The 288358-nt window shown below is 40.3% G+C and overlaps 6 protein-coding genes across 27 annotated transcripts in view; 4 read left to right on the forward strand and 2 right to left on the reverse strand.

Annotated features, from left to right (window-relative positions):
- Window positions 1-7779: 7779 nt before the first annotated feature.
- RP2 (RP2 activator of ARL3 GTPase) lies at window positions 7780-20315 on the forward strand. Of its 2 annotated transcripts, XM_039319648.1 has the most exons (6): window positions 7950-8084; window positions 10514-10613; window positions 11325-11990; window positions 14956-15070; window positions 17444-17529; window positions 18202-20315. In XM_039319648.1, exons 3-6 carry the CDS (start codon window positions 11343-11345, stop codon window positions 18283-18285), a joined length of 933 nt encoding a protein of 310 aa, XP_039175582.1. In that variant the 5' UTR covers window positions 7950-8084; window positions 10514-10613; window positions 11325-11342; the 3' UTR covers window positions 18286-20315. The 2 variants fall into 2 exon arrangements, with proteins under 2 accessions (XP_039175581.1, XP_039175582.1); XM_039319647.1 differs by lacking the exon at window positions 10514-10613 and having other exon boundaries at window positions 7780-8084.
- A 3326-nt stretch (window positions 20316-23641) lies between these two features.
- On the forward strand, window positions 23642-190588 carry JADE3 (jade family PHD finger 3). Of its 13 annotated transcripts, none has more exons than XR_005553740.1 (18): window positions 23655-24051; window positions 60717-60776; window positions 64468-64550; window positions 71414-71571; window positions 79363-79553; window positions 83539-83750; window positions 87822-87989; window positions 92103-92219; window positions 92762-93232; window positions 93962-94079; window positions 140494-140661; window positions 140928-141110; window positions 155046-155270; window positions 157202-157333; window positions 158620-158771; window positions 186755-186854; window positions 188005-188109; window positions 190574-190588. XR_005553740.1 is itself a non-coding variant. In XM_039319632.1 (16 exons), exons 2-16 carry the CDS (start codon window positions 60728-60730, stop codon window positions 173880-173882), a joined length of 2433 nt encoding a protein of 810 aa, XP_039175566.1. In that variant the 5' UTR covers window positions 23658-24051; window positions 60717-60727; the 3' UTR covers window positions 173883-174189. The 13 variants fall into 13 exon arrangements, 10 of the variants coding, with proteins under 10 accessions (XP_039175570.1, XP_039175564.1, XP_039175571.1 ...); XR_005553741.1 differs by lacking the exon at window positions 190574-190588 and adding an exon at window positions 187804-187908 and having other exon boundaries at window positions 188005-188220; XR_005553739.1 differs by lacking the exon at window positions 190574-190588 and having other exon boundaries at window positions 188005-188220.
- A 14081-nt stretch (window positions 190589-204669) lies between these two features.
- PLCXD1 (phosphatidylinositol specific phospholipase C X domain containing 1) lies at window positions 204670-230929 on the forward strand. 4 transcript variants are annotated; one of them, XM_039319657.1, is made up of 8 exons: window positions 204670-204792; window positions 216066-216131; window positions 217045-217181; window positions 224800-224936; window positions 225242-225370; window positions 229047-229202; window positions 229704-229887; window positions 230609-230929. In XM_039319657.1, the coding sequence occupies exons 3-8, from the start codon at window positions 217058-217060 to the stop codon at window positions 230845-230847; spliced, it is 969 nt and encodes a 322-aa protein (XP_039175591.1). In that variant the 5' UTR covers window positions 204670-204792; window positions 216066-216131; window positions 217045-217057; the 3' UTR covers window positions 230848-230929. The 4 variants fall into 4 exon arrangements, with proteins under 4 accessions (XP_039175591.1, XP_039175593.1, XP_039175590.1 ...); XM_039319656.1 differs by having other exon boundaries at window positions 204687-204962; XM_039319659.1 differs by lacking the exon at window positions 216066-216131.
- A 150-nt stretch (window positions 230930-231079) lies between these two features.
- On the reverse strand, window positions 231080-235329 carry LOC120297242 (SCAN domain-containing protein 3-like). The gene has a single exon (XM_039319655.1). The coding sequence runs from the start codon at window positions 234774-234776 to the stop codon at window positions 233019-233021; it is 1758 nt and encodes a 585-aa protein (XP_039175589.1). The 5' UTR covers window positions 234777-235329; the 3' UTR covers window positions 231080-233018.
- Window positions 235330-244572: 9243 nt separating this feature from the next.
- On the reverse strand, window positions 244573-269280 carry GTPBP6 (GTP binding protein 6 (putative)). The gene is made up of 10 exons (XM_039319616.1): window positions 268800-269280; window positions 265953-266090; window positions 265474-265544; window positions 263998-264128; window positions 249863-249933; window positions 248765-248923; window positions 248194-248402; window positions 246863-247011; window positions 245653-245805; window positions 244573-244864 (listed from the first exon to the last, which is right to left on the reverse strand). The coding sequence occupies exons 1-10, from the start codon at window positions 269176-269178 to the stop codon at window positions 244726-244728; spliced, it is 1599 nt and encodes a 532-aa protein (XP_039175550.1). The 5' UTR covers window positions 269179-269280; the 3' UTR covers window positions 244573-244725.
- A 167-nt stretch (window positions 269281-269447) lies between these two features.
- Window positions 269448-288358, forward strand: part of LOC120297226 (cohesin subunit SA-2-like) — a 125024-nt gene continuing 106113 nt past the window's right edge. For 3 of the 6 annotated variants that reach the window (XM_039319604.1, XM_039319607.1, XM_039319608.1), the window contains exons 1-6: window positions 269461-269616; window positions 271636-271711; window positions 275283-275345; window positions 276748-276840; window positions 277084-277227; window positions 287861-287945. In XM_039319604.1, coding sequence (XP_039175538.1) covers window positions 277178-277227; window positions 287861-287945 — 135 coding nt within the window. In that variant the 5' untranslated portion in view covers window positions 269461-269616; window positions 271636-271711; window positions 275283-275345; window positions 276748-276840; window positions 277084-277177. Of the gene's footprint in view, window positions 269617-271635; window positions 271712-275282; window positions 275346-276747; window positions 276841-277083; window positions 277228-287860; window positions 287946-288358 lie in introns of all 6 variants that reach the window. The other 3 variants (XR_005553736.1, XM_039319605.1, XM_039319606.1) reach the window with 3 other exon arrangements.

A 288358-nucleotide genomic window follows, 5' to 3' on the forward strand; every position in this document is an offset into this window, starting at 1 on the left:
AAAATATATAGGACCTTTTCCAATTAAAAGAATCATAAATCCAGTAACAGTAGAATTACCCAAAAATCTCAGACAAATACACCCAATTTTTCATTGCAGCTTGCTGAAAAGAGAACATCAGTCACCTCTACGGCCAAAAATCCCCCACCACCACCTCCAATCATGGTGGAGGGCGAACAACACTTTGAAATAAAGGAAGTCCTTGACTCTAGGAGATATCATGGAGCAACTCAGTACCTAGTTGCCTGGAAACACCTCCCTCCCTCACAAAACGAGTGGGTCCATAAACGTCATGTCAGAGCCCCGAAGCTATTGAAGAAGTTTCACACAGAGTATCCTAACAAGCCTGACTAACTTTTATACCTGTTTTGTTTCTTCCAGGTGGATCTCTCTTATTTTTGAGGGGGCCGGATGTCAGAATCCAATTATATTTCATCTTTAGTTATCAAATATAGAAAACCCCAATTCTGCCTTCTCTGGATTCTGCCATAAGAGGGAGAGAAGGGGGAGAACAAAGGGGCTTTATGGTCCTCACTTCCTTCAGTATACTTCTAAGGAACTGAATGTGTGTATTGCAACTTCAAAGAGTTTGAATGTGGTTAGCACCAAAAGGCCTCATCATAACGAAGGAGGCTATTTACCTTTCATGTAGTTTATCTGAAGTCTCCATCCAGACGGAAGAAAGGAAAAAAGGGGTGGGATTGTGATGCCTGAAACTGTCACTGGAAGAGGGGGTGATTGGGTGGGACTACTGGGGAACCCCTTAAAACCTCGAATGGGAGAGCTTGAACCCCAAGTCCTGTCTAGAATGCCTGCAACCATTTTCTCTTAATAAAGGATCCCTGTTGGAAGAATTATTCCAAGAGTTCTGTCTTCTTAAGATGCAAAGTGGGGTGGGTCCTTACAACACCCTCAATTCTTTCTTCTGCCAAAAAGTTGCTTTCCCATTTTTTTATAATTCCCAGAGTAAGATCTTACAAAATTGGGAAGCTACATAAAAATGTATTTGCTTCTACATCTTAAAAATGGAGGAAAGAAAAGAAAGAAAAAAAATCATTTGTCCTGTATCAGATAGACTACACTTGTCCATGGAAGCTCTATCAAAAATTGTCACATTTTTCTTTCTCCTCCTCCTTTCACCCTGATTAGATACCATGTTACAAAAATATAACTCAATAAACTTATTGTAAGTAACACATTCAGGATTTTAAAAGATAAAGCTCATAGGCTCACCAATTAGCATTGGGCCAACATTTCTGGAATGCCTTTTGTCTCAGGCAAATAACATTCAAATCACTCTTGTGGCAGCACATCAAAGAACACCAGCATAGCTAAGAAGACAAAAGATTGTCTCCCCCTTCCCCCACTCACTAAACCAGACAGAGTAAAAATTTATACAAAACTTTTGCTTGAAACAGCCCTCAGTCAGGAGGAAAATTGCCTTAACATTGACAAAAGTGGCTTGCCAATACCTCCTTCCTAGGGTTAAAAATAAACCAGCCCCAAAACACTCAGCCAACTCTCATGGCTAAAGCAGGATTTGAAGTCAAATCCAGCCTTGCAACCTGTGGCTATAACCCTGAAACCAAATTGGTTTTCTATAAAGATTTCCCTCCCCCTCCTTGGCTCCAAGGAAAAGGAAAACAAATTGTACACACACAGTATGCAGCAATTAATCATCTTTTCTGCAGTAGCAAGGAGTCCCAAAGGCACATATTTATCAGATGTTAAATAAAACATCATAAGATTGTTCCTTTGACAAGAATACCCTCAAATGCATTATTAAGGATAAATCCAAACTAAAATGCAAAGGAAAATCACTGAAGCATGCCACACATACAAAAACAGAATATCAGAGTTGGATGGGACATTAGAGGTCCTCTAGTCCAACCCCTTACTGAAACAGGAAACTCTATCCATTTCAGACCCTATCAATTTCTAACCTCCTCCCAAAAACCTCCAATAATTAAGCATCCACAATTTCTGGAGAAAATTATCCCACTGATTAATTATCCTTACAGTCAGCAAATTTTACCCAATTTCTGTTCTTTAAAAACACACATACACACAAACAAACATGCAGACAGAAACTGCCTCCCCCCTTTTCTTCTTCTTTTTTTTCTGCATTTCTTACTTCTTCAAGGCAGAAATTCTTGAGTTAAAAAAGTAACAAACTAAACATGTTTAAAAGGATTGCTCAAAAATTTCACCCCCTTCAATAGCCCTTCCACCATGGGCTTTAAACCCATTCTTCCTTCCAATGTAATGTTATACTGTATCTGATGAATTACTTCACCAGGGTTCTTTAAAGTCACCTTTAAAGGATCCATGAGTACCCTTCTTCTATTGCCCTCTTGGGCCCATATAAGAGGGTCCACTTTTCCTTGAGCTTCCTCACTCCAGGTCATAATATTTACAATTATTTCTCTTTCATTCCCCATAATAACAACCCCCAATTTACCAATTAAGTACCTCCTGGCCAAATTACAGCTCCATTTAACCAATACGAAGTTCAGGTCCTTTTACTACTGTCTGGACCATAGCAGATTTAAATATTGTTGTTTCTACTACATGTCCATAATTCCCTGATCCTTAATCTTCCCTTTCCCAATTTGCATTCCTGGAGGTAAAAGTTCAGGGTAAATCTGGTGGTCCAGAATCCACCAAGTACACCCTTTCCTCCTCCAGGGATCCAATCTTTAAGGTTTATCAGGGGTTCCTAAAAAGCTGAACCAGAAAACAGATTAGTCCCCTGACACCCCTAATCCTCAAAATTCACCAAATGTGCTAGTTCTTCCCCCTCCTTCCTCTTTACAAAAGGCACATTTATTTATTTATTTAAGGACTGGGGAAAATTTTTCTCCTAGAGATTTATATCCCCTGGTGCCAACTGGCTGTCCTCACCCCCAGCCTGCCTTTCCTAATTACTCTTCCTCTTTGCTGGCCTGTTTGCAATAATGAGCCATTATTTTTATCTTATCTTATGTTTATCTCTCTCCTCTTCTCACTTCGCATATACTTTCTGAGCCTCTTTTACTGCTAATAAATCTTCTATTGTTTTAGTTTTCCATCTGTCTAATTTCTGCATTTGTACCCTAATACCTTCCCATGCTTTCCATTGGTCCTAAAAACATTTCTAACTTGTTTTCCTACTTCAATAGGATCTTCTATTAGTTTGGGCAATTCTTTCCTAGATTGCCTGATTTCAAAAGCTGTTAGGGGGGACAATTCCCCCCCCATTTGGAGAGAGGTTTTCTCCTCTCTTGTCACCTTCCAAACTATAGAAACCTCAAGAAATACATAGCTTTCTACTTAACCTTTTCACACAAAATAGCAGATCAGAGTTCTCGCCTTTCATCCTGGCCAGGCATAAAACTTCACACAGCTCCTTTCTTTCTCTCACTCTCTCGTTCCCTCTCTTCCATCTGATTATTTCCATTCTTTTAACACCTTCCATTGTCCTTCTAATTACTAAGAAACTACCCTTCTTCACCCTTTCTTGCTTTTACACCAGACACAAAAAATTCCAAATGCTTCACCCCAGGCAAAACAATCATTCTTATTTTCAAGGAACTTTTTCAAAGCCAATGAGTTCCATCTCCCAAATTTTCCTTTTGGAATAAGACCTTATTGTTTTGTATATTACTGTTAGAGGGTCTCTCCCTCCCCTCCCCCAGGTCTTTAGAAATGAGTCAACACAAACCCCAAACACACAGACCCTTAAACATAATTTCCAGACCTTTGGAGGTGTATGTCCCTTTAAATGTCCGCTTTTACTCTTTTAGGGCACTTGTAGCTTGTTCTCCAGGCAGTGGGGAAATGCAAGGAGTATTTCTGATAGACTTTAACCACTGCCTATCCATTCCCCATCGCTCTAAGCTAAGCTGAGAAGCCCAATTTAATTTATTGGCTGGCCAAACATGTACTTAGGCCAAATATATACTGTAATGTATCATCCTTCCTTTGTTCAAATGCCTTGTTTAAAGCATTGACTTAAAACACTTCAACATTCTCCCTAAGGGATTCCCATCTCCCTAAGGGGGTTCATTCCAGAATGTAAATACCTTTCCTCTTTTTCCTTATTGGCCAGCACACTGGCCGGGGAGGCGTCCCTCCTCTTCAAACTCTTATTGCCCATTAACACCTCTCTGATATACAGATACCCCTCTGGTATCTTACCTGTCAGGCTGAGTTCAAGTCCTTCCTTAGGTTGGCCGACTTTCCCTTAGGTTTTCACTGGGTCCTGGCTTTCCGTCTCGGGATCTCCAATTCCTCCTTGTTTGAGCAGGGGCAATCCGACCTTTAGGGCTGGGAAAAACTTACCCAGGTGCGCACTCCCCTTTCGAATATCCCCGGCTGCCAAAGATGGAACGGATGCAAATCCCGGAGGAGCCCCCAAGGCTGTTATGTGCTCCTGGCTACTTTCCTTCGTGACCAGAGGCAAGCTCGCCTGACCAATAACCAGCCAAGACACAGTGAAGGCCTTTTGTTTCGTTTATTGCAATAAGCGGGGAGAGAAGCTATCAAAGCTTGGTTCTCTCCAAAGTTTTAACCCAAAATATCTCCTTCTTTTATTCGTCCCTATCACCGGCCGCTACAGCTCTCCTCTTTCCCCATTGGCTGAGGTAGTATGAGGTTACACTCTTTCCGTCCGCCTATACACATTTCCTGATAACATACTAAATCATATTCACATAGACATGTAAATGGTTATTTTAAACTTAGTATATATTTATATCTCCATTTTAAACAATAAGTTCTTTCCCTGCTTTTCAATTCAATGTGCCTCTCTTCTTATCTTATTCAGCTTATTTTCCTATTTTCCATTCAACCTTCCTGGCTAGCCATTTCCTTTAAAAAAACTATTTATCTATTTTATGACTTCCCTCTTCCTTTCTCAGACCCAACTATTTTTGCCTTATCTTACTTCCTTAATCTCTTCCTGACTCTCACCATCTGTATTTTTCTTATTCAATTAGTTTCCATTGTCTCTGAAGATTTATCATATTGATGTATATTTATCACTAGGTTCCTCCAACTGTGTTATTCTGATTCTAATATAAACTGCAGCAAGTCCTATGCAAATTTATTGAATTTATGTTCAATTAAATCCAGTAGCATTTACTTATTAAACATGTAGAAATTAGGTTTACATGTCCTTCGGAATAATTGTTTTTTATTTGCCTAACTACACAAGGATTTATGCAGTTTTTTCTCAGAAGCTAAAATACTTGATCACATGTTTGGCAACATAATATATATAATACAAAAGCGGACCATAAAGTATTTATTACTAACACTACATTTTCAATACAATCTGACTCAGAGTTCACCAGCTGCATTGGAATTCTAATTTCAAGAACTGAAAGGTCACAAATGATTAAGAGATAATTTTCTTCTATTAACTGAAAATCAACTAGCCATTTTTGGATTATCTTGAAATTAATTCACAGAAAAAGATAATAATCAGCAAATGTTTAGTTATATCTTTGAACATGTTGATTAGACGAGGGGTTCCCAACCCCCAGCCCACAGCCTGCCAGGAATCAGTCAGCGCAAGCAAGCAAAGCCCCATCCATGCACATGCAGAACCATGAAACCACCCCCCCCCACCTGGTCCGCAGAAAAATTGTTCTCCATGGAACCTGTCCACAGCTCCAAAAGGTTGGGGGGCACTGAATTAGACTGGGATCTGGGATTGTAATACTGTGAGATTTCTGTTTTCTTCCTTGGCTTTGGAAGTCAAACAATCTCCTTTGTATTTATTTAAAGTGCTGCTTTACAAAAGATATTATATCATAGAAAAGGGGTGTCTTGACGTAAACCAGTTTTCTAATATTGCACTTAAGAGCTGTTACAATTTTATTCTCCTTGATTTTAATCAGACTAAATTATAAATTGTATGCTATTCATATAGTATGAGTAATTTATTCTGTAGCAAAAGCATTAGAAACAATATTTTTAAAGTTGATGCATTAATATGATTCAAATGTTTTTCATGTCAGTCTTCTCGACATGCAAAAAATAGGTAGCAAATTACCTCAGCAGATATGAATTATATTTCAATTATTTCTTTTAATACATAAACACACATATACATCTTGAATTCAGATGTACTTATCGTGGTTAGTAACTTTTTTGGATCTGAAAGCGAGCCATCTCTGCTTGGTACTTGAATGGTAGACCACCAGGAAATGCTAGAGACATATATTAGAGAGGGAACAAAATCATCTCTGGGAGAAGAAACAGCAAGACAACTGTGTGGATATATTTAGATTGTGATAAGCAGCTGAGATTTAGCTTAAGCCCTTTACTTTTGTTTACTTCTGGTTAAGTATACACAGGACTATTTTTTTTAACTCTTCACACATTTTTAATAGGGACTTCATATTTCAAAATCATTGGGAGCTAGCCAGAATACAAATTTAATAAATAAAATACTATCTAAACATTTCATCTGCCTAGCAAAATGCTGACAGATGCTATTGACTGAAGTGTGCACAAGGGATTTTAGTTCTGTAGATTTACTAGAGTAGCAGGAAACAGTGAGTTCTAGTCCAGCCTTCAGCACAAAGCCAATTGTGAAATTTTGTACCAGTCACTCTGTGAATCATGGGAAGAAGACAAGGGCAAATCACTTCTGAAAATCTTGCCAAGAAACCTTGAGGGACTTGTTCAGCCAGTTGCCAGCATCAAGACTGACTTGAAGGTACAAAACAAATGAAAACCTATGCTGGTATTGAGTGATTATGTGCCATGAAGACACTGTCAGCTCTTAGTAACCATAAATTTTTCTCCATGATCTGTCCCTAACTTGATCTTTCCAATCTTCCAATCTTCCATACATCACCACTATAACAAAGTCCATCAAGTTTACTACTGGTCATCCTCTTCTCCTTGCTTCCATTTTTTTCTAGCACAGAGCCTTGTTCAGAGAGCTGGGTCTTCACATAATGTGTCCATTATGATAATTTGATCCTTGTCATTTGTGCCTCAAGTGAGAACTCTGGGTGGAATACTAATGTTTATCTTAATAATCTATATAGAGCAACCTTTTATATTTCCTTAGAAATCCCATCATATTTGGCAGAAGCTTCTTCCCAAGTAAGAAGACATAAAGAAAGCTTTTTGCTGACAGTATTTGACTTTTTAATGTGCAATTAAAAAAAGTTCGTCTTAAAGAGTAAAATATTATACCTTAAGAGCCAGAATAGAACATCCGTCTTGGTAACAGACAACTTGCTGGTACTTTCTAGACAAGAGATTAAATCTTTACTGGTTACGCTATATACATATAATAAAATAGCCGACCATTCCAGTTAATAGCATAATCCACGATACTTTACTACTCCCAGGAAAGCAGGATTCGTAGGTTCCCGTGCAGATGATCTTTAAGGTTGGTACCACTATTCTTTGTGCCTTTGTGCATCAGTAGAATGCTTTTTTTCCGCACCGAGCAATCTGTGTGCACACCCTAGTCGAAGCTTCAGCAACGACATATAGTTCAATTCACACATTGTAGCCTATTACTAAAAACATCCTTCCCTTCCCCCTCCCATCCCTGCCAGAAAAAGCAATACGTCTCGAAGCGCGCGCAGCACGGCGACAACGCCTTGCTCTTTTTACGGACAATTCCCGGCTTTCAGACACGGGACTCACGGCGAGCAGCGGGACCGACGTCGAGCTTCGTTATTAGTCAGCGAGCCAGATTGACGGAAAGCTTTCATACGATGCTGATTGGGAGAAATGCCGGGAAGGGAGGAGCCGCAGTCGCCATGGGAGACGGGTGAGGGAGAAGCCGGAAGCAGGAGCTTTAAGTAGAGAGTGGGGCGTATTCAGTTATATTTCCTTCGCGGGAGGCGTTGGGGCTATTTGGATTGGAGGGAGGCGCAGTGAAGAGAAGGTATTTGTGGTGCGCGTGTGTGTGTTCTAAGGTGAAGGAACAGATTATGGGCTGTTTCTTCTCCAAGAGGCGGAAGCAGGCTAAAGAGGCGAAAGCGGGCGCGGAGACCGGAGACCGGAATGGCTCACTGTCCGCGGAGGCCGACAAACAGCCACAGTATAGTTGGGACCAGCGAGCCAAGGTAACCGCTATTTCCTCCTTTGAAAGCGGCTGTCCTGGGGGGGGGGCATAGGGCTGAGCGCACAGGGCTACTTCCTCTTCTTTGCTGGCTGTGTTTGCACAACATATTGGGATAAATGGGGCTTGGCTTGTGTGTCGCGCGAGCCGCGCCAGTTTGACTAGTTCACGGATCAGTGTATCGTGCGAACCCAATCAATTCAGTTAATTCCGTTTACTGCGAAATAGTAAACTGGAGAAACACGAACAGTTCCTCTCTCGTTCCCAGGAAAACTTTCTAACTTCGGTTTTCCTCAAACGGATATCATTCTAGTTTTGTTGGCAGCAGAACTCTCAAAATATCCGCTGTGGATTATGATGAATGAGAATTCTGGGTGTTGTGCCGGGTTGGGGAACTTGCTTTAGCCCATCTAACACCCCACCGCCACCTTTCCCAATGTTTTTGCTTGCTTGTTTGGGCTTGTCAAATTACTTCTGTAAAGATGCTGCTTGTGTGGCAAATAGATATCTGCAGCTTCTTCAGCATTTGAAAGGTTATTCCTGTCATCCCAAAAGATGTGTGATTAGATACTCTTTACCAGCCTTTAGCCATCCTAATGAATCTGAAGAAATGTGGTGAGAGCTTCCTTACTCCTCTCTATGATATGAAATTTTTCAGCCTTCCGAAGCAGTGATTTGGGTTTGGGCAGATAAATGGAATTTAAATTAGATTATTACCATGTATTGGTGCATGGATGTCATAGATCAATATAGCTGCAAAGTTATTGATATTATACTTTAAGATACTGAAATACATTTTAAAAAATTCAGGGAGCCTTTGAAGGAAACAGGTGTTAGTTAGCTCATATTTTTGAAGTGTACCATAGACAAGTTGATGAAACGATCACAAACTAGTTTAACACTGCCACAACCTTTCTTGTTGACTTCTGTTTTATTAGTTATAATTTAGTCTGTGTTGCACTTGTTAAATACCTAAACCTGATAGTGATAGTTAGGAACACATTAATGTATTCTTGTGTACATAATCTAAGATATAATGATCTTCCCTTGTTTTCTGTCTAGATACCTCTTGTGTATAAAGAATGAGACTGCAGGTAGTGACACAAGCTTTTAATATTCCCAGAGGGTTTTTTTTTTTAAATAAGTGAAGCTGTATGGAAGCCTCCCTTTTAAGATACATAACACTAACCAAGGAGTTTATTCTCCTTTATTTAAGAACATTTAGATGGCCACCTTCAACTGTCCTTTACATTTGGTGCCTAAGGAAATTTTGAAATATTTGACTCATTTCCCTGAGTGATGAAAATAAGTGAAATATGATGCGATTTCTCCCCCTGAAAAATACAGTATTTCCTGATTTTCTAACAAATATCCTTTTAAATTAGCTGCCCCCTATATTCCTATTCTATACTGTACATGTTACCGGTAACTTTTAAATGCTTAGTCCTGATTATAAATGTAATATGAATATTTAGATTTATAAATGAATTTTGAATTAAAAACAAATTGCAGAAATTTATTGTATCCTACTTTTAAATACTTTATAACTTTCAATTTTTATATTTCAAATACCATTTTGTATCAGCTGGTGCTTTAGAGTGGATTATGCCAAATAATTGTCCTAATATTAGGAAGAATTGAAATTAAGCTAGATAAGGCTATATAATAAAACATTTTAATGGGGACTATAAATATTAATGGATAATATAACTGATTGTTGATATCCATTTAAAGGAGGCTTAGCTTTTTTTCTCTTTAAATGCTGGGGAACATTTTGATATTTGAGGAAGCTAAGCTAAATTGAAATGTTGCTTTAAAAGATGATAGCATGTGGAATTATACTGTTCTGTCATTATTGGCACAATCCTGCCAATTTTAGCAGAACAACTTTGTGTGTTGTGTGTTCAGATTAGTTGTGACACAGCTTCTCAAATCCATTTGGCTTAATTTTAATTGGCATCTGCTGTTTTCCTGTTTTATATCTTAGATGTGTAATGAAGTGTAAAACTATATAAATTTTATTTATCTGGCTAAATATTCCATTTTTCAGTATTCTCTGTGAATGGAATATGCGATATGATCCCTCAAAATGTGATACTTGAATTATATGAACAGGGGTTCCCAACCGGGGCTGCAGGAAAATATTCCAAGGGGTGCGAAAACTTGGCTTTTCAAAATTATAGTGTATATGCATAATTTGTTGCCATTATTTTGAACTTTTGTAAGGGGTGCAAGAATATATGAGAAGCGTTCTAGGGTGCAGGGTATAGAAAAGGTTGGGAGCTATTGGTCTAGAACCAATATAATATGTAACTATGGCTTACTAATTAAATCAAATAACTTTTACATTTTAAGATAAATTGTTATGCTTTTGTGAAAAAATCCATATTTTTAAATGGAAATGTTTAATGCTACCCTTCAATATTATTATAGAAGTGCAATTCTATTACCATCTTGCAAGAAATCCTTGATATATCAGTAAACTTAAACCACTAAAAATGACAAGTGCAAAAGACCAAATCCACACATAAAGGTACAGTTAAGATGATTTATTTCTAAAAACCTATGCACATGAATATTCTCAATTAACAGTCAGCATCAGGTTGGACTTAGTTTGCTTGTGGCTACATAGGGATTCTAAGCTGATCGCCCTTTTCACTATGCTCCAAATTCTGCCATTCCTTCTCCTAAAACAGTGGTTCTCAACCTGTGGGTCCGGACCCCATTTGGGGTCGAACGACCATTTCACGGGGGTCCCCAAGCAAGGCTGTCCGCCATTTTTTCCCCCTTTTCTTTGGCCACGCCCCTGGCACCCGGTGATGTATAAGTGGTTGGGGGTCACCACAACATGGGGAACTGTATTATGGGGTCGCGGCATTAGAAAGGTTGAGAACCACTGTCCTAAAAGATACTTGATTTTCTTTTTATGTTGTGCTGTGATTTTTTTAATTGAATAATATTTTACCAATCAATAGCATATTTGAACTATCGTACAGAATACTCTTCTGTATTGATTAATAGTTTGTAAGCCCTTAATAGAAATTCTCTGACTAAAAAAACCCTTCCTTCAGTCTCTTCAACAATGGAATAGAAATGGTGACTATCTTAAGAGAGGAAATAAAATAATGTTGATACTAAATATTTTGCATATTATAGTAAATATTGATTCTATTTTTTTCCAGACTTAAAGTGTTCATGCCTTTTAAGAATATATTTTGATTATAAAATATTGATTTTGTTCTAGATTGATCCTAAAGATTACATGTTTTCTGGACTCAAGAATGAAACAGTTGGACGTTTACCTGGGAAAGTTGCAGGGCAACAGTTTGTCATTCAGGACTGTGAGAATTGCAATATTTATATATTTGATCATTCTGCTACAATCACTGTTGATGACTGTACAAACTGCAAAATTTTTCTAGGACCTGTAAAAGGCAGTGTATTTTTACGTGACTGCAAAGACTGTAAATGTGTTGTGGCATGCCAACAGTTTCGTACTCGCGATTGCAGAAAGATAGAAGTATTTCTGTGCTGTACCACCCAGCCCATTATTGAATCTTCCACAGGTATGAAATTTGGATGTTTCCAATACTATTATCCAGAGCTGGCTTTGCAGTTGAAAGATGCTGGGCTAAGCATCTTTAACAATACATGGAGCAATATCCATGACTTCACACCAGTTTCAGGAGAAAATAATTGGGGTCTTCTAGCTGAGGATGCTTTAGTTCAAGACTATGTACCATTGCCAACTACTGAAGAATTAAAAGCCGTGAGGATTTCAACTGATGTCAATAAGAGCATAATTCCAGTAACCCTGGGAGGACGGCAAAAAAAAAGTGAGGAATCTTGCTTAGTAGTGTTCTTTGCTGGAGACTATACAACTGCCAATGCAAGGAAGTTAATTGATGAGGTAAGAAGCAATTTGCTATACTTTATACTTTGGGTTTAAAATTAAAGCTATTTTGCCTTTTTAGAAATTAAAGTACTACAGATCTGTAGCTTTTATATGGATTTTAGAAGGCATAACCAAATCCTGACATGATGCAGATTTGAAATGTGTTCCTTTATATGACTGACAACCTATGCCAGGGGTAGGCAACCTTGGCTCTTTTATAACTCGTGGACTTCAGAATTCCTGACCTATGCTTTGCAGTTTGAAAATATAACCTGTAGGATGCAACAGGAGAATAATCCAGAGTAAAATTTGAGGATACATATGAAGGTTGAAGAGGGAGAAGAATCCCACTTCATAATTTGAAGTCTGCTGGTACAACATTAAAGAGAATCTTGTAAAAAGGTGTTTGTAATATCCTCATAGTAAATGTTTTTCTGTATCTCATTTTTAATTCAGAAAAGATCAGTGCCTCTGCAAAAAATGTCAAACCAAATTCTTTGATCTACGGTTAGGATAGGAATCTTGTTTTACTCTAAGTGTGTTTCCCTAGGGCAGAAGTGTAAAAAAAAAAAGAGTCCAGGAGCCACATGCAATTTTTTTTAGCAACCAGAGTGGGGGAGGCCATATGTTGGATTTTCACTGCCTAATAAAGAGTCTTAAAGTACAAAATAGATACCTTAAGCCTTTGCAAATGCTTAAATCTCTTTCCCAAAAGAGCTTTGATGCTGCTTGTTACATTACATTATATTTTACACAAAGCTGATATGGACCTCAGACCAGCAGGAGTTGTGCATCCTTGTTTCAAGGTGTAGAAGGAATTGGAAATTTCCAGAATTTAGGAGAGCTCCTTTTTGCTTCTGAAATAATAATAAATTATCAGGAAACAGCTAATGGTAAGAAATTTGTACTTGTAAAAGTCAAGATCTGACTAACAGTTCTTTAGAATCAGAATTAGAAGGAGTCATATACATCATTGAGTTCATCCTCCTGCTTATAATTCAAATTAAATCATCTGGGCATTTAAATTTGAATTATTAAACATTACCATAAATACACAATTCTCCATTGGACTTAATCTTTCTCAATGACTGATGGTTCATTTTCTTGACTTAGGTCCCATTCAAGCTATTTCTGAATCATATGATGATACAGAGCTCTTCATATGATTCAATCTTATATGTTTCCCCACCCCCCCCCCAATTTATTGTGATTTAGAGCAGAGCTTTTCAACCTTTTCACCAATTGTACCACTTTTAGGATAAGGCAATATCCGAGTACCACCAGTCGCCTAGCAAGATGTTAAAAACTTGATGACCAAAAAAAAAAAAGGAAAAAAATGATAGGTAGTCCTCAACTTACAACAATTTGCTTAGTGACTGTTCGAAGTTAAACGGCCTTGCAAAAAAGTGACTTATGACCATTTTTCACACTTATGACTGTTGCAGCATCCCCAGAATCATATGATTTACATTCGGATGCTTGGCAACTGATTCATACTTATGACAATCACAGTGTCCCAAGGTCATGTGATCACCTTTTGCAACTTTTTGACAAGCGAAGTCAATGGCCAGGGGGGCGTGGCCATCTCATCACTCAGATTGCAGGGTGCCTGTGGGGGGTGTGGGTGGGGATGTGGAGGGGATCCGTGGGTCTCTGGTGGAGGAGGGGGACAGATGTGGGCGCCTTCCTTTCCTCCCTCTCATTGTCCCTTCATTCCTTCCTTGCTTCCTTCCCTCCCTCCCTCTTTGTCCTTTCCTCCTTCCCTCCCTCCCTTCCATTGTTCCTCCCTCCCTCTCATTGTCCTTCCTTCCTTCCTTCCCTTCCCCCCTCCGTGCCCAGGAAGGGACAAGGGGAGGGGGACAGGTTGCCAGCATGGCTGGTGGACAAGAGCCGCACAGCGTTAAGAGCAGAATGGCGGGAAGATATTCGTAAGGGAGGGAGAAAAACAGGCATCTGCTCACGCACAGGCAGGTTTGGCATGTTGCGGTTCGTCTTGCCCAGCTGCTCTGCACAGTGAGGAAAATGCACTGCTGCCTGCCGAAACCAGGCTGGGGTGCGGACGGTATAGCGCAGGTAACGTGCTGCTTGCAGCGTCCCCTCCCCCGGAGTCTACGGGTGTGTGAAGAGGGTTGGGACCATTTGCTGGTCTCCTTCAGAGGATGCCTGTTTTTCTCTCTCCCTCATTACAAATATCTTCCTGCCACTCTGCTCTTAAAGCTGTGCAGCTCTTGTCCAGCAATTTACAGTGGCCTTGCAAGCCATGGCCACCGGAAGCACAGCCACCAGCCGCGCTGACAGCCTGTCCCCCTCCCCTTGTCCCTTCCTGGGCACGGAGGGGGGGGAGGGAAGGAAGGGACAAAGAGGGAAGGAAGGAAGGAAGGAAAGGAAGGAAGGAAGGGACAATAAGAGGGAGGGGGGAAGGAAGGAGTCTCATGCCATGACCCTTCCCCAACTGCGTTTCTTACCTGTTTGTCTCTGCCACCTGTGTGTACACCCGGCCTGTTTTTTGTTCTCTCTCACCCCTCCTCCTCCTCCTTCTCCTTTTACATTCGGTGCAGCTCCAGCTGACTCTTCCTCCTTCTACCAAGGCTGTATCTTTTTTTTCTCTCCCTCTCCCGCCCAAACTGCCTTCTTTTATAGCCTCTCCTGTCTCTGCCCCCCTCCTCCTTTCTCTTCTGGGTGTGCCAGAAGTGCTGATCCTGGGGCCTTTGCCTCGCCCAAACACCCCTGCAGCTCCCAAGGACTCCGCTACCCTGGGCTGCGTACCACCTGCCACGTGCCAATGTATCACAGATGGTACGTGTACCACCGGTTGAAAAGCCCTGATTTAGAGGATATAGATCACTTTAAATAATGGGGAATTTACTGTGTGGGAAGAAACGTGTGAATAAAAGTAAATATTTTGGGGGTTTTAAGGATTATTTCTATATGTTATGTTACATATTTCATATATATTTCAATTCTTACTGAAATCCAATAGATGACTGGCAAAGGCTTTTGGCTGCTACAGACAAAAGAAGTTTCAATGAAAGCTGATGATGCTCAACGAGTGTTCCAGCAAAGAGCATCTGAATTCATTCCTTTACTTGACAAAGGTAAAATTAAAACTAAAACCTTGAAAAATTAAAATTTTTACTTAAATTTGAGTGTAATTCTTAAGGCAGAGGGCAATGGAAATTATACATAAAAACACCTTGTCACCAAGTGGCATATTTCACTTATTGGTGAAGCTCATACCAATTTTTTTTATTACAGGTAAAGATTATTTGTAAAAGCTGTACTATCAACATTCTTGAAGGGAATACAGGAATATGCTGGTCTCTTTGCAAAACTGAATTTTGATAAAGTTTCTGGAATTTTTGGACTTGATTTTGATCAGCAGCAATAATACATTTTTAGCTATATAATTTATCAGAGCTATAGCAACTCTGCATCATATGTAATTCAAAATATAAAAGAATAAGCAGGAGCAAATTTTGGTTCCCAATAAGAAACATGCATTGTTCCAATATCACAGAACCGTATTTAGTCCTAGATACAGTAGGTGCTGTTGTATCAAAGTAACAATTCCAGTAGCCTTGTATTTTACAAATTTAAAAGAGTAATGAATTCTCCCATGCTATAAGGTTTAGACTTGGCTTTGAAGATATCTTATTTATCCAAAACAAAATTTGGTTCTGAGTTTTAAGAAAATCCCTTGCCAACTCAAAAAAGTAGGCAGGGAGTAAGTATAAACTGACAATATCCAGTATAATGTTCACTTTCTGTACCTTGTCAAACTAGACTAGTCAACTGTAGCTAAAATCATTTCTGGAGACTTCTCCCAACAAATGTGTGCACAGGCATATGTATACATGTGTTTCCAGCTACATACTTGCTAGAAGTTGCATTCCAAGAAAATCCAAGAAAATAATGTATCACTATATTTGTCTGTAGAATAAGGTTCATTATGGAATAGATTCATCCAACTATACAATCATATTGTCAAATGGAATATTCTCATATGCAGACACGTTCTCTTTCCAGCATAAAACAGGAAAAAAAGCTGCATGGAGATAGAAAGAGAGAGTGGATGGAAACAAAACTGGATAGAGATGATATGGAAAAGGATAGCAAAGGGAAAAAAGGTGCCATGTTTCAGCATTACAAGAAAAATTAAATCCACTAGACAAGCAGCCCCTTCCAAGTGGTGGCTGATCTTAAAAGACTGATCTTGATGTCTACAGCCACTTGACCCTCTACCCATTTGCTCAATTTCAGCTATAGCTTATTCTCAGTGACTGTAAAATCAACTTATAGGTAATATTTGAGGGAAGGGAAATATTTTCTACTAGTAAATATACTTTTTATATTTAGTCCCTTTTTTCTATCATAAACATGAGGGATGTACAATGTTTTTAATTTATTCTTATCCTGTTCTATATACAGGATCTTTGAGCAATTTAAAGGATATAAACTATTCAATAACAACTATACAATAAAATAGATTATATATGTAAAAGTGACAGGGGAGTTGAAAACATAAGTGGAAACAACCCTACCCCCACACACACTTATCCCAACAAATAGCAAAGGTCTTTGTGAAGAGAGATGTCTTCAACAAATGCCTTAATACTGTAAAACAAGCGTCTCTTAAACTTCCCGGGATGACCATTCTATAGTGGAGGCGTAACCACATAGAAAGCCCATCTGAGAGAATGCAAAATGACATTGTGTGCATTTGGCAGACATAGCAGAACCTCCCCCACAAACTCAGCATTTGATCAGATGTTACACTAAAGGTGGCCCATCAGGATTCTGGTCCAAACATACATTTTAAGCAAGACTCTAAACTTGGTTCAGATTCTAACTGAAAGCTGGTACAGTTTCTTCAGCAGACATTACAGGATGATATATCTTACTGAGTAATCTGATTACTGCAATCTACAACACTGCCACTTCTAGATCAAATGGAAGGAAAACTTCACATAGAGTACATTGTAAGCATAAATTTGCATATGGAAGTTGTCCCTAAGTAATAACTTGCAAGTCTGGCAGTCATATAAATCATTTAAAATAAAGTAATATTAATGAGGTGTGGTTCCAAAGCTCCTGAAGATTATTCTCATATAAATGTTAAATAGTATTAGGGATCAAGTTAGTGCTCTATGACATTCTACAACAGATGTGTCAGAAATACAGCCATTTAGTATTGTTTATGCAAGTAGGAATCAAATATAGTTAATACAGTATCTTCAATTTACACAATTCAAAAAGGTACCATAGTTGACAATATCAAAAATTAATGGGAGATGCATCAGAAAAATACAGAGTTGTACCTGGTATCTTTTCCCAATATTCCAGAGCAGATTTGGGAGAGGTCTGCAATGTAGAAAGGATTGTTTTGTACAGTTTCTAGTGCTCTTAGGCATATAGAGATGAATACAACTTAATGTCAACATATTAATTCTTAATTATTCCTTTTCTAGGTCCTGTGGTTGCTTTAGAGTTGAATGGAGATGGTTCTTTAGCAGCCTGTCAAGACATTGTCGTTAATGTCTTTAGTGGAGCTAAGGTGAGCAGTGGTGCAGATTTTTCCTGAAAGTGTTTTCTGGAAATGATAGCATGTTTTTCCAGGGTACTACTTTCTCCATAGAATTTTATTTTTAAAAATTGAAATTAATTCTGTCCTTTCTCTTAGAAAATTAGTTTTCCTAACTATATTGTCAAAGATATATCCATTCTGCTTCTATAAGGTCAGATCTGCTTTCCTAACTATATTGTCAGTATTGTCATTGCCTAGTGACTGGAGCGATGAAAAATGTTGTTTTAAATTTTTACAGTATTAATATGTTTCGTATTTTTTTATGAATTTAGAATTTAGATATAAATACTTTTAATAAATACATGGTGATTCTTCTAGCGTTATTCAATTAACTTTGGGCCCATAATTATTGGGCCAATGTTAATTGAATAATTACTATGTGTAATTAGATCTTGAGGTGAATTATCCATTAAAAGATACCAAGTCTGTATCATTTAAGGGGTCAGATAATATAATTTCAAAAATATTTTGAAAATGAGAATATATTTCTATTATGTTTGTGTCATTTAATTTGCAGTTTTAGATTAGCATTCTAATCTAAACCAGTTGACTGGCTTATTTAAAGAAACAAATTAAAAGTCTGGAGTAAAACACTTGTGTTCTAAATCATAACTGTTCTTTATTTTTTATCCTAAAATACAGGTTTTTGTATCTGAAGACAAGTTATCTGCTTCAAGAGAAATAGACAGTTTCTATAATTTTGCCGATATGCAGATGGGAATGTGAAAGAAACAAAAGCACCTTACTGAAAAATGTCTACCTTGATAATTGAGTTGAACATTAGGTTTGTACAGCACTCTGAATTAAGTGAAATGTTTTACCTTTTTTGCCTTTTCCTTATAATACTCTAATCCCTCTTAACAGTAATGTGATTTTTTTTGCATATTATATTTTAATATTATAAGATTTTCAGCTATGATGGTACACTAGATGGAAGTATAGATGTTAGAAAACTGGTGCATATTGAAGATTTTTTTTTATGTATATATCTTTGAGCATAAACTCAATTTTGACAACGGTATGGGTTATAACATTGAACAATCATTACTATTAGTATGTCCTGAAATTTCCAAACACTTCACATGAAATCAATATTATTCAAAAGATTTTAATTCTGGCTGGTTTGTCTCATTAGTGTAAAATTAGCAACAATGAGCAAAAACAGTTATTTTAAATTTTGCTGTCAGTCCAACAGTGACTTTCAATGTTTGATTAATCTTGAAGGACATAACAGTCCAAGAAATGGCATTTGTGGAAACCAAGGTTTTGCTATGGCTTCTGACGAGAATCTCCAATTAGGGGATTTTATTGCTCTTGTTGCTGAATTTCTGTGAGAGTCCTGGTTCAGATTTTTGTATATATTTTTCCCAAATATATTTAATTTGTAAATGCAGATCTTAGAGAAATGAATGTGACCTGTAGATCTGATTCCCATTTTACTTAATATTCAATATTAAAGGTTGCAAACCTGCTTCATTTCTGTTTATGTATAATCTATAAATCTCAATTTTCAATCTTACTAGTTTGATTTTACATGTTAAGCCAGGATTTTTTAAATCTAATTGCCTAAATCCTTACACACAAAAGAGATTTATTTCTCCAGCAAGCTCTGTTTTAGTTTTCTAATTCTGTGCTGTTAAATTATGATTCTTCCTATCTTACTTTGCATCCTATCGAAGTCTTTTTCTGATCCACAGAGATGCAAGAACAGCTTCTTTTCCCAGGCTGAACTTTTATCTTATTTTCTCAAATAATTTCTTCCTTTTTTACAAGCTGAGTGAGTTCCTCTCCAAATAACAGCGGAGCAGTGTGGAGGTCATAACTGCTTTTGACTGCAAGAAACTCAGAATAACATTAAGCAAATTGTGAATCTCAGAAGATATGTAAGGCAGAACAGAGGTCACAGAGGAACTCTAATATCAACATTCATTTATTAACAAAAAGAAACCCAAATGTAGGCATATCCAACAAATCTGTTCCGCCCCAAACCCATACACATAATTAAATAACATGATCCTTTCAACTCATGGGCCACTACAACATTTCCTCAAAAATTTACTATGTTTAATAATAAAAAAATGGTTAAAATGAAGCATCTACTCAAATCCATTCTCAGTATTTGAGATATATTACTGTACCATTGAAGTGATTTAGATGGTAAAATACAGAATATGAGAATTAAAGAATAATAATACAACCAGTTTATCAATTCACAGTATAGCAAAACGGCTTTTAGCCATGTTGTAGCTGCCCTGGAGCTTCCTTTAAACAGAGTAAATGTTACAGCTTAAGGATTATACTGCAAATTTACTGGTGTCTGAAAGTTTGATATTTTACACAACTGCAAAATTATTATTTTTTGTATAGTTAATGTTTTATATGTAAATACTGGTTTCTTTCCTATATTAGCACTTTATGTTGGATAAAGACTGTATAGAATTTTTAACTGTACATTTTAACAGAAAACATTGTAAGAGGGAAAAAGAAAATTTCTGCATTAGCAGTTTAATCAATGGAAGCATAACAGACATTTACTTGTTTTTATATTATCAAAATGGAAGGACTCATGACTTAATTTCTGAATTGTTATGTATTTGATATTGTTTATTAATTGAATTTATTGGTACTATATTATAGAATTTAAGAAAAAATTATATGGTATGTTACAGATTTTATATACAACTTGTCTAGCATTTGTGAAATGTGTTTTATAATAAATACTTAAATGAAAGCTTCCCTTTATTTACAATGTAAAATGATATATTGCATTATTTTTTTTTAAAAAAAGACCCTGGTCAGTATTGCATATATAATAAATACTTAAATTTTTAAGCTTATATAGGCTCAGTTTATGACTGCAACAAAGTCCAGAATTTCAGTTTTAAGTCACTCAAGTTGTAAATCAAGGAACCATATGACTGGGCTCAATTTTATGATTGTTTTTACAATGATGGTAAAGTTAGTAATCATGTTGTTACTGTAAGTGCACTATATGAGCTATTAAGTGAATCCAGCATATCAAGGGGCATTTTTTTGCTATTTTCTGCTAGAAAATAGCAAAAATAGCAAATTATAGTCATGTGATTGTGAGACACTGCATCTGGTCATAAATGAGTTGGTTGCCAACTGCTCAAAATGTGAGACGTGATGGGGGGAAGGTGTTATAATTTCAAAGATGGCTCATAAGTAGCTTTTTTGAAGTCTTACCTGGTTGTTAAACAAAGACTATCTGTAATTTTATTGTCTTTAAGATTTTGTTGGATCTGATGCTGATAATCACACTGTACAAAAATCTAATGGGAAGATGAATAGGTGGCAGAGGTTTAAAGCTTCTTAGTGGGAAAATGGCTACAGGTAGTCCTTGACTTACAATTGAGGCCAAAGCTTCCATTGCTAAGCAAGACAGTAAAGTGAGTTTTGCACCGGTTTACAACCTTTCTTGTTACAGTTGGTAAATGAATCACTGCAGTTAAGTTATCCCCGTTGACTTTGCTTGTCAGGTCACAAATGGTGAACACATAATCCTGGGACATTGTGACCATTATAAATACATGCCAATCGGCAAGCGTGGACATGGAGATTCTGCAAAGGTCTAAGTATGAAACATGGTCATAAGCCACTTTTTTTTGTGCTGTTGTAACTTTGAACAGTCACTACATGAATATAAGTCAAGGCCTATCTGTAGTTCAATAATCTAGTCATAAAGTCCTCAGACCATAGGAGCCAGCAAAGAATTCTAGCCTGTGATTTAATTTTCCTAATCTAAACATGAAAAAGCAATAAATTTATTAGGTAGGCAACAAGGTTTTTAAGCTCAGGTCACTGTTTATTTTGAGTATCTCTGTTCAACCAGGGAAAAGCAACAGAGTGGTACTACAGCTTTAGTTAATAAAATAACAATATGAACATAGTACACAGAATCCTTTAATGATTTTGTCTCAGCTTGGTACAAAACCAATGAGTTTTATGCAGGGGAGAGAATAAAACCTTTTATTGTGGATCTGGATGTGCTGAGTATTCTAAACTTCAAACAAAACAAGACAATCAGCTTGTTATGTTTTACATATGCCTAACTGGAGACCAAATTATATTTTTTAATAGATTGGTTAGATTTATGAAGTCACACTGGTGATGTATCATCCTATAAGTAATTCACTACCAGCAAATATGATTGGGAGATTACTGTCACATTATGTCCTGTTTGAGGATATATTACTGGTTCCTAGATTAGTGTAGCCAAAGCTGTAGCAGGTAGACTTTTGCTTTGATCCAGCAGTTTGCTTTTGGTATTTAAACTTTCATTCACATTTAGTTTAATAAAATGTTTGATCACAGAGCCATCTTAAACATGGTATATTTGCTCTAAATAGCACTGTGTTATGATGAATAGAGCTGTGTTTATCAGGAACACTAGTTATATGCTATAGGCTACAAATACTATTATATGAAGGTATAAAAATTACCATATGGGAAGTACTTAAAACAGCTTCAGCTATTCCTTATCAATCATCACTCAGGATGGCTGAGAATCATGAGAATTTTGCTAGGTTGAAAATGGTTTTTCCATATTAAGTCCTACAACTTTTGTATATTGAATACAAAAACAATATTGCAATAAGCTTCCATATGGCTTTGAGAATGTGTCTTCAAGTTAATCTTTCTCCTGGTAAAGTATTCTTGATGTTTTTGAAAGTGATTTGCCAATGTCTTCTGGCTTCATGTATCTAGCCAAAGCAGCACATACTGGATAAAATATTTTCTGCATCGCTTAAAAAGTCTTCCATCACTAACAGAGTTTCATTTCATTTCAGAATTCTATAGTGTTACTCCAGTTTAATTGCCCACATATCAAACAGGATTAATGTTATCTACAGTTTCCAAATTAGGTTGATAAGTTTGTTGTAGTTTTATAATTCAGCTACTGTATGATTTGCGTGTGCATAAATTAAGTGACTTCATATATAGGAGTCTCCTTTTCTACAAATAATTGAACATGAATCAGCAGCTTTTCCATGTAGCAATTTTTGGTCAAAATGGGGATTATGAAATTGGCACCATGCTGCAAGTTGTTCTAGCATGACACATAGGTTATGGGACAAAATTGGGATGTAATAGTGCTTCCCTAAATGTGCTAAGCTTTTTATTAACAGAAAAAGTTCAAGTATTAATCATCATACACTGTTTAATGTATTTCTTATCAGTATCAGGATAATGCATCCCAGCTACAGTATTAAATGGTTTGTTTACTCAATCATATAGACCACGGGTGTCAAACTTGCCACATCACGTGATGCGACATATGGCGACTTTTTGCATTGCCAGCAATGGGGTGGGCGCAGCTTTGGTATGAAACTGGTCCATGGGCCGGCAGTTTGACATCCGTGATATAGACTATGGATTTGTTGATATAAGATATATTTTTACACAAACATCATTAAACATATGCTAGATCTGAACTGGTAATGGAGTTAAAATTATGTGGGCTTATAATTGAAAGCATCTAAACATTTTTATATAAAAATGATGGCATGTACATCTTGTAATTGTAGAAATGTGATTGTCATAGGGAAAATTGTATTGTTTTTGTGCTGAAATAACACTTCCCTTATTTTCATTGCAGATGACCAAGGGTAGTTGACACATGTAAATTTTTGTTCTATCCCAACTTATGATTGCATTTATGCAAAACATAAATGCAATTATTCAGCTTAGCTGCTTCCATGTGTACCCAACACATTAAGTAGTTTGTTTTGCACTATATTAGTTGTAACACGTACATGGGTATGATAAAATTTATCTAGTGGGACAAAGCATTTTATTTTCAACCTACACAGTGAAGGAAGGAACGTGCTAAGAAAAAAAAATGCTACCTAAACAGAGTGTACTGAAGACAGTGGTCATATACCGATTTTTCCAATAATTTGAGGTTTCAAAAACTAATGGAGTTTAATAACAAAGATTAACCAAGCTTTGGAAAGCTGCAGCAGATAATGGACCTCCGAAAGGTTTCTTTGCGCTGCTGGGGATCGCTAAGAAATCCGGGGGCAGAGGAGCGGTTTTTTTTTTTTTTTGCCATGCAGGTGCCAGGCAGCCCGACGGAGTTCGACCGCGAGACAAGAGCTGAACCGCCGTCGCTGCCGGCAGGGTGGGAGAGAAGGGAAAGGGAAGAGGCGGAGCCTGAGAGGCGGTGGTGGTGGCGGTAGCAGTAGTGTCAATAATACAATAGGGCTCTTGTACGGCCGCCTGGCCTGCCAAGAGGAAGAGTACAAGGACAAGGGCCCGCTTCCCCCAGAGCACGAGAGGAAAGAGAGGGGAAGCAGGCGGCATGTTGCAGGGCCCTAGTTCGGACAGGTAGGCCCGGGGGCAGCGCCGCTGACACTAAAGAACGGAGGCACCGATGAGCAACGCGAGATAGCAGCAGCCTGAGCAAGACCCGAGCTCCAGGCCTGGTTGAGCGCAAACCGTGGTCACCACCAGCTTCAGAGCCACAAGGTGAGCGCCGCGGAAAAGAGGGGCCCTCGGCGGCGCCGAGGTTGCCTGGCGCCGAGGGCAGGGCTGGGGGGTGGCAAAAGTCCGCCGGAAACAGCTTCAGGCGCTCGGAGAGACGGGACTAGAGGTAGCTCCCGGTCCTCGCCGGCTCGGCCGGTATGCGGGACCGCGATTAAGGGGCCGAGTCGGTTCTAGGCCAAACTCGGGGTGGCGCTTTACCCACATTGCCGATCCCACCGCTGCGCCGAGTTGCGCCGCGAACCCCCTCCCACGCACAGGCGGTGCTTGGCGCCAAGGCCTGGCCGCTGGAGTCACGCTGGCGGGGCTAGAAGGGGCCGAGCCTCCATGAGGTGAGCGGGGAAGGGGAGGAGCCGCCGTGCTAAGCGCCGCCTCAGGGATCGGTGCCTGTGTTTGTGAGGGAGCACGTGTTTGGGTGGGTGGTCGTTTGTTGTTCCCGGCCCGAACGGGGGGAGGGATAGTTTTCTCATCTTGCTTCATCGCCCCCTCCTCGGCGGGGCTGGAGAGGGGGCGATGTTACAGCAGCGTCTCAAGTCTTCAATTTATTTGAGTTTCTGAATCGGTATGCACAGAAGCGAGGTAGAACATCCTTCCTTTAGTTACTTTTTTTTTATTGCAGTGCTTTATTTCCTGCCATTAGGTCTAACTCTGGTTTGGGCATTTACACATCTGTCGTGGTTTACTAAGTTGATACCGTTCATCTAGATTCATGAATGTGTGCAATAAATGAGTTAAATCGATTCGTTAGGTTGTGGTTCTGTTGGGCAATCTCTTCCGTAGCCTACATGACTTTGTAGCACCCACTTCACGGTTGCTTTTTTGAGATTTCTAATAAGCATTTTCGGCTTTTCTGAATCTGCTACGGTCCAGGAGCATGGGATTTTCATTCCGATAGTAGTTTGAATCAAGAGAGTTGAAATCCGCTGTTATTATACAGTTGTTCAGTCGTTTCCAACTCTTTGTGAGCCTATCGACATAATTTCATTACTATTCAGTAACTCTTGTCTTGGGTTAAAACAAGCCAACGTGTTTTCAGTTACAATATCTTCTTTCACAAAAGAAGAAAAACAATCCTTATTTTAGAAAAGAAAAAAATAAAATGTAAACATTAATTTAAGCTTTAAATGTTTACATGCAAATATTATGTGTTGGGTAAAGATACATTTCAGAACTGCCTAGATCACATACTGATTAAAAAGAAACTTTCAAAAAAAAATACAGTACTCTGAGTAGATCACAAGAAGTATTGGTCTGCTAAAAATAAAGTTCTCAGTATATTACAAATAATAAGGCAACTTCAAAGAAAAAAAATGAAATTAAAAAAAATTATGAATGCCTGTGAAGTAAGAATCAAAACAATTCTGTAAGTCTGGTACAGAAAAATGACAAATAAATACATGAGACAATGAGACTGAAGTACCACAGAGAAAACATTCATTAAAGTTCTAATATAAATTTTTGGATATTTGTATTATCTACGTCTATAAAATAGAAGTATTCTAAAACAGGCACTCAACCTTTTGGGTACTAGGGACTGGTTCCATGGAGAGAGGTTTTTCTGCGGACTGGAGGAGGCGTGGTTTCGTGTGCTAACTGCATCCTGGGGATGGGGCTTCACTTATTTGTGCAGCCCAGTTTCTAGCATGCCACAGACCGGGGTTGGGGACCCATGTTCAAAAAGAGTGGCTCTGCTTTGTTCATTTGGACTTCACCACTACTTGGAAAGTTCTCGCCATTTATCAGTAGCTACTTGGAGTAATGAAGTTCCATCTCTTCCCTGTCTTGGTACATGTTTCAGTGGAGTTGCTCTCCAAATTTGCTCCTTGTTTTAAAAAAACCAAATCTCTTTTGCTCTAGCAGAAGAAGGAACTGGAATATATCACTTTCTAATTCACCAGCATAATCTCTGCTTCAGAATACAGTATAGAACATCTGACATTAGGGCTGATCTTCCTTGTCGGGATGTGAATTGATAGTTTGGATGAGGACAGGCTATGACATGTGCTACAGTCATAGCATAAATCTTTTTTAAAAAATAGTAATAGTAATAATTTTTTAAAAGTTGATATTCTGTCAGTAAAATATGCACTTTACCATGCAAAACTGCTTTACTGTTACAGACAAAAATGCTCTTGTTGTTGTTAGTTGCGAAGTCGTGTCTGACCCATCACAACTCCATGGACAATGTTCCTCCAGGCCTTCCTGTCCTCTGCCATCTTCTGGAGTCCATTTAAGCTCACGCCTACTGCTTCAGTGACTCCATCCAGCCACCTCATTCTCTGTTGTCTCCTTCTTCTATTGCCCTCAATCTTTCCCAGCATTAGGCTCTTCTCCAATGAGTCCTTCCTTCTCCAAAGATAATTTTTATTAAATTTTTGAGATTTTACAAAAACAAAACAATCTTACCTCCAACCTCCCCAACCCTCCCATTCCCTCTCCCGACCTTCCCAGAGCTGAATATAGGCTTAATTAAAATTTCATCTAAAAATCTTAAAAAAAGATATAAACCATAAATGAATCTAACATTAGTTAGAAATCTAAATACATTAATTAGAAAAATTATAAAATAATTAACAATAGTATATATATATAAAAAAACATAAATACAAAAAATAAATGTTTAGAAAGGAAAAGAATAAAAAAAAGGAAAAAAGAAGAACAAAAAAAGAAAAAAAAACAAAATATTCCATTTTAAATATAAATTGTTAAAAAACTAAGTAATATTTTTTTATATCCAACTTATGTTGTATAAAATCTATCCATTTTTTCCATACCGCAACATACTTCTCTTGCGATTGATCCTTCAAGAAAGCCGAAATCTTTGCCATTTCCGCCAAATAAGAAACTTTAAGAAACCACTCTTGCAAAGTAGGCAAAGATTCCTTCTTCCAACATTGCCCTACTAACAACCTTGCGGCTGTAATTAAATTTAACATCAATGTAATCTCCTTAGTATCACAATCAATAACGATACCTAACAAAAACAATTGTGGGGTAAATTTTACCCTCCTTCTAAAAATTCTTTGAATATTCCACCATATCTTAATCCAAAAGGCTTTTATATTTTTACACGACCACCAGATATGATAATAAGTAGCATCCAAACATCCACATCTCCAACATTTAGGCTGTAAGTCAGGATACATACGAGACATTTTTTGTGGATCAAGGTGCCATCTGTAAAACATTTTATAAAAATTCTCCCTTAAATTCTGGGCTTGTGTAAATTTAACATTTCTCACCCAAATAGTTTCCCAAGTATCTAATAAAACTGGTTCACCAAAATTTTGTGCCCATTTAATCATACATTCTTTAACTAATTCTGCTTCTGAATCCAATTCTACTAACACCCCATAAATTCTCTTAATGTGAGTTCGTCTTTGATCTTTTACTTGTTTAAAAAAATTCTCATCTTCTCTAAGCAAACCCACATTACAATCTACCTTCCATCTATCCACAATTTGTCTGTACTGAAACCATGAATATATAATATTTTCTTGTGCTAAATCTTCCAAAGATTTTAACTGCCAATTTTTACCATCCCATCTAAGTAATTGTGCATAAGAAACACTATCCATCTTAACTCCTCTCCTTATCCCCTCTATCGCATGCCATGGTATGGCCCATAATGGAGTTTTAGAATCAGTTCTATAATATTTCCTCCAGACCCGAAGTAAAGAAATCCTTATAATATGAGATTTAAAAACCCTGTCAACCTTTTTATTAAAAATTAAATAGGCATGCCATCCAAAAAGTAAATCCCAACCCTCCAAGAGGAGTATTTCTACATTTGTTAAGTTAACCCAATCACTAATTAATGTTAAAACCACAGCATCATAATACAATTTCAAGTTCGGTACCTTGAGTCCACCTCTCTCACGAGTATCTTGTATAATTTTAAGTTTTACTCTTGGTTTTTTCCCTGCCCAGATAAATTTGTTGATACCTTTCTGCCATTCATTTAAATTAACCTCATTCTTTAAAATAGGTATCATTTGAAATAAAAAAAAAAGAAACTTTGGCAGAACATTCATTTTAATCGCCGCAATTCTTCCCAGAAGAGATAATTGCAACTTCTCCCAATTTTTCAAATCTCTTTGTATCTTGACCCACAGCTTTTCATAATTATTTTTATACAGTTTTGCATTAGAGACAGATAAAGTAACCCCCAAATATTTTACCTTATCAACAACCTCAAAATCTGTCAAATTAACCAAAGTCTGCTTATCAAGATTGGTCATATTTTTGGGTAATATTTTAGTCTTATTATTGTTAATTAAATCTTATAATCTACATTTAAAAGAGATATAGGTCTATAATTCTTCGGTAAAGTAAGGTCTTGATCTTCTTTTGGAATTAAAGATATAAAGGCTCTACCCCATGACGGGGGAATCTCTGAGCCCTGTAATATATTATTAAAAAGTTCTCTTAAAGGTTGAACCATCTCTTGTACCAAAGTTTTATAATAAATAGATGTCAAGCCATCCGTACCCGGTGCTTTACCTAATTTTAATTCTTTGATCACCATCTCAATTTCCTCATTAGTAATCAAACCATTAATTTCTTGTTTCTGGTCTTCTGTTAATTTAGGGAAGTTGGCTTCATTTAAATAATTATCTATATCTAAAACCTGTACTTTAGTACTCTTATATAATTTTTGGTAATAATCTAAAAAAGATTTCTTAATCAACTCCTTCTGATATACCAATTTACCATTATAATTTATTTTATCTATAATTCTCTGTCTCTGTTTCTTTCTCAATTGATATGCCAACCATCTCCCTGGTTTGTTAGCATTACAAAATGTATTTTGTTTCATATACAATAAATTAGTTGCGGTTTGATCAGCCATCAACATATTAAATTGTGATTTAAGCAATTTTATAGATTCTTTAACCTTCTCATCTGTAGGATTTAAAATCAAAGTTTTTTCTTTTAATTTAATCTCATTTTCCAATTCCTTACGTTTCTGAATCTGCTTCTGTCTATAAGCATTATTCATTTGTATCAAAATCCCTCACATGAAGGCTTTACCTGCATCCCATACCATAGACATTGAAGTTCCCTTATGCATATTTAAAACAAAATAATCCTTTAAATGCTCCTTTAATTTTTGGACATTCTTTTCTTGTCTAAATAAGTTTTCATTCATCCTCCATGATCTCCTCTCCTCTTTTTCATCAACCAACTCCATCCAAACTGGACTATGATCCGTCAATGTCCTAGGAAAAATTTTAACATTCTTTACCCTAAAATATAAGTCAGTTGTGATCAAGAAAAAGTCAATTCTTGAAAAAGATTGGTGTCTATCTGAAAAGAAAGTGAAGTCTCTCTCCTCCTGATTGCGTTCACGCCAATAATCTCTCAGCTCCCAGTCCTCTTTCAATTCAAAAAAGGCTTTAGGTAATTTAGCCTGTTTGAAAGAAGTAGAAGATCCTTTTTTGTCTCTTTGAGTATCTAACACACCATTCCAGTCTCCCATTAATATAACAGATCTATAATCCAGCAAAGTTAATTTCTGGTGTAGCAATCTATAAAATTGTTCCTGTTGTTGATTTGGTGCATACAATCCCACTATAAGTACTTTCTTACCATATAAGGCAACTTCAATCATGGCATATCTCCCTTGAAGATCAGATTCTACCAAACAGGCTGATAAGTTTTGCTTAACATAAATAACTACTCCCCGTTTTTTCCCAGGAGCAGAAGATACAAAATGAGATCCCAAACGAGCATTAACTAAGTATTTTTGATCTTTAGGTGTAATATGTGTTTCCTGCAAACAAATAATATCATTATTGTGTTGCTTTAAGTAATGAAAGATTTTCTTTCTCTTTTGGGGGGAATTAAGGCCATTAGCATTCCAGGTCAGGAGCTTTACCATCTCCCTTAACCAGAAGCCTGGAGAAGACTGCTTGAAGATCTGCCATTGAAGAATATGCTGCAGAACTCTTGGGTCTTGCTCCTCCCACCGGCAGTGAAGCAATTTCTTGAAGAGATTCTTTAACTTCTTTCTTCTGTTGTTCCTTTTCCTTACGTCTATGTGCTGCACGGGTCATTCTTTGCTCTTTGATCTCTGTTTGTCGCGACCACTCCGCCTGTAACTTTCCAGCGACCATCACACCTAATCCTTCAGACTGCTGTTCCACCTCTTTACCATCCAGACCTTTCTGCATCATAGATGATGGTGAGCCTGCTCCCAGGACCGAACTATAAAACTCCTTTGCTTTAGTAACTGTGTTAAGTCTATAACGCGTCCCTGCATGGCTCACAACAGTACCCATCGGAATCTCCCATCTAAATGGCATCATTCTTTTTTTAAGCTCATTAGCTAAAAAGGCAAAGTCTTTTCTCTTTCTTAAAATTTTAGATGGGATCTCCTTTAAAATAATGACATCTTGAGCAGCAATCTGGAACCTCTTATTATAGAAAGCTTGTATGATTTCATTACGCAGAGATCTCTTTGCAAAATAAATCACCACATCTCTTGGTAATTTTTTTTGTTTTGCAACCCAGGAGTTGACTCTGTAAGTTTTTTCAACTTCTCTAAATATCTCTTCTTTCTCTCTATTCAAAATAACAGCAAAGTCATTTACCACAATCTCTGTCAGTTCCTGCTGCATATCCTCTTTCAGCCCCCTGATTCTTAAAGCATGTTCCATTTCCCTGTACTGAGACGTAACAATATCATCTTGTGAAATTTCCATCTTTTTTTCCATGCCTTCAAACTTATCTTCCAGAGTGTCAACCTTGTCTGCAACCTCTTCCACTCTAGAGTCTAGCTTCTCAACCACAGAAGCAAGTCCTGTTAATGCCATAACTATGTCTTGCCTCAAAATAGTATTGTTCTGCTCCAAAAGCTCCTTCATTTCCCCTCTGATTTGAATTTTATTCTGCTCTAAGAGCTCCTTCATTTCCCCTCTGATTTGAGATACAGCATTTCCCATTATATCTTTCATATCTTGTACCGTTATTGTTGGCAAAGGAGAGGGTGGTGGTGTAGCTTTAGGTTGTTGTGCCGGTAGAATCGCAGGAGAAGAAGCCACCTTAGGAACTGTAGAAGCTGCTTGCCTCTTTGAAGCCATTTTAAAAAAAGAACAAAAGATCTTGTTTCTTCCTTTTTCCTTCTTAAAAAAAAGAAAGGCAATAAAAATATCCTCAAAAAAAAATAAAAAAACAAAGGAGAGTTTAAAAAATCTGAAATCCACCTTTTAAAAAAGGAAAAAAGTTTAAAAGAAAACTATGTAGTCCATAACGTTCTGTTTAACTCACTTTTTTCCGGAAAAAAAAAAAAACTTTCAAATCGCCATTTTACTTTCACTCTCCACACAAACAAAGAAAAAAAGAAAAAAAGATCAACCTAAACTAAAAATCAAATAAAAACCAATGAATTCAATCCTTTACCCAGCTCTGTCCGCTTTAAAAATAACTCACCAAGTTTCTTTAAGCACGGAGGTGGTAGCAGCGTTTTGCTTTGTTCCCAAAGGATCAAAGACAGCTGGGAGGCGGAGGCAACCCGAACTCCGAGGGAGCTCTCTTTTCACCCCCAAAGAAAAAGATTCCTGGGGGGTTTAAGAGGCTCTACCTCTATTCGGGTGATTCTCTTCTCCCCCCCTTCACCTGGGAGGGAGATTTCGAGCCGTAGGACAGCTGATATCTGCTGCCCTCCGCGGTTCTCACGCTCTCCCAGGAGGACGTCTACAAAGTAGCCGCCATCATCGACGCTATCCACCGGAAGTTCCTCAATGAGTCCTTCCTTCTCATTAGGTGGCCAAAGTACTGAGTTTCAACTTCAGGATCTGGCTTGTAAAGAGCAGTCAGGGTTGATGTCTAGGACTGACTGGTTTGATCGCTTTGCAGTCCAAGGGACTCGCAGGAGTCTTCTCCAGCACCATAGTTCAAAGGCCTCAATTCTTTTGCGCTCAGCCTTTATTATGGTCCAACTTTCACAGCCGTACATTGCAACTGGGAAAACCATGGCCTTGACTATACGTACTTTTGTTGGCAGGGTGATGTCTCTGCTTTTTAGTATGCTGTCTAGATTTGCCATACTTTCCTCCCCAGGAGTAAGCGTCTTTTAATTTCTTGGCTGCAGTCCCCATCTGTGGTGATCTTGGATAAAAGATAAAATCTGTCACTACTTCCATTTCTTCCCCATCTATTTGCCAGAAATTGAGAGGGCTGAATGCCATGATCTTGGTTTTCTTAATGTTGAGTTTCAAGCCAATTTTTGCACTCTCCTTCTTCACCCGCATCAAGAGGCTCTTTAGTTCCTCTTCACTTTCTGCCATTAGAGTGGTATCATCTGCATATCTTAGGTTGTTGATATTTCTCCCGGCAATCTTAATTCCAATTTTTGATTAATCTAGCCCTGCCTTTCTCATGATGTGCTCTGCATATAAGTCAAACAGGCAGGGCGACAGAATACAGCCTTGCCAGACTCCTTTTCCAATTTTGAACCAATCAGTGGTTCCGTGTCCAGTTCTCACTGTTGCTTCTTGACCTGCGTATAGGTTTCTCAAGAGACAAATAAGATGGTCTGGTACTCCCATCTCTTTAAGAACTTGCCACAATTTGTTGTGATCCACACAATCAAAGGCTTTAGCATAGTCAATGAAGCAGAAGTAGATGTTTTTCTGAAACTCCCTAGCTTTCCTTCACAAAAGTTCTTTAATGGAAATGTTTCACTTTTGTTGATAACAAATCTGCTTAATATTCCGAGTAATGTAAACAACTTAATCTTCATATTTTGCACAGCATCAAATTGATTTCTGTATCTCCTTGTTGAGACAAAATAAAAAAAAATCTGGATTCATATTATATGAAACAAAAAGTACCATTCAGATGTTTCACCACATTTGAATACTCTTGAATTAAACTGTTTGAAAAATAATTCAGTGGAAGTTTATTAAATTTTTATTCTAGTTGAGGTTAGACCTAAGCAAACAGTACTTTCTATATCTAATCTACATTGAGAAAAGAAAGTACTTTCTCATCTCACAGCAAATAAATGGAAGTTCTCAGCCTGTTAAAGCAAGAAAACACTTTGGAGGTTAAAAGCATATAATACCCATCTTCTTTAGTCAGTCATCCACTCAGAATTTTCAGTTGCCAGGAAACCAGGCAATCAATTATTTCCCTATAGAAACATTCCTGGAGAACACTAGTTTCCCAAAACTAGTTTGGGAAATGCTGAACTAAAACATAGTTCAAATATATGCCCTGAAAGTTACTGTTAAAATATACCCTGCAGAAAAAAGAAAAAAATTCTAGACTAGTTAAGAACATTCCTGAAGTTTTATAAGGCAATATATTTACATAGCAAGTTGTTTTTCTTTTTAAAGAGAAATTGAGTGGTCTTATTTATGACAAGAAACTTTTATGTAAAAAAGTGAAAAGCTTTTGGTGTGTCCTCTTTATTTTCATTACTTTTTCTTTTTAAAGTCTATGAAGATCTTATTAAATATAGCAGGTAAAATATTAATGATTTGATTAAGAAATTGGAATAAATATTTGTGGGAGGAATAAATATTTATAATAAATATATTGTTAGAGCACACAAAAAAGAATTAAAGGGCAGGCTAGGAGATGGTTATATGACAGTTATTGCATTTCTTCAGAAACTTTCAAAGAACAAAATGCAACTAAAGATAAAGGAATGTAGTTAGCTGATTTTTATTTAGTTTTCAGAAAACATCTCTATGGCAGAAAACAGATAAGACAGTAATAAGGATAGTGGATTTTATGCATTTGAGGCATTTCTAAAACAGTTTTTTTCTTACTTTCCTTTAAAAATTCAACTTTAGCTAAAGTTCATATTGCAAAACAATTTTAATTAAATTTTGATAACGCTAAAACTTTAGATGTTTATTTTAAGCACTCTGTCTGAACTTCTCATATTTATCCCATAAATATAACCTATATTACAGATTAAATGTTATATCTGAATGTGGGGAAATAATTTCTGTCCATGGTGCTCATAAATTGCAATTTGTGGTCAGTGGGATTTGTATAATGGATGCAATGCACTTTTTAAGTGAAAGGTGTCTGTTTCTGTTTCCAAAATCTATATCCCAATTTTTCCTTTTTGTCATAGGTATATATGCCTTTATATTTTAGAATTATTTTCTCAAGTCCTCATGGGAATTCTCTATTTGGCTTCATAGTGCTCTCAGAATGTTTCTGGACTGAATAAAATTTTCTCATAAATTCTTGAAATAAGTATGTCTGGGATTATAGAATACTTTATATAGTTATTGACAGAAAAGGAATTCATGGACAGAGTGAAAACTGTGCCTGACCTTGCAGACTGCAGTAAAAACAGAGAAGGATCAGGAATAATCAGTTTGCTTCTGTTAGCTATTCCCCACAGCTTTCCCACTAGCTAGACACAGGGTACCTATTCATTGAAAGGATGTCTGCTCAAATGCAGCATAGGAGTAAAAAAAGAACAGTGTTACTTGCTTTGGTCCGGAAGGATATGAATATAGAAGTCCTTCTTTCTAGCATGTAACTGAATAGAAGGGGCAATGAAAAGAGAGTTCTTCCAAAGAGAAATGTAAATATTGTCAAGTATTTAAACAATAGAGTCGAAACAATGTGTGGCTATCTAAACAAAATGTAAATATGAACTACTAATTTGATTTCTTTTAGCTGCAGCTGTCTTCCAAATGCAAATGGTATTGGGAATATTTTACAAATTTAAATTTATTTGGTAAATTCTTGTATCGGACACTTCGGTTCTAAAATATAGCAAAGTGTCAGAACAAAATTATAATCTAGATTTGCACAAAACAACAGCAATAATAAACAAAATATGTTGTTTCATCCAAATCACAGCTTATTAAGATAGAGTAATACATGTATTTCACATTTAACAGTTATTTAACAAAACAGCTATTTAATAACTATTTAATAAAAAAGTAAAAATACAATAGTATGTTTCAATTTTTTTCTTTCAAAGCATAATTGTGGGTGTTCTGAAGTTATTTATAAAAAGCAACTGGAATTGCTTTCTTTATAAAATTGAAAACTTCAATGGGATAGTTAAATTATGCAGTAGTTTAAGCTTTTTTGTGGAATATATTGCTGTACTGCCATTTCTGTGATTCTCATACTACCTTGTACTTTACCAGACAATGTATTTTAAAAGAAATGAATTTCTTTCATTTAAATGTTTTTGGCTATTACCTGTTTCTTTTATTTACTTTCTAAATGTGACTTAGAAATAAAATGGGCCCAAATCAAGTGTGTAGAAATCTCTACAATTTATTTCTGCAAAAAGCATCATAGAATTTCTGTCAAATCTTAAAATAAACCAATGTTGTAACCATAATTTATTCATCACATCCCTATTCAGATGAACTCAAAATAGAATTTGTAAGGATATGCCACTTTATTTCTTCAACAAGCTGGATTTTGGAATTGTATATTTTAAAATGATTTTAAGTTTTATGTGTATTCTCGTAGTTCTTTTCTTAGTCATTTTGAGCTTTCTACAAATACAGGTAGTCCACAACATATGACCACAATTGAGCCCAAAATTTATGTTGTTAAGTGAGAAATTTGTTAAAGTGAGTGTCAGAATCCAATTATATTTCATCTGTAGTTATCGACTATAGAAAACCCCATTTCTGCCTTCTCTGGATTCTGTCATACGATGAAGGGAAGGGGGTGAACAAAGGGGCTTTATGGCTCTCACTTCCTTCAGTACACTTCAAAGGGACTGGATGTGGATATCACCAAAAGGACTAACCATAACAATGGGGCTATTACCTTCCATGTACTCCTGATGTCTCCCTCCCGCTGGCAGTGAGGAAAAGGGGGTGGGAATGTAATGCCTGAGACTGTCACTGGAAGAAGGGGGTGATTGAGTGGGGCTACTGGGGAATCCCTTAAAACCTTGAATGGGAGAGCTTGGACCCCAAGTCCTGTCTATAACGCCTGCAACCATTTTCTCTTAATAAAGATGCTTGTTGGAAGAAATATTTCAAGAGTTCTGTCTTAAGATGCAAAGTGGGGTGGGTCCTTACAGTGAGTTTTGACTTTTCTTGCCACAGTTGTTAAGTGAATCTGGCTTTATTATCGTTGCTTGTCAGAAGGTTGCAAAAGGTGATCATGTGACCCTGGGACACTGCACTAGTTATACATATGAATCAGCTGTCAAGCATCCAAATGTAAATCACGTGACCATGGGGATGGTGCAATGGTCATAAGTGTGAAAAATGGTCATAAGTCACTTTTCAGTGTCATCGTAACTTTGAACAGTCACTAAATGAACTGTTGTAAGTCAAGGACTACCTGTAGAAAAATGGAAGATAACTTGAGAAATGAGTAGTTAATTTTTGTTTTATAAATCTGTATGACTTACAACTAAGGAAGCTGCTAGGCAAGATTACCTGGTGGCATAGGGTTAGATATTTTCAGTAATATGCTGATGATAGTCAATTATTTATATCAAATTCTGCCAAAGTGATGCCATCAAAATTCTGTCTCCGTGTCTGGAGACTGTAGGAATATGAATAGGGAGAAACAATTTTGACTCAATCCTAGCAACACTGAATGACTGTTGATAGTTGGGCCACTGGTACTGAAAATCTTTCACGTTAATATTGGATGGGAATGTATTTTCTCACAACGTAACTGGTATGCAATTTGGGAATCATCTTAAACTCTCAAAGAGTTAATAGCTAGGATGGGTAGGAGTGGTTTTACACTTTTCTCCAGCACAAGAGATGGAGAATCCACCAGTGGGTTAGCTCTGTCTTCCTGCCCATTCAGACCAGGTCAGCCAAATTTGCCATGCCTGTCCTGGCCTAGGACACACCCAGTTTTGACTGGTCTCCAGCACTACAGGACGTGACAGATTTGGCTTCCAGCAGGTAGTACATACCTAATTTTTGGTGGATTCTCTTTACAATCCATGATCATTTTTGTCAGCGCTTGGACCAGTACTGTCCTAAATGACCGTTGGAAAGTAGAAAAACTTTCCTCTGGGCTCCTGATAGGAAAGAATTTTTCTCCTGCCCCCATCTAGCCTCCCTTGGATTCTGCAGCGCTGGGATCAGCGCTGCAGTTTAAAAACACTCCAAACCCCCGGGGGGGCTACATTCCGGCACGGAGGCTTCAATCAGCCCCTTTTAACACTTTTGGGCAAGACGTTTTCGGCAGCAGACGCTGCGGAGCCATACTGGCCTCCCGGGGGTGGGTGGGGTGGGGTATTTCAACTGCGGAGGCTCCGAGCGAGCGGCGGAGGCCTCAATAGAGCCTCATCTCACAGATCTGAGCAGCCGGCCCCGTATTCTTGCAGGACACAGCAGCCGGCCCCGTATTCTCACAGGACACAGTGGTCGCCATCTTGGGGATCGCGTGGGTCCCAATCGCCATTTTTTTGTCTTTGTTTGGGACAGTGGTCGCCATTCTCCAGGATGATGAGTGTAGAATCCAACGGATGGGTAATTTCAGCCTTCCTGCTCAGAAGAGACTAGGTCAGAACTTTGGCCATGCCTCCCTCTGGGTGTGTCTTCCCAGTTTTGACTTAGTCTCAGGCTCAGTAGGGCACAGTTTTTTTGGCTCCTTAGCTAGGCTAGGTTAATTGATTCTAATTGGATTTAATTGACTTTAATCTTATCTGGCTGTATTTAAATTGCGTTTTTCATTTGAGAATCAATTAGCAAAATTGAACTCTGAAATTTGACTTAGGCCTTCTGGCCTCTAGCCTAGCAGGCTTCTGTGGAGAAGGCTGCAGGCCGTTTTCAGGTGGGGGCTCTCAGCTCCTGATTAGCAGATCAGCGGGGGAGCAGACCAGCCGACCAGCTGGCTTTCGGTGATCGGAGTCTTCAGAGACTCAGGCAATTCAGAGGCTTCCCTCTCGGCTTCGACGATACAAGGCTTCTCTCGGCTTCAAATTACATCGCAGCGGAGGCTGCGCGACTAACTGCAAGTGCCTTTCAGGGGGAAAGTGCTTTGTTTAAATTGGCGGTTTCTTTAAAGTCAGTTTCTGGCGGGAGGTTTCGATTCCCTCCGACTCCCCTCTTTGGCGTGATCGTTTTTTTGGGGAGGCACTAAACGGGCGCAGTCGCCATTTTAACCACGTGCTTTGGGGGTGGCTGCCATATTGAATGGGTCATCAATGGCTGCCATTTTGAGAGTGCCTTTAGGCGGTCGCCATTTTTAGTGTGTCACTGAGCACAGAAGCCATTTTGAAGGACCTCGTGTTCTTCTCTAACGTACTGAGGCCTGCCTTTTCTCACTACTGGTTTGCCTTGTCAGTCCTTTCACCGGGGGGAAGTTTCAGTGTGGCATCAGGAGAATCACGGCTGATTCCTGATCTGTATTATGTGTTATTATTCTAACTACTCATTGTGTTTTATCACATATCCTCATTTTCTGGGGTGAGTTGAGTGAAGGGGAAATTATTTAACTCCACCTGTTACAATTAGTGTGTGGCATTTGTCACAGGCCTAGACAGGCAGTTCTAGGGAGCTGTCTGGCTGTCCTTGCCATTGCTGTTATGCAGAGCGAGGATCGTTTTCCATCTCTGTCAACTAGATCTGCGTGTTTGGGTTCCCCCCACTTCTGGATATCTCCTACCTGGATTATCTAGACTGCAATGGCAGACAGTTCCTCGCCCCAGACATCACAGGGCTCTGGTATTTCCCCGCACAAACAAAGCGCAGATCTACTGATTTGGATGCGGGGGGGAAGAAAAAGGCCAAGACAAAACACATTTCTACCAAAGAGCCGTCAAAGTCAGTCGAGTGAGAAGCTTCGAGAAGACATTTGGCGCTGGAAAAGGAATTCTCCAAAGCCCAAAGGCTCAGGTCCAGTGAAGCTGAAGTGGTTTCCCCCGCTCCATTGGACACTTCTCCATTTGAGCCTCCATTTGTACCTTCTCATGATGTCCCAAGGGCTTGGTCTCCTCGGGGAAACTGAGCAGGTTGGTCCCCCTTGCTCCTCATCATCTACTCATTAAGGCCCTGAGGCCACGTTTATTCCAGCTGAGGCTGGCGCTAGTTCTATGGAACAAAGGGACATGTGGTCAGATCAGTTTCAGTCCTTCATGCACAATGCGTTTATGCAATTCATGTCTTCTAGGGGACAACCTTTTCAACCACCACCACCTCCTTCTATACCTCCTTCTCAAATGGGACGTACCACAGTCCCCGGTTCAGGCGTTTCTGAGACTTCTTCCCAGCTAGGGGAGGAGGGGTCTGTTGACCTGGAGATAGCTGACACGCCCATGTCAGAGGATGAGGAGGCAGCGCCTGAACAGGTGTCAACTTTGGGACTTTTTGATCCTTCTCTTTTCAGGTCTCTACTGCTAAAGGACGTTACCACTGTCAACCTCACTTCGGTACAGGAGGAGAAACCTTCTACCTCCGACAGTCAGGAGTCTAACCCTTTGTTCGCTGAACAGGTTGTGGAGGACAAGCAGATTCCTTGTCCACAGATTTTCCGTACTACAGTGGAGAAACAGTGGTCATCTCTGGCCACTCTGCCTTCTCCTAATAGTACAGAGAAGAAACTGTTCAATGTTTCTCCTTCATTTGCCTCCCTCTTGGTGGTGCCTTCTGTTGATACTCCCCTGACTTCTCTGTTTCCCACTTCTGCTATTCCAGGGGATATGGCTGAGACCCTGAAGGCGGAGGACAAGAAGTTTGAATTTTCCCTCCGCCAAGCGCACAAGGCTTCGGCATGGGCGATCAAAGCTGCGACTTCATCCTCTTTCTTCGCCAGGGCATCAATCATGTGGCTTCGCGAACTGCAGGCAATTGTTCCACTGGATCAGGTTCGAACACATCAGACACTAGGGAAGCTAGTGGCCGCTTCAGAGTACGTGGCAGATGCTTTTCTTCATTTGACCAGGTACTCTGCCAGATCCATTGCAGCCATGGTTGCCTCTCGTAGGTTACTATGGCTGAAACAGTGGAGAACGGATTTGAAGTCAAAGTGGCGTCTGTCCACATCCAAATATAGCGGTACACAGTTATTCGGACCAATCCTTGAACTGCACATTATTGAGGGCAAGGATAAACACAAGATTCTGGCTCACCCCACCAAACGGTCGGATAGGCGGCCCCAGCAGGAGTTCCATAGGCAGGCCTTCCGTCCCAGTGGTTCCTGGGAGTGGAGGCAGCCCTTGCGGGCAGGGCAGTCCTGGGATTGGTCAAGAGGTTTGCGATCCTTCCCCCCCCCAGGCAGGATCGTCCACAGGACCACCAGAGCATGGGAGCCAAGGTCCAATTCCAATCCAAACGCCCTTTCTGGGGATCGGGTGGCCGCCAATACAGGCGGTCTAAGTGATGCCAAGGAAGCCTTTCCCATCGGGGGTCGCCTGGTGCTGTTCAGCGACATTTGGGAGGCAACCACCACGACTCTTAGGTCAGAGAAACCGTCAAGTACAGTCTCATCCTAGAGTTCTACTCTCTTCCCCCAGACCGTTTCATACAGTGTCCGGTGTCACGAAACACAACCAAAGCAAAATTGGTAGCCACGGCCATCTCCCCTCTGTCAGAAATCAAAGCCATAGAACCAGTACCACGGGATCAAGAAGGAAAGGGGTTTTACTCCATTCTGTTTGTGGTCCCCAAAGCCTTAGGAGGATGGAGGGCAGTACTGGACTTAAAGGGTCTGAACTACTTCTTGACCTACAGGAGGTTCAAGATGCAGACCCTAAAGTCCATCCTCGCCAGTATCAGGAAAGGAGATTTCCTCTCCTCCATAGATCTGACAGAGGCGTACTTACACATCCCGATACTTCCAGAACACCGCAGATTCCTCCGGTTTTGTTACGCACACCGGCATTACCAATACAGAGCCCTTCCCTTTGGTCTATCTTCAGCCCCGACGGTTTTCACAAAAATCTTGGCAGTCTTGGCGGCTCACCTCAGGATGATGCCGGTGTGCGTGCAATGTTATCTAGACGACATCCTAGTTCAGTCTAGTTCCTTCCAGTCAGACCTGGCAGTCACGATACACACCCTTCAGGTTCACGGGTTCTCAATGAACTTCAAAAAGAGCCACACGATCCCCACAAAGCGCTTCCTCCATCTTGGGGCAATCATAGATTCAAACCTTTGCAAGGTCTATCTTTCACAGGAACGTCGGGTCAGCATCTGAAAGCTGGTACATCAGGTTCAGAGGGACAAAGCAGTGCCCCTGGTACAGCTGTCTCAACTCTTGGGAAAGATGGTTTCTTGCATGGGGATCGTTCCGTGGGCCAGGTTTCACTCAAGAAGCCTTCAGTGGTTCCTCCTTCCCTTTCAGAAACAGAACCTCAGTTCCTCCAACAGAAAGGTCAGGGTCCCCCACTACACTTTATTATCCCTCCTATGGTGGGCGTCATCCTCAATGACCAAGGGGACCATCTTCAAGGAGCCCCTCAGACTCACCTTGACTACAGACACCAGTCTGTTTGGTTGGTGTGCCCATCTTCAGACTCATCTGGCCCAAGGATAGTGGTCCCGGTAAGACCTAGTTCACAATATAAATTGGCTCGAACTCAGGGCCATAAACTTAGCACTTGACAGTTTTCCTCCTTAGTGACGGGATAGCATGTCCTGATTCTGACGGACAACATGGCGGCCAAGGCCCACGTCAACCAGCAGGGAGGGACCCGGTCCTGGTCGCTCATGCAGGAGGCCTTGGATCTAGGTCTATGGGCAGAGTCCAACCTGGGGTCCATCAGGGCGGAACACATTTCGGGGGAGGCGAATCGACAAGCAGATTCCCTGAGCCAGGGTCACAGTGGACCACTCGGAGTGGCGACTGGACCCGGCACTGTTCAAGGACATCTTGATGAGGTTCAGTCGTCCACATCTGGACCTCTTTGCCTCCCCGTCGAACACTCAACTTCCCAGGTTCTTCTCCAAGTTTCCGACACGGGGAGCGGAGGGAACGGATGCCCTCTAGTGCCAGTGGCCGGGGGGCCTGCTTTATGCCTTTCCTCCCCTTCCGTTGTTACAGGCAACCATCCACAAGCTGATTCAGGAAAGGGCGGAGATCATCTTGATTGCTCCACATTGGCCAAGGCATCCGTGGTTTGCCGACCTTGTGGATCTATCACTCTCGCCACTGTGGAGGATTCTCCCGGACCAAGTGGCTCTCAGCCAAGAGAATCTTCAACATCCAGATCCACAGTGGCTCCAGTTGGCCGCCTGGCACTTGAGCGAGAAAGTTTAGTTAAGCAATCCTATTCGTCCGGGGTGATCTCGATGATTCTAGCCTTAAGGTGCCCCTCGACTAATAGGATTTATGACGCCACGTGGAGGAACTTCTGCACGTGGTGCACTAAACAAAATCTCAGGCCGCTCACAATTCCCAGTATTTTGGACTATCTGCTGGAAGGTATAAACAAGGTTTATCACCTAGTACCATCCGCAGGCAGGTCGCGGCCCTGTCAATGGTCCTTACCTGTGACAACTTGGTTCCTTTGTCGCAACATTCGGCAGTTAGTGCTTTCCTAAAAGGGGCGGGGGATATGACAGAGGTGCTAAAGGCTGAGGACAGGAGATGGGAAATGGCCTTCCGTAGGACCCATAGGTGTCGGCGTGGGCGGTAAGAGCTGCCACCTGTGCATCTTTCTTTGCCAGGACCTCACTACTCTGGCTCCGTCAATTACAAGCCAGGATTCCCCCGGAGGAGGTACATACCCAACAGGAGCTAAGCAAGCTTGTTGCAGCATCAGAGTACGTCTCAGATGCAACACTACGGCAAGGTTCTCTTCCAGGTCCATAGCATCCAACGTCTCAGCATGAAGGATGCTATGGCTCAGTCATTGGGAGGCCGACCCAAAGTCGAAGTGGCGCCTAGCCACGGCTCCTTATCAGGTTAGCCAGCTGTTTGGAGAGGCCTTGACTCCTTATTTGGTCAAAAATAAGGATAAGCGGAAGGTGTTGGTCCACCTCTCCAGACGGGCTGACAGGCGGGCTAGACCATACTCTTGCAGACAGTCCTTTTGGCCAGGACAGGCTTGGGCTCCACTCAGCCTCCCCACCCCTCTACGGCTAGACAGGATCGTCAGCCCGACAGAACCGGCCCCAGACCCAGGCAACAATTCCAGAGCGAGCGCCCTTTTGAGGGGGGGCATCCTTCTAGAAGATTCAAATGACTCCCGAACTGCCCTTCCCATAGGGGCAGACAGGTGCTCTTTGCCCACCAGTGGGAAGCCACCACCACAGATTCCTGGGTCCGTCAGACCGTTCAATACGGTCTGGCCCTGGAATTTGTGTCAGTGCCCCCAGAGCGCTTCATCTCTTGTCCCTTATCAAGGAACCCCATCAAAAGCGGTCTCATGCGGGAGGCCATTCGACATCTCTTGGAGATAAGGGCCATAGAACCTGTGCCGGCTGGTCAACAGGGGTGGGGATTCTACTCCATCCTCTTCATGGTTCTCAAAACCTCAGGAGGATGGAGGGCGATTCTAGACTTCAAAGGCCTGAATTATCATATTGCATACTGAAAATTCAAGATGCAAATGCTCTAGTCCATCTTGGGCAGCATAAGAACCGGAGACTTCCTGACATCCGTAGACCTTACAGAAGCATATCTCCACATCCCTATCCTCCCCGACCATCAGCAGTTCCTCAGGTTCTGCTACGCGGGCCATCACTACCAATACAGGGGCCTCCCTTTCGGCCTTTCATCAGCTCCAAGGGTGTTTACCAAAGTCCTGGCGGTGCTGGTGGCACAGCTTTGATTTTTACCGGTACGCATCCAGTGCTATCTGGATGACATCCTCATCCAGTCGTCCTCCCTTCAAGCCGCCAGGTTGGACCTGACATTGTCAATCAGGATCCTTCAGGGGCACGAGTTCTCGGTGAACCTTCGGAAAAGCCAAACCGTCCCCTCCACCCGACTATTACACCTGGGTGCCATCATAGACACAGTCAATTGTCAGGTATTCCTATCCCAGAAGCGCTGGGACAGCATCCGGGCCCTGGTCTTCAAGGTAAGCAGGGAACACGCAGTGACACTGGCCCTTCTCTCCCAACTCTTGGGAAAGATGGTCTCGTGCATCGTGATAGTTCCGTGGGCCAGGCTGCACTCCAGGAACCTCCAATGGTTCCTTCTACCCTTCCAAAGGTTGGGCAGCAGCTCCTCCAACCAACGAGTAAGGGTCCCCTCTCAGATCTGGCGGTCCCTTTGGTGGTGGTCCTCATTGGCATTAGCCAAAGGGTCCTCCTTCAAGGAACCCAACCGGCTCACGCTCATGACAGATGCCAGTCTGTTCGGCTGGGGAGCACACCTTCAGTCTTAGTGGGCCCAGGGACAATGGTCCTGAGCGGACCTGAAACACAACATCAGTTGGTTAGACCTCAGAGCCATAGGTTTGGCTCTCTGCCATTTCTGCAACAGAGTTGCGAGACAACACTTACTAGTCCTCACGGACAATGTGGCGGCAAAGGCCCATGTGAACTGGCAAGGGGGTACCCAGTCCAGGTCCATTATGGCCGAAGCCCAGCTACTGGGATCCTGAGCAGAGACCAATCTAGTTTCTCTCAGAGCTGAGCACATCTCAGGGGAGGCAAACAGGCAAGTGGACTTTCTAAGCAGAGCGACCGTGGATCACTTAGAGTGGCGACTGGACCCGAGCCTCTTTGCGGAAATATCGCGGAGGTTCGGAACCCCAGTCGTAGACTTGTTCACTTCGCCGACAAATTCCCAACTCGAATACTTACTCGAAGGGCTCGATAAGGGCTCGATAACGGTTTGGCGCCTAACACCATCCGTAGGCAGGGAGTGGCCCTGTCCACCTTACTCATCTGCGCCAACTCGGTTCCCTTGGCCCAGCATCCCAGAATACGTTACTTTCTCAAGGGAGCCACAAACACAAAACCTCCCATAGTACACAGGTACCCCTCCTGGGAATTACTGCGAGTCCTACGGGCCCTCACCATACCGCCGTTTGAGCCTATCGGAACCTGTGCCCTGAGGTCCTTGTCCCTCAAGGTAGCCTTCCTGGTCGCCATCATGTCAGCCAGGCGCATCTCTGAGCTCATGGCACTGTCAATCAGAGAGGACCTCTGTGCCTTTCAGCAAAATCAGGTGGTCCTTTGTTTGGACCCCACCTTCATCCCGAAGGTCAACACCCCCTTTCACTGGGCATAGGAGATAGTCTTACCAGATTTTTGCCCTAATCTGACTCATGACTTGGAACGGCAGTGGCACACACTGGACGTTCGCAGGGCATTACGACACTATATCAGGAGAACAGCGTCATTCCGCAAGTCTGAAGCCCTCTTCGTTTCTTTTCACCAAGCTTCCATTGGGCAGAGGGTGTCCACCTCGACCATAGGCAGGTGGATCAGGACTTGCATTTCAGAGACGTATCAATCACATTCCCTGCCAGCGCCATAGCATATCTTAGCATATTCTACTTGCAGCACGGCGACCTCTGCGGCATGGGCCACACAGGCCTCCATCGAGGAGATTTGCAGGGCTACGACATGGTCCTCGCCCTCTCCATTTGTGAGGCATTATAGGATAGACAGGTTTGCATCTGCGGATGCCTCCTTTGGAAGGAGGGTCCTTCAACAGGTGGTTTTGGGGATGGGGCTCCGGCCTTTCCTGGTTTCCACCCATTGGGACAGTGAGGCTTTGGTATGTCCCATTGGTGGATTCTCCATCTCCTGTGCTGGAGAAGGGGCGTTGTCTTACCTGAACGCCTTTTCTCAGCACGGAGATGGAGAATCCACTCCCTCCCAGTAAGGTCACCAGGCCAGTGTTAGGGATCTGGGAGCCAACACGTCGGACTGTCATCAGCTGCTTTTGCCCTTGTTAAGACTGGGCGTGTCCTAACCCAGGACAGGCATGGCAAATTTGGCTGACCTGGTCTGAATGGGCAGGAAGACAGAGCTAACCCATTGGTGGATTCTCCATCTCTGTGCTGAGAAAAGACGTTCAGGTAAGACAACGCCCCATCTATCTTATATGCCAGTTATGTCCATACCTAGATTAGGAAGCACTATTCCTAGTTACTCATTGCTTGGTTGCTTTTCATCTGGATTGCTGCAGAGGGTGTCACATGGAGTGTGCTTCTTGAAGATCAGAAGCTACAATTGATCCAGAGCACATTAGTATGAGTAATTACAGGAACATCCATATAACCCCATTACTGCATGAGCCATAGTAGTTACCAGTGAGCTCGTGGGTGCAATTCAAAGTGCTGATCACCCATAAAACCATATATTGCACAGGGTCAAGAATATTTGCCTACCCAACAAGATTGGACATGCTGCAAGACTCATCTATCAAACAGTGCCATTTTATGTAACTGCCTTCTCAGTTATTCTATTACAGTTTCTGCCATATGAAGATGTTCCGCAAAATATGGATGGGTCCAGGAGTAGTGAATAGAATAGAAAAACTTTATTGTCACTTTAAATGTGCACTAATCAGCATACGTTAAAATGAAATTGAAATTGCTAACCTTTAGAAAGGTTTGGACCTGGTTCTTTTTGGCACTGGGCCAAGATGTTGTACCAACTGTTAATATGTGTTATCTGACTTATTCCTGTTGCTATACGGGACTTCACTGATTTTCATGCATTACGTTTTTTAAACTCTTCTTAGCACCCAGAATGATTTGGGAAGCATGCAGCCTCATCATTTGAACATAGAAAAACTTGTGTTCTTGAATTGTTGCTTTCTTTGTGCATTGCAATATTTTTTCTCTTTTTGTAATCTTCAAGTTTAATTGCAGATATAAGATAACCTTTATTGTCATTTTTTGTACCGTGGGCACAATGGCACACATCAAAAATGAAATTTAGTTGCCCACTCTCAAAGTGAAACATATACATGACACACACCTAAACATACTATGAACAACATAAATATAGACCCACACCCCTACATATACATAGCAAATATTAAATATTAAATATTGCACATCTTGAATATATAACGGAAGGAGGAAGCTTGAGAGTTCACAAGGTTAATGCTGTATGGAATGAAACTATGGCTGAATCTGGATGTTCTGCAATGGATACCACGAAGCCTCCTCCAGAAAGTAACAAGGAAAACAGGTCGTGAAGAGGATGTGTAATGTCCCAGACAATCTTGCGGATCCTGCTCAAGCAATGCTTCTGTGCTATGTCCTGGATGAGAGGGAAGGAACTGCCAATGATCTTTTCGGCCATTCTCACCACTCTTTGCACTGCCTTCCTGTCTGAAGCGGTGATGTTTCCAAACCAGACTGTGATGCTGTATGACAGGATGCTCTTGATCGTTCCCCTGTAGAAAGTGGTCAGGACAGGGGAAGGAAGATGTGCTTTTCTCAAGCGACGCACAAAATGCAGGCGCTGCTGTGTCCGCTTCGCCAGTTTCTCACTGTTGAGCAACCAAGTCAGCCTACTTGTTAGCTGCACACCCAGGAATTTGATGCTGGTAACCATCTCCACAGGTGAATCATTAATGCACAGAGAAGTGTGGTTGTGCCTGCCTTTTCTGAAATCAACAATGATCTCTTTGGTTTTACCGGTATTTAAAACTAGGCTGTTTTCCTTACACCAGTTCACCAGCCCCTCAACTTCCTTGCGGTAAGCTTCCAGCTTGTCATCCTGAATAAGGCCCACTACTGTGGTATCATCTGCAAACTTCACAGTATGGTTGGTGGCAAACCTAGCACAACAGTCATGGGTCAACAGGGTGAACACAGCGGACTTAAGACGCAGCCCTGAGGAGAACCTGTGCTCAAGAAAATGGTATTAGAGGTATGTGTTCCAACTCGCACATATTGGGGCCTGTTGGTATGAAAATCAAGAATCCAGTTGCACAAAGGAGTGTTTAATCCTAAAAGGCCCAGTTTGTCTACTAGATGCTGGGGAATGATTGTGTTAAACGCTGAACTGAAGTCGACAAACAACAAACGCACATGAGTATTTCTTTCCTCTAAGTGTTTCAAGCTCAGATGAAGAACGGAGGAAATAGCATCCTCTGTAGAGCGATTTGGTCGGTAGGCAAACTGAAGCGGGTCAAATGCTGGCGGGAGGCTAGATACAATAATGTCCTTTATCAGCTTCTCAAAGCATTTCATGATGGTGAATGTCAGTGCAACCGGACGGTAATCATTGAGGCCTGTAATTGTGGACTTTGTTGGCACTGGCAAGATGATGGCCGTCTTAAAACACGATGGGACCACTGCCTGCTGCATGAGAGGTTGAAAATATCTGTGAGAACACAAGCCAGCTCCTCTACCAGCTCTGGTTTACCAGAAATTTTTAAAAATAGAGAAAGACTTACTGGAAAAGGGAAGGAATTAGTAGTGTTCCAAACTTGTTGAGATAGCACCAAATTACATATTGGCACTGGATACAAATCTGAAATAATTCACTTGTACAATTAGAAATTTTTGAGTTATTTTTTGTTTTAAAGCAACTTAGAACATTCTAAAAATGTTATTGATGGTAACTTTTAAATTGTTGTTCTGTGAGAACTCTTTTTTGTAGAAAAGTGAAATGGAAAATGATCAAAAAGGAAAGTCTGGGAGTTTCTTTATGGCAATCATTGGAAATGTTCACTTCATGTTTTTATTGCATTCTTTTGGAAGTGAAACCAGTTGCTGAATTTTGTTGCAAAAATGGTGTATCTTTTTTTAAAATCACTGTTAGAAATGTTGCTGTTTTTATATTTAGTTTATCTCTGATTCTGAAATATATTAAGCATAGGTTATTGGGACACTAATATAGAGAGCCAATTCCAGTATAATATTTTGGTTCCATAGATAATTGTTAATAAATGTAGATTGTATTCATTTAGATGTCGTGTTCATTATATTATATGTTTTATGTAAAGATTGAAGAGAGGTTTAAAAGTAATACTAATGGATCAGTTTCAATACATCTATACTTATGTTGATGAAAGTTGCAGTCCAATATATTTAGAAGGCTCATAGCTAGAAAAGACTGTCCAATAACTTTTTTTTCTGCTATAGACATTCCTCAATCTATAGAAATCATTCTGTGTCAAACTGATCTTAATTTTATGAACTGCATGGCTGCAATTAATATGATTAGCATTTCATTTCATTTTAGTTGTTTATATTCCTTTTTCCATTTCTTGGTAGACTTTGGTTTTATGCATATTATTTATGGTTTTTTGCATATTTAAAACATTTCAATCATGAAAACTATATTTAAAGTTCAAAATGAGCGTGGTTTACTTATTAAGGTGTATCCCAATGTTGATCCAATTTTAATAGGAATATTCTGAGCTTGGAACAACCTAAATATTGTGACAGTAAAGTTGAAATGGCATCGAACAAGTCATCATGTTGTAACTAATACTTGCTGTTGTATTGGAATTTGGAGTTTGCCAGAAAATATTATAGAGGGAGACCTTTAACCAGGCACAAAATGGACAGAGGTTCTTGTGAGGATAGTGCTTCAGTATAATAGTATCTTTGTTACTATCATTTGATCATATATTTTTCAATACTAGTGTAAACAGCTGGAATATTTTGATTAAACTTTACGTTTAATTAAATTATAAGCAATACTCCAAGATTTTCTTGTATCAATATCTTGCAGATAATAGGAGTAATGGAATCTTTATGTAAATTAGAATCTCTTCTTTTACTTGTGGATTGTTAACCCACAAGTTCAAGCAGTATAATAAACTGGATCTTAGTGTGGGTTAATAATGTGTGAGTGAATGGAGCAAGAGAGAAGCTTTTGCGAGCAACATGTGTGTGAATGAGCAAGAGAAGCTTTTGTGAGGACTTCCTGTGGCTGCGCCGTGCCGATGGCTGCTGTTTAACAGCTGCCCATCCCGGGAAATTGTAAAAGCCGGCAAAAACAGCGACGATCAGCTGTTTTGCGGCTTGAAACTTTCCTCCCGGGCGAAGGGAGGGAGGTGAGCTTTTGTCTGGATAGAGGTAGAGCCTCACAACTTTCCCAGTTTTTTTTTCTGGGAGATGAAGTGAGAGCTCCCTCGGAGTCTGGGTGTTGCTCTGTTTCCTTGGATGCCTTTGTTCTCCGAAGAGAACGAAGCTAGACGCTGCCTCCACTGCTGCTATCTGATGGGAACAGTAAGTTAACTCAAAAGCAGACAGAGCGGTCAGAAAGAGAAGAATTGACGATTTTACTTTAAACCTAACTCAGTTTGAATTAACATCTACTCCTGTTACTACTCTAATTGGAGTGAAGAAATATGGCGGAGGAATCCTCCTTCTTTGTCACTTTCTTTGTTTGAGAACTTTCACTTTCTATTTTTTACTTAGTATCTTTAAACTGGCAACAAAGTTTTAACAATGTTAACTTGGTTCATTTTAAAGGGGAAAAATTCTTATTCCCTTTTTTTTAAGGGGGAATTGCTTTTTCTTCTCCTTTGTTCTTATATTACTATTTTTTGAAAAAGGGAAGGGGAGGAAAAACCCCTCCCTTTTTTTTAAAATGGCTTCAAAACATCCTGGACTTTCTTCTCTTTCTAAAACTTCAGCTGTCTCTCCAGTAACTCAGACTGTACAACAACCCACACCTAAACCTTCTCCACCTTCGCCCCCACCTCAGGCACTTACACTTCAGGATTTACAAGATGCTTTAGATAAGACTTTGGAAAAATCACTAGAAAAAACAGCAGAGCTTCTGGCTCAAGAAAGTAATGAGCTCAGGAAAGATATTGTTTTGGCACTCCAAGGGCTTGCTGGCCTTGTGGAAAAGATTGACGACAGGGTGGATGAAGTGGTCGGTAATGTTGAAATATTACAAGATAGAGTTGAAAAAATAGAAGAAAATGTGGATGTCACACAGAATGAAATTATAATGTCACAATACAGAGAAATGGAGTATGCTTTGAGAATAAGGGGCCTGAAGGAAAATATTAAGGAGAATTTGAGAGAAGAAATTGCAGTAGAACTGGCCTCTATTTTGGAAATTGATCCCGAAGAAATGTTGAAAGATATAGAAAAGATTTTTAGAGTTAATTCGTGGGTTGCAAAATAGAGGAAATTACCAAGAGATGTGGTGGTCTATTTTGCGAGAAAATCACTTCGTAATGAAATTATACAGGCCTTCTGTAAACAAAGATTTCAGATTGCAACTCAGGATGTGATAGTTTTAAAGGAAATACCTTCTAAAATTCTTAGAAAAAGAAAAGACTTTGCTTTTTTGGCTGAAGAACTTAAGAAGCGACAAATTCAATTTAGATGGGACATACTTGTGGGGATAGTGGTGACTTACGCTGGTACACGATACCGTCTTAATACAGTTTCGAAAGCAAGAGATTTTTATGTTACTATTTTAAAAGCAAGTCCACCACCATCTCCAAGATCAAAGAAAGATGAGAGCAAGACAGAAGCACAGTTGTCTGTAGGTTCAATGCCATCTTTGGGAGAAGAATTGTTGGTTGAAGTTATGCAACAGAATTTGCAAATAACAGAAGACCCAAGGGAACAGAAAATTATACGCGCTGCTTATAAACGTAGAGAAAGACAACAACAATAGCAACAACAACAAAAGGCAGATGATGGAAGTTTACCACAGTTTATTTCGGAGCCGGTGGGAGGAGCAAGGCCAAAGAGATCATCGACTGTAAATCTAGAGGCTTTGTTCCAAAGGCTTCATCCTGCCAAGGATGGCAAAGCTTCTAACCTGGAATGTTAATGGGCTTAACTCACCACAGAAGAGAAAGAAAAACTTTCATTATTTGAAACAACACAGAAATGATATTATTTGTTTACAAGAGACTCATATTATTTCTAAAGATCAAAAATATTTGTTTAATCCCCGGCTGGGGATACATTTTATAGCTCCTGCTTTGCAGAAAAAAGGAGTAGTTATCTATGTGAGAAAGGAGCTTTCACCGAAGTTAATTGATTTTGACTTACAAGGAAGATATGTTATTATTGATTTACTAATAAATGATAAGAGAACTCTTGTTGGTTTATATGCTCCCAATCAACAACAAAAATATTTTTATAAGTTGATTCACCAGAAATTAACTTCTTTGGATTATAAGTCAGTTATTATGATGGGAGATTGGAATGGTGTTTTAGACTCAAGTAAAGATAAGAAGGGTCCCTTTAAAGTTTCTAACCATGCAAGACTTCCTAAAGTTTTTTTTGACTTAAAGGATGATTTGGAACTTAGAGATATTTGGAGAGAACGGAATACTGAGGAAAAAGACTTTACTTTTTTTTCGGATAGACACCAATCTTATTCTAGAATTGATTTTTTCTTGGTTACTAGTGATTTCCTTTCTAGGGTGAAGAATATCAAGATATTTCCTAGAATAATTTCAGACAACAGTCCGGTATGGTTGGAAATTTCATCGGAAGAAAGAACTAGAAGGTCTTGGAGGTTGAATGAGAATTTATTTAGATATGAAGAGAATATACAGTGATGTAAAGGTTATTTAAAGAAATTTTTTGCTTGGAATATGAATAAGGGTACTTCGATGCCAATGGTATGGGATTCTTGTAAAGCATATATGAGAGGGGTTTTGATTTCTATGAACCATGCTCACAGATGTAAACAGACCCAGATCTTGAAGATGAGATTAAATGTAAGGAAAATATTTTAATATCAAATCCAATGGACAATAAGTTAAAAGTTTCTATTACTTTGCTGAAGGAGAAATTTAATATGTTATTAGCAGATCAAATGGCAACTAATTTGAGGTACGTGAGACATAATACATTTTGCAATGCAAATAAACCTGGTAGATGGTTGGCTTATCAATTATGTAAGAAACAGAAATCAAGGATTATAGATAAAATAATTTATAAAGGTAAAAAAGTCTACCAACAAAATTTGATTAAAAAGTCTTTTTTAGATTTTTATTCTAAATTATATGCTAGTGAAAGTATACAAACTTCAGATATAGAAAAATATTTACAGGGAGCACATTTTCCTAGACTTACGAGTGATCAATGTGATGGGATTAATGGTTTAATTACTTCTGAAGAGATTATTTTTGCAATTAAACAATTGAAGGTTGGTAAGACTCCAGGTACTGATGGGTTAACAGCGATTTATTACAAGATGTTATCTAAAGAAATGATAGAACCATTAAAGGTACTTTTTAATGATATTTTATCTGGAGCAGAATTACCTCCATCTTGGAGAACGGCCTTCATATCATTAATTCCAAAGGATGACCAGGATCTGTCCCAACCTAGAAATTATAGGCCTGTATCTCTTTTAAATACAGATTGTAAGATTTTTGCAAAGATACTGGCAAATAGATTAATGCAGGTTTTGAAACAATTGATTCATATTGACCAATCTGGATTTATAATGGGGAGATATATGAAAAACAATGTAAGACAAATTGTTAATTTAATAGAGTATTTGGATAAGAACAACCAAATCCCTGCTGCTTTAATATTTATAGACACTGAGAAAGCTTTTGATCAATTAGATTGGAATTTTCTATTGAAAGTTGTAGAGGAAATGAATTTTGGAGATAAATTCTTGTCTGCTCTCAAGGCCATTTATCAACAACAATCAGCACAAATTATAGTTAATGGGGGATTAACAGACGTATTTAAAATAGGAAAAGGTACAAGACAGGGTTGTCCTTTATCCCCCTTGCTATTTGTATTAACAATGGAGATTTTACTTATTAAAATTCGAGACTCATCTAGATTAAAAGGAATAAAAATAAGTAAGATTGATTATAGGCTGAGAGCTTTTGCTGATGATTTGGTTGTGACATTATCCCATCCAACAGATTCGGTCAAAGATTTGGTTGAAATTTTAGCACAGTATGGACAGGTCTCTGGTTTTAAGGTAAATAAGAATAAAACTAAAATATTATTGAAAAATATGTCTAGGAAGGGAAAAGATTTTAAGCTGAAACAACCGGTTATGAAATAGTTAATAAGGTTAAGTATTTAGGAGTTTATATTACAACATCTAATGGAAAATTGTATAAGAATAATTATGAACACTTATGGGTTAAAGTTCAAAAAGATTTAAATGATTGGCAAAAGCTACAACTATCGTTATTGAGGAGAATTTCAGTAGTGAAAATGAATGTTCTACCAAAGTTTCTTTTTTTGTTTCAGATGATACCCATTTTAAAGAAGGATGTTAATTTGGATGAGTGGCAGAAGGGTATTAATAAATTTATTTGGGGCGGGAAGAAATCAAGGGTAAAGTTTAAGATTTTACAAGATGCTGGAGAAAGAGGTGGACTTAAAGCACCAAATTTGAAATTATATTATGATGCGGCCACTTTAACTTTAGTAAGTGACTGGCTTAATTTAACAAATAGAGATATTCTTGTTCTTGAAGGGTGGGATTTATTATATGGTTGGCATGCATATTTAATTTTTGATAAGAAAGTAGATTGGGTCTTTAAGTCACATATTTTAAGATATGCTTTACTTCGAGTTTGGAAAAAATATTATAAGTTAAATTATAAAATACCTATTTGGGAGATCCCTGGACAAGCAATCCAGGGGGTTTCTAAGGGGGTGAATTTTGACAACATTTCGTATAAAGAGTTACTTATTTGGTCGGGCACTGATTGGCAATTAAAGTCTTCTGATGTGTTAAGGCAAGAAAACATTTTACAATCGTGGTTTCAATATTTGCAAATCGTGCAGAGATGGACTTTGGATAAGAAAGTGGGAATTACTTTAGTAGATGAAAATTTGGTAATTCAGATCAAGGATCAGAAATGTGCCCATATTAAAAGAATTTATAATGAGTTAATAAAATTGGATTCAGAAACAGAGTTAGTTAAAGATTGTATGATTAAATGGGCCCAGAATATTCAAGAACTGATCTCGTTGGACTTATGGGAGGTAATTTGGACTAGAAATGTTAAATTTACGCAGGCCCAGAATTTGAGGGAAAATTTTTATAAAATGTTTTATAGATGGCATCTGGATCCTAAAAAGCTGTCCTGTATGTACCCGAACCTGCAACCTAAATGTTGGAGATGTGGTTGCTTGGATGCAACCTATTTTCATGTTTGGTGGACTTGTAAAGTTATTAAAGCCTTCTGGATTATGATTTGGTGAAACATTCAAAAGGTTTTTAAAAAGAAGATTAAGTTTACTCCCTAACTGTTTCTTTTGGGAATTTTTGTGGATTTTAATGTTAAAGAAACTATTTTAATGTTGAATTTAATAACAGCAGCAAGATTACTGGTGGGTCAATATTGGAAGAAGGATACTCTGCCTTCTTTAGAAGAATGGGTATTTAAGGTTTCTAATTTTGCAGAAATGGCTAAAATTTCTGCTTATTTAAAGGACTATTCACAAGAGAGATATTTTAACGTATGGAGAAGATGGATGGAATATGTTCAGAAGAAATATGGAACTACAAAGTTTCACTTATTCTATGAGTAATGATTTTGTTTATAAACTTACGATGTTAAAGTTTGAAGAGAGTTAAGGGTTTTTATGATTTTGTTCATTGTATAATTAGTAAACTTAAATAGATTATGTTTAATATGTTTGCATAATCCTGTATTTTGCTCTGGGAAGTCGGGGTGGGGGGAGGGGGGTGGGGGGTGAATGGGTTGAAGTTTAAGTAGTTCAGATAAAGTAGAAATAGTCTTATTGTATATAATATTAATGTTTTAATTTTGAGAGAGGAACTGCTCAAGCATTTCCCCTGGACCGCATCAAAAGGGAGAAGAAGAAGGTGAGAAGTAAGTAGGTAGCTGGAGGTGAAGGAGGAGAGGGGGTGAGTGAAGAAAAAGAGGGAAAGAAGTAAGTTGGTTTGAGGTGGGATGCGGTTTGGGGGGAAATGGGTGGGCAAGACCGAATGTGGTGTGTATCAATTTGTTTTATTTTTTATCTGAAGTATTTGTAAGATTGTTATGTATTGTAAAATTGAAAATAAAAATTTTTACAAAAAAAAAGAAGCTTTTGTGAGCAAAGTGTGTGAATGAGAGCAAGAGAGAAGCTTTTGCAAGCAACATGTGTGAAGGGAAAAAGAAAAGGAAAAGGCATTGACTTCTGAGTTCCACTGTTGCAGTAGGAAGGAAGCATTAACATTGAACCTCAACTTTTTACTTTTCCATAATATTATAAATTAGCCATTTCTATAACAACAAATGAATCTAACCAGTAAAGCCCAAAATCCACCCCCTTTTTTTTAGTCATCAAGTTTTTGATATCTTGCTAAGCACTGGTGGTACTCGAATATTGTCATGTCCTAAAAGTGGTACAATCTGTGAAAGGTTGAAAAGCCCAGCCTTAGATAACCTGGATTCATGTCATGAAGTGTTTTGAAGGTGATAACCAACACCTTGAATTGGATTCGGAAGCAAATTGGCAACCCGTATAGCTTGTGAAACAATGGAGTAACACAGGCCACCCTAGGGGCTCCAAGAACTGTCTGCACTATTGCATTCTACGCCAGCTTTAGCTTCTGAATACTCTTCAAGGGTATCCCCATCTAGAACATATTGCAGTAGTCTAAGTGTGTGATGACCAGGGCTTGAGCACAAGGACTCCTGATCCAGGAAGGGCCACAACTGGTGCACAACACAAAGTTTCACAAAGGCTGTTCTGGCCATGACTTCCACCTGCTTGTTGACAGGAGTCATAAGTCCAGGAGAACCCCCAAGTTGCATACCAGGTCTATCTAGGGCAGTGCAATTCCATGCAGAACTAAAGATGTTAAAGTCCTGTGCATCCAAAGCCACTTGGAACCAGGTTCAACCGAACATCTGTACTCATCCAGATCCCCACAGCCTCCAAGCACTGTGAGAGGGCACTTGGGTCACCAAGATGGAGATGTAAAGTTGAGTATCATCAGCATACTGTATGCTAGACATGTCAAACACAAGGCTTGCAAGCCGGATCTGGCCTGGCCTGGGGACCTGCTCTGGAAACAGCGAAGGACCAGCCCATGGTGCCTCGGCCCGGCCCAGGCCGACCGGGTACTGATCTACAACCTGGTGCCAGTCATCAAAGCCAGAATCTACTCAGCCTTAGTTCCATGGGGCAGCCCTGGAACCAGTGACAGGCACCCCCATCCCATCCCCTGGCATATGCGCAAGAGGCGGTGAGCAGGCGGAGTCCGGCATCCCTGCTGGCTGTCTTGCCCCGCAGGCTGACTTCACCCAGGATGCCGGGACTGGTCGTCTCCTGTGCACACACCCAGGGAGGCGGGGCAGAAGCCTCAGGGCAGCCCCTCAGTGGTTGAAGGCTGAGTGCGTTCTGGCTTTGATGGACGCAACCATGTTGTAGATCAGCGTCATTCCCCCTCCCACCAGCAACTCCATGGCCCACTTGTTGACCTAGCCTTGCAGCCACAAGGCTTCCCTTTCACCAGGACTGGCCTCGCCCACCTGCGTGGGATAGCAACAGCCGGTGGCAGCATGGACACTGGCAGCATTGGCAATCTTTCTTCCTCCCATCACCCTTTCCTGAGCGTCAAGGAAGGAAAGAGATGAGAAGGAAAAGGAAGGAACAGAGGAAGGAAGGAAGGAAGAAACGGAGGGAGGGAGGAAGGGAGGTTGAGAGGGAAAAGAGGGAGGGAGGAAGGAACAGAGGGAGGGAGAGAGGGGGAGGGAGGGAGGGAGGAAGGAAGGGCAACTTGGTTGGAGATGCCCCAGTTCACGCAGTTCTGCTTCAATCCTGGATGCATTGAGACTTGGACTCAAAGGTGAAAGCAATTTTGTGTTTTCTTTTGTTACAGACAGGACTTTATTGGAAATCCAAGTTAATATTGGAAGGAAGGAAGGGAGGGAGGGAGGGAGGGAGGGAGGGAGGGAGGTTGAGAGAAAAGAGGGAGGGAGGGAGGAACAGAGGGAGGGAGGGAGGGAGGGAGGAAGGAAGGGCAACTTGGTTGGAGATGCCCCAGTTCACGCAGTTCTGCTTCAATCCTGAATCCATTGAGACTTGGACTCAAAGGCGAAAGCAATTTTGTGTTTTCTTTTGTTATTTCTTTTATTGGAAATCCAAGTTAACATTGGTATTCTTGAATTGTGAACTCTTAGGACAGTATCCCCTCCTTGTGTGTTGCAAACAGCCATTTACAGTGGGGAAAACAGGATAAAGCAGAGTGGGAGGGAAATATTTTCCTTTGCTATATTTCCAGTCTGAATTAGACCAAGGCAGGGCCCCTACAAGAGAGCCCTTTTAAAGATTATGTATTAATAGAAGCAACTAAGCTACCTCTGTTCTAAATCTGTTGCACATAAAAAATGGAAGAGCTCTGATCAACTGTGACAGCCACCATTTTGACAGTTTTGCTGTACTGTTGTCTGTGGATGCCCCCACTAAATGCAAGCATTGGATAAATTAAGCTTGGTTTGCTCTCAATCTTAAGTGGCCACAGACTACTAGCAAAATTGGTATTTGATCACAAGAAAAGGAGGCATCAAGAAATGTTTCCCCTTTTGCATTTGAACATCTAAGAAGGGACAGGAAAGGAGAAAGGGAAAGAGGAAAGACAAAAGGAAGAAAAGAGGGGATGGAAGAAGAAGGAAAGGAGAATGAAGAGGGAAGGAAAAAGAAGAAAAAGGAAAGGAAGAAAAGAAAGAAGAAGGAAGATTATAATGAGAGGGAGGAAGGGTCTGAGGGAAGTCCTGCCTTAGCACTTGGCCACGAGCAGCCCTGCTGCCCTTTTGCCATTCTCTTGTCCCCTCCTCCTGACCTCTCCTGGTGGTCTCCCATCCTATCGCTGAGGATGCTTTGGTTACAAAGCCGGGTCTCGTCTCAGGGAGAGGGAGTGGGCCCCCCTCTGATACAGACTTTTTGCCCTCACACACACACCATGAGCAACTTGGCCAAGGAGAGCGAGCCAATCAGCAGCAGCCTTGAGGAGGAGGAAAGGCTGGACTGGGTGCTAGCCCTCCACTGCCCAGAGCTCTGGGCAGCCTGCATCTCTGGGGGTCTTCTGCACGGCCTAAGAGGGACAGCAAGGCTCCCCAGCCCCACCCAGGCCACCATAGGCGGCCCCTGACACGGGTGATGTTGAGCTGGCCACACCCACCTTGGCCATGTCCACCTTGGCCCCCCAAAGTCAACCACAACCCTGATGCGGCCCTCAATGAAATCGAGTTTGCCACCCCTGCTGTATGCAGATAAGAACAGATCTAAATTTAATTTTTAAAACACAAAGACTGAACAATTAAAATACATCACAAACATGTAGCTGTCTAGAAAACTTGCTCAGCTGTTGGATGATACAGGAATTTATGGTCTGTAAAGGATAATTAGAAAAATAAAGAGAAGGAAGTAAATACTAATTTCTGAACATTTTCTAGAAGCAAATCCAAGGAATTAAGAGTGGCAATGGTGATAAGAACTTAAAAATGCTAGACCACATGGTATCATGTGAGAATTCTTAAATTCTTAAAATAAAAGTACCACTGATCTTTTAACAGAAAGTATATAATAACCCTAAGATCTGTCTATGTATAAGACAGCTATAATGTTTCCATTGAAATACTAATTAAAAAAAAACAAAAACAATTACTGATACTTATAGACTTGAATCTCACTTTAAAGTAAATTATAAAACTATTATTTCCTATAAAATTAATGGGCATATAGCAAAAAAATACCAATATTGAAGAATTAACATGGCTTCTGCTAAGAAATAATGCTAATTTCTTGGAATTTTTTGAAATATGAAGCACACTGATGAAGTCTGTTTGCTTGGGCTTTTAAAAAGCTTTTGGAAAACACTCTGATAAAAAAATAGCATCATGGAATAAGAGGAGAGATCCTCCTATATGCAGGTAGTTAAATAAGAGAAAGCAGTAAATAACTACTGAATTATTGAAATGTGGATTAAATGGTGAATATTTCCAAAGATAGAACAAAGAGATAGATAATTTATTCCTAGTGATTTTATAGTCTGAATTCCTGCTTTTCTACCTAATTAAAAATTGTTAGTCATTAACAGGGATCTGGGCGAATTTAGTTTATCTTAATGTGTATTTTAACTCAGAGGTCTCCAACCTTTTTGGTTTGGCGGCCCGGAAAGGGATGCAGGCACTGCTATGTGCATGTGCACAAAAGGGCCATGCGCAACTGCATGTGCGTATGCAAATGGCTGCATGTGAGTGCATACGCATGTGCATACAGGGCTGCATGGGCATGAGTGCTGCAAATGGGGTGGCTCTAGTGCTGGCGGGATGCTATGGGTGGCACTAGTACTGGTGGGATGCTCGGGGCGGCACTAGTGCTGGTGGGACGCTCGGGGCGGTGCTAGTGCGACTGTGGGAGGGTGAGTGTGTGCGCTCATGCACTGACCATCCCTTCACATGGCCCGTTGGCCAAGTGGCAGCAGCCCGATAGTGGGCCGTGGCCCACAGGTTGGGGATCCCTGTTTTAACTGATGCAGTTTGTTTAAGTGGATGCTTTAATACAGTTTGCCTGGACAGTGTTCTGTAAACAATGTTACCTCTTGTGATCTAGAAAGCAAACTTATCTGTTGTTGCACCTGGACTCTAGAACAAGCAGCTCTGCCCCCCTCCCCCCGGCCTGAGATCTGCATTACCACTATCCTGGTTTCATTCAAATGGAACCTTAAAACCTGGGGTTTCCTGAAGACATTGAGTAATTACTTTGTAATTAAGCAGTTTTATACATGTGATAAACAAATAAGATATCCTTGTATTTTATTGCCCAGCAAAACTAATTCTGGGTGCAGAATTAAGGCATATAGCTACTTATTTCCCTTGCAGGAAGAATTTTGCTAACTGTTTGTTTTCACTCTTTATAGGATGCGTCAGGATGAAACGCTACAGGCATCTAAGCAGCAGTGACAGTTCAGACAATGAAAGTAAATAAAGTGATCTAATCTTCCTTTGATCTGTAACTTTTCCTGTGGTTTCTTTCTCTGGTTTGAGGGCAAACTGTTATATTTTTTCTTCAGCTATAAAAAGAATTGCATTTCTTGTTTGATTTCATTTCCTCTTGTATACTGTGGTATTTAGTAATATCAAAGAAGATCAAAACAAAATTAGAAACATTACAAAGAGAAGGTAAATGTAACTGTTAAATACAGTTTCTTCAAAGCCTTTGTTTAGAATGTAAAATACTGCATAATTCTAACAGGTTGCATGTATTCTAGTATGTAATCCTGAAGCTTCTATTTTCCAAATGAGATTTGCTGGTTTACTCACTTCTATATGTGGAAATGCTTGGTTATATATAATTTGTAGAATTTTTTTTTCAAAATTTAAAATGACTATAAATAAAAGTTAAATACCAGTTTAGATTCCAATTGGCACTTTATAGTGCTACTAGTTCTTTAAGTGTGTAAGCAATTGATCAGCTTCTCTTTTAAAGCAGAGAGAGTAGATCTTTTGTTCCACTTTTTGTCATTTTGCTATTATGGCTGCAGTGGCACAGCTGTTGGAAAAGATGCTGAACATTCCCAAACATCAGCTGCTAAAATTCATACAACATGCGGGACTTGTTGTTTTAGAAATCATCTGGCATTCTTGCATTCCTTCTTTTTTAAATGATACTTTTATTGAAGTTTAAATATATATATAGCATTACCCCCTCAGAGGCCACCAAAGCCCAGGCCCTCCCAGCCCTGCTCTCCTCTGTCGCGCTCTGCGGTGCGCTCTCAAGGTGTTAGTGAAGTGTCTTTTCTAGCAGAAGCTCACGCGAAGTGAGGAGGTGACAGACTCTCATCATCAAAGGGGGGGCTTTCAGGAACAAAGATGACCAGCCCCTAGCCCAGTGGTTCTCAACTTTCCTAATGCCGTGACCCTTTAATACAGTTCCTCATGTTGTTGTGACCCCCAACCCTAGGGGCTCTCCAAGCGCGCACCGATGCCGCCCACTCACCCGCCGCATTCGGGGCTCAGCACGCCTCGCCTGTCCTTGCCTCACTTCCGAAGGTCGCCGGCCTGCCTGGCTCCAGCTGGCCAGGGAGGGGGGGCAGGAAGGCTGTGCCGCTGACTCTGCCCAGCCTGGTTGGAGAAGCGCCGAGGCGGGGAAAGAGAGAGAGAGAGAGCACCAGCAGAGCTTAGTTCAGCCTCCTCTGCGAAAAGGGCTGCGAAGCAGCGCAGCCTCCCTTAGGAGATGCTTGACAGAAACGAATCCGGCGCTGCAACGGCCCTCAGCTCGAAGCCATGCGGAGACGGATAGAGGAGCGGTGTCTCGGTTCCTAAGACCATCAGAAATATGTGTTTTCCGATGGTCTTAGGTGACCCCTGTGAAAGGGTCGTTCGACCCCCAAAGGGGTCATGACCCACAGGTTGAGAACTGCTGCCCTAGCCCCAATAGTCAATGCATGACGGTGTTTAACAGCCCCAGGAAGTCATAGCAGCAATAGTGAATGATTTCACAGCGACCGTTTGGAAACAAGTGGGGTGGGGAAAACCCCACCTACAGGCAGCGATAGGAACACGAACAAAGGTAGTCAGGGTTCTGCAGCTCGCCCTGCCAGGGCAACTCCCCATAATGTCTATAACTTGCACAGGTAACAATAATCAAAGTTTGGATGGCCGCTAGTCTCCAAAGTAGTAACGACCAGCCTCTCCTTCTCTTCTGTTGTTGCTCGCAGTCTCAGGTCTCATCGGTGTCAAACCCTCTCCCCCCTTTCCTTTATTGTTAAAATCTGAATTTAGCAACCCCAGCAACTTTCTCTCTTCTCACTCTCTCTTGCCTCTGCTTTGGATATTCCCCCCTGCGAAAGAAAGCAGTAAAATTCCACCTTCTCACTCTCTCTCACTCTCTCCTTCCCTCTCCTTCACAGAAAGGGATCAGCTAAAACTCAAATTCCTCTTCGACTTCACCTGGTCTCCCTCCGACAACAGCCACAGCAACCACCCCTACCCCCTTTCTTTCCTCCTTTTTCTTTCCTTCTGCCCGATCCACGCCCGCTGCACCCAAAACCAGCAGCAGCTGTCCGAGCTTCCCTCTCACCGGGCAGGTTCACGCAAAGCCTTTCAGCCAGCCTCGCTATGTATAGATAAAAAACTAGTGCAAATTAAGAAAAATACTAATTCCCTTTATCTATATAGGGATCAGGATAGAATCAAAGTGGGTAACTACTTTTGAAATACACAGACTACATGTTCTTGGCCTGTCCTCTTGGTACCCTTATATTTCCTGCTGAAACTCAAAAATTAAAGATGGTTATCTCAGAATTGAAAACCATTCTGCTTGTCTGGATTAACCTACCACGCTTGCTAGTAATTTGCTAGGCATCATATTACCTGATGGAATTTGAAAATACACCCAGAACAGTACATTGCAGATATTCTTGTTTATAGTTAATGGATCAATTTCTTCTGTTATGAGATGTAGGGAAGTCAAGAAGTGCTAGTTTTGGAACTATAGAATATTTCTATTTACCTCTTGAATCTATAACAAACTAATGATTTTAGGGCAACTTTTTCCTAATTGTTTATCTGCTTCCTAACAATGGAAATGTTTACAATTGTAATGGACAACATTGTTAGAAATAGTGGGTATTTCCTATAATTTTAGGAAATTGAAGTATATGTTAGTCTAATTTACATTTAATGATAAACCAGGTTTTTTGTAGTTTTAATTTATTTGAATATTTGAACTCACTTCGGACAACAAACTGTAGTGTAGTTCTGGCAAAATATCACTGTCTGAAACTGAGGTTTGATGCACCAATCAAGTCTTCTTTTATTATAAGTTGTTTTCTGAAGCTGGTTCATGACTCGTTTCTGATTTGTGGGATGCTCAAGCCTCTTGGCAATCAATTGAGATATAAGCCAAAACATCTAAAAAGGCTGAACTGTGCTTTCTGGCTCTTCCTCTAAGAATTTTTCCCCCCTTGCTCTGCTCCTCTTTGAGTACAATGAAGAGGCAGGCCCCTAGTTTACAAATCTGAAGGCATATATGTATGTCTTGCCAAAGCTGAATAGAATGTCCGGTTTACAGAATGAAAAGTATAAATGCTAAAAAAAAAAAAATGAATATGGGATCCTCACCCCTCACACACATGGTTACAACAAATAAACTACAAAATTATCCCTCACAAACATACTTTTAGCAAAAAAATAAATAAATCACAAATTCATGGAAGAATAAACCTTTAAAATGCAGACAAATTCACATTCCGTTAAAAGTACTCAGAAACACAAATATCACATTTCCCCCACTTCATAAATAAAAATTGTGCACATATTGTCCTCATCTAAAATATACATGTGTGCAAAAATTACATTTTAGAAAACTTCCTACATATTTCTGTTTCTGGGGAAACAAAGGGACGTATGTTGCATTTTTCAGCAAATATAACTTGATATTTTGATATGTTTGGGTTATTTAGAAATTCTTGCTTTTGTACGTCTACAAAAACTAGATGAAAAATCAGAAATTGAGCTAAGAAGGCAGTAATTTTTTTCTTATCTGCAAACTTTACTATGACTTATTAAAAATATTTAATAAACTTTTCCTTAATAGTTTCTGTTCTAGGCAAATTTCAATTTTCTTTTTCTTTTTAATTGTCTTCCTTTTTCGTGCTGTTCATATAGGTCCTTCCACTTCTTTCTCCTTTTGTTGTAAATACAGAAGCAAATCAAAAACACCAGCAAATGAACAAAAAAAGCCTGCCGAGGTAAGGCTTTATATTTTGATTCATAGTGTTTTACTTTAATAATTTATTTACTTACATACCTGAATGTTTGCTGCTTCATATCCCAATCTTTTTTGTTTACTACTGAATCTATATTAATAAGAATGAACAACTAATTTATTATATTAGACTTATAATTTATATAATTTATTTCAGGATACTAACAATTATGTCAAACTAAATTAAAGACATTGGTTTATAGTTGCTGCAAAAAAATTATAAAATCAAGTCAGTCGGGGGGCGGGGCCAGCTGCCAGGAAGAACGGGTGTGTTGGATGATTCTCTGAAGCATCTAACCCCGTTCCCGACTGTTTGACAGATCCTTTGTGATCCCTAGTTCCCTGGAGGGGGACTGGGAACAACAAGGCGCCCTGGGGAGTGGATTCAGGCGGCAGCCAGGAGCCACGAACCCAGGAGAAGCTTTGACAAGTCAAGCGGAGAAGGGGAAACGGCCGACAATGGCGGCAGTGAAGAAATGACAGCAGTCAGCTGGCCGAAGCTTAGCGGTGGAAAAGCTGGACGGTGACATGACAGTTCCAGTCAAATTCATCTGAGCAGAGATTCTGGCTAGAAGGGATCCGGTGTGAGATCGTACTGGAGGATTTCACTTGAAACTTACCGACTTTAGTAGCCTACAAGAGGGGAGGAGGGATTTCCCTCACTCCTGGAAAAGCGGCGAAAAGGAAGGTTTGGCTAAAAAGGCTTGCCTGCTTACTTGCTACGTTGGCTGGATTTGTAGAGAAGAGAAAGGGGGCGTCCTCCTTCTTCCCTTACTCCAGAGACTGAAATTTAGCCCTGGAAGGCTAGCTACTCTAAGGCACAAGAGAGATCGTCTGGAAGGAAAAAAACGGAGGTAGACATTTTGGAATGAATAGACAAGTTTAATACCAGAGACAATATTAGAGTGACACCTGCTGGTTAAATCGAGAATTGCTGTAAGAGTGGGAAGGGAAAAACTACTAGGGAAAGAGACTGTGTAGCAAATTTGCCCTTTCCTTGTAATGTTAAGAACTTCTTGATTCTTAGTAACAACTTTGATACTCTGGAAAACATTTTAACAATTGTAAATAAGTGGGGAGGTTGGTTTGGAAAATTGAAAAAAATGTCTAGCACTCCAAATCTTACAAGGGCTGGAATAGGGAGAAAGCAGACACTTCAAACTACATTGCTGGAACCAGGTTCTGTTAGGCAAAGATCACTAGAAGAAATGGCTCAAAAAGATAGGGCAAACCCACTTAAAGACTTGCAACAAATGCTGCAATCAATGCAAGAGTTAATGTGTAAAAACCATGAAGATCTGAAAAAAGAAATAGGTGAAATAAGGAATGATACAGGTGAACTTAAAGATAAAATTAAATCTATGGATGGGAAATTTGAATCCTTCCACCACCAACTTATGAAAAATGAACAAAAACTAGTAGAAATGGAGGAAAGGATTGATAAAGAAGAGCAGAGAGTGGATGAAATGAATGAAAGGCTAGTTCAAGCCAATAAAGAATTAGAAACCACAGTTATTTCTTTGGAACTTGAGAAGGCTGCACATTATCTACGGTTTCAAAATGTAGGAGAGATGAAAGGTGAAGATCTCCCAGTAATAATGTCAGATATTCTAGCAGGAGCGTTGGGGTCTACAAGAGAGGAGATGGCCAATGAGATAGATGAAACCTATAGAATACACACAAATTACGCAAGACGACACAATCTTCCCAGAGAAGTGCACATTAGGTTTATTAAGAAATCAGTTAGGGATGAAATTCTTTTCAGATTCAGAGATGATACACTGGAATATCGAGGTAAACAGCTGATTGTACTTAAACAAGTGCCCAAAAGAGTGAGAGACCTGCGAAGGCCTTACCAATACATAACTTCCAAACTGATAAGGAAAAATATCAATTTTAGATGGCTAACTCCGGAAGGAATTCTGGTAACATGGCAGGAGAAAAAGTTTCGCCTAGACTCAATAGAAAAAGCAGAGGAATTCTACAGGGAAAACTTTGGTAGTAAGGAAGATTTAGTTGAAAGAGAAGCAAGAGAGGAAGGAGAGACACTGGTGCAAGCCATTGAAGCTAGAGGTAAAAGAGTTGAGCTTCGAGAGGACACTGATGAAGGGAAAAATGAAGAAAAGCAGGAGGAGAGTAGGTTTAAGGAAATTAAAGAGGCTAGACCGATAAGATCAACAGTGGAAAGAGGGAAGGATTTACAAACTCAAGAGTCTAGACCAGCAATAGTAACTAGATCTAAACATAGATAAGGAGGGGAAGAAATGTGTTGAATCTATATCTATCAACGTTAATGGCCTCAACTCTCCAACAAAAAGGAAGAAGTTTTTCAATAGGCTCAATAAGATGAATTTAGATATAATAATGTTACAAGAAGTCCACATTAAAAAACAACATCAATACTTATTAAATTGTCCCAAATTGGGGAATATGTTCGCAGCACTTTCGCAATATAAGAAAGGAGGTGTGGTAGTATATATTAAACAAGAAATTGTGGCTAAGCAAATTTATAAGGACGAAGATGGCAGAATTCTAATTGTGGAAGTAATTTTGAATAAAACCAAAATTCTTTTGGTTGGAATTTATGCCCCGAATGAGGGGCAAAAACATTTCTATAAAAAACTCTACAACATTATTAGCCAATTGGAACATGATAGCATTTGTATAATGGGTGACTATAATGCAATTGTGGATAATAATCTAGATTATAAATGTGGAAAGAATAGAAAAAGAATTAGAGGAACAATATCTGATATTTTCTTTAAAATGGTAGATGAGTTTAATATACAGGATATTTGGAGAGAAAGGAATCCTGGGAAAAAACAGTTTACTTTTTATTCTGGACGTCATCAATCTTGGTCCAGAATTGATATGGTGTGGATGTCAGCTGACTTAAATTTAGAAGTAGAGGAGATTATGATTGATACAAATACCTGGGCTGATCACAATCCGATTAGAATTAAATGGAAGGGGCAAAAAAACACGAGGAGATGGACTCTAAAAAGGGCAATCTTAAATCATAAAGAATTCAAATCAAAATTAGAAGAACAATTGGATCTGTTTTTTAAGTCAAACAAAAAGGAGGATACAAACTGCCAAAATTTATGGGATACAACCAAAGCCTACATGAGAGGCGTTGTAATTTCTTATATGGCTAGGCAACACAAAATCAAAACACAACGCCAAAGACAACTGGAAGAAGAACTACGTAAAGTTGAGGATAACCTGCAAAATGAACCACAAAGATGTGATTTGAAACAACAGATTGATTTAATTAAACATAAGATGGATATTATTACGAAGGAAGATCTAGGACAGCAGATAAAACGTACTAAACAAAATTTCTTTGAAAATGCTAATAAACCAGGGAGATGGTTGGCTTATAAAATCAAAAAACACAATAATAAGCAGAGAGTTACCAACCTTTATAACGCCAAAGGTGATATGGTGTGCCAGAACGAAGGAAAAAAGCTAGTGGCATATGAGTTTTACAAGAATTTATATAAGGACGACGAAAAGAGAAATAACCATGACATAGTACAGTATTTACAACTAGTCGATTTACCCAAGGTGCCAGAAGAATTTAAAACTCTCCTAAATAAAGAGATAACACATTTAGAGCTCTCGGTTGCAATTAAGAAACAGAAAAATAATAAAACACCTGGACCAGATGGTATACCTGCAGAAATGTATAAAATTGCACAAGAATCTTTAAGCCCAATGCTGTTGGACTTATTTAACGAGGTTTTAACCCAAGCTAAAATACCAGCTTCATGGGAAGAAGCCTTCCTCACGTTGATTCCTAAAGAAAACACCAACCTGACACAAATTAAGAACTATAGACCCATTTCTCTTTTGAATTCAGATTACAAAATCTTCATGGCAATAATGGCACAAAGATTGGAAAGGTTCTTAGTGGATTTTATACATATTGATCAAAACGGCTTTCTATCTAAAAGATATATAAGAAACAATATTAGGACTGTTTTGGACATATTGGAATATTATGAAGTACATAATGAAAAGCAAATGTGTTTAATTTTTCTTGATGCCCAAAAAGCATTCGACAATGTAAAATGGGATTTTATGTTTAATCAATTATTGTATATGGACTTTGGGGAAAATTTCTTAAATATGTTTAAATCAGTTTACTCTAAGCAGGTGGCCAAAGTAATAATCAATGGAGAACTGACTGAGAGTTTCCAAATGCAAAAAGGCACAAGGCAAGGCTGCCCACTATCACCATTGTTATTTATATTATCTCTCGAGGTATTAACTAGAGCAATCCGGCAAGATGAACAGATCCAAGGTCTAGAAATCAAGAAAGAGACATTTAAAATACAAGCCTTTGCAGATGATTTAGTTTTTATTATTGAAGAACCACTACAATCAGGGATTAGGCTGATGGAAACATTGAATAGATACGGGGAAATAGCAGGTTTAAAAATAAATAAAGAAAAAACTAAAATGCTTGTCAAAAATATGACTAAAATACAGAAAAGTGAATTGGTTGATAGAATTGGTGTTCAAATTACAAATAAAATTAGACATTTAGGGATACAACTGACTGCCAAATGCGCTACGCTTAAAAGGGATAACTATGATAAGTTAATAGAACAGATTCAAAAAGACTTTGATATTTGGACTAACCTACAGCTCTCTCTTACGGGCAGAATCGCGGTGATTAAAATGAATGTGTTGCCAAAAATTTTATTTTTGTTCCAATGTATACCTATAAAATTAGACAAGAAATTTTTTCAAAATTTGAACAAAATGATGTGTAAATTCATCTGGCAAGGAAAAAGAGCAAGGATTAAATTAAAATTACTACAGGACTCAAAGGAAAGGGGGGGATTTGGTCTTCCAGACTTGGAGAAATATTACCAGGCCGCAGCATTAGTATGGGTAAGAGATTGGATATTACTAAAAAATAGGAGACTATTGTGTCTGGAGGGCCATGACCTACAAATAGGATGGCATGCCATATTATGGGATCATAAATATAAAGTACATAAATATTTTCGAAGTCACTATATTAGGCAAGCTCTTATTGATGTATGGACAAAAATTTGGCAACCAAATTATACCCAAGTACCTAGTTGGATCTCACCGTTAGAAATATATGTACACCCAAAATTTACTCAATTAGACAAGATCATAACATATAAAAATATTTTAGATGAAAGAGGGGAATTGAAATCCAGGAAAACCATCCACGATGAAGGGATAGAATTAGAATGGTGGGCATACCTGCAACTGCAGGCAAGATATCGGAAAGACAAAAAAGAGTTAGGTATTAAATTAGAACCAATAGAATTGGATAAAATAATTTTGGGGTCGGAGGATAAAATGATTAAAAAACTATACTATTATTTGCTAGATCAGGCAACGTACGAGGAACAAGTAAAAGTGACTATGTTGAATTGGAGTAAGGATTTTGGTCTTAATTTTGATCTGCATATATGGCAAGAACTATGGGCAAGAAACAAGAAGCTTACTTTGGCCACCTCTTACAAAGAGAACCTTTACAAAATGTTTTATAGATGGCATCTCCCACCCACAAGATTGTCTAAAATGTATACCAATACTAAAAGTGGAACTATATCATATGTGGTGGGAATGCACGCGAGCCTCCAGGGTAGAACCAAAACCAGAACTCTTTCTATTAGGTTTAACTTGACAAAGGCGTCACACATTTTATCCAGGCTGGTTTTTGCTCAAAATTGGAGGAACAAGGAAACCCCAACGGAAGAAGAGATCCTGCATAAAATTTTAATATGTGCTGAGATGGACAGGCTTACAATGATTATGAAAGACAAAACGGAACACGAATACTTCGAAATCTGGGGCAAATTTTACCGCTGGTATGAATTAAGAACTGCTCGGACTTCAAACTAATGGTAGAACTAAAAGATATACATAACTGTACATATAATTGTATATATAATTGTATTGTATAAAAGATGAGGTTTATATAGAGGTTAAGAACAAAAAATTATAAAATTATAAAATTTTTGTACTATGATAGGAACTGATAGAAAAATTCACTCTGGAATGTCATGTTTGTCCATTGTTGTTTTAATTGTATTAATGAATAAAAATTAAAAAAAAAAAAAATCAAGTCAGTCACGTGATTGACCCATTTTGTGATGGTTATGACTTATAACTTTAATGGGCAGGCTCCATTACAGTTGTAAATTGAGGAATATCTGCTAATTGTAAAGTTCTGGGCTCAATTCAAAATTCTGGTCATAAGTAAATGGCAAAGCAGCAGGATAAATGGCACTGCCTTATCAAGATCAAATCTGCTTGTCCATTAAGAATATTTTATGATGAGGGCAAATCCTCTCCCATAGAAAAGCCACAGGGCTTTGGCAAGACAGCTGGCCTTGTCTGTAATGGCTTGCACGTTGTGGAACACTGTTCCTTTTGAGGTCTGTAGCACACCATTCCTTGTACAGTTACCAAAATAATTTTATTTCACTGTGCTTTGAATCTTGTTAGATTGATTCTTTTGGACACATATCTCCATGCATTGTGTTGGGGTGGTCAATTATTTTCTGTTGAGTTTTGGTTTTTTAATGTTTTTTCCTGGTTGTATGCTGATTAAAGTCCTTAGATTGGGTCAAGTTATGAAACTGTAAATAAGTATTAGTTCTATTTCTTCTACTAAAGCAGAGATAGTAAAAAAAACCATTAATTTTGATGCCATGCTTGCTGTAAGCTTAATCATGTGGTTTTGAAGGCTTTTTTGTATAGTATATTAGTAATTTTTATCATTAAATTAAAAAAATGAAGTTTTAACGAATTATTTCTTTATCTCTTTATCTCTTCCTATGCCTTCAGGTGTTTCGAAAGGACCTTATAAGTGCCATGAAACTGCCAGACTCTCATCATATTAACCCAGATGAATATTACTTGTTTGCGGATACCTGGAAACAAGAATGGGAAAAGGGTGTGCAAGTCCCTGCAAGCCCAGAAACTATTCCAAAACCTTCTCTCAGGTATTTTTTTTTTTACATGTCTGCCTTACTAAAGCACATAATTTTTGTCCTTCCATCCCAAAGAAATATTAATATACATCTTACTATCCCTTACTAAGGGATAGTATCAGCTGCAATACATTCCATTTTGTAGAAATAAATAACATGTATTGCTTCAATTATGCAGAAAATAATAAAAAATAAATGAAGGCAGAATTGAAATTTTAATCCAGAGGGGAATGCCTGAGAAATGCTCTCTTATAAGCAGAACTGACTGTAGCAATTTGTATAGTTTACTGCAGCAGGTCTTTTTTGCAGTGGTTTTTAGGTTCTGGTGCTTCTTCAAAAAAGTATCCTGTGAAATCTTTGGGCTATTAACTCTCCTTTTTCAAAGCACCTTGTTACTGCATGTGGCCTATGGATGTCTAGAAAACCATCTTTGTAACCAGTTTGTTCTGCAGTCATATCCAGAAAAACCTCTGAATGCTTATCTAATTTCATTTCATCTAGGCATGCCAGGATAGTTCTCCAGCACTGGAGATGGATAATCCACCAAGGGTTGAGACTGTATTCCTGCCCAATCAGATCAGTCAGCCAAAGTTGCCACGCCCTTCCTGGACCACGAGATCCCAGTCTTGATTGATCTTGCACACTGGTCAGACGTTGCAAGCTTAGCTCCAGGCAAGTACAATCTCCACTGGTGGATTATTCCGCAAGCAATTAGGCAAATTTATTCTTTAATTCAACTTAAATTAATTCCTTAATTCAATTTAATTTGAATTAAATTATTCAAAATTAAAAAAAAAAATTTTTAGTGAATTATTTCCCACTAGCTGTGCATTGGGGGGGGGGGGAAGATCGGATTACTAATTAATCCAGACTGTTTAGCAAAGACTAAGAAGTATTCTCCTGCTGAGAACAGCAAACTAGGTAAGGAAGGTAATCCTTCCTACTCCCCCACTCCCCCTTACCCCCCCTCCTCATCCCAACCAGGGAAGCCGAGCCGGCAGCTAAAAAAAACTAGTTTAGATAGCTGGGAAGCGCGCACGCGAGCGGAGCCTGCGGCTGCAGCTCCGCTGAAGATACAGTTCCCCCTTTTAATTCCCTTGGGCAGCACCGGACCCATAAGGCTTCAAGACTAGCGGGCTGGAAGAGGGGCAAGGGACACACGCGGGGGGAGGAAATCCCTGGAATTCAGCACGTTCAGGCGCTAACCTTACGATAACAGGAGCCAGGAGTGCAGCCCGATCATTCAGCTCGGACCTCCATTTCAAATTTCGCGCGGATCCTTTGTTAGGCTCCACGTGGCTCAGGCAAGAAGAAGGATCACTGCGCATGCGCGGCAGCCATCTTTGCACGCGTGGTAGTAATCTTCACCACTGAGCAGGGGAGTCACTGCGCATGCGTGGCAGCCATTACCTGCGCATGCGCGGTCTTATCTCTTCTATCGGACCTTCACAGTGACTCAAGCTACCTGAATAATATTTAAATAAATAAGTAAATAAATAAATAAAACAACAAAAAACAAACAAACAGGCCTAGCTAATGAGAGCATTGTGAACGACGAAAGGGGTAAGCCCCTTCCTAGAGAGAGGGTGAATACTCACCTTTAGGATCAGAAGAGGCCTCTCTTTCAGAGAGTCCCCCAAAGGCACAGGTATTGATCTCCACCTTAGTGATCTCCATTTTCCAGGACTTGGTGTCCCTTGCTTCCAAGTACCCACTATTTGATTGGCTCCACCCGGATTCCAGGCACCCCCAGTAGTGTGCCTGTCCTTATCCGGATAACAACCGCTGGGATTCCAGACCCCTCCTATCGTGTGCCTGTCCTTATCCACAGCATTCCAAGCCAGATTCAAGGCACCCCCATTAGTGTGTCTGTCCTTATCCGTGCACAGCCATTGTTGGTATCTAGGCGCAGAGGCTGTACCTGGGTTTCAGGCGCCCCCAGTAGTGCGTCTGTCCTTACTCAGTGTGTATACTCTCCTAATACCGGGATCCCCCTACTGTGGTCCTGTGCTGTTGGAGAATGGAGGAAGCCATCATTCCCTCGACAGGAGTCTTGCCATCCACATCAGGCCTATCTGGCCCGGAAGGCAGCGACAAGGCAGCGGCTACTAAGGCCAGATCTGCCAAAAAATCTTCCAGGAAGACGGACAAACAGGCAAGCAGGAGACACCAGGCCCTAGAAAAGGAGTTCGCCAGGGTGCAGAAAAGGGCCAGGTTGGAAAAGATTCAGAACGGGGGCTTAGCTCCTGAATTACCCCTGGGAGCCTCATCTTCTCCACTGGGGGTATGGTCGACGGGGGAATCCTCTCAGTCCCCCGCGCGATGCGGGACAGGTGAGTTCTCTTCCCTCTCCCAATCTTCCTCACCATGGGTGTCTCAGGGGCCTACCGAGGCCACATTCACACCCATGGCAGCAGGACCACAACCTAGCGAGGCGCCTCCGCTACTGTTGGAGGATCGCGTGGCAGTCTTGATCGCACAGGCTGTAGACCGAGCCCTTGAAGCTAGGGCTCTGGCTCCCAGGCCAGGAATGTCCAGACCCAGAACCAGCCACCGGCAGGAAATGGGGACCATGCAATGTCCATCCTCTCCATCCGTATCATCTCTTTCCGCGGATTCTTACCTTGACCAACCAGGTACAGAGCAAGCGGTCCAAATGTCCGAAGACGAGGACGCCCCACCTGAGGTGCTCTCGTTCAGTGGTCTCTTTAACCCCTCTCTCTTTGTTACCCTACTGCGTAAGGCTGAATCCACGGCTCATCTCGGACAGGGAACTCCATCAGAACCTGTTCTTCCTGACGCGGAGGCCGACCCGAGGTTCGTGGAACTGGTAACGACTCAACATCACATCCCTGCAATTGTTCCTGAACGCGGTCAGGAAACAATAGTCCTCTCTAGCTTCCCTTCCTCTTCCAGATAACACCGACAAGAGGTTGTATAACATAGCCAAGGAACTGGAGGAGGCGTTGGAGGTACCCATGGTAGACGAGCCCTTAGGACCCTTAGTATCATCTACTGCCATATCTGGTGGCTTCTTCAAAGCCCTTAAGGCTGAGGACTGCAAATGTGAGTTCACCTACCGGAGAACACACCAAGCAGCAGCATGGGCTACCAGAGCTGCAACCTCTGCCTCTTTCTTCAGCAGGGCCACACTCTGTTGGCTCCGGCAACTACAGAACCGGGTGCCAGCGGAGGACATTCGCACGCAGCAGGAACTCAGTAAGATGGTAGCGGCCACGGAGTACGCAGCAGACGCAACACTCCAAGCGGCCAGATTCTCGGCCAGGACCATTGCTTCCAGCATCACGGGCTGGCGCATGCTTTGGCTAAAACATTGGCAAGCTGATGCCAAATCCAAATGGAAGCTGGCATCCGCCCCATACCAGGGAGGCAAACTATTTGGGGATGCGCTGACACCTTACCTAACAGAGAACAAGAACAAGCGCAAGGTCCTTAATCACAACCTCAAGAGACAGGAAAGACGCCCCGGTCACTATTCAAGGAGGCAGTCCTTTCGTGCAGGGGCAAGGTTTGGCTACTCTCAGTCATCATAGCCCTTTCAGGCCAGACAGGAGAGACAGGAGAGACAAACAGAGAGACAAAATTCAAGACCCAGGCAGCAAGCGCAAGGCAAGTGGCCCTTTCGCGGGAATAACTGCCCGTTCCGCCACTCCAGATGACTCATCAGTCCTTCTCATAGGGGGCAGACTCACCCTGTTTGCCCACCAGTGGGAAGCCACCACCACAGACGCATGGGTGATAAACACCATCCGTCACGGTCTATCCCTAGAGTTCCTCTCCAAACCCCCAAATCGGTTCCTTTCTTGCCCAACCCCCCGGAACCAAACAAAGAAAAGACTCATGAATGAAGCCGTTCAACATTTACTAAGTATTCGAGCCATAGAACCAGTGCCACTGAACCAGAGAGGCCAGGGTTTTTACTCCATACTCTTCGTCGTCCCAAAACCATCAGGGGAATGGAGAGCTATTCTAGATCTCAAGGGTCTAAATTTCCATCTGGCATATCGCAAATTCAAAATGCAAACACTACGCTCCATATTGGGAAGCGTAAGGAAAGGGGACCTCTTGACGTCTATCGATCTCACGGAGGCGTACCTACACATTCCTATCTCTCTGGCCCACCGCCGTTTTCTACGGTTCGAATACAGGGGACGCCACTTTCAATACAGGGCACTCCCATTTGGCCTGTCATCGGCTCCCAGGGTGTTCACCAAGATCCTGGCGGTCCTGGCAGCTCATTTAAGGACGATACCAGTCAGAGTCCAATGTTACCTGGACGACATACTGATCCAGTCATTGTCCACCTGGTCCGCCCTGGCGGACCTCGAACTAGTGGTAAGACTACTCCAGGATCATGGGTTCTCGGTGAACTTCCCCAAGAGTCACTTGGTTCCCACAACAAGAATACTACACCTAGGGGCCATCATAGACACAGTGGAGTGCCGAGTGAACCTTTCCCAGGAACGCCGGAACAGCATAAGGGAGTCAGTGCTCCAATTACACCGGCGCCAGTCTGCAGCGCTAGCCAGTCTTTCCAAATTGCTAGGGAAGATGATCTCGACCATAGCAATCGTGCCATGGTCCAGACTTCGCTCACGGGAACTGCAATGGTTCATGCTCCCATTCCAGAGGCAGACCCTCAGTGCATCCCAGCAGAGGGTATGGCTGCCACAACGGGTAAGACGCTCCCTTGCGTGGTGGCTGTCCCCAGCCATGCTCAGAGGTTCATACTTCAGAGAACTGAATAGGTTAGTTCTCACGACCGACGCAAGCATGTTCGGTTGGGGAGCTTACCTCCAGATAAGGTGGGCGCAGGGCCATTGGTCCACATCGGACCTTCGACACAACATAAACTGGCTTGAACTACGAGCCATTCACCTAGCCCTATGGCACTTTCACAGCTTGCTGGCACGGCAACACATGCTAGTTCTCACGGACAACGTGGCAGCCAAAGCCCACATAAATCGCCAAGGGGGCACTCGCTCCCGCTCCCTATGGTCCGAGTCCCTCCTGCTGGGAGCCTGGGCGGAACAGAACCTGGCTTCAATCAGGGCTGATCATATATCAGGGGAAACAAACACTCAGGCAGACCTACTGAGCAGGACAACAGTAGATCATTTGGAATGGTGTCTCCATACGAGGGTCTTCAAGGAAATCTGTCACCGTTTCGGTCGACCTCAAGTAAACCGCATCTCAGTCCAATGCCCAGTTGGATCAATTCTTCTCCCGATTTCCGTCCGAGGGAGCGGAACAGACAGATGCGCTCCGGAGCCCATGGCCTCGGGCTACTTTATGCCTTTCCCCCTTTGCCTCTTCTCCCAGCTGTAATATGCAAACTCCTTCAGGAATGAGCCGAGGTACTCCTGGTGGCCCCATACTGGCCAAGGAGACCTTGGTTCGCCGACCTGAGAAGCCTCTCCCTAATGGATCCTTGGTGGATCCCCTGGACAAGGTCTCACTCAGTCAAGGGGTGATTCTACACCCGGACCCGCAGTGGTTACAACTAGCCGCCTGGCACTTGAACGCTCGATCTTAGCAAGGGGACTTTGTTCGCAAGAGGTCATCAGAGTTATTCAGGCTTCCACGAATCGCATTTACGAGGCTATGTGGAAGAATTTTCAATCATGGTGCTCTGGCCACCACCTGAACATCGGGGAACTTACGGTTCCCAACATCCTGGAATTCTTGTTAAGTGGCCTGGAAAGGGGTCTGGCTCCAAACACATTACGCAGACAAATCGCCGCCCTTTCTACGATTCTATCGTGTAATTTCGGGGAGTCTCTGGGTCATCATCCTTTACTCCATTCATTCCTTAAAGGGGCAGCGAACATCAGGCCACCCACCGTATACAGGTATCCTTCGTGGGATCTATCACGGGTCCTATGGGCACTTACCAGGGCACCGTGTGAACCACTGAAAACATGTGACATCCGCTACCTAACCCACAAGGTAGCATTCTTGGTAGCCATTACGTCGGCTCGTCGTATCTCCGAATTAGCTGTACTCTGCATAAGGAACGATCTGTGCTGCTTCCACAGGGATCGAGTAGTCCTGCGACTAGACCCCACTTTCATTGCAAAGGTCAATTCCTTATTTCACAGGTCACAGGAGATAGTCCTACCGGATTTTTGCCCAAATCCAGCACACGACCGGGAACGTCAATGGCATACATTGGACGTCCGTAGGGCTCTGAGGTACTACATTTCACGGACAGCGGAATTCCGCAGTTCAGAAGCTCTCTTCATATCCTTCCACCCCTCTTCCAGGGGTCGGAAAGTCTCCTCTTCCACTATTGCAGTGGTTCTCAACCTGTGGGTCGGGACCCCATTTGGGGTCGAACGACCATTTCACGGGGGTCGCCAAACGCAGTCCGCCATTTTTTCCCCCTTTTCCTTAGCTGTGCTACTCCCTTTTATTCTATTGGCTTTTGAAAGCCAATAGAATAGACTCTCTTGAATAGAGTCTAATTCTATTGGCTTTCAAAAGCCAATAGGAATTGTCCAGGCTGTCTCTGCCCTGCTGAGCCCGCCAAAAGTCCCATTCTGCAAACGGTGCTGCACCAAGTTGAGTAGTCCTCGACTTACGACCGGTTGAGTAGTCCTCGACTTACGACCGGTTGGGGGTCGCGGCATTAAAAAGGTTGAGAACCACTGCACTATTGGAAGGTGGATCAGAGCATGCATCGCCAGGGCATATCAGATGGAGGCCTTACCGATCCCCAAACAGATCATGGCACACTCTACAAGGAGTGCAGGCACTTCGGCGGCATGGGCCACCCAAGCCTCCATTGAGGAAGAATGTAGAGCAACCACATGGGCCTCTCCTTCCCCGTTCATCCGGCACTATAGGATCAATAGGTTTTCCTCTGTAGAGGCCTCCTTTGGTAGGAGGGTTCTCCAGCAGGTTTTAGACCAAAGTTCCACACAGGACCAGGCTATTTCCCACCCTCAGGGACAATAAGCTTTAGTATGTCCCATTGGTGGATTATCCATCTCCAGTGCTGGAGAAGGGGCGTTGTCTTACCTGAACGCCTTTTCTCAGCACGGAGATGGAGAATCCACACCCACCCTTATAGGTCATGTAGGTCTAGCATAAGTTGTTTTTTGTGAGCCACAACATCTTGCTGTCAGTCAATGGCTTCGTTCGTGTCAAGACTGGGATCTCGTGGTCCAGGACGGGCGTGGCAACTTTGGCTGACTGATCTGATTGGGCAGGAATACAGTCTCAACCCTTGGTGGATTCTTCATCTCCGTGCTGAGAAAAGGCGTTCAGGTAAGATAACGCCCCTTCTATTTTGACAGATGACATCTTAACAGAATAACAATTCTAGATGTTAGGATATACCAAAACCAGATCATTACAATTCTTTATTTTATTACCTGTTATTGTTAGGGCATGCAACTATTGTCCTTGTCATCAGACTCTTATTTCAAAGCTGATCTAATGTTTTTGTATATATTTAATGGCCATAATTCAAGACAGATTTTAGGAAGTACTTTACTGTTGTTCAGTACTGATTTTGTTTATGTTTATGTTTAAGCGTACTACTGTGGCACTAGTTTGGTGGTGGTTGAACGAACCAACAAATGTTAGTGATCAAATACTGTAAGTTATCCATAGATGATCCTTTAGTAAATAACAATATTATGAAAAATTTAAAATTGTTAACACTGTCCTTTGGCCTAAGGTCCTGAAGAATGGAACACTTTGTCATTATTACTTGATTTTTAAGAATTCTTCCACCAGAGGATTTGTAGTTCACTATAATGTTTTGCTGCTTAGAATTATAGCAGAAAAAGTAAAGCAAGTACTTTATACACGGCCCAGAAAGTACATCCATTGTTCAAGCCAAGAGTCTGCTGAACCTGGCTACATCAACATTCTAGAATTGGCAGAATCAATGTGTCGATATGACTTGGATGACATGGATATCTTCTGGCTTCAGGAAGTAAATGAGGAACTTGCTGAAATGGGTGAGAAAGCAAAAGTAATAATCTGTTTAACATTTGATAATCTAACAAATGTTCTGAAATAAAATATACATACACTGATATTTGGTTCTATCATTCTTTCCCAGTATTATAGGTTTGTAAAATTTTAAAAAAATACTGGATAACTTCTGGTCTATTGAGTCATCCTTTCAGAGATATTTCCTTACCAGATTCCTCAATGCTTTCAATAATAACAAAACTTCTGTTGTACTGCCTCTTTGGAAAAATTGGGATGCATTTGGAGATGTATCTGTCTTGAAATTAATCCACGTTGAATTGTATAACACAATGATGGCGAACCTTTTAGAGATCGAGTGCCCAAACTGCAACCCAAAACCCACTTATGTATTGCCAGGTGCTGGGTGGGCGTGGCCCACTGGGTGGGTGTGACTACGGTAGTCATGGCAAGACTGGGTGGGCATGGCCAGGGTGGGTGTTGCCACCTCGATGTTGCTCCTGGGGAGGAATGCCTGTGGGGGACAGGCAGGGTTGGGGGAGATCCAGGAGGTCTCTGGCGGGTAGGATGGTGAGCAGGAGGCTCGTCCTGCAGTGCGAGGCAAGGGAGGGGGCATGGCGGGGGTTACGGTTAGGCCGCTGCTGCTTTTCCCCCCAGGACAGAGCACCCTGCCACTGCTCGACCAGTGGCGAAGGTGGAGTTTGGGAGGCAGCGGCAGGGTGTAGTCCAGGTGTGGCCCAGCAGCAGTAGCAAAGCTCGTCCTCCCCACTCAAGCGGCCACCAGCGGCTCGGCTCCATCTGAGTTGAAGAAAATGGAGGCGCAGCAGTGGGATTGCTCTCAATAAGGCGGGCGCACACGAGCGAGCAACGCACCCGGCTCTTATTGTTTGAGAGCAATTCCGCTGCTGTGCCTCCACTTTCAACTTGGACGGAACCGAGGTACCAAAGCTGCTGCACCGGCTGCCTCCCCCTCCCCCCCAAGCAGCCATGATTCCCCCTCTCCAGCCAGGCAGCCACCATCCCCTGACTCTGGCCGGCCGACTGGCACAAAACCTCACCACTCTTCTCCTCGGCGGCAGCAGCCTAATGGACCTGAGCAAGCTGCTGGCGGGGCCGGCTTGAGGCATGGGGGATGGGGAGAATTTTCGCTGACAGACTCTTTAACTTCTTAAAAGTTTACTTGATGCAGAATGCATATTCTTCCCTTTCTACATCGAGTTAAACAGTCTGGTAGCGAAAATCCATTAGGCTGACGCCGCCACCTCGACACCTGACCTGCCCAGCACAAAGGAAGCAAAACAGCCGGCTAGCAAGCCCCGCGTAGAGGTGGTAGAGCACACCCATGCCCAGCAAGCCAAAGGCCATCCCGAGCGGGGAAAGTCGGATCCCCATTGGCGCCATGGCCCCCAAGTCCCAGCCAGAATTGCGTGCCCCCCTGTCTCTGCTGGGCATGGGTGGCCATGACATCGATGGGGATCCGACTTTCCCCGCTCGGGTGGCCTTTTGCCTGCTGGGCGTGGGCATGCACCTCTACGCGGGGCTTGCTAGCTGGCTGCTTCGCCTTCTTTGTGCTGGGAGGGGCTGCCACACGGGGCGACAGCAGCCTGATGGACCTGCGCAAGCTGCTGGCAGCAGTAGCTGTGCCCGTGCCCACAGAAATGCCACAGGTTCGCCACCACATCCAAAAACAGAAGAAATGGTTTATGACATTTTGTGTCTGTCATAAACTATTGTATGATAATTTTTAGAACATAACATAATTTATAAAATTTGTCAGTTCTGCAGGAGTCATGGGTCATGGGTCCCAAATTTTGGACACATTCTGTAAGTTAGCCCATACAAGGTACCTTAGTTGAAAATATTTTATCCTGTGATGCACGATTTCACCCAGAAAAGATAGTTTAGTAATATATAGATCTACAATTTGTTTTATACATAAAGATATTAATATGAATTGTAAAATCATGGTAAGTACTACTAATAATATACAGGTAATCCCCAAGTTACGAGCATTCACTTAACGCTTGTTCAAAGTTACGTGTTGAGCACCCCCTAGTGCTTACAAGCAAGTCCTGAAGTTACAAATATTGCAGCACCACAGCAGCCATTTGTCGTTACGAACGACCGCAGTAGCTCTGCAACATTCACCCTGGTTATTCCCTCCCCACCCCCACCCCGGGTCTCCCTAGGCATCAGGCTTTCAATACTCACCCCACAAAGATCGAGATTCTTCGCTTTCTTGGCTGCTCCAGGCCTTTGGCTGATTCATATAGAATGGAGGCCTAAAGTAATGCAACATCATGCGAGAACAGTGGGGTGAGATTTCATGCTACTGATCTTGCGTGATTTCATGGTACTTTAGGCCTCTGTTTCTCTGCAACAGAGAACAGAACTGAGGCTGGGGGACGCTTCCATGTACCTCCGGAGGCTGGATCGGGGCTCTAGAGGCCTTTTCTAGGCCGCTGCAGCCTGGATTTGAGGCTGGGAGATGCTTCCGCGCCCCCTGCAGCCCAGAGGCCTCTTCCAGGCTGCTGCCAGTTGGATTTGAGACTTGGGAACACTTCCACGCCCCCTCTGAGGCCCTATCTGGGCTCCGGAGGCCTTTTCCAGGCAGCTGCCACCCAGATCTAAGGCCAGTGAATGCTTCCACACCTGTCTGCGACCCTATCTGCTGCCTGGATTTGAGGCTGGTGAATGCTTCTGCAGCTTTCCCGCGGCCCGATCAGACTTGGAAAATGCCTTCGGAGCCCGGATCGGGCTGCAGCGGATTGTGGAAGCATTTCCCGGCCTTAGATCCAGGTGGCAGTGGCCTGGAAAAGGCCTCCAGAGCCTGGATCGGGCCACAATGGGGATGCAGGAGTGTCTCCTGGCCTCAGATCTGGGTGCCAGCAGGAACCATAGCAGAGAGGAGATGGATCTTTTCCAGGTGAGTCCAGTGCAGCAGGAAGGAAGGGGTATCTTAGTGGGTTGGGGAGGCCTTGGGAGCCTGTTCCATCAATAGATCCTCAATGGCCTTCCCCACCCTGAGATACCTCATGTTCGCTTAATGAGCCACGTGCATTTTAACGAGCAAGGGAGTAATCTCGTTCAAGATACGATATTCACTCTACGAGTTTTCGAGTTACGAGTGGAGTGGGCAGGTTCCATTACAGGTAGTCCTGTATCAGCTAGCTTAAAATTAGTGGCATCCAGTAGAGTACATCATAATTCTTAGCAATCATGTGCTTAACAGCTTATTTCATTAGTTTGGAATTATACAAACTGATATAGTAATGGTTCTGATTCTTGCATCTGTTAGTGACAAGTTATTTTAAAGAGATTGCCTCCTGACTAGTGCTGTATTCACCTACATTTACATCTGTCACAAACTGCCCTTTTCCTCCGTTCCTAATTGGACAGGCTATAGTAACAAGGTTTTTGGGACTCAAGGCAGTATTATAAGGCACAATAAGATTTGTATATGAGAGTCATTTGTCTTTATACAACCAGAATGTAAGCTTGCTGAACACTTTTTTTAAAGTGGAGTTTAGAAAATACCTACTAAATGTAGATTGGGCTAATTTGAACTATTATTTTATTATTATTTACATGAAGTTTCTTAGCTTATTGATAGGAGGCATAGAACAATAAATTATCTCTTATCAGGTCAGGATTACAAATCAAAAAAGAAAGAAATATGAATATTGTGTAATTTTTGGAGGAAGGTATTTGGCCCAAGATAGAACTGCTTTGTCTTCTACCTCCTTTTTTTTTTGAAAAAAATCTTGCCCTAATATCATATCTTCTTTATTATTCTTGGCACTGTGGTTTTTCACCTTTCTTCCCATGGTTATGGTGGACAACAACTAATTCTACAAACAAAAACCACTCTGATAAGCCAAGTTAAAGTGAAATCAGTAACATGTGTGATGCTAAATGGAAATTATATTTTGAAAATGAAAGATTTGAAGAGACACAATTGGGGCACTATTCAGTGTAGCAATTTTAATGGTTACTTTTACCATTCGGCAGGATATGGACAGCTTGATGAAAATACCATGGAGAAATTGGTAGAAGTCCTGGAACGTCACTGTCATGAGAATATGAACCATGCCATTGAAACAGAGGAAGGGCTTGGTATAGAATATGATGAAGATGTAATCTGTGATGTATGCCGATCTCCTGATAGTGAAGATGGAAATGATATGGTGTTTTGTGATAAATGTAACATCTGTGTGCATCAGGTTTGTTAGGTTTAATTCTTTGCCAATATGAATGCAACATTCAGCCTTTTCTTAAGAGTAAGGATTTTTAAGTGTTTTTTAAAAATATGCTAAGAATAAGGAAATGAAATTTTGTTATGTAACAGATGACTATTAAGTATAATAGAATCTGTACACTATAAGCTCTGTTGTATCAGTAGTTTTGGAAGTTAGTGGTAACACTAGCAGAACATTGTATCAATAATACATAGAAAATATTACTGAGTACCAAAATGTACTCTGATGAAACATGCCATCAGGAAATATCCCTGATAGAGAACAAAGAAAATAATAGCAATAAAAGGAGAAGACTCCAGGGATCCAAAATTTATCATAGAAAATATAAACATTATTATGAAACAAATGGAAAATGTGAACAACAGCATGAATGAAGTGAATGAAAACTTACAGTAAATCATTGATGTAAATTGTCATAAAAGAAGGGATGTTAAGACAAAATTTTAGAATTAGGGGAAGAATCACATTTAAAAAAAAAGTTCAAAAATGTGTCATAAGTCAGGAGAAAAAATTGAAATGCAAAGAAAAATTGTTAAATAATAGATGTAGTGAAACTGAAATATTGGAAGCTAAATATATGCATTAAAAAGAAATGAAATTACAGTATACACAAACTATGAATATATTATATACCTGGAACAACTTTTTGTATTGTATTGTATTTGTTTGTTTAGCTGATTTATATAGGTTACATTTGGGACATTTTACAATAAAATAGATAAAACACATATAATTAAAAAAATAGAAACCCATAGCAGCTGCCATTAACATAACCAGAACCAGCTCCCTCGCATACCTGGGACTCCACATTGAGACACAGACCGAACTTTTCAAGGCCTTACAAAAGGCAGGCACTATAGCAGAAAAGGCTTGCCTGGGCTCCACCGGCTGTTATTCCTCAGCTGCTGGTACCCAGAACATGCTCCTTGCCAGATTGAGTAAGTAACTCAGTCCCAAGCCATACAGGTCTTTAAACATAACTACCAGCACCTTGACCTGTACCTGGGCACACTGGAAGCCAATTCAGTTGTGGCGCAGTGGTGGTACATTTGTTGAATAACTGGCACCATTAACAAGGACAGCCCCATATAGAGCATGTTGCAGTAGTATGGTACAGTCCCCCAGTATATCATGATATTATAATTATCTAAACATGGATATACCTTTTGTGTACAATATATAGTGGAGTAAATGCAAACAATTTAAAGAATAAAAGGCGTAGGATCTGATTATACTGTATATGTAAAAATATTGAATATTTATTCAATTTATATGCCACCTATCTCACAATAGAGTGGCTCAATAAGATTGCAAATTAATAAAATTGTGATAGACACTTTAAAAATTCAATGTATTGTACAATACATGAACTATGGATGAGTAGCTAATATCTATGTTTGTTGTTCTGTCTAAAACAAACAGCATAAAGATGTAATGAATCTCTATGGTAACTTTGGTGAGTTATGTTTTTAAAATGTTCTTCCAAACATAAGAGGATTTTTCAGAAATGTGAAACTGTTTTGAGCATAGCATAACTTGAATACAGGAATGTATTAGGTAGCAGGAATGTTCTTTTAAGGATATGAAAACTAGTAAAACATTATAGAGTTATAAAAGTGGATTTTTATGTATATTGAGGATTGTATGAAATACATTATATTTAGTGGAATTAAATATATTGAAAAATGCAGGGTTGGTGGTAGAGACATATGCATCATTATGAATTTATACTAGAAACAGCAGCTTTTAAAGTTGAAGAAAAAGAAGAAAAATATTTCAGATATTATGTGTGCTAAGAATGTGCATTACCATTGTTGATCTTTAAATACAGTACATTCTGAAGTTATTTTCAAAGACTCTTCAGAAGCATGCCAAGAAATACAGTAATAATTTATTCAGATATTGTTTTATTAGTAAATATTGAGCAATGTTTGCAAATGTTAATCAAATTTTGTGAACTAAATATAAATCAGAAGAAAATAAAAGTAATTATCATTATAAATAAAATCTCTGAACTAAATATTACTGTACTGTATGCATATATGAAATCACATACAGAGGGTACAATGTATAAAATATAAAGATGATGTTATTGTCCAAAAGTACAGTTTTTGGACAATAACATCAAATAACAAACAGCATTGATTATTGCTGACTGTTTCAGCAGGAGATGGGACTAAATGAAGTAAAAGTGATAAAACATGCAAATCCAACTTTCAGTTACATCAATAGAACTGCTGGTTTCAATCACTGGAAGTAGTAATTTCATCTTTGTGCAAATTATCTCAGTTTAGGTGCAGTCTACAGTTCAGGTCATCATATGGGGGAAAAGAAGTATTAAACTTGAGTCAAATGGCTGTTCCTCACATCCTTGGGAATATACTTTTTTTCTATCCTTGAATGGGTGGAAAGTATGCTGATACAGAAACATCTTACTTTAATATTCCCCACAACTTAACTTTTGCTGCACCTTCGACTGGATGGTCCACCGAGTTCAAAATTCTTTCCCTGTCATATAGCGTCCTTACGTTGTCTGTCCACCAATCACATTCCAGAATGTATGGCAGAGGAATATACAAATCTTCATTTGCCATTTGCCCTATTTTACTATTAGTCACTCAGTACATTAGCAATGCTACTTTTAAAAAGCATTACATGATTTCCAGGCCCCAGGAGAAGGGTCAAGTGAAAAGAGTCACAGAAGACATTGTATGGAAATCAGCAGTAGAGTACTTCTCTGTCTTGCTTTAGCTCTTGCCAGAAGTTGAGATCTGAACAGCAGTTATTTCTTCCTGTGAATGTCAGGCAAGATGAGTACAGTCCCCAACTGGGTCAGACGTAAAAAGACAAGATTTTGTCTTTTTAGTATTGGGGAGAAGTCTCTGAATGCCTCTTCTACGTATGTGCTTTGGGAAATAATCCAGGATTTCTGAATAGATGTGCCTGGGTTTGTACTGTCTACATTGATGGGCTTTCAGATCTTGAATGCAGCCAATGTAATGGTTAATCTTGTGTTTATCATAGAGGGAAGAGAAGAGTATTTTTGAATGCATCTTGGCTGAACATATGTCTGTATTCAAGTGGAGGTTGGGCAACCATCTCTTGGAGAAAGTTTAAATTAATTCTTACATTGAATAAGGAATTAGATTTCCAAATCTGATTTTATTAATATTTTTAAGAATTCATGAAGTTATTAAGGAAAGTTATCTTTTGAAAGGTCTATGAACAATGGGAAAGAAATAGGACAGAAAGCAATGAGTTTCTAAACTTCATAGAATGATCCTGGTTAATAATACTAGAACACTCATGAAAAGAGTTCATTTTTTAAATTTATGCTTGGCTAAGAGTGCCCACTAGTGGATAAAAGTAGAACATTTCAGATGCAATTATCTATATACAGTCTTTTTGAAATTCTTTACTCCTAAGATCAATTAGAGCAGAGATTCCCAACCCCTGGGCCGTGCCACCAGTGGATGAGTGTGCGTACACGTACAGCCTCACTCAACGAGCAGAGGGTGCTCACACAAAGCTGTGCACGGATGCCTGCTTCTTGCACAAAACCATCCCTCTCGTGCTGGGCCGCCAACCCAAAAAGGTTGGGGAACGCTGAATTACAGCACTTTCCCAGGTTATTTTATAAATGATGTAAAAATTTAAAAATCATCCATAGGTACCATATAAAAGTCATTTCCTAAATCAATAATACTTACGAAAGAAATCATTAGTTTATATTTGTAGTCTATTCCTTGTTTGTATGTATTTATATTGAAAAAAGGGACTGGTAGTGAAGAAAAGTTGGTACCCAAGTTCCATTCTGAGAAGCCACACCTATGCCCTTTATGGATATTTCATTTTTATCACTAAGAATAAAATAAAATATAATTTATTAATGAAAAAGTTATTTTTTTCTGATCATTGTTTTTCTGCTTTGAAAATAAGTATATAAAAATATGCTGTGGGTTAAAACGGATAAGGTAAATAATATAAAGTATACTTCTTTCTTATAGAAAACAGTGTTTTCTTTTTTATCTCCAGGCATGCTATGGCATCCTAAAAGTTCCTGAGGGGAGTTGGCTTTGCCGTACTTGTGTTTTAGGTATACATCCTCAGTGTCTCTTGTGTCCAAAGAGGGGTGGAGCTATGAAAGCTACAAGAACGGGTACTAAGTGGGCACATGTGAGTTGTGCTCTCTGGATTCCAGAGGTATGAATATACTAATTACAGGGCATCTTTTCATCTACACTATTTATATGTAAGGAAAAGATTCTATGGTACAAGAAGCATAGATTAACAACAACAACAACAACAACAATGATATGATGATGATAATATTGGAAGGGATCTTGGAGATCATCTAGTCCATCCCTCTACTCAGGCAGGAAACCCTATACCATTTCAGACAAATGGCTGTTCAGTCTCTTCTTAAAAACTTCCAGTGTTGGAGCATTCACAGTTTCTGGAGGCAGGTTTTTCCACTGATTAATTGTTCAAACTGTCAGGAAATTTCTCCTTAGTTCTAGGTTGCTTCTCTCTTTGGTTAGTTTCTATCCGTTGTTTCTTGTCCTGCCTCCAGGTGTTTTGGAGAATCTGTTTTTTACGGTACTGTTTCTGTTTCTGATAGGTTGGTCTGTTTTTTCCCTTTGTGTAAAGACGGATGCAAAAAACGAGTTAATGAGTTCTTTTTTTATTTTTCATTTTTAATATTCTTGATTCCCTCTTTTTTGTGGCAACCACTGAGATATTGGAACACTGTTATCATGTCACCCCTAATCCTTCTCTTCATTAAACTAGACATACCCAATTCCAGCAACCATTCCTTATGTTTTAGCCTCCAGTCCCCTAATCATCTTTGTTGCTCTTCTCTGTACTCTTTCTAGAGTCTCAACATCTTTTTTACATTGTGGTAACCAAAACTGGATGCAGTATTCCAGGTGTGGCCTTACCAAGGCATTGTAAAGTATTAACACTTCATGTGATCTTGATTCTGTCCCTCTGTTAATGCAGCCTAGCACTCTGTTGGCTTTTTTGGAAGCCAGCAGCTCATATTTAAGTGATTGTCCACTAGGACTCCGAGATCCCTCTCACAGTTACTACTATTGAGCAAGGTACCCCCTATACTGTACCTGTGCATTTGTTTTTTTTTTTTTGTCTAAATGTAGAAACTTACTTTTTTCACCATTGAATTTCATTTTGTTAGATAGTGCCCAATGTTCAAGTCTGTAAAGATCCTCTGTATCTTAAGCCTATCTTCTGGAGTTTTGTCTATTCCTGCAAGCTTGGTGTCGTCTACAAATTTGATGAGTTCCCCATTTATCCCCTCATCCAAATCATTGATAAAGATGTTGAAGAGGACTGGGCCCAGAAAACAGCCGTGGGGCACCCCATTACACACTTCCCTCCATGTAGATGTGGTTCCATTGAGGACCACACGCTGAGTACGGCCGGTCAGAAAGCTACGAATCCATCTGGTGGTGATGCTGTCTTACCCATATTTTTCTATCTTATCAAGTAGTAGGTTGTGGTCTACTTTATCAAATGCCTTACTGAAGTCCAAGTAAATTATACCCACAGCATTCCTCTGGTCCACTAATTTTGTCACTTGGTCAAAGAATGCAATAAGATTTGTCTGGCATGATCTGTTTTTGACAAACCCATGTTGGCTTTTGGTAATGCTTTTGTTTGCCTGTAGGTGTTCGCTGATTCGTTGTTTGATTATCTTTTCCATAATCTTTCCAGGTATTGAGGTCAGGCTGATAGTTCTGTAGTTTCCTGGATCCATTTTTTCCCCTTTTTTGAAAATGGGAACTACATCAGCTCTTTTCCAGTCCTCTTGTAGTTCCACAGTGCTCCAGGATCTTTGAAAGATATATAGTTCAGTGGTTCTGAGATCACATCTGCCATTTCCTTCAGAACCTTGGGGTGTAATCCATCTGGTCCTGATGATTTGAACTCATCTAGGGCAGAGAGGTGTTCACTTATCATTTTCTTACCTATCTTAACTTGTGTTTCTAATCTGTTTTTTACGGTACTGTTTCTGATAGGTTGGTCTGTTTTTTCCCTTTGTGTAAAGACGGATGCAAAAAACGAGTTAATGAGTTCTTTTTTTATTTTTCATTTTTAATATTCTGTAGGGCAGGAAGAAACAACAATAAGCTAACAGCAGATTAACATTCAACCAGAGCAATTTATCAAAAGAAGAGTTATTAATGTAACTCACATAAAACTTATAAAATCTTTCCAGATAACTGTAAAAAATCACCAAGAAGTTAGTATTATTGGCAATGAATATTATTGGTAATTTTTTTCATAAGAGCTATTGGCCATATTTTAGTGCACTAATTACTCAGTGAAAGTTTATCTAGAAAGTTCCAGTTTTAAGCAATTCTTTGATGCTTTTGGATCAAAGTCTGCAATCTCTTGAATGCTAAAGATTGTTCTTTATTTATATCTACATTAATATTTAAATCTTTTGCTAGAAAAAAACTCTCCCAGGCTAATTTTAAGATTTATAACCCCGACTGTTGAGCTTCTCTTTAATAAAAGTAAATCTTTCCTCTCTTTTTGAATCTTTTCTACTTTATTAGGATGGCTACCCCTCTTGTCTTACTAGTTCCTTCTGGAAGAAATTTCCTTCCAATATATTTATCCTAATGTCTTCTGAAATATATTTACTGTAAGATAACAACAGTTAAATTGAAGAATGTTTAGTATTTATTAATTTTACTATTTATTGAATCAGCTTATCCCCTAACATTTAATGAAATCATCCTATTGTTCTCCCATTATACTTCTGGCATTCTTGTTTTCTTTATCATTCCTACAAAACGAATTACTGACAATGAAACCCCAACTATCCTATTCTGATTAGCTATCCTTTTTGTCCCCTACTCTTTCACAGCTTCCCCCAGTTTCCTTGTCCACTTACTCCTCTCACTATCCAAAACACAAGTGAATAGAGTTCATAGTTGATGAATTAGATCCTCTAACTAGTTTAGGTGAGTGCTGTGTGAAGCTCTCACCTCTCACCTCTTTCTTCCCAACTCATCTTTATTTTAACTTGCAACTAATCTTTATTTTAACTTCTAAATAATACTTTGCTATCCTCTCTATTTTATCTTGAGTATTTCCCAACTAATATAAATAATATCAAATATTTTTGTTGCAAATAGCAACCAACTTATGAGTGTTATAAACTGAATTATTCCATTGTCATATCTTCTCAAGTTATAAGAATATTTTAAATCTCACAGCTTGTTAGTTATTAATTCACTATGAAGCATTATTTAGGTTTATTAAGACTGTTTAATCTCTGAAGTATAAAAATAATCTGTTTTCCTTTTGATTAAAATCCAATTGGCATGAAAGTGACCTCCCCATTTATCTTATTTTTCTTTTGAGTAATTCTTCTGTTAGAGGTTTGAAGGCCTTTGTTCTTTGTAGTGTGACAAGACTGTTATCTTGGAAAAATAACAGTTTATTTCCATTGTAATTTATCTTTTTTAGTCCTCAAGCTTTTTTCTTTTACCTTATTACAACTCTTACAATTATTTCTCTTGGTATTTGTAATTTGATTGGACTTGTGAGAGAATATGGGGCATTTTTTTCTTTCTCCATCACCATTTCTTTACTACTTTACTACTAGTTCAGGATGCTGACTCAGCTGTCTTTTATTCATAGCTTTAATTCCTTTACCATGTTGAGGATGGCCCTCCTTAGACATCTTTTTTATTATTAATGTGCCCAGTTAGTTGGACGTTAGTTAAATGTAATTGGCAGACATGAGCAAAAAGCTGGGTCAGGATGAGTGCAGTTGGTTCACCTTAAGGTCTTCTCTAGGGACTAGTCACACCCAACCAACCTAGTCTTTTGTTGGACACATGTGATGCTCAAAACCTCAACTTCCTTTATAAGCCATGGTACACCCAGTGAGCCATAATGATGAAAATCTGAAGTGCAGGTGATATCATGATACAAATCCCATCCTTGGATACTTTCAATTTGATGCTAGTATGGAAATTATGCTATTTGTATCATGATTATTATTCCATCAGTTCCCTCTTGTGGCTGTTTATATAATATTTATTAATCACTTCTATTCAGAACAAAAAGCTATAGTGTTTTATTATATTTTTACTGTATTAGCTATCCTGAGAACCTTGTCAGAAATTAATTAATTTCATTTTAATTTATTAGTATTTTCAGCCTCCATTTATAAACTTATCCCAGTACCTTTACTACTGTGGCTTAAATGTTTTGCTTGTTTTGCAAAATGCTAAAGTAGAAAAATATAGTAGTTTTGGATGTTTTCCATTGTAGGTAAGCATTGCTTGTCCAGAAAGGATGGAACCAATTACAAAAGTGTCTCACATTCCTCCAAGTAGATGGGCTTTAGTTTGCAACTTATGCAAAGTGAAAACTGGTGCTTGTATCCAGGTATGTGCTGATTTCTATGGTTCACTAGCAAGCATATCTCATTCTGATTGGTATCAAATATCTTTCTCTTAATATGAGGAAATAATACAGATTTAACAGCCGCTTTGTTCTTTGGGAAAAGAAAGTGGACATTAAACAAGTTAGTTAGGCATTCGTAGGATTGTGGAAGCTTTCCAATTTGATAGGGAAAAAAGAGATTTGGCATGTGTGTTCACTGTTGGTACATGTTTTTTTCTGGGAGTTGTGGGTCAATACAGAAAAACATGCAACTTCTTTAAGGAGATAATTTGCTTAAAAGTTCTGTTCAAATCTTGAACTGTTACTAACTGTTCGTGTGTCAGGAAGCGATTAATTGTTTAGAGTGATCTAGTTTTGGGGGGCAATTTAGGAGGAACTCCAGAAGTCGTCAATTGCATTACTGGAACAGTGTTTCTTGATTTTTTTCTGTGATAGGAGGCATGGGCCACTATAATTATGAAAGCTTTATTAAGGGGATTTTCAGTGTCTGTTCTGTTGATGCTTGATTTGTTTTCATTCAACAGTGCTCTGTGAAGAGCTGTATCACTGCCTTTCATGTCACATGTGCCTTTGAGCATAGCTTAGAAATGAAAACAATCCTGGATGATGGTGATGAAGTCAAGTTCAAGTCATATTGTCTAAAGCATAGCAAAACCAAGCAAAATTTGATACTTGATACAGAGAACCTCAAGAGCACAGTAGACCAGAAGCAAACTGAGAGTGAGAAAACCAGTTTGCGTGCTCAGAAACTTCAAGAACTGGAGGAAGAGTTCTACTCACTTGTGAGAATAGATGATGTTGCAGCAGAACTGGGGCTTCCGAAGCTCACTGTGGACTTGACCTTTAATTACTGGAAATTAAAAAGGAAGAGTAACTTTAATAAACCATTATTTCCTCCCAAGGAGGATGAAGAAAATGGCTTGATTCAGCCAAAAGAAGATAGTATTCATACTCGAATGAGGATGTTTATGCATTTGAGACAGGATTTAGAGAGGGTAAGTAGTTGATGCTTTTATAAAGAAAGCTGTTGCAATAAGAAAAAAAATCTGTACTGGAGAATGATGGATAGAGTAATAATTAAAATGGAAGATACTTTAAGAAAATCTTAAAGGTTGGGAAAAACTGCATCATTGATGAGATTTTTACTTCCCTTTTAACTCTCATTTTAGAAACTGCCTCCAATAAACAGGGAAGGGACTAATCTGGTTCTCAAACATGGCCATTGATAATCTTTTTATTGTGGACATTTAATGTATTCAAAAGAATGATTTGTGAATGGATAGTAAAATGGGACTAGAGTTATAAAGAGGAATATTTTGAAAAATTGGAGTAATTTAAATGGATTATAAAGAAAGTGCTCAGGAGAACATAAGACTATACAATATTAACTACAAGATAAACTGCAAAGTTCATAAATGAAAGTTATCTTCCTGAGATCCTATATTCCTCTGTAACCAGATGGGTGTCTATTTTTGATTCCTGAAAATCAAAAGAGATTATTGTCAGGTGAAGCAATTACTTTTGTGCATGGTTAATTACAATTTGAATTCTAAAAAGAATTGTTTTAAGCAAAGATACTTAAATATAATTTGAATCTTTAGATTCCATTTTGGTAAATAATTTTAAGTATACAGATATAAATCTTTTGTCAAGGAATTTATCATTAATGGTTTAAAAAATATTTTGCGAGCTTTTTCAAGTGCTTGATTTTGTGTTTTCTGTAGGTAAGGAATCTTTGCTACATGGTAAGCAGAAGAGAAAAAATAAAACTTTCTCATAGCAAAGCACATGAACAGATCTTCAATTTACAAGTCCAACTTATTAATCAGGAAATTGCTGCAGGTAACGAATGCATAACAGACATTTTCTATATATTCATATCTCTCTCAACCTTTGAAAACCCTATTTTCACTGGACAGTAATCTTAAAATTCCTTTTCATGAGTTATATAATACTTAAATGCTATAGTTCAATTTATGTGATTGTATTACATTCACTGTGCAAATAACTCTGGATAACTATAGAATATACTAGAATGTGGGAATAGACATCTGGTGAAGCTTTGTTTCAGAGAGAATCTGTCTAGGATTGCACATCAGATATGGAATCATCCCTTTTCTCTGTATTCTACCTTCTATTGTTTTTCTAAGGCCTGGCCCAAATTATTCCTTCAAATTAATATTTTTATTCAAAGGTTATCCAAATCTATATTCTTCTTTTGCAAAATTACCCTCAGGTATGTCTAGTTTAATGAAGAGAAGGACTAGGGGTGAAATGATAGCAGTGTTCCAATATCTCAGGGGTTGCCACAAAGAAGAGGGAGTCAAGCTATTCCCCAAAGCACCTGAAGGCAGGACAAGAAGCAGCGGATGGAAACTAATCAAGGAGAGAAGCAAGAAATAAGGAGAAATTTCCTGACAGATCAATTAATCAGTGGAACAACCTGCCTCCAGGAACTGTGAATGCTCCAACACTAAAAAATTTTAAGAAGAGACTGGATGACCATTTGTCTGAAATGGTATAGGGTTTCCTACCTGAGCAGGGGGTTGGACTAGAAGACCTCAAAGGTCCCTTCCAACACTTCTACTACTACTACTATTACTACTACTATTACTATTATTATTATTTATAGTGGAGCAAAAAGATCATGGTCAGATCAGTCCTTGATATCCCTGAGGTTCTTTTACATCACCCCATTCGAGCAGTCTGCCTTGGAGACTGCTGGACCCAAGTGGGTCCCAGAAAGAACTGTGGGATATCCCTAAGAATTTGCTGCAAGTCCTGCCGAAGCCTTAGTAATAGCCTGAACCAAAAGACCGCTGAGACTCTGAACAAGATTGCGCCTATGTCAGTGATGGTGAACCTTTTAGAGACCAAGTGCCCAAACTGCAACCCAAAACCCACTTATGTATCGTTGGGTGCTGGGTGGGCGTGGCCATTGGGTGGGCTTGGCCCATTGGATGAGCGTGGCTGCGATGGTAACGGCAAACTGGGTGGGGCTAAAAAATTCAACCAATCCCAACTTTGTAAGATCTTTTTTTTCCCATGAGAAGTTGAAATTGATTGATTGAACCGTTTTTTTTTGTTTGCACACGGCGGTGGAGGCCTAAAGCAAAGAGATTTTATAAAACCCAGCTGAAGGCCTAGGACTGGGGCGATGGTGCATGTGCCCACAGAGAGGGCTCTGTGTGCCACCTGTGGCACTCTTGACCCTTTGCATCCGTCATTCCCTACGGTTCATAAAGGAACTGAGGGTTCTGAAATGGGTTAAGAGATGCTTAGAGTGCCACTAGAGAAAAATGAATGATGACTCAAACTGGAAACGACTTAGAGAACTATTAAGGCCTGTCTCATAAAACAACATTAGTTGTCCACTCTTTTTTTTAAAGTATTTTATTAGTTTTCCATCATTACAATTCATTAGTGCTTAATGAACGTGTTGTCTGGGTTGATTTTTGCTTAGTCATAAAAGTTAAGTTCTTACTCTCTATCTTGTTTTTCCAACCATTGATAAAATAATTTCCATGTTTGAAAGTATTCTGTAGCTTCTTTTTCTTTGATTATCAATGTAACTCTATCCGCACAGTCTAATATTTTCTTTACTGCTTCCTCCGATGGTGTTACCTCATTTTTTCAGTGCTGCGCAAATACCATCCTCGCTGCTGTTAATACATTAGTGTTAAATATACATTTTGTTCATCCATTTTTTTAATTATGCCTAATAAAATAAAATCAGATTTAAAATCTACATTTTTTTTGCTTTAACACACGTCCACCACAAGTGATAATATATACCAGGATTTTGATTACATTCCCAACATTTACTAGACATATTTTTAAACATTTTTGCTAATCTAACAGGTGAAAAATGCCATCTATAGAACATTTTATAAAAGTTTTCTTTATACAAAATAGCCATTGTCAGCTTATAATTTCTTTCCCAAAGATTTTGCCTTTTCTCTAATTCTACATTATATCCCAAAAAATTTGCCCATATAATTATTGTTTCTTTCACTTGTTCGACTTCAATTTTAAATTCAATAAAAAAATATATGATTTTTTAATCATTTTTTTCATCAGAAGTCAACAACACCTGATCAAACATTGTCTGATCTTTATAAAAAGCATATGTTTTAACATCTTTGTCATACCTCGATTGCATTTGCACCATGATAAGTCAATGCCCTGGTCTTCTAGTTCTAGTTTAGATTTTAATTTCCCATCTGTATTCAGAATATCCTTATATGTTAATTTTTTTTCAAATTTAATTAAGTTTGGGTGAGCAAAAGATTCCATCGCTCATAGCCATCCTGGGATTTTCATATAAATTTTTGGTTTTATCTTTTCCCATACAGATAATAATGAGTTTCTTATGCTTATACTTAATTGACAGATAAACCTTTTCCCCGACTTGAAAGGTCCTTTGAGGAGCCCTTTTCCTATCTGCCTGTTTTTTTGTATGTCTCGGAAGCCTTTTTCAGAGCCGTTTTTGTGTTTTTCCAGAACTACTCCTACCCGCTCACCCACTGATCAAGAGTCTGGGAAGTGGAGGGTCCTTGGGGATATTTGGGTATTGGGCTGAATTCTTTTCCTATGGCCACTTTAAAAGGCGTGGGGCCTGTGCTGCTGTGAACAGAGTTATTGTAAGCCACCTCTGCGAAAGGGAGGAGGTCAGTCCAGTTTGTCTGTTGGTAATCGACATAGCATCAGAGATATTGCTCCACCATTGAGTTAGCCGATTCAACCGCCCCATTGGTAGATGGGTGAAAGGCCAATGACAGTCCTTGAGATGAGCCAATTAGCTTGAGAAAACTCCTCCAAAACCTAGCTATAAACTGTACCCTCCCATCAGAAATTATTCGTTTGGTGCGCCATGCAGTCTGTAGACGTGTTTTAGGAACATCTTGGTCAATCGTTGGGCAGACGGGAGTCCTTTGCAGGCAATAAAGTGAGCCTGCTTCGAAAACAGATCTATCACAGTCCAGATGGCCATATTTCCCCTACTTTCAGGTAGGTGTACTATAAAATCCATAGCAATTTCTTCCCATGGTTGGGAAAGATTCGCCCCCAGTTGCAACAACCCAGGGGGTTTCCCCGGAATTCTTTTCATGGAGGTACATACAGCACAACTCTGGACATAGTTTTTCACGTCCCATTTCAATCTTAGCCACCAGAATTGCCGGCAGATGAGGTGTAGAGTTTTTAAATACCCAATGTACACAGCCTGTTTTATGTCATGGCTGTGTCGGAGAGTGTTAAGGTGAAGAGTCTCTGGCAAGTATAACTTTCCCCCCTTGTAAGCCAAACCATCCCTGCATGTTAGGGAGGTTTGATTGTCCTAGAACCATTGGTCGATGAGGAGCTCTTGTTTTATTTTCTTTGCCCCAAAATCATTGGGGTTTGGGGCTCTTGAAGGTGGAACTCTGCGTGGCGTGAGTTGAGGAGCAGTTTGTGGATTGGAGATAATTGCCTCATTAACCTCTTCATGCTGGCTTTTGTACTGGGGCAGTCTGGATAGAGCATCAACTAAGAAGTTTTTTTCCTCCCGGTATGTACTTTAGGGTAAAGTTAAAACGGTTAAAGTACTGCGCCCATCGCACTTGTTTCGGGGACAATTTGCGGGGAGTTTTCAGTGCTTCTAGATTTTTGTGATCACTCCATACCTCGAAAGGCACCTTGCTCCCTTCTAGATAGTGTCTCCAGTTTTATAGAGCCCAGCGGATTGCAAAAGCCTCCTTTTCTCAAACAGCCCACCTCCTCTCGCACTCAGTGAATTTTTTTGAGGTGTAGGCACAGGGTTGTAGGGTCCCACTCTGGTTCTTTTGCAGTCGTATAGCTCTGATGGCCACGTCACTGGCATTGGCTTGAATTACAAAGGGCTTCCCTGGGCAGGGATGCTTTAAGACCTATTCAACAGCAAATAGTCTTGTTAAGTTATCAAAAGTGATCTGACAGCTCATAGTCCATGCTAGTGGTTGGCCCAGACGTGGCTTTCCTCCCTCTTTGCCTGTTTTTAATAATTCCGTAAGGGGTAGGGCAATTTCGGCAAAGGAGGGGATGAATTGACAGTAGAAGTTGGCGAATCCTAGGAAGCTATGGAGCTGTTTGCGAGTCATTGGAGACTGCCATTCAATTATAGCTTTCACTGTTGGTTCCATTTCAATGCCCTCGCTGGAAATTCTGTAGCCAAGATAATCTAGTTGGGTCTGGTGAAACTCACACTTTGATAGTTTGACATAAAGTTTGGCATTCAACAGTTTCTTTAACACTTCTCTCACTAGTTTTATGTGGGCAGTCATATTCGTGCTGTATATCGGGATGTTATCAAGATTCACCAGAACCCCTTTGTATAAATGGTCATGTAGGACCTGATTTATCAGCTGCATGAAGACCCCTGTAGTCCAAACGGCATGACTTTAAATTGATAGCTCCCCAGGGGACAGTTAAACAGTCTTCCACTCATCTCCCTCCTTTATTCTCACCCGGTAATATGCCTCTCTCAGGTCTAACTTAGTGAAGATACTCCCCTTTACCAGGTAGGTTAGTAAGACCTTCAGGAGGGGGAGGGGGTACTTATTTTCCAAACTCACCATATTCAGACCCTTATAATCCATGCGGAGGCAAAGTGACCCGTCTTTTTCTTTAAACAACACCGGGGCTCCTACAGCAGACTTGGCCCATTCAATGAATCCCCTTGCTAGGTTTTTGTCCACATATCACTGCATCTCCTCCATTTCAAGGGGGACATAGTGTACATTCTCAGTCGTGGGAGTTTGGCTCCCGGTAACAGTTCAATGGAGCAATCATTGGATTGGTGGGGAGGCAGGGCGTTGCATTCTTTCTCACTAAATGCCTCCACTAGGTCCCGGTACTCGCTAAGGATGAGTGGCTCACCTGATTGCGATAGGGCAGCCATGTGTGCTAGCTCATTGGATGGGCTAAAGTCTCCTGTAACGTCTGTTGAATAAAGGGGAGGGGCTTGGGTCCTATAGGTAACCTCATAGTCTTCATTCCCTTCTCCCACCAGATAAACAGCTTCCATTTGTCCAACCAGGCTAATCCTAGGATCACAGCCTCAGTCATTTTCAGAGCCACCAGGAAACGAATGAACTCCCAGTGCTCACCTATTTCTAAGCGTAGGGGTTCAGACAACTGCGTGACTAAAGTTCCTCCCATTAGGGAGCCATCAGCTTGCTCAAACCTCATGGGTTTGGAGAGCAGCCTTGCTCATATGCCCATTTTCAGGGCAAGTGACAAGCTAATAATGCACCGGGAGCATCCAGAGTCGACACCATCGGGTCGTTCTCTCCATCGTCACTGTCATAGGAGAGTAGAGCAGCGGCAGGTCTGGCTTGGGTCTCGGCACTCTCCTGCATGGGGGATGTGACTTGGGCAACAGGTTCCTGTGCGATCCAGTTGGATTTCTCTTTCGTTGGCTGCTGGGCTGATTTCTTTCTCACTGCTAGTCCTGGTCTACTCTGCTGTTCAGGGTAAGGGTAATTTGCTGTTCGGAAACACTTGATTGTTGAGCCTGCAGTGGCCTAGGATTTTCAGTAGCTGCAGCGGTTGGAGGTTTTCGGGGGTGGTGGCTGCTGTTTGGGTTGCCCTGGCCTCGACTCGGCTTCAGGTGGGTGGCTTCTTACAGCGGGCGAGCTAAACGTCTAGTCTTACTGCTGCCTGGTACCATTCTTGCAGCTGATCAGGTACTGCTGGATAGATACAGTCCTGGGAGAGGTGGTTGTCTAGTCCCTCTTTGAAGTGATGGACTAGGGATTGCTCGGGCCGCCTCTCTATCTGAACAGCTATCTTGTGAAACTCTCGTACGTATTCCAGTGCAGGCCTGCCGGCTTGCTTTATCTTGTGGACTTGTTCCTCCGCTTTGAGGGCAATGGATGGGTCCTTGAACCTTGCTCTCAGTCCTAGGAGGAAGAGATGGGGGTCCTCCAACTTGGGTGCTTGCTTGTTATATAAGTTGTTCAACCACTCGGATGCTTCTCCTTCCAAGCTGGAAGGGGAAGCATCCACGTCGACCATAGCGGCTGGGTTCAGATAGAAATAGGCACAGCGGTTCAAGTGAGAGTGCACCTGGTTGAGGAAAAAGATCAGCTTCTCCGGGTCCCCATCGAAGGTTGCTTTGAGAGGTGGTGCCATCAATGGTTGCTGGCCTCCCCACTGTTGCTCTTGCACCCCTAGCTGTTGCTGGTCCCCCCTTGGCAGCTGCTGCATTCCCAGTGGCTGCAAGCCTCCCAACAGTTCCTGCACGCTCGGGGGCTGTTGGCACCCCCACGGCTGTTGCTGCATTGCTGGTGGCTGTGACATCCCCAATTGCTGTACGACTCCCATCGATCTCAGTAGCGGCTGTAGTGGCACCCCCAGTTGCTGTAGGCCTCCCAATGGTTGCTGCATGGGCAGGGGCTGCTGCCATCCCCACTGCTGCTGGCTTGCAGGGGGTTGTGGCATCCCCAGTTGCTGTAGGCCCCACTGCAGCCCTGGAGGGGGTTGTTGCTGGATCCCCATAGGTTGCGGGCCCCTCAGCAGTTGCTGCACGTTCGGGGTGGCGGCTATCCCCACTGCTCTGCTGTACTCCCAGCAGTTGCTGACCTTCTGGTGGCTGCATCACCACTGGTGCTGCACATTTGGGGGCTGCAGCCACCCCCAGCTCGGCTGCTGCACCGGCAGAGGCTGCTGGCCCCTATGGGGGCTGTGACATCCCCCATTGTTGTATGGGCCCCGGTAAGCACATCGATCCAGGGATTGGCTGTTCTGGCGACGGCTCGGGCTCTTATCTTGTCAGTGGTGATCTGAGCTTTTTGAGGGGCAATGATTGGAGCTGTCTCTCCTTGCAGGGCTGGAGGCCTTGGTAGGTGGTTTTGAGGACAGAGAGGCTGCCTGGTTTGCACAGGTGGGACTGGGGGTTCCCCTTGTCATGAGTTGGTGGCTGCCTTGCCTATCATCATCGCTAGCGTAAGGGGAACGGGAAGGTTGCTCTCCACTTCTCATCTCTAGCTCCTCGAATCTTTCCACCAACTTCTCCACTGACTGACTACGAGCTGCAGACATGTACTTCCACTCATCCGAGTCTTCAGAGGTAGTCGATTTTGTGGTTCTCCACTGATCTGGGGAACGCGACGTGCAGGAATCCCCTCTTTGCAGTTCAACCTCCTCCGCCTTTGAAGCACTTGATGGTGGCAAGGCTGTCTCAAGGTGTCTGGAGTCTCTACTGGGTAAGGTCCACTCCGACGACCAGATCAGCTGTCCCCATGGTTTGGGCTTTGCCCCCAACTGAGAGGCCTGGAAAAGTTCCTTCTCCACTGGCGTGCTGGCTTGCGCTCCCCTCTCTGGGGTAGCAGTTGCAGCCGGGATGCTGGTATCAGGCGCTCTTTCTTTCTCCATGTTGAAATCTTCCCCGAATCTTTGTCGGTCTATCCCTCAACTCTAAGGATAGCGACTAGGGCTTGGGACCCCAAAATAGTTAGGTAAAAGTTGAGAGTTTTTGGCTTAATGTCAAGGTTCCGACAGATGAAACTCTTCAAAAGAACTTTGAGGCATTGTTTATCTTAAAGAATCTTTTATTCGAAAAGCATAATATCGGCACTACATAGTTGAAGCCAAAAACTGAATTCCCCTTCCCTTGGCACAAAGTAGCAAAGCACAATTCCCTCCTCCAACTAACAGTCATAAATCACATTCCCCAATTAGCTTGAAATGCGGGCGCTGTCCACAGCTCTCCAGCCCGCCAAATCGTTATCAACTCTGGGCTCAGTAAACTTGAATTCCCATGGCTCAGTTATTGTTGTTATGACTAACTGGACTCTCATCCACATCCCCCCTCCCAGCATCAATTAGCTCTAAAAGTGAAAGAGAAAAATGAATGCATTTCCATCTGTTGTCAAAGCAATAACAGTCGATGTTAGCACATTGACACAGGGCTTTTCAACCTTTTCACAGATTCTACCACTTCTAGCACATGATAATATTTGAGTACCACCAGTGCTTAGCAAAGTATCAAAAATTTGATGACTGAAAAAAAAGGGGCGGAATTTTGGGTTTTACTGATTAGATTCATTTGTTGTTATAAAAATGGCTAGTTTATACTATTATGGAAAAATAAAAAGTTGAGGTTTGATGTTAAGGCTTCATTCTACTGCAAGGAAGTTGGAAGTCAATGCCTTTTCTTTTCCCCTTCTCCCCTTTACTTTTTTTCCCCTTTTTCCTCCCCACTGTGTCCTATTTGCTTTTGTGTTTTTGTATTTTATTCCATAATCCAATAATCGTAAAAAAAGGGGGGGAAAGTACTAGTTTTATTTCTTTAATGGTGGTTCCTTTGCTTTCAGGCCACGTGGAGGACCCCCAGTGGTTCAGGCTGCTCAGAGCCCTGGGCAATGGAGGGCAAGTGCCCAGTTCAGTCAAGCCTTCCCCAAGGGGGCGCCCGGCTGCACTTACCTTCTCCTCGAGGCTGCTGCTGCTTGGCTCGCTCTCCTTGGCCAGGTTGCTCATGGTGTGTGTGGGAGGGAAAAATGTGTGGATCAGAGGGAGGCCCAATCCCTCTCCGTGTGAGGAGACCTGGCTTTGTAACCAAAGCATCCTCAGCAATAGGATGGGAGACCACCGGGAGAGTGACGAGGGGAAAAGGGGATGGCAAAAGGGCAGCAGGGCTGGTCATGGCCAAGTGCTAAGGCAGGACTTCCCTCAGACTCTCCCTCCCTCCCTCTCATTATAATCTTCCTTCCTTCCTTCCTTCCTTCCTTCCTTCCTTCCTTCCTTCCTTCCTTCCTTCCTTTCTTCTCTTCTTTTTCTTTCCCTCTTCCCTCTTCATTCTCCTTTCCTTTTTCTTCCTTCCCCTCTTTCCTTGTTTTTCCTTCTTTGTTCTCTTCCCCTCTTCCTATTTGTCTTTCCTCTGTCCTTTTCTCCTTTCCTGCCCCTTCCTGGATGCTCAAATGCAAAAGAGGAAACATTTCTCGATGCCTCCTTGCCTTGTGATCAAATGCCACTTTTGCTAGTAGTTTGTGGCCACTTAAAATATTGAGAACAAACCAGGCTCAGTTTATCCAATGTTTGCATTTAGTGGGGACATCCACAGACAACAGTATAGCAAAACTGTCAAAATGGTGGCTGTGACAGTTGATCAGAGCTCCTCCATTTTTTATGTGCAACAGCTTTAGCGTTTAGGAACAGAGGTAGCTTAGTTGCTTTTCTATTAATACATAATCCTTAAAAGGGCTCTTTTGTAGGGACCCTGCCTTGGTCTAATTCAGACTGGAAATATAGCAAAGAAAAATATGTCCCCCCCCACTCTGCTTTATCCTGTTTTCCCCACTGTAAATGGCTGTTTGCAACACATAAGGAGGAGATACTTTCCTAAGAGCTCACAATTCAAGAATACCAATGTTAATTTGGATTGCCAACAAAGTTCTGTCTGTAACAAAACAGAACACAAAATTGCTTTCTCCTTTGAACTGGGGCATTTCCAACCAAGTTGCCTCTCCTTCCTTCCTTCCTTCCTTCCTTCCTTCCTTCCTTCCTTCCTTCCTTCCTTCCTTCCTTCCTTCCTTCCTTCCTTCCTTCCTCCCCTCCCCACTTTTTTTTTAAGCTGCCAGAGGCTTCGGGCAGAGGTGGCAACAGGCAGGCAGCAGTGGGCAGAGGCTTCACATTTTGACCCCTCCCCTGTCGTTGCCTTTGCATGGCTCTCAGCTCACCTCTCCCAGACCCACGCACATGTTTGTGTGCGTGTGTGTGTGCGGGTGGGGGGGGTCTCACCCCTAGCAGCCCCACGCCCTCAACAGAGACCTTTTGTGATGGCAGGCTGCAAACTAATGAAAGCTATTTTTTGGAGTACTTTTTCTTTTTCTCAACATGCTGCCAATCTCATTGTGTCCTACTCCCCTCAGCTCCCACTCCCAGCCCCATGGAAGGCTGCAGGAAGTTCCCATTGCAGCTTCTCTTGTCTCTCCCGTTCTTTTCCTCCCCAATGTCACAGCGTGGGGCTGCAAGGAGTGAGATCCCCCCCCGCACGTGCACACACAAACGTGCACAGGTCTGGTAGAGGTGAGCTGAGAGCCACGCAGAGGCCCTTCAGGCACAGAGGCAACGATGGGGGGAGGGGAGGGCTCAAAATGGGAAACTTCTGCCCAGAGCCTTGGGCAGCTTTATAAAATAAACCTGCGAAGCATTCAGAACACAGTCCCTTTCCCAGCTCCTTCCTTCCGCCCAAGGAAGGGGGAGAGATTGCCAGTGTCGCCGGCCATAGCTATCCCACACAGGCAGGGGTGGTCCCAGTGAAAGGGAAGTCTGGTCGCTGCGAGGCTAGGTCAGTGAGCAGGCATAGCGCTGATCTACTGGTGGGGGCCATCAAAGCCAGAACACGCTCAGCCTTAGATCCATGGGAGGGCCCCCCTGCCACCATCTCTGCCCCACCCTATGGGGGTGCACGGAGAAGGTGGCGAGTGCTGGCATCCTGGGGGAAAGGGAAGTGCTTTTCTTACATTTTTTCTTTCTCAGTGATCAGCAGGGACAGTAAGCAGGGATGCCGGGCGGTTGCCGCCTCCTCTTTGTGCACTCAGAGGCCGGGGGCAGCCACTCATTGGCCCTTTCCCGCCAATACCTCCTCTTTCCCCCTTCCTTTTCTCTTCAGGGCACCTCCAGCTTCTGAAAGTGCCGATCAGCTGGAGCCTGGTACTTATCCTGGGGCTTCTGCTGAGCCTCAACAGCCCTACAGTTCCAGCTGTCTCTCCCTCAGGCTTCTGCGGTGCTGGCACCACTTCAGCTCATTCCTCTCCTTCCCGCTACCATTTCTCTAGGACGGTCATGTACCACCTATCAGGTGCCAAAGTACCACTGGTGGTATGCGTACCACCAGTTGAAAAGCCCTGCTCTAAAATATGCTTTGACTATGTTCCATACATTCTGAGTTGATGTCTCTTCCTTTTTATTTTCTTTAAAGAAGAATTCCATTTCTTTTATTGCTAATTCTACAAATTGTTTCTCTTTTAGCAGGGATTGATTCAAAGTCCATTTTGGTTTATTCTTTACCTCTTTCCAAGTGAGTTTTATCAGATTATGGTCTGTCCAAATGTTAGGTTCTACCTCAATCTCATATATATTACTTCTTAGTTCAGAGGACATCCATATCATATCAATTCTAGACCAAGATTTATGTCTATTCGAATAAAATGTGTACCGGGTCTCTTTTGGGTTTCTTTATCTCCAAGTATCCTGTATAGAAATTTCTTCTGTCATTCTAAATAACGCCTTAGGGAGTGTCTTTCTTCCCTTTTTTTCCTATTTTACTGTTTCTGTAGTCCAATTTTCTGTCTACAGTTGCATTAAAATCTCCTATCAAGCAAATATTTTGATGTTCCATTTCCAATATTTTCCTATGTAATTTTTGATAAAATTCATCTTGTTTGTTATTTGTTACATATTGTTACCATCAATATCTGTTTTTGATTTATCATTATTTCTATTTTGATTTATCATTATTTCATTAACATTCTTCCTTCTTCATCTGAATAGACCTGTTTGGATTCCAATGTCTCTTTTATATATAAAACTACTCCTCTTTTCTTTTGGTGTGCTGATGTAAAATAAAGTTTCCCAATTTTGGGGCATTCAAATAGTTGATGGTGTTGTTTTTTTATGTTCATTTCTTGTAGATAAATTATATCTATTTTTAGTTTCCGTAATCGTGTAAAGATTTTTTTTCTTTTTGATGGGGAGTTCAATCCATTTATATTCATTGAAAGAATTCCACTTTCTTTCTCTATCTTCTTTACTTATATTTAGGTTTTATTCACCTAGTGGTCCTTTCTTGTCTCTGTTCTTTTATCACTTCATCTCCTTGATCTGTATTTTCTTTTTCTTCTTCTTCTCTTTATATGGGTATCTCTTCTTCTCTTTGTGTGGGTATCTCTTCTGTTTAACTAATTTTTTCTGTTTTTCATATTCCCTTGTGATTCTTATGTTTTTCCTTCAAGGAAACTTCTGTGTCTCTTATAGAACTCTGTTACCTTAAAGATGGAGTCCAATCTATATCTTTTCATGTCCCAGTTAAGTAGGATCCCCTCTGGGACCAGCCATCTGAAATTCACTCCTTTTTCATTTAATTTTGTAGTCAAAAATTGGTAGTATTTTCGAGAATCTCTTATCCTCCTAGGGATCTGTTTCAGGACCAGAGTTTCTTTTTTTTCTATATATCAGTTGTTCATCTCTCACTCTTTTCAGTATTTTATCTCTTATTGTTTTTTTCACGAATCTAACATGCACCTCCCTAGGAACTCTATGTCTCCTTGCGTAGTTTGAGTTAATTCTATATATTTGATCTAATTCTCCTAACATTTCATTTTTTTCACCTTTTCCCCAAGTTTTTTTTATTAATTTTCCAATATTACATTTACATATTTGAAAAGTAGCATGGCGGCTAAGCACAGTAATTCCATTACATTTGAATATCATCAGTACAAATCTCAAAGTATTACAACAACTAATTCCCTCTCTTTCCCCCATAACATCTACTGTCATATTCGAACCAATACCAATTGGTTATTCTATCAATCAAACAAAAAATACCTTTCTAGTATTCATCAATAATCTTCAGTCTATACATATCTTAATTAATTTGACGTTCCATCTTTTAGACAATAACCTAGTAAGTTTTTCTTAACTTTAATTTCCCATTGGTATTTAAATTTAACATTTAATCTTTATGAATTCCAGATTTTAAATGACCCCAATTTCTAAGTCTCCTATCTCATATTTGGGGCTAATAATTTTTTTCTTTTCTTCCTTCTACTTCTTTCCTTTCTTCCTTTCCAGAAAAAGAAAAAAAAGAGAAAAAAAAATAAACCACCAACATTTATACCACAAACCCATATACAAATTTAATTATTAGCATTTATACTTCTAAGTTTTACTTAACCTTTGTCTCAACTCATAACAATATCTTAAATTCAAATCTTAGTTATTTGTAAACATTCAAACTTTTAGCCAATCAGTGACCTGATGGTTAATTTTCCCTTAACATTTTAATATAACGTTTAGTATTTATTTTTTTACCAAATTTTTAATTAAACACAATTCCTTTATCACAATTCCTCATACAATCTAATATTTAAAATACACCCCTTATATATAAATTCTACCATCTATCTTAACAAACTAATAAAACAGTATAGTATTCTTATTTCAAAATTTATATTTCTAGGTTTTATATGACCAAAATTTTCTTTATCTCAAATCATTACAATATCTTGTGTTCAGAATACATATTCTATCCATTTAGATATATTCTATTTTAATTCTCATGTGTAGATCAAAACACCAATCTTTTTCAATCTTATTCTAGCTTTTTTTCTCTGCCAGGTCATTTTTCGTATCTTTGCTTTTAAATCATCAAAAAGATCTTCTTGTATTATTGTGGCTATTGTTTGATGTTGATAAGAGTGTCCAGTTAATGTTTCCTTAAGAAGACTAGCTGATTTAGCAGGTCGTCTCTTTGTTTTTCCAGTTCGATGCAGTTGTCCCGAAGTATTTATCTTCTCTTTCATCTGATTTTCTTTTTTATCTTCAAATTCCTTCTGGTTTATAAGAAAAGTCCTTTCCTTGTTCTCTATTATCAGTTTCTTTTTTGTGTTTTCCATTGTCTGTATTTGTTGAGTATCTAAGTCTTCTGCCATAGCATTTGGTTGTTTCACTTTCTCTATAGAATTCTGTATAGATGATTCTTTGGTTGAAGTCATAATTTGAGTTTGCATATCCAGATTTATACATAGAGTTTGGATAATTGCTTTTAACATACAAAGAATTTGTTCCTGTTCTTCCTCTGTAGAAGTAATCAATTTCTGTTCTTCTTCCATTGTAGTATATTAAACTAAAAAAAAAATACTTACAGTCAGAAAGTCCACCAAGTGAGGAGCTGAGTTGGGTTTCTTGCAGATGGTGCTTCAAGGTTGCTTTATATCTTATCTATTTTCAAAGCTGTCAACTAGTCTCTCTTAAAGAATAGCAGGTTACGTCTCAGAGTTAGTTGGATCTTTTCAATTCCCCCCCTCTATTTTAAGGGGAAAAAACCCCAAATCTTCAATAGTAATTAGAGTAAAAATCAGAGAAAAAAAATATAGAGAGGAGAAAGTTACAAGTCTTATAATCTACCAATTTTAGGAAATAGAATTCCAATTAGGATCCCAGTATTTTTCCAACGTTTTAAATTCCCGAGTGGTTGATTGCCGCTGTTTCTGGAGGGAAGGCTAAAATCCCTCTTTCCTCACCACAGGGGGGAAAGTACTTTAGCAGCTTATGCAGGTAATTAAGTAATTAGGATGTAAGAGAGGTAGTCCTCACCCAATCCTGTCCACGTTGCTTTGAAGTTGCCAGATGGTAATGTGACTTCAGTTGTTAGCAGCCTACGGATGAGCCATATTTCTATGGCCGATCCTTTCGTCCGCCAGTTTGGAGGGATCGCCTGCTCTAACAGGAGAGTTGTTGCTCTCCCATGATCCAGCAAAAGCCCCTCCTTGCTGGTCGCCTCTTTTGGCCCTTTTCAGGGGGCCCCAGCCATGCAAAACTGAATGGGGGAGAGAGAGCAAATCTCCCAGCTGTCCATGTCGGCTGCGTGACGAATTGGAAGTCCGTTTTTTTTACCTTTCATCGCTTCAGCAAACAAGTTAGTAATCAGTTCTATTAGGTCTTCCTCCTTGTCTTTGGGTATGTTCTTAGTCTTAAAAAATGTGACACGTTCTCCATCTCCAGTTCTGTGACTGTATCTTCAAAGCTTTTATTTGCCTGTGCTAATCTTTGATTTTCTTCTTTTATTTCCTTCATCTTTTTCTCAGTTTCTTCTGATTTCTCTTCCATTTTCTGGATTCTTTGCTCATTCTTTGTAATCATTTGTTGGAAGTTTTCTAATTATGAATTTATATTGAAGACCTGCTCATTTATCTTGTCCAAATTATTTCTTGTCTCCTCGAAGACTTCTTGTGTCTTCTTTATATGAAACGATTGCTTCCTGAATTGATTGAAGTGTTGTTTGCATTTCCTTTTGAAAACTGTTCACTTTTTGTTGTTGAAGTATTGTTTCAATAGATCTCTGATATACTGGATTGGGCGTCCCAGATGATGGTGCTGAAGCTAGTTTTTTTTAGCAGTTTTAGCAAGGTTTGGGATACTCATTTTTATCCCCCCCCCCGTTACTCTATCATCAATCTGATGTGCCCCCTGGAAAGTATCCTTTTCTGCAAAAAAAAGCAAATCTCATATTCAATATACCATTAAACAGTTTAAATTTAATATCATGTTGTGTAGTTCTTATAGTTCTTGTCCAGTGTGCTACAGAAAACAAGAGTTTTGTAGTCCAGCTTTGCCTGTCAGTATCAGGTCTGGAGGGGAAGTTGAAAAGTCTATTACAGTCCTCGTGACCGGAATTCAAAATCCAAAAGTTGTAGATCAAGCAATATTTGTCATCCAGAATGGCCAGTAGGTCTTAAACCAGTCAGTAAGACCCATCAAACCAGGAATGGTAAAAAATCATATTGTCCTCTATCTCTAGATATTTCTTCAAATCCCAGATCAACCAACATTTGTTACCCACAGTGAATGATATATTTCCATACGCTGATGATAGAATATCACATAGAGTCCTGTTTCTTTCTATCTTCAGCTGTTTATTACAGTTCTAAAGGTTTTTAAGGTCATTCAGCTGGCTGCTTATCTGTGCCTGGGTTCTATGCCAAGTCTATCCCAGGCATAACATACTGAAAGATTTTATTTCCACTTCACTAGATGTCACTCTCTCCCAAATAATAAAGATTTAAATCAAAAGTTATTCATAAGATTAGTCTTATCCTGCTATTTTTCAAGCACAAATTAATAATTTTCACAATTGTTCAATTTAGCAAAAAAATGTCTTTATTCTGGTTTATCATTCTGGTTTATCATTCTGTATTCTCTGTTCCCATCCCTCTTAAAGTTTTCTTCCTGCCACTTTTGTTTCTCTGGTAAGGCGGGGGAAAACTCCCCTTCCTCCAGTCACGCCAGGGGAATTCTTGCCTTTGGGGAAATTGTCTGTTCCAGGGAACAGTGTTAAAAAAATGGTAGAGAGGAAGAAAATATTCTCACCCAGCTCTACGACATGCTGTTACTAATCTGCTCATTAGGGCTAATCTGTGCCCTTCGTGGCTGTCAGTAGGTCTTGGACAGATTGTATAAATGCAGTCTGTCTTCCTTCTGTCAGTTTGGAGGGATTTCCTTGGATCAAATGGGCTTAAAGCCATCTGCCCGTGATCGACGAGGGTTCCCTCCTTTATCGTTGCCTCTCTGGGGCAACTTTCGGCCCTTTAGGGCCCCCTGGCAGGAAGAAATCAGCTTTCCCCATGTCTTTATCGCTACGATGTCAAACTGGAAGTTTTCCTAGTTGTCCACTCTTATTGCTTCTACAGTGTTGCCCATAGGCCCTGTCCCAGATCACCCAGTCCCTCCTAGGCCAGGTGGGCTCAGATTATCATCTTTAGGGCTGTGCAGAAGAATTGTTGAATGCCTGCTAGATAAAATTGCTGGATTTGTTTCCAATTAGAACTCATGCATCGTGCAAGTCCTTATGAGATGCTTAGGGAGATGTCTTGCTCTGTAATTTGGGAAACGTTTGGTCCTGTTGGATCTAAGGAAGTGGACAGGGTCCTCTGTGCTGTCAGTGCAACTACCTGTCAATTAGATCCTTGTCCCTCCTGGCTGTGGAAAGCCTCCAGGATGATGATCAGCAGGTGGATTCATTCAGTGATAAATTCCTGACTGCAAGAGGGGACATTCTGAGACCTTTTAAGGAGCCTTGGTTTGTCCTCTCCTTAAAAAACTACTATTCAACCCCAGCTATCTGAACAACTTTTTTCCAGTTTCCCATCTTCTCTTTTTAGAAAAGATACTAGAAGAGGAGGTTGCTTAGCAGTTTGAAGGTCCTGGATGAAACGGATTTTCTGGAACTGTCAGAACCCTCATTTATTAATTCCTCCTTTCTGATATTCTTTGTGCTTTAGCTGTCAGGTTCTGACATTCTCTCGGGGGGGGGAGGGTTTGTAGTGCATGCTACCTCTAACTGCTTTGATGTATCCTCTTCGGGGTGTGAATGGAATGCCTCAGGGCCATCTGCCTTATCTCAGTGTGGAGGGAGGAAACTGCAAAGACCTGAGAACCTTGAGAGATGTGCCTTATTGGCACATTTACCACAGCTCATTGTCACCTATGGATTGACCCGTTTGAACCGACCGGATGGACAGTTGGGATGGAGTTATTATTATGCAGGTTTTACCTATCGATTGGGTGGGAAACCCTCAGATCCTGCCTAGCTTTCCTGCTGTCTGTATCTGCCAATAAAAGTTCCTTTTGAAATGAGCAAGTTTCTTTCTTGGTGGGGAAACGGAGGCAGGTCCTTACATTAGGCAGGTTCTGCAAAGTGGTCAACCCGGAGAATAATTCCTACTGTGGGGACCATGCAAGATAATGTCTAATCACAGCGGTGAGAAGAGGGAAAGCAAGCGCTTGGAGGAGGCTCCCCTGAAGGCTCGTCCGATGAGGCAGACACCTGGGAGAAACCGAGATGGTCAATCAAGCTGGGGAAGAAGGACAACTGGGACACGAAATCCAGAAAAGTAACCCTCAAATGCGGCAGCCATCAACCCGGTTGGAAGCACGAGATGGAGAGATCACTCAACATCAGTGAAGAGGAGGGTTAGAGGCCAGCGCGCTCCGACCATTTTCTTAAGCAAGCCATCAGCATGCTGATGGAGGCATTCAAAAACCTCCAGGAGGAACAGGCCAATCCCTGCCTTGGCTCGATAGCCACGGGACAGGATGAGGAAGAAGAGATCTGGGAGAGCGAGTTCGCAAACCCCAGCCTTCTACGAGTGCTTCAGAAACCGTTGGAGCGGCAGCCAAGGCCGCCACCCCAGCTCATGTCACCCCAGCTGCCGGGCTAGAAGGAGGAGACCTCATCTGCCTGACTGCAAAATCCCAGCCCTGAGGGTAAAGTACGATGGATTGCCCCAGCAGTTGGGCTTCTTCCTAGCCCACGTCCTGAGCTACATGCACAAATATGGGTGGGCCATCCCCGGGGACCCCGGATGTGTCAGGATTGTAACCCTAGCCCTGGAAGGCATTTTGGCCAGGTGGATGGTGACCCTGCATAATGCTGATGCACCCGAACTCCAGAATTTTAACTGTTCATGGCAGCCCTGAGGCGGAGATTCAAGGAGCCCCTAGCAGATCGGAAGGCTAGAGAATGCATCAAGACAATAAAGCAGGGCAGGTGACTAGTGGCCAAATACACCGAGGAGTTCTGAGACCTGGCGAGCCCCCTTAACTGGCCAGAAGAAATTCTGGTTGGCCTTTTCAAAGATGGGCTGAATGACGACTTCTACCAGGCCCGCATCACTCAGGGGATCCAGCGCGCCTTCACAATTGGTACATCATGGCAGAAGAGGCAGAAATCGACCTGGCACGTAGTCAATGGTGAATGGGTCGAAGTGGGAGGCGCTCCCCCCCAGAAGGGAAGGAGACAGCTAAAATCCTGACTGCGAACCCACACTTGACCGCCTGCTTCAGATGTGGTAAAGAAGACCATCTAGCAGCTGAGTGCTGTTCAAAGGTGCCAATCCTGAGGGTGGACTGGAGGAAAACCTGGGAAAACACCACTGCGTCCCCAGGAAACAGCTATGAGAAGCACCGAGGTTGTAGAGGTCCAACCCTCCAAAACCCAGGGAGGGAGAACTCTGACCCCACTCAAGAAACCGCCGGAAACCTCCAACAGCAACTCAGACAATGAGCCCCTGGTAAGTGGACCCATCGCACCCCTCACCAGACCCATAGAACTGTTCATCCCAGAAATGAAAGAGAAAGTAGCTCTTAAAGCTCTAATAGACTTGGGTTGCACCCGTTGCCTAATCAGCCCAACCCTAGTGGGGAATTTGGGAATTCCGGTGAGGAGGCTGAAGAAGCCCATTTCTTTTGGTCAATTAGATGGCTCCATTTCAGGGAAAGTTCCAGCTACCCTGGCCACCTGGCCGATTGAACTCACAATAGGGGACCATACAGAGACTCTGACGTTTATTGTAGCCCCAGGCATAGAATGGCCCCTAATTTGGGGGATGACATAGTTGAAAACTTGGAATCCGAGTAAATTGGAGAATGGGAGAATTGAGGTTCCCAAAAAGGAAGGCAGTGGCACAGAGCAGGGAACTGAAACTGAAAAGGGGGAGAAGGTCCGAGATGGCGGCAGTCGCGAGTGACAGGGCGTTAGAAGGCATACCCAAGGAATACCAAGATCTGCCCAAAGTTTTCAAGCGAGGAGAGGTCCAATGAACTGCCTCTTCACTGTGCCACTGACTGTCCCATTGAAATCCTGCCAGGAGCTAAGCTATCTAAGCCCAAGCTCTATTTGATAACTCCTAGAGAGCTTGAGGAGCTGTAGAAGTTCAATGAAAAGAATCTGGTGCAGTGATTTATTCAGCTGGCTCGGCCGAAGACGGCCGTCCCTGTGCTATTCCGGGAAAAGAAAGATGTGTCTCTTCACCTATGTGTGGACTATGGGTCTTTGAATGCTGTTTGTGAGAATAAAGTCTACCCCTTGCCATTAATGAAGGACATGCTGATCCATCTTTCCAAGGGGAAAATATTCTCCAAATCGGATCTAAGAGAAGCATATTACCGAATTAGGATAAAAGAAGGGGATGAGTGGAAAACAGCGTTTAATTGCCCCTTGGGGTGCTTCCAGTTCTGAGTGCTGCCCTTTGGCTGCAAGGGGCGCCCATGGTATTCATGCACCTGATAAACGATGTCCTCCAGGAGCACCTGTATAAGGGGTTTTTGGTGTATTAGGATGACATTCTAATATTTACAGAAATGAAGGAGGAGCATATCAAACTGGTCAGGATAGTCCTAAAGAAGCTCCATGCAGCCCGCCTCTATGCTAAACTTTCAAAGCGCGAGTTCCACAAGGAAAAAATTGATTACTTGGGCTATAGGATTTCCCATCAGGGAATAGAGATGGACCCAGAGAAGGTACGAGCGGTGTTAGAGTGGGCGCCACCTCGCACGAGAAAGCAATTGCAAAGCTTCCTTGGATTCATGACCTTCTACAGACAGTTTATTCCATCTTTCGCTCTGATCGCCCTCCCCATCACTAACCTACTAAAAATGAAGGGAGTGAGCAAGCTAAAACCCAGTCATCCGTTGAAATGGACTATGGAGTGCCAAGCAGCTTTTGAGAAACTAAAGAGGCTTTTTTCTGCCAAGCTGGTGTTAAAACACCTGGACCCAGAGAAGCCATTTGTCATCCAGGCAAATGTCAGTGATGTGGTAGTGGGGGCGGTACTGCTCCAAGAGAATCAGGAAGGGCAATTGCAACCCTGTGCATATACCTCCAAAAAGCTCACTGAAACTGAACAGAGGTGGGCAGCGTGGGAGAAGGAGGTGTACGCAGTGCTCTGCGCCCTTCTCACTTGGAGGCATTTCCTGGAAGGGAGCAAAATCCCCTTTCAGGTGTGGACTGATCACAAAAATCTTGAGGCACTGAAAACCCCATGGAAGTTATCCCCAAAACAAGCTCGGTAGTCCCAGCATTTCCACCAATTCGATTTTTCTATTAAGTACATCCCGGGGGGGGGGGACTTTTTGGCCGATGCCTTATCAAGGATGCTGCAGTATAATAGCGTAAAATTTGACATAATCAAACTCTTGATGACTCTGAAACAATTAGCAGCCCCGGTCATGAGAGCTCAGGCAAAGAAACTGATGCCGGCGAGCAGTAAAATGGAGACCCCGACCATCGCAAACATTTGAACAATGAAGCAGGAACTGAGTTTAGACAAGCGTTAGAAAAGGACAAATGGTTCCTTAGCCATAAAAACCTTTGCTCAATGAGGGACGAGCTGCCCTGGGTAGGAGAAAAATTATACGTGCCAAAAACCCAGAGAGTAAAAATCATGCAACTTTGCTATGACTTGAAAATGGCTGGCCATTTCAGGTTCGTGAAAACCCTCCATCTGACCAAGAGGTAGTTCTGGTGGCCCTCTATAAAAAAGGACATTGAAAGCTATGTGGCTAGCTACCCTGTCTGTACTGCAGCCAAGCAGAGACATGGGAAAACACTGAGTTTATTACAAGCAGTTGCTAGCCCTTCAGCACCCTGGAGAAAGATATCTATGGATTTTATAGTAGAGCTGCCAGAAAGCACAGGAAACACTGTCATGTGGGTGGTGACGGACTTATTCACCAAACAGGTTCATTTGGTACCCTGCCAGAAAATTCCTACTGCTAAAGTCTTGGCCAAATTGTTTGTACAGCATATTTACCAGCTACATGGGGCCCCACAATGCATTATCTCAGATAGGGGAGTCCAGTTTACTTCGGAGTTCTGGAGAGCCTTTTTGGACCTATTTGGCACCAGTCAAGCCTGTCATCTAATCATCATCGGCAAACAAATGGTGGGACAGAACATTCGAACTCAGTACTAGAACAATATCTGAGGTGCTTCATAAATTACCAACAAGACAACTAGATTGAGTTGCTGCCCTTTGTGGAAGTAGCTTACAACAATGCAGTGCACCCGAGCACCGGTTACATCCCATTCCAGGTAGTGACAGGACAAAGCTTTAACCCAATGCCTGAGTTACCTGTCAACGAACCCACCATCCGCTCCCTAAATGAGTGGATTAAACAGCTACAAAACACACGACCTGCAGTTAGAAAAGCTTTGGATGAGGCGAGGGAGGCTTATAAGGCACAAAACAAATGGAACCAAAACCATTCAAAATAGGGGGGAAAGTATATCTCTCAACCAAATTCCTAAAGTCTTTACAGGGCCCAAAATTCGTAGGACCATTCCCAATAAAATGCATAATTAACTCAGTAACAGTGGAATTGGAACTCCTAAAAATGTTAAGACAAGTTCACCCTGTGTTTCACTGCAGCCTGCTTAAATGGAAACTAATTTCTACCTTAAGGCCAGCAGGAGCCCCTCTCCCACAGCCCATTATGGTAGAAGGGGGACAACATTTTGAAATGAAAGAAATATTAGACTCCTGGAAACATCATGGGTTGACCCAATACTTGGTAGTATGGAAAGACCTCCCACCTTCCCAAAATGAGTGGGTATACAAGAAACATGTCAGACCCCCTAGATTGCTAAAAAGGTTCCACGCCTGTTATCTGGATAAGCCTCATTAATGTTGTTGTTTCAACACTCTCCCCTTTATTATTTTCTCTGTCTCCAGGTGGATGTCTCATTTTTCTAGAGGAGCAGCATGTCAGAATCCTCATTTATTAATTCTCCCTTTCTTATATTCTTTGTGCTTTAGCTGTCGGGTTCTGCCATTCTCCCTGGAGGGGGAGGAGGGGGAAAAGGGTTTGCAGTGTTTGTAGTGCATGCTATCTCTATCTACTTTGATGTATCCTCTTTGGGGTGTGAATGCAATGCCTTGGGGCCATCTGCCTTATCTCGGTGTGGAGGGAGGAAACTGCAAAGACCTGAGAACCTTGAGAAAGGCTCCTTATCGGCCCGTTTCCTACAGCTCACTGTCATCTATGGATTGGGCTGTTTGAACTGACCGGATGGACAGTTGAGGTGTGGTTATTATTATGTGGGTTTTACCTATCGATTCTGGTGGGAAACCCTCAGATCCTGCCTAGCTTTCCTGCTGTCTGTACCTGCCAATAAAAGTTCCTTTTGAAATGAAGCAAGTTTCAAGAGTTCTGCTCTCTTGGTAGGGAATCCTTTCAGTCAGGATTTAGGCATGATTATGGGACAGAGACAGATTTGGTCACACTTATGGACAGTCTCTCGCCTGAGCGAGATGGTGTAGTGCAACCATTCTTGCTATCCTTGCCCTCCCAGTGGCTTTTGATACCATCAACCATGGTATCCTTTTGGGCCAGCTATGCAAGTTGCATTGGTTCAGCTCCTTTCACTGATCCCAATTGGTGTTAGTAGGGAGTGAGAGATCCACCCCCATCTCTCATTTGGACTACTCTAATGCATTCTGCATTGAAATCCTTGAAATCCATTCTGAAGCTTCAGCTGGTTCAGTGCAGCAGTCTTTGGGGCCTTTAGAATGGCCCATTTACACCTCAGCTACTGGTCTGCTTCTGGATGCAGTTCAAAGTGTTGGTTATGACATTTAAAAAGTCCTTAATGGCATAGGTCCAGGCTACCTGATAAACCGTCTCAGAGGGCTTACTACAGATCCCATTGGTCAAAGAGCTCTGAGTATCGGGATCCAGTAGAACAGCCTTCTCTGCCATAGTACCCACCATTTAATAATAATAATAAATATCCTACCATCCAAGGTGAGATCTGTTTCCATCCTCCTATCCTCTATAAGAGCCTAAAGACCTGGCTCTGCCGTTTGGCTTATGGACCCAATTGGGGGAGCATTGTGGTGGAGGTGGCTACCAGATTGATAGCAAATCCCACTCCTCGCTTCCTGCTTCTTCACCCGCCCATCTTATATTTTCATATCATGTGTTTTCATTGTTTTCTTTTTCATTGTATTGTTCAATTACTTTGCTGCTGTTATGTTTACACTTTTCATTTCTGTTTTTATTGCTGCAAGCCACCTACAGTAGCCCCACAGCAACATAGGCAGCAAATAAATTTAACAAATAAATAAAAAGAGAAAAATAGGGAATGTTCAAAAATTGCAATTTATATATGTGTGAGGTTGCTATATATAACAGTTTCATAAAGGATATATTATATACGTTTTCATGATTAAAGTTGGGTCTTAAATCTCTCTCTCTTACTTTTATCTCTTTCAGGTCATTCCCTGACAAGTGCACTAGAGAATACATTGTTCTACCCTCCTCCTCGAATCACTTTAAAATTAAAAATGCCAAAATCACTGGGAGATTGCAAAAGTAACTTAAAAACTGGTATCAAATCACTTTCTCCTGATAACAATGCCATGATTTATAAGAAAAGAGGTATTCCACTATCCAAGGGTACGTTTATTTCAAATATAAAGTCCTACTCAAGATTTCAGCATGAAAACAGAAGCAATGGCTTACTGGAAGGCATTAAGAAACCTAGAATTGAACCAAAGGATATTGGGTCTGAGAATTTATCAGAACCTATCCATCCTGGGCAATCATTTGGCAAACCCCTGGTACTTCAAGCTGCATTGCATGGACAGTCTTTTGTTGGAAATGGGAAAATTCAACACAACTTTAAATTAGAAAAATCTAATGGCTTAATGAGCAGAGTTGGAGATATCAGTCAGAGAGACAGCTCTAGCCAAACTCCATATGAACAACATTCTGTACTCCCTACCCACCTGGCTAGCCAGAGTACTTTCAGAAAATCCACAATGGAACACTTTAGTAGGTCCTTCAAAGAAGCAACCAACAGTTTGGTGAGGACTACAGAAGATCTCAGGTGTGAAAAACCCTCAAGAAAGCTTTCAGTGAGAGAGCGTCCATGGGGCAAGCAAACTTTTGAATATGAAATGGGGAGTGCTCCCTATCAAGACAATGATGGGTATTGCCCTGATCTGGAACTCAGTGATTCTGAAACAGAGAGTGGAGAGAATAAAGGGCAGATCAAATTGAGGAAAAGTACCTTAGGCAGAGAAAGCCCAAATAAAGACTTCAGTAGAGATTGTCAAAATAGAAAGAAAAGAAACTTGATTTCTCATAGTTCAGTGCAAAGGTGATAGAAATCCCTGAAAATGAAAATAGCTCAGTTTTGTGGGTGTCTACGTAGAGATTATAAACCTTGGGAAATCTCCAGGTTAAGAGTGCAGGGTCTACAAACAAGTGACATTTTCTCCGAACTGTACAATGGTTTGCTCTTTTGAGGAAATTGCTCCTTCCTCCTCAAGCCATTGTGGGCAAAAACTCAAAAAGCTCTTTCATCATCCTGTGACAATCTGCAAAGTGACCAGATAATTCTTGTTCCAGCTGCAATAGATTCTCATTTCATGAAAATGTTTCAAGCTCAGCTTTTGGAAGAATTGTAACATTTCAAATGATAATGTCTGCTAAAGTGTTTTCCTGAATTGAGTCGTGACTACGAGAAAAAAAAATCGTGTTCTCAGTCAATATTAGAACAAATTATATGATCCTAATTCCTTAGAAATAGGATCGATTTTAACTCAGTGGGACTTGCTTTCAAATAAATATTATATATCATCAGAATATATCATATATCCTCCTAAACTACTGAGGAAGGTTTATAAACTCCAGTCAATGCTGCCAAACACACACTGACCTCTAGATTTTTCCCAATAGCTAATTCCTAAAATTTGTGTTCCTTTTCACTATTATAAATTGCTGTATTCTGTAAATACCTTTTATCTTCTAGTATTTTAAAATTGTTTTTAATCCCTTTATACATAGTAACGTTGTGCATTTCACTTGTAAAATAGGTTATGCAGCCAGCCAGTAAAAATGGCTGGTGTGTGGATAATGTTTAACACTAGAAGTACTTAATTTCTTTTAACACATTCAGGCAATCACTGATGATGCCAGATTTTCCCCGTATATTCTTAAAACTTGATCCCCTTCCTAACATCTTAGTATTTTTGTAAGCAAACAAATATGTTCAGATTTCTGAGCCAAAATGTTTAAAATCAGTTTATGCAAAGGTCTGTGTACATTGAATTCTAGGTTTAAATAATCAAAAGTCAAAAAGTATTTTTGATTCCCAAACATCTTCATAGCTACTTTATTTTTTTTTAAACTAACACATTATAATATTATAAAATGCACACATAACTTCATTATATAATTTATTCTTTTGTTCATCAATGCATACATTGCTGCACAGCCAATTTTTAATCAGAATAAAAAATCATTTTATTTTTGGACCAATCACATATTCAGTAATGCCATAATGCGAAACAACAATAATTGCTGTATATCTGGAATCTAATAACAACAAATGAGGGCCTTGATGTCCTTGAAAGCCTTAATGCTATTCAGTGTAGTTAGGAAAATAAATTGACTCATGAGAGTTATATAATAAATTTGGCAGGTCTGTGCTTTTTGTTTTAAGCATATTTAAAATTGTTTTGTCAACTTTTATATCTATTTTTTGTCTTTAAAAAGCTGTATTTTTAAAGCATTTTCTTTGGTGTAAATAAGCAATTGTATTTTGTTTTAAGTTTGTTGAAAAAGAGTAGCCGGCATGTTTTGAGCCATTCAGAATGGTGCTAGAAAATTCATTTCTCTACATACTGGTTCTGACTGAATTGGGATACAATTTTTCAGTAGCCAGGGGGAGAAAACATGACAGTCAATGACTCATGCATTGAGGGGAAAAAAAGGTGCTTCTATAAGCTACAACTGTTTTGCAAATATTAGGTTGATGATTTAAAATAAATCTCATCAGGCAATAGTGTTTTCTGTAATACTTCTATATGATTTCCATAGATACATGAAGGATCCTTTAACTTCATAACTTCAAGTATCTGTCTCCAAAATATAATTGCTAGTTTTTACAAATGTTCTAGCCAACTTTGCAGTGTTACCTTTTGTTTTATTGTTTTGACATATACACATACCCAAATTCAGTTTTTTTGAAAAATGGACTGTCTTTTTCAGACGTCTCCTTTTTACAATACTTTTTCATTAAATTATGAAACTGCTAACCTTACCTTCTTCATTGTGATCATTGCAGACTAATACTTGGGAAGACTGCATTTAGTGCTTTAGTTAACTCACAAAAGACTAGTAACATTCCTCCAAAAAAAAAAAAAAGCACATAGGCAACCCCAGGTGTGTGTAAGTGGCCTTGAGGACCTTAAAGTACTTGCACATAATCCAGGATAGTCTCCATATAAAGATTTGATAATGTATGACTCTTAATTTTTATAGGATTAAAAATCAGATGAAATAAATATAAATAAGTTTGTCTGAGTTTTAATGAATTCTGTGCATTTGATTTTGTTCTTTTATTAAATCAATATGTGAATAAAACAAAAGTTTTGAATCAAACATTTTTAAAAATACCTTACCCTTATTGCATTTATTGATAAATAATTCAAGATGATGAATATACTTAATACTCCTTCCTCTTCCTCTTTGCTGCACAAGTGACCCAAACTCACTCAGCTGGCTTTCATACCTAAGATGAGAGTAGAATTCATAGTCTCCTGGTTTCTAGCCTGGTGCCTTAACTACTAGACCAAAGGCATCCCATGTTATATAAGAAAAGGAAAGAAGGAATGCCTCTTATGAGTTTTTGATAACTTTTTTTCAGAAAAACATACAACTTTCTGCCTAATTTAGAACAGTATTTTATTTGCTTGCTTTTACACAAGTAACATAGGAATGTTGGAGCACTACTTACTACTATTTCTTGCAATTAGTTTAAGATCATGGCATTATTGTTTATTTTAGGAAATGTGTAACATATAGGTTTGGCCTAACAAAGGGATCCTTAGATAGCTTCTAAATGAAGAATAAGCTAAATACTTGATTTTAAAAAGAGGGATATATTAAATATAAAGTAGGTCAGTAATAATAATAATAATAATAAAGTTGGAAGGGACCTTGGAGGTCATCTAGTCCAACCCCCTGCTCAGGCAGGAAACCCTATACCATTCCGGACAAATGGCTATCCAGTCTCTTCTTAAAAACCTCCAGTATTGGAGCATTCACCGCTTCTGGAGGTAGGTTGTTCCACTGGTTAATTGTTCTGTCAGAAAGTTTCTCCTTAGTTCTAGGATGCTTTTCTCCTTGCTTAGTTTCCACCCGTTGCTTCTTGTCCTGCCTTCAGGCTCCTTGGAAAATAGTTTGACACCCTCTTCTTTGTGGCAGCCCGAGATATTGGAACACTGCTATCATGTCCCTACTTGTCCTTCTCTTCATTAAACTAGGCATACCCAATTCCAGCAGCTGTTCCTTATATGCTTTAGCCTCCAGTCCCCTAATCATCTTTATTGCTCTTCTCTGTACTCTTTCTAGAGTCTCAGCATCTTTTTTACATCTTGGTGACCAAAACTGGATGCAGTACTCCAGGTGTGGCCTTACCAAGGCATTGTAAAGTGGTATTAACACTTCACGTGATCTTGATTCTATCCCTCTGTTAATGCAGCCTAATGACCTAATAAACTAAAAACACACATAAAAAGTATATATTAAATAAAAAGAATGGAGTGGCACAAGGTTTTATTTTCTTTTTCCTCTTCAACATATACATAAAATCGATGGGTGAGATTATCTGCTGATATGGGGTTTGGTGTCATCAGTATACCGATGATATCCAATTATGTCTTTTAACTCTGGGCTGGCCAAATAGATTCTTGAGGTGTTGTGGAGGCTATGTGGTTTGGATGGAAAGGAACTGTCTCTGACTTGGTCCTTCCAAGATCAAATGACTCTGGGTGTTTGGATCACCAAGATGTGGGGGTATTCCATCTTTGACCTTGGATGGGATATCATTTCCCCGTTCAAGAGTGGTATGTAATTTGGGGGGTCTTCCTGGATTCAGCTCCTGCTTGGTGAGCAGGTGGCAGCTTTATTCAGAAAGTCATTTGCACAGCTTCATCTGATGGACCAGTTGTGTCCCTTCCTAGATTGGGGACTCTTCAGACTTTCATGTCCTGGTCACTTCACAGCTTCACCGCAAAGTACCCTAAAAAGGATGCCCTTGAAGGCCACCTCAAAGCTTTAACTGGTCCAGAATGCAGTGGCATGGACAGAGATGGACATAATTCAGTATGCCATGTAACACTTCTGCTTCATGAGCTGCACTGATTTCCAGTTCGCTTCTGGGTGTGATTCAAGGTGCTGGTTGCTACCTATAAAGCCCTACATGGCATCTGGCCTGGTTTCTTGAAGGAGTACTTGTCTTCCATAGTATCTGCCTGACTGATTCAATCTGTGAGGGTTAGCGTGGTCCAGGTTTCTCTGGTTAAACAATGCAATCTGCTAAGATCCCACAAGCATATCTTCTCTGTAGCAATACTCTGGAATTAGATTACCCCACATCTGAATGACTCCCACACTATTGGATGTTTCCAAAGAGCCTGAAAACCTGGCTCTTTGTCCAGGCAAAGTGTAATTTAAGCCCCTTTTCTTCTTTTCCTTTGTTCTCATCTGGATCTGTTATTTCTGCCATTTTTGTTCCTTTTTATTTTGTGCTGTTTTCATGTTTTTAAATGTTTTTTATAATTTGTAAACCACTCAGAATCTTTGCAAGTCATATAAATAATATGCAATATATAAATAATAATAATAATAATATAGGTAGTCCTCGACTTAACAATTCATTTAGTAACCATTCAAAGTTATAATGGCACTGAAAAAAGTGACTTATGACCATTTTTCACATTTAACAATGGTTGCAGCATCCCTGTGGCCATGTGATCAAACTTCAGATGCTTGGCAACTGGTTCACACGACCATTGCAGCATCCGGGGGGGGGGGGGGTAATGACCTTCTGACAAGCAAAGTCTATGGGGAAGCCAGATTCACTTAACAAGCAGATTACTAACTTATCAAACTGCAGTGATTCACTTAACAACTAGGGCAGGAAATGTCATAAAAGGGGGCAAAACTCACTTAACAAATTCTCACTTAGCAACAGAAAATTTGGGCTCAGTTGTGGTCATAAGATGAGGACTACCTGTAATAATGTACTGCTCTTCTAAATTGGACAGAAAGAGCAGGCAATATAATTCTAACATAGAAATATTACCACCAAAAGCTTGTACTTTCCTGCAGCCTTTCAAAGATGCAATACTAGGGAACAGAGGCTTGGTGATTAAGTGCAACACACAACAAATCCAGTACAGTAGGAAGTGGACTTTCAGATCACTTGATTCCAACCCCTGCTTGGACTCAGAAGCATTAGAACTTCATATTATTCTAATTTAAACAAAGTATCTGAAATAGGTTCTGTTAATATTTGCTATGCAACCCAAGGAACTGAATTGGTTTTTAAAATTTATTCATAGATATGCACATAATTGGGACATCAAGAATTCAGCTACATACAATAATCTTTATTCTCAAGCAGCAACAATTGTGCTTTGAGTTGCCAAAAATTAATTTGTTTTTGACTAGTCATAGTTACATTAAAAACATTGGCTCTCTGCACTGCACTATGTGGCTATCATAGGTTTGCTTTGCAGGACAATACTAATTGGACTGTATTTTCTCCCAAGGGATCCTTGGAAAATAGGATTACAATTATATAAAATATTTGCTTCTTTCCCCCCCACACACACTTTTTTCCAGCTTTTGTTCTCTATATACTTTCTGAGAACTAACATTATGGTGCTACAGAGATCTTTCTCAGATGTTCTCTTTTTGTAATATTAGTATACCAGAATTGTAATAGGTACAACAGAAAGCCACAGTTTTAATGTAGTAGTACAGAAGCTCAGTACTGTGGTAACCAGTAAATAACTGGTTACAAATAATTGGAGATACTCATCTGGAAAACAATAATTTGGGAAAGATGATCTAGATTGATAATAACCTTGATACGTGGTAGATGGTGGAAGAAATGCTTGCTCTTTCTACTTTGTACCTTTACTGGTGTCTGTCAACTGGGAAAAGAGCTGTGCTAATATTCAGGTTTCCTTTCTGCAAGGTTGACTAGCAGCTGCATCAGGCGGTTTTACTAAGGCGATAAACATTAACAGGGATGTGAGAAGGAGCAGACCATGAAATAGATTCCTCATCACTCTTTGTTAGAAAAGATCTGTCAGTTAAATATTGTGTCCTGCAAGGTGAACTGGAGGAAAGGAGAAAAATGCATCAGAAGTAGGCATTTATACCATAATCATCTTTTGGAGCACTCCTATAGAGATAGTTTTATTTTAAAAAACTTATAGGTACGGTGCATGAAATATGAAATATTGGTGATGACGTATCTATATATCTCTGTCCCAGATGAAGTAAATGTTGGAGTCTTCACGATGCCTGAAGGTTATAGGGGTTTGGATGGGGAATAACAGATTTCAACTGAACCCCGATAAGACAGAGTGGCTGTGGGTGGGCCCCTCTATACCCAGGAGTTTATCATCTTTGGTCTTGAATGGGGTGGCATTGCTCTAGACAGACTAGATATGTAACTTGAGGGTCTTCTTAGAGTCATGGCTCCTGCTCAAAGAACATGTAGTAGCTATGGCCAGGAGGCCCTTTGCCCAATTCCGTGTTGTATGCCAATTATGTCCTTGCCTGACTGGGAGTCTACATCTGGTCTCTCATGCCCTGATCATCTTCTGATTGGATTATTGCAACACATTCTACACGAGGCTACCCCTTAAAAGTATCTGGAACCTTCAGCTAGTACAGAACGTGGCTGCATGAGTCATATTGGGTGTCCAAATAAGGAAACATATAACACCCTTGCTCTGTGAACTGCACTGGATACCTATTTGCTTCCAAGTCCAATTCAAGGTGTTGGCCATCACCTATACAGTTACCTACAAAACCGGCTTTGCCCAATCCCATCAGCCAATCTAAGTAATGAGGCATGGAAGGTATGCTACAGACCCCATCAATCAAAGAATTTCGACCGGCGGGGGTCTAGAAAGAGAGCCTTCTATGCCACTGCTTTGTAGAATATCTTGCTCCCAGAGGTGTGGAAAGCTCCCAATGACTTGGCCTTCCACAAAGGGTCAAAACATTGCTGCAGCCTTGTGTGGGAATACAGAGGACCATGCAATCATGGGGCTGGCTAGTCCCTTGAGAGTCCCCCTGCCTATAATAATCTAACACTACATGGCCATCTTAGTATTATGCCCCCTTTTTGATGTTTGTCATTATTCTTTTAATTTTGAATTTTTTAATCCTAATTTAATTTTTAAGTTCTAATGCTATTTTTACATGTTGTTTTATTTATTGGTATATTATATTGTACACTGTCCAGAGCCTCTCTTTGAGGGAGATGGGTAATTTAAAAATATGAAATATAAATTAATAATAGTCTGTTAATGGAAACAAAAGAAAAATATTTGTAATTTGTTCTGTTTTTCTGGTGGCTTCCTGCATTAAATTAGAAGTTTTCTTCTAGCTCAGTGGCCCCCAATCTTTTGGACACCAGGGACCGGTTCCATGGAGAGAGGGTTTTCCGCAGACTGGAGGGAGCATGGTTTCGCATGTTGCCAGCATCCCATGGATGGGGCTTCGCTTGTTTGAGCAGCCCAGCTTCTAGCCCATTGCTGGTCCATAGACCAGGGGTTGGGGATCCCTGTTTTAGTTAACTCAACTGTACACATACAGTACACATTATGTTTGTGGATAACAGTGGTGTAATTAAATTACTGGGCCATTTGATAAAAATCTGCTCTTTCTGCTAGATCAGACCATTCTCTTTCTGATCATTTGCTTTACCTAAGTAAGCTTCATGCTAAGGGGAAAAAATACATAATATTAGAATAAAGAAATTGGAAATTGTGTTACAGCTCAATGGTGCATAAAGTAGCTGTTGGAGGTGAGGGTTATGTTTTAAAATAAATAACACAAGCAATGCTGGTATCTGGTTTTTAGTTTAGTAACATAGAGTTTTGCACCCTTGAATGATTTCTGACTAATTTTCTGGAAGTATGTGCAGTACAGTCATTGTTTTCAAATTCTAATCATGGAAGGGTTGTATCCTGCAGAGATAAGAACATGTGGCTCTATATTTACTACTGTATTACAACTCTCAAGATATTTTCTCATTGGCCATTTGGCAAAAGTTACTGGAAATGGAAAGTTTAAAGCCAGTAGTAGACTTAGCAGACCTCAATATTTCCAAAATATCACAGGAGTGGAAAATCTGTACATTCATCCTGTATCAAGAAAGATTAAATGTCAGACTTCTTAGCAGCCACTATCAACTACCTGATTATTTTGCAGGCCATCTCTTGAAGCAGTTGGGAATTTGCTGCCTGCTTTCCTGTAACAGAAGAACTTTCAGATGCCCCAACCTCATGTTACTTTAAGTCCATTCCAAGCTACAGATAACCCAAATAGTTTTAATGACATGCACAGTAAAAAGATTGCTAATTTTTAAATCATCCTAATCCTAAGCATCTCACACTCCTCCATGTAACATGCCTTAGTCTCAAATTCCAGTCTTATAAATCCAAAATGTCAGTCATTTCAAGCAAGGACAATAAGCAAAGTGCCAGGTAAGCTTCCAATCCCGACTAGTGCATGCAGTAACATAACAGCACATGTATGCCACATTAATTCCCAATGCTTAACTCAAGAACTTCAGCTTTTAAACATGGTACTGGCTTTTCTTACATAATTATTATGTTTCAAAAAGTATTGGGAATGCTGCAGGTTAAGAAAGTTTGGCCTATTCATAGGAAGCTTCCTCCACCTCCAAGAAAAAAAAAAAGATTTTGGCTAACTTAGCTTCAGTTTTCCTCTTGATCTAGAAATCAGCTAAGTAACTTGGTTTACACATTTTCCTAAACTGTAATGTAATTGGTTTAAATGGTATGGTTTTAAATCATTGCTTATAGTTTTATTATGCAAACCCAACAATTGAGTGTATTAAATCACAATTGAAGGAACCATTACTTAGCATAATAGATTAATCTGGTCAGACAATAGAAGCAAATTGCTGGAATAGTTCACTTAAGGGATATATTTGGTTTCAGCTCAGTGCAGGTATTTAAACTTGGTCAATACACAAATGTAATTTAAGCAAGCAAATTTACTGAAATATGTAAATCCAGTCATACAATCTCAGTTTAATCTGCTCAGTATTATAATTATTGCAAAGCTGCTTTAAAAATTGCAGGATGGTTACCAAATAAAAGATAAATAAGTAGCTTACAGATGTTGTTTACCAGCCTGAGAATTATCAATCACAGCCAAGAGTAGTATGGACACATTTATGCATTTCAAACTACAACTTGATGAGCCAAGATTTTGCTCTAAATGTCAAAAGAGTTTACAGCCCTTCAGTTTAAACTTGCTCCTGCTTTCTTGGGTTCTCGATCCTTCCTCGCCCAAATATAATATATAATTATATTATATAGTATAATATAATTAAAAGGGGAAACTAATTAAGATAATTAAAGAGTATATTTAAGAAGAGGAAAGTAATTTTGTTGCCAAACCGGTATTTTTAATCATGTGCTAGCCTATCAGTTATAAGTAGCTTGGAGACTGATGGGCGACAGGATTAGCGTCCCATTCTCACGTTGCTTCAAATTTGCTTACTCCCCAAAATTGAACAGGGAGGCTCTTCATATTTCGCACGTCGCTAGTGAAAGGAAGGATAGGGGCAGAGATTGCAAACAGCGGGTTCTACCTTCTTCACAGTTTGATGCACTTAGTAGAGTCACTTCTTCCTCGGTGTAAGAATAAGTTCCAAAGTTGAAATCGCGGCGTTAGAAATTGATATTTTTCCCGGGCATCGTTGCAACAAGAATAACTCAACAAAGCCTACAGAGAAGGAGAGCCGGTCGGGCCTTTTCCAGTTGCTGTCCCCGGAGATTATCAATAGCTTCGTCACCGCTGCAGCCCCATCGCGGGTAAGTCACGGAAGGCCCGGACAGCACGGAACCAAGGCGGCACCCACTCCTTGCGCTTCCTCGTAGGCCATCTGTGACGTCGGCCGGGGGAAGAGCAGGCCTTCCCACTTTCCGAGATCCTGGGAAGGAAGGGGCTTCAAGGCTTTCTTTTCACGTATAAATTTAGCCTGGAGATTGATTGGGGATAGGACGAGCGTCCCATCCTCAGTGTTACTTCAAATTCTCTTTCTCCCCAAAATTGAACTGAGACGATATTCGAATGTATTTGTCGCTAGTGAAAAGAGGGACAGGGATTTGTGTGGCTTCCCACTCATGGAGAATGAAAATTTCAGTTTAAAGAAGGCAGCATTTTGCTCCCATCCCTTCGGGAAAGTGCTGTTTTTGCAGCGCGAAGAGATTTTTTTTCTATAGCGCTCTCGTTGCCTGTGCAATCGGCAAGCATCAACACGAGCATTCACCTCAGTGCAGAGAAATAACTAAATTTATAACACTTCCTAATTCCATGGAGGGGCTAAACTTAAAGGGTAGACTTAATCCAATGTACATATTTATTTGTAACTAGCTGTTCCCGGCCACGTGTTGCTGTGGCTCAGTCTGGTTAAATGGAAAAGAAAGAAAAGAGAAAGCGCACGTTTGTAATATGTTTAATTTCACAATGCTTGTGGGTATACAATATTTTTTGTTGTTCCATTGTCTGTGCAGATATAGAGATTGTCTGCAATCGTAGCGTGTGTTGCTTTGACATCCAACAGATGGCGCTGTTTTTCAAAAAAGCATGTTTTACCTGTCACAGGTGTGATATCTATATAATATAGGTATATAAAAACACGTGCGTATTCGAATGCAGCGTTGTGTCAAAATTTCAAAGCAATCGGTGAAGAACTTTCAGAGAGATTTTGAACAAACGAACATTTACATTTTTATTTATATAGAAGATATTTGGGCTCCACGTTCTTAATGCAACTGGAGCGGATTGTCTGGCTACCATAGCTGGGCAAGAAAAGCCTCGTGTTTTAAAAGTACCTCTTTGCTACTACTGATGTTCGGACTTCAGCGCAATAGGATAGCCTGAATCAATGGATTTAATTTTTAGTAGCCATGGAAAACAATCCTGGTTTTTATAAGAACGCTCATATATCCTAAATTTCCTATCTGGTACAGTTCTCAAGTAGAATATACCAAATACATTAAAACAATACCAGGGTAGTCCTGTGCCTGTGTACTTTGTTGGGATTTCCTGTCTCCATATTTTTTTCTTCCTGTTTTTTAGACTCTGGTGCAGTTTTATTTTTAGGAGTGGTTTGCTGTTGGCTCCTTCCTAGGACACATAGAAAGTGACTGGCCCAAGGTCACCCAGCTGACTTTGTGTTTAATACAGTACTAGAAATCATGGTCTCCTGCTTTTTAGCATGGTGCCTTAATCACTACACCAGAATGACTCTCATTATCCTGATTCAAGCAAAGAAATTGCTGGTGGATATTACTTGATATAGGCAGAATAACTCCATGGAAGGGATCCTCAAGTCAATAACTTACAATTACTGTAGAGATTCTTTTGGAATATAGGTTGTAATCTGGACCCATCACATAGGTAAAAGGAAAATAGCTTCTTCCATACTAACGGTGCTACTAATCCTTGTAGCTGGAATTCATAGAGACCTTGCTGACTGGCACGTAACCGAGATATGCCATAATAAAACAGAAGTCTCTCCCAGTGGCCAATCCCAACACAGATATGACCAGGTGACATAAACTGCATTACCCAGAAGGCTATCCCTTAAGGGAACAGTTCTTAATTCCCAAGCTAGCTATATACTCTGACCAGATAGCTATATACTCTGACCAGCACACTCCCCACCTGGAATTATAAAATTTCTACTATTAACTAAAATAAGCAAAGGCATAGCATCAAAACAATACAATTATGAGGTAGACACAAAGCATGCATAACTTGTGGTTCAATCTTCAAGTTCGGTCTTCCTCAGCAGCAGTACCAAGTCGGTGATTGGTCTGGTGTAAAGCCTTTTAATGAGAGTCTGTGAGTCATGACATGACTCATGTGGCTTCATGGTCTGGACTTCAACTTGATGAACTAGTCCATCAGAGCTGGGTAGAACTTGGTGTACAAGCCCTATGGGCTACGAGTTCTGATGTGCGTCCTTGTCTCTCAACAAGACAAGATCTTCTTCTAGGTTAGGCTCTTTGGTCTTCCGTTTGCGGTGATCCTGTTGGGTAGACAAGTATTCTTGTTTCCAGCAGTTCCAGAAGGTGTTGGCGAGCAATTGAACTTGTCTCCATTGTTGTTTATATACGTCTTTGGGAACAAAGTTTCCCAATGGTGCTGGCCAGTTGCCTGTCTTCTGGGTTAGCAAGGTGGTCGGGGTGAGAATAGTTGGATTTTCAGGATCTGAGGAAACTGGAACCAAAGATCGAGTGTTGATGATGGCTGCCACTTCTGCCATGAGGGTGGTGAGAATCTCATGCATCAGCATGGGTGTCTTTGTCAACATGGAATTCAGGATTTTGTGGGCTATGTCAATCATGCATTTCCATGCTCCTCCCATGTGGGATGCATGGGGAGGATTGAATGTCCATACACAGTTTTTGGCTTTTAGGTATTTGTCAATTGCTGAATCAAGGCAAATGCCTTTGTCAATCTGTAATTCCTTGCAGGCTCCTACAAAGTTAGTCCTGCGGTCAGATCTAAATGCCTTAATTGGGCCTCTATAGGTTTGTACCTTCTTAGAGTGTTGATGTAGCAGGAGGTGTCCATGGATTCGATGACTTCGAGGTGAACAGCTCGAATGCTAAGACATGTGAATAGGATGGCCCAACGTTTGCTGTTGACTTGACCACCTCTGGTCTGATGAGCAGTCAGGGACCAAGGGCCAAAGATGTCTATGCCTACATTGGTGAATGGCGGTCCAGGACTAAGGTGCTTGGTGGCAGGTCAGACACCAACGTGCTGTGTCGTGCCCCGTTGTTGGGACAATGCAGGCACCTGTACAAGACAGTAGTGATGCACTTTTTGGCTCCCATGATCCAAAATCCAGCAGCTCTGATGGCATCTTCTGTGAAGTGCCGGCCTTGATGGTGGACAGTTTCGTAGTAGTATTGGACCAGCAGGTGCGTTGCATGTTGACGAGCAGGAAGGATGATAGGGTGCTTGATGTTTGGGGCTATTTTAGGCTTGTTTGGACGCTCCCCCCACTCGAAGTAAGTTATGACTATCAAGAAACGGGTTCAACTTCAGCAGTGAACTAGACCCCGGGATGAGCTTCTTAGCTTTTAGACACTCAAATACCACCGGGTATGCATCTTGTTGCACACTTCGTAGAATCCCTCTCTCAGCTTGGAGATAGCTGTCTGAGAAGCTTATCTTATGATGCAGAAAACGAACAATCACTGCTACGCCCAGAAGTCTCCATCTGGAGAAGCATTTGAAGCAAGCCGGCCCTAGGGGTTGGTTAAAGGGCAGTTTCTCTGTCTCCTTGACTATTGTCGACGAACAGATAGTCTGGACAGTCATTTTCTTGTCCTGTCTGAGCAATTTGCTGGGTGCCTGAGATTGAACGTCGGCATCTTGATCTGGGTCTAGAAGCGCATAGTGTTCTGGTTTCTGTCTGGACGAGTCAAGAATTCAGGACCCTTTAGCCAGATTGATACTGCCAACTGTGATGCAGGAATGGACCATGTGGCCTGGTCTGCTGGATTTTGATCTGTTGGCACATGTCGCCACTGCTCAGGATGTGAAGACCTTCTGATCCTTTCCAGTCTATTGCTTACATAGACATAGAAGCGCCTGCTTTGGTTGTGAATGTAGCCCAACACCACCTTGCTGTCTGTGTAGAAGGTGATGGATTGCAGCTCAAGGTCTATCATTTTTGTTATCAGATCTGCAAGTTCTATGGCCAACACGGCACCGCAGAGTTCCAACCTTGGTACGGTATGACCTTGTTGTGGTGCTAGTTTTGCCTTTCCCATGATGAAACCGACATAAATGTGGCTCTTCCCAGTGTAGACTCTGATGTATCCTACAGCTGCTATTGCCTTCGTTGAAGCATCTGAGAACACATGCAACTCTTTCTTTGTTGCGGCAGCGGGTGAAATGGGAATTACGTGCGCTGTACGTGGATGCTTTGGAGACAACTTAGGAATCTACGCCACATCTCCCAGTCTTGCTTCTGTTCTGGCGGAAGCGGCTCGTCCCAGTCTGTGGTGCTTTGGGAGAGTGCGTGCAGAAGGAGCCTCTTTTGGACTCTTACAGGTGCAGCAAACCCTAGAGGGTCGAACAGGCTATTTACTGTTGACAAAACTCCTCTTCTTGTGAAGATGATGTTCTGTGCCAGAGCTCTAAAGGTGAAGACGTCCTTCTTCAAGTCCCAACACAGACCGAGACTGCATTGGATAAGAAGGGCATCTGTGCCAAAATTGAGGTTCTGTAGACCCTTAGCATGGTCTTCAGGATTGAAGGCTTCCAACACTTCTTCACTGCTGGATGCAATTTTGTGCAGCCTAAGGTTGGCTGCCACATCTGGCGTGTTCTTTTTAATAGATCTATGGCTTCTGCTGGAGTTGGTACAGATTTTAGGCCATCATCAACATAGAAATCCCGTTCTATGAAGTATCTGGTGTCTGCACCGTATTTGGCTTTGCCTACACGAGTGGTGTGTTGCAGGCCATAGTTAGCAATTGAAGGGGAAGAACCATTCCCAAAGACGTGCACTCACATTCTGTATTCTGTTACTTGCTGGCTGTGCTTTTCATCGCTGAACCACAGGAAGCACAGGTAATTGTGATGATCTTCCCTGACGTAGAATGAATAAAACATCTGCTGGATATCAGCCATGACTGCTACAATTTCCTTTCTGAAGCGGATGAGCACACTGAGCAGACTATTGGTGAGATCAGGCTGTGTGAGAAGGACTTCTTTTAAAGAGATGCCCTGGAACTGCGCACTGGCATCGAAAACTACTTGTATCTGACCTGGCTTTTGTGGGTGGTTCACTCCAAAGAATGGTAGATACCAGCATTCTTCATCTTTCCTCAGGGGTGGGGCAGGCTTGGCGTGTCTGCTCTGGATCATCTTATCCATGAACTCCACTAGATGAGCTTTCACCTCAGGCTTCCTGTTCAGGATTCTCCTCAGACTGTTGAGGCGAGAGAGAGCTTGCTCATGGTTGTTTGGCAGGCGCTGCCTGGGTATGTGAAAGGGTAGTGGGTCTATCCAACTCCCTGTGGAATTCTGTAGAAATTCCTTATCCATGAGCTGCAGAAATTCTTTGTCCTCTATCGACAAGGCCATGTCCTTGTCATCTTTGCTGGTCTGGAACACTGTCGCTCCTAAAACAGGTTTGGTTGTCGAAAGCGTGAAGTTTTCTTGGCATGGTTTCAGGTGGGATGCTCTCCCATTACTAAGAATGGAAGTCGCTGAGACGTTTGCTTGGGTTGGAGCTTGCAGCCGATTGACACAAACTGTTCCTGTGATGACCCATCCAAGTTCTGTCTTAAGGACAATTGGGGTGCCTGATGGGCCTCTGACTGTTCCCTGACAAATAAAGGCATCAGGGGCATCTACTCCCAACATAAGTAGAATTTCAGCTTCAGGATCTAGGGCAGGGAAGTGATCTGCCATGTGCGCCAGGTGATGTATGGTGCTTGCTACCTCTGGTGTTGGAATTTGGCTGCGATCATGTGGTAAGGCATCCCATTCTAGCAATGGCAGCAGTAGGAACTTTGAATTCCCATCTAACGACTCAATGCAGAATCCAGTGACTTTCCTCCCCACCGTGCTCTGGGGCACAGCACACTTTGATATTGTGAAAGGTGTTTCTTCACTTGGGACATCAAAGAGGTCAAAGAATGCTGATCTAACTAATGAGCGATTGCTTTGTGTATCTGTTAATACATACATCTTCACAGCTTCTTCTGGGCATCCGTCAGGGTAGACTTTAGCCAAACAGATGTGGTGGCATGAACGATGGAATGGTGAGTCATCACATACTGATGTGCAATTGATACTCATGGTCACCTCTGGCTGCACTTTGGAGCTATGCTGAGGCTCCTTGGTCATAGGAATAGACGTTGCTTGTTGTAGCTGCTCAGAGACTGGATGCAGGGCTCCTGTGTGCTTGTCACTCTTGCATAGATGACACTTCACCTTAGTTGTAGCAGAACTTGTACTTCCTGATCAAAGCTTTCCTTTCATCCAAGGACTTCTTTCCAAATTCTGTGCAGTCGTTCAGAGAATGTGAGGATTTATGGAACAGGCAGATCAGGTATTTCTGTATTTTCAGAGGTTTAGGTTGAGTTTTCTTTTACAGCTGCTAGTTTGAATTCTTCGTGGGCAAGGTAGTGACCTTTGTTTTATGCATGGATACAAGGGTTTTTCCCTTTGCTGTTTGGAATGGACCCTTGGTTGCGCAAGAGTTCTGACTGGTCCTTTTGGCAGCTGGAAATCATTTTTCTCTGATGCTGAAGAGTTGAGGGTTATTGCACAATCTCATTTGGTGGGCAACAAATTTTACAAGAACAGCAAAGGGGGGGGGTCTTTGCCTCTGTTCCTTGCCTGGTAAGCATCAGATAACTTGATCCATTTTTCACTTAACTGCTGTGGTAGTTTTTGAATGATAGGCTTTTGCGTCCTGAACTGGTCAAGACAGACAAGTCCCGGCAAGGTGGAATCTTTTTGTGCCGTCTGCAGCTATGTAAGGAGGGCAGAGAATTTCCACAGCTTGCGAGGTTCACTGATACTGATGTCAGGAAATTCATTGATACAATCCAAGAATGAGGACTCTGTCAATGTAGATGCGCCATATTGCTGATCGAGAATATCCCTCCCTTGCTCAAGGGCGGTGTCTGGGATGAGTAGATATCCTTCACTACGTCTGTAGATTCTGGTCCCAGCCATGCTATCATATGCCCGTGCTCTTTGGCTGGCTGCAACCCTTTGTCATGAATGGTATTCTTGAAGATATGCTTCCATAATAAATTCTCCTTCCCTGGCTTGTCAGAGAATTTCTGCACACCCCTGGATGCCAAATCCAACCTTCTTCTTCAGGATGTTGGAGGATATATTAGTGCTGTATAGAGGGTGTAGTCAGGCAGATTAATACGGTGTTGGAGTTGTTAGGAACACGATTAGTGGCTTTTCGTTGATCCTCATAGAGGATAGAGCAGGGGCATGTGCTGAAGATGGCTGATAATCCGATTACCCTTTGTTTCTTGGTTCGTTGGGGTAAGCTTTGCAGATCTGAAGGGAAGGTCTCGTGATCCGGATGATGCGATGTTGGCTTTCTGACTGGTTTGCACATCTGATGGTTGAGATTCTCCTTCCTGTCCACTTGGTTTTGGGAGATTTGTGGTCAACCCCATCGCTCCTTCCTGCTCATGTCATAGCACATTCTGGTTGTCCACGTAGGCCTTGATGTGGCTATTTCTTACTATTTCTAGCCCTTCCAAATTGTGCACGGAGGTAGCGCCTTCAACCTCCCCCTGTAAGGCTGTAGCTCTTGCTGTTATCTCTGCTGCCTCCCGCTCACGCTGTAAAAACTCAAGCCTGGTCTGAGCCTTAGTCTCTGCTGCCTCCCGTTCACGCAGTGAAGAGCTTTGGCCATTTCTTCTTTGCACAGTTGTTCTGCTTCTGCCGCGCATAGAGCTGCTTCTGCCACACGTAGAGCTGCTTTGGCCTCCAGTTTGGCCATTTCTTCCTTTTGCAGCTGTTCTGCTTCTGCCGCATGTAGAGCTGCTTTGGCCATTTCTTTCCTTTGCAGTTGCTCTGCTTTCACCACATGTAAAGCTGCTGCAGCTGCCACTACTTTGACTTGTGCTTGTGACACATGAATGGCCAGGTTCTCTGCCCTGGAGACTTGGGACGAACGGCTATGACAAGAAAATGCTTTAGAGTGACAGGAGGCGCATGAGACAGAAGGTTGCTGTGACACGCTGGTACACGTCTGAGACCGTTGTGACTTATGATGAAAGGACGAGGCTTTCTTAGAGGCATGAGAGGAAGCCATATGTGACCGCTGGGATGGTACATGCAAACGATGGGACACTTTGGCATCAGCCTTCTTGCTCAGTGTGTCCTTTGTCTGAAGTTTGGCTTGGAGAGACTCTTTGCTGCTTTGTAGGAGCTTCTCACACTCTCTGTTTATCAGCTTGAAGTGTTGCAGTTCCTCTTTCAATGCTGAATTCCTAGCTGCGACTGGATGTCTATGAGGCGGCGTTCATAGTCTGTCCATTTTAGGAGAAGCCTGTCCATATCCTCTTCCAAAGAACAAATGCGCTTGGGGGAAAGCTTATCTTTGGATGCGTCCCAGAATTTCTGCAGCTTCTCCCAGGATTCCTCATGATGCTGATAGAGGCTATCCCACTTCTCCAGCAGACTTGACCGCTTGGCTTCGGTGGGCTTTCTTTGATACCTCAAGTCATAAGGTATCTGAGACATTTCTGCCTTTTCCCAATTTTGTACATCAGGTTCTGCACACAAATCAAGGTTAGTTGGAAGGACCTGCTCTTCTGGCACATTGGGACTCTCTGCCATGACTAGAGAAGTCCTGGATATTTCAGAAGACTTTAATAGAATTTTCTCTTTGACCACTAGGGTGCGCTGTATACAGATAGCTTGAATGCTGGCCTGTTGTTGCAGATTGGCCACTAGAGGGTACTGCGTCTAGGCCACTAGGCTGCGTTGTATACAGACAGCTTGAATACAGGCCTATTGTTTGCAGATTGGCCACTAGAGGGCGCTGCACCTAGACTACTTTTAGGATAGACTGGCTTTTGCCTGATCCCTTTAATAAGAACTGCAAAGCTTTTGGGCGTCCGCTTCTGGAATTTCTAAATGCTTGCTTTCCTGATATCGAAATTCCAAGTTAGACTGCGGAAGTTTGCACTATAAAAGGGGCTCAGTTTGCTATTTCTTTTCAAGCAATAGTCAAGGGAACAGCTGAATGGCTGTTAATCACATAGGCTGGGATCATTTGTCTCCTCTGTGATTGCAACACAGGAAATTTCTGTAGAAGATATCAGCTTTCACATTCTGATGCTGGCTAGCTTTCTCATGCAAATTGTCCTGTCTCTTAGCAACAAATTGCTTTCTCTTACAAACATGCAGAGTGGCAATTCAAACGAGGGGGGTCGGCTGGCTAGCTGGGTTTGCCAGGCAAGTTCTGAGTGATCTGTTAGTTAGACAAACGCAAATGGTGTTGTTTCTTACTTTGAGCTAAGATGCAATCTTTCTACTTGGAAATGCTGAGCCAGGCAGAGAAGATTCAAATACACATTTATCTCTCCGTTTCTAAGTTGTCTCTATATAAGCAGGCAGAAGAAGCATGCAGGTAGATTTCTAATTTTTTTTACTTTAAGAAGGCAGAATAAGATTGATTCTTTTTTTACTTTAAGTGAAGGAAGAAACATTTATTTCCTTTTACTGTCCTGGTTCAAGCAAAGGAGATTGATGGATATTACTTGATACAGGCAGAATAACTCCATGGAAGGGATTCATGCAAATTACTTTATTCATCAGGCATCCTCAAGTCAATAACTTACAGTTACTGTAGAGATTCTTCTGGAATATAGATTGTAATCTGAACCCATCACATAGGTAAAAGGAAAATAGCTTCTTCCATACTAAGGGAGCTACTAATCCTCATGGCTGGAATTCATAGAGACCTCGCTGACTGGCACGTAACCAGGATATGCCGTAATAAAACAGAAGTCCCTCCCAGTGGCCAATCCCAACACAGATATAATAATAATAATAATAATAATAATAATAATAATAATAATAATAATAATAATATAATGACCGAGGGACTAATTCTGGCTGCACAAGACCAAGCCTTAAGGACAAATGCATACAAAGTCAAAATTGAGAAGACAGCAACAGACAGTAAGTGCCGCCTATGCAAAGAAGCTGAAGAAACAGTGGACCACTTGGTAAGCTGTTGCAAGAAGATTGCACAGACTGATTACAAGCAGCGGCATGACAAAGTAGCAACAATGGTGCATTGGAAGATCTGCAAAAAATATCATTTGCCTGTAAGCAAAAACTGGTGGGATCATAAAATAGAGAAAGTCATAGAAAATGATAAAATTAAACTGCTCTGGGACTTCAGAATTCAAACAGACAAGCACCTGCAACATAACACCCCAGACTTAACAATTGTCGATAAGAAAGACAAAAAAGTCTGGATAGTGGACGTGGCAGTGCCTGGAGATAGCAGAATAGAAGAGAAAGAACTGGAGAAGATAACAAAATACAAAGACCTACAAATAGAAATAGAAAGACTGTGGCAAAAGCAAGCAAGGGTAGTACCAATAGTCATAGGCTCCTTGGGTGCAATCCCAAAACAACTGGAGCACCACTTGAACACCATTGGCATTGACAAATTCGCTATTAGTCAATTGCAAAAGGCGCCTTATTAGGAACTGCTTCCATCCTGCGACGATATCTGTAATACCATCAAACATCCACATCTGCCTATCCCAGGTCCTGGGTAAGGACTCGATAGGTAGACAAAATGCCAAATCCAGTCTGAACATCTGGCTGACTGTGCGATGATCCATAATACATTACCCAGAAGGCCAATCCCTTAAGGGAACAGTTCTTAATTCCTAAGCTAGCTATATACTCTGACCAGCACACTCATGTTTGTATTACATCTAGTCATAATCATATCTTATTGAGTTCTAGGTTCTGTGACTGCATGACTGTCTGAACCATAACCTGATATAGATCAGCATTTCAGGACACACTGAACAACACTGTAATTGGCTAATAGGTCTGTACAGAGGGCCAGAATAAAATGCATATACTGAACACCTTAGCTGCAGTTTCCCTGAGCATCCTTGACTGGCCACAACAGTTGATATAACCCCAGTAAAAGGCACATTTTGGGTTTAGGTCACTGTTTCTCAACCTTGGGAACTTTGAGCGGTGTGGACTTCAACTCCAAAAATCCCCCATGCTGGCTGGGGAATTCTGGGAGTTGAAGTCTTCAAAGCTTAAAGTTCCCAAGGTTGAGATACACTGGTTTAGGTGGTTCCTGTAAGACAGTACATGTGTTCTCCGGTGTACTCAGAATAGTATTTTGCCCTTTGAATCTCTGCAAAATCCTGGCTCAGTGTTTTTTGCCAATATAGCTACTTTCACATATGCTTGGCACAGTAAAGTTTTTATCTGCAATTTTTCTATGCCAAAGTGTTATTGAGAAAGCACATTGAGCTTAATGAAATCATATAGCTAGTAGTATTATACATCAGCAGTACCAATGGCCATTTTTTCAGGTGTAACATCTGCTGCCTCTTTCATGCCTTTGCACAGAACATTTCCACTGGACTAACATCATAGCAATATATAATACTTTCTTTTACTCTCTCTTCTCTTTAGCAAGCAAGCATTTTGAAAAGAATGCTGACCAAAGTTTGAAGTTTGAAGTTTGACCTACTTATTAGTATTTGCAGACACACACATAAACACAAAAAACCCCATATTCAGCAGGAACTTGGCAATGTTTAACTGTGAAGATAATAGCTGCCATTAAAGATTAGCAATACCAGCTGCTTTAAGTTTGGGGAGATTTTGGAAGCCAGGGTAAAGCAGAGGCAACTGATTGGGTAAACCTTTTGAATTGTACTTTAAATCATCAGATTAATGATTGAAATTCTGCTGAACTGAACAACCAAAGCTCTATAATTAGCTTCTATTGAAGTCTATAAAGATATCCAGTTTTGGCTAATTTAAAGTAACATTTGCGTTTATTCCTTGATTGCTTTTGGAGAAACAATGTCATCTGTCAAAGTTGAATGTGTTGTGCCAGTTAACTGCGAGATTGGAGAATCGCCTGTGTGGGAGGAAAAGGACAATTCCCTTCTTTTTGTAGACATAACCAACCAAAAGGTCTATCAGTGGCATTCTCTCACTAAAGAAGTGCAAAGTATTTCTGTGGGTAAGTAAAAAGTTTCATTTTAATAAGTTAAATGTTTTCCTTTATTCTTGAATATTTAATGTTCTAAAGCTTAAGTGATAGAAGCATGTTAATAGTTGAATAACACAAAAAAACAGCACGTTGTCTTGGGTGGAGGATCAGGCTGGCTGTTGTGAAATACTACATGACAACTTTCAAAGGAAAATTAGCAAAATTGTTAGGTATACAGTTATTTTTTGTTACTACCATTTCTTCTTTCCTCCTAATCCCTTTAATGTGGTTTCCAGATGCCCCAGTGAGCACTGTATCACTTCGTAAATCTGGTGGCTACATTATTACACGGGGAACCCAATTTGCAGCTCTGGACTGGAAAAAGAAGTCCGTTACCACCATTACTGAGGTGGAGAAGGATAAACCCAACAACCGATTCAATGATGGGAAAGTGGATCCTGCAGGAAGACTAGTTGCAGGTAACTAGGTCTTAATTCAATCTATAAAAAATATTCATTTTTTTCTCCTCAAGAAATGATATCCTTTGTAAGATGGTAGTTTCTAGTTCCATTCAGTAGACCTTGATCTCTGCTGCTCCTTCCATAGGCAGGGCTGAGTTGCTGAGGAGAAAATGAGATCCTACATTTACACTTCCATACCATTAATCATACATATTATTTGAGGAATGGAATGGGCAAATGATGAAGAATGTACGACAATCTCTAAATCAAATGCTGTGGCTTATGTACTTGTATCACACTATAAGACTCTGTCATATAATGGTAACATTTTTAGGATAATGTCATTGTGGGACATCCTTTTGATGTTACTGTGGTTTGCTGCAAATTTCATTGACCATCACACTGATGATCAGGATATGTATCAGTCCTGCCCCTATTATAGTAACTTGTTGTGGTGTGTGCATATGATCCTATCTGCCTACTGAGTTCCAAGTGCTGGATATGTGTACATTTTTCTTTTGTCCATAAAAATTTATTTTTAACTGGGATAGTTTGTATTTTGATTTTGAACCCAATTGTTTTAATTTTAAAATCTTCCCAGTACATTTTTGCTTAACTTAACCAGGGACTATTTCTATCACCACAGAACATTTCAACAAACAATATTTTTTAAGGTATTAAATTGTTAATTTACAAGGTACTTGCAATTTGTCTCACATGTAATCTACTTCTGCATAACAAACCCATCTTCTCTTCTCCCCACCTTACCCTGGTTTAAATCCTATAGTTTATCCAATTCAATCAATCAAAATATAGATGGAAGGGACCTTGGAGGTCTTCTATTCCAACCATTGGCTCAAGTAGGACACCCTATATCATTTCAGATAGGTGACTGTCCAGTCTTTTCTTAAAAACCTCCAGTGATAAAGCCCTTACAACTTCTGAAGGCAACCGTTTCACTGGTTAATTGTTCTCACTTTTAGGAAGTTTCTCCTTAATTCCAGGTTGCTTCTCTCCTTGATTACTTTCCATTCATTGTTTCTTGTCTTGCCTTCTGGTGTTTTGGAAAATAAGTTGACCACCTCTTCTTTGTGGCAACCCCTCAAATACTAGAATACTGCTATCATGTCACCCCTGGCCAGTGGTGGGATTCAGCCGGTTTGCACCACTTCGGCAGAACCGATAGCTAATTTTTTGTTGCCCAGACCAGAATGGACTTCTGGCATCCATACAGAGAACCAGTTGTTCACATATTTGAATCCCACCACTACCCCTGGTCCTTTTTTTCTCTAGACTGGCCATATCCAATTCCTGCAACTGTTCTTCAGATGTTTTTGTCTCCAGGCCTTTAATCATCTTGGTTGCTTTTCTTTGCACTTTTTCCAAAGTCTCAATAACTTTTTTGTAATGTGGTGACCAAAACTGAATGCAGTATTCCAAGTGTGATCTTACTAAGGCTTAATAAAGTGATACTAAAGTGATACATATGATTTTGATTCTATGCCTCTGTTTATATACTGCTGGTTCATATTTAAGTGATCATCCACTAGGATTCCAAGATCCCTCTCAAAATTACTGTTTTTGAGCCAGATTTCGCTTATTCTGTACTTGTGCCTTTGGTTTTTCCTGCCTAGGTGTAAAGCCTTGCTTTTCTCCACATTAAATTTCATGTTGCTCAAGTCTGTCAAGATCGTTTTGGATCCTGAGCTTGTCTTCTGGGCTTGTGGCTATTCCTGCCAGCTTAGTGTCATCTGCAAATTTGATGAGTTCCCCTTCTATTCCCTCATCTAAGTCATTTATGAAGCTATTGAAGAGTACTGGACCTAAGACAGAACCTTCTGGTACCCCTCTGCTTACTTCCCTCCATGTAGATGTAATACCATTAAGAATGACTCATTGGGTACAGTTTGTCAGCCAGCTACAGATGCATCCGATGGTGTTGTTGTCTATCCCACCTTTTTCTAGCTTACTAAGCAGCAGGTTGTTGTGATGACCCAGGGCCCCAAATGGAGGCAAAGCAGTCGGCTGGTAAGAACACCAGTCCTTTAATCATTGCCAATATTGCCCAAAAGCTCCCACATATGCTGGCAAGACTTCAACCAATACAGCCAGGGAAGTTTACAATATTCTCAAGACAAGACAGATAACAAGAAAACATAAAGAGTCCTTTTAACTTTCAACTTGCCTGCAAACTGTAAACTGCAAACTGCAAACTGCAAGGAGAGACTCAGGAATGCAGTCTGTGGTCGTGAAGCAGGAAACAAACTGGTCCGGAATTCAAAGTGTCCAGGTTAAACACAGACAAGAGCACAATTCACAACTATCTCAAGATACCACGTTTGTTCCCGGCAAATGCCCCACCCCACAGCATCTCCTTAAATCCTAATTCCCAGGTGTGCCTTGCGGAGTGGGGTGGGATGCTCTCCTCCCAAGCAATTGAGCCTGCCTCTGTTGTTCTCTCTTATTCTCTGCTCTCCTTGCTCTAGGATCAGGTGGGGGGGGGGGCTTTACTCCTCGCCTGATCTCTACTTTCCTGTTCCAAACCTGAAGGGCCCTGGTCTGCCTCAGCCTGCTCCTCCCTACAGTCCTCCGAAGTCACAGATACCCCCTCCTGGGCCTCAACAGAGAACTCCATGTCTTCCTCGGAGTCAGGCTCAGGACGGAGGCATGACAGTTGTGGTCTACTTTGTCAAATGCCTTGCTGAAGTTTAAGTATATTATGTCCACAGCATTTTGGTGGTCTACTACAGGGGACCCCAAACCGTGGACCTAGCTAGTGCATGCGCATGTATGTGCTCATATCCCCCACTTGCTCTAACATCATGGCATCATGCCAGTGCTAGTGATGCCGCGAGCATTATACAGGCTCTAGCGTTGCTGTGAGTGCACACTCCTCCCACTTGTGCTAGAACAGTGGCATTGGACAGGCACTATCGTTGCCGTGAGTGCACACTCCCCCGACTTGCACTAGTATCGCAGCATTGCCCGAGTGCTAGCATTGCCTGGGCACTCGTGGCTCCATTTGCATCATGTGCACACTCGTGGGTGATTCGTGCATGCGTGCAGCCCATTCGTGTGCACGCTTGGCCCTGTTCTCGCATGCATAAAGGCACCTTCACCCCGCAGCCACCAACCCAGGATGGTTGGGGACCTTTGATCTACTAATTTAGTTACTTTGTCAAAGAATGAAATAAGAATGATTTGGTGTGATCTGTTTTTAACAAGCCTGGGCTGGCTACCAGTTATAACTTTATTTGTTTCTAGATGTTCACAGATCTGTTTTTTTTGATTATTTTTTCCAGTATCTTCCCAGATATTGATGTTAGGTTGATTGGTCTATAGTTTCCAGGGTCTGTTTATTTCCTTTTTTGAAGATGGGAACCAGCTCTTTTCCAATCCTCTGGTAGTTCCCCAGTGCTCCAAGATTTTTTAAAGATATGATACAATGGTTCTGAAATAACATCTGCCAGCTCCTTCAGAACTCTGGGATGTAATCCATCAAATCCTGGTGATTTTTATTCATCAAGGTCAGACAGGTGTTCGCTTACCATTTTCTTGCTTATTTTATTTTTTATTTCTAGTCTGTCTTTTACAGTTATGTTTTTGGTAGATTGGGCTATAGTGTTTTTTGCGTGAAGACTGGTGCAAAGAATGAGTTAAGCAACTTTGCTTTCTCTCTACTCTTACGCTTTGACATTTTCTCTCTTTAGTGGAATGACTGTTTCCTTGACTGTTTCCTTGTTATTTATATGTTGAAAGAAACCTTTTTTATTATCTTTGACTTTTGTAGCAAGACTTTGTTTATTCTGAGCCTTTGCTTTCCTGACTTCATCTTTGCAGATTCTGGCTATCTGCTGATATTCTGCATTAATTGTGTGTCCTTCTTTCCATTTTTTGTACTTATCCTTTTTGTCTTTCAGTTTATCACCAAGATATTTGTGTAACCATGTTGATTTCTTCTTAGATTTGTTTTTTTTTTCAGTGGTATTGTGTTGGACTAGACTTTTATGATAATATTTTACAGTGTTTCCCATGCTTCTTAAGTTGTTTTCCCTTTTTAGGATTTTTATCCGTGAAATTTTACTTAGGCTTTTTCTAAGTTTGTTAAAATCAGCTGTTTTAAAGTTTAAGGCACTGGCTGGATTATATTCTATTGCTTGAGTTTGCATTATATTAAAGTCCAACATGACATGGTAACTCTCGCCCAAGGTTTTAGTAACATCAATTCCCTCTATCACTTCTTCTCTATTAGTAAGAATTAGGTCCAGTATAGTTTTTCCTCTAGTTCCCTCCTCTACCTTTTGGATGACACAGTTGTCAGCTAAAGTTGGTTAAGAATCTGTTTGATCTCCCACTTGCTGCTGAGTTTGTCTCCCAGTTGATATCAAGGTAGTTAAAGTTTTCCATTACTACTGTGGTATGTTTCCTGTATATATTCATCTATTTCTTCTGCTTGGTTGGGTGGCCTGTAGTATACTCCTATAGCAGTGGTGGCGAACCTATGATACGGGTGCCAGAAGCGGCACTCAGAGCCCTCTCTGTGGGCACGTGCGCCGTCACCCCAGTCCTAGGCCTTCAGCTAGGTTTTATAAAACCTTTTCACTTTAGGCCTCCACTGCCGTGTGCAAAAAAAAAAAAAGGTTCAGTCAATCAGTCAATTTCAACTTCTGGTGGGGAAAAAAAGATCTCTCAAAGTTGGAATTGATTGATTGAACTTTTTAGTCCCACCCAATCTGCCGTTACTACCACAGCCACGCCCACCCAATTGGCCACACCCACTCAATGGGCCACACCCACCCGGCACCCAATGATGGATAAATTGGTTTCGGGTTGCAGTTTGGGCACTCGGTCTCTAAAAGGTTCGCCATCACTGTCCTATAGCAATGTCATTTCCCTCCCTTTTATATTGACCCATATGGATTCTAGGAGGTTTTCATCCTTGGTTTTGTGTATTTCTGTAGAGCTGTAGTGATCTTTTACAGTGTTAGCAGTGTTCCAATATCTCAGGGGCTGCCACAAAGAAGAGGGAGTCAAGCTATTCTTCAAAGTGCCTGAAGGCAGGACAAAAAGCAACGGATGGAAACTAATCAAAGAGGGAAGCAACCTAGAACTAAGGAGAAACTTCCTGACAGTTAGAACAATTAACCAGTGGAATAACCTGCCTCTGGAAGCAGTGAATGCTCCAACACTGGAAGTTTTTAAGAAGAGACTGGACAGCCATTTGCCTGAAATGGTATAAGGTTTCTTGCCTGAGCAGGGGGTTGGACTAGATGACCTCTAAGGTACCTTCCAACTTTATTATCATTATCATTATCATTATTATATAATGCAACTCCACCTCCTCTTTTGTTAGGTCTCTTTCTTTTGAATAGTTTGTATCCTTCCATCAGCACATTCCAGTCATGAACTTCATCCCACCAAGTTTCAGTAATGGCAACTATATCATATCTGCCTTCATGTACTAATACTTCAAGTTCATCCTGTTTGTTCCCTAAATTTTGAGCGTTAGTGTATAAGCAAGTGAGTCCTTTATTGGTCTTGGGTATATTTCTTATATCTCCTACTTTGTAACTGGGTTTTACATCCTTTTCATCACTCTCTATTTCATTATGTTTTTCTTTCTTTATATTTTTCTCTTTACTCCCTTCCTCTTTATTTGATTGGTTATCTAGTGATTTTTGCTTGGAATTAGGTTCTGTAGGTGATGAAGATTGCCCCCTCCCCCCTCAATTTTAGTTTAAAGCCCTTTTAATAAAATGAGCCAGTCATTTTTCAAATATATTCTTTCCAGTTCTTGTGAGGTACAGTCCATCCCTTGCCAGTAGTGCTTCATGTAGGTAATACAGACCATAGTCTAGGAAGCCAAAGTTCTGTTGACAGCAGTTTTTAAACCAGTGGTTCATTTCTAAAATCCTTTGCCCCCTCATTGAATATTGGCCTTTTGTTGGAAGTAAAGATGAAAACACCACTTGTGCTCTTAATTCTTTAATTTTCTTCCCTAACTGTTCATAATCTCTTGTTATAGTTTTCAGATCCATTGTTGTATCATTGGTCCCCATGTGTAGGAGAAGAAAGGGGTAGTAATCCATAGGGTTAATTATTTAGTAAGGTGCTCAGTTATATCTTTGATTTTTGCTTCAATGAGACAATATACCTCCCTAGATTGACTGCCTGGTCTGCAGACTATAGTTTCTATTCCCCTAAGAACTGAATCTCTTATCACCAATATTCGTCTTTTTTTCTTAGGGAAGTCTGGAATACTTTTCTTCCTGTTGCAAGAATGCTGGGTTGTGCCTCTTTTTTAAGAAACAATTGATGAATGCTCTTTTCTGTATATTTTCTTCCAGGGGGAAGCTATGAAAGCAATTGTTCAGTTCCAGAGGGGCTTCATTGGAGTGCACTAGGGTAGATAATAGGGGGTTTGCTTTTGGTTGTTTTTTTTTTTTTTCTAAAAGTGACATGTTTCTATCGGTCTTGCTCTTTAGGTACATATGTAGGCTCATTTTTATGGAAGCTATTTGTTCCCTATTGTGTTCAGTTTAGGAGTTATCAGTTTTCTTTTTTATGTTCATATATGGGGTCATTTTTTAAGAAGCTGTTTGCTCTCTATTGTGTTTTATTTTGGTATAGTCTTCTTGTTTAGTTTTGGATTTCTTGCTTTGTTCATTGAGTTTCAGAGTGGCTGAAATTGCCTCTGAACCCTTTACTTTTTCTTCTAGTAATTCAAATAGATTACATTTGATACGTACATAGTTTGGGTCTTCTGTGGGCATAAGCTGAAACATACTGCACACTTTGCAGGTCAGTCTCTATCTCCATGACTTTTTTTCTTTGTTTGTTTGCTAAAAAAATAAAACTTTCTAAAAATGAAATATTTTACTTTTTGCAAAGTGTCAGTTTACAATACAGATAGTCCTCAAGGTACGAACCTAATAGAGCCTACCCATTAGGATTGTAAGTCAATTTTATTTTTTCCCATGTTAATAATAATGCATTTCTAATATAGTGGTTTTGAAAATATCTATGAATTTTATTTTTCCCATAACATAAGAAAGCATGCCAGCCGAGTTGTAAGTCATGTCCCTCCAAATACAACAACCTTTTATTTCTAAGAATTATCCATTCTTTTACCCATGTTAGTATTGATGCTTGATAACATAAAACTCACTCTGGCAAGCCAAAGCCTCCATTGCCCTTAGTTTCTTGTAACATTTTCAGTTTAATTCTAGCTTTCTTTCCTTGCCAAATAAAATTTAAAATTAGAGAATTTAAGTCTTCAAAGAATTTTTTCTCCAGTTTTATAGGTATCGTTTGAAATAGAAACAATATTTTTGGTAATATGTTCATTTTCACTGTGGCAATTGTTCCTAACATTGACAGTTGCAAGTTTTTCCATTTTTCCAAGTCAAGTTTTATTTGATTCAGTAGTTTTATATAGTTATCTTCCTTTATCGTTGAACATCTTGCTGTCAGGTATATTCCCAAATATTTAACTTTTTTTACTATTTGTAATTCTATCTTTTCTGACACTTTTTTTTTATCTGTAAGATTTTTAACTATCACTTTAGTTTTTTTCTCTGTTTTAGTTTTAGTTTTTTTATCTTCAGTCCTGCTATCTCTCCACACTGTTCTATCTTTTCCAATAATTTAGGAATGATCTCTAAAGGTTCCACTAGGATGAATACCAAGTCATCTGCAAATGCTTACAATTTATAAGTTTCACCTTTTATTTCTATTCCTTTAATTTCTGAGTCTTATCTAATATTTCTATTTAGAACTTCCAAAGTTAAAATAAGTAACAGTGATGGACATCCTTGTCTTGTGTCTTTTCTTATATTGAAATTCTCGGTATAATCTACATTTACAATCACTTTTGCTGTTTGTTTGTGATATATTGTTGTAATCATATTTATAAAATTTTGTCCAAAGCCCATTATTTTTAGTTGTTGAGTCATAAATTGTCAGGAAACATTATCAAATGCCTTTTAAGCATCTAGAAATACTAATGCCAATTGTTTCCCTGGATGCATTTTATAATATTCCAATATGTCCATTATAACTCTTAAATTATTTTTTATTTGTCTCTTTGGTAGAAATCCATTTTGATCTGGATGTATAAATTCAATTAGAAATCTTTTCAGTCTCTCTGTTATTATTGAAGTAAAGATTTTATAGTCCACATTTATTAATGATATTGGTCTGTAATTTTTTATCTGTGTCAGGTCTGAGTCCTCTTTTGGTATCAAAGTAATATTTGCTTCTGTCCATGTGTTTGGGAATTTAGCCTCCAATAAAAGTTCTGTGGGAAGTCTGTCCCCCAGAGAAGGAAATATTAAAAGAGCAGAAAAATATATTTCCTCTAAGGATCTTAAAGAGGCAGAAAAGCATGCCTAGTTTTTCTTAATAGCCCCAAGTCTCCCTCCCCCAAGCAGAAACCAGCTCTGTAGTAATGCAGATGTAAGCCATTCAGGAAGGTTGGAGGCCCCCAGACAGGAGCTTAGGAAGACAAAGACACCTAAAATCTACATACCCCACCCAAACTCTAAGACAGGACATAATAGGATTAACCCACAGATGCCAGAGGGGCACACTCAGTCTCAGGTCAAAATACATGACACAGGAAATACAAAGTCTCAAACAGGAACAGGAAATAACCTCAAGAGCCCCAGAGGGTATAAAAACCCACTCCCTACATGTGCTCACTCTCTTTTATTCCAGAGCTATCTTTCTGTCTGGCTCTCCTCTTCAATAAACTGTAACCTTCTTTCTAAAGTAATCACCATGTTGTTTATTCCCAGCTTGGACTGAACCACGATGAAGACTTTTCTTTCAACAATTCATTACACACATCTTTCAATGGTATACTTAATATATCTTGTAGATGTTTGTACAACTCTGCCGGGAACCCATCTGGTCCCAGTGCTTTTTCATTTTTTTTTCTCTTCTTATAGCCTCTGTCAGTTCCATAATTGTTATTTTCTCATTTAACATAGTTTTAAAGTTTTCTGAAATTTTTGGTAAATTATTTTTTTTCCATATATTGAATCATTTTCTCCCATGAAATTTCTTCTATATTACATAGTTTCTCATAATATTCTTTAATTATCTTTTTATTACTTCATTTTTAAATTATAAACAGCCTTTTTCATCTACTAAGCTATTTATCAAATTTTTTCTCCTTCTGTTTTTTAAGTTTGTGAGCTAATCATCTTCCTGGTTTATTTGCATTTTCAAAAAGATTTTGTTTTGCTCTTTTAATTTGCTATGCCAGTTTTTCTGATTCTATTAAATTTAATTTATGTTTTATTATTTCCATTTGTCTTTTCAGTATTTTCTTTTGTGGATTTATTTGTAATTCTAATTCTGGTTTTTTAAATTCTTCCCTTAATAGTATATATTGTTGTCTTTTTTCTTTGGTTTTTTTTCCGCCATGTTATAGCTATACCTCTAAAGTATGCTTTGGTTGTATCCCATACATTTTGTAATGTTGTATCTTCTTTTTTATTTTCTTTAAATATACATGTAAAATATTTTTTTACACTTTTTTCACAGTGCTTTTCAACCCATTGTAAGCGTGCCACCTGCTAGGTACCGATGTACTACCGGTTGTACGCATACCACCGGTAGAAAAGCCCTGATCTAGTCTAACCTACTGCTCTCACAAGAGAGTATTTCTGATAAACGCCTATCCAGTCTCTTCTTAAAAGCTTCCAGTGATGGGGCACCCACAACTTCTGGAGGCAATTTCAATTTAAAACCTACAAACTACAGTAACATATACTAATCTCCAAAATAAAAGCAAGGAAACACAAAGTTATAGAATGCTTTGTGTAGATGCTGGCTAGCATTTCTACAAGCAGTTTCAAGGAAAATACAAAAAAACCCTATCTTTGCAAAGTACTGTACTTATAAATACAATAGTTTGCAAAGTACAATATTTAAAGGGAAGCAGAGCAGTTCCCAAAGTGCTTACAAACAAACAGTGCAGTACTATAGAGTAAAAGAAAAATAATAGTTTAAAATACTTACAGAAGCAATTCTAGCACTCTACTCCTCAAACCGCAGCAACTGAAGATGCTCCACACAGCACCAAAAAAATAAAAACAAACTTGGCACCAGCTGCAAAAATCACTAGATCTTGTTTGGCCATGTGACCAGGGACAACAAACAAACAAACAAGCCCTGTCAGCTTCAGGAAATTCCATGTCATAATCCTGAACGGCACAGCCAAGTCACAGAGTTAAAAATGGCCACTGCTGCAGCAGTGACTGAATCCAAGTCACATAGCCACAGAGGCCTCTTTTTGATCACAGTTTTGAATTTCTAATGTACATACCCTTTCTGAATAAATTCGTTCTTGTGAAAATTCACTAAATAAACATTTGTACTTGGGGGATTATTGTAGTTTACAAGAGTTCTAGTCGTTTTGTTCTCTATCTTGAAAAATTCATCACTATCTTCCCTGTTTTCTGTGATTTGTTTTTATTTTTTTCCTCCTAGATCATTAAGAATGTAAAAATTTCTAAAGAATTAAAATAAGTAAACTTTTTTTAAATGTTTAGTTGAAAAAAGAATTTTAAAAATTGGTAAAAATTGAAAAAATAATGTTATAAAAAATTGAAAAAAGAACTTTAAAAGATTTAAGCATTAAAAAATTAAAAATGATATTTAAGAGTTGAAAAAAGATTAAAATTTGAACAATTAATTTAAAAATTGAAGAAAGAAATTAAAAAATTGAAAAAATAATTTTTTTAAAGGAATTCAGGGATTTTAAAAATTCAAGAATTTACAAGAGTTCTTGGCCCTTTATAAAGTAATATGCACTTGTTTTTTGTTGGAAATCTCAGGCTGTTTTCTAAGAGATGCTTTGCTTTTAACTGCTACTCCCTGCCTTGAAAGTTTATCCTTTTCTTCCCTGTTCACAAGTGTTTTGTACTTATTCTTCTTTCCCTGCTTTCTTGCCCTTCGGTTGCCTGGCCACTGCTGGGGTTTTCAGGCACGATGTGCTGATGTGGGCACTCTACTTACCTGGTCCATCTCTTGCTAAGTGAAACAGTTGTTAAGTGAATTTTGCCCCATATTACGACCTTTCTTGCCACAATTATTAAGTGAATCACTGCAATCATTACGTTAGTAACATGGTTGTTAAGTGAATCTGGCTTCTTCATTGATTTTGCTTGTCAGAAGGTCACGAAGGGGATCACATGAACCCGGAATGCTGCAACTGTGATAAATTGAGTCAGTTAGCAAGCATCTGAATTTTAATCACATGACCATGGGGATATTGCAATGATTGTAAGTGTGAATCACTTTTTTCCATGTCATTGTAACATCAAATGGTCACTAAATGAATTACTATAAGTTGAGAACTACTTGTATTTGTATTATGGACAGGCCACTGAGAAGGAAAGAAGAAGCTGATTGGTCCCAATAAATCCTGAAGTGAAGCATCTTATCTATCCTCTCTTTTAGCCAACTAGAACAGTTGCCAGAGTTTCAGGAGAGAAAGATCTAAGTCAAAGAAATAGATTGTGCTCTGCCTCCTTTCTGGTTTTGAAATCTTGCAGTAAGGTCCACAAAACAAAACATCATCCTAACAACTGTCATTTGTTTATGGTCACTTCCCTTGTTTCTGTTTTTGAAGATGTAGGCAAGGAAGCTGTGGAAGAAGAGATGTAATAAGCAGCTTCTGAGGACTTCCGGTTTTGTACTGTAGCTATCGGTTGTGGTATTGCAGACCTTTGCACTCTGTGGCTAGTTTCGCCTTGCCAGGGGACCCTAAATGGGTCTAAGTCACCCCGAAGAGGCAGCGAAGAAAGAAAAGTGTCCCAACAACTCTGGAACAACAGCGGTCATTTCATTCGGTTCAGGGAAAGCCTTCTAACCCGACAGGAGAAAGGCTGGCCATGCCTCACTGACCAGCCCAAGCTACTTGCAGCTGAAGTCCAAAGCCGTTAACCAGCACAACAGTGAGCAGCATGCTTGAAACTGGGTGAAGAATTTCTTCTCTCTCCTATTTTATATTTGATTTCCTGGAAAAGATCCCCCAAAAGCAAAAAGCCTCCCGAAGTGAAAAGGGGGGGGATTGTCTCACCCTTCTATAGACAGAAGCGACGAATTAAATTCTTATGGAGAATAAACATTACCACAATTTGGATAAATTTGAAAACTAAGAAAACTGTTAAAACTCTATGCCTGAAAAAGCATTGATGAAATTATATGTATATAAAAAGAAGAACAAAAATAACTGTTTTAAAAAGTTGAAAAATGAACAGTGACATCTAGTGGAAGATTAGAGAAAACTATAGCAGCACTGATCTAGAATTTGGCAAGACACTTAGAAACAGCAAAAAACAGCTGGGAACAAAGCATTGAGTTATCTGTTACTGAGTGAAACTATGTATGTTTAGAAACTGATGACCTTCTGGGATTATAAACACACTGAACTGCAATCTTAAATCTTAACTTAAGGACTGTTTGCAAAGAAAGAAAAAAATTGGCGTTTGGTTAATCTTCTAAAGGAGAAATTACTGGAAAACTTTTAGATGGTCAAATACTTTGAACTGAATCCTGACTGGCTGATAATTATAAGACCCCTGAAAAGAAAACTGCCACAAAATATTGTTTTCAGTGGTGCTTTGACAATTGGAAACATATTGAATTATAAAACCATTATATAAAGATAAGAACTACGTAAGATTTGGCTGTTTGGATTTTAAGATGGACTGGATTGATAAAACTAATTAAAAAGATTATGACACCAATGGAAAACTACTTAGAGGGGAGAGATAAAATGGATATTATATACCTATCTAAAAGTGATATAAAACCATACCTAATATCTTTTTCCTGAAGAATCCAGTTTGGAGCTTCAAAGATCTGCAGGAACAATGACTTAAGACAATAAAAATGCATTCCAGAAAAAAATATACATAATGCTGTGACAGATTCAAACGATAATTGTTTCAAACCATGATGAGATTAGAAATCAGTTTTACAATATAAATGAACATATCTTTAACTTCAACCTACAACTAAATGACACTCAAAAAATGACAACAAAGAATGAACAAACAAATCAGACAACAGAATATAAATTAAATAAAAGTGACTTAAATAGAAAAGCTACAAATGAAGAAAACTACAATTTAATACAAACAAAAAAGATCTGCAAAACCTTAAAGAAGACAAAAAAGATCCTTTATTATCTAGGACTTCAAAACAAATTTGAGGATAAAAAAGAAGAACAAATAAAATGGATTAAAGAACTCTCAGAAGAATTATCAAAACGTGGGAGACGAAAACATGATACTTTACTTCTTTGTCTTTTTTGTCCCCAATAACATTTACAAAAATACAACCTAGCAAAAGAAGAAGATCAAAGTTGGAGTCAAGAGACGTGATTCAACTTATCAGATGGACTATTATATGACTAAGCAGTTGTTTGCATATATATAATTTAATTTAATAAATACAATGGAAATAAGCTGATTAAAAAACATGTTATATGTTGATATTATTATATGCATAAATACTAAAAAATGTTTATACTTGGTTTATACTGAAAATATTAAGAATTATATTTGTTTAATGTAGACAAAAGAATATTACAGGAAGAAGAGAGGACCAAGAAATATATTGCCAACATATTGATTAATTGTAGTAATTAATTATCATTGATTGTTTTAAATATATGAACCCAGACAATACATTGTTCACGAACCACTAAAGATTGTTATTGTAAAAAATTAATAAAATATATTTTTAAAAAATAATAATAAGCAGCTTCCATGAATCTTGAAAGTGCACGTCAGCATTTTGTGGACATGAAAATATGTAATTTGCCCACTACCCTTACTTTTCCATTCTGTCTTAGGAAAGATGACATCCAACTCCATCTTTTCTCCTGCTGTTTCTGTGGTGCTCTGTTATCTTTCCCTGTTAACTCTCTGGTTCCCATAGGTACGATGTCTCAGGAGATTCGTCCTACAGTGGTTGAACGGCACCAGGGCTCACTCTACACTCTCTTTCCTGACCATTCTGTGGTGAAACATTTTGACAAGGTGGACATCTCCAATGGTTTGGATTGGTCTCTGGATCACAGAACCTTCTTCTACATTGACAGCCTTTCGTACCGTGTTGATGCCTTTGATTATGACCTGCAAACCGGGAAGCTTTGTATGCCTACTTTCCATGTTTTGAAATGTGTAACAAAGTTGTTTTTTGAACACCATTTTAAAATTGTTGCTTTCTCTCTCTCTCTCCCACTCTTGGTATAGTGGTTAAGGGATCAGGCTAGAAACTGGAAGACTATGAGTTCTAATCTTAGGCATATAGCCACTGGGTGACTTTGGGCCAGTCACTCTCATTTCTAGGAAGAAGGTGGCAGTGGCAAGGCACTTCTGAAATCTTGCCAATAAAACTGTAGGGGCTAATCCAGGCTATTGCCAGGAATCAGTACTGACTTGAAAGGGTGCGCACGCACACACACATAACACACACATTCTACTGTAGTAGAACCCCTACAGTCACAAGTCATTTTATGTAAAAATCCAATTGATTTTACATGTTCTCTTAAAACTGTTTAAAGCATAGCTTTAACATTTATTGGGTGTATTAGAAATGACCGTAGTTTCAGCAATATAGTGTTCTATTTCTCCAAGGATAGGGGATAAGATATAATATGTATATATTAACATACCACAGCACACAAAACACAACATTAATATAAAGCACAATATAACACACATCTGCTTGTAACTCCTTAATCCCAGAAATTTGAGGTGACTGGTTCTAAAAGTTTCCCCAACTGTGGGCATCTGGTTGTTTATTATTTATTTATTTATGAGACTTATATACCGCTTTAAGTGCAAGCACTCTCTAAGCGGTGTACACCAGTAAGCAATGTATATATATATTTACATTGCCCCCAACAATCTGGGTCCTCATTTTACCTACCCGGAAGGATGGAAGGCTGAGTCAACCTTGAGCCGGTGAGATTTGAACCGCTGACCTGCTGAACACAGTCAGCTAAAGTGGCCTGCAGTACTGCACTCTAACTGCTGCGCCACCTCGGCTCATATTGCATTGTTCATGCACAATGGCTTCACTTCACTGGTAGCCACAGTACAGTGTGATTGCAGGCATGCACATAACTGGAGAAGCCTTTGAAGCAGCTATTCTGAGTCTTCCAGAAGATTCAGTATTTTTATATTTTGAGGAGGGATATTTTACTAATGCATATTGTGATATGCCTCTTTAAGATGCTTAGTGCAGCCCTTATAAAACTTGCGCTCTTTAATAAAGAAAACAATAAGCACTAATATCACTGCTCTATTTTCTTCCCTTTCAGAGATGATGGTGTCATGCCTGCTCTATCTCTTCTCTCTCTTTGATTACTGCTAAGCAGATCCAAAATCTCCTTTTGCCATCTGTATCTTGTGATTGCTTACAATAGCAACATTGTTTTATTCTGCAGTATAAAAGTAAAAACTACAGTTAATCAAAATAAATCGAACTATGAAGAAAAAAAATCCATCCTCTTTTAGGTGGATGGGTTGGGACTGTACTGTGTGAGTCAGGTATCATGGCTGTAAGCCATCCAGAGTCACCTTATAAGGGAGATGGGCGGCATCATAATTAAACAAACAAATATATAACAGCAACGAGGAGAAAACATTCAACTAGGTCTCCCTATCTCAGGAACATAGCCCTATGCTCAGATAAATGGATCCACTTTCTTAGGTACAGCACATCTAAGCTAAAGTGAACTTGATACCCAAAAACATGTTTCTTATCCATATTTGTTTCCCAACTATGTAGTTCAGTTAATCTTCCTCATTTAAGATAACTATACATGCTGGAAGATAATGTCGATAATTTGGAGAAATCAAACTCTAGCCATCCTTTTGCTATAATATTATATTACTGATAAAAGCCTGCTTCTCTAAGACTCCAATTTACAGTTTAGGATATTCTCCAGCATGATCCCAAGTACTCCTTCCAAGATAAATAAATTTATGATGTTCCCCTTTCCATTTCTTCTTGTAAAAATATTATTTGGGAAATGTGTGTCTTAACTTGTAATATGTTTCAATGTGTTTCTTCAGGCAACCGCAGGAGCATGTACGAATTGGAAAAGGAAGACGCCATTCCTGATGGGATGTGTATTGATACAGAGGGGAAGCTTTGGGTGGCCTGTTATGGTGGAGGACGGGTAATCCGTATAGATCCTGAAACAGGTTAGCAATTGTAGAGAATGGGCTGGGGAAGTCCACATCTCTTTCCTGAGATCAAGCTGTGTGGTGTAGGGGATTTAGAGCAAACACAATATGTGTGTTTTATTAATTCCAGAACATTCCTTTGCTCATGCAGAGATGTTGCTTTTGAAAAGCAGCCTGCCGGTCCCCATGTATATTGTATAAAAAGGCCCTATCTTATCTGAAATGCAGTGCAGCTCATGTTTTAGTTTACTTGTTAATGCAAATGGAAAACCTTTGGTGATTGGTGAAATCTCTGTGATAATGTCATCCCATAAATGCCAAGACCTGGAGCTTCCTGCATGTGATTCAGAAGGTAGATTTAGGTGCAAAAAGCTCTAGGTTCAATCCCTGACATCTCCAGATAAATGGATCAAAGAATTTGAAAGTGTGCCCAGCGAGATTTTGTAGACTTTGCCAAACAGGTAAAGAACTTTGTCTGGCATACAGCATACGATATTTTTACCTTTCATAGTGAAAGAACAATCAGACATGTTCTGATCCAGAATTAAGTTGCTTTGTAAATCCAGATCATACAGATAAACTCAATAAGAATTATTACAAAACAGCTATTTTATTTAGAAATACTTGCAGTTATGGTTGTTGCTTCTGGATAATATACATCTGTTCACCCTTATAGGTAAGAAATTAATACTTTCTCCATACCAACTTCTAATGTGGAATGAGGCCATCTGAGTCCTCCAGTGGTTCCATGCTTAACACAGACAAAGGCATTCCAAATTGGCACATGGCATTCCAAACTGGCACATGGCCTGTGATGAACTTTAGTGGCTCCTCCCACAGATCTGATAACATGGGTTTGCTGACTAGCTAAAACTACATTACCCATAAGCCATCTCTTAAGGAGACAGCACTTAACCCAATAAATGCCAAACATTCTAACATACAGATCTACATGCTCTAGTCAGGGTTACATGATCCAGAACAAGACAACTGATTCAAATGTCCCATTTCTTACAAATGAATCACATTTATGCACAATGCATCCAATCAGTATTTTGCCTTTGAAAATTTTCAAAGTCCATGAAGCTCTTTTTTCCAGCTTTAGGTCCTACCTTTTGTTTCTTTAGGATGGAGTGTGTAACCTGCAGATTTAAATGTAGATTCCAGCATGCCATTTGCAGCCTTCACTCCCTCATTTTTTGATGGATGGGTGTTTACTTTTTTCCAAATTTAAGAAGGGAAACGTACTAGTTCCGCTCTGCTGGTCTGCTGCCCTTTGTTAAGGAAATGATTTATTTTAACAGGAAAAAGAATTCAGACAGTGAAGCTACCTGTAGACAATACAACTTCCTGTTCTTTTGGTGGATATGATTATTCAGAACTGTATGTCACTTCAGCTGCTGGACTGGATGAGTCATCTCTTGTACGACAACCCCAGGCTGGTGGCATTTTCAAGGTAATCAGAGTGCTGCAGTGCATTTGAAATCATGATATGCACGGTACAGTAGGTGGGGGGCAGCATTTGATTAATTTAACTGAGGGGCATCTGGGGGGTCAATAAAGTCAAGATGGCAGCTATTCTAATAATAGCTGCAGCATTTTTGTTTTAATGTGCTCTCTCAGTTTGGTTGTTTTCTTGCAGACATTTCGTTATGCAACTAGGTATCATCAGTATACTGATGCAGAAGGCAGAGCAATGATAATGTTACTAGTTGGGTAGGGAAACGTCTGCAAGAAAACAACCAAGCTCAGAGTCAAGGACCTCACAGTTCAACCCTGACTTACAGATATTCCCTTCTATTGATCTCTGTTTTAACTGACTGATTTAAGAGCTAAATTTTCACTAATATCTTTCTTTTTTAAAAAAACAGTATTCATTTTAAAAAAACATACTTTAACAAAAGTAAAGTTCTAATATGATTTTTTAAAAATGTATCTAAAAAAGCAGTTTGGATATTGTGAAGAATCAAATTAAGCATCTCAGATCAATGCTATGTCTTTAAATACCTATCTTTGCTTTCAGGTCTAGGATTAAAATGGCTGTTGAGCCCCTGATGATTATTTTTTTTTATTTTTTTTATTTTTTAAACCAACAAAACAAAACATAACACACACACACACACACACACACAGTGTATACTCCTCCCTTTTTTTAACAGCAATTTCGTAACAGTAATCTTCTATTATTTACATTTCCCCCCCTTATTCTTCTTTAGAATATTTGTCCTTGTTGGCCTGTTGTTTCTTATTTACATTTTTCTTCCTTCATACTATACTTCATACTAAGAATAATACATATTATTATTACTATACATTATTATACACACATTTTCCACTTTTGACCTTTCCACATTTATTCTCTTCTATTATTTCTAGTCTCCAACCAGTCATACCACTTGTTCCATATTAGATAGTACTCTGTGTTTTCCTTTTCTTTTATCTCTTTTGTTAATTTGTCCATCTCAGCACAGTCCAGGACTTTTCTTATCACTTCTTCCTCTGATGGTATATTCTCATTTTTCCAGAACTGTGCGTATGCTATTCTTGCTGCCCTTGTTATATGTAGAATTAAGTACCGTATTTCTTTACTATATTTTCTGTTTAAAATAGCCAGCAAAAAGATCTCTGATTTCCAGTCTACGGGTTGGTCTATTATTTCTTCGATCCATCTTCTTATTTTAGTCCAGTATTTTTTCGCAACTGGGCATGTCCACCGTAAATGATAATATGTTCCATGTACTTTTTTTACATTTCCAACATGTTGGTGAATTGTTCTGGAACATCTTGGCAAGCTTTGCTGATGGAAGATGCATCTGTAAAACATCTTCAACTGGTTTTCCTTGAATGCCGCTGACATAGTCAATTTTATGTTTATTTCCCATATTTTTTCCCATTTCTCCAATTCTATATTATATCCAACATTTTTTGCCCATCTAATCATTGTGTCTTTGACAACCTTGTCTTCCATTTTATATCTCAATAGGTATTTGTATAAATTGCTAATTAATTTTATTTCTGTTCCATGTATAATTTTATCCAATTCTTGCAGCTCTTTTTGTATTTCATATAATTTTTTGTCCTCTGTATATTTAGACTGAATTTGTGTAAATGTCCACCAGTCAATCTCTCTGCCTATATCTTGTTCCAATTCTTGTTTTGTTTTCAGGTTTCCCTGTTCATTTACTAATTCCTTGTATCTAATTATCTTATTTATATCCAGTAGGTTTGGGTGTTTCAGAGCTTCTGTTGGGGATAACCACATTGGAATTCTTATATAATGTTTTTGTTTTATTTTTTACCAAGTCTGTAGCAATGCATTCCTAACTATGTGTCTTTGAAAGTATCTGTGTATTTTATATTTTTTGTCCCATAGGAATGCATGCCACCCTGCTTGCAAGTCATGTCCTTCTATTGTTAAAACTCTAGTATTTTTCAAATTCATCCAATCTTTTAGACAAGTTAAGCTCGATGCTTGGTAGTATATTTCCCACTCTGGTAACGTCAATCCCCTTTATCTTTCATATCTTGCAAGAGTTTTAATTTAATCCTGGGTTTTTTCCTTTGCCATATAAATTTAGTGACCAATTTATTTAATTCTTGAAAGAATGTTTTCCCTAATTTATTATTATCCTTAATCGAAGAACATTTCGCTGTAAGCCAGATCCCTAAATATTTTATTTTCTTGGTTATACTTATCTTTGTTTTATCTTCCAGTTCACTTTCCTGTGCCTTTGTAAGATTTTTGGTTATTAATTTGGATTTATTCTTATTAATCTTAAGTCCGGCTACCTCACCAAATTCTTCTATTTTTGAATCAATTTAAAGCCAGTTTCTAATGGATCTTCCAAAATGAATACCAAATCATCAGTGAAAGCCTTAATGTAAGCTCGTCCTGACTATAGGCACGGAACCTAAGAATTAGGAACGATGCAGGATTCAACAAAGTCTCAGGATTTATTATGTTGCTAAGTTGAAAAGAAAGTCAGCCCTGAGAAACCTCCCATTCCAGCGTATTAAATAAGCCCCGCCACCACACCTCAATTACCAATCACCGCTCCACCCTCGCCACACCCTCATGTTTGTCAGACCCAGCATCCCAGTTAACTGAAAACAGCAGATTAATTCAACTCAAGTCCCTTCAGACGCGCGTCGCAGGCAGAGCGTCATTAGCTGATCGTCGGCAGCCCATTGGAATTAACACCATCCATCTGATTCGCGGTAGCCCAAATCAGTCCCTAGACGCGCGTCGCAGGCAGGACGTCATCAGCTGAGCGTCGGTATCTCTAGTATCGCCGTGGCCTCTCAGCAGCGTCGCAGCCCGCTTATTCAAGATGTTTTACGCTGGGTCTGACATTCGGCCCCCCCTCACCACGGGATCCCCTGGAATAGAACGTTACAGGTTAATGCATCGTTTGGTTAACAGTATCTATATATCATTTAACCCCCCCCCCATTCGGTTTCGGCTTATTTGGCCATATTTTATGGTATCTTCGGAGCAACTCCGGAGCGAAAACCTTTTCACTCTGCACCCATGAAGCATCGGATAGGGGATATCCTTTCCATAATATCAGGTAGTATACTTTGCCCCCCCGCCATCGTGAGTCCATGATATCCTGTATCTCATACTGTCCCGGAGCTATAGGTCCAGGAGGATCTGTATGAGTGTTCCTTTCTATCGGCTTCAACAGACTCACGTGGAAAACCGGATGTATTCTACCAAGGAAGACCGGCAGTTGGAGTTGTACCGTAACAGGATTAATGATGCGTATTATGCGAAATGGACCCACGTATTTCGCCACCAACTTCTTGCCCGGTACCTGTAACTTAAGATATTTGGTCGAGAGATATACCTGGTCACCTACTCGGAATTGGGCTGACATTCTACGACCTTTATCTGCCTGTTCCTTGGCTATTTGCCCCGCCTGTATCAGCGCTTTCTTTACTGTATGCCACACTTGGTTAGCACGGGACATCCAGTCCCCTGGCTTCGTGGCCAGGGACGTCAGTGGTTCACAACCCGGTAAGGGATTTAGATCGTAGCCATATACCACTTGAAAGGGGGTTAACCCGGTACTCTTATGCACTGCATTGTTGTAAGCTAGCTCGGCAAAGGGTATATAATCCATCCAATCCGTCTGTTGGTGAGAGACATAGCAACGTAGGTATCGTGACACGGCCGCATTGGCCCGTTCCGCTGCTCCGTTGGTACATGGATGGTATGCAGAGCTCAATCCTTGAGTAGTTCCAATACAGGCCAGAAATTGACGCCAGAATCGAGCTGTGAATTGAACCCCACGGTCTGATATCATCCGTCGGGGAGCTCCATGTAGACGATAAATGTGCTGTACAAATAGCTTCGCTAGTTGCGCTGCAGACGGCAGCCCTTTGCAGGGTATAAAATGAGCCTGCTTCGAAAATAAGTCTATTACCGTCCATATGACTGTGTAACCTTTTACATTTGGTAACTCCACCAGGAAGTCCATGCCAATATCTTGCCATGGCCGTATCGGATCAGACACTGACTGTAACAATCCCATTGGCTTCTTAGGTATTACCTTTGCCTGTGCACAAACCCTACATTCTTTTACGTATGTTTCAATGTCTTTCCTTAAGCTTGGCCACCAAAATCGCCTTCTTGCTAGATGTAATGTTTTTACAAAACCAAAGTGACCTGCTACTTTGGAGTCATGACATTGATGGTATACCCGGCTGCGCACTTCCTGAGGTATATACAATTTATCGCCATACCAGGCCAAACCATTACGATAGGTCAATATCCCTGGATTCGCTGATAGCCAAGGATCAGTTACTAAAGCTGTTTTTATTTCTTCTTCAAAAGTTGCTAGCTTTGTACAAACTTCTGCCTTTTCGGGCTCCCCATTACACTGAGGTATGACAGCCTGGATCACCTGTTCCCGTTTGCTGTCATATTGAGGCATTCGGGAGAGTGCGTCCGCTAGAAAGTTCTTTCCACCTGGAACAACCTTTAAACAGAACTTGAAACGTTGAAAATACTGTGCCCATCGGACGTGTTTAGGCGCTAGTTTTCTTGGTGTTTGAAGCACTGTTAGATTTTGATGATCTGTCCAGACTTCGAAGGGATGTTGAGCCCCTTCCAACAGATGGCGCCAAGTGGACAATGCCCATTTCACTGCAAATGCTTCTTTTCCCCACACTGCCCAACGTCGTTCTGTTTCAGTGAATTTTTTGGACGTGTAGGCACACGGTTGTAGCATATTTTTCTCATTACGCTGCAATAGAATAGCACCAACGGCTACATCGCTAGCGTCCACCTGTACAATAAAAGGCTTGTCCGGGTCAGGATGTGCCAATAACGGCTCCTGTGCAAACAGGCTTTTTAACTTTTCAAAGGCCTGTTGGCATGCCATGGTCCATTCCAGCGGTTGTTTTGGCCGGGGTTTACCAGTATTGTGTTTGGTACGTAACAACTGAGTCAATGGTAGGGCCACATCAGCGAAGGACGGTATGAACTGACGATAAAAATTAGCGAACCCCAGAAACCGCTGTAATTGGCAACGAGTCCTTGGGGCTTGCCATTCCAATACACTGCGTATCTTATTGGGATCCATCTCTATTCCCATCGCAGAAACCCGGAATCCTAAGTAATCAAACGGTCTTTGTGGAATTCGCATTTTGATACTTTACAGTATAGTTTGGAATCTAGTAATTTTCGCAACACCGTTCGAACTAATTGTATGTGGTCTTCCAGTGTACTCGAGTATATAAGTATATCATCTAAGTATACAAGTACACCCCTATAAAGATGGTCATGTAACACCTCGTTTATTAACTGCATGAATACAGCCGGGGCTCCCTGTAGACCGAAAGGCATCACCTTGAACTGATAACTCCCTAAGGGACAGTTAAAAGTGGTCTTCCACTCATCCCCTTCCTTTATCCGTATTCTATAATATGCCTCCCGAAGATCTAATTTTGTGAAAATCTTGCCAGTGGCCAAATGGGCAAGGAGGTCTTTCATGAGAGGTAGCGGATAAATGGGTTCTACGCATACCGCGTTCAGTCCTCTGAAATCTACACATAACCGTAGTCCTCCGTCCTTTTTTTCATGAAATATTACGGGTGCTGCTATTTTAGAGCGCGCCGGCTCTATAAAGCCCCTAGCCAGGTTTTTATCGATATACTCCCTCATTTCCTTTAGCTCAGCGAATGTCATGGGGTACATTCTGGGCTTAGGCAACTTTGCCCCAGGAATAAGTTCGATGGCACAATCTGTTGCCCTATGGGGTGACAGAGTGTCGCAATCATGTTCACTAAATACTGCTGCCAGGTCGTTGTAGACTGACGGGTATCCGGGTCCGTCCCCTTCCGGTATTGGGTCTACAGCACCCAGCCCTTTATCTCCATTATGATCAGGTGTGGGTAGTGGCTGAGGACCCACAGGCAACCGCAATCGTCGAGACCCATTCTCCCACCAGATGATCGGTGTCCATTTATCCAGCCAGGCCAATCCAAGAATGAGAGGTTCGGTCATGGAAGGGACCACGATGAATCTGATAACCTCCCAATGACCACCTACATCCATCCTGACTGATTCGGTCACCAACGTGGTTGGAGCCCCCCCTAGCAGTGAACCATCCACCTGCTCGAATCGAATTGGGGATTTTAGTCGAGTCACCCTAATCCCCATCTGTTGTGCTACCCCCCTATTAATTAAACACCGGGTGCATCCGGTATCAAGCAATGCCTGAAAAGACCTCGCTTCCCCAGTATTTGGGCTTGTAAGAGTTACTGGAATGGTGAATGGGACGATTGGTTCACTCACCATTGAATCTTCTACAGGACCGTCCTCCTCGTATTCCTGCAACATGGGGGAATGATCACCGGAAGCTGGCTGTATCGGTGTCTGCCCCGTTTGGTGGGCTACCCGTGACTTCTCCGTTGTTTTCTGTGGTGTAGAGCCTGGTTTGCCGATCGCCGTTGGTGTCCCTAGTATTGCCGGCAGTCCGCACTCTGCTGCTCGGTGCCCTGGTCGGTTACATCGGAAACACCTAAAGGTTGTCTTTGGGTGCGTTGCTTCCGGTGTGGCCTGGACCATACGGCCTGTGGGCGGGTCCTGGCACCGGCGGGGTGGTAGTCTGTTCTCACGCCCACTGGTATGCTCCCTCAACCCGATGTCCAGTTCCATCGCGGCTTTAAACCAATCGGACAGACGTCCCCCTATCCCTCTCACTATACATGCCCGGCGTATCTCGTTATCCAAGCCATTACGAAAGTGGTGAACCAGTAAACGATCCGGCCACGATTGCAGTCTCCCCGCTAATTTCTGGAACTCACGGATGTAATCTTTTGCCGGTCTCCCTCTTTGTCGCAGGCCCACCAGTTGGGCCTCCGCCCATTGTAAGCGTGTTGGGTCTTCGAATCTAGTTCTTAACGCATCCAGGAAGAGCCCCACATCAGCTAGCTCTCTGGCTTGGTCACTATAGAGATCAGCTGCCCATGCAGCTGCCTCTCCCTGTAGACTCGATGTGACTGCAACCACCATCGACCAATTGGATGAATACAGGGTGGAGTAGCGATCTAGATGGTTCAGTACATGACTAAGAAAGACTGCTAAGCGATCTGGGTCCCCGTCAAATGTAAGCGTTATAGGGGGAGGGTTCCACACCATATTCTGAGGCCATGGAGGTGGCACCTGTCCTCCATACCGACCAGCCTCCAGAGATTGTCTAGGACGAGTCCCTGCTCCTCCCCCCGTGGGTCCTGCGCCCATGTCATCAGGGTCTGCCGGCCTGTTCCCCAGTCCCCTCACCCCCATTCCATAACGTGTACGATCCGTCCCCACCTGCCTTGTGGTAGGTTCCCGCAACGTGAACTGGTCATCCGGGTGCAGGTTAAGCTCTGTACCGGACAACCGGAACTGGGAGGTGTAAGGTCGGCTATCCTTGCTAGGGCTATGTATAGTAGTGGGGTATATACGTTCCCCAAACTGGTCTCTGAGCACATCCAGCGTGTACTGCCCCGGGGCTGTGGAGCAGCTCCATTCCTCTTCATGGTCTCCAGTGACCCGGCGTTCCCTCCAACCGGTAAAGCTTGGCGCCAACCGTCATCCGCGACCATCCTCAGGGAGCCCCAGCGTTGGGCTAAACCACCATTCGCCCCCCGTATCCACCGGACGTTGCTGTCGGGTTTTTGGACCCTCAACTACGGGAGCACATATTTTTTCCCTCTGTCGAACCACCGTTGGCTCCTCCCCTGTGCCGCCCGCTGCCAGGCCCTCCAGCTGTTCACCGGACTCCTCCGAGTCTTCAGCCATGACAGGGTCCTCTCCCTGCGTTCCCTCTGCCATAGCTCCTTGTTCCTAGCGAGCGCCGGGTGTTGGAACAACTAATGTGAGGGAGGGCTGACTTAATGTAAGCTCGTCCTGACTATAGGCACGGAACCTAAGAATTAGGAACAATGCAGGATTCAACAAAGTCTCAGGATTTATTATGTTGCTAAGTTGAAAAGAAAGTCAGCCCTGAGAAACCTCCCATTCCAGCGTATTAAATAAGCCCCGCCACCACACCTCAATTACCAATCACCGCTCCACCCTCGCCACACCCTCATGTTTGTCAGACCCAGCATTCCAGTTAACTGAAAACAGCAGATTAATTCAACTCAAGTCCCTTCAGACGCGCGTCGCAGGCAGAGCGTCATTAGCTGATCGTCGGCAGCCCATTGGAATTAACACCATCCATCTGATTCGCGGTAGCCCAAATCAGTCCCTAGACGCGCGTCGCAGGCAGGACGTCATCAGCTGAGCGTCGGTATCTCTAGCATCGCCGAGGCCTCTCAGCAGCGTCGCAGCCCGCTTATTCAAGATGTTTTACGCTGGGTCTGACACTTAAATTCTTCCTTCTTTATTTTTAAACCCTTTATTTCTTGATCCTCTCTGATTTTTTTCAGGAGTATTTCTAATGATAAAATAAATAGAAGAGGGGAAAGTGGGCATCCTTGTCTTATTCCTTTGGTTATATCAATTTTTTCTGTCATTTCATCATTTATAATTACCCTAGCTGTTTGTTTAGTATATATTTTCTCAACCATCTTTCCAAATTTTGTCCCAAAATCCATATAGTACAATTGTGTTATAATAAAATTCCAATTCAGATTATCAAATGCCTTCTGGGCATCAAGAAAAACCAGTGTAGCTTGTCTTTCAGGATGGACTTCATAAAATTCTAAAGTGTTCATTATTATCCTCATATTATTTTTTATTTTTCGTCCTGGTAGAAATCCATTTTGATCTGGGTGGATGTAGTTATTCAAAAATTTTTTTTATCCTTTCTGCTATTATTGTTGTAAATGTCTTATAATCTGTATTCAGTAAAGAAATCGGTCTATAATTTTGAATTTGTTGTAGGTCTGAGTCTTCCTTAGGAATGAGGGTGATGATTGCTTCAGTCCAAGTTGTCGGTATCTTCGCCTCCTCCAGCACCTCATTGTAAAGCTCCAACATTATCCGTTTTAGTGACTCTTGTGTATTTTTATAAAACTCAACCGGAATTCCATCTGGGCCTGGTGATTTATTGTTTTTTTATTTTTTCAATGCTGTTTCTAATTCTATTGCGGTTATTGGTCTATTCAACATTTCCTTTTGTTCTTCGGTGATTTTGCTCATTTTTGCTGCCTCTATATATTGTTTGACTTTGTCATCTGCTATATCTTTCTGATGGTATAGCTTTGAAAAGAAATTTTGTATTATTTTCTTTTTTTCTTCCCATGTATATTGTACTGTTCCACTTTCGTCTTGTAGTTGATGTATTGTTCTTTTGCCTTTTTCTTTTTTTAATTTATAGGCCAACCATCGACCAGTTTTATTCGCATTTTCAAAGTAATTTTGTTTCGCCATCCTAATTTTCTGTGCCATTTCTTTTTGTGTTGTCAGGTTAATCTTGTGTTTTATAATATTCCATTTTTCTTTTATCTTTTTATTTTGTGGGTCCTTCTGTAGATCACCTTCTATTCTTTTTAATTCTTCTTGTAATTTTCTTTGTTGAAGTCTCCTATCTTTGTTTTTCTTAGAGTTGTATGCAATTGTCAATCCCCAAATATAAGCTTTTGTAGTATCCCACAAATTTTGTGTTGATGTCTCTTCCTTTTTATTTACCTGAAAAAATTATGTCAACTCCTTTTCTAGCATCTGTATATATTGTTTATCTTTACACAGTCTTTGATTCATTGACCATCTTTTTCTCTGTTTCTGGCCTTTCCATTTTATTATTATTGAGTTGTGATCTGCCCAATCATTAAGCCCTATTTCAATTTCCTCTATCCCGTTTTGTATTTCTTTTGTTGCCCAGGCCATATCGATCCTAGACCAAGATTGATGCGGATACGAATAGAACATATATTGTTTGTCTGACCTGTGTGTCTCTCTCCATATATCCTGAAGGTTGAGTTCTGTTATCATGTCAAAGAACGATTTTGGTAATATGTTTTTCTTCTTTTTGTTCTTTTTACTACTCTTATAATCTTTCTTAACATCAACTATTGCATTTAAATCCCCAATCATACAAATACTTTCATAATCCAGATCCACTAGTTTCTTATGTATCTTTTTAAAAAATTCATGTTGATTATTATTTGGTGCTATACTGCCATTAATAAGTTTTGTTCTTGCTCTAATTCTATTTCCAACATTAAAATTCTCCCCTCTTCATCCGAATATATTAATTTTGATTTTATTATTTCTTTGACATATATAGCAATTCGTCGTTTCTTGTTTTGTGCTAATGTTGTGTATAGTGTTTCTAATTTTACATTCTCTAGTAGTTTTCTATAATCCTTTTTTATATGAACTTCTTGAAGACATATCACATCTGCATCCAATTTTCTTAATTTGTTAAACGTTTGTGCTCTTTTTCTTGGTATATTCAAACCATTAATGTTTACAGAGAAGAGCTTAATTGCGTCTCCCATTTTTTACTTGATCTATTTTTTTATGCTTCTTGTCTCTATTACCCTTCCTTTTGCTCCTTCTCTTTCTAACCTTTCTCTTTCTTGCATCTTTTGTATTTCTCTTTCTCGTTCAATTTCCTCTAATAAATCTTCATCCTGACTTTTACTTTCCGGCTCTTCCCTACTTTCTTGTTCTTCTCCCTGCGTAAAGTAACGTTCATAAAAGTCCTGCGCTTTCTCAAGTGTATCTATCTTATATTTTTTTTCCTGCCAAGTTAGAAATATGCCTTCAGGTATTAACCATCGAAACATAACTTTATATTTAGTTAATTGGGTTGTTAGAAATTGGTATTCTTGTCTCTGATTTCGTATTCTACGTGGTATTTGTTTTAATACAATTATTTCTTTACCCTTATATATTATTGGTTCATCTCTTGTTTTTTTATATATTTCATCCCTTACTGATCTTCTAGTAAACCTTATATGGACCTCTCTTGCCAATCTATGCCTTCGTGCATAATTTGTATATACTTTATATATTTCGTCTATGTCTCTTCTTGTTTCCTGTTTGTCCTTTCCTAATATCTTCACCAACATCTCTGCCATCTTCTCTCCCAAATCTTCTTCCTTTTCCTCTACAATATTTTGGAATCTTAGAAAGAACTAAGCGTTATCCATTTCCAAAAAGGCAATAGATTCAGTCAACTCCCTATTTACCTGCTCGGATTTCTGTATCATCCTTTCTATTTTGCTATCAACTTGCTCCATTTTTGTTTCGACTTTTTGAATTCTTTGTTCATTTTCCATCATTGTTTGTTGCATATTGCCTATCATATCATTCATGTTTTTAATTTCATCTCTCATTTCTCCAATATCATTCTTGATTTCTTTGTGATATATTTTCGTTTCTTCATGATTGTTTGCTATTGCCTCTGGGTCATCATCATTGTTTCTTGAATCGTTTGTAGTGTTATCTGCATGCTCTGTGGGTTCATTGCCAATTCTGCTTTTTCTTTTTTTTTCGCCAACATGGTCACTATCATTTTTTGACCTGTAGGAGAGGCCATTATAGGTGTGGGATTTGTAACTGTTTTTTTGCCTACTTTAGTTGTTGTTGCGGTACTTGTCATTTTTATTACTTGAATAATATTTCTCCACTTTTGCATATACCGATTTATGGCAAGTTGTTTTTGTTGATCAAGTTGGTTTTCAATCTATATATAAGCTTAAATATGTAAGTATATATATATAATACAGATAGTAAAGAATATATATATATATATATATATATATGTGTGTGTGTGTGTGTGTGTGTGTGTGTGTGTGTGTGTGTGTGTGTTCAATGATGCAATCTTCGATCTCCGGGAAGAGTATACTCCAGTTATTTATTGTTAAAACAACATTTAAAACAATAAAAACAGTTATATACAAGATTAAAACAACTTAGCTTTCGCTGGTCCTCTGCCAGCGTCCTCAGAGTGGGGCTTAGGGGATGTGAAAGTTCTTTTTATCCCCTTGCTGATCCAATTGCCTACTCATTGCCCTCGTGACAGGGCCACTCTTCCTGATTGCCTGTAACTGCCTTAACTGTTCGGCCTTCTCTTTTTTGCACTCCAATTTTGTATTTTTCTGCTCTGTCATCCTTGTGCCGCCTCCTCCTCCCTGTGCAGTTATTATCAACACACTACTCAATCCCTCCTCTCTACCCAATGCAAGGTGCCTCCTCCGATTCGACACCACACGAGTCCTGTCACGGAGTTCCTCCTTTTTATTCTCCCTGTTGGGCTGCTGGTCTACCTGCCGTTTTTGCATTCCATTGCCAGTTCCTATCTCATCTCCCTCCTCCAACTCCCCTCCTCTCCTAACCTACCGATTCATACACCCTTTGTTGTCCATTCCTGTCATCCTTCCCTTCTCCAATTTTTCCCTTTCCCTAACCTGCCTACTTGTGTACCATTCCTGCCTACCCTCATCCTCTCCTATCACTCTTCCCTTCTCCAAATTATCTCTCCTCCTCTTCTGTCGTTCTCCCTGCTGTTCCTGTTTCCCATCCTGCCTTCCTATCAACCTTCCTCTCTCAGGTAGTTTGTCTACCCCCTCAGTCTGCCAATCTCCCTGCTATTCCTGTCCTGCCCGATCCATTCCTGTCCTTCTTTGCTCCCTTAACACTTCTCCCCCCCCCACACGTCGATCCGTCCATGCCTGTATTACATCATTCATTCCCATCACCCCTTCTTTCTCCAATTCTCCTCTATCTCTAGCCTGCCCATCCTGCCCTACGTCATCCATCCCTGTCAATCCCCCTTCCTTCAACCCTCCCACCTGTTGATTAACATATTACTCCTGCCTTTCATCAACCATTCCTATCGATGTTCTCTTCCTCAATGTCTTTCCCTTCCTAGTTCGCTGCTCTACCTGCTGTTCCTGTTTGCCTTCCTCCACTGCTGTCCATCTTTCCCTCTCCAATGTCCTCCCCGTAATCTGCTGACCTGCCTGTTGTTCATCCATTTCTGTCCATCCTCTCTTTTCTAGCATTCCTCCTCCTCTAACCTGCTGTCCTACATGCTGTTCCCACATGCCAACATCCATTCCTATTAAACCCTCCTTCCCAAGCTTTCCTCCCCCCCAATCTGCCATCCTATCTGTTATTCTTATCTGCCCTTCTCCTTTCCTATCAGTCCCACCCTCTCCTGTTTCCTCCCCCCCTCTCCAATCCACTGCTCTGTTTGCTGTTCCTTCCAGCATTCTTCCTCCCCTTACCTGCTGTCCTACGTACTGTTCCCACCTACCGACATGCGTTCCTGTTGGACTCTCCTTCCCAAACTTCCCCCCCCAAAACTGCCGTCCTGCCTATTATTCCTGCCTGCCCTTCTCCATTCCTATCAACCCCACCCTCTCCTGTTTCCTCCCCCCCTCTAATCCGCAGCTCTTCCTGCTGTTCCTGACTATTCTCCTCCATTCTTACTCCCTTCTCAAACATCCCCTCTCCCCCCATGAATATGCTTCCAATTTTACATGCCTCATCTTTTCTGTTCTTTTCTCTCTCTCCTTCCCTTTTGATCAGTCAACCATTAAGGATGGATATATATATATATAATATTTCTAATTATGTATCAATATATATGACTATAATACCTTTATAGAACGTTATTCTTAGGGTTAATGTTAAAATATAAAATTACAAATAGAGATACCTTTCTTTATTCCACTATTATCTGGTATAATTTATAATACTCTTAACACCTCTTATATATATTTCTATAACACTATAACAATACATATACTGGTCTCTAAGTATTATCACCACTCTTACTTTCATTCACTATCACTTATTTGAATAATCATCTGTATATATTTCTTTACTATACTATAATTACTTTCTCACTTCTATTTAATTCAATTACTCAATTATGCTTATTTCTATTAGTTAATACAATTCATTTACTTCATTCCTTTAAATACATAGCCTGATGCCCCTTTTCTACTTGTAGCTTAGTCACTGCTTGTATATGAATGCTACAATATTGCATCAGCCTTTTTTCTCTCTGTCTCATTTTAATGTATCCACCGATCCACCAAATGTCACCTCTTATTTCTTCTTCTATATATCCAATATTTCCAAAACGTCCACTCATCACTTTACCCAGATATATGTCAGTTAAAGTCCAAATTTCAGTGCTATTTGTTCTTCAAAAATAAGTTCCACTAAGTAGTATTAAATTTCTCCGTTGTCTCACTTCACCTTTTAATCCTTGTGTTAATTTTTCAAAGTCCTTCTTAATCACCCCTTTGTTGCCTCAGGCCGTCCTTTCTCCAGTCCTTTCTCTAGTTTCAATCTCTACTTCTTGCAGCTCTTAAATTCCAGTCTCTCAAGTTTTATAAACTTTACTGTGGGCTCTCTGCTTCTTCACGCTGCTCTTGTTCTGCTCTATCGCTCCCTTCTCCGCTCTATTCCAATTCAGTTGCCGCTGTATCTCTCTCCTTATTGCTTTGCTTTTTCTGCACCTTCTCTCAGCCAAATGTTCCTCACCTCCTTCAGGGGTTTTCCTTGTCTCCCGTACAAAGCTGTTAGTTCTACTTTTCACTCCCTCTCAGACTGCTGCTATCGCTCCAGGCCTTAAAGATCGGCTTCTTCTCTGCCAATTTTAAAAGTGCTGCTCCTGTCTGCTCGGGTGTTTGCGTTCCACCCGGCTTCTCTGAAGCTTCCTCTTTAGTTTACCAATCTCTCCGGGATCGGCAAAGCCCTTGCTGGGCTCTTAGCGAAGCTTTTTCAGGATTTAGGAACAGAGGTCTGTTCCTTCACCTGCTCCACGATGACGTCACAGCCGGAAGTCCCCTGATGATTGTTTTGTTGGAGTTTTGGAGTGTTTTGTGAGGTTCTTTTTTGTTTTGTTTTCTTTTTACTATTTTATTGTCTCTTGTCCTTGGATTTAAGCCATACAAAGTCTTCTGGTAGTCAGAAACTCCAAATCTAATTAAATGAACGAACATATGTAGGCAAATACTTGCTTTTGAAATAAATGCTTTGACTTTATTAGGAAAGATGTTATAATTTTGAAAGTATCTTGTTCATATCTTCATTTTTTAAAACCAGATTACTGGCCTTGGGGTGAAAGGAATCCCACCATATGCATATGCAGGTTAAAGATGCAAATATCAAAACAAGGATGGAAGATGCAAATATCAAAACAAGGATGGAAGGAAATGACACCATTGCATCACTGCACATTTTATCTGTTTCTTTTTTAGAAGCTATAGAAGGATGGTAGACCAACAAGTACAGTAAGAAACTCCCAAGCCATGAATTCAGCCATGAATTGTGTCCAATTTGCTTTTTTATTATAGCTAACTAAAAATGTTTTTTTCTTTCTGTTAAATCAATATTTTAATAAAGTTAGAGTGCAGTACTGCAGGCCACTTTAGCTGACTGTGTTCAGCAGGTCAGCGGTTCAAATCTCACCAGCTCAAGGTTGACTCAGCCTTCCATCCTTCCGGGGTAGGTAAAATGAGGACCCAGATTGTTGGGGGCAATGTAAATATATATATACATTGCTTACTGGTGTACACCGCTTAGAGAGTGCTTGCACTTAAAGCGGTATATAAGTCTCATAAACAAACAAATAAATAAATATATGAATAGTGTATATGTGTGATTTTATCAATTTGTTGATTGAAAAGTTAATTAATAATTATCTGCAGACTCACAAACTTTATCTTCCCGTCTTACTGATCCTATCCAGTATCACCTATTATTGTCTTCACTTTTAACAACCTCCCTCCCTCTTTCCTTTCTTTTTCATTGGCCATCCTTACAACCAAGATGCTATATTTTTATTCTAGCAGAGGTTTCTACAATCCCTCTGGCCACAACATATGCATCACATGTTGCTTGTAACTCACCTTCCTCTTCACAACCCAGCTCAGAGTTCAGAGCCAGAATCTTTGGGGGGAGGCATGGAATGCAGTCAAAAGGAGCTACCCTTCTCCATTAGCCATTATGTGCCCTCCATCCACTCTCAAAAGTGTTATGTGCAGACAATGTGCCCCAAATAGGTCTCTTGCTGGCTGTTTGTGTGCTTCATACAAGAGAGAGGTAAGAATATTTGGCTGTAAAGATTCCACAATTCACAATTCTTCCCCTGCATTTTTTTTGTTTATGTTCTAGCAGCTACTCTTCATGGTTAGACAGCATCTCCTATGCTGGGGAACCACAAGAATAAAAATTTGACCTTTCCTGGCTCATTTCTAAAAGGGATGATTAGTATATTCACTGGGAACCCAATGGGGGAGTTCCATGCTGGAGGTGGGTGCTGGATTGATGGCGGACTCCACCTCCCCTCTTGTTCTCTGCTCTGCAACCGTCTCTCTTTTTGGTTATCATATTTATGTATTCTTATTTTCTTTTTCATTATTTATTTTATTGTTCTATTATCTTACTTACGTTTTGTTTGCATTCTTTTCATATCTTTCTGGTTCTAAGTGCCTAGAGCAGCCCCACAACGAGATAGATGGCAAATAAATTTAACAATATATACCAGTGATGGCGAACCTTTCAGAGACCAAGTGCACAAACTGCAACCCAAAAGCAGGGTGTTGGGTGGGTGTGGCCCACTGGGTGGGCGTGGCTGTGGTGATCACAGCAGAGTGGGTGGGCATGGCCACCTCAATGTTGCTCGTGGGGAGGGATGCCTGTGGGGGCCGGGCAGGTTGAGGGAGATCCACGGAATCTCTGGAGGGTGGGGCGGTGGGCCGGAGGCTCATCCTCCAGGGTCAGGCGAGGCAGGAGGCAGGGTGGAGGTGCCACTGCCACGGGGCAAGGCAAGATGAGGCAGGAGTCGCTTTGACACCATCAGCCCCCGCACACAGAGACCAGTGAGTGCATGGGGGCTGACAGTGTCCGTCAGCAGCCACAGCCTGCCGGCCACTCAACTGGCACACTCTGGGGCTCCGCAGTACACTGCCAATACCGGGCCAGCTCTCCAGCAACAGGCAAAGTTGGAGAGGGGGGAGATGCGTGATGAAGAAAGGTCAGAAAAGAAATGGTTTGGGAAGCGAGGGTATCTGAGCAGTGGTGGGTGGGGCAATCTTTCCAGCTCCATATCGGCCAAGGCGCTCCATCTGCTGCTTCAGTGCTGTGTGGGCAGAGCTGTGAAGAGGGCTCAAAAGTGGAGTGAAAGGGAAGAGGGTGAGGGGGGATCTGCCAAAGCTGTCGTGAGGAGAAAACAAAAAACATCCCTGCCTTGCCTGCCTCCAGCAGTTCAGAGAAGCCACCTCTGAGCTGGATGGCCGGCTGACAGCTGAGGAGGTGATGCAATGGGTCGTGGCCAGGAGGGACGGGACAGGGAGGAGGGAAACCAACCATGCTGGGATGCATCTGGCCACGTGGGACCTTGGCGAGTTAGCGGGCGGCTGGTTGAAGAGAGGGATGGTTGCGGTTCTGCCTGCTTTATTACGTAGCAGGCTGGGCAGGAGGTGGCGGCAATCCCTGCATCACCAGACCCGGCCGGCAGCAACTCTGGAAGCGAAGCTGTGCCGCCCATCCTCGCAATGGTGGGGGCAGTGGCAAGTGAAGGCAGGCTCTGGCATGTGCACACCCCTCACAGCTGCTGCTCCGCATCGTCCCGTGCACACTCCCAGCCCCTTGCTGTCATCTCCATCTGCTGGTGCAGAGCTGGGGAAACAGGCTGGGTGGGGAAGCTTCCAGTGCCGCTGCCATGAGGCAAAAGGGGACCAACGCTCCCACTTCCCGGTATCCTGCTGCAGCCTCTCATGCCGCCCCACTGGTGCTGCGGCCGATTTTGGCAACGCATCATGGCTGCGACAGGATACTAGGAAGCGGGGCACTTGGGTCCAATCCCCCTTCTCCCATCAGCTTCGCCTCGTGGCAGCAGCATGAGTAGCTCCCCCCCTACCCGGCCCGTTTCCCCAGCTCCATTACCAGCAGCAGCTTCCTCTGTGAGTGCCCCGCTGGTATGGCTAGTTCCTCTGCTGATGCCATAGCACAGGCAAGGGGGTAGCAGGGGCTCCAGTCTGAAGAAACAGCTCGCCCTTTTCCACTTCCATGGGCTCCAGCTCGGTCACCTTCACCGAAATAAGGAGGCTCCATACAGCCGCCATCACCCCACAGGCCTCGCTACTGCTGAAAGAGGGTGAGACTGGAAACAGGTGAAAGGAAAAAGTGAAGGCAGAAGCTACTCTGGTGAACTCTGTGCTGGGGCAACGGCACACGTGCCCAGAGAGAGGGCTCTGCGAGGCACTCTGGCATACGTGCCATCGGTTCGCTACCACTGATATATACCTACAAACATACATACATACATAGTGTGGCCCACTTATTCTTCATTCACTTATCTTTCTATTCTCTATATAATGGTCTTGATGCTATGTTCATGTTTATCACATTTATTCTTCTTACACATTCTGGAGTATTTTTATCCATGTCTTAATATTCCCCTTCATCTAGATCAGGGGTATCCAACCTTAGCAACTTTAAGGCTTGTGGACTTTGACTTCCAGAATTCCCCACCCAGCCATGCTGGCTGGGAAATTCTGGGAATTGAAGTCCACAGGTCTTAAAGTTGCTTGAGTTGGATACCCCTGGTCTAGATAACAGAATTGAAATATTCCTATTCATAGTTGAACAGGACAGCAGCACTGAAGTGCAGAGAGGAGGGTGGGAGAAGCAAAACAGCAAAGATGGTGTTTGTGGCAGCACAATCAAACTCCACTCTTTGTACATACATTGATGTTGCATGCACATAAAAACCCTACTTTATTATCACTCCTGGAAATGCCAAATTACCAACTTAGATGTTCTTCTACATTAGGTACTCCCATTTGCCCTTGCCTGAATAAAAACATTTCCCCCATCCTATTATAAGTAAGTATTGTAGACATACAGATCATTTAATGTAAATATTATTGATAAAATGATTATTTTAATTTCTAACAATCTAAACTAATTAACTTAATTATTAACCAATCATTTAAGGAGATTATTAATTTTTAAAAAATCAGTATATGTCCTTTTCTTTCAGATTTATAATACCACTGCAAAAAAAGTTAAGTTGAAAAGAATCTGATCAAGAATTACATTATTAGCGAACATGTTCTTTGAATGTCTGTATTTGCATACTACACCATAAATTACTCAACCACATTTTAGTCTACAGTTAGTTAATGGTTCAGTGTATTATTCAATGTATTATTCACATAATTATGAATCAATGATTATTTAAATCATTGTGTAAATCATAATTAAGATAACCAAACCAGCCACTGGCTTGAGTATAAATCACTCATAGCTGCTTTGTTATTTTCTATTAATTATCTTAGGTCTTATGTTTTGATATGTTGAATATGTGCCTTTATGAATATTATTAAATGTTACTTGTTTATTGATATTAATAAGCTGATTGTTCTCACAATATCTAAGACTAATCAGATGATTTTTGGTAACTAAGAGAAATCCCAACAGGTTTCTCTCCTTTCCCTGGCAGTGAAAGTTTAATAATTACAGTATGGCACATTAAAAACTGATAATTTCATTTTTCTGAAGGAAAGGGTGAAGAAATTGAAGAAATAATGGGAAATCAAATATAGAGATTCCCCTAAAATTCCATGAAAGAAGTACTGCAGGACAATTGCACATTAACAATCTTGAATGGAATCCGCCTTTCTTTTTTAGCTCTGTTTTTGAAGGGCTATCAAGTTTCCATAGACTAAGTATATCTATATACTTTTGGAAAAAAATAATGTTGATTAATATGCATAACTTTACAATCATGGCCTTTGCTTTTACAAACACAAAAGTTTCTTCAATGTGTGCAGCTTTATTTTCAAATTCTTATTGACAACAGAACAATAACTTAAGAGAAACAAGTGATTATAATTTGATTTTAAAATGGAATAATCAAACTTTTGCTCAATTGAAATGTTATTTAACAAAAAGTATAATTCTATTCAGATTGAAAGAATTCCGAGGCATTCAAAAGCTTATTCATTATCCCTTAATATTTTGGTTACATCATATATAATTCTGGGCGATTTTTGAATGATTTTTTTTTTATTGAAAATTTTTTAAAAGTTTTACAAATAAACAACCAAAAACAAATCAACCCTCATCCAATCCCTCCCAAACCCACCCCTCCCTCCCCCCTCCCCGAACTTCCCAGAACTGAATATAGGCTTATTTAAAATTTTTAAAAACCTAAACAAATTTTTACAACTTATAGAATAATTAATAATAAGATATATGTGACATAAGCATTAAAAAGAAAAATACTTAAAAAAGAAGGAAAAAAGAGAGGAAAGAGAGAGAGAAAGAAAAAGAAAAAGAAAGAAAGATAAAAAAATAAAAGAAAAAAAAGAAGGGAGAAAACAAAAGAAGGGAAAAAGAAAAGAAAAAACAATCTATACAAGTTATGAAAAAGCTAAATGATATTTTTCCATATCCAAATTATATTGTATAAAATTTATCCATTTTTCCCATACAACAAAAAATTTCTCTTGAGATTGCTCCTTTAAGAAAGCCGAAATCTTTGCCATTTCCGCCAAGTAAGAAACTTTATAAAACCACTCTTGTAAAGTAGGCAAAGATTCCTTCTTCCAATATTGTCCTACTAACAGCCTTGCTGCTGTAATCAAATTTAACATCAATATAACTTCCTTAGCATCACAATCAGTAACAATACCTAATAAAAATAATTGCGGGGTAAATTTTACCCTCCTTCTGAAGATTCTTTGAATATTCCACCATATCTTAATCCAGAAAGCTTTTATATTTTTACACGACCACCAAATATGATAATAAGTAGCGTCCAAACAACCACATCTCCAACATTTAGGCTGTAGATCAGGGTACATAATAGACATTTTTTGTGGATCAAGGTGCCATCTATAAAACATTTTATAAAAATTCTCTCTTAAGTTCTGCGCTTGTGTAAATTTAACATTCCTCACCCAGATAAGTTCCCAAGTATCCAATGGGATTGGTTCACCAATATTTTGTGCCCATTTAATCATACAATCTTTGATTAATTCAGATTCTGAATCCATTTCCACTAAAACCCCATAAACCCTCTTAATATGAGTTGGTCTTTGATCCCTTACTTGTTTAAAAAGATTTTCATCTTCTCTAAGCCAACCCATATTACGATCCGTCTTCCATCTATCCACTATTTGTCTATATTGAAACCATGAGTAAGTAATGTTTTCATGTACTAAATCTTCCAAAGATTTTAACTGCCAATTTTGACCATCCCATCTAAGTAGTTGTATATAGGAAACCGTATCCATCTTAACTCCTCTCTTTATCCCCTCTATCGCATGCCAAGGTATACCCCATAATGGTATTTTAAAATCACTTTTATAATATTTCCTCCACACCCTAAGCAAAGAAATCCTTATGAGATTTAAAAACCCGATCCACTTTTTTATTAAAAATTAAATAGGCATGCCATCCAAAAAGTAAATCCCAGCCCTCCAAATGGAGTATTTCTACATTTGTTAAATTCATCCAATCACTAATCAATGTTAGGACCACAGCGTCATAATATAGTTTCAAATTTGGTACCTTGAGTCCACCTCTCTCACGAAAATCTTGCATAATTTTAAGTTTTACCCTTGGTTTTTTCCCTGCCCAGATAAATTTGTTAATACCTTTCTGCCATTCATTTAAATTAAGTTCATTCTTTAAGATAGGTAACATTTGAAACAAAAAAAGAAATTTTGGTAGAACATTCATTTTGATAACTACAATTCTACCCATAAGAGATAACTGTAAGTTATTCCAATTCTTTAAATCCTTCTGTACCCCAATCCACACGATTTTTGAATGATTTGAGGTCATTTTTAACCAATATGATCTACATCAGTGATGGCGAACCTTTTAGAGACTGAATGCCCAAACTGCAACCCAAAACCCACTTATGCATCGTCGAGTGCCAGGTGGGTGTGGCCCATTGCTGGGTGTAGCCAATTGGGTGGGTGTGGCCAAGTGGGTGGGCATGGCTGCAGTGCTAACGGCAGACTGGGTGGGACTAAAAAGTTCAATCAATCAATTCCAACTTTGCAAGAACTTTTTTTTTTCCTGTGAGAAGTTGAAATTGACTGATTGAATCTCTCTTTTTTTTGCACATGGCGGTGGAGGCCTAAAGCGAAAAGTTTTTATAAAACCCAGCTGAAGGCCTAGGACTGGGGCAATGACGCGTGTGCCCACAGAGAGGGCTCTGTGTGCCGCCTCTGGCACCCATGCCATAGGTTCGCCACCACTGATCTACATGTAAACTTTGTAAATAACTAAGATTTAGAAAATTATATCTGCCTTTTTACTGTTGAAAGAAAAATCTTCATCAGGGTCCAGTCCAAGCCAAGAATAAACAAAATAGAGACTGCTTTAGGAAGAAGGTTGTAGTTTATTTAAGAGCAGAGACAGAAAAAAAATGTGGCTCTGGGAAAGCTGACCACATGTAGCTGTGGGTGGTGGGATTTTATACCTTCTTGGGCTTGTGTGTTTGAGGTTGTTTCCTGTTCCTGTGGCATGAACTTTGACCTGAGCTTTTGAGCATGTCCTTTTGGCATTCTGATGGTGGTGGGTTAATCCTATTATGTCCTAAAGTTCATGTTTTTAGAATTTGGGTGGGGGGTGTAGATTTTAGGGGTTTTTGTCTTTCTACTCTCATCAGCTCCAAGCTTCCTGGCTCTAGTCTTCCTGAATGAATCACCAAATCTGCATTTCTATAAAACTGGTCTTTGTCTGGGGCTATTAAGAACTGGGCCTGCTTTTCTGCCTTTAAGATCCTTTGGGAAAATATAATTTTCTGTCTTTTTTAATATTCCCCAAAATATTTCCTTCTCGGTGTGTGTGTGCTGTCTCCGTACAATCCCCCCTTTGTGCCATATAAGTGTGGGTGACATACTTTTATTGGCACAAGATTAAAAACTGATCTGGTCAAAGAGACTTGATAAACAACTTTTAAACTGTTAATGCAAAAAGGGAAATGCACTAATAGAGGCAGCAGAAAAAGATCCCTGCAGTGGCTCCCGAAAGGAGCCTAAAGTCTAAAAGTCAGGGCAAACGTTCTGTTAGGTGGAAAAGAAATTTTTAGTGTCCAATATTCTTGCCAATTATTTTTAGATGTTTGATGACACTTTCAGCTTCCAGTCAGGTTTGTACATGCTTCCAAAATTCTTTTTTTATATAACAATTTTTATTGGTTTTCCAATTTTACATTTGAGTATTTGGAAAGCAATATGGTGATTGGGTTAGTTAATAGTTCAATAACAAAATCTTTAGTACATATCTCAGGTTACATAATCAAAAATTTCTTCTCTATTTCTCTTAACCTTTGCTATATCATATTTAAGCTAGTAAATTTCTAATTATATCAAACTCAATTGAAACTTCATTATCACGTTTATCAATGTTTTTTGTTTATACATATCCATATCCTGTTTTTAAGTTTTACCTAATTTTTAATTGCAGCACTCCAATTTAACCTTTAATATCCATAGTATTTGCATTTTGGGTAACCCAATTTCCTTTATCTCACTACATAAAAGTTATAATATCTAAAATACACATATTACTTATTTAAATATATCCTTATTTTATTTCATAAACATTTTCTATTTCTCATCCTAGTACATCACCACTTGATAATGGAGTATCCTTTATTATCTCAAATCCATCATCTATATTATCTGGGCTAAACAATAATTCAAATCTATTTCCTAATAGTTAATTTTCATTCCCCTTATAAGTCTAAATTCTCAATATTAAGCCCTTATTTTTATTATTTTCCAACAATATTTAAATCTAATAATCAAATTTCCCTTCATCTCAAAATCTCTCTTTAGCTCATTAGTTGAGACTTTCAGATCCTCCCAATAAATCAAAAGACCCCATTTTTGAAACCTAACTCTAGCTTTCTTTTTATGCCAACCAGGCTTCCATATGAATGCTTTTAGATCATCAGATAGATCTCCCTTCATTCTTGTGCATGTTACTTGAATTAAATGAGACCATCTAATTGTCAATTTTCTGGAGGAACTGGCCCATTTATAATCATTAAGTTGTTGCCCTGGTGGCTCAAATCCCCATATTTGCTCTAGTATAGTTGTCTTCAATTCGATCTGGTCTTCTTCTTCCTCAGGTTTCTTCTGGTTTAAATAGAAAGTCATGTCTAATTTTATAGTTGTGGTTTGATTGTCTAAGTTTTCAGTAAGCTGTATTTGTTGATCTTTAATGTCCTCCATCTTAGTATTACCTTCTTCTGCTTCTGTTGTTTTTTGGATTTTAGGTTCCTTAGTTGCAATCAGGGTTTCGCTTTGTAGATTTAAGCTGGGACCTTGGTCTTTCAGTCTAGATTTAATTATCTCGGTGGCTTCAAGAATTTTTTCAAGTATAAGTTTATAATTAGCTGACATTTGTTGCTGGTCCTCCTCCATTTCTGACATAGTTATAGATGGTCCTTTAGTGGAAGCTATTTATTAAACAAGAGTCAGTAAGTGTTCACTTCCACAATTCCTAGAAACCAATTTCATTGCCCAGGTGGTCTCTCAGCTTATAGTCTCTCTTAGATAATACCAAGATCACATCTGTGCTCTGAGCAAGTCGCTTGTCAAGAATAATAAAAATAATAGATTGCTGTACCGAGCTTCGCCACAAGATGTCCCTGATAGCATTGAAAGTCTTTTCCAGATCCCGGGCTAGGGTTTCATCCAATTTAAGTTCTTTTTCTTCTTTTTTAAAAGTAAATAAAATAGCAGGTCCCCATAAGAGTAGGAACTTTTGGGGCCCCCAAATTTAAAAAAAAAAGTAAGTCCAATTATATTAAGTTGTTCTTTTCAATGCTTTGTTTCCCCAGGTAGTTAAACGCCACCATTTTAGAGGGTGGGGGGGAAAATTCCCTTCCCTCTCTCCTCACAGGGAGAAGAATTTCAAAAAGCTTTTAACAGGAAAGTTACTTGGGATATAGAGAAGGTAAGATCTCACCCAATTCCTCTGCGTTGCTTTCAAAGTGCTTGTTAATAATTTTGGCCTCGGCTGGTAGCAGCTTAATGATGGGCCATGTTGGTGGATCTTTTCCCCGTTGGTTAGAAAAGCTGCCTGCCCCGGATCAAACAGGAGGGCTGCTGCCCTTCCGCAATCACTCGGGGGTCCTCTTCCAGGGCGACTTCTGACCCTCTTCAGGGTCCCTGGCGGGAGAAAACCAGACGGAGGAGAGAGCGATCGCCCCACATGTCTGCCTGTGCCGCGATCACAAACCGGAAGCCAGGCCTCCAAAATTCTTCACAGCCATGTTTTGCCTCAGTACATAACCACTGGCTGCCCATTTTCAAGGGTTACTTCCTGCCTTAGCTCTTAGTTCAGTGCATTCCTAAAGGGAAAGAGAACAGAAAATGGAACAGAACTGGTCATTCCCACCATAAATCTTAGCTCAAATTAGAGAAGGCACAAATCTTAAACATATCATGTGGTTGCACAGGAAGACAGAAAGAGAGAAAATCACTATTCCTGTATTTTAATTTCCTTTTCCTTTTAAGTACCTTTATTTAGCCAAATTGGTTTCCCAGCAAAGCCCTGAGCAAAGCCCATTCTTCACAAATTTATATTGCTCGCTTCTTTTTCATACTGGCTAGGATGGGCACTCGCTTCTCATTCCACGCCTCAAGCAAATCTTCAATGGGGTATCTAAACCTGACCCTCAAACTACAGCTTCCCATGTCCCCCTTACGATATGGGGTTCAATCAGTTGGGTCCCTTCTAGCAGAACAGCCCAGCCACTCTTAACGACACTAACCCAGCTGCCTGCCATAAGCTTTCAGACAAAAAAAAGAACATCTGGGAGACTCTGGTTCCCTTACAGAGTATGGTATCCTCCTAAGTAGGGAACTCCCCACTATCAGTTTTCAGAACAAAAAAAGGTCTGGGAGGACCTGCCATCCTTGGCTCAACAGGTATGGGCCCCTCCTTCACCCAGTGTCAGTTTTCAGACCCAGGAGGGGTCTGGGAGAACCTCTGCTTTGTGCAGCCCCTCCTGCAAATGGCCTTTGCCTACAGGGTCTTACCAGCTGACTGCCCAAATCCAATTCACTTTTCCATTCCATTTTCACACAGCCTCTCCTTTTCCCCTAACAAACGGTCCAATGCTCTGGGCAAACCCCCATGCTTTCCAGGGACTGTCACTTGAATAGATCCTTTTTGTGGTTAGGAAAGGCCAGAGGGAGCAGAATCCAGCTGTGATTGGGAAAAGGGTTTTCTCATTTACACACACAGACATACACACATTTCTCTTGCTCTCCTGGACTTTAAAGTTAAAATTCAGAGGTACTTACTTTCTTTCCAAAGTAGCCCTTGAGCTTAAACTCAAAACTCCCTTTACTACCCTCACTCTACATGGGCAGGGTCTAGGAAACCCATCCAAGTCCATTGGAGACATTAGCTTGAAGTCCTATCTGGGGTGCCAAATTATTGAAAGAAAAATCTTCAGTGGGGTCCAGTCCAAGCCAGGAATAAACAAAATAGAGACTGCTTTAGAAAGAAAGTTGTAGTTTATTGAAGAGCAGAGCCAGACAGAAATGTGGCTCTGGGAAAGCTGACCACATGCAGCTGTGAGTGGTGGGTTTTTATACCTTCTTGGGTTTTTGTGTTTGAGGTTGTTTCCTGTTCCTGTGGCATGAACTTTGACCTGAGCTTTTGAGCATGTCCTTTTGGTATTCTGATGGTGGTGGGTTAATCCTATTATGTCCTAAAGTCCATGTGTTTAGAGTTTGGGTGGGGATGTAGACTTTAGGGGTCTTTGTCTTTCTACTTTCATCAGCTCCATGCTTCCTGGCTCTAGTCTTCCTGAATGAATCACCAAATCTGCATTTCTATAGAACTGGTCTTTGTCTGGGGCTATTAAGAATTGGGCCTGCTTTTCTGCCTTTAAGATTCTTTGGGGAAATATAATATTCTGCCTTTTTAAATATTCCCCAAAATATTTCCTTCTCTGGGGGGGGCTGTCTCCCTAAATTGCATATAAACTTACTTTGATAATTACATTTCTGTCAACATTGTTCATATTACGGGTTGTCCTTGACTTATAACTACAATTGAGACTGGATTTCTGATTATAAGTTGAGGTAAGTTGCAGACTTATGACTGCAATTGAGATTGTCCCTGACTTGATAACATATTTGTGGTGGTCATTAAGCAAATCATCACAGTCGTTAAGTGAATATCACCGTCTTAAATGCAAACCCAATCTTTCAAATGCTGCAACAATTGTAAAGGCAAACTGGAAATGTAGTCATATGACTGTGGGGGAGGGGATGGGAGGGGAAGGGAACACAACATTTTATGATTGCCAAAAGTGCTTTATACTGACCCAAATTCAAAAGTGTTATATTTCAAATCCAGTCAGATAGTTAACTCAAAAGAAACGATCTTATAACAAACAAATATATTTTAATGAGAAAGATTACTTGCGTTCACGTTGAGATTGGTGCTGCTGGGAATACATGTTTGTTCATCTTTCAGATCCTTTCCTTAGGTAAGAAGATTTTGCTCTTTATACCATCTTATAGGGAGACCTTCCATGGCCCATGCTTCTTACAGACAAAGAGATTCCCAAGTGGCTTGTGTCCAGGAAGTCTCCCAAAGACCTTTGGAACTCCTCCCACTGACCCATCCACATACCTAGCATTTAACCCAATAACTGCCAGACATTCCAACATAGAGCTGGACCATAGAGCTATATGGGCCATAGAGCTATATGGGCCAGAACATGCTTTATGGGCCTATTGTAATTTCAAATGGTCATTAAGCAATTAGTCATGTCAAGGACTACCTATAGTATAAAATTATAAACCAGCATGCTACAGAATATAGACTTTTCCAAATAAAAAGGCTAATATATTATTATCTCCAATTTACTTCAGCTGTGCTTTTAACTAATCCAGAATTTTTAACAGTAAAGATATTTAGTTTTTTATCTGAATGATGATACCTGTCTTTCTCTTTACTAACAGGGCAGAATTTAAAACTAAGATTCAGGAGACCTTAAATTTCAAGAGAATAACAACAAAACAGGCTATGGTTTTGGATAGAGAACTGAGATATTCTTCCCCAGTAAGTTTTGGTTGCTTTAACCAAGTTTATTCCAACCTTCAGTAAGTTAAGATTTGGATGAGTTGGCAGATATGGCCAGTGATAAGAAAGAACTCAAATGATTATGAGCAATAAACAGGGTATGAGCAATAAAAAGGGTAAATTACAATTAGAATTCTAGTTTAATGAAGAGAAGGACTAGGGGTGACATGTTAGCAGTTCTCCAATATCTCAGGGGTAGACACAAAGAAGAAGGTCAAGCTATTCTCCAAAGAACTTGAAGGCAGGACAAGAAGCAATGGATGGAAACTAATCAAGGTGAGAAAAAATCTAGAACTATGAAGAAATTTCCTGACAGTTAGAACAATTACTCAGTGGAACAACCTGCCTCCAGAAGTTGTGAATGCTTCAATACTGGAATTTTTAAAGAAGAGACTGGACAGCCCTTTGTCTGAAATGGTAGGGTTTCCTGCCTGAGCATGGGGTTGCACTAGATGACCTCCAAGGTCCCTTCAAACTTTATTACTATTACTATTATTATTATCAACTGCTAGGTCAGAAAGCTTTTTCCAGTAGTTATTTTTTAAAAGAAAGAGGAAATTATTTACACTAAAATAAACAGAATAATGACCAATTTAGGATTCAAACTGCTATTTAAAATATACATTGGAAACAAGTTTGTAAATATGTTTTGTTGTAGAATTTAATATTTTACTGTAGGGTCTACAACACTGTAATGCTTATACTACTTTGTATATTATATAAAAGCATAGAAAGTTAATGTACAGATCATTGCTGAGAAATAAAAGAATCATTTTTATTAAGGAAAGTTTTATTTAACTGCTTGGTTAAAGTCTACCAAGATCAGCATTTATATATGACATAGGTGATTTGAAAGATGTATTACTTGAAGTTTGTCAAAAATGTTAGAGTTGTTCATTAAGTGATAAGACAATTGCAACCATTTTAGATGGAGCTTTCGGACCCCGACTTTCAGATAGGTTGGGCTACAGCACCAATTATCCCCATCCAGCTATGCAGGAAAACCTGGACTAGAGCTGAAAAGTTGGATTAGGTGAAACTTTTAGCATTTTGCCCTGGTACAATTCTTGTTTTTTAAAGACCTTCAGTTCAGAATTGTCTGACTATGTTTCTCTTGTCTTTCCCTTAGGCATCATGGCTGAAGGAATAGCATCGGGTATGAGAGTCAAGCACCAAGATGCTCTTTATATTGTTTTGCAATGAAGCGAGTAGAGCAAGTAAACATCTCCACCGGGTAATGGAACTTTCTGCTACATGTACAGCTTGGCCTATGCATGCTTTCAGTCATAATGTACATGCTGGGAAAATTTATGAGAAGTTTTATATCCAAATATATTTTATTCTTTATACTGTTTCCATCTTCCCTTAAAACGTTAACAGAATCCCTGACATTATTTTGTACTAACAATTGTTGAAACTAGACTCTCTAATTAATATCATTAGTAGAATAGAGTAGAATGGAATGGAATGGAATAGAATTCTTTATTGGTCAAATGTGATTGGACACACAAAGAATTTGTCTCCGCTACGTAAGTTCACAGTGTACATATAAACAACAAGTAATGTCACATACTGTAAGGACCCACCCCACTTTGCATCTTAAGAAGACAGAACTCTTGGAATAATTCTTCCAACAGGCATCCTTTATTAAGAGAAAATGGTAGCAGGCGTTCTAGACAGGACTTGGGGTCCAAGCTCTCCCATTCAAGGTTTTAAGGGGTTCCCCAATAGCCCCACTCAATCACCCCCTTCTTCCAGTGACAGTCTCAGGCATTACATTCCCACCCCCTTTTTCTTACTGCCGGCTGGATGGAGACTTCAGAGAGGAGTACATGAAAGGTAATAGCCCCATTCTTATGGTTAGTCCTTTTGGTGATATCCACATTCAGTCCCTTTAAAGTGTACTGAAGGAAGTGAGGGCCATAAAGCCCCTTTGTTCACCCCCTTCCCTTCATTGTATGACAGAATCCAAAGAAGGCAGAAATGGGGTTTTCTATAGTTGATAACTAGAGATGAAATATAATTGGATTCTGACATCCTGCCCCCTTAAAAAAAAGACAGATCCACCTGAAAGAAAACAAAACAGGTATAAAAGTTAGTCAGGCTTGTTAGGATACTCTGTGTGAAACTTCTTTAATAGCTTTGGGGCTCTGACATGACGTTTATGGACCCATTCGTTTTGTGAGGCAGGGAGGTGTTTCCAGGCAACTAGGTACTGAGTCGCTCCATGATATCTCCTAGAGTCAAGGATTTCCTTTATTTTGAAATGTTGTTCGCCCTCAACCATGATTGGAGGTGGTGGTGGTGGGGATTTTTGGCCATAAAGGTGACTGATGCTCTCTTTTCAGCAAGCTGCAATGAAAAATTGGGTGTATTTGCCTGAGATTTTTGGGTAATTCTAATTCTACTGTTACTGGGTTTATGATTCTTTTAATTGGAAAAGGCCCTATATCAGTGGTTCTCAACCTGTGGGTCGGGACCCCATTTGGGGTCGAACAACCATTTCACGGGGGTCACCAAACAAGGCTGTCCGCCATTTTTTCTCCCTTTTCTTTGGCCATGCCCCTGGCACCCGGTGATGTATAAATGGTTGGGGTCACCACAACATGGGGAACGGTATTATGGGGTCGCGGCATTAGAAAGGTTGAGAACCACTGCCCTATATATTTTGGTCCAAGTTTTTTACAGGGCTGTAGGGACATTAGGTATTTTGTAGTTAAGTACACCGTTTCTCCTATAATGAATGGTGTAGGCTCAACCCTTTTTTTATCGGCTTGTGCTTTGTATGCCTGCCTAGCTTCATCTAGTGCTTTTCTAAGTATTGGCCAGGTGTCTTGTAATTGTTCCATCCATTCTTTCAGTGATGGGATCGTGGTTCGTTTGGGGTTAATTCTGGCACGGGGTTGAAACTTTGACCATTGGCTATTTGAAAAGAAGTGTAACCTATGCTGGAGCGGACTGCATTATTATAGGCAACTTCTGCAAAAGGGATCCGCCCACCCGGTCTGTTGGAAATTAAGAAAACATCTTAGATATTGCTCAAGTACTGAGTTCATTTTTTCAGCCCCCCCCCCCATTCCCCTGTGGGTGGTGGCTAGATGTCAGTCCCTGAGTGGTTCCTAAAAGGGATAAAAATTCCTTCCAAAATGCAGACGTAAATTGCACTCCCCTATCAGAGATGATGCGTTGGGGTGCCCCGTGCAATCTGTAAATGTGCTGGACGAAAAGTTTCGCTAAGGCTTTTGCGGTGGGAATCTTTTGGCAAGGGATAAAGTGCACCTGTTTGGAAAACAAGTCCGTGACCGTCCAGACAACAGTATTCCCATTGCTTTCTGGCAATTCCACTATAAAATCCATGGCTATTTCCCTCCAGGGGGCTGAGGGATTTGCCACTGTTTGTAATAGTCCTGGCGATTTCCCTTGCAATCTCTTTGCAGTAGCACTTTTTGGGCAGCTGGCTACGTAGCTTTCTATGTCCTTTTTTATGGATGGCCACCAAAATTGCCGTTTAATTAAGTGTAAAGTTTTTACAAATCCAAAATGCCCTGCTGATTTTGTGTCATGGCAAAGCTGCATGAATGTGACTCTTTGGTTTGTTGGTATATATAACTTTTCCCCTACCCAAGGCAACCCGTCTCAGGGTCACCTTTCTTGATTCCTTTCCCCACTTACTTTTCTTTCCAACGCCCATTGATCAGCGAGGCTTGTGGTCCCGTGTCTCCACCACTTCTTCTCCTGAGAAATCTGACCTCTCAGATCCCGACATCCGGCAAGGTTCCAGTGGGAGGAGTTCCAAAGGTCATTGGGAGACTTCCTGGACACAAGCCACATGGGAATCTCTTTGTCTGTAAGAAGCATGGGCCATGGAAGGTCACACAATGAGCCTGAGTCGTTATAAAGATGGTATGAAGAGCAATATTCTCTTACCTAAAGGGATGATCTAAAAGATGGACAAAGATGTATTTTCAGGAGTATCAACCACAGTGTGAATGCAAGTAATCTTTCTCATTAAAATATATTTTGTTTATTATAAGATCGTTTCTTAAGAAGCAGAAAAGATTTTGCTTTTTTAGCAAATGAACTCAAAGCAAGACTGATTTCATTTAGATGGGAGATTCCGATGGGTATTGTTTTGAGCCATGCGGGGACACGTTATAGACTTAACACAGTTGCTAAAGCTAAAGAATTTTATAATACGGTCCTGGGTGCAGGCTCATCCTCATCTACTCAGAGAGCCTTGAGTGATAAAGAGGTGGAACAGCAGTCTGAGGGATCAGGCTTGATGGCTGCTGGGCAGGCGGAATGGATGCGTCAAGCAGAGGTTAAAGAACAGAGAATGACCCGTGCAGCATATAAACGTAAGGAAAAGGAGCAACAGAAGAAAGAAGCTAAAGAATCTGCTCATCAGATTGTTTCAATGCCGGTGGGAGGAGCAAGACCCAAAAGTTCTGCAACACATTCTTCAGTAGCAGATCTTGAGGGAATCTTCTCCAGGCTCCTGGTTGAGGGAGATGGCAAAGTTCCTGACCTGGAATGTTAACGGTTTAAACATCCCCCAGAAGAGGAAGAAAATCTTTCATTATCTAAAGCAACACAACAATGACATTATTTGTTTGGAGGAAACTCATATTTTACTTAAAGATCAAAAATACTTAGCTAACCTTCGCTTGGGATCTCATTTTATATCTCCTGCCCCTGGGAAAAAAGGGGGTGTGGTAATTTATGTTAAGCAAAATTTACCAGCTTGTTTGGTAGAATCAGATCCCCAAGGAAGATATGTTATGGTTGAACTTGGTTTATATGGTAAGAAAATACTTATTGTGGGACTGTATGCACCAAACCAGCAACAGGAACAATTTTATAAGTTGTTACATCAGAAAATAACTCTGTTGGACTATAGGTCCGTGATATTAATGGGAGACTGGAATGGTGTTTTAGATACACAAAAGGACAAAAAAGGTTCTTCTATTTTTTTCAAACAGGCTAAACTACCTAAAGCCTTTTTTGAATTGAAAGAAGATTGGGAACTGAGAGACTATTGGCGCGAACGTAATCAAGAGGAAAGAGACTTTACCTTTTTTTCAGACAGACACAAATCCTTTTCAAGGATTGACTTTTTTTTGATTACAACAGATTTATATAACAGGGTGAAGAATATTAAAATCTTTCCTAGGACATTGACAGATCATAGTCCAGTCTGGATGGAATTGGTCACTGAGAAAGAAGAGAGGAGATCCTGGAGGTTGAATGAGAATTTATTTAAACAAGAAAAAAATGTTCAAAAACTAAAGGAATGTTTAAAGGAATATTTTGCTTTAAATATGAATAAGGGAACATCAATGTCAATGGTATGGGATGCAAGTAAAGCCTTTATGCGTGGGATTTTGATAAAAATGAACAATTTTCATAGACAGAAGCAGACTCAGAAACGTAAAGAATTAGAAGATGAGATTAAATTAAAAGAAAAGTTTTTAATTTTAAATCCTTCAGATGAAAAGGTGAAAGGAGCTATAGAATTGTTAAAAACACAATTTAATATATTGATGGCTGATCAAGCTGCAACCAACTTATTGTTCATGAAACAAAATACATTTTGTAATGCTAACAAACCAGGGAGATGGTTGGCTTATCAGTTAAGAAAGAAACAGAGACAGAGAATTATAGACAAAATAAATTATAATGGCAAATTGGTTTATCAGAAAGAATTGATAAAGAAATCTTTCTTAGATTATTACCAAAAATTATATAAGAGTACTAATGTACAAACTACAGATATAAATAATTACTTAAGTAAAGCTAATTTTCCTAAATTAACAGAAGATCAGAAAAAAGAGATTAATGGTTTAATTACCAAAGAGGAAGTTGTGACAGCTATTAAGCAATTGAAATTAGGCAAGGCGCCGGGTACGGATGGTTTGACGTCTATTTATTATAAAACTTTAGTAGAAGAGATGACCCAACCGTTATGTGAGCTTTTTAATAGTATATTACAGGGCTTAGAGATCCCTCCGTCATGGCGTAATGCTTTTATATCTTTGATTCCAAAAGAGGACCAAGATCTCACCTTGCCTAAGAACTATAGGCCTATATCTCTTTTAAATGTGGATTATAAAATTTTTGCAAAAATTATAGCCAATAGGTTCATGGGGGTTTGGCAGCAGCTTATACATAAGGACCAATCGGGTTTTATAACTGGAAGGTATATGAAAAATAATGTTAGACAAATTATTAATTTATTAGAATATTTAGATAAAAACAACCAAGTCCCTGCAGGGCTGATATTTTTGGATGCTGAAAAAGCCTTTGACCAGTTGAATTGGCAGTTTATGTTATGTTTAATTAAGGAGATGAATTTTGGACAAAATATATTACAAGTTTTATCTAATATATATCAAAAACAGACTGCTCAACTTATCGTAAATGGGGGTTTATCAGAGGTTTTTACAATAGAAAAAGGTACAAGACAGGGATGTCCATTATCTCCGTTATTGTTTGTCTTAACATTGGAAATTTTGTTGATTAAAATTCGGGAGTCTCAAGAAATAAAAGGAATAGAAATTAATAAAAAAGAATATAAGTTAAGAGCTTTTGCAGATGACTTGGTTGTTACTTTGTATCAACCTACTTATTCGGTAGTTAAATTATTACAACTGATTTAGCAATATGGGTGTGTCTTGGGTTTTAAAATTAACAATAACAAGACCAAAATATTACCAAAAAATATGACTAATTGTGATAAACAGACTTTGGTCAATTTAACAGATTTTGAAGTTGCTGACAAGGTAAAATATTTGGGGGTTACACTATCTGCTTCTAATGCAAAACTGTATAAAAATAATTATGAAAAGTTGTGGATTGGGGTACAGAAGGATTTCATGAATTGGAATAATTTACAGTTATCTCTTATGGGTAGAATTGCAGTTATTAAAATGAATGTTCTGCCAAAGTTTCTTTTTTTGTTTCAAATGTTATCTATTTTAAAGAATGAACTTAACCTAAATGAATGGCAGAAAGGTATTAACAAATTTATTTGGGCAGGGAAAAAACCAAGGGTCAAACTTAAAATTATGCAAGATTTCCGTGAGAGAGGTGGACTCAAGGTACCAAATTTGAAATTGTATTATGATGCGGTGGTACTAACATTGATTAGTGATTGGGTGAATTTAACAAATGTAGAAATACTCCATTTGGAAGGTTGGGATTTACTTTTTGGATGGCATGCCTATTTAATTTTTAATAAAAAAATGGACCGGGTTTTTAAATCTCATATTATAAGAATTTCTTTGCTTAGGGTGTGGAAGAAATATTATAGAAGTGATTTTAAAATACCCTTATGGGCCATACCTTGGCATGCGATAGAGGGAATAAAGAAAGGAGTCAAGATGGATACAGTTTCTTATATACAATTACTTAGATGGGATGGTCAAAATTGGCAGTTAAAATCTTTGGAAGATTTAACACATGAAAATTTTACTTATTCATGGTTTCAATATAGACAAATAGTGGATAGATGGAAGACGGATTGTAATATGGGATGGTTTAGAGAAGATGAAAATCTCATCAAACAAGTAAGGGATCAAAGACCAACCCATATCAAGAGGGTTTATGGGGTTTTAGTGGAAATGGATTCAGAATCTGAATTAATTAAAGATTGTATGATTAAATGGGCACAAAATATCGGTGAATCAATTTCACTGGATACTTGGGAATTTATTTGGGTGAGGACTGTTAAATTCACACAAGCACAGAACTTAAGAGAGAATTTTTATAAAATGTTTTATAGATGGCACCTTGATCCAAAGAAAATGTCCATTATGTACCCTGATCTACAGCCTAAATGTTGGAGATGTGGTTGTTTGGACGCTACTTATTTTCATATTTGGTGGTCGTGTAAAAGTATAAAAGCCTTTTGGATTAAGATATGGTGGAACATTCAAAGAATTTTTAGAAGGAGGGTAAAATTTACCCCGCAATTATTTTTATTAGGTATTATTACTGACTGTGATGCTAAGGAAGTTATACTGATGCTAAATTTGATCACAGCCGCTAGGCTGTTAGTTGGACAATATTGGAAGAAGGATTCTTTGCCTACTTTACAAGAGTGGTTTTATAAAGTTTCGTATTTGGCAGAAATGGCCAAGATTACGGCTTTTTTAAAGGAGCAATCTCAAGAGAATTTTTTTGTTGTATGGGAAAAATGGATAAATTTTATTCAACACAATTTGAATATGGAAAAATATTATTTAGCTTTTTCATAATTTGTATTGATTGCTTTTTTTTTCTCTTTTTCTTTTGTTTCCGTCTTCTGAACTTTTATTTTTTTTCTTTCTTCTTTCTTTTTCTCTCTCTCTCTCTCTTTCCTTTTTCTTTTTTCTCTCTTTTTAAAGTATTTTTTCTTTTTTTAATGCTTATATCATATATATATTATTATTAATTATTTTATAAGTTGTAAATGTTGTTTAAGTTTTTTTTAAATTTTTTTTTTTAAATAAGCCTATATTCAGTTCTGGGAAGTTTGGGGAGGGGGTAGGGAGGGGTGGGTTTGGGAGGGATTGGGTGAGGGTTGTTGTTTATTTGTAAAACTTTTAAAAAATTTTCAATAAAAAAAAAAGATCGTTTCTTTTGAGTTAACTATCTGACTGGATTTAAAAGAAGGCACTTTAGATTTGAGTCAGAATAGTAAGAGAATACACATAATTCATGCCATCTTTTGAAAGCAAATAGTAAATTGGCAAAGATTAATTCTTCTCTCAAAGCTGCAACAGTTTGAAGAAACAGAATCGAATCTGTTAGCCTTTTCTCTACATTAACCCTTAAGGAAGTAAAGCAGATACTCTCTTGTTAGTAATTCTATGTGACTAATCTCCTTCAATTGCCTGCAAAGTAATTTCTGGGATAGCAAAGCCAGCGTGTCTGTGTAAAAGACAGCTTTCAAGGAGTGATTCAGAGGCATTGTTTTGCTAATTCGCTTGCTAGCCAACGCTTCAAAGTTAAAAAGTGCCTTGTATCTGATTAAAATTACCTTTGGATCTGTTCACAAGCTAATGTTTATAGCAAAGAGAAAAGCAAAAATCTACACTTTTGTTCCTTGCATGAAAAGTTTGAATTTTAATACCAAAAAGAGCTTGGACTTTATCCCCCTCCTCTCTTTGCCAGTGAAGTACGCAGCCTGAAACAAAGAACTGACAACAAATTTGTTTCTTCTCCACGAGTTTGCTAGCAAGGAAGGCTGATTGCCTTTCAATAAACCCATTTGTTGCTATAGTAACACAACACTGGTGGAAAGCTAAGCTCCCTCCCCCCCTTAGGAATGCTTGGAATTTCAGCCAATGTTATGGAATAAGGAGGAATCTAGTTACAGAAGCAGAACCAACCCCAAATAGCATCACAGAAGCACTCCCTGGTGGTCATGCAAAAATTTTTTTTTAGCTGAGTTACAACAGCCACAATTAATTCAGCACACAACAGAGGGAAAGAAAGTACTTCACTGCACTACGCAGAGCAAATCTGTTAGTTAAAGTGCAAGTTACTTAAAGTTATCCCAAGCTACCAACACCCCGTAGAGGGCACAGAGTGAACTTACCAGAAGCATTCACTCACTCACTCAAGCTGAGCACCAAGCTGTTCCAGCTTGAGGGAACTTAGGCAGAAGAAATCAAAGCCAAGTCTCTTTAGCTATTACCACAAGCTCAACAGTGCCAAGTGGGAGTTTGTACCTCTATATTCTCTCAGTGGCCACTAGCAGTAACGTGGTAATAGGACCAAGTTGAAGAAAGCAAAACCAATTGTCTTTCCTTATTATCACAAGCTCAACAGTGCCAGGTGGGAGTTTGAACCTCTACATTCTCTCAGTGGCCACTAGCAGTAACGTGGTAATAGGAAGAATTTGGCTAGCCTTTCTTCAGATGCCCCCTAGTGGTTAAAGGAGGCACTACACGCAAGCCTTTAACCGCGCCCAGAGAAGGCCCTCTAGTGGACAAAGGGTGAACCTCGAAGCCAGAGCACCCTGGTAGCTGACCCACAGCAAGTGACCCCTAGTGGTGAAGGGCTCTAGCCATTTTGTCTGCCATATCTTTTTGGCTTTGAGCAAGTTCAAGTTCTTCTTGGGCATCTTTTCTTTTGGCCTTCATTTTAGCTGCTATAGCCTTTCATTTGGCTTCCATTTGAACTGCTTCATTTTCTCGATTGGCCTTCACTCTGGCGACTTCAGCTTCTCGGTCGTTCTTCATTTTGATTGCTTCGGCTTCTAGCTTGGCCTCTATTTCAGCTTCCTCAAGCTCTATGGCTGCCAACTCCTTCTTTCTCTGCCTCTCCTCTTGTGCCACACGAAAGACAGCTTCAGCAGCTTTAGCATCTATGATCATTTGCTCTTCATGTGAAATTTTGGATGCTCGGTTAAGACGGGAAGATGCTTTCGAAAGGCGGGAGGTGCCTGTGACATGCGGTTATTGGGACACGCTGGAATGTGCCTTGGAACACCACTTTCTTGCCTAATAGGGAACAACTGGAAAAGGAAGAGCATCGTAGCCACACACAGGTTTACATGGACAACCAAAGTGCATTCCAGAATGCACAGGTGAGAGCGCCATAGCAGCCACAAGCCCCCCAAGACCAAGTAGGCGAACAGAGGAATCTCAATGACCAGATGCGGCGGCCAGCCACAGAGTTGATGTCGTGATACCTAGGTCACGAGATCTCCCCACTGTTGCCGCCCCATTGAACCCTATAAAACCACACCTACAACACTGCACGCTTGTGACAACCAAACCTGTTTTGGTAGCAACAGTGTTCCAACCGCGCCTAGAACAACACTGCATGCTTGTGACAACCAAACCTGTTTTGGTAGCAACAGTGTTCCAACCGCACCTAGAGCATCGCACGCTTGTAACAACCAAACCTGTTTTGGAAGCAACCGTGTTCCAGACAAGAAGACTTACTACAATTTAGCTTTGTCCATAAAGGACAAACAAGACAAACAACGCCCCCAAGACTGGGAGTCATGGAGCGTACTCCCAAAATGTCTCCAAAGCATGCAAGTGCAGCACATGTATGTCTCCAGCTCACCTGCCCCAGTGCAGAAGATAGAGTTGTACACTTCCTTAGATGTGTCTACGAAGGTGACTGCAGCCTCAAGATACATCTCACTCTACAGCGGGGAGAGCCACACTTACGTTATCTTGTTTGCAACCATAACATGCATCAGAGTCTACAGCGGGGAGTGCTGCAGTCTCAGTGTCTTCTTAGGGAAAGCGAGACTAACAATACAAGAAGGCCACACCGTACTAAGGTTACAGCTATGTGGCACCACTTTGGCTGTAAAGCTGACCAACTTGACAGCAAAGACGTTGTGCCTTGAAGTACAGTCCACCACCTTCTACGCAGACAGCAAGGTGATGCCAACTACATCTGCAAACAAAGCGGGCACTTCTACGTCCATGTAAGCAACAGAGAGAAAAGGATTGAAACATCCTTAAGCCCTGAACAATGGCAACATGTGCCAACAAATAAGAACTTTGTTAACCAAGTGAAGTGGCCCAACCTTGCCACACAGATAACAGAACTGATCTGGCTAGAAAGTCTTCAGCTCTTGGCCTTCCCAAATAGACAGAAGCACATAGACCAAAACGTTATGCACTTCCAGCTTCAGATCAAAGTGCCAACCTTCAACCTCAGACACCCAGTAAACATCAACCAATCCGCTTCAAAACCCTGTCTAAACGGAGACACCTGAAATTAGGCATAGTTTTGATCATCTTGATCACTTGTCTCAGCACCCCAAGAATTAGCCTTGTAGGAGCCTGCAAGGACTTACTGCCTTTCATGGACTCCATGTCATTAAATACACCGACACCCACACATGAAGTCCTCACCCTGACGACAACAGTAGCAGCCCTCTTCAATACTCCACCGGTGGTTCCAGACCCTTCGGTTCTTGAGTATCCTGAGTCTTCTGCTCAAGCTGTTGTTCCTGATTCTTCACTTCCAGCTGCTGTTCCTGACCCTTCAGTTCCAGCTATTGTTCCTGATTCTTCAGCTCCGGCTGTTCCTGAGTTTCCAGATGTTCCTGATCCTGAGTTTCCAGCTCCAGCTGTTCCTGAATTTCCTGATGTTCCTGATCTTGATTCTTCAGTCCCAGCTGTTCCTGTGTTTCCAGATCCAGCTGTTTATGTCTTTCCAGGTTTTTCAGTTCCTGAGTATCCTGTGAATCCAGTTCCCCTCGTTCCCGAGAAGCTTGGGTTTCAGTTTTTTCTGTTCCAGATTTGGTTCCAGTTTCCTTCACAGGAAGAAGACCTTGTCTCACTGGGAGACAAGACTGCATACCAGAACTATTGGCCCACCCACTTGACGAACTAGTTTGCCCAGCTGAGGTCCAAATCGTAAAGCCACGTGAGCCAGGTCGTGACTCAAAGACACTTGTACCAGGCTGATCACCGATTTGGTCCCGTTGCTGATGAAGACTGAACCAGAAGATCAAACCTCAAATTATGTATTGTCTTATGCATTGTTTGATGTAACACTTGCCCTTTTCGCATAATTGTGCATGTTTTATATTTACCTTATAGTTATGCATGCTTGATACCAAGTTTTACCTATTTAGTCACAAGTTAGTTAACTGTGAGTATTGCATGCCTTGATGCTATGTTTTTACTATGTTAGTAGTGGAAATATAAATTTCCAAGCGGGGAGTATTCTGGAACGTATATGTAGCCCTAACTAGAGAGCAGGTATCAGTGTGTCAGAGTGTCTGGCGGTTATTGGGTTAAATGCTAGGTATGTGGATGGGTCAGTGGGAGGAGTTCCAAAGGTCATTGGGAGATTTCCTGGACACAAGCCACATGGGAATCTCTTTGTCTGTAAGAAGCATGGGCCATGGAAGGTCACATAATGAGCTTGAGTTGTTATAAAGATGGTATGAAGAGCAATATTCTCTTACCTAAAGGGATGATCTAAAAGATGGACAAAGATGTATTTTCAGGAGTATCAACCACAGCGTGAATGCAAGTAATCTTTCTCATTAAAATATATTTTGTTTATTATAAGATTGTTTCTTTTGAGTTAACTATCTGACTGGATTTAAAAGAAGGCACTTTAGATTTGAGTCAGAATAGTACTCCCTTGAAGAATATGAAGGGGTAACTCTTTATCAATAAAAACACTTTTCTTCTCAAGGTGTGACAGTCACCTTGCAATCTAAATTCTCTCCTTGTTAAGCTAGGAACAGAGAGTGATAGACCATTTGGAGCATTTCCATTTGATGAGAAACCCTCTTCACCCCAATAAAAGAATACAATTTGATCAACCATACATTCATCAGTATAGAAGAACCCCAATGCAAAAGTCTGACTCAAGCTAAGAAGCCCCAGGAAAGCAAACACTTAACACAACAGATACAAAGTATCAATTTTAAAACATTCAAGATAAGCTGAAACACCAGGAATGTGGGACCGGATATCACCAATTAAGACTGATAGGATTAGGACAGAAACATAATAATAACAAATAGATAACAAATAAGAACACATCGGATCCTCTCCGGAGGCAAGGATTAACCTTTTCCTGAGCAATATCTGATAAATTAACTCATCAATACACTGTTCAATGAATCAGAAATGACAATTTTAAAACCACGAATCAGAAATGTTTTGAAAACCAAGAAAAAGTATAAAAACTCGTGTTTGGGGACCATTCTTTCTAGCTAGCCAGGGATTCATACTGAATTTTCACTCAACTTCTCTGTGATTAAACCTTCTTTCTGGTAGCTGGCTTCATGTTCTATTTTTTCTTCTCTGCGGTGCTTAGGAAAATCCCGGCTGGAAGAGCCTGAACAGGGGAGTTCCTCCCAACACATTGAATACTAAGCCATCAAGAGGATTTTCTTTCTCTGGCTGTATATAAATAGGTTCACACAGTGTACAAAGCCAATATTTGTTTATTTTCACTGAATAAATTAGCGTGGTTGACTTTCATATCCTACTGAGCCATAAACCCAACAGATTACATTGCTATTTTGTGCAAGGAGAGGATGCATTCCAAATGTGATATTGGAGAATATATATAATTATCTAGCTAATTTAATTGGCTAAAGCAATTTACACATAAATAGAAAATCAGCTGTCCACTTCCTCATTTTTTAAATCTTTAAATAATTTTGCTAGTCAGCATTTTCATAACTGCTTCCGTCTTGTTTTTGATGCTTGTGAAATCAACGTTTGCAACTTTTTCAAATTATTATTTTGCTTCTGGAAAACTTAATTCAAAAAACATTTTGCTTTCTCCCATCATTTCTTTGAGTATACACTTGGAATTGCTAGATAATATCATCAACTTCTGCTAAAGCATTTTTAATTATAGCTCAGTCTGATGGAATTAAGCTGAGTCACCTTATATCTTATTATTTTATTGTATGGTAGAGCATGTTACTCTTGCTGCTACTATTAGCATTTATGTCCAAAATAGATATTCATATAATTCACTGAACCACAATTTGCATAACCATGATTTATCAAATCGTAATTGGCTAAACCATAAATTACAGACCATAAAATGCTAACAAGCAAGGCTTAAAATATTTGTGAAACTGCAATTAATCTCTAAGGCAGTGGTCCCCAACTCCCAGTCCGTAGACCAGTACCGGGCCGTGGCCTGCCAGCAACTGGTCTGCACAAACAAGCAAAGCCCCATCCGTGGGATTCAGGCAGCACACAAAACCATGCACCCTCCGGTCTGCGGAAAAACCTCTCTCCATGCAACTAATCCCTGGTGCCAAAAGATTGGGGACCTCTGCTCTAAGGCACAAGATTTTTTTCATTTTGCAAAAATGAATCAATGCAATTTTTCTCCTTAATATACCATTTACATTCACATTTTCTAAATGCTTCAACCCCTTTCAGACCTATTACTTCAGATACCTTTCTACTAATCTGCTCAACATTATACTAGAAAAAAAACTGGCCTAGGATTGAGAGTTATAGCACACTCTACTAATGTACAGAGGAACATTTACTTCCCTAAAATTCTATTTTGACTAAAGTCACCCAGTGAGTTAATGACTTTACGGTTAATTGTTTTTACTATTATGGGTTCAAAATCACTTGTTTGTTTCCTGCAATTCTAGGTCTTTAATGGCCTTCTACAGCTTTATAGCATAATATAAATCAGTGGTTCTCAACCTGTGGGTCGGGACCCCATTTGGGGTCGAACAACCATTTCACGGGGGTCGCCAAACAATGCAGTCCGCCATTTTTTCCCCTTTTCCTTAGCTGTGCTACTCCCTTTTATTCTATTGGTTTTTGAAAGCCAATAGAATAGACTCTCTTGAATAGAATCTAATTCTATTGGCTTTCAAAAGCCAATAGGAATTGTCCAGGCTGTCTCTGCCCTGCTGAGCCCACCAAAAGTCCCATTCTGCAAACAGTGCTGCACCAGTTGAGTAGTCCTCGACTTACGACCGGTTGAGTAGTCCTCGACTTACGACCGGTTGGGGGGGGTTGCGGCATTAAAAAGGTAGAGAACCATTGATATAGATGCTAGTCAGGAAGTCTCCTTGACCATGGTATGAATGACAAGGAAGAAGTTTCTCAATAGCTCTGTGCTGACAAGTCTCACATCTTGAGAAACCAGTCATTGACCTGCAGGCTGTGTTAGTATGATTCTCCTGGCTGCTCTGAATTCTTGTGGGTAAGGAGGCCAGATTCTTCCCCCCAGCATTACATCATGAGTTTGTGATTAAAAATCATGAGCATTGAAATTTTTGCCTTCTTTTTCAGGCATAATTGTGGTTCAGCCCTTGTTCCATGCTAGCAGCTTAGAGTTAATATTAATTTGAGTATTTACCAGCAATTCCCCAAAGTCAGTTTATTGGTTTGTGTCCTCCAGTCAGGTGATCCTGGATGATGTGATACATGCTAGTTTTGTGACTTTGCTCTCTACTTTTATGTCTTTCTAAGGAATAGTAGCATTACATCTACATTTTTCTCATAAGTGCTATATGTATTAATAGCTCAATAATTCAAACTAGAAATTATGTATGACTTTTTAATTTGTACAATATGATGGAAGTGGGTTCACCAACTGTAGTTTGGAATAGATGCCAATCTAATCTGCTCTTTTGGGAAAAGACTGAGTCAGAGGAAATGGCACATTAAAAATGGTGAGCCACATCATCCAGCCAAGCTCTTTCCAAAGTATTTTCCTTGATTCTATTTATTTATAGATCCTTCCACTGGATCTGTGATATCAATTATGATGTCTAAGTTGACCTGCCATGAACTATATATATAAAAGAGCTGTGGTGGTACAGTGGTTAGAATGCAATATTGCAGGCTAATTTTGTCGATTGCCAGCAGTTTGATCCTGACTGTCTCAAGGTTGACTCAGCCTTCCATCCTTATGAGGTCAGTAAAATGAGGCCCCAGATTGCTGGGGCAATATGCTGACTTTGTAAATTCAGAGACTGCTGTAAAGCATCATGGAGCAATATATAAGTCTAAGTGCTATTGCTATTGCATGCATCATCAAGTAAAGCATGGAGTGCCTCCCAAGATCTTCCCACCCCCCAAACACCCCATGCTCCACTTCCCATTCTTTGGATCCCCGCAGGTCTTTTCCCCATATGTCCATTGCCTCCCCAACTGGGTCTCTGCAGGTCTTTTTGCATTTCTGATATATCAAGTTTGGTTGGTTTTCCAGAGGAAGGGGCAGAGGAACTATGTTCACTGCATACATGCTGCCAAGATAAGGCACACACAATTTTTAAAAATTGATTACATGCCATCAAGTTGTTGTTGACTCCTAGCAACCACATAGATTTTTTTCTATGACAATCTCTAACATGGTCTTTCAGGTCATTCAATAGTGGAGACGTACTTGATGATGGCCAAATGACCTCCAAGCCAATGCACTTGTCTTATTGAAGTAGGATACATACACAAGAACTCTTCCCCCCCTTACAGAGGAAAACCTTAACAAATCTGCCAAACTTTAACACACTTTTATAAAGATTTATATAGTCATACTCAGAAAGATTTTAAGCCAGACCAGTATTTCTCAACCTTGTCAACTTTAAGACGTGTGGACTTTAACTCCCAGAATCTCCCAGCCAGGCTGGTTGGGGAATTCTGGGAAATGAATCAATACATCTTAAAGTTGACAAGGTTGACTGTCTGACCCAGACATTTTTAAGCAATCCTTCCCTTCCTCCACTTTGATAAAGAATGTAGATTCTGTGTTTATGCAAACCATTCAGTCACACCTTAGAGCCTTGGGCAATTGCAGCCCACGTAATTTCTTTCGGGTTCCTGTCTCCCACACAGAGAAAATGAGGTAAATTGAAGTGTACCTTGAGAACACAAAGCCTGGCAATTCATATACTGTACAAGTCTTGCCTGAAGCTTTGTCAGTAATTGCTCTACGAGCTAGCACTTTTTAATTTTTTCTGTCCCGGAGAGCTTTCTGTGCTTTTCATATACGATCCTTCAGATGATTTCGGCAAGTTGATTTAGGAGGCAGTAACAGGTACAGAATCAGCCCGAAACTTATCCTGAACCGGATCTTCATATGTCCCGTTATTCGGAAATCAGCCCTGGATGTCCCTGCCTGACTATTTGCACTGCAGATTTGCATCCTGACTCGTCAGGCTTTGTGCAGTCCACATTTATTTTAGACACTGTAAAACTAACGACTCCCGATTCTCGCCCCGCATTGATACCTGCTCTTCGACTGGCATTTCCCGCCTTCTTCAAGGCAGAAGGAGGAGCCACGCTGTCGAAGCAGACCAATCGCGCGGCTGGTATGCAAAGAACTCAGGATCCGCGAGACTGTGGCAGGAGATCTGAGCCGACTTCTCTGGAGGGAATGCGGCTCCCCCCGAGTCGCTCGTTGTCTCTTTGCAAGGATTGCTCAGATGCTGATTAAAACAGTGAGTAAACAAAAGGCGCTGCGCTTATGTTGGAGCGGTAGACAAAGGACTCCGGATCCCTGAGGGCATCGAGGGATCTGTTTTGAAAGGAGCGGGTTTTGAAACCCTTCAGTCTGTTCCCTGGATCGGAGTGGCTTTGATTGATTGGTCCGTTCGCTTATTCATTGTCAGTAAGTAACAGAATATTCCCCCCCCCTTTTGTTTTAATAATGATAAGATGAATAAGAAGAGTTGTTGGTCCTATCCCTGATAACTCGGAATTAAATTATTATTGTGGTTTATGAACTGTGTGAATAGGTTTGCCACAATTTTGCCAGGGAAAATCGGACTTCTATGATATTTCACTTCAGCACTGAAGCATTAATATGGCAAGGTAATAATAATAAGAACGAATATATTGCTTAATATTTTCTTTGCAATTTGACACTTATGGTTGGATACTCCAAGTGGTCTAGTGATTCTACTGTATAGTGTTCCATTTGCCCCTTCTTAGCAAACTTTATTTGGGAAAAAAAAGACTCTGAACGGGCAAACATTCACAGGTGGAAGCTGTCTCTAAGATGCTCAGAAAGTTCACTGATTTGTTAGGGCAACCACACAATAAAATACCATTTGCAATCCTGATTTCAATTAATGATTAGAAGCATCAGATTCTTTGGGTGCTCTGTGAGAAACTCAACTTGAGTTTGATCTGGTCCCTAAACTCTGCTGAGTCATAACATGTATTTTTGATTTTAGCCACTGCAATCTATTGAAACGGGTTATAAAAAAAAGTGGTTTATTATGGTTCAATGTATGAACCCGGTCCTAAAGCCTATAGTTTTGTTTTGTCATTTGAATCTCCCAGCTGACCTTGGACTCGCTGAGGGTTGGATGGGAAATGACTAACTAGAAATACAGGTAGCCCTCGACTTATGACCCACAATAGGACCATAAAATTTGTTGTTAAACGATGCAGTCATTAAGTGGAGCATCACATCACTGTATACAATTTTACAACTTTTTTTGCCCTAGTGTTACTGACTGCGACTTGTGACCTTTCCTGCTGGCTTTCCCATTGACTTTGTGTGTTGGAAGCCAGCGGGGAGGGTCACAAATGGCGATCCTATGACTGTAGGACACATCATAAACGTGTGACAGTTACTAAGCACCCGAATTATGATCATGTGACTGCTGCGACACTGCAACAGTTGTAAGTGTGAACACCAGTTGTAAGTTATTTTCTTCAACATTGTAACTTTGAATGGTCACTAAATGAATGGTTGTAAACTGAGAACTGCCTGTACTAAACGTGTGTTAAAAATAATTGCTATATGGACAATTCATACAAATGTAGTGGAACAATAGCCCTATAAAGAAACTACCAAGGAGAAAACCTCACCCCCATCTGTACTGACAGGGCAGGTGAGCAAGTTTATATAAACCAGTGGTTCTCAACCCCAACCGGTCGTAAGTTGAGGACTAAACTGGTCGTAAGTCGAGGACTACCCAACCGGTGGTAAGTCGAGGACTTTCCCTGCCCAGGAGCACCGCGCATGCGTGGTGCCGCCCCCTGCGCCGGCTAAGGCGTAGCTGGCAAGTGGCAGAGACGGAGCAGGCCGACCACTGGCTGGGCCACCAGCTGGCCCAGCCCAAGGGAGGTAAGGCATCCACCGGAAAAGGGGAAAAAAAAATGGCAGACAGCCTTGCTTGGTGACTCCCATGAAATGGTCAATTGACCCCAAATGGGATCGCGACCCATAGGTTGAGAACTGCTGATATAAACAGAGAGCAACTCAACTCTGTTCCAGTACTGAAGATGCTACCTAGCCAAGCAACAAAATGTCTGCACAAAAACAACTCAGCTCAGAGAGCACCAAGGACTCCACAGATAAACTCTGAGCTACATATATTCTCTTCCTTGCCAGATCTCTATTGACCTTGGGGTTCTCCATTTGGCATCAAATGCTTCAGAAATACACAAATGGGAGAAATTTGCAATCAGGCAAACCTCTACCCAGGAACAACACTCAATGAGCTAAACACAAAAGGTCAGATCATAAAAGAACAGTGTGGGATAAAAAGCAGTGAATCCATCCTCCCATGCTCTATGGACACTCAAGCCTGACATTCCTCTTTGTGAGGGGTCCTTGGTGCTCTCCAAGCAGTGCTAGACCAGCATTGATGATGTTACTTAGTTTGGGTAATGAAACATCTGCAAGAAAACCACCAAGCTCAGAGAACAGCAAGGACCCTTCATTTGAACCCTGAGCTACAAATATTCTTTATTGATACCTCTTTGTCTAAGTCAGTGGTTCTCAACCTTTCTAATACCGCGACCCCATAATACAGTTCCCCATGTTGTGGTGACCCCCAACCACTTATACATCACTGAGTGCCAGGGGCATGGCCAAAGAAAAGGGGAAAAAAATGGCAGACAGCCTTGTTTGGCGACCCCCGTGAAATGGTCGTTCGACCCCAAATGGGGTCCTGACCCATAAGTTGAGAACCACTGGTCTAAGTGTATTGTTACCAGGGATCCCAATGTGCAACACATTGGCTTGGACACTTCACAGAGGGGAATGAATACTATATCAATTCCTCACTACAGGGCCTCCAGAAAATCAAAAACCTAATAATGAAGGAAAATGAGACTTTGGTTTCATCCAATGTCACAGCACTTTACACCCATAGACCCAGAACTAGCAAAAGAATCCATGGTAGCAGTACTACACATACACCTATCTTACCAAATACACTAAGGTTGAAATACCCAGAAACATGAACTTTATCAACTTCTGCCTTCCTACTTATTTTCGGTTTGATGGACAAATACACCAAGAAATCAGAGGAACACCCATGGGATCACCACTTTCAGGATTCATATCAGAGACTATAATGCAGCAACTAGAAACTACAGCATTCCCACACAAACAATAAAAAAAATGGGTTTGGAATGTAGATGACACCTTTGTCATAATAAAAAAGGTGAAAACACATGAAACTCTCAACAACATCTTCAAAGAGATAAAATTTACAAGGGAAGAAGAAAATAACCATACACTACTCCTTGACATCCCCATTAGCAAAGGGAATGGTGGCAAATTAGAAATAGAAGCCTATCAAACAACCACCTCCATTAACCAAATGCTACTAAAGTAACAACCCCACCTCCCACAAGAGGAGCTTTGACAGAACATTATTCAGATGAGCACAAATACACTGCTGCAAGTCAGAACACCAGAAGGAGAAAACCGACTACCTATGCAACATTCTCTAATAAAATGTATACCCTTGCAACTTTATCAAAAAGTCTCTCACTACCCAACCCACTATAGCACAACCAATATAAGCTATGGAAAAGATAACACTGTCATACATCAGAAACATCTGAGAAACAACCAACATACAATTATAACCACATGGCATCTCTGCAGCACACAAACCAGCTGAAGCCCCCTGAAACATCTTTCAGTAGCCCAAGAACAAAAAACACAAGTCTTCTACGACAACATATAGCATAAGGATTATAACAGCCCATATAAAGGACAAAGAAGCAGAAGTCTAGCAGAGTGCATACTTTAGTGCACCGGTAGTCAGAAAATATGACAAAAACTCCTGAATTTCACAACACATGGACAGATATAACCATGGTTTCAACTAGGAAACTGTGAGTATGCTAGACCAAACTAAATCTAAAAATATTTAGGAATTCCTGAAATCTTGTCCTCAGACAAATCAGTGATCAGTGATCAGAAACAACATTTACATATCATTCAAAAGACACAATAAAAAAGCTAAAAGGGAAACAAAACTGTTGGGATATTCATGAGCAGGAAGAGTCATGTGGTAACTCAGTTAGCTAATGTGAAAAAAGAGCTACTGAAGGTGCAAAAGGTATTGAGTTAGGAGCTGGATTTCCAGTCTCAGGTCTGTCTCTGTATCTCTCTGTAAGAAGTCTTCAATTGAGCTATGTTGCTGTAAAGAAGAATGTATGGTATTGTAAATATTTTGATATATATATATAAAAAGGAGTTATTTTGAATCAGCTAAATGCAGTTAACTGTGAGAGCTTCTGATTTATTTTTTCACCAATAGAGAAATTAAAATTCTCTAACAGGTGATGGGCCCAGAGCTTACTAAGGACTGCATTGTAATTTAAAGCTGGAAGAAATTGCCTGTGTTTAGAAAGTATAAGAACAAGGCAGAATAAGCAGAATGGCTGCAATGGAATTTAAGGAAAGCTCTGTGCCTCGTTTGGGCCAGAAGAATTACATTGTGTGGGCTGCAAAAATGGAATGTTTGCTCAAAGCAAAAGAGCTGTGGTATATTGTTGAAAATCCACCACAAGTATTTGCAGCTGCTGATCAGAAGAGTCATGATCAAGCAATGGTTTATCTCATCTTGAATTTAGATGATGAACAATTTCTAAATGTTGCAAATTTAAAGACTGGAAAGGAGATTTGGTTGAAGTTGAGAGCTGTGCACGTGAATGTTTCTGCATGCAATATAGTGCAATTGTCAAGAAAACTTTACAGGGCCTGTTTGCAGCAGGTGAATCTGTGGAACAGCATTTAAATAAAATGCAAAGTTTATTTTTGGACTTAGAACAACGTGGAATTAAATTCCCTGAGTCCCAAAAGGTTTTATTGGTGTTGAACAGTTTAGATAAAACCTGGGACACAGTTTCTGCCATATTTGAGTGTAAAGAAGAGCAAGAACTAAATTTTGAGGCTTTAAAGGCATGTTTGCTTAATGAACAAGAAAAGCACCATTTTAGAAGCAGCCACAAGGAGGTGAAATTCCTGAGGAGGGGGTCTAGATTGCAAGTCTCCGAAGAAGAAACATTTTGCAGGCAGAGAGCTAAGCAAGAAAAGAATTGCTACATTTGTGGAGAAAAGACACATCTGAAAAGGAACTGTTTGCAAAGGAACAATTTGCAGCAAAGGACATTTGTGCAACCAAAAAGGACTGATTTGCAAAAGGAACATTTTGGTGTTGCAAAAGTTTGCTATAGCAGCAACAGAGACAAGTGGATAATAGATAGTGGGGCAAGTCAAACAATTGTTAATGACTCTGAATTATTTTGCAGGTTTGTTTCAGTAGCACAAGAAGCTCTGGCTTTGGCAAATGGCCAGAAAGCAAAGATCATCGGAAAAGGCAATGTAAAAATTCCATATTTGGAATCAAAGTTTACCAATGTGCTTTGTGTACCTGAAATGGAACATAATTTGTTAAATGTGTCTAATTTAGACAAACAAGGTTTTGAAGTCATTTTTGTAAATGGAAAGTGTCTCATCAAAAGGAATGGGAATATTTGTGCAAAAGGCATAAAGGAAGATAATCTATATGTATTGCAGGGACAAAAGGTTCAATGTTCCCATATATTTAAGAATTTCAGAGCATAATTCATGTGTTCATCTTCTGCATAGACGATTTGGTCATGGAAGCTTTAAAGTTTTGCAGCAAATGCAAGATTTTGCAGAAGGGCTAAATTTGAAGGGATGCAAAACATATTTGGACTGTGCAGTATGCAAAGCATCGAAGTCAAAGGCATTCCCAGTTAGTAAATGTAGCACAAGACAAACAAAAAGAGTTCTAGAGCTGGTCCATGCAGATCTGGTGGGACCTATGCAAGCCAGTTTGGGAGGAGCAACGTATGCACTGGTAATTGTTGATGATTACAGCAGGTATGGGTTTTGCTATTTGCTCAAAGGTAAGACAGAGGTGCTACAACAATTCAAACAGTGGGTAAGTTTTGTAGAGAGAAGGTACAGACAACAAGTGTGTCAGTTGCACACTGACAGAGGTACTGAATTTATGTCAATTAAATTCCAACAATGGTTGGGGCAGTTGGGGATAAGACACAGATGTACAAATCCTTACACAGCAGCAGAGAACGGTGTAGCTGAAAGAAGGAATGGTGTTTTGCAAACAATGAAAGATTCATTATTATAGGATTCTGGTATGAGCAGGTCATATTGGGGAGAAGCCATATTGATTGCCAATTATATAGTTAACAGGCTGTGGAGTTCTTCCATTAATAATACTCCATATGCCATTCTGTATGGGAGAAAGCCATCACTGGCACATTTGAGAATTTTTGGAAGTACTGCATGGGTACATATTCCGAAAGCAATCAGAAGAAAGGGACAGCAAAAGGCAAGAAAGCTCAGATTTGTGGGCTATGAGCCAGGGTCAAAAGGATATCGCTTTAGCAATGGAAGTAAAGAATTGTAATTTCAGGGTCTGCTAATTTTGCAGAACAAAATTGGGACAGAATTAATTCAAATTCTAGGTATGTCTCACTTAATGACGGTGATCTATTTAATGACAATAACTCATCTAATGATGGAAAAATGATTATTGAAGATGTCAATGTTCAGGGAGGAGAGGCTGAACAAGACATGAAGCCAGATAGACTTGAGACACAGGAGCAGTTATTACCACGTAGGTCAGAGTGATGTAACAAAGGAATTCCGCCTGACAGGTATTCTGCCAGCAAGGTAAAGGTTTGCAATGTGTGGTATGAGCCAAGACGTTATAAAGAAGTGTTGGCATTACCAAAAGCTGAACAAGAAAGATGGAAGGAGGCCATGGATAAAGGGATGAAATCCATGGGAGACCATGAAGTATTTAAATCAGTGACTTTGCCACAGAGAACCAAAGCTGTGGGTTGTAAGTGGGTATATCAGAAAAAGGTATTGCCAAATAATGATGTACAGTATAAGGCCAGGTTAGTGGCACAAGGTTTTTCACGATTAAAGAATGTATTAAGTTAATAGGTCTGATGTCTCTTCCTGTCATGAAGGGAGGAGTGTTGGAATATTCATGAGCAGGAAGAGTCATGTGGTAACTCAGTCAGCCAATGTGAAGAAAGAGCTACTGAGTCTGTGCAAAAGGTATTGAGTTAGGAGCTGGATTTCCAGTCTCAGGTCTGTCTCTGTATCTCTCTGTAAGAAATCTTCAATTGAGCTATGTTGCTGTAAAGAAGAATGTATGGTATTGTAAATATTTTGATATATATGTAAAGAAGTTATTTTGAATCAGCTAAATGCAGTCAACTGTGAGAGCTGATTTATTTTTTCACCAATAGAGAAATTAAAATTCTCTAACAAAAACAAAACAAAAAAAACCAGAATACCACCTGGCAAGCAATCTACATCCAAATAAGCAGAGATTAACATCAGAATTAACACCAGCCAAGCAATCAAATAGTAAATAACAACCTAATCAAAGTATTTACCCCCACCAACACTGACAGTGCAAGCTACTGTATATAACATAGAGCAAACTCTACTCTCTTCCACCACTGAAAAAGTTACCTAATGGGGTAATGAAATATCTGCATGAAAACAACTAAGCTCAGGGAGCACCCAGGCTCCACATATGAGAATTTCTTATTTCAGTCAAGCAGACTCATCAGATTACTTCAACTGGATCATCGCTAACTCTGAAACCCACTGGTTGAGAGGGCTTAGTATGGTGTGTAAGACCATCTTTAACAGAAGGCATATTTTTTTCTTGACAGACCTACAGTAATCTCTCTCAGCTTTATAGAAATAGGAAAACAGCTGGTAAGGGCCCAAACAGAGTTAGGGGTTTGCAATCATGGAAAGTATTTGTAGCTCGGGTTTAGGATAAGGGTGAAGGTTCATTCTCTGAGCTTGTGGGTTGGTTTCCAAACATTTTGTTATCAGGCTAGGTAACATCTTCAGCAGAGTTTAGGGGATGTCAGTGTTCTTCTGTTTATAAGGGCTTCATGTGTTCAGTAGGTCTTGTGATGGGTCAGGTGTGGGGGTGTCAAGTGAGGATGTTGTGATAGGTGTTGTGAAACAGCCACTCTCTGCCAGGAATTATCCAGAACAAAAGACAAGATACAGAAAAATGAAAGAAACAATGTAATCTACAAAATCAACTGTAGTCATTGCAACCAATTCTACATGGGACAAACATGTCAATTAAAAACGAGAATCATGAACACCAGCTAGCAATCAAACGCCACGATCCCAAATCCTTCATCTCTACCCATACCAACACCAAACAATACCAGTTTGATTGGAGCAACACCAAAGTCATCCGCCATGTTACCACCTGCCATGCTCAGGAGTTCATTGAAGCCTGATGTTTCACAAGCAATTCCATCAACAGACACATTGACCTACAACCAGCCTACAAACCCCTCAGAATCCAAATCAACCGCACAGCTACCAGAGACAGCACCCAACCCCAACCAACCCATGCAAGGCCCCCAGCCAGCACTTCACCTTCCAATGGCCCTGACCTGATGTAACCTCCCCACCACAAGACCCATTACAAGATTCCCACTGATGACTCACACCTGACCATCACAAGACCCATTACAAGATCCTCACTTGACACACCCACACCTGACTCATTACAAGATCCTCACTTGACACACCCACACCTGACCCATCACAAGACCTACTGACCACATGAAGCCCTTATAAACAGAAGAACACTGACATCCCCTAAACTCTGCTGAAGATGTTACCTAGCCTGATAACAAAATGTTTGGAAACCATCCCACAAGCTCAGAGAATGAACCTTCACCCTCAGAGTTAGCTTTGTTGAGAGGCCCCTATTTGTGCTAACCTAGAGTTATCACATTGATTTCATTGGGAGACAGTAGGAAAATGATAATCAGTAACCAGAAAACCACCTCATATACTTACTGGAGAGAGAAAGATTTGAGAAGTGTTGTTGTTTTTTTATAGTAAATCTTGTACCTCTCTTGGGGTGGTATCTTAGACCAATTTGAAAATCTGAAGGTAACATTAGAGATTCCTTTAAATGTGATGGCACCTGCATATCTATATGGAGAATAGCAGAAGTATATGTAGGAGTTGACCAGGCTGAGCCCAAGTGAGGGGTCATATGAGTCATAAGTCATGTGTCCTATGCCCAGTAATTATGACTTAAAGGTTTCACTAATGCTGCAGGCTGCATCAATGTAAACAATGTAAACAATGTCCTATGTACAGATAAATACAGTTTTAGCTATTTTAATCAAAGTTTCTGCCAATTTGGGAATGTGACTGTTAGCTCTTTGTTGGAAGAGCATAGAATCTTGATGGCTGGGGATGATGGGAGCTGTTGTTCAGCACATCTGGGAGCCACCAGTTTGTGAAAAATGGTTGTAGAAATTGCTTGGATTCAACTTCATTTTAAAAAATTATCATTTTTATAGATAACAGGTCCAATTTCTGGGTCCTCCGTGAATACTGACACACCGCATGCTTGAAGGTGTTCTTAAATACAGAGCATTTCTTTCTTTCTTCTTCTTTTTAAATGTTTAGATCCAGAATGAGATGCAATATATTTCCAGAAAAAAATGGCTTTTTAGTAATAATTGTTTCTAGATCAAATTAATTGCATGTGGCCATACCGATATGAATCAAATTGATAACATTCTTACTGCTTTAACTTGACTATATGTGGAAGAGATTGTCTACAGGGGAGTTATTTCTTTGGCTTATAAATTTCATCTGAAACAACTTTTAATGCCCACTGAATCTGGTAGACTTTTCTGAAGCCAGTCAGATGAAAATACAATAAGAGGAATATGGCATGTTATGATAAATTCAAGCTCAAGGAGGCTGTTCTGAGTTTATACCTTTGTGACACACTCCTCAAAGAGTTGTGTTTTTAACTGACAATTTATGGGGGCAGGAAAATCGTTTAAGAAACAATAAGCAACACTCAAAAGGATTATATGAAAATAGGTCAACAGTGGAAGGACCTGAATCAGATAATTAGGTTGCATCTATTTACAGCTTGTAGCTGTACATCTGCTGGCAAAGCCATAAAATATCTATGTAGCATGAGGTTAGATTCAAGTGAGCTTGTTGAACAAAGTGCATGACATAAATTAGATTTCAGTGAACAATAACATGCATTCTAATCAATTTTCCTAAATTATAGATGTTTAATCATACTGGGCATTATAGTATTTGGTTTTTTGTAACCTAGTGAAAATACACGATGCTATAGAATGTTTTTATTTTGGCTTTGGACAATATAAAGTAAAAACATCAGCAATATGAAATTAACAATTCCAATATCTACAAAAAGAATGCCTACTGAAAGTTGTGAAAGATCTGAACATCTATTTCATTTGGATTAACCCGGAAACCTTAGGGCAGTGATGGCGAACCTTTTAGAGACCAAATGCCCAAACTGCAACCCAAAACCCACTTATGTATCTTCAGATGCTGGGTGGGCGTGGCCCATTGGGTGGGTGTGGCCCATTGGGTGGCGTGGCCCATTGGGTGGGCGTGGCTGCGGTGGTAAAGGCAGACTAGGCGGGACTAAAAAGTTCAATCAATTCCAACTTCGCGAGATCTTTTTTTTTCCCCGCGAGAAGTTGAAATTGATTGATTGAACCTTTTTTTTTTGCACACAGCAGCGGAGGCCTAAAGTGAAAAGGTTTTATAAAACCCAGCTGAAGGCCTAGGACTGGGGCGACGGCATGTGTGCCCACAGAGAGGACTCTGCATGCCACCTGTGGCACACGTGCCATAGGTTCGCCACCACAGCCTTAGGGGATGATATGTTTAAACCAGAGAACCAGTTAATTAAAAAGAAATATCCTATGGTAGTATCTTTGATTAAGAAACCAAGTCTAGTGGTAGAAAATTGACTGTGCTTAAGTGAACTACTTTGGGGGGGGGGATGTCCTTAGTCTTTCATAGAATCCCCATCAGTTCTCAGAAACCCAGCATTTGAAAAGCCTCACTTTAGGTTATTGAGCTCTGAGAGTGAAGATCAGTTAAAGATAATTGTCTGAATCTTTTGTTAGAAATAGCTCTGTTTTAGCTGGATAGCTTAATAGTATGAATTGGCTTTGGTGTCAGCAATACAAATATTGATCCTGATGATGTGGCTTCAGCTTATCTTGAACTATTGGACTGACACTGAAGGTTATGTATCCATGTGTATCAGTCACAGAAAGGAGTTGCACTGATGTTATTATTGGGAGGACTTGGGCTGATGATATTACAGTGGTACTTTGGTACTCAGTTGCTTTGAAACTGATTGAACTTGGTACTCAATGCATTTTGATGCAAAATTTAGTTCCAGTACCATTGTTTGTTTGGTACTCAATGCAAAGGTAGAACTTGTCAGTGTTGACTGCCTGGTGATTCATTCCTGGTGTATTCCTTTTGGAAAAAACTTTGTTTGGTACTCATCATTTTTGGTACTTATCATGCCTCCTGGAACCAATTAATGATGAGTACCAAGTTACCACTGTATTCCTTCTTTTATCACAGCTATCAGAAAATCTGAGGAACAGCATCCATAACCATCTGTGTATGTGTGTCAAAATCTGCAAGATGGTAAGTGTGGCATCATAATCCACATTCTGCCCCTTTTGAACCTGTATTACACATATAACAAAACAGGAAGGGCTTGGATGATGAGGCTCCCTTACCTGTTTTAAACCTCCCCCCTTCCACATACACAGTGTGGACATCACTGATGCTGAGCCAGAATTGTGTAAAGAGTGGGGAATCTGGGGGGTTATAGATCTAAAACTGAGGGGGAAGAACCAGAACGAGAGCTATGTAACTGAACTCACAAGTCAACAATTATTGTCCGGTAACTCAGAATTACAGTTGCGGTCATAACTCAAGGCATTATGTGACTGGACCTTATTTGTTCATCATTTTTTGCAGTAGTAATTACAAACAGCTCAGTTTTTAAATGAATGCTGCAGTTGTTGAGCGAATCCATATAAACAAATGGCATATTTTTTGCCAAAATCAGAAATAAACATTGGATACAGGCAAAAAAAAATTTGCAAATTGAGATCACATGAGCGTGGGGTGCTGTAAACAGCCTTAAAAGGTAAACTGATTGCCAAGTGCCCCAAATGTAATCATATGACTGTAGGTGTGTGTGTGTAGTCATTGTAATTTTGAAAATAGGTTGTAAGTAGCTCTGGGTAGGTTTGTCATAACTTCAAAATACCCCCCCCCTGTGATGTATGTAGCTATTTTGAGTAGCTTGCACTATTCAAGAAACAAGAATCTGAGAAATAGATTATGTACACTCAGAAGAGAAAGCCATGCACATCAAGAAAAACATTTTGCAGTTATTCCAATTCAAAGCTTTGGAAGAATAGCCAGGTTTTGAAGGATTTTGAGAATGTCATCAGGATGGGAGATGTGTGAGGATACTGAGTGAATTAAGTTTGCATCTGCAAAACGGAGTTAAAACCTATTCTTGAATTAGACTTTTTTTTTCTAGGACATTATTCAAAATGGGAAAAAGGAAGAAAGAGCCAAAAAAGAAATCCATTAACCTGGGCAGTGAAGCTGATCAGTGGATGTCTGATTTACCAGAAAGTCTTTGGGCTGTACCTCTCTCTAATTTGTCATTACCAGGTAAGGCTTTTTGAAATAAATTTTGAATAATTGGAAAGAATTGTTTAAACATATAACATATAACACAACATAACATAAAACATAACATAACATAAAGAAACATGTTTAGCATTTTCAACTTCTTAGTATCTTTGCAACATATCTCTTCAAAAAGTGTAGAAATAAAGGGTGTATTTGCCCAGTGCCACAGATACGTGTATGCTAACTTCAGAGCTTTATAACATTCTATTGTGTTCTGCGCATCTTGTCAAAAATTATCCAAAATAAAAGGATTTTAGTGGAATCCAAGTTTTAAAACACCCCTTGAAGAAAAAAATCACGAGCATACAAGGATTTTCTCTTTTCCTTGCTCAGTCTGTACTAGCAACCCATTCAGTGGGTGGGATATATCATTTATTCCATTGAATATGAGAATCAGATAGAGAATTTTTAGTTTAGTTTCCCAATCTCCACAAACCCTGATTTAAAGAAATGCATAAGACTTCCCAGGATAGCTTTAATTGAACATTATGAAATAAAAGTTGCTCTAATGGCTACCCCAACCAAGTCCTATCAATCTCTAAATTAAGGTGTGGTGAAAATCATTCCCATTGGGACAATGCTTCAAAATATACATTAAAGACTTCCGGTTTCGGATCGCGGCGTGTGTAGGCTTTTTAAGAGACTCCTCTCTTCGCTGGCTGCTTTCCCTCTGCCGGTAGACCCTTAATCGGGTCGAAAAGTTGCCCTGGAGGGGCGACTACTGTTGAGGAGGCCCTTGTCAACTGTGAAAGGGCGGCAGCTCCTTCCGCGGTCCGAGATTGCTCCTTAGGGCTGACGGAGAAAAGATTGGCCAGTAAAATAGCCGATCACTTTGCTACTGTAACCAAAGTCAGAAGAACATCTAAGCATAAAGAACCACCATGGTTGATCTGGGTGAGACCTTTTTTTCCCTTCTCTTAGCCCTTTTCTCTTTTTTGTTTCCTGTAAAAAGCATTTTTGGAACTATTTCCCTTCTTAGAGAGCGGCGTTTGTTAGTGTGGGAAGAGAAGCTTTGAAAATGGAATGAAAATTATTTTTAATTGACTATTTTTTATTTCTATTTACTTCGGAATCTTGAAAAAATTTTTATTATTGAATTTTATTACTGGATTTAGTTTATATGTGAAGAATATTATTTTTTCCTGACTTTGTCAACATCATTTTTGGTGTCTGGGAAGAGACTTTATAGTCTATTGAGGACATCCTGTGGAGAAATTTAAAATTGCAATTGTTTTTTTTTTCGATTTGATGCTGAGATTGGTTTTGACCTTTAGATCATCACAAAAGGGAAAAGACACAGAAATTCAACAGCTGTTAAATCTGTGGGGGTGGACACTTGGCTAAACGTTATTAAATACAGCCTCCACTAAAAGATAACAGGCCTGTTTCTAGTTACTATTGAAATGGAGAAACCCTATTCACAACTCAACTGTAAACTTATATTGGAAAAAAATCTATGAAGCCATTGAGCAAATATGTCTGCAAATAAAAGAGAGTACTACAGAAATAAAAAAACAGAAATTCTACTTTGAACTTACAAACCTACCTTCAGATTTCATCTGACTGTTCTACAGACCAAAAAACAACAGAAGAGGAATTAATCAACATTAAAGAAGATTCTGTTATTCTATATACAACTGTTGAGATTTCTGATGATCAAAAAATGACTGTAACTAAACTATACACAATTTCAAAACTAACAGAAATGGACATGCCAATCCAACTAATTGAGAACTATGACAATTTTGATAATCAACTACTAACCACAAAATTGGACATAATGGAGTGTCTTACTCTGCAGATTCAAATGTCAAGACTTGAACTTTTAAAACAACAAGGGATTGTCTACAAAGGAGTCAGGTCCCTAAAACAGAGGAGGGGACGCTCTTTCTTGACTCAAATGATACCACAAGGAATAAAGAGAGATTTATTTATTTATATAGAGGCTTTGTTATGGAAACCTGCTTGGCACAAAAAGAAAGCTGGAATAAGATTTAAGAATGTGACCTAAAACTGTATACAGTGGGTTTTTCATGAAATTGACTTTAAAAATACCAGAACCATTGCCAAAAGTGAACATTTTAATAACAGAATAATCAGAGAAGCCATCGAGATAGAAGAACGCCCACACAGCATGAACAAGCAAGATGATACCTCCCGCCTACCAGCCATTTGGAAACCCGCCCTTATTGACAAACGACTCCCTAACACAAAAAATGATACCAGACCCACACTCACAAAAACCACACAGGAGGTCACCACCACACATCCACGCAAAAAACAAACCCAAAGCCACACCGATGACGAGGCACGACCACAAACCAGAAGCCAGACCACAGCTGCATCATTAGCCACTTTAAACCCCTCCAATCCATACATGAAGCAAACTGACACCCTCCATGAAGAGGAGGCACGACCACGAACGCGAAGCCAAAAAATAGCAAGGCAGCCCAAAATCTTAAACCCCTCTGCAACTCAGACTAACCTGAGCACAACCAAACAGAACACTCCCCCAGCCAATCAGAGCACAGCCAAGCCCCTAACCATTCAGAACACACCTCCACCCAATCAGAACACAGCCAAGCTCCCACCCAATCAGTTCATACCCCCACTGGCAGTTAAAAGGAAGAAACAGCTAAGACCACACATTGCTGCTCGAAGCACGAAGCTGAAAACACCAGCCTGAAGATGACGAATGGGACTTCGTCGAAACGTCGCCAAGACACTTCCAATTTTACGCGGGAGAAAACCCGAACAACCAAAGACCTACATACAAATACCCGCGAAAACCTCAGAAAACATATATATATATATATATATATATATATATATATATATATATATATATATATATATATATATATATATATATATATAAAACCAAACAAATAAATGTGAGCACCAGGGAGTGCCAAACAATTTAATAAAATTTAGTAAAACGTCAATAAAATTACAATAAAACCAATAAAATGCCTAGCTTTCGTCAGCAACTGCTGACATCATCAGGGCTCAAAATGTCGGTCAGTAAGAGAGTCCTCTTTATAGATTGGCCAGGGTCTGCACCCGGCTCCTAGATCTTGTCATTGGGCCTGATGGAATAGGCTGTTTCCCGGTTGTTGGTTTCTTATTAGCAATAATTGCTTTCTTACATTTCTTGCTTGTGTAAATGTCATCGGATGTTTTCTCTTTGCCAAATTCGGGGTTTGGTGGAATGTCCCCCCCTCTTTTTTTGCTTTATTGCAACACCCACTTTGTTTAGTTGCACACCTCCATCCCCCCCTTCCCCACTCCGTTCTGATTGCCCTGTTGCAATGCACTGTCTCTTATTTTCTTTGTGTTTTCCCCAATCATGGTCTCTGCAGATGTTATTCAAGTTAATTGCTACCACACCCCCTGTTTCCTCCTTGCTCCTTGCTTGCACGGTGCTGTCTTGAGGGTTCTTCCGTGTTGCCTGTTGATACGGGCAGAGTGGCATTGCGAGGTGGGGAGGGCGGGTCGTATTCACCAAACATGCTAATGAGGCTGTTTCTCCCCTTTTTGAGTATGGTCTGGTAGTTGTTGCTCCCAGGCGTCTCCTCTCTTTATCTCCGATCTTTATACATTCCATCCTAGTTTTAACTAACTCACCCTGGATGTTCTCTATATGACAGTCAGGAGCATCAGCCTTCACTGCTCTCTCCCCTCCACTCTTGGTGTTCCTCCCCTGTGCATCTTCATCGGGGTCACTCCACACTTCCTGTTGGTGCATTCGGGTTGGTACCGCTGAATGGGGTGATCGAGTTGTTATAGGCAGTGGGGTTGGAGAGGCTACTCTTTCCCTTCCCAAATATGGCAGGCAATTCAATGCCCCCGCCAAGGGTGTTTTAAATATGGATCTCTTATCAGGCGATGCTCTCCCCTCCGGATGTCCCGGTGTGTGTGTGCAAACCCCTAGTCCACACGTTGATGCTCCTGCGTCTCTCGATGCTCCTTCAGATGCTCGGAGATGTCTGACCGTTTTGGGAGGGGGGGAGGTCTCAATCGTTGTTTGCGTTCCATCTGGATACTCCCGGGCTGAGGAAGGTAAGAGGGGGAAGTCTTCTCTATAATCCTCTCCATTGATATATTCGGTGTTTCCTTAGGTCACGGGTCGGCAACCCGCGGCTCCGGAGCCGCATGCGGCTCTTTGAGCCACCTCCTGCGGCTCTGGAGCCTTCTCCGCCATTTTCATAGAGAGAGAGACAGACAGAGACAGAGAGGCACTTGTGCTTCCCTTCTCTCTATCTCTCTCACTCTCACACACACATGCAGATTTGCCCCTTGCTCCCGATTGGCCCTGCAGCCGGATGCCCTGCCCCCTGGTGGCCAGGAAGGGCCTTTCCGGGGCTGGCCCAGTCCGAGGTGCATGTGGCCAGAGAGCCACGCGGGGAAGCCCCAGGATCGATGCTGGGAGCGGCCCAGCAGAGCCTCCGTTGAAAGGCCCAGCCCTCCCGCAAGCTGCGGCCCTAGTGGGCCAAGCAGGAGCAGACCCGGAGATGGAGGGTGAGTGGGGAGGAGGGAGGGGGCTTACCTGCACCAGGCGGAGGGGCAGCCGAGCCGGCCTCGTGTCTCCCCGGGCTGGGCGGCAGTGGCGGCTGACAGAAGCATTGGGTTTTGGCCGTCCCCGGGCCGCTGAGCCGGCCTTGTGTTTCCCCAGGCCAGGCAGCAAGCCCGGCGGGCAGTGGGGGCATCGGTTCCTGCCCCTCCCCGGGCCGCTGAGCCAGCCTCGCGTCTTCCCGGGCTGGGCGGCAGTGGCGGCCGGCAGAGGCATTGGTTTTTGGCCATCCCCGGGCCGCTGAGCTGACCTCGCATCTTCCCGAGCTGGGCGGCAGGGGCATTGGTTTGTAGCCGTCCCGGGGCCGCTGAGCCGGCCTCGTGTCTCCCCGGGCGGCAGACGGCGGGGATATTGGTTTCTGGCCGTCCCCGGGGCGCTGAGCCTGCCTCGCGTCTCCCCGGGCTGGGCGGCAGTGGCGGCTGGCAGGGGCATTGGTTTTTGGCCGTCCCCGGGGCGCTGAGCCAGCCTCGCATCTTCCTGGGCCGTGCGGCAGGCGGCGGGGGCATTGGTTTGTAGCCATCCCCAGGCCGCTGAGCAAGCCTCGCATCTTCCCGGGCTGGGCGGCAGTGGCGGCCGGCAGGGGCATTGGGTTTTGGCCATCCCCGGGCCACTGAGCCAGCCTTGCATCTTCCCGGGCCGTGCGGCAGGCGGCGGGGGCATTGGTTTGTAGCCGTCCCCGGGCCGCTGAGCCAGCCTTGTTTTTTCCCGGGCCAGGCAGCAAGTGGTGGGGACATTTGTTTGTAGCCGTCCCCGGGGCGCTGAGCCTGCCTCGCGTCTCCCCGGGCTGGGCGGCAGTGGCGGCCGGCAGGGGCATTGGGTTTTGGCCATCCCCAGGCCGCTGAGCCTGCCTCGCGTCTCCCCGGGCTGGGCGGCAGTGGCGGCCGGCAGGGGCATTGGGTTTTGGCCGTCCCCGGGGCGCTGAGCCTGCCTCGCGTCTCCCCGGGCTGGGCGGCAGTGGCGGCTGACAGAAGCATTGGGTTTTGGCCGTCCCCGGGCCGCTGAGCCGGCCTTGTGTTTCCCCAGGCCAGGCAGCAAGCCCGGCGGGCAGTGGGGGCATCGGTTCCTGCTCGTCCCCGGGCCGCTGAGCTGGTCAAATCAACGGACGTGGAGGTGCTGCAGCTGGCTTTTTGATTCGCCGCAGACCTCCATTGACTTCCATGGGGATTCTTGGCAATGAATGGGGCTGATTGAAATCGCTTCAAGAAGCAAGCTGCAGGATGGCTTTGAGTGGCAGAGACACAGAGAGCTGCAAATGATCTCCACAGGAGATGCAGCAAGGGCAGGAGACGAGAAAGAGTCCGCTATGTCTGTGCACAAGCCCCGAAAGCTTTCTTCCTCTCCCTGCCTTTCTTGCTGGCCCTCTGATGTAAGCATCTGCTGGGTTTCCTCAACCTCCCCCCCCGTTTTATTTTAATCCCACCATCGCCTCCCTCTTTCGCAAAGTTGACATTCCTAGGACTCGTAGCTCGCTTCGCTCCTGGAGTCACTTGGCAAAGTTTGAAGGAGAGGCTGCCTGCTCCCACCTCCCACGGAGCAGATCTGCTGCTTCCTCACCTCCCAGCGAAAGAACCCCAGAGAGCTGGAAGGCGTCCTTTCTCCCACTTTCCGCTTCCCATCCTCCCTTTTCCAAGCACCCCTCCCAGAGCAAACCAGAAGCCTCAACTCCAGCCTCCTGCAGCAGGCTGAGATAGGCGAGCCCGAGCGACCGTCTTCTGCTGCCTCAGAACATTCACTGCAGCAGCTCTTTCTCCCCGTCGGCTTCCTCCTCCGCTCCCTGGGAACCTTCGTGCCAAAAGGCAGCAAGAAGAAAGTCCCAGAGAGGGAGAGCGCGGGGTGAGGGGAGAGCAGTCTTTTCCGAAGGGAAGAGAAGCCAGGACTGCAGAGCCGTTCATACCAGAGCTGGATGGGGGGCAGGGCAGGCGCACGTTTCGCCTTAAGCTCCTCTCTTCAATCAAGCCCTGTGTTCTGTGCGCATGCGCGTGTGCGCGCGCACATTTTGCGGCTCCCAGGATTTTTTTTTTGTGAGGGAAATGGATCCAAGTGGCTCTTTCACTGTTGCAGGTTGCTGACCCCTGCCTTAGGCTGTCTCCAGTGGGGTGGGGGATTACCCATGCTCCAAGCTCTCGTTAAGTGGGCTGGGCAAAGATCGATATGCCATGCCTCTTTAAGCAAGCGGCCCCCTTTCGTATAGTCACTGGCCAAGACACATATGTTTTCAAAGTCAAATCGGTGGCCTGATTCAGTCATATGTGCCGCAATCTTAGAGTATTGTTCGCCCCTTTTTACTGCTAGTTTATGTTCATGGACCCTGGTTCTTACTCTCTTGGTGGTCTCCCCAACATAGTTACTGGGGCAGTCCTCACAGTCAATTCTGTAGATGACTGCTGACTTATCCATGGTGGGGAGTGGGTCCTTGTATGTATATATACATACACATACACACATACATACATACAGTACATACATACATACATATACACACATACATACATACAGTACATACATACATACATACATACATACATACATACATTAAAGAAGAACCCAGGAAGATCACACTGAAACAAATCCCTGCACCATACAACTCCCAAAAGATGACTGGTGCTAGAGGTACAACACATCTGATTCACCCAGGGGGTTCTTAGGTAGCACTTATCATATTTGATACAGAGATTAAAGAAGGATTGTTTTCATGAAGAGATGTGTGTTTTACCTTACTTCAACATTACAAAAGAAGTCATCCTTTCTTGACGATTATCTAATCATATGCCACCCATTTGCTCTCAGGTGAGTTTTATTATTTGTATTTATTACTTATAATAATCCTTAATGGTTTGCTGGGAATTATAAAATAAGTCAAAGGGCAGACTTGATGGGCCACTAGGTCTGTTTCTGCCATCAGTTTTCTCTGGTTTTACAGTAGAATAAGAAGAGTTTTAGAGATGAACTCTGGTGCAGTGGTAAGATTTGAAAAGGCTGACAAATGATTAGAATTAGGTTGACTTTGTCTTTAATCCTATATAGGTAGTCATGATGCAATGACATATTGTCTGGATAAGGAGTCAGAAGTCAGTGCAAATGGATCCAAATTGCTGCAGTTACTGGATAAACATATGCATTGCATAGTACACCCTATTATTTTGAGATGGTCAATAACACAGGTAAACATTTTTTGGAGGTCTGTTTTTACAACATTAAATTTTCTTATACTTTTTTTTAATTTCTGCAGTACAACTTGATACAGGTATCATAAGGAAGAGCAAAATCTTTGGATGAAAGTGGTCTATGTTCCATTTATTTTTTATTAGAAATTATGGGTTTTACCAGAGACTTATAGACTGCAATCCAAAACCATTGTCTTCCTGAAACTGTTTAAAATTTATGAAATGTATATCATTGAAACTTAATTAAATATATCTTTCTTGCAAACATTTTGGAAACCTTTGTGTTTTTTTTAACTTTTCAGGATCTGACTGTGTTGGAACAATTGGATGCTGGAATTAGGTATTTCGATTTTAGAATAGCTCACAAATCCGACGATCCTTCCATGAAATTATACTTTGTTCATATGTTATATACAACAGTGGAAGTAGAGGTACATTTTCTTAACTGAATTCTATTGAAATTATTGTTTTAAGTAAAATACACGATTTAAAAAATGTGGATTGTGTAGTGTCCCTTCTGTGCAGAAGTGAGGAAACCCAGCTTTTTAGTAGTAATATGCTTCTGGCTTCTTTTTCCTGTTCTGGCAGAGTGGAGACTAATGTCATTTATGTTATCAGAATTAGAAAATAACAATTTCCTTTGTCCCTAAAAGCTAGATATTGATCTCTCATATTGATAACCTTTACCATGAACTACTACATTTGGTCCAGAATCTCCATTTTGAGACTAGCTTTGAATTTCATGATCTCATTGTTGAGACATGCTGAACTTTAGAATTTTTGACTTGTTGTTCAACACCATCATATCTTTTGAAGAACTCTAGAAATGAAAACATTTGCCATTTTTATCCCATATTGTTGCATTAGGCATTTTTAGATTTATTTGTAGATATATTTAGATTTTTTTTAAAAAAATTGTGAACCAACATAAAGCTTTGTGCACCAACTAAAGCATAATGGTGAATCTAATGTTGGGAGCAGGAATTTCCTGCAGTTCTGACAATGATTTTTAGAGTGTATAGATTGTGTCCTGAATACCATGTCTTGCCATCTTGCAGCAATAAAGTCAGTGGTGGGATTCAGCCAGTTTGCACCACTTCGGCAGAACCAGTAGCTAATTTTTTGTTGCCAGGCCCAGAATGGACTTCCGGAAGCAGCATCCACACAAGGAACCAGTTGTTCATATATTTGAATCCCACCACTGAATAAAGTAAATTAAAACACTCCGCCAAAAGTAATTTTAAAGTATCCCAAGACTGAGTAATACAAATAGAAACCATCTTGTGAAGAAAGAAAACATTTTGGAAAATTGGATGGCACATTTTGTTATAATATTACCTTAAATGGAGTAGGAAAATGCCAGATTAGTTTGCTAACATAAAGGCATGTCAGATGTATAATAATCCTTAATCAAGCAAGACTACCTCACTTTGGAACCAATGAGAGACTGCTACTACTTGATGTACATACCAGAACATTTATGTATGTCAAGTAGTAGCAGCCTCTCACTAGTTCCAAAGTCAGGTTGTCTTGCTTGATTATTTGCTTCAAAATATGTATATTGGGTTACTATTTTTCTATGACAGGAAGAGTTATCTGTATTGTTCAACTCATTATATCTTCTGAAGACTTAAAGTAGTACCAAGCCACTAAATGACTAAGAATTATGGTTATATATATATATATATATATATATATATATATATATATATATAATGTTGATGAAATTGAAGTTAATGGGGACTCACAGCAAAACAATGGTGGCCTCTGATATTGAGGTTGGAGAGAGACAGGAATAGCTGACACCAGAAAAGTTAGCTATGCTTATATCCGTTAAAACTGATAACGGTTTCTCTATGAAAACTAAATACTTGTTACTTATGAACTGGAACGTTTATGCTTACAGTATTATGCATAGATATAGCAATTTTGAAGATGCAGTTGTATTTAACATGGTTTTCATTGATGAGGTTTAGAAATTTCATAGGATAGGATCAATACTTCACTTACTGTAGCTTCCATTAAAATGAATACAAATCAATCCATAACTAATTTGCCCCATTGATTTCAATAGGATATACATTAAGGGAAGTTTGTTTGGATAAAACCGAATGTATTAAGTCAGGCAGTGGCCAGCTTTTCAGATATGAATATTCTGATAACCACTGCTTGAATCAACTCCCAAACTTGTGCTTAGTAAAGATTCAGAAATGATCATATTGACTCAAGCATTCCTGCCACATGTCACATCCAGTTACATATTGTTGGAAAATTATTAAGATTCCACAGTGCATTGAACAGCAATTATAGCATAAATTCCTAAATAAAAAAAATAAACTCTTCTAAATAATATGACTAACTTTAGCAAAATTCATTTGATCATGTTTTTATGTACCTTTTAGGTGCAAACAATTTGGAACAATGTTTTCAAATTTATTTTTTAATAGATTTCAACATTCTTAGGCTGAAATATTCTGTCTCTGTATCTCTGTCTCTGTCTCTGCTTATTCATCAAAGTATGATCTAAATGGATTAAAAACAACATTAATCAAATATTTTTAAGCTATGCTACTTAATTAAAAATTTAATGTTTTTTAATTGACATTGAAATACAGATTTGCAAAGGAGAGTTAACAATACCCCCTTCATAACTGTATTGTCTGAAGTATCTGCCCTTATGAAGGCCTATTTTCAGGGAACAAAGATTTTTGTTTCCCTTAATTGGTTCCAACACCAATCAAATTAAATTAAAAATAATGTGCAAAGTACATTAAGAGTTAGTGGTTTTCAGAGCAGAGTTGATTTGAACAACTTATGCAAATGCTGAATAATGTTTAACTTCGGCTGCCAGGTGGTATGCTAAGAGTCCATTATTTCATGGGATGAAAAGGTCTAAACCTCTGCGTGTGTAAGTAGCAGTTGATATATTTTGGTTTCATTCTTCTTTACATTAAGTATTCTTATTTGACCAAACACTGCCTTCTGCCAAGGCTAGCTTAGGAAGCAAGTTGAGTCATGAAGAGTCAAGAATCTGACAGCTTGATTGCCAATCCTACCCCATTGCTGCTACTGCTAGAGAGCAATAATTAATTTTTTTGTTACCTGCTCTCTGTTAATTCCACAAATGTCTAGTGATTTAATGCATTGTCAGAACGAAACGGCTACCCAAATGGACCATCCTAAATAATGAGCCAACTAGCTGAAATCAACCATCCCAAGTAAATCCCTCCCAATGCAGGGGGGCAGACTGATTCTGCCAATGCTTCATATGCAGCTTCTGGAGCAAATGTGGAAATCATCCAACAGGAAGTGCCTCTTTTCTTGCCAAACCAGTCTGCCCAGAACTAGTGCCTTCCTTGTCCAATGTAAACTATACATCTTGTTGAGGCCAGATGATGTTTATAATGATCTGTAAAGAATTAACCTAATGATTTAGGGACCCATGAAATAGCACCCCCTCCTGTGATTTCAGCTGGAATAGGTTTTGATAACTGCATGAATAACTGCAGTTAGGATGCATGCTAATCATTTTGCAGCACATTTGACAACTGATTTTGAGGATCAAGTCAAGAAAGTGACTGCCAAATGATTGGCCAAGGAGTGTTGTGTGCAGGAATATTCTGCAGAATTTCAACAATTTGTTTAGGATCTGGAATTAAAGAGCACGCTAACAATTCTGGAGGAAAAGAGTAGTGTTAGTCCTATCTCTTTGGACAATGTTCTTTTTAAGAAGGATAGCCTTTTTTTAACGTAGTAATTTTCAATTTGTTGGATTACAAATACTTATAAAGCATGAAAATTGAAGCTAGGCTTTCTAGGAATCACAATGTAGACAATATTTCATAGTTATGGTAACATTTAGTTGGATTTTGTATGGTTTTCTAGATGATCAGTACCCATTACAAGTTTATGTACATCAAAGAGGAAAGAATATGTAAATAGCCAGTTTCCAGTTCACATGGAATATCCTGTACAATGAACATTTCCTGGTCTGATAGTATGTTACAATAGAATTGAGAAATTGGCCGATTATAGTTGCTTCACTTTCCTCGTGTCACAAAGCCAAATCTCACACTGCATTTATCAATCTTACATTGATTTTTATAGGTTGTTCTATGGGACATTTTACGATGGTTGAAAAACCATCCTTGGGAAGTAGTTGTTCTAGCTTTCAGAAATTTTGATGGCTTGGATGAGAATCATCATAATCATTTGGTGTCTTGTATAAAGAAGATCTTCAGTTCCAGACTGTGTCCTAGAAATGTGAGTTGCTTGGAAAACTTAGTTTTGAGATTTTAAGTTTATGAGATAACTAATTAGCTTTGGTATGATCAGATAATGTATTGGGGGAATGTGGAATGATCATATATAATTTTAAATGATACTGTAATACTTGGCAAAATTTGAACAATTCTTGGGTAATACTGAGTGACCCCTGCAGAACTTGTCCAATAGAGTTCATTGCAGATGTATCCCAAGTCTATTTGATATAAATAATACAGAACCAGTTTGGTCTAGTGGTTAAGGCATCAGGCTAGAAAGAGGGAGTCTATGAGTTCTAGTCCTACCTTAGCTAGAAAAACCAGCTGGGTGACTTTGGGCCAGTCACTCTCTTTCAGCCCACCTCACCTCACAGGGTTGTTGTTGTGGGGAAAATAGGAGAAGGAAGGTATGTTTGCTTGCTACCTTGAGTTATTTGTAAAAATAATAAAGGTAAGATATAAATAAATGGAATACAAAATATTATCTTATTCTTCCTTTCAGATTGTCCCAACCCTATGGAATATGTGGTCCAGTGGCTACCAGGTTATTTTGTCTTATGACAAAATAGAGCAATTGATAAAACATAGTGAATTGTGGCCTGCAATTCCATACTGGTGGGGAAATAAGGATACAGCACGAAAGCTTATTGAGTTTTTGGCAAAAAGGAAGCAAAGTGGTCGCCCAGGTATTTGTCCCTTCTGCATATATGATGTATATTCTGAATCAACTCCTGAGTTTCCCTCCATGAGCATTCCCACAAATATCCACCAAAACGCAGCAACCAGCTTTTGTGATGATGCAACAGAAACCACAAAAGCCAAGCCATCTTCAATTATGAGGATTTGCTGTAGCTCTAGTGATCTGAATCAGATTACTAGATGCTCCTCTGATCCTAATGATATTACTCTAATTTGATTAGATTTCCTGCAGCCTATGTTTTTGGCTGGAAACAAGGTGGCAGGAAAAGTGACAGGGATTCATTAGTTTCAAATTTTTCACATTATTCAGAAGTGTGATCTCATCTTTGCAGTCAGATGGATATATATAAAAATACTTTGCATATAAAAAATTTAATATGAGCAGAGCAACATTTGATATACTGAATACTGTAACAAGGATGTTATAGTACATCTGTTTTAATTTGGGTTGATTTGGGGATACACAAGCAGACATTTCTAGACTGAATTTGGGACTCATCCAAAATAAGATGTAAGAAAGATAATATTTTTCCTGCCCCTTAGTTGCAAGTCATCTGAAGGATACTCATAATGCATATAGTTTGCAAATAAAGTGAGTTACCATAACTTATTAAAATAAATGGGTGAGACATTCCCTTCTTTAGAAAATTGTTGGTAATTGTTACAAGAATCAAATGGCAATTCTTATTCCTGTTTTTTGCCTTCCAGATGGATTATTTGTCGCAGGAATCAATCTTACTGCAGATTTAGGATATATTTTGACAAATATAAAAAGTTCTGTGAAAAAAATGACTCAGAAGGCTCTTCCATTCCTAAATATGTGGATAAAGAAACAGCAACCTGGATCAAAAAAGGACTGCATTAACATAATTGCTGGAGACTTCATAGAAAATAATAATTTTGTGGAGAATGTGATAAACCTTAATAGAAAACTGATTTTACAATAACTCTGCTATTATATTTTGATCATGTTTTAAAAGGAGATGATGGGACTAACTGCAAGGATAAAATAGGATATAATACAGCAAATAATTCACCTCTCTCATATTTTTAACTTGCAGTTAAATACTTATTTAAAAACTGTATTTATGGATCACTGTAGAAAATGTCATAATGGTTTTTTTAAAAAAATCCTTGATGGAAAAAATGGTCTTCCTGCAAAACGTGCAGCGTCTACCGAGTTTTGAAAGACAGTGAACTTTTATGAATTAGTATGTTTGACTTACCATCTGTGCTGTCCCGTTTTAGTAGGTTTATTAATGTTCCCCAACAATTCCCTTCACCAAAACTCCAGAACTGTCCCAATTAAGTCCAGCCAAAAGCAGACTGATGCTAGTCCACAGAGCAATGGCCAATGAGTCCACAAGGTACTTGAAAGTTTCCCAAATAAGACAAATCCACCAGGTAAAACTAAATCCACAACACAAGAGGTTCACAAGGCAAGAAAAGTCCAGAGTTCATAAGGCACAATCCAAATTCAAGGCACAGTGTCAATCCAAAGCAAGGCAGGAATCATAAAGACCAGAAAACATACAGCTAAGAAATAAACATGTTGTCCCAACCATCGTCTCCATTTGTTTGCTGTGCTAAACAGTGCAGCCCATCAAGAGGGATGAGGCTACCTCCTCATGAGTAATCAGGCTGACTTTTGCTGCTTCTGTCTTTTCTCTGCCCTACATGTTCTCTGATCAGGTGAGAAGGCAGCTCCTCTTCCTCATCACTAACTGGCTGCAGCTGCATGCTTTCCCCACTTGAAGACTCAGGATTGTCCTGCTGACAGGTGCTCCTTCGAGCCCGCCGTGAGCTCTCTCACCCCCTTTGTTTCTCCCCCCACTTTTGTGAGGATTATAGCACCCTTGGGAAGCTGATCATGCTTTGAACCTTAGGAGAGGAGGAGTCCCTCCTTCCTTCCCTCTCTCCCTGTCAAGCCCCCGCAGGCTCGACATGAACGGGTGGGAGGAGGGGTCGAGGACGATGTGCGGGGTGGCAAAGGAGACCGGCGGCCATCGCCAGACCTCCCAGCTGACAAGCGCAAGTTCGGGGGTCACCAGCTGACAGATGCAGGAGTTTGGCGCTGTGGCAGCCTCCCCTTCACTGACCTGTGTGCACGAGAAGTCAATCCGGTTGCTGCACAATGAGTCCCTGGGGAGGGCGGGGCCTTGCTCTGCACCTGCGCTCTTCATATGCCTCCTGCAGGGCACATTTGGTAGAGTTCGTGCAGGCTGCCGCAGCATATTTTCTACAAACAAATGAGGTGGGAAGCAGCGGAACGGGGGGAAGGAAGGCGACGCAGTGGGGGGAGGAAAGCGATGCTGCGTACCACCAGCTAGGTGGTTGCATACCATCAGTGGTACGCGTACCACCGGTTGACAAGCCCTGGTCTATGTGACCTGGATCATAACAACTTGACAAATATGAGTTAGTACTAAGAACTAAGTGCTAAGACAAAGCCACAATATAATTAGTTTTGGTTCGGTCATTGTGATTTAGAAACCATACTTTATCTTAGCAAAACATACAGACAGAGCCATTTCTGGTTGGTTGAAAAAATTGTAATTTAGCACAGTAAGTAAACTCACCCATTTAGTTAAGTCAGTGTTTTTCAAACTTGGTAACTTTAAGACATATGGATTTCAATTCCCAAAATCTCCCAGCCAGCAGACTAGCCTGGGAATTCTGAGAATTGAAGTTCACATGCCTTAAAGCAGTGGTTCTCAACCTTTCTAATGTCGTGACCCCATAATACAGTTCCCCATGTTGTGGTGACCCCGGGGGCATGGCCAAGTGGGTGTGGCCACCAAGTGGGCGTGGCCACCATGTTGTGGTGACCCCCAACCATAAAATTATTTTAGTTTCTATTTCATAACTGTAATTTTGCTACTGTTCTGAATTGCAATGTAAATATGTGATATGCAGGATATATTTGCATTGAACATAATTAAAGCATAGTGATTAATCACAAAAACAATATGTAATTATATATTGTTAAATATTTATTTTTAATTACAAAACAATGAAATTTTGTGTTGAAGCATGGTGTAGGATGGGTAACAGTCTTAATATAACAACAGTAAACTACATTGCTACATTTTTCAACAGTATGCGTAAAAAGCCAACATCAGTGTGAAGGTTGAGGTTGCTTACTTTTCACCAGATCAGAAATTCTCGGGGCAGTCTTTGCAAGAGCACACCGAAGATCATCTTCCACAACAAGTCTATTTCTGTATTTAGACTCGATAACCAACAAGCTGGAAAACCCTGTTTCACAAAGATATGTTGTTGGAAATGGAAGAAGAAGGCGCAACACAGTCTCAGACAGAACAGGATATGACTGCAAACATTTGATCCAGAACTTTGTAACTGGTATTGTGGAGAAATCAGTTTTCGCTGCATCACTGTTAATAAGTTCAATGAACTCCTCTTGTGCTGTCTCAGGAACATTTTCAACGTTGACTGTGAATGGGCTTCTCGCAAATGCAAATGGGGTGTCAGGTAGATTTGGAAAGTACGATGAGGTTTCATCTGCAAGCATGCACAGGTGTTCTTTAACAGATTTTATCAATGTAATCCTGTTGTCTGGTTCAATGTCATGTTCCTTATTTTCATCCAATTTTTTTTGCCAAAGCTGCAATTTCATTTGGAATGATCGGATCTTTTTAGACAAATCAAGGCACGTTGCATTTGGTCCTTGCAGTGATAAATTTAACTCATTCAAGATGGCAAAGATGTCAACCAAGTAAGCTATTTTCTGCAGTTCGCTGTTATCGCTGAAAATAGCTTCAAACTGCGGTCTTTCTTTCTGAATAAAAAACATTTTGAGTTCATCACAAAGCTCAAAAACACGTTTTAAAACTTTTCCTTTCGACAACCATCTCACTTCAGTGTGAAATAGAGCATTGTTTGGCGCATCCAACTCATTGCACAGTTGTGAAAACAATCTTGTGTTTAAACTGCTTGCCTTTACAAAGTTGACACAATTTATGATGCTTTTCATTACTTCTCGTAATTCTTGTGGCAGCATCTTTGTTGCTAATATTTGCCGATGAATCATACAGTGAGTTCCAATGACTTTTGGTGACTCATTCCGTACCAAACGTTGAAATCCAGATCTACATCCTAGCATAGCTGGAGCACCATCTGTGCAAACACCACAAACCTTTCCCCAAGATATGTTATGCTCTTTCAGAAATGAACCAACTTTGTCAAATACATCACATGCAGTAGTTGTTGTTTCAAGAGGTTTGCAAAACAGAAACTCGTCTTTAAAGTCACCATCGTAAATATACCTCACGTAAACCAGTAACTGGGAACAGTTTGCAACGTCTATAGATTCATGAAGCTGGATACTAAATATTGGAAGTGGAGCAGATTTAATTTCTTGGATTACCTGATCAAGAATATCAGCAGACATGTCATCTATTCTTCTGCGGATAGTGTCATTGGACAAGGAAACTGCATTCAATTTTGTCACAAATTCGTCTCCGATCATAACTCGAACAAGGTCTTTGGCCGCTGGCAACAGTAATTCCTCTGCAATAGTGTGAGGCTTCATGGCTCTGGCGATTCTGAGTGCCACCAAATATGACCCTTCAATGGCCGCTACATTTTGTCTGTGGTACTTGCCACCAGTGTCAAGTCTGCCTTTCTTCAGTCCATCAGATTTTTCTCTGAAATAGTTTGTGTCCTTGCCAGCATAGCTTGGATGCTTGCTTTCAAAATGTCGTTTAAGTTTGTTAGGGTTCATCGATTCTGCTGATAAAACTTCGGAACAAAGTACACACTGCAGTTTCTTGATTCCCACTGTATATATAGACGTGAAGCCATATTGTAGGAAATCCTCACTATATTTCCTTTTCCTGATGTTCTTCGGATCCATTGTCTTGAATGGTTTGCTAGTGAAAATATGTAACAATAGTTTCAATAATACAAAACATGACACATGGCATAGTTCAGTCAAAACAGTTCATTAAAGTTTCCTATGATTTACCATTCTCTGTGTTGTTCTATTTACAAACCCAGTGTTTCTCAACCTTGACAATTTTATGGCATGTGGACTTCAACTCCCAGAACTTCACAGCCAGCAATCACCAACTTCACGGGAGGAGTCTTACTCCTTTGGTGGAAAATCAACTCAACTATCCTGGGAAAGAAACCAGACTCATGCAATTCAAATTTTTAGCCAGAGATCTGAGACCATGAGAAAACACAAGTCCATATTTAGGTGGCCACATAACTGCGTATTCATCATGTTTTGGGAGCCCAAGATGCACCACCCAATCTCAGGGAGTGTAGGCAGAATCTGCCCAATATTTAGACATATATATGTACTGGAATTGAAAAAAATGTTGAGTTTTTAGACTGGAACTTTGAAGTGCTTAAATTAATTAGGTGATTTTTGTGTATAATAATATGATCTGATAAGGTATGATAATTATTTGGATGTGATTTGAAGTTTGTGTAATGAATTGAAATGAAGTAAGGTTTAACATTGTTTTTTTTTAACTAAGTTAGTTATTATTGGAAGAAGATATAAATGAGACTGGTGATTAAAAGAGGGATGAGAGAGATTAAGGACTTGAACATATCTGGAAGAGATAATTGAAGTGATAATCTGTTGAAGTAAAACAATATTTGATTATGGAAATTGTAAATTGATAAGGTCTTAACACAGGTTTAGTAGTAACAGAAACTTAAACTAGAAATGGAATACCATATTTTCCGGCGTATAAGACGACCCCCAACTTTTGAGAAGATTTTCAGGGTTTAGGATTCTAAACCCTGAAAATCTTCTCAAAAGTTGGGGGTCGTCTTATAGGCCGGAAAATACGGTATTTCCTAGTTTGATGTTACCTAGTTTGATAATGAAACATCTGCAAGAAAACACAGAGATCACCAAACCACAAACCAGAAGTCATAGGCAGCACATTGCAGAAGTTACCAAAACTGTATCAAAGATCTGTATCTCCAGATCACCAGTTGATAGCATCAGTTGAGGTAAATTCTAATCCACACATCAAGAGGGCATTCAGGTGAAGAATATTCATTCAGGAGGAAAGGAAAGCAGACTGACACCATTTGACTGCACAATCAGCTCAGCTAGTTGACTGGCTCCCTCCCAACCCCTTACTGCTCTCAGGCACTGATTCTGGGCCAAACACAAGGCAAACAAAATGCCATCAACATACTGATGCCACCTCCTTCCAAAGTCCAAGCTGATTTCTTTGAGCATTTGTTTGTACTTGGAAAAAAGCAGAGTAGAGGAATATTTTTTAAGTGGATCTGAGTCAGTGGGAGACAATCGAAGGTTGCAGGACCAATTCTGGGTATCTGCAGCTCTGTATCTGGTAGACATGACCACCCCCAAATGACACAGGTTGTAATTAGAAAAAAAAACCATTTCTCTGGATGTTTCTAGGAAAACTACAAAGGTGACTGGAATTATTTTTAAAATAGTCTCAACCTAAGCCAAGATTTACTGATGAAAAAGTTGCCAAGTGTAAACCATGCACCACAAGCTTCTTTTGGAAGAGAACAAAGTCAAAAAAAAGAAAGCCCTTTAAAACAAGCCTTCAGACCAGAAAGGATTTTATCACTATGCTTAAAAAATAAAAATCCATTAGTAATACTATATCACTGCTGCTTGCAAAGGGCTCCCCTTTATGCTGAACCAGGCACCTGATGAACTCTGGCAAGACCAATCAACTGTGTGTAAACTTCTTCATGGTCTGGATCAGGGAAAAATGGAGTTTTCCTTTGAGGAACATTATGGTGGCTAAATGAATGAAAACGGAGAATATCTTCTACTCAACTTTGCATAAAAAGTTAAATATTCTTATGCTTGTAATATTGATGTCCTAAATGGCAATTACACTGATAGAATGTTTTATTTTCAACACTTTTTTAAAAAAAATGTTAATAATTTTAATCATATTGTTAAACATTACTTCACTGAAATCTGCATTGAAATAATATATTGTATCAATAATTATAATAAAAGGGGGAGGAGCAAAAAATTACCATCCCATACATTCAGTGAGAAGAAGTGTTTCCCTGCAGTGGCTAAAGAGCCTGGGGTATTATGATTTGATTCATCCAGCATCCAAAACAAACCAACAAATCTTATCTTGGTTTTGTGGTTGTTAAACCATGATTTACTGTGGAAGCTGCTGTTATGGTTTATTCAGCTAATCGTGTTCAAAACAAACCATGGCAAAGTTTGTTGGGTGAATCTGGCATACATTTCTTCAAGTAATTTCTCAAGAAGTGACTTAAGTGTGTCTTTTTCTCTGTAAATCCTGATGGCTTTTTGGTTCAGGGAACGCGAACGTACTCGAGCTGGTGGATAAGGGGAGGGGAAGAAAAAAAAACCGGCAGAGAAAGTGGGGGTGCACAGGGCTTTTTGGGAAAGGTAGTCCTTGACATACAGCTGCCTATGGCCAACAACTCGATCCAGACTCTATCTCCCAGAGCGCACTAGGCAGCGAGCTGGTAGGAGGCTTTCTCTGTGCGAGCCTCCCTTACGTAGTTCCAGATTCACATTGCATCCTATCAGGCCAAAAGGCGATGTCACCTGTGGGCTTGTGAGGCAGTGAGGCTGGAGTTACTGCTACTGGCGGCGGAGGCGGCGGAGGAAGCGAGCCTGCCTAGCTAGCACCCATTGTAAGCAGAGTGGGGAACTGGAGTGGGCAGCGTCAGCGGCTCCAGAAAGGATGCACGGGGGCTTCAGGTAAGGTGGTCCCTGCTTTCCCCCCCTTGCTCACTGCAGGTGGCAATCAATGCCCAACCCGAGGGCCCATTTTCAGATGGTGGCTCGGCTTGGGTGAACGCGATATGGAGGAATCTAAGTTACCTTCCGGGGTGGGGGAAAATAATAGGTGAAGTTTAAACGGCTTTCTCTTTGATCCTGGCGTCAGGAGAAGCGGCTTTTGAGGGACGCCCGAGCTTTAAGGTTTTAAGCTGGGCTAATCGGGGAAGCGCTCTAGTCTGCAAATGAGGCAGGTCTTGGGTTTAAAAGGGGAGAAAGGGGCAGAGAAACTTTAAACGCGTTTTCTTGCAGCGAGAGGTAGAATCTGCAGGGGAGAATATGGGTGTCGCTGTGTGTACTGGATTCGCTCTTTTCTGGAAATATCCCTGTGCCCCTTTTCGCCTCCCGGAATTGTGTGGCTCCCTGAACAGATCTGCGCGAGAGGCCAGAGAAATGGGAGGGGGGGTTTCGGAGAGTGTAACAAAAGGTGCAGATGTCTTTCCCCCGTTTCTTTCTGGCTGCAGCCTTTCTTTCTTCTGAATGGGGTCGGGCTGGATACACCGTGAAAGAGATCGGCTTGAAAACCCGGTCTGTCGCCTTTATCATTATCTCCCCTCTCCCCCCACACACATACTTTTTGTTGTTGTTTGTTGCTGCTGTTTAAACAAACACACACACATTCACACCATTGCTGTGGGTTCAATGCCACCAGAGAGAGAGGGAGTTTTGATTCTACTGACTTATCACAAAGGCATTTGAATAAGCAGACTAAAAGGAGGCAAGTCATGGCTTAACGTTGCCGCAACAAGACTTGGTGTGTGTTTGGGTGGACGGTATGCATGCTTGCTGTCCTCTTTATTGCGATCTCTTTTAAGCTTGTGGCACCCTTTTGCTAACCCCTTTCTCCCAGAGAGGAAACTTACCGCTTTTGGTTGTTTCTTTCTTGCTTTCTGCTGCTTGCTCTCTTTCACTTTCTGCCGCTTGTCCTCTGTATCGCTTTCCGCCATGTGCTCTGAAACCGAAACTTCCTAACTTTATATAGAAAAAAGCTGTGCATGTGCAAAGAGGAGGGAGGCAGGAACGGCACTTTTGAAAGCCAATAAGAGGGAGTAGGACAGCTAGGGAAAAGGGAAAAAAATGGCGGACAGCGTGGTTTGGCGACCCCCATGAAATAGTCGATTGACCCCAAATGGGGTCGTGACCCATAGGTTGAGAACCGCTGCCTTAAAGTTATCAAGTTTGAGTATTATTATTTATGCATCTAGTCAAAAACTTGTTGATGTTAAGCAATACCAGTTTCTTAGGATTTTTAGCAAGCTTTTCTTACTCGGAGGTACCAATAATTGAATATGGGATCTTATGCATGCAAAGTTTTAGTAGAAATGAGCTACATTTTCTGAGCTCTGATGAGCTCTTAGGAACAAAGGAGGGAAGGCTTGGCTCAGGGCTTTTCAACCGGTGGTACATGTACCACTTGTGGTACATTAACGAGTGGCAGGTGGTACACAGCCCTGCCTAGCCAAGTGTAGTGGGGGAGGGAAAGAGCCAGCACAGGCAAGGACTTACTGTGAGAGAGTCCTCTGGAGCTGCAGAGTGGCTGGGGTGAGACAAAGGCCCCAGGCTCACTTCTGGCTCACCCTCTCCCATGAGAAAGGAGAAGGAGATGGGGCGGAGAGGCTATAAAAGGAGGCAGTTTGGGTAGGATAGGGAGAGGGAAAAAAAGAAGCAACCTTGGGAGGAGGTGGAGTCAGCTCTAGCTGCACTGAAGGGGAAGGAGAAGGAGGAGGGGGGGAGGAGATCAAGCAGGTCGGCCATGAGCCGATCTATAACTTCTATGGCAGCCACCTATGCTGGCAGCAATAAACAGGCAAGAAATGCAGCAGGGGAGGGGTAGCATCAGCTGGAGGTGAGACATGGAGGGAGGGAGATGGAGAGTGGAAGGATTCTTATATGTTTTTGTGACTTTGAAGTTCTGGGATTTGTGCAATGAGGGCTTTGTGTTCTTAAGGAGTGTTTGGCCATTTCTATTTGGCTGATGGCTGATGTCTTGTGTTAGCTTCTATTGCTCTGCTATTGTTAGCTATAAGTTTTGCTGCAAGGGATTTTGAAGTATTTTTCTCCTGAATGGATTTTGCCTGTAGCATTCCTTTACTTAGGAATGGAGCCATTTGGGGAGGCTGCCTTAGCTGGCAGCCAATACTTACATTTTTTTTTCTTCTTTAAGTACGGCTGTGCTCCTTAACTTTCTCTTCTAGCCAGTAGCTAATTCTTAAAGGGGATTGTGCCTTTTTAAGCTAGTTCATTCAGTAGCTTGTCTTTTCTGTCTCTGGAGGCTTTTCCTTATTTGATGAATATATGGAAGAGGGAAAATATGGGGGGGGGGGGGTTTTCAAATTCTTCCTTCAGAAGGAGGTGGGCATGAGAAAGAGGGAGGGAGGGAAGTCCCGCCTTAGCACTTGGCCACCAGCAGCCCTGCCATTGACTTTGCTTGTCAAAAAGTTGCAAAAGGGGATCACATGACCCTGGAACACTGTGACCATCATAAAAAGGAATCAGTTGCCAAGCATCCAAATATAAATCACATGATCCTGGGCATGCTGCAATGGTCATAAATGTGAAAAAGGGTCATAAGTCATTTCAGTGCAATAGCAACTTTGAACAGGTTTTTTCTTTTTGGTCAAGTTTTTGACATCTTGCTAGGTGATACTCGAATATTGCCATATCCTAAAAATGGTACAGTCAGCGAAAAAGTTGAAAAGCTCTGGCTTAGCTTGTCCTTTTTACATTCAGAGGGCAATTGTAGGCAGAATTGAAATCTAGCCAAATGACTTGAAGGTAAATACAATTACATCTTTAGTGCCATTACTATAAAACCTTAAATGTTTAAAGAGGCCAGATGCTTAGCAGTATGCATGATGCAGAAAGCAAAACACACTGGTTTTTAATTCTATATTTTAATCTGTCTCAGGTTTGGCTAACTTTTTGAAGTATAAAAAATGTACGATTACGGTTATTTGTTGCTGTACTGGCTGCTGTAAAATAGAAAATTGTATTCAACTTTCTATAAATGCAGCTATAAAATTAAAAAGAAATATCTCTGAGACAACCAGCTCTAAATTTTAAATATTTTTGGCCAGCACTTTTCAATTCAAGGTCACACTTAGTTTGTGAGTGATATACTGTGGATAATATTTCCCAAAAAGTTGATACCAGGATAAAAGCCACATTTAAAACAAATTACATTACATTAGCTAAAGTTAATATAATTACTTCTTGTACATTTAATCATATTCCCTTTCTGTAGCAGTGAAACATACAATTCTGTTGTGATTTCTGGAGGAATGCCAGAGCTGCACATGGAACTCTGGAAGTCATGCACCTATGTTGTATTCTATAACTGCAGATGGGTTTCAGTGGCTTAAATTTTCAGGTGGTGAAGGGGGAGGCTACAAAAACATGCATGAAATTAGGCCAAATAAGAGAAATAGCAATGGATGAAGGCTTAAGACAAATTCTGGTATGGTCAGTTAGCTATACAAGAAATTCTCAAAGCCAAGGTGGAATAAAGCTTCAAAATACACAATATCACTACAATTAACCTTCATAGAGGGTGATGGAAGGTCTGCTCAAAGTGGTTCAAAGAGTTAAGAACTTAGTCTAGCAGACAAGCGCAATGTGGCTGAAATCATCAATGTTTTTCTTGTTATATTCTATTTTCAAATTCTTAGATTGAGAACGTATATAAATTTTATGTTGACATAACAGTAAACAGTAGCCATTACATCTTAATATACCCAAAGTTGATATGGTTGTGATGTAAGTACAGTAATAGACTGATAAATTAAATATTAACAGTTAGGTTTATGGCCCTATCTTCCTCCAGTAGAAAACGGTTTACATGGGATTACCTACCAGTTGATCTCCATATTTTAATCTCATAATATGATGAGACAGATCAGACCAAGAATGTTTGACTGGATCAAAGTCAATCAATATAATTTCCATGGCTGAGGGAGTAGCCTAGAACCTTGTTCTCTCCAGGTCTAGTTCAGTATTGCCTTGGGAATTTTGTTTGAAAGAATAAAGAAGCAGGACTTAACTCTGCTGAAGAAAGGAAAATGTTTCATGATGGCTGAGGTTTATGAGGTTATATTATCTTCTTTCACAGGTGAGGGATTAGAAATGGGAAGTGGATTGTGAAGAACACCCTCCTTGCCATCTACCATCCCAAATAACTGTTTGCTGCCATGTTTGCTCTGAGAATCTTTCACAACAATATGTCATGAAAGAAGAAGCTCTTCAAAGAACTTTGAGGCATTGTTTACCTTAAAGAATCTTTAATTTGCAACATAGCTTCGGCAGATACATAGAGGAGCCAAAATCTGAATTCTCCTCCCCCAGATACACAGTAACAAAGCACAAATCACTCCTTCATTTAACAATCATTAATCACATTCTCCAATTAGTTTGAAGTGTGAACTTTCCCTCCCGTTATCTCCTCTTATTACAACTAACCTTGAAGAATACTCTGAGATATTGCTATGGCTAACTAGTCCCAAGCACATTCTTCCCCTCGCCCTTCCAGCACCATCTAATTTTAACCCTAAAAGTAATACACAGGTTAAATAGAACAGGGCTTTTCAACCTTTTCACCAACTGTACCACTTTGAGGATATGGCAATATTCGAGTATCACCTAGCAAGATGTCAAAAACTTGACCAAAAAGAAAAAACCTGTTCAAAGTTGCTATTGCACTGAAATGACTTATGATCATTTTTCACTTATGACCATTGCAGCATGCCCAGAGTCATGTGATTTATATTTGGATGCTTGGCAACTGATTCCTTTTTATGATGGTCACAGTGTTCCAGGGTCAGGTGATCCCCTTTTGCAACCTTTTGACAAGCAAAGTCAATGGCAGGGCTGTTGGTGGCCAAGTGCTAAGACGGGACTTCCCTCCCTCCCTCTTTCTCATGCCCACCTTCTGAAGGAAGAATTTGAAATCCCTCCCATATTTTCCCTTTTCCATATATTCATCAAACAAGGAAAAGCCTCCAGAGACAGAAAAGACAAGCTGCTGAGTGAACTAGCTTAAAAAGGCACATTCCCCTTCAAGAATTAGCTACTGGCTAGAAGGGAAAGTTAAGGAGCACAGCCGCACTTAAAGAAGAAAAAAAATGTAAGTATTGGCTGCCAGCTAAGGCAGCCTCCCCAAATGGCTCCATTCCTAAGTAAAGGAATGCTACAGGCAAAATCCATTCAGGAGAAAAATACTTCAAAATCCCTTGCAGCAAAACTTATAGCTAACAATAGCAGAGCAATAGAAGCTAACACAAGACATCAGCCATCAGCCAAATAGAAATGGCCAAACACTCCTTAAGAACACAAAGTCCTCATTGCACAAATCCCAGAACTTCAAATTCACAAAAGTACATAAGAATCCTTCCATTCTCCATCTCCCTCCATGTCTCACCTCCAGCTGATGCTACCCCTCCCCTGCTGCATTTCTTGCCTGTTTGTTGCTGCCAGCACAGGTGGCTGCAACAGAAGTTGTAGATCATCTCATGGCTGCCCTGCTTGATCTCCTCTTCCCCCCATCCTTCCCCTTCTGTGCAGCTAGAGCTGACTCCACCTCCTCCCAAGGCTGCTTCTTTTTTCTCTCTCTCCTTCTCCTGACCAAACTGCCTCCTTTTATAGCCTCTCCTGTCTCCACCCCCTCCTTCTCCTTTCTCATGGGGGAGGGTGAGCCAGAAGTGAGCCTGGGGCCTTTGCCTCGTCCCAGCCACTCTGCAGCTCCAGAGGACTCTCTCACAGTAAGTCTTTGCCTGCGCTGGCTCTTTCCCTCCCCCACTACACTTGGCTAGGCAGGGCTGTGTATCACTTGCCACTCGTTAATGTACCACAAGTGAAAAGCCCTGAAATAGAAAATGTCTGCATCTTCATATATTGACAAGCAAGAACATCCATTGTTAGCAGCATTGACACAATCCCTGTAACAGGAGTGACAGCAACTAATTCTATAGCCCACAGATAAAATTAAACTAAACTATACATTGCGACCTCCAACCTATGCGGATAAGCATACAGCATATTATCCTAGCTATTCCCATTTGAGCTGTGCTTTTCTGGTTGAGCTGCTTATTTTCTTCCCCCCTCTCTTCAACTATAGATTTTTTTAGTTTTAAGGATCTGCAAGTCATGTAAAGCAATCATACATTTTTCCAATTGAAGAGACTCCAAATGATGTTATAATATCAACATACATCACATAATCAAAACCAAGTCATATATACTCCTATAAGTGTATATTCTCCAGCATTAAGCATACTAACTTTAACTCTCTTAGCCTTTTGAATGGGCTGGAAACCTGGCTTTGCCAATTGGCTTGGGACCGATGAGGGTTCCCATGCTATAGATCAGTGGTTCTCAAACTTTCTAATGCCATGACCCCATAATACAGTTCCCCATGTTGTGGTGACCCCCAAGTGGGTGTGGCCACCAATAAGAGGGAATAGGAGAGCTAGGGAAAAGGGAAAAAAATGGTGGACAGCGTGGTTTGGTGACCCCCGTGAAATGGTCGTTCGACCCCAAATGGGGTCCCGACCCACAGGTTGAGAACCACTGCTATAGATGGTTAGCAGGCTAAGAAGACGATCTCATCTACAACCCAGGTTCTTAGTTTATCCAGTTTTATGTTAATGTCCAGTGTTTTAATGTTTTATATTGCTATTTTTATGATGTTGCAAGCTTCCCAGAATTGCTTGGCAGTAAAGTGGGCAGCGTAGGAATTTAATAAATGAAACACCTCAACCTCTATTCAATTGATGCATATAGATAACTACTTCCTGTACAAAAATTTAAAATTATCTTGGAACAGTTTTCTTCTCGTTGTTATCTCTAACTCAGTGTTGAAAAACTGACAACTTTATATCAGGAGTAACATTTTTATTAATCATGTTTACATTAATTTTTAAGCCCACGTCAACATTGTGTATACAGTCTCATCACTCTGATTGGAGCGCTTGTCTCTTAAAAATTTGCTGGAGGACTTTTCTCCCAGAAGCAAAGCAGGCTGTGGCTATCAAGACAAATAACTAGACTGAGGAAATAGACGCCTGTATTTCCATAGGGCAGAGTCATTTATGATGACCTTTACTTTAGCTGTATTATCTTCAGGAGCAACATCAACTTCGTGTACTACTGCTTCTTTGTACAACCAACTGCAATGATACAATACAACTGGTGTTTTATTATTAGAGAAATAACATTATTAATCATAGTATCACAAATCCCATGGTCTTGAGGATTAGAAATGTATCCCAAGCTTGTGTGTTTTCTCTTACTCTTTGTAAAATTGAATAATTTTAATCTGAAATGATAGTTTGGAAAACTTTTTGAAATGGGTTTCCTGAGGTTTGAGATTTACAAACACAGTAGTCTTCAACGTATGACCATTTGCTTAGTAACTGTTTGAAGTTATCATCTACCTCAAAAAGGGGACTTACAACCCAGATCCGAAGTTCCAATAGTTGCCCTCCCTGCAGTCATGTGATTCCTATTTGGTGCTCAGGAACATGGTGGCATTTATGGCCATTTGCAGCACTCTGCAATCTGGTGGCCATTTTTAAATACAGTTTTGCAGAAAACAGCATCTGGCACTTCCAATTTTTGATAAAACTGTCCCATAGTGAAAATGGGTTCGCTTAACAACATGTGACCAGAGCTCTGCAGCTTATACTATAATATCTATAGCTTGGTTTTTTACTGTTGGCAGGGCAGCATTTGTGTAAATGCGCAGCCAATAAATTAACAATTATTAAACAAAAGAAAAATTATTTTTAGATATTAAATGGGCTTAGCAAATAAACCTGGATGAGCATGTAGTATTAAACTTGTCTAAAGAGTCAATACAGCAAAAAGAACCAAAAGCAAACTGTTTCTAAAATGTAGAATTTTGATACTAATTTGCATGATTTCCAGCTATTGCTGATGTGTAGTTGTCACTGACCTGAGCTGAGGTCCAGATAAATTGATTTTAATTGTTATAATTTTTTTCCCAGTTCCTTTCAAAACTCTTGCCTCAATTTCTTCTTTCAGCTCTTTTAAACCGTGTTCAAGGAGAGCTGAAGTGACTATAGCATTTTGTTCTTTAGGTTGATATCTAGCAGCAAACAGACATCATAAAAATAGACCTTGACACAGGAGACAATCGTGAAATAACTATAGAAATTTAGCTTGTTTATATAACAGACACATTTCATAGGACTATAGATTTCATATTTTAGTTTGTATTGAATAAGTAAGAACATTCATATTTTTGGTGAGTATTTATCATATATTAATATTGTAGAAAAATAACTTACATTACATACTAAGTGTGTAGTAGTGTTATATACTAAAACAATTTTGTTTGGAAGATCGTTTAAAAGTACCAGAGAAGACCCCTATATGTTCATTTGGAGTCTTTGTTTTTCCTGGTTCTCTCTCCAAAATCTGAACCATTACACCAGGGGTCTTCAAACTTGGCCCTTTTATGACGTGGACTTCAACTCCCAGAATTCCTCAGCCAGATACTCTGGCTGAGTAATTTTGGGAGTTGAAGTCCACAAATCATAAAAGAGCCAAGTTTGAAGACCTCTGCATTACACCAACTACCATGTGGTGGGATGAAGTAAGACAGGTAACAGTCTCCTCAGAAGCTTGTTTTGTTGGTTTCTTCCATCCCAGATCCACCCCAGATTGTTATTACTTTCTGCTCTTTGGGTAGAATCCTAGTATTTTATTTCTTTTAAATAAGTCTTAAACATACCATGTAAACTGATCCCTTTTCCCTGTAGAAGGACGAAGCTGACATGAATTTAAATAACTAAATAAATAATACCATCAACTAAAGCTGGCAAAGTAGCACACTTAGCTATCAGCACCACATGCTTCTACACTATCAATTTTAGAAGCATCTTCAGGCTAAAAATTGTATTTTTCAGAAACTGTAATTTTGCCCAATTATAAATGAATCATTGATCAGATTAATTAAATTCCTACTGTGCTTTTCAATGAAAATAATTCTGGGATACAAAATATTCTGCTTCTTCTAGTTCAATGATAAGCTTGTGAGGTCACCACAGTAATTCTAAGTAAACACTTATGGTTTTAGTTTGTTGTGAAGTGAGTCAAAACATAAACTACAATAACATTTTGAAAGTTAGGTTATCTCTTACCTATTTACTAAGTCTACTTTGTTGTGTACTTCAATAATGGATTCAAGTAGATGATTTGGAATATTAAGATTCTGGAGAACTGATAATACAGTTTTCTTCTGGAGGTTGGTTTCCGGATGGCTAATGTCTCTCACATGAACAATTAAATCCTAGCAGCAAATAACACACAAATATTACTCAGTTATTTGATGGGAGGAAATAAAAGCTAGATTTTCTGCAGGCATTACAATATAAGCTTCAAAACTGAAACTAAACAATACCAGAGAAGTGTTAGATGGCTGATATTTAGCATGAATGCTATAAGAAATACCACAAAGTAAAAATAAATTGTATGGTAAAATTAAATATTTACTTCAATTTGCCCCAACCCAAACTCACAATTGATGCCAATCAATGAATCCAACATTATTCAAAAGATGTTGTACTGACAGGTTTCTTACATATATCTACTACCATAATAGCCTAATTGAGGCCAAAATTAGGAAGTTGTTCATTATTTGTTTTTTGTTAGTCCCAATATACAATCCTCTCATAATTATTATTTGCATTAGACTAACTAGTAAGGTGTGGTTCAAAGTCAGTTCAAGATAGTATCATGAAGCATTCTATGCTGTCTATGTCTAAGCAGAGGTATCAAACTGCTGGCCCGTGGGGCAGATGCGTCATGCCGAAACTGCACCCACCCCATTACCTGTCAAGCCCCATTCCCGGCAATGGAAAAAAAGTTGCAATACGAATTTGACACTCCGGTCTAAAAAGAATGATGAACATGATAATTCAGCCTAAATATGTCAATCACTGGATGAAGGCCTTTTCATTGAATGTTATGGACCATAATCTGCCAAACTGCTCTAGTTTATGTTATAGTTGTTTTTCAACTTTCCAGTCAAGGGCTGAGAGATAGTGATTATTCCAAATTGGCTTCTGTGACTAAACTAAGACTAGAAACTGGGTCTTCTCTCTCCAAGTCCAGCTTCTTAACCATGGCATCATGCCAACCCTTAGGAAGTCAATTATTAGTTACAAAAGTGTGTAATTTAAACTGATAACGCTGTACTGCAATTCTAGCTTTTCCTATAGGTGTTTGAATAAAAGGTTGAATTCCTTACAGCAACCATACATTATAGAAGGATTGGTATGGCTGCATGAGTCAGAAAGATAGTTTCTTACTGTCTTTCAAAAGCCCATATTCAGTTCTGCCAAATGATCTTTTACTACTGTTTGTATTATGTACTGGTTTTCTTTCCATTTCATCTTAAATTAGAAATGGACCTGTTAATCAATAAAATGAATGAATGAACAAGGAAATATGTAACTGCTGTGGTACTTACTGAGCAAGCTACATCTTCTAATGTGGCTGAAAATGAGTCAAGAAGATTGTGGGGCAACTGAGAGAGAAATCCAATGGTATCAACATACAGAACAGTCAATCGAGATGGCAGGTAGCCAGCATGAGCTGTAATATCCAATGTGGCAAAAAGTTGATCTCGAGGCTCTAACTTTGCATCCCCTGTGAGGGCCTTGATTAGAGTGGTTTTCCCTAACATAAAGACAGAAGTGATAGAAATTGAACAGTTTGCTTCATGTAATCTTTTGCTAAAAGAGATAAATAATGACAATCATAGAAAATTATTACTGAATGCATATATAGTACATCACTCTCTAGTTTCAAGACATACGTTATTTACTTAAAAATGGGGAAATTCCCTCCCAATTTAAAACCTAATTCTTCCTGTACTCTTCTAGATGGAAAGGACAGCAAAAGCTACAGCTACAATTTAGAATGTTCATGCCAATTTTCCAATCAGGAAATTTCCCATCTTATTTTACACAAATTTAAACATTCTTTTTATACAAGGGCATATACATGTTTATATGAATATCCAGCATGATGGTCCTTACCACAATTAGTATAGCCCATTACTGAAACAATTGGAAATTCACATCTCTTGCGTTGTTTTCTGAGTAAGCCTCTATTTTTTTTAAGCTTCCTTAGAGCCTTCCGAATTTTAATTTCTTTTTCTTTTAAGAGGCGAAGCTGAATTTCCATGAAGGTTTCGCCTGTCAAAAATATAGTAATAAAATATTAAGTTTGCTGAATTTTTATTTTTATACCTAATACAGTATAAAAATAAAAAATGCAGTAATCATTTAGCACCAATATTTTGGTGCCATCGGTAGCCTGTAATATTTATATTAATCAGAGTAAATGAGCATATGAAATATTTTGCAGCAATTCTGCCAATAATAGTTCTGCCAATAATGAAAATAAACATTCTCAAAATCTCAAAAATTATATATTTCTAAAATTTTACACTTTTATTGAAATTCTATCTTATAAATTTTGATAATTATTAAAATTGAATGTATACTATGGAAATTGGGAATTTTAGAAGGAGTCAAGAACTCAAAGGCTGATAGAATATAATGGTATCTTGGTTCTCAATTGTTTTGAAACTCACTGAATTTGGTACTCAAGGCATTTTGATACAAAAATTTTGTTTTGGTATTCATCATTTGTTTGGTACTCAATGTACAAGTTAGAACTTGTTAGTTACCTTATGACTCAATATGTTATTCCTGATGGGGAAAATTATTTGGTACTCATTGTGCTCCTGGAATCAATTAACGAGTGTCAATGGACCACTGTACAATACCATAGAAGATATACACCATATTCCTTAAGGCCGGTTATGCTCTTATCAATGTATCATAGCTATAGCAATCTCTAAACACTAAGGCATTTTTAAAATCAATAATCTATGGAAAGAGTAAAACATATTTTTTTATTCCTGTTTGGAATTGTCTATGGAGAATCCACAGAATCAGATCCAAGCAAATATTTTAATATAGGTTTGCCTAACAGTATAAGAAGAGTTCCATATAAATACATAGTACATGGAAATGACTTCATTTGGAATTGTTTTTTTACGACCATACATGTAGATAGCCAAATACTACAGGACTGAGATATTTTCTTTTCCAATTTATTCATACTACCTGATCCCATAATGTATCTTGAGCCACCTCTCTGTTGATCTAATTGAGCAATGTCATTTCTCACATTGGCTCTGGGAAAAGACAGAAGGAATATTTTAAGCCTTTGAATGGTTCTACTAGTCTATTGAAGGTTTATAATACAGTGATAATACAGACAGACCTTGAATTACATCTATGACTGAGACCAGAAAATTTGTTGCAAAGTGATATGGTCATTAAGTGAGGTGTCTGATGAATACAACCAATTTTACATTTTTTTGACATGATCATTAAGCAAATCACCACCAACATTAAGTGATACATCAAATGATATTAATTTGCAACATTCCTTGTCAGTTTATCTACTGCTTTCACTTGTTGGAAACTCGGTGAGAAGATGGAAACTGGTACCCAAATACTCAAATTATGATGTGACCGCAGAGGTGATGCAATGGTCATAACTTTGAAGATGGGTCATAAGTCACTTTTTTCAACACCAATGTAATTCCAACCATTGTTAAATTAATGGTTGTAATTTGAAGACCATTTGAGGTCCCAACTCGGCTAATATATATATTAAACTCAACTGATTTCAATGAATATAGATTTTCAAACATTCCTAAAGATTTTGCTGCCCAAATTGTGGTACATAAGGGCCTTGTTGCTATTACAATTATCCTATTGATTTCCTATATTTTAATTCAAAGCTTGTTAATTATAAGCCATTTGGAATCCTTGGAAGTACAGCACAACATCATTTAAGCCAAAGTAATACACAAGCAAATACTATTTAATGCTGCTATATAAAGTAATACATAAATAATACAATTCTGGTTATGTAACTCTAGTTATTATTAACAATATATATATTGCAGCCAGTTGACATTCATAGTAAATTAAAATAAATTTGGAATTTGGAATAAAATCTGTTTTTGGAGAATACTGACATTCAAATGATGCTTTCGATGTGAGAAATATATTGAGAACTAGTCCAGAAACTGATGTTCTAAGTCAGTGATGGCGAACCTTTTAGAGACTGAGTGCCCAAAAACTGCCCCTGCCCCTGCTCTGCCCACCCCTCCACCCCTGCCCCACCCACCCACCCACCATCTCCATGGTCCGCTGCAGATCGCCCAGGCAGCCCAGCAGCTCCATGGCAGCCACGCCCTCTGTCCGCACCCTACAGCATCACCTGTATGTGATGGGGCACGAGGACGGAGTCTTGTCCCCGCTGTCCGGCTGCCATATCCTTGGCTGCACTGCTCTGTGCGGGCCGCACTTGGGGGCGAATCTCCTCCGGGGCACTGCTGGTGAGGAGGCTATGGGGGGAGGCGGGATTGGGTGACGGCGCAGATGCCCACAGGGAGCTCTGAGTGTTGCCTCTGGCACGCGTGCCATAGGTTCACCACCACTGTTCTAAGTTATTTCAGGATTTCCAAAAGCTCTGTATCTCTCTCATACATATACAGCTTTAAACAGAAAGCCACAGCATAAAGCAAAATATTTTGTAGTGTAAGGTTTTCCACTCAGCCTCGCAAACCTCTCTGCGCTACTCAGAAATTTCAAAGAGCCAAAAGAAACTCTTGAGCCAAGGTCTTCTCCTTCTTATCAACCTCAGAGCCTGGCTCTGAGCCTGGGCTAACCACAGGGAGGGAACCCCCCCCAGCCTTCACTAACATTCTCTTCTCCCCATCCAACATCCACCACGTCTCATCAACTTTGCTATAACTGTCTATAAACAAATCAGGCTGAACCTTTGTCTGCAATTCTATCACTTCATATTCTAATCAAATTCAACTATCATGGTTCCGACTAATGAAATACTTCAAAGAACTTCCAGGAATTGTTTTATCCTAAAATCCTTTATTATCAGTGTTAACAGATTGACGGCACATCATGGGTGTATGCCAGAATCTGATTTTCTCTTGCTTGCGTCTAACTTTTTTTGCTAAACCCCTCCCTTATTTTGTAGCATAATTCACATCTTCCAATTAGCCCGGAGGGCAAATATTCACTTCTGTTCTGTTGGAATATTCATGAGGAGGAAGAGTCATGTGGTAACTCAGTCAGCCAATGTGAAGAAAGTGCTACTGAGTCTGTGCAAAAAGAGTATTGAGTTAGGAGCTGGATTTCCAGTCTCAAGTTTTGTCTCTGGTCTGTCTCTGTAAGAAGTCTTCATTAAGCTATGTTGCTGTAAAGAAGAATGGTATTGTAAATATTTTTATATAAATATAAAGTTATTTGAATCAGCTAAATGCAGTCAACTGTGAGAGCTTCTGATTTATTTTTTCACCAATAGAGAAATTAAAATTCTCTAACAGGTTATGGGCCCAGAGCTTACTAAGGACTGCATTGTAATTTAAAGCTGGAAGAAATTGCCTGTGTTTAGAAAGTTTAAGAACAAGGCAGAATTAGCAAAATGGCTGCAATGGAATTTAAGGAAAGCTGTGTGCCTCGTTTGGGCCAGAAGAATTACATTGTGTGGGCTGCAAAAATGGAATGTTTGCTCAAAGCAAAAGTATATTGTTGACAATCCACCACAAGTATTTGCAGCTGCAGATCAGAAAAGCCATGATCAAGCAATGGCTTATCTCATCTTGAATTTAGATGATGAACAATTTCTAAATGTTGCAAATTTAAAGACTGGAAAGGAGATTTGGTTGAAGTTGAGAGCTGTGCACGTGAATGTTTCTGCATGCAATATAGTGCAATTGTCAGGAAAATTTTACAGGGCCTGTTTGCAGCAGGTGAATCTGTGGAACAGCATTTAAATAAAATGCAAAGTTTATTTTTGGACTTAGAACAACGTGGGATTAAATTCCCTGAGTCCCAGAAGGTTTTATTGGTGTTGAACAGTTTAGATAAAACCTGGGACACAGTTTCTGCCATATTTGAGTGTAAAGAAGAGCAAGACTTAAATTTTGAGGCTTTAAAGGCATGTTTGCTTAATGAAGAAATAAAGCGACATTTTAGAAGCAGCCACGAGGAGGAAAAATTCCTGAGGAGGGGGTCCAGACTGCAAGTCTCCAGAGAAGAAGAAACAAGCAGATCGGACCCGGACCAAATTGCAACAAAGGAGAGATTTTGCAAGCAAAGAGCTGCTCAGCTGGAAAAGACTTGCTACATTTGTGGAGAAAAGACACATTTGCAAAGGAACTGTTTGCAGAGGCACTGTTTGCAGCAAAGGACATTTGTGCAACCAAAAAGGACTGATTTGCAAAAGGAACATTTTGGTGTTGCAAAAGTTTGCAATAGCAACAACAGAGACAAGTGGTAATAGATAGTGGGGCAAGTCAAACAATTGTTAATGACTCTGAATTATTTTGCAGGTTTGTTCCAGTAGCACAAGAAGCTGTGGCTTTGGCAAATAGCCAGAAAACAAAAGTCATTGGAAGAGGCGATGTAAAAATTCCATATTTGGAACCAAAGTTTATCAATGTGCTTTGTGTACCTGAGATGGAACATAATTTGTTAAGTGTGTCTAATTTAGACAAACAAGATTTTGAGGTCATTTTTGTAAATGGGAAGTGTCTCATCAAAAGGAATGCGAATATTTGTGCAGAAGGCATGAAGGAAGATAATCTATATGTATTGCAGGGACAAAAGGTTCAATGTTCCCATATATTTAGGAATGTTGCAGAGCATGATTCATGTGTTTATCTTCTACATAGAAGATTTGGCCATGCAAGCTTTAAAGTTTTGCAGCAAATGCAAGATTTTGCAGAAGGGCTAAATTTGAAGAGATGCAAAACATATTTGGACTGTGCAGTATCCAAAGCATCGAAGTCAAAGGCATTCCCAGTTAGTAAATGTAGCACAAGACAAACAAAAAGAGTTCTAAAGCTGGTCCATGCAGATCTGGTGGGACCTATGCAAGCCAGTTTGGGAGGAGCAAAATATGCACTGGTAATTGTTGATGATTATAGCAGGTATTCATTTTGCTACTTGCTTAGAGCAAAGACAGAGGTGCTACAACAATTCAAACAGTGGGTAAGTTTTGTAGAGAGAAGGTACAGACAACAAGTGTGTCAGTTGCACACTGACAGAGGTACTGAATTTATTTCAACTAAATTCCAACAATGGTTGGGGCAGTTGGGGATAAGACACAGACGTACAAATCCTTACACAGCAGCTGAGAATGGTGTAGCTGAAAGAAGGAATGGTGTTTTGCAAACAATGAAAGATTCATTATTAGAGGATTCTGGTATGAGCAGGTCATATTGGGGAGAAGCCATATTGACTGCCAATTATATAGTTAACAGGCTGTGGAGTTCCTCCATTAATAATACTCCATATGCCATTCTATATGGGAGAAAGCCATCACTGGCACATTTGAGAATTTTTGGAAGTACTGCATGGGTACAAATTCTAAAAGCAATCAGAAGAAAGGGACAGCAAAAGGCAAGAAAGCTCAGGTTTGTGGGCTATGAGCCAGGGTCAAAAGGATATCGCTTTAGCGATGGAAGTAAAAGAATTATAATTTCAAGGTCTGCTAATTTTGCAGAACAAAATTGGGACAGAATGCAAATTCTGGGTATGTCTCACTTAATGACGGTGATCTGTTTAGTGACAATAACTCATCTAATGATGAAAAAATTATTATTGAAGATGTCAATGTTCAGGGAGGAGAAGCTGAACAAGACATGAAACCAGAAAGTATTGAGACACAGGAGCAGTTAATACCGCGTAGGTCAGAGCGATGTAATAAAGGAATTCCGCCTGACAGGTATTCTGCCAGCAAGGTAAAGGTTTGCAATGTGTGGTATGAGCCAAGAAGTTATAAAGAAGTGTTGGCATTACCAAAAGCTGAACAAGAAAGATGGAAGGAGGCCATGGATAAAGGGATGAAATCCATGGGAGAAGATGAAGTATTTAAATCAGTGACTGTGCCAAGGGAACCAAAGCTGTGGGTTGTAAGAAAAAGGTATTGCCAAATAATGATATACAATATAAGGGCAGGTTAGTGGCACAAGGTTTTTCACGATTAAAGAATGTGTTAAGTCAATAGGTCTGATGTCTCTTCTTGTCATGAAGGAAGGAGTGTTGGAATATTCATGAGGAGGAAGAGTCATGTGGTAACTCAGTCAGCCAATGTGAAGAAAGTGCTACTGAGTCTGTGCAAAAAGAGTATTGAGTTAGGAGCTGGATTTCCAGTCTCAAGTTTTGTTTCTGGTCTGTCTCTGTAAGAAGTCTTCATTAAGCTATGTTGTTGTAAAGAAGAATGGTATTGTAAATATTTTTATATAAAGTTATTTGAATCAGCTAAATGCAGTCAACTGTGAGAGCTTCTGATTTATTTTTTCACCAATAGAGAAATTAAAATTCTCTAACATGTTCCTTTTCCTGGGCTTTCCTTATAAATCTCCTCCCTTTCTCTGTCATCTGAATTAATTCTAAAAATACCAGACAGTTCTGTATATTTTGTCAAAGCAATAATATCCTATATTAACAGCGTTGATACAGCCCCCCCTTACAAAAAGAGCAGATCCTGTAATATAAACAAAAGCATATGTTAATGACTAGTTTTCGGTTTGTTGGGGTATTTCGCATGAAACCTTTTGATGAGCCTGTCAGCTTTCACCTCAGTGGATTTCACCTAGGTGGCTTCAGACAATCGGTATCCCTTCCATTGTACTAGATACTGCAATTTCCTTTAAAAATTCTAAGTCAAGAATACGTTTCACTTCATACTGGATCTGTCCCGCAACTACAAGGGGCCCAGGTGCCTTCTTCGGGGGAGGTCTTAAAGTGGACCCCTGATAAGGTTTCAACAAGCTGCAATGGAAGACTGGGTGAATTCTCCCTAAAAGTCTAGGGAGTTTTAGTTCTACAGTGACTGGATTGATGATCCTTACTATGGGGAAAGGCCCCAAGAATTTTGGTCCCAATTTCTTGCTGGGCAATTTGAGGCGTAAATATTTAGTTGACAAATAAACCTTTTCCCCAACTTGGAATGTTCTTTGGGAGCCCTCTTTCTATCAGCCTGCTTTTTATAGGTTTCAAAAGTCTTTTTTAAAGAAGTTTTCATGTTTTTCCAAACTTCTTCCCACCCCCTCACCCATTGGTCAAGTGTCTGGGAAGTGGAAGGCACCTGAGGGTATTCAGGTATTGGGCTGAACTCTATTCCTGTGGCCACTCTGAAAGGCGTGTAGCCGGTGCTGCTGTGCACAGAATTATTGTACGCCACCTCCGCAAAAGGGAGGTTAGTCCAGTTCGTCTGCTGGTAAGAAACGTAGCATCTAAGTTATTGCTCCACCATTTTGTTAGTGGATTCTGCAGCCCCATTGGTGGCCGGATGAAAAGCAGATGATAAACCTTGAGATGATCCAATTAATTTAAGAAAACTCCTCCAAAACTTTGCTGTGAACTGCACCCCCGTTGAGATTATTCGCTTAGGGGCGTCATGCAGCCGGTAGCTATGTTTCAGGAACAATTTGGTCAGTCGCTGGGCAGATGGGAGTCCTTTGCAGGTGATGAAATGAGCCTGCTTTGAAAACAGGTCTATTACAGTCGAGATGACAGTATTTCCTCTACTTTCAGGTAGGTCTACTATAAAGTCCATAGCTATTTCTTTCCAGGGTTGAGAAGGGTCTACCACCGGCTGCAGTAACCCGGGGGTTTTCCCTGGGATTCTTTTCATTGTGGCACATACAGTACAACTTTTTACATAGTTTTCCACATCCCGTTTCAGCCCCGGCCACCAAAATTGCCAGCGGGTGAGGTATACATTTTTCAAATATCCAAAGTGTCCAGACTGTTTTACATCATGGCTGTGTTTGAGAGCATTAAGACAGAGGGCTTCTGGCAAATACACTTTCCCCCCTTTGTAAGCCAAGCCATCCCTGCATGTTAGGGAGGTTTGATTATCTTTGAACCATTGGTCGGTGAGGAGCTCTCGTTTTATTCGTTTTACTTCTCTCACCAGCTTTATGTGATCAGTCATATTCGTGCTGTATATCAGGATATCATCAAGATTGTACAAGTGATCATCTAGGATCTCATTAATCAACTGCATAAATATGGCTGGGGCCCCCTGTTGTCCAATGGCATGACTTTGAACTGATAGCTCCCCATAGGACAGTTGAAGTCAGTTTTCCACTCGTCTCCCTCTTTTATTCTCACCCGGTTAATGTGCCTCTCTCAGGTCTAATTTAGTGAAGACACTCCCCTTAGCCAGATGGGTTAATAAGTCCTTTAGGAGGGGGGGTATTTATTTTCCACACTCACAGAATTGAGACCCTTACAGAGACAAAGAGACCCATCTTTTACTCTTTGAACAACACAGAGGCTCCCATGGTAGATTTGGCCTGTTCGATGAACCCCCTCGCTAGGTTTTTGTTCATGTATCACTGCATCTCCTCCATTTCAAGGGGGGACATAGCATACATTCCCGGCCGTGGGAGTTTGGCTCCTGGGACCAGTTCGATGGAGCAGTCATTGGGTCTGTGAGGAGTTAGGGCATCACATTCTTTTTCACTAAATGCCTCCGCCAGGTCCTGGTATTCATTGGGGATGAGTAGTTCGCCTGGTGGCGGTGAGGCAGCCATGTGCGCTCGCTCATTGGATGGCCTAAGGTGTCCCGCAACATCGATTGAATCAGCAGGAGGTTTAGGTCCTATAGGTAGTCTCAGTTCTCATTCCTTTCTCCCACCAGATAAACGGCTTCCATTTGTCCAACCAGGTTAGCCCTACGATCACAGTCTCAGTCATTTTCGGAGCCACTAGGAAGCAAATAAACTCCCAGTGCGCACCTATTTCTAGGCGTAAGGGCTCAGTTAATTGTGTGACAAGAGTCCCTCCCATCAGGAAGCCATCGGCTTGCTCAAACTTCACAGGTTTGGAAAGCTGTTTTGCCTGTATGCCCATTTTCATGGCAAACAGCAGACTAATAATGCAGCGGGTGCATCCAGAATCAATTAGCATATTTAAGTCCATTTGTGCCCCAGACTTAGGGATTATAAGTTTGGTGGCCAGTGAAAAAGGCGGGATTTATCGACTCACCATAGGGTCGTTCTCTCCTTCATCGTTGCTGTCAGAGGATAGAGCAGGGGCAGGTCCACCAGGAATCCCGGCGTCCTCTTGTGTGTGGGGTGTAATATGGGCAACAGGCTCTTGCGTGACCTGGCTGGATTTTTCTCTCGTTAGCCCTTGGGCAGGTTTCCTTCTCGCTCCTGGTTCCAGTCTGCTCTGCAGTTGGGGGTAGGGGACCAGACAATTTGCTGCTCGATGTCCCTTCTGTCCGCACCGGAAACACTTAATGGACAGGCCTGCAGGTGGCCTGGGTCTTTCAGCCATTGCAGTAGTCGTGGGGGTTCGTGGGGGTGATTGTTGTTCGGGTTGCTCTGGCTGCTGCTCAGATTCAGATGGGGGAGGCTTCTTATAGCAGGTGAGCTGAACGTCTAGCTTAGTGGTTCTCAACCTTCCTAATACCACAACCCTTTAATACAGTTCCTCATGTTGTGATGACTCCCAACCCCCCATCCACCTGGCCGGGGGGTATCAAAAACTTGACCCAAAAAAAGAGGAAAAAATGGGAAAGTATAGTAGTCCTCGACTTACAACAATTTGCTTAGTGACTGTTTGAAGTTACAACAGCACTGAAAAAGCGAATTATGATCATTTTTCACACTTATGATTGTTGCAGCACTCCCAGGGTCATGTGATTTACATTCGGATGCTTGACAACTGATTCATACTTATGACGTTCACGTGTCCCAGGGTCATGTGATCAATGGCCAGGGGGCGTGGCCAGCTGATCACTCACGTTGCAGAGTGCCTGTGGGGGGGAATCTGTGGGTCTCTGGAGTGGGACTGGGGTGGGTACCTGACTTCCTTCCATCCCTTCTCTCCCCTTGTCCCTTCCTTCCTTCTTTTCTTCCTTTCCTTCACCTCCCTTAGTCTCTTCCTCCTTCCCTCCCTCTCCCATTGTCCCTTTCTTCCTTCTTTCCTTCCTTTCCTTCACCTCCTTAGTCTCATCCTCCTTCCTTCCCTCTTTCCCATTGTCCCTTCCTTCTTTCCTTCCCCTCCCTTAGTCCCTTCCTTCCTTCCCTCCCTTCCATTGTTCCTTCCTTCCCTCTCTCATTGTCCCTTCCTTCCTCCCCCCCTCTGTGCCCAGGAAGAGACAAGGGGAGGGGGTCAGGCTGCCAAAGGCAGAAGAGAGCTCCGCCCAGCTCACTTGCTCAGCTTCGCCAGAAAACATGCGGCTTGCTAAGTTAGCAGAAGCCCCAGGATCAGCGCCGGGCTACAGATGATTCGCGCTTCTGCTAAATTAGCAAGCGGCGTGTTTTCTAGCAAAGCTCGAGCAAGTTAGCTGGGAAGGAGCCAAGGAGAGCTGCTACAGCTGACCTGCTTCTTGGCTGCTCTGCAAAAGCGCGGATCAGCTGTAGAGGTTCGCCCCGGTCCGGGACAAGAGGGAAGGAAGGAAGGACAGAAGGGACAAGGGGAAAGAGGGAGGGAAGGAGGGACAAAGAGGGAGGCAAAGGAAAGGAAGGAAGGAAAGGACAAGGGGAGAGAGGGAGGGACAAAGAGGGAGGCAAAGGAAAGGAAGAAAGGAAGGGACAATGGGAGAGGGAGGGAAGGAGGAAGAGACCAAGAGGGAGGGAAGGATAGGAAGTTCCAGCCAGGAGAGGCTTGGCAGCCTGGCTGCCGAGGAACAGAAGAGCGCAAAGCCAAGGAGAAGAAGGTGGCGGTTTCCTCCCAAAGGGTGATCCTTTTCTCCACCCCTTCCCTGGGTTTGTGGGGAATTTCTCATCACCAATGCTGACAGGTGCTCCTTCGAGCCCGCCGTGAGCTTTCTCGCCCCCTTTGGTTCTCTCCCCCCTGCTTTTGTGAAGATTGTGGTGCCCTTGGGAAGCCGATCGTGCTTTGAAGCTTAGGAGAGGAGTCCCTTCCTCCTTCCCTCCCTCTCTCCCTGTCAAGCCCCGGTCGGCTCAACATGAACTGGCAGAGGAGTCGAGGACGGGCGGGGTGGCAAAGGAGACTGGCGGCTGTCACCAGACCTCCCGGCTGACAAGCGCAAGTTCGGGGGTCGCCAGCTGACGGGCGCAGGAGTTGGGTGCTGCGGCGGCCTCCCCTTCGCTGTCCTGCGTGCACCAGAAGAAGTCAATTCGATTGCTGCACAATGAGTCTCTGGGGAGGGTGGGCCCTTGCTCTGCACCTGTGCTCTTCATGCACCCCCTGCAGGGCACATTTGGTAGAGTTCGTGCAGACTGCCGCCAAGCAGCATATTTTCCACAAACAAGTGAGGTGGAGCGGAGGGGGGGAGGGAGAGAAGGCGGTTGAAATATGTGTTTTCCGATGGTCTTAGGTGACTCCTGTGAAAGGCTCGTGCGACCCCCAAAAGGGTCGCGACCCACAGGTTGAGAACCGTTGATCTAGCTTCACCGCTGCCTGGTACCATTCTCGCAGCTGATCAGGTACTGCTCGATAGATGCAGGCCTGAGAGAGGTGATTGTCTAATCCCTCAATGAAGTGATGGATTAGGGACTGCTCTGGCCACCCCTCTATTCGATCTGCTATCTTGCAAAACTCTTGCACGTACTCCAGGGCAGGCCTGCCGGCTTGTTTTATTTTGTGGATTTGTTCTCCTGCTTTAAGAGCAATAGATGGGTCCTCAAATCTTTCTCTCAGCCCTAGGAGGAAAAGATGGGGGGCCCTCCAATTCGGGGGCTTGCTCATTGTATAAATTATTCAGGCATTCGGACGCTCTAGACTGGATGCAATCACATCAACCATGGCCCCCGGGTCTGGGTAGAGATAGGCCCAGCAATTCAAATGAGAACGCACTTGGTTGAGGAAAAAACCCAGCTTCTCTGGGTCCCCATCAAAGGTTGCTATGAAAAGTGGTGCAATTATAGGCTGTTGGGGCCCCCACGGTGGCTGTTGCTGCTGGCCCCATCCTGGCTGCAGATTTATGCCCAGGGGTTGCACGTTTGGGGGCTGTGGCCAATCTCCTTGCTGCTGACCCCATCTTGGCTGCAGATCTCCTGGATTCTGTACCACTCCAAGCTGTTGCAAGGCCTCTATTAGCTGTGGCAAGTTCAGAGGTAGTGGAACATCTGCCTGCTGGGTTTGCCAGTCTCCCCATTGCTGCAAAGGCCTCAGACTGGGATTCTGTCTCTCTTCAGGGCTGGAGTCCCTGGCAGGGGAAGACAGGGTCTGAAAGGCTTTCTGATTTACAATAGAGGGGCTGCAAGCTTCCCTCTGCAGGAGTGGATTTCTGTCTCTCTCCTCTGGGGTTTGAAATATTTCCAGTAACTCACCCAGGCTTTGAGTGGCAGTTTGTCCATTCTCCGTCCACCGACCTGCATTTGTCTGCCAAAATTCATCTACCCACAGCATGCTGTCTGTTACTTCCCCCTCTGGGATATCAGCAGCTGCTGGGCTGTATTCAACAAACTCCCGTTTATCATAATAGATTGTCCTCCTCATGAACTCTGTTACTCTCACTCCAGCCTAGGAGAAAGAGGTGGGGGTAATGCATCCCCAGTTGTTTGAAAAAGTTTTAGATTCTGGCATGATGTCATGGTTCCGACTAATGAAACACTTCAAAGAACTTCCAGGCATTGTTTTATCCTAAAATCCTTTATTATCAGTGTAACAGATTGACGGCACATCATGGGTGTATGCCAGAATCTGATTTTCTCTTGCTTGCGTCTAACATTTCTTGCTAAACCCCTCTTATTTTGCAGTCATAAGTCACATCTTCCAATTAGCCCGGAGGGCAAAGATTCACTTCTGTTCCTTTTCCTTATAAATCTCCTCCCTTTCTCTATCATCTGAATTAACTCTAAAAATACCAGACAGTTCTGTATATTTTGTCAAAGCAATAATATCCTATATTAACAGCGTTGACATCAACATTCATAAAGAGACAAAAACTTATTTTTCAGTGTGACTTCACAAAAGAAAAAAAACTTAATGAGGGACTCTGAGTTATATATGTATGTGTGTAAAAACTGAAACAAGAGCATCAATCTTTTTTTTTTTTTTACAAATCTAAGCAAAACAATTTAGAGTCATTTTCCTTTGGTTGATAATGGGTTAACTAGCATTTTTGTTTCAGTGTGTTCCAATGCCAAGTTCTCACTTAGTTACAATTTTTGCTCAACAAGAGTTCTTTGTTCTTCATTGTTATCTCTATTGTCTCTCCCTCCCGAGTAACATCTTATGAATTCACTTCCCCCCTTTCCTCCACTTCTTTTTGTTCTTTGAAGCCAGGGTTAAGCAGAGAAAGAGAAAAAATTTTAAAATGATCACCCAAACCTCCTTCCTTCTCCCTTTTTCAGTCTCTCACTCTTCCAAAGCAAGAAGAAAAAAAATGTAGCAATTTGGTAAAGAAGAAGGCTGAACTTTTTTTTAAAAAAAAAAACTGCACAGGTATTTTGGCCCCTTTTGAATTTCTCTCACTTCATTCTTTCAACAAAATAATTTTCTCTTTTTCACATTCATTCTCTCCATGAATTTCTCTCACAACAACAAAAACAACAAAATCTGCAATTTATTATTTCTTCCACAGCCTGGGGTTGGGGGCTTGAGGGCTAACACACACACATTTACATATCAGTAGATTAACTCATTCACTTCCATTCTAACTGTTTGCATAAACAATCTCACATACAGATATTTCATTTCATACTTTCTCCAGGCAAACCATTTATTTTTAAATAAGGCCTTTTTGTTTGTTGTTATCAGAGAGGGTTTTGACCCTCTTCCAAGTCTTGGAATTAAGACAGAACAACTCAGACAGACATATATACACAGATACTATTAAGACAACATTTTTTAGGCATGTGGCTTGTCCTGCAAGAAGTGAGAAAAATCATGAGGTGATTCCAACCAAATATGTGATTTTTACAGAGCCCTCTAACCATCTCTTATTTTTCTCACCATTCCAAGTCCAAGCTTAATGTTCTGGATGGCCAAAAATGTAAAAAAACCCACATCAACACAAAGCATCACCAGATGCCATCTGACAGGGTTAAACTTAACAGCCACTTGAGGTTTCAAAACATCCCAATTTTCAAAAAACATTACAAAGGAGTACATTTTGGCTTAATTTCCTTCTTTAAATTACTCTGACGATTCCCCATTCCTGTATTACAAGGTAGTTTCTCAGCAACTCCTCTTAAAGGCTGGTCGAGGTGATCAACCCCTATCTTATTCCAGGATTACAGAAACTTTTCTACTCATTGAGGCACCTGTTGTAATTTCTCCCGCCAGTGAAGTATGAAACCTCATTGAATTCAGGCTTTTGGGTTCCTCGAACATGGATCCTACTGCCGCCGCTGAAGCGCAAATGTGTTCCAGGCCAAACACCTAGGAGCGCTCTAAGACTCATGGTTCAGTCACTGTTGGTTTCGTCCTGCCGAGAATCGAAGGCTCGCCGGGACCTTAACAAGGGTCTCTGGTCATGGGGGCCTTTGTAGCCTCTGGCCTTTTGAGCCCCATGTTTAGGGTGCCAGGTTATAAGGTTTTCCACTCAGCCTCACAAACTTCTCTGCACTACTCAGAAATTTCAAAGAGCCAAAAGAAATTCCTGAGCCGAGGTTTTAGCAAGAAAACAACTTTACTTTGGCCAAGACAGAGTTGGGTAACTTTCTCCATCTTTGTAGATGCTTAGAGGGACGAAGGCACACCCAGTAGAGATTTCTTCTACATTTTATACTTTTTCAAAACAAAGAGATCCAAGTCTCTGTACCAGGAGCAAGAAAGCACAGAAAAACAAATTCCAGGATGATGACTCATATACATCAATCCAAGCTAATTCCCCTTCCCTCTCCCTATCTCCCGGACCACTGTACCCCACCTTGCTCCTTTCATGTAAGCAATCTCCTGTATATTTGACATGAAACACTTGCTTCTATCTATAAGGCTGCTTGCATATAAGAAAATTTATATAAAATAGCTACAAACTAACACCACTAATATCAAGCTTAAGCATAATAAAATCATAAGCACAATAAGGTCCCTTCAGTGGAACTATAATAATCAGGTTTCCATGTTTGAGCTAAATTTCCTTATGTGAAACATTGTACAAATGTATAGACATGTAATCTAATGCAAGTAGGTTATGTATTATGTATTATTTTAATTATTACCTGAAAATATATTTTCCATCTCGTTGATATTAATATTACTTTCACTACTTTGTGTACCTTAGAAGTGGGAGTTCAGCCAAAGCTATCTGGAGTTTTGCCTCCTTTGTTTGAGCATTACATCGGAAAATATGAAGGACAACGGTGTATCTGTCAAAAACTTTCACACCCCAGGCATTTTCAAGTTCTTTCTATACAAATATAATATAAATGGAAATTTTAAATATTTCTGGAAATTTACTTGTATTCAAGCCTCTCTCTAGCTTATAATGAATGAAAGCCAAAGTGCATCAAGTGGGGATAATTCATTGTATATCATCATCATACACTACACTCTAATCACAAAGAAACATTTGGGTGCTTAGTGACCCCTTTTCATAAGCGCAGTATCAGATGGTAACAACTTAAAAAGAACACAGAAAAGTAAAATATGCCAAACTAGATCAAATAATTATAGATGCAAAGCTAAATAAAATATTTATTTACATACATGAATGTCTCCTCCTATTCTAGGCATTTGACAGTAAAATATGAACCTATTTAGCATAACATTTAAAATATATTCAATAAATACAAATACATCATGTAACCTCTGAGTTAGACAAAATAATATTTTCTATTATATTTCCCTCTCCAACCTCAAGGGCCACTGGAAAATTATGGTCTTGGCAGTCTTCCAAACTGGTAACAAGAAAGAGGCCATCTGAACCTTGTGGGGAAACTATTCTAAAGAAAATATTGCTACTGAGGAGATCTGTTTACACACTCTTCCAGAAGGTACACCATGGAGGATTTTAATCAGCCAGGCATTGATGGAAGACAAGCTGTGCCATACAGAGCCTTTCTAGGAAATTCCCGACTTGTCTTGCAGACAGCTTTTCTTTTGGATGAAGGAAATGCTGGTGGAGCAAGATGTAAGAGGATCTGCTGCCTTTGACGTGATAACAACAGAAAGCTGTAGGATTTTTTCCCCTTGGTTGATTTAAATTGTTATTATATTTGACTTGGCAGAAAATAGTACCAGGATGAAATCTGCTCTCTCTGTTGGTAATCTCAATCATGGGAGTAATATAAATACTTGAACCAAAACCTCTAAATTTCCAAAATCTTAAGTAAGCTTCCTTAATAGCTTGCTTAAGCATTTATAGATGCTGGCTCACAAGTTATCTGAAATCAGCACTTTTAAATGAGAATTAGAAAGTAACCAACCACAAAAACTAACTAGTGCTGATTTTAATGTTATTATCCTGTTTATCTCACTATAAGCAGAAAATCTGAGCCGTGTTATGGTTGGCATTTGGCATCAATACTGATCAGGCAGGTTGTTATAAAGATGATGCTATCCAGAATCATATTGATTCTTGACACTTCTATGGACCAGGCCTCTTCACATTTTCCAATCTTGTATGACTTCTTTCAGTTGCTTAATGATATGGCTGGTGTCAAAATTACTGGAAACATGCACACCATATTTGTATAAAAATTGCAAAGAGTTGAATTAAAAGAATAGATATTTTCAAACTAAAATGTACTTACTTTAGTTACAGGAGAGAGCATTTCTAGATTTATGAAGACAGATGATAAAAAAGGCAATCTTTTAATTTTTTCTAAAAGGAAATGATTAAGATAATTATATTTGGAAAGTAAAGCTCTAATTATTTTTGTTTTTAGGAAGTGAAATAATATTGAAACACTACAATTATTCAGTCAGAATCATCTTTCAAATATTTATGAATCAAATCTCTGATAGCTTAAGCAAGGTATAGCATCACTCACGTTAAAAAAAATAAGATATACAATCTGCACTATTTCTAATTTATCTGAAATTAAAGACATTTAAAATATGACAATCTACTGTATTTTCATTGCAAACAAGGATTTGGCCCAAGTTTCATACAAATAGAAATATTCATAGGAACTTAATTATAAGTATTACAAGTAATCATACATTAAAAAAAAACAGTGAGTTTGGCCTCAGAACCCTGCATTAAGAAAAGTTTTAAGTACATTCTTACCAGTTAGACGTTGAAAATTTCCTTTGTGAAAGATAAATTTCTTGTCAGGAATTTGTATAGGCAGAATGATTTTATCTATCACAGTCCAGTTTTGAAGAGTATTTATTAGAGCAACAGCTTCAGCTAGCTGCAATTCAGCTATAATATTGGGGAAAAAATTAATTGTAACGATAATCACACATCACATACTTCTAACATTATCTGAACTGCATTAAAATGGATGTAACGATACTTTGGAATATTTCTTTGAAATTAAGGGGAAGAACTACAGCAATACAGAATTTCATTAGCAGGCTTTCTGTATATCAATAACACAACCTTCAGTAAAATGTCAATGCATTCAAGTATGAATACATTAAATAATAAAACACAAATTGGATCAAACAGTGGTTCTCTATCTTTTCCTTCATAAGCACTTTAACAGCAACTAAGATTTCTGAGAACCACCAAATAAACCAGTTTGGCAATATGGCATATGATTCCCCAAGATAATGCCCATGGAACACTAACATTCAATAAAAATGGCTACATTTAAAAAAAATAAATAGCTGAAATCACAAATCACCAATTTTCATGAATGTTTGATGTTCCTGTTTAGAATCTTATAATAGTAGCAAAAAAAAAAAAATCCCAAATCTTTTAAAATATCTTTCAATATTTTGCCCCCCCTCTTTAAAAATATGCATATTTGTCCACCAATGATAACCACCTGTAGTAATCTTTAAAAAATAAATATTGTTTTGAAATGACAAAAGTGTATTTATTTTTGGCCTGTCCTTTGTAGAGTAGCTGAGAATGGGTGAAGAGTGTGAACACATTTGGATTTGATTAATGTTAAAAAAATAGCTTCTGCTTTATCCATTTTGAAGAATTTGGGACAAAAGAAACTATGTCCTTTCCCCAAAGACCATCAAGTATGATTAAAGTGCAAATTTAATATGATAATTACATCACAACAGGAGAATTATGATAACTAGATTTTACTTAAATGTTAACATAAATGAAAGCTTCTTTGATATTCTTTTTCAGTATTGAGAGGTCAGTATCAATCTACTGCAAAAATTGTGAATGATCACTAGAAAGTATACTGTCTTTTAGGCATCCTCTGGATTTCTGCATCTCAGAGTGCATAGTCCTACTTTTGGTGTTCCTTGAAATTGCCTCATTTTCTAAACCAGAGGTACAAAAAACCTATAATATGCACAAAAACCACTGCAAATAGTAACATCATCTTTGCAGTACTGGAAATATTATGCATGCAACTTTAGAAAAAATCCTCATTATGAGAAAAGCTGCAACTTTTACTAAAAAACATTCTGATTGAAAGCTTGTGCTGACCAATTGGCCCCCATCTTTACCCACATCTTTAATAAATCACTAGAGATGTGCTATGTTCCTTCTTGCTTCAAATGCTCTATCATCCCAATGCCAAAGAAACCCTCCATGAAAGAACTGAATGACTACAGACTGGGTGCTCTGACATCTGTAGTTATTAAAACTTTTGAAATATTAGTGCTGGCCCACCTGAAAACCATCACAGATCCACAGTTAGACCCCCTGGAATTTGCCTACCAAGCAAATAGATCGGCAGATACCTGTACAATTACCATAGGGCTATGTGCTCTCTCTACTTCTCTCTCTATACACCAATGACTACATCTCAAAAGATCCCTCTATTAAAGTACTGAAGTTTGGAGATGATACAACAGTGATTGGTCTCGTTCAAGACAACGACAAACCCGAGGTTGAACAACTAGCCTTGTGGTGCAGCCAGAACAATCGTGAACTGAACACATTCAAAACTGTAGAAATGATAGATTTTAGGAGAAACCCTACTATTCTACCACCTCTTACAATACTAGACAACAGTATCAATAGTAGAGACCTTCAAGTTTCTAGGTTCTATATTAATATCTCAAGATTTAAAATGGACACCTAACATCAAAATTGTCATCAAAAAAGCACAACAAAGTATGTTCTTTCTGCACCAACTTAGAAAACTCAGACTGCCAAGGAGCTGCTGATAAGTTCTACAAAGGAATTATTGAGTCTGTCATTTGCACCTCTATAACTGTCTGGTTTAGAAATGGAACCAAACAAGACTGACACAGACTTCAACAGATAGTTAGAACTGCAGAAAAAACAATTGCTACCAGCCTGCCTTCCATTGAGGACCTGTATATTGCACGAGCAAGAGGGCTGTGAAAATGTCTACAGACCTCTCACATCCTGGACATAAATTGTTTCAACTTTTTCCCTCAAGGTCACGCTATAGGGCATTGCACGCCAAAACAACTAGACACAATGAGTTTTCCCCCTCATGCCATCACTCTGCTAAATAACTAATTCCTACAATACTGTCAAACTACTTAGTAAAGCTGTATTACTAGTATTTTCCTCATCTTTCCTATTACCTATCCTTATCTTATGACTATAATTTTGATTGTATCTTACAATTTATATTGTTTTTAGTATCCTAGTATGATTGTTTGGTTAGCTAGTATCCTATGACAATCACTAAGTGTTGCAACTTATGATTTATGATGAATGTATTTTTATGTTGATTATGATCATGATTTATCACTGTTGCTTTTATGTACACTGAGAGCTTATGCACCAAAGATAAATTCCTTGTATGTCCAACCACACTTGGCCAATATAGAATCCTACCCTATTCTATCCTAACTGCAGTTTATGAAATCCCTTAGTAGCGGGCTCTAGCTTCTGCGAGGTTCTCAGCATTTGCACAGCATCCTAATGCACTAAGCGCGGTTCATGCACCCAGCCAGACTGAGATGCATTTCGGTTGGCCACTCTATGCAGTCACGGCGACAAACTTGATCACACCTGTGGTCAACTTCGGCTTGTCTGGTCCCCATTTCACAGCCGGGTGTACAATGAACACTCTTTGGGTCTCCAACGTGATAAACGGTAATCTCGACTCCTCCAACAGCTTCTCTTCTACGACCAGATCATCGTCGTCGTCGTCGTCATCGTCGTTAACGAGGTCCCTCTCCTCGTTGTCTTCCGTCCCCCAGGAAAGCAGCGTCCCAGCCCCCCTCTTTCTCGGAGAAGGTCCATTGCCGGATGTCGGCTGGCGATAATTGGCAGCAGAGTTATGCCAAAGCCTAACGGGATTACGCCACAGACAGCAAGCTGGCAGTAGGCGAACCTTTGGGCGTAATTTCTGAACCAAGCATTGCAATTGCCGCCACCGAGAACCCATGACAACTATTACGTGCAACACTCATAACATTCCCCAAGAGGCTCTACCTCACTTTCGAACAAGATCTGTACGGAACGGAAGTGCCTTCTTTGTTGACCCCACCGGTTGGTGCAGCATGCCTAGAAACCCCGCCCCTCTCCGCCCTTCTTCCCCTCCCGGCGAAAGAAAAAAACAACCGAGGGGCGGGGTTTGAAAAAAGCCTCTTCCTTCCAGATAACGAGCCGACAATCTCTTCCGGGCGGCTGTCACATTCATTTTTCATTGGGTGGGTCGAGGCACGTGAAGGGAGAACTACTGGAGGAGGGCGGGAGTTGGCCCTAGCTCTGAGCCCGGGGTTGAATCAGCGGCAGGAAAGCGACTGCCTAGACCGACGCTGGGACCGCCCTGCTTCGTTCTGGTCCGAATCGGGTCCTTCTCTGGACCGGCGCAGCCCGCTGGGTAGGGGGCGCGCGCGGGTCCCTGTCTGGGCGCAGGGCTGGGCTTGGGGTGAGGTGAACCGGCCATGGACCGAGCTTTGCTTCTCCCAGAGGCTGATTCCCGCGGACATCCCGTCCCCTTCAGTTTTCTTCCCTCGGTGTCTATCTGTAGCTGTTTTGGCACCCTCCTTTACACTGGCTTTAATATCTCGTAATGGTATAGGGTAGGGGTAGGCAACCTTGGCTCTTTTATGACTCGTGGACTTCAACTCCCAGAATTCTGAGAGTTGAAGTCCACGAGTCATAAAAGAGCCAAGGTTGCCTACCCCTGGTATAGGGTCTCCTGCTTGGACTAGAAGACTCCCAAGGACCCTTCCGGCTTTATTCTGATAGATTTATAGCCCCCCTTCTCTGTCAGATGATCTCCCCCCCCCACTTCAAGCCTTTTTCTCTTGCAACCCCAAAACTTCCATGGCTGAGGCTTTGTTTATTTCCCGTTCACGGTCTTATTCCCCACCTGTGAGTTCTTTGCTCTCAAAGCTTAAAGCTATCGTTAGCGTCTTTGTAATTTGGGAGATTATTTTTGCATCCGACTTTATTTGACAGGGCAGGGTAGACGCCTTCCTTCATGTATATTGCTGCCATATTTGTATGTTTGTCTTTTATTTGATTTCCGTTTATTGTAATATGAAATGTCTCCTTTCTTGCACTGTCTGCACTATACTTTGTACAGCTTTGCACGCAGTTAAGGACGTTATTTTCATGTTACACAGTTTTATACCTTCTATTGCAGCATAACGAAGTAATGATCTAAACTTCAGAGGAAAGGAGGTACAGAAAAAGCTTCCTATCTGTCAGATCTTAGAATACTGTATAGTGTACAATCTATGTTATCTATGTCATGTCACCACATAAAGAATTTTACATCATTTCTACACTCCCCCTATCTTGGAACAGAAAATTTCTCTATTTTTATGGTGTGTGCCCTATATGGCATAGTTTCTATATTTATAATCATCTAAAATGCCAAATGCAAAGGTTCGGTTGGGAGTTCAGTTCCCAATAGAGGGTTGACATCTGGTTACCTGTATTTTGATGATTCACAATATAGATGAAATTGGTAACAAGGCACCTCCTGGTTGTAACTGTAACTGTGTAAAAATATTTCATCAAGAAAGAGTTATTAGGATGATCGTGATAAGAGATTTCTAATAGATATTCAGTTAAGACAGAGGAAAAAAACCATTCACACCAACATTCTGCAGATTTAGTTTTTCTTTCTGAGAGTATAATATCCAGTGATATCCTGATTCTAAACCACTTGGAAGCATATTTTAGCTATTGGTGGTACTAAAAGTTGTTATATTGGTTCTCTCTGAGTGTTGAGACATTCTGAAAATACTTTACTGTTATGTGCTCCTGGCTACTTTCCTTCGTGACCAGAGGCAAGCTCACCTGACCAATAACCAGCCAAGACACAGTGAAGGCCTTTTGTTTCGTTTATTGCAATAAGCGGGGAGAGAAGCTATCAAAGCTTGGTTCTCTCCAAAGTTTTAACCCAAAATATCTCCTTCTTTTATTCATCCCTATCACCGGCCGCTACAGCCCTCCTCTTTCCCCATTGGCTGAGGTAGTATGAGGTTACACTCTTTCCGACCGCCTATACACATTTCCTGATATTAAATCATATTCACATATACAATAAGAATAAGAAAAATTAGACATTTAAATGGTTATTTTAAACTCAGTATATATTTATGTCCCCATTTTAAACAATAAGTTCTTTTCCTGCTTTTCAATTCAGTGTGCCTCTCTTCTTATCTTATTTGGCTTAGTTTCCTATTTTCCCCTTCAACCTGTCCTTCCTGGCTAGCCATTTCCTTTTAAAAACTATATATATTTTTATGGCTTCTCTTCTTCCTTTCTCAGACCCAGCTATTTTTCCCTATATGATTCATCTTACTTCCTTTATGTTATCTCTTCCTGACTCTCACCATTTTTATTTTATTCTTCTATTCAATTAATTTCCATTGTATTGTAGGTTTAACTGACTCTGAAGATTTATCATATTGATGCATATTTATCATTTACCATTAAGAATAATACATTCAGTGAAGGTATGTTTTCTTTGTCCTGAACATATTATCAAAATAAATGATCAAAATAAAATGAAAGGTAGAGGAATAAAAACTTTTGTTCGTACCATTAGTCTTCTTTTTTCAAAAACTCCAAATATTTTAGATTTTATTCATATGGGAGGTTGGATGGTTAGCTTCCTTAGATATAATAAACATATATACATATACATAAAATAATATGAAAAGCGTTCCAACTCTTATTTGGTCATTGTTTCCTAAATATTGGCCACATTTATATAGGAATATATATAATGGGATATAATATTCCAAATATTGCTATAGATTTATATACCATATTGATATGGCTTATGTTCTAGATTTAACCCTTTCCTAGTTCTAAATATTGTTTTATAACAATATTTAACCCGAATTTCCGTTTTATTCTGGAGAACACAAAAACTAATTTAGGTAATTTATTCCTTGACTACTTTATTAGCAAAGCATACCTTGATTTTTTATTTTTCCATCATTTTTTTAACTTGGCAAAAAAACCTGCCTTACTTTATATCCCTTGGACAAGCTTTCCATTGTTGTAGGAAACTGTTTTTTCTTTTTATAGTTTCATTGATTGTGCCTGTTAAACACACTGGAAGGGATTCATACCTACTGGTGCCTTTCCTAAAATGTATAGCTCCTTCTGGCGGAGCATCTATTATTATGGTTTTAAGTAAACTTAACAGATTTTCTTAAAAGACTTCATCTCTTAGAATCCTCATTGCAAGGTTGTTTTAATAATACTATTTCCATTTTGAAAACCATTGTTAAATGTGATTGGATAGAACTTTTAGGACCACTTTTTATGTCACATTTTATTACACTGTTGTCATTATTTCAGTGGGGCTTACACTTCATTCCTGAGCAGGAGCATCATCTAGAATAGTGCTTAAAACTGTCACCTTTCCAGTTTTTTAAAGTCTCCAGATTGGTTTACCTAAAATGCTCAATATTTACATGATAATTTTGATTTTATAATGAATTCTCAAGAAGGCTTACTTAATAAAATATGGCAGCATCAGTATTCCCCAGTACCTTAAAACTGTACTTATTTTGGAATACCTGTTACAAAGTCCAAACATTTTCTTCATGGTTGTTTTGACCTCTGACCTTGTAGTACATGTTAGTTAATATAGGTAGTCCTCAAGTTAGAAGTGTAATGGAGCCTGCACATTCCATTCATAACTCAAAAACTTGGAGTGAATCTCATACCTCGAACGAGATCACTCTCTTGCTCGTTAAAATGCACACGGCTTGTTAAGTGCACATGAGCATCTCAGGTTGGGGAAGGCCATGTGGGACCTAGTGATGGAACAGGCCCCCCAAGGCCTCCCTGACCCACTAAGATACCTCATGCTTCCCCCTAACTCCCTGCCGCACCGGACTCACCTTGCAAAAATCCTCTCTGCTGCAGTTTCTTTCCATTTGAGGGAGAGGAGAGTCGGCTTGGAAATGCTTTTTGCACCAACAATGGAAGCTTCTGGGTGCTGTGATATCGCATGAATTCAAAAGAGATCATGGCCCCCAGAACCTTCCATTCTGGGGGAGAGTGTTTCCTTTGTTTGCTTTGCCTATGAGGCAAAGCATAGAATTGGAGTCAGCCAGGCACAGGAACCAATGCCCGGGTGTGCTTCTTGGTCCCGTGTGCTGGCCTTAGTTTGAGGGCAGGAACAAAGTCTTCAACTAAGCAGGGAGGCATTGTGGGGCGAGTCACCTTGTATTTGTCCAAGCTGCTGGTGGCGCGGCAGCCACCTGAGCAGCCACTATCTCCCCTTCGCAGCCAGCCACCCAGCCTGCCCGACCTACTCCTGGCCTGACCGGCTGTTAGGCCAAATCTTGACCATTCCTCTCCTTGTTGTCCTTCCAACTCAAGTTGCGACAGCAGCTTGAGTTTCTCTGCTCCATCCTTAAGGAAGAAACTGGAGGTGCAGAGCAGGATTGTTCTCAAGAAGATGCAGGGGCTCTGCTCGCTTATGTGCGCTGGCCTTGTTGAGATAAATCCTGCTCTGCGCCTCTGGTTCTTCCTTTTGGATGGAGCAGAGAAACTCAAGCCACTGCCACTCAAACACTTATTATCTGAACAGAGACCTTGGGGAGATGGGGAGCGTCTTCTGTGTGTGAATGCAATGCTTGAAAATGCAGCGAATCGTTGCATTTTCAACCACCCCATTTCCTCACAGAAGACGCTCCCTATCTCCCCAAGGTCTCCGTTGAGATAAAAAGTGTTTGAGCGTCAGCGGCTTGAGTTTCTCCCCTCTGTCTGAAAGGGAGAAACCAGAGGCGCAGAGCAGGATTGACTTTAAGAAGATGTTGTGCTGCTTGCTCACGTGCGCTGGCTTTATTGAGATCAGTTCTGCTCTGCGCCTCTGGTTTCTTCCTTTCAGACAGAGCTGAGAAATGCAACACTTGAAAACGCAGCGAATTTGCTTTGTTTTGAACTGCCCCATTTGCTCACAGAGAGAGAATCTAGTTTCCCCAAGGTCTCCCTTCTGATAAAAAGTTTATGAGAGCCTATCTGGCATTTGAAAACAAAGCAATTTGCTTCATTTTGAACCATCCCATTTGCTCACAGAGGGAGAATCCAGTTTCCCCAAGGTCTCCTGATAAAAAGTTTAGGAGCGGCAGTAGCTTGGGTTTCTCGGCTCCATCTGAGTGGAGGAAAGCGGAGGTGCAGCAGTGGGATTGCTCTCAAGGTTGGTGCATGCAAGCAAGCAGTGCACCCAGGTCTTGTTTAAGAGCAATCCTGCTGCTGCTGCTGCTGCTCTGCTTTCCTCCACTTGGACGGAGCTGAGAAACCCAAGCTGCTGCTGCCACTTGAGTGAGGAGGATGAGAAGGAGAAGAGCGGTGAAGATCTGTGCCAGCCGGCTGGCCTGGCAAGGAGTAGGTCGGGCAAGGTGGCTAGCTGGCTGGGGAGGGTGATTGTGGCCGCTCAGGTGGTTGTCACTGCTGCTGGCTTGGATGTGGGTGCCAGGAACCTGGCCCCGCAATGCCTCCCTGCATAATTGAAGGCTTTGTTCCTGCCCTCAAGGCCGGTGCACGCAAGCAAGACCCAGCTGGCCCATGGACGATTCCATGCTTTGTCCCATAGGTATGCAAACAAAGCAAACACTCCCCCCCAAGAATGGAAGCTTCTGGGGGCCATGATCTTTTTTGCAGAGAATGGATGTTTGAACTTGCACGATATTACAGTTTTCGACTGGGCTAGTTAGAGAAATAAAACCTTTCTAATTCTTGGGAAGTTTGCTGAGAGATGGTTATCTGCAAACCTTTTAAGGACATTTCTAGCAGGTGTGAAAAAGATAGCAGATGGCTCCCATAACGAAGAGAATTTGTTTACATGAGCTACGTGGACATCTGGGGGGTTTGGCTGGGAATGTCTTTGTTATATGCCTTGGGATTTTAGAGTTAGTTTTCCTTCGTCTATACCATGTCATGTATTCAATAATCCAGTAAGCTTTTCCAGAATGAAAGTAATCCTGGAGTTCTATTTGGATATTCGAGCTGGAGGTTGACACTAATGTTCTTTACATGGAATTCTCACCTTCAATTATTCAGGAGAGGGTCTGGCAAAACAACCATGTACACAAGGAACTAAATGTGTTATTGAAAGCTGATATGGTAATTTTTTTTAAAGTTACTGTATGTATTTATCTCAAATAGTGCCCTTTCTTTCTCTTTCCCTCCTTCTCATTCTTTTCTCTTCCAATGCCCTCTGGATACCTCAACAAATTATATATATATATCAGTTGGTCAACAAATTATATACATCAGTTGATTGTAGGATCATAGCATCTTGCTTGAGTATGTTTATAATCCTTGCAACGAAGAGTGTTTTTCCTTACAATATTAAATGCAGTACATTTCCCTTTAATACCCTACACATCATCTCTATGCCTCAAAATGTGATGACTGTATTACCAGTAGTATTTTTCCTTATTTGTGTATGGACTGCTGTCTGCAGTTAGATAACTGGCTTTCATCATAAATGTTGCTAAATTACTAGTGATACCTGTAGGTATCATGGTTCCAATAGATGAGACCAACTAAAACAGAATTCTGAGGCTTGAGGTTTCCTTTAAGACAGTGATGGCAAACCTTTTAGAGACCGAGTGCCCAAAAACTGGCCCTACCCCTGCTCCACCCCCTGCCCCGCCCTGCCCCACTCCATCCCCCACCCCGCCTGCCCGCAGGACCACTCACCGCCTCCAGGGCCCGCCTCAGATCACCCAGGCAGCCCAGCAGCACCATGGCAGCCATGCCCTCTGCCTGCGCCCCGCAGCATTAACTGTGTGGGATGGGGCATGAAGGCAGAGTCTTGTCTACACTGCCTGGCTGCCATGTCTTTGGCTGTGCTGCTTCGTGTGGGCCATGCTCTGGGGCGACTCTCCTCCAGAGGGGCTGCTGGTGAGGAGGGGGTCGTGAGCGGAGGCAAGGCTGGGGCAATGGCATGTGTGCCCACAGAGAGGGCTCCAAGTGCCGCCTCTGGCACGTGTGCCATAGGTTCGCCACCACTGCTTTAAGAACATGTTTATTGGCTACAAAGTATTGCACTGTCAAAAGTTAAACCAAGACTAAAGTTCCCTCCAAAAAGTTACAGTATACAAAGTTAAACTTCCTATTATGCAATCAACTATGTTTCCCAATAGAATAGTTTGGCAGGCTTTCTAACAGAAAGCTCACCCTCCCAGTCCAATAAACAGAAATGACCTTGGTTCCCATGGGACAGAGAATTGTTTAAGCTAGCAGAAAAATTCCACACACCCCTCCCAGTCTGGTGGCAACCAATAATGAGCCTCATTCAGGCTCATTGCAGAGTTGACAGTGGGATCATTGACACATAATGCCATTGATTAAAAGTATAATTTTGCTAAAATATAATTATATATTTGTTGCTACTTTTGTATTTTTTAAATGTTTCATGGAACTGTGTGTTTGAATTGTGAGTTTTGTTACTGCTGTTCACAGGGATGCTAAGGAGAGTAAACTAAACTTTCTTTTGTTTATATTTTTCATATTAAAGTGTCTACTCTGGATGATTTACTTTCTGCCCTGCTGAGAGGATGTAGTGGTAATGATAGCAGAATCCGTCCGTTTCCAATCTCTCTAACCACAAGTAAGTCCCTAACAATAGTATATAAACATTACCTTGGCATTTTCATTTAAAACTATGTTTCATTAAGTTATATTTATGGTTTAGAAATGTGGGTACATGTCTGTACATCTATTAATAGACCTGTTCATTTGTTACACAACCAGGAGTTTTCAGTATGTTAATGTTTCAGATAATCCCCATCTGAAAATTGCTCTACAGTAGAGAGGTTGTGCTGGCTAATATTGTATATGTTTTGGCTTCCAGGTATTTCTGTACTTTGCTATTGTAAAGTTGTGTGAATGCCAGCACGCATAATTCCATACATTCAAAGACTGTTCTTCACATACTTTGAGTGTGAATGTCTCCAGGAGAAAGATGTCAGTTCAATGTTGACAGAGGGGATCATGGGTGAGTACTTAGCCAACCCTGATGCCTAAACAGACAATTCTATTCAGTTAGGGGAAAAAAAAAATAAAGCTCTGCTTTTAAAAAGTACTTTGTTTACTTTATTTTACTTTAAATAAGAGAACCAGCCTCTTCATTCAAGCTTATTGCTCTTTCCTCAAAGGAGAAAAGAGCAATGACTTCTCTGCCTCTGTGTGTGTGTGTGTATGTGTGTGACAATATATAGAGTAAGTAAAATTAGATTTTTCTTTTTCCTTGTGGGATATGTGGATGAACAGGGGAGTTTATTGGGAGGGGAACAGGATTGGAAGGCTAGAAATGATTGTCCATAGAGCTATGAGAAATGTTAACAAAAGTCAAGTGAAAAGTGTCCTGTGCCTACCATTTTCCCACTGAAAACAAATGCATTATGGATCTGGAATAGAAGTAAATCAGAAAAGGAGTTGATTTCAACAAAAAATGTTAAGCCTCACCATCCCGGCATTGCTTCTCCATTGTGAAGTGTGTGCCTGTTGCCAAACTGTTGCCAGGTAGTCCTCGACTTAGAAGAGTTCGTTTACTGACTGTTCAAAGTTACAATGGCACTGAAAAAAGTGATTTATGACCATTTTTCACAGTTACGATCTTTGCAGCATCCCCATGATCATGTGATCAAAATTCAGATGCTTGGCAATTGATTCATATTTATGACCATTGCCATTTCCCAAGGTCATGTGATCACGTTTTGCAACCTTCTGCCAAGCAAAATCAATGGGCAAGCCAGATTCCCTTAACAACTGGGTTACTAACTTATCAACTGCAGTGATTCACCTAACAACTGAGGCAAGAAAGGTTGTAAAATGGGACAAAACTCACTTAACAAATGTCTCACTTAACAACAGAAATTTTGGGATCAATTGTGGTCGTAGGTTGAGGACTACATGTATCTGTTACTTAATGTAACAGGTAACTTGATGAAAGACAGGCCTAAATTGAATGGGAACGCAGAAAAGATCATCAGTTTGGCTTACTTTTATTGTAATAATTCATAATGAATTTTTCTGACAGTAGCAGGCAATTCCATTTGCAATAGGAATAACACTGTAAGCAGTCCCAGATATCATTTTAAGTTTCCACATAGTGGCACTTGAGCAAACTGGGAAATGTCATATGAAACTTAAATCTATCTCTCTAGCACAGTTCAAAGCAATGGATTGGGAAACATTATTTTGAAGGTGCTTCAGATTTAGAATTATCTTTGACTGAACTCTTGGGATTTTACCATCTGCATACAGATGTCATTGTGAAGCTTGGAAAAACTTCCTGCTGCTTCGGATATTTCCCCCCCCCCCCTTGGCTTGCCTAGAGAACCAGGGGAGGGGAGTAGGGAAGAATAGAATGTGTATTGCAGCTGTGGAGCTGTAAGGTCATCCATGAGTTTGTTTTGGAAACTGAAGATTCTTTCTCATAATAATTGTCTGGAGATTAATTGGATAATGTGACTTACACTGTCAGGGGGAAAGGGAGTTTCTATACTTTTAATATACTGCTTTTGCACCAATTTAATCAGAGCTGACTTTCCATTCATTAATGCCAGCATGTGTTGCTCAATAAAGTCTTGCATTAGAGATAATAACGTCTCATGTGTGCTTACTTCATGGAAATCGTCAGCCAGAACTTTGACAGTCATTGCTTTTGTCTTTTCATTTAATAATACAGTAAATTAGACTAAGTATCACTTATAATATTCTTACTCATTAAGTCAGCTGAATGGAATCTGAGACATTCTAGATGCAATTGACATACCTCATCCTAATTTATTCTGATTGAATGTATGTAAGCACTTCTTTAGGGTTCATAAATAATTGGACAGTGAGACAGACAGTGTTTGGAATTGCTACCTCATTTTTCTCTCCAAAAGGAAATCAAGATCATTACTTGCATGTTTGTGGGAAATTAGATTGAAATACTAACACACAATTGTTAGTAGTTTTATTATAGAACCAATACTATTTATATAATTGGGATTTTTTATTTTATTTTACTTTATATGTATAGTAAAAGAACAAGTGCTTGTTTGGTAGATTTCAAAATGGCTTTATTGAAATGACTTTGGAAGAGCTAAATAGTACAGATAAAGTGAAAATATTTTTCTGTTTATTTTATGTGCCTTTGATTTTCTTTCTTTTTTTAAATATTTTATTGGGTTTTATAAGGATTGGAAAGGGATGGGATCAATAGGGGTATAGGAAAGGGTAAACACAAGGGAATTGGGGTGGGTACAACAAAAAATCCATGCTTAACAAGCAAGTTATCATCCGGGTACCAAAATCAAATAAACATCACTTATATAGTACTAAACAATTATAATAAACTGGGTTAACAGTAACCATAAGAATAAAATATATAAATAATATTCATCTTACTAAATAACCATAATTAATAAAATATTAATAAGTTATAGTCACTAATGCTTAGAATCACATTCAACCAAATTAATTTCAAAATCTTTTCTCATTCTATTGTATTGCTAACCATTGATAAAAATTTTCCCATGTTTTCAAGTAGATAGTCTTCTTTCTCTTTGATCTCTAAAGTTAATCTATCCATTTCTGCACATTCTAAAATTTTAGTAATTATAGTCTGATCAGATGATAAATCTTCATTTTTCCAAAATTGGGCAAATGCTATTCTCGCCGCTGTCAATACGTGTAGTATTAAATATTAATTTTCTTTTCCATAATTAGTTCCTGATAATCCTAACAAAAACAATTCAAGCTTAAATTCTATTTGTATTTTAGTCAATTTTTCCAGCCATCGATGGATCCTAAACCAAAATTTCTTTGCCTTAGGGGATGTCCACCAGGCATGGTAGTAGGTACCTGGTTTTGTTTACATTTCTAGCAAATGTTCAATACGTTTTTAAACATTTCTGCTAATCTAACTTTGTGTCATATGCCATCTATAAAACATTTTATGTAAGTTTTCTTTATGTGAGACTGCTTTAGTAAGTTTAATATTTCTATCCCAAAGTTTTTGCCAATCTTCTAAATTTATAGAATGTCCAAAGTTCTTTGCCCATACTATCATTGTTTCTTTTACTTGTTCTTCTTCCATCTTCCAACTTAACAGAAATTTATAAAGTTTTTTAATCAAATTTTCATCTGTTGTTAGGAGTATTTTATCAATTGGTATCTGTTCTTTATAAAATCCCATTAATTTTACATTTTTTTCATATCTTGTTTGAATTTGAAAATACGACCACCATGTTAAATCAATACCTTGTTGTTGCAAAACTTGTCTGTCTTTAAGTTTTCCATCCTTATCCAGCACATCTTTATAAGTAACGAGTTTATCATAATTAATTAAATTTGGGTAAGCAAATGCTTTCATTGTAGAAAGCCACTGAGGTATTTTCATGTAGATTTGGTGTTTAATTCTCTCCCACTCTGAAAGCAATACATTCCTTATAGTGTGGTTTTGAAAGTATTTATGTACTTTATTTTTCTCATACTACATAAATGCATGCCAGCCTAATTGCAAATCATGTCCTTCTAAGTACAGAAGTCATTTGCTTCTCAATGTGATCCATTCTTTAAGCCAGAGCAAAATAGCTGCTTGATAATACAGTCTCCAGTCCGGGAGTCCAAAGCCCCCTCTGTCTTTAGTTTCCTGTAGTAATTTAATTTTAATTCTTGCTTTCTTTCCTTGCCATATAAATTTCAGTATTGTTATGTTTAAATCATCAAAAAATTTCTTAGTCAGTTTAACAGGAACTGTTTGGAATAGGAAAAATAGCTTTGGTAAAATATTCATCTTAACAGTCGCTATTCTTCCTAACAATGATAATTGAAGATTTTTCCACTTTTCCAAATTTGCTTTTATTTGTTTCACCAATCTCTCATAATTATCCTCTTTTAATGTTGTATATTTTGCTGTTAAATGAATACCTAAATATTTAACTTTTTTAACTATTTGAAGATTTTTCTTTTTAGCAAATTAGTTTTTCTTTCATCTGTTAAGTTTTTTGTTAAAACTTTAGTCTTTTCCCTATTTATTTTCAGTCCAGCCACTTTTCCAAATTTCTCTATTATCTGCAAGAGTTTGGTGGCTGTTTCTAATGGCTCTTGCAGAATAAAAACCAAATCATCTGCAAATGCCTGTAATTTATATTTCTGATCTTTTATCTCCAGTCCTTTGATTTCCATATCCTGCCTATTATTCTTAGCCAACACTTCCAATGTAAGAATAAATAACAAAGGCGACAATGGGGGAGGATTTCCGGTGATGCCGCTGACCAGAAGCTGGGGAGCGATTGTCCATTCCCCAGGTCCAAATTTCCTTCGCTGGCGGGCCCATTAGGGCCAAATGCCACCCTGGAGGGGTAGCCATCGAGGGACGAACCTTTGAGGAATGGTAGCCGGCGGTAGCCAGCTTGCAGAACCCAAAGCAATCCCTAGAACCAGCAAAAGAAAGGCAGAGTGCATCTATGCGTGCCACCATTAATCAGCTGATCATCAGAGACAGAAAACAGCTGATTTGGAAAGCAAGCAGCTGGGCCGGGTGAGACTATGTTTCTGTTCTTTTGGTAAAGTGGACTTTATCGGAAAGAATAATCTGTCTTTAATTCGAAGCTGGAAGCTGAAGGGAGGAAAGAGGAGGGTTTTTGTCCCCCCCCCTACAAGCGGCGGTTTAAGCGATTTTATTAAGGAGAAGCAACTTGGACTATTTCAAAATTAAACTGGAGAAACTATTTCACTTGTAGAAGGAAAAGAAAACATCCTAACTGGGAAAAGCCACGCTAACTGCTTCTTTTTTGTTTTCTGCTAGAACTTTGTTTCCACTTTGAATACTTTCTTTTTTCTATTTAAATGTCAGGAGGGGGGAAGACTCAACATTCCCCTGGTGGTTACATTGTAATTTTTTTTCTCTTCTCTCTGTTTGCTGGCAGCTTTGCTTATTCAGCTGCAAAACTTGGCTCAGTGCCCAGACACTTGGCTCTACGCCCAGACATTCCTATCTCTTTTAAAAGATACTGAAAGAAGTAAAGAATCTCTTTACTTAGGATTTGGAGAAAATATTATAAAAGTGATTTCAAAGTACCATTATGGGCTATACCTTGGCATGCGATAGAAGCAATAAAAAGAGGGGTTAAAATGGATATGGTGTCCTACAGACAGTTACTTAAATGGGATGGACAAAACTGGCAATTAAAATCACGGGAAGAGTTAGCACAAGAAAACTTTATTTATTCTTGGTTCCAATATAGGCAATTATTAGACAGATGGAAGATGGATTGTAAGGTGGGTTTTCTTAGAGAAGATGAAAATCTTATTAAGCAAGTGAAGGATTCAAGACAAACCCACATTAAGAGAATTTATGCGGTTTTAGTTGAATTGGATTCAGAAACGGAACTAATTAAAGATTGTATGATAAGATGGGCGCAGAATTTTGGTGAGCCAGTTTCATTGGACACCTGGGAAAAAATTTGGGTGAGAAATGTCAAATTTACACAAGCACAGAATTTAAGGGAGAATTTTTATAAAATGTTTTATAGATGGCACCTTGATCCACAAAAAATGTCTTATATGTACCCTGACGTGCAACCTAAATGTTGGAGATGTGGTTATAAGGAGGCTTCCTATTATCATATTTGGTGGTCATGCAGAGAGATAAAAGCATTTTGGATCAAAGTATGGTGGAATATCCAGAGAATTTTTAGAAGGAGGGTAAAATTTACTCCGCAATTATTTTTGTTAGGTATTGTTACAGATTGTGATACAAAGGAGGTTGTATTGATGTTAAATTTGATTACAGCCGCTAGGCTGTTAGTAGGACAATATTGGAAGAAGGAATCCTTGCCTACATTGCAGGAATGGTTTCTTAAAGTAGCTTATCTGGCGGAAATGGCAAAGATCTCGGCTTTCTTAAAGCAACAAACGCAAGAGAAGTTTCTTGCTGTTTGGGATAAATGGATAAAATTTATACAATTTAGATTGGGTATACAAAAATATTATATAGTTTTTTCATAAGTTTTATTTTTATATATATTATAGATAATCTTTTTATATATATAAATATAAAGTTTTTAATTTAATTTTTATTTTTACTTTTTAAGCCTATATTCTGCTCTGGGAAGCTCAGGGGGGGGGAAGGGAGGGGGGGGTTTTTGGGAGGGGTGGGTTTTTTTTTTTTATATATGTATTGTTTAGTTTTATTTTTTTGTATATGTTGTCTCTTGTTTTGTATTCTTTTTTCTTTTTTGTAAAATTTATAAAACTTTTAATAATAAAAAAAAAAAAAGATACTGAAAGAGACTTTTTTTTGTGAGTGTCTAGCCACCTGCATATTGCCTATAATAAGGAAAATTACAAAAGAAGGGAATTTTTTATTGGCTTTTTTTTCTTCTCTTTTTTTGGCAGTGGAATAAATTTTTAACTTGTAATTGGACTATAAATTGTTCTTTTTTTCCCTCTTACTTACAATTTTTTCCCGTTTAGAATTTTTTATTTTTCTCTCTTTTGTTGGTTTTTTCTTTTTCTTTTTGTTCCTGTTTTTACACCTTTTTTCAGTCGTCCTCTTTGGATATAAATATGTACTCTCCTTTTCTCTTTTTTCATGATTTGGTTGGTTGTGGAAGTTGTTTTTCTTTTTTCTTTTAATTATCCCCCTATTCAATTGGTTTTTGTTTCTTTTTTTCCAATCACATTTGGCCTTGTCTCCTGATAATAGGAGGGCTTTGGATTACAATTGGCCATCGGGCCGTTTGGTGGATTATAATTAGCCATTGGGCTCTTTACTGGATTATAAATAAAAACAACAATTAGAAAATGAGCATCTCTAATTTGGCTAAAGGAGTGAAGAAGGGTTCCTCGGCCCCTGCCTCAACTTCGGTGAGTCCAGCTCCCCAAAAATCAATTACGACATTTCTACAACAGGAAACACAACAAAAAGATATGCAAATGATACTCCAAGCAATTGCTGCATCTAAAATGGAAATGAAAAAAGATTTGGATAAAAATTATGAAGATTTGAAAAATGATCTTCTTAAAATGGATCAAAAAATGGAAACTTTTCAACAGGCAATGACAGACACTCAACAAAGAATGGAAAAAATAGAAGATAAGTCAGCGGTGGTTGATCAGAAATTAGAAGCTCTGCAAGAGGAAAACCAGAGATTGGCTCAAGCTAACGTGAACAATATGGCGTCATGGAGATGGAAAGAGCATCATACTTTTTAAGATTCCAAAATATTATAGAAGAGAAGGATGAGAGCTTGTTGGAGTTGATGAGTGAGATACTGGCAGAACTACTTGGAATGGAAATGGACCAAATGAAATAAGAAATAGATCAGGTTTTTAGAGTTAATTCAAGCTATGCAAGAAGATTTAGAGTTCCCAGGGAGGTCCGTGTAAGATTCCTCAAAAGATCCACACGAGATGAGATTTTGAGAGCAATAAGACATCAACCACTGAAATATAAAGACAAAGAACTTGTAGTTCTGAAACAGATTCCTAGAAGAAAAAGAGAAGCTCGAAGAGAGTATCAATTTTTAACAAGGAAATTGTTCAACAAAAGAGTGAATTTTAGATGGCTGGTCCCAGAAGGATTATTAATCTTCTGGGACTCGAAAAGATATAGACTGGACACCCCATCTCAAGCAGAGGAATTTTTCAACAATCATAGAGCTTGTTTGGAAAAAGGCAATGGTGAATCCAAGAAATCAGAGGAAATGACGGGTGCAGGAACATCGAAGCAAATGGAGGAAGAACCCCAAAAGACCCAATCAGAGGAAGATGTAAGGCCCAAAGATCAGAGGCAGACAAGCTCCCCTAGAAGATTGAGATCCAAATATAACTAAAATTATGGAGGAGACTAGAATCTTTTCAATAAATATAAATGGTCTTAACTCCCCATCAAAAAGGAGTAAAATATTTCATAGACTACAAAAATTTAAATTGGACATAATTTGCCTTCAAGAGACGCATATTAAAAGACAACATTCTAGATTGCTATAACAACTAAAAATAGGTAAACTTTATTTCTCTTCAGCATTGCAAAAGAAAAGAGGGGTAGCCTTTTACATAAAAGAAAAAATGAACCCAAAACAAATTTATGTTGATGATGAAGGGAGACTATTAATGGTGGAAAGTACATGGAATCAAAAACAAATTTTGATGGTCGCAGTATACACCCCCAATGAGAAGCAAGATTAGTTTTTTCAGCAAGTATACGATAAATTAGTGGAATTAAACTATCAAAATGTTTGTATACTTGGAGATTTTAACATAATAGCTGATGCAAAACAGGATTATAAAAGTCACAAACAAGGGAAAAAAGGGGAAATACCCTACCCAAATCTTTTTTAAAGATAAAAGAAGAATTATGTATACAAGATACATGGAGAGAAATGAATCCAAATAAAACACAATATAAATTTTACTCGAGTAGGCACAAATTGTGGTCAAGAATTGATATGATATGGACCTCTTATAAGTTAAAGACTATGTTACAGGAGATTGAAATAGAATCTAATATCTGGGCAGATCATAATCCAATTAACATGATTTGGAAAGGAACTAAGAAAAAACTAAGATGGTCATTGAATAAATCCATACTGAAAGAAAAAGAATTCTTACAATTAGCAATGAAAGAAATTGATTTTTTCTTTAAAATTAATAAGAAAGAAGACACCTCTGTTCAAAATGTATGGGATACGGCGAAAGCATATTTCAGAGGTTTGGCTATAACTTATGTGGCTAAAAAGAATAAAGAAAAGAAACAAACACAGCTCAGATTGAAAGAACAATTTAGCAATTTGGGATCTGAATTACGTGTTGACCCACAAAAGAAAAAGTTGAAGACACAAATGGAATTAATAAAACATAAGTTAAATTTACTTGAGATGGATGTAATGGCACAACAGATTAAACGATCGAAACAGAAGTTTTTTTGAAAATGCTAATAAACCGGGAAGATGGCTTGCATATAGACTGAAAAAAGAAAAGGAAAAAAGATTGATAAGTAAACTACAAAACTCAAAAGGCGAGTTATATTGCCATAATGATGTAATGAAAAAAATTACTAAGGACTATTATGAGACACTCTATAACAGTGATGGCGAACCTTTTAGAGACTGAGTGCCCAAACTGCAACCCAAAACCCACTTACGCATCGTTGAGTGCCGGGTGGGTGTGGCCCATTGGCTGGGTGTGGCCCATTGGGTGGGCATGGCCCATTGGGTGGGCATGGCTGCAGTGGTAACGGTAGACTGGGTGGGATTAAAAAGTTCAATCACTCAATTCCAACTCTGCAAGATCTTTTTTTCCCGGGAGAAGTTGAAATTGACTGATTGAACCTTTTTTTTTTTTGCACACGGTGGCGGAGGCCTAAAGCGAAAAGGTTTTATAAAACCCAGCTGAAGGCCTAGGACTGGGGCGACGTGTGCGTGCCCACAGAGAGGGCTCTAAATGCCGCCTCTGGCACCCTTGCCATAGGTTCGCCACCATTGCTCTATAAGGTGGAGATGATTTCTAAGAAGGCAATACAGGACTATTTAAAAGAAATGAATCTTCCAAAGGTGCCCGAGACCATGCGACATATGTTAAATGAGAAAATAACAATGATGGAGATTACAGAGGCAATAAAAAGGCAAAAGAAGGATAAAACTCCGGGACCTGATGGACCTCCTGCAGAATTTTATGTAGCCCTCCAAGATATAATAAGTCCGATTTTGAAAGATTTGTGCAATGAAACCTTTTCAGAGAAAAAAAATATCAAATTCGTGGACTGAAGCTAATATTACTTTGATACCCAAAGAAGATACTGATTGCACACAAATTAAAAACTATAGACCAATATCTCTGCTAAATGTGGACTATAAATTTTTCACTGCAATAATGGCGGAAAGAATGAAGAAATTTTTGACTGAATTTATTCACTCAGACCAAAATGGCTTTTTGCTCAAAAGGCAGATAAAGAATAACCTAAGGATCATCTTAAATGTTTTGGAATATTATAAAAATCATCCTGGGAAACAGATGGCACTTATATTTCTTGACGCACAAAAAGCCTTTGATAATTTAAATTGGCAATTTATGTTTCAACAGTTGAAGGAAATGGATTTTGGTGAAAACTTTATAAATGCTATTCAAGCAATTTATAAGAAACAAACAGCAAGGATACTTTTAAATGGAGACTATACAGATGGTTTTGATATAAAGATGCCTTTGATTTTCAATAAAATGTAGGAGCATCACATAACAGGTGCCAGTTGTTTGGTAAATATTTGTTTCTTCAGATTTCTCAGAGAAAAAAAAATCACATTGACAGATATTTAGCAGTAGAGGAAAATTTTTAATTCCAGCTTTCTGTACTTAATTTTCATTAAAAGAAGTGTTAGAAATTTATTTGCATGTTCTGTGGAATATGTATTCTGGTTCTATGTTTGCTGTATATACAGCGTTACTGTATTCAAACATTGATGCATTATTTGTTTTAAGAAAGCAGCTTTTGAATATCACGTCTAACGTATTTTTCTCTTTGGTGGATAAATTGATTTACCTAACAATCTCTTTAACAAGATTACAGAATAGTATTCTCTTTTAAAGTTCATACCTCATATGAGTTTTTCTTATGTTTTTAAAATTATGTTCAGAGAAAATGGAATCCAAGATGAGGTTGCCCCTGAATCCACTGCACCAAGTGGAAATTGCTTGAGAAATAGCAACACTGAAGTTTTTGTAAGTGCTATGATTTCTAATTTCATAAAATTAGATGGGAAAAAATGGAATTAGATCTTGAATCTCACTGGGTGCAATTTATAATTTAAACCATATTGGGGGGTGATGCTGTCAATTTAATATATTTAAGTTCAAGGGTATGTGTAGAGTTGATCTAGATCCAGCTGATAATGCTGGATCAATGTAGAATATATTTATTCTATAACAATTCTGTCAAGGAATTTGTCCCTTCACATACTGTTTCTGTCAGATTAACTATGAGGTTGAAAGATAAAGAAGATACAGACTACTATCAAATTTAGAACCTATTTTATTCTTGGCTAGAGGAAAGAATGAAGGATTAGAAATTGAACATGTATTAGCATAGCAAACGCCAGACAACTTGTTGATTGGAAAAATTAACATGTTGATGA

Source organism: Crotalus tigris, unplaced genomic scaffold (assembly GCF_016545835.1).
Source record: "Crotalus tigris isolate CLP2741 ecotype Arizona unplaced genomic scaffold, ASM1654583v1 scf7180000023606.2106662, whole genome shotgun sequence".
Taxonomy (NCBI): Eukaryota; Metazoa; Chordata; class Lepidosauria; order Squamata; family Viperidae; genus Crotalus; species Crotalus tigris.

Coding starts and splice junctions, on each gene's coding strand:
- RP2 (XM_039319647.1), top strand. CDS start 7,950: ATGGGCTGTTTCTTCTCCAAGAGGCGGAAGCAGGCTAAAGAGGCGAAA. Junction 8,085..11,324: donor GTTGGGACCAGCGAGCCAAG/GTAACCGCTATT, acceptor ATTTTGTTCTAG/ATTGATCCTAAAGATTACAT. Junction 17,530..18,201: donor ATGTCTTTAGTGGAGCTAAG/GTGAGCAGTGGT, acceptor CCTAAAATACAG/GTTTTTGTATCTGAAGACAA.
- JADE3 (XM_039319628.1), top strand. CDS start 60,728: ATGAAACGCTACAGGCATCTAAGCAGCAGTGACAGTTCAGACAATGAA. Junction 71,572..79,362: donor ATTCCAAAACCTTCTCTCAG/GTATTTTTTTTT, acceptor TTTGCTGCTTAG/AATTATAGCAGAAAAAGTAA. Junction 94,080..140,493: donor TAATCAGGAAATTGCTGCAG/GTAACGAATGCA, acceptor TTGCTTTTGGAG/AAACAATGTCATCTGTCAAA.
- PLCXD1 (XM_039319657.1), top strand. CDS start 217,058: ATGGGAAAAAGGAAGAAAGAGCCAAAAAAGAAATCCATTAACCTGGGC. Junction 224,937..225,241: donor TGAGATGGTCAATAACACAG/GTAAACATTTTT, acceptor TTAACTTTTCAG/GATCTGACTGTGTTGGAACA. Junction 229,203..229,703: donor CCAGACTGTGTCCTAGAAAT/GTGAGTTGCTTG, acceptor TCTTCCTTTCAG/ATTGTCCCAACCCTATGGAA.
- LOC120297242 (XM_039319655.1), bottom strand. CDS start 234,776: ATGGATCCGAAGAACATCAGGAAAAGGAAATATAGTGAGGATTTCCTA.
- GTPBP6 (XM_039319616.1), bottom strand. CDS start 269,178: ATGGGTTCTCGGTGGCGGCAATTGCAATGCTTGGTTCAGAAATTACGC. Junction 264,129..265,473: donor TGCTCTCTCCTGTAACTAAA/GTAAGTACATTT, acceptor ATATTTGTATAG/AAAGAACTTGAAAATGCCTG. Junction 248,924..249,862: donor AAGATACATTATGGGATCAG/GTAGTATGAATA, acceptor TATTTTTGACAG/GCGAAACCTTCATGGAAATT.